At 38.1% G+C, this 288,358-nt stretch overlaps 3 protein-coding genes across 7 annotated transcripts; 1 reads left to right on the plus strand and 2 right to left on the minus strand.

Moving 5' to 3' along the window:
- Positions 1 to 59: 59 nt before the first annotated feature.
- LOC116728229 (protein phosphatase 1D-like) lies at positions 60 to 6,671 on the minus strand. Of its 2 annotated transcripts, XM_032576161.1 has the most exons (7): positions 6,018 to 6,671; positions 4,728 to 4,956; positions 4,432 to 4,556; positions 4,151 to 4,332; positions 3,810 to 4,037; positions 3,165 to 3,252; positions 1,678 to 1,789 (listed from the first exon to the last, which is right to left on the minus strand). In XM_032576161.1, the coding sequence occupies exons 1-6, from the start codon at positions 6,505 to 6,507 to the stop codon at positions 3,169 to 3,171; spliced, it is 1,338 nt and encodes a 445-aa protein (XP_032432052.1). In that variant the 5' UTR covers positions 6,508 to 6,671; the 3' UTR covers positions 1,678 to 1,789; positions 3,165 to 3,168. The 2 variants fall into 2 exon arrangements, with proteins under 2 accessions (XP_032432051.1, XP_032432052.1); XM_032576160.1 differs by lacking the exon at positions 3,165 to 3,252 and having other exon boundaries at positions 60 to 1,789.
- A 7,994-nt stretch (positions 6,672 to 14,665) lies between these two features.
- Positions 14,666 to 119,211, plus strand: LOC116728228 (roundabout homolog 1-like). 4 transcript variants are annotated; one of them, XM_032576155.1, is made up of 31 exons: positions 14,666 to 14,939; positions 21,605 to 21,733; positions 23,114 to 23,206; positions 52,387 to 52,713; positions 91,164 to 91,321; positions 94,329 to 94,449; positions 96,774 to 96,912; positions 97,005 to 97,132; positions 99,651 to 99,659; positions 99,882 to 100,006; positions 100,116 to 100,287; positions 103,237 to 103,442; positions 103,533 to 103,614; positions 103,707 to 103,875; positions 103,969 to 104,135; positions 105,468 to 105,589; positions 106,397 to 106,631; positions 107,809 to 107,930; positions 108,050 to 108,221; positions 108,429 to 108,626; positions 109,223 to 109,249; positions 110,025 to 110,064; positions 110,252 to 110,406; positions 110,574 to 110,933; positions 110,999 to 111,115; positions 111,200 to 111,335; positions 112,577 to 113,121; positions 114,058 to 114,198; positions 114,288 to 114,524; positions 115,361 to 115,512; positions 115,593 to 119,211. In XM_032576155.1, exons 2-31 carry the CDS (start codon positions 21,649 to 21,651, stop codon positions 115,605 to 115,607), a joined length of 4,755 nt encoding a protein of 1,584 aa, XP_032432046.1. In that variant the 5' UTR covers positions 14,666 to 14,939; positions 21,605 to 21,648; the 3' UTR covers positions 115,608 to 119,211. The 4 variants fall into 4 exon arrangements, with proteins under 4 accessions (XP_032432046.1, XP_032432047.1, XP_032432049.1 ...); XM_032576158.1 differs by having other exon boundaries at positions 14,667 to 14,939; positions 114,288 to 114,512; XM_032576156.1 differs by lacking the exon at positions 99,651 to 99,659.
- A 12,668-nt stretch (positions 119,212 to 131,879) lies between these two features.
- Positions 131,880 to 224,546, minus strand: LOC116728562 (roundabout homolog 2-like). Its single transcript, XM_032576780.1, is given in 29 exon segments — positions 131,880 to 133,668; positions 136,780 to 137,034; positions 137,157 to 137,318; positions 141,575 to 141,780; positions 143,273 to 143,505; positions 143,507 to 143,519; positions 144,393 to 144,555; positions 145,224 to 145,496; positions 146,140 to 146,267; positions 148,250 to 148,289; positions 148,404 to 148,430; positions 150,169 to 150,345; positions 151,401 to 151,572; positions 151,672 to 151,796; positions 158,075 to 158,306; positions 159,745 to 159,866; positions 159,955 to 160,121; positions 160,689 to 160,854; positions 161,522 to 161,603; positions 163,587 to 163,792; positions 166,379 to 166,550; positions 168,928 to 169,052; positions 169,532 to 169,543; positions 171,030 to 171,166; positions 173,585 to 173,723; positions 173,861 to 173,981; positions 174,211 to 174,368; positions 220,352 to 220,678; positions 223,996 to 224,546. Coding segments are annotated over 29 exon segments (4,197 nt in total). The 5' UTR covers positions 224,051 to 224,546; the 3' UTR covers positions 131,880 to 133,666.
- Between the last annotated feature and the right edge of the window lie 63,812 nt (positions 224,547 to 288,358).

Below are 288,358 nucleotides of genomic sequence, written 5' to 3' on the forward strand. Positions count from 1 at the left end.
CACATCCAGATTTCTTTCTAATAACAGACATGGTCGCGCCGTTTAAAAAAGTCGAGAACTTCATTACAACACAGACAATTTTATTTACGTCATCACTTTGAAAGTATGCAACTTGAAATTTTGCAACACTGAATATAAAGTGAGACAAAGGTATTGGTATTGTTAAAACACATCCATGAACATGCCCATCGACATTCATTATCCTCATCACACACAAATCACAAAGTACAGCATAAATCTGAGCATGCCAAACTCCTGAAAAATCCCCACGTGTTGCATATTATAGTACTGTACAAACTGATGTTGCATATTTACTCAATGTACAAAAAAAGAAAAGAAAAAGAGGAGAACTCTTAAACAGCTGAACCATAGTGACATGGATGGCTGAAACACACTAGACACACTCCATTACCTGATTTTAGATCTTAAATACCAACACAGACTCACACACAAAAGTACCTCACTCATCTGTGCTAAGGCAACAATGACATTTTATGCTAAATATAAGCAGACATATTATTTAGCTTAGTAACCGAGCTGTTGTAGTAACACAAGTTACACGAGCGATTAAGTGTCTCATCGGACAAGTTATGGATTCACAAAACATCAACTTCAAAGGAAACCGAGCTGCGGTAGTGTGATGTATGGGGGAAGTAGCTAATGTTAGCTTACATAAAACATTTCAGCCTGATGCGACCAACATCTATTTCTGCCTCTACAGCTTAAATAGATGTTTTGAACAAAAACTCATTTACTTCTAAACCCAGATGATAAATGACAACAAAATGAAGGCGCTTGGAATGCTACAAAGACAAATGCATGGGGAGACGATTCCAAAGCATGTTTAATGCTGACCATTCTTTAAAATGCAAACAAAAACACAACGGAATGAAAAACCGTGGCTATAAACAGTCATAATTACATATAAAACAAATATTAAAAAAATTACACCTCTGTTTGTGCTGAATAGTACAACCGAGGAGATCGTCTCATCAAGTTATCAATACATTAATATTCTTTAGACCCAAACAGGTGAGCTGAGGTATTAACCACTGCTAATGAAAAACATGGCCTGTTCCTCGATTAAAATTAATCTACCGTAGTTCAGTTCTTTTGATAAAAATCTAAAAATGGAAGTACTGTATGTGTGTGTCCCGATTCTGTTCAAACTGAAGCCACTTTAAATTAATGCTTTCTCCTTAAAATATACAGAAAAGGTGAAAAGGAAAAAAAAAGGGGGAGGGGGAAATCAGAACAGCAACACATTTACAAGACCTCTATCTTACATATGAACATACAAATAGAGACTTTGTATAAAAGTATACATCTAAGAACCGGTCTGCAGATTTTTTCGAGACGGGGTTCAGCACACGCACAGGGCCGACGCGTGCTGCGGCAGAATGCCACCATCCTCAGATGGACCCGATTCCGCGTTGTTCGGCTGTAGGGACTGTTCGCTGTCTGTTTTCCCGTGAAGTTTCTTCTGCGAGCAACCTTTGCTCGGAGACCCGCCAAGCCAGGTATTAGGACCTTTAAGTTCAGGGGCTCTGGAGGAGGACCGGCAGGGCTTTTTTGAAGGAGGAGCCGAATCGTCGCAGTCCACCTGGGTGCTGGACGGGTCTTGCTTCTCAAAAACATTCGTCGAACGGTCTGCGGGGCGCAGCGTGGAGTCTGCTTCGGGTAAGAGCTGCGTGGTGGCGCAGAAAGCCGCCTCGTACAGCCCGAAGGCCTGTTCCAGTGTTCGAGAACTTTCTGTAAAAGGGGACGGGGCTTCCAGCGGACCAATTGGCTGAGAAAACAAAAAAAACAAAAGCAAAGCAGACCCAATGAGGTTTCAGAAGAGAAAATGTCATGCGTTTATGAAAGGCTGTAACTTTATTGATTTCCCACATACCCCTTCAACCTTTTCACATTTTGTGACCATCAAACCTCAATGTTCTTTATTGAAACTTTGTGACAGACCAACAAAACGTAGTATGAAGTGGTAGGAAAAAAAGAGATTTCATTGTGATAATGTGCAAAAACGTTGAGCCTAATGGATTTCTCTGGAGAATTTGTAGACAAAACGAACACGACCAACATGCGGAACAACTAATGGTGAGCGGTGAACTACTAGCACCATCCACATGGTGAAGCATGGTGGTGGCAGCATAGGGATATGGGGATGTTTTCATTCAGCAGGGACTGGGAAGTTGATTGTGGTTGATGGGATAATGGGTGGAGCCAAATTCAGGACGGTCCTCAAAGAAAACCTTTTGAAAGCTTCAAAATACTTGAGGTTTGTCCTTCCAGCAAGACAAATACTAAAAATACAGCCAATTAAACTCACTGAACTACTTAAAAAATATCTATATTTTTTTCTGTAGTTTGGCAAACCCAATAGACACATGCACAAAAAGACTGCGATTGACTCAAACACCAAATACAAATTCATAGTAGATTATTCAGATTTTGCACTACTGTGTGTTAGACCATCACATGAAATCTAGGGATGCATTTTGACACCAGATAATTTTTCTTTTTAAATCAGTGTACTCCTAATAAAATCTCAATAAATATACACAGAGGTTTGCAAGTGTAACATGACAAAATGCTTCAAAAATACTTAAAGTGCTGCACATATGATTTAAATGGATTTGTCCCTTTTAATTTGATTTCAACCAAGAACTAAAATGAGACACACTAATGAGAGTGAACAAAACAGTACAACAAAAAAACTTGAAAGTTTTAAACTATTGGAATGAAAAATATTTAAGTATGGCTATGGATCTAGTTTTGAAATGTAATGATAATATGGACTTCAAAAACTGTGAAAAATGAAATTAATTACTATTGGGAGCAGGTGAAAAAAATTATTACATACAGGTAAATAAAAGCTTGAAGATCTGACAAAGTTCAATATCAGATCAACTTTGACAAGTCTGTGTATGAATTCCTGGTATATTCTGAACTAAAATCAAAAAGTCAGCTCTACATTTCTGTAAACATAAAATGTTTCATATCAATGTTCAAACTCAGATGCACAAGTCAGGACATTTTCCTGATTCTATTCGATTGCTTTCAAATTTGCTGCTAGACTAAACAAATCCATCTTATTTCTTAGCTAATAATTTATCTAATAATAGCAGCAATCATTTAACACATTTTCATTGCTGAGCAGTCACCTCACTACCAATCCAGGCATGTCCATCGCTCATGTTCTTCTTCATATATCTCATCTTCTTCATAAAACATGCCATCCTCATGCTCCGCCTGTTGGCCCCGAAAACAAAGAATGATTTGGTGAACCAATGACCCTTCTTCATTTGATTGGCTGCTGTTATCTTGAGCGATTTCTTATCAGTGTATTGTGTCGAGATTGATGATGTCAGAGATCTTAAATATGATTTCGGTTTAATCTGAGTGCTGGCATTAGTCAATACGGCCGGTTACTGATATGTGTGACTAAAATAAAGTTATTAAGACTGAAATGTATGGAACATGTTGAATGAGAGAAGGGTAACCGCTCAATGAGCGGTTTGTGGCATCTACATACAGTACAGACCACACAACTGTGTGTCCAAACTGTTGGTCTGTACTGTATATAGTTTAACTGGAGGAAGTCATAAGCTGACTGACAAATGGGTTGAAAACGTGTAAAAAGAAAACAGGAAATAGTCAAGGACAAACAAATGAACATGTACGGAAAAACAATTGCACAATCAGAGCAGCAGTGCTGCATCAAGAAACAAACTTTTCTTCATGTCTGATCTTGTTTGTGAAACCTAGACATTCTAAAAACACAATGCAACAAATCAGCGGCTCCTGACCTTTTGGATCTCGCACGTGTTATACGGCGTTCCCGGGTATGGAATTTGGTCGATGCCTGTTGCCATGTCAACGACGATCTCGTCTCGGTGCATGGGGATGGGCGGGCCCCCGCGCTCCTGCAGGGCCAGGACGATGACGGTCGTGTTGTCCGCCCGGAGCATGCGCTCTTTCCAGAACAGCAGAGCCGTGCATCCCAGCCTCCTGGCGCAAGACATTCCCTTTGGTCCCTTTGAGAAAGACAAATGAAGTTGTTGAAACTTTTAAGGTGTTATTGATGTGGCAAATACCAGGCACCTAAAATCACAATCTGCTTCGTTTAACAATATCAAGCAGTACGTACTGCCATTTTGTCGTGGCTGTAACACATATTCACGGCGTTCTTGGGCGGCATCATATTCCACAGCCCATCGCTGCCGAGAATGATGTAGCGATGCCGTTTGGGATCGAGGGTCATCACAGTGGTATCGGGTTCAGGAGAAACAACAAACTCTCCACTGTAGAAGTCGTAGCTCCACAGGTCACCTGTCAACAGACGATAAAATACGATCAGAGTTGTTAAATTGACTCCCACTGGAATTTTGCTGAAGGGAAACAGAAACAAACAAGCAAGGTGTTCTTTACCGAGGGATCGAGCGACTGCGAGGAACGGGATTTGGTCTATGACAGTACTCCTCCTCACAGGCCCGTTGTGCGTCAGCCTCGGCCTCTTCCACACAACACGGTTAACCCCAGATTTCTTCATTACACTACGATTAAGGAGATGCAACACAACCACAAACATCGACACAAGGTTCTTGTAGAGTTAGAAATCAATTTCTAATGCCTAGAACAATGAAGATACATAGAGTTACATAGAGTTATTAATGATTTTGTGACCTTAAACTGACACTTCCTCTGAACATCTGCACGCCACTCACCTGCCACCCAGTCGCTCAATCCTTTCTTTTTCTTTCGGAAGTTCAGGTTTGTGGTCTTGCGTTATTTCAAGCGCCTGGAGCGTGATGTCAGAGTTGTTTTCTTTCACTCCAACCACTACGGCCGAGTCTCCTACATGAGCAACGTACATGTGAACTCCCCGGATCACGATGACGCTGGCCGTGGTGCCCGACGTGCTGGGCAGGCCAGTTATAGTTTTCGGCCACTCTGCTGTGAGGGGGGTGGGAGGTAAATAAAGAAAACGTCGACTGATTATTGCTGTGAAAGATTACATAGAGTGGATGTTTTTAAACAGAGTGTTTTAGATAAGAAAGAAGATAAAATCCTGAAGTTAAGTAGTCAGGTTGAACTTCTGCTGAACTTATGTGGTATATGCTACCTTGTCAGCACACACACAGCTATTCACGCAACTTCAAAATTATTTTAGATTTTGATATATAGTTAGAGATGCTATCCTGCTGGAAGTCGAACCTCATAGTCTTACGTCTTTTGCCGCCTCAACAGGTTTGCAACTCTTAAAAAGAAACAAGATACCAAGAGATGGGGGAACGGGATGGTATGTTCATGATGATGTATCGCAGATAGCATTTTGAAAGTATATTAAATTATTCAGTTATTGTCTCCATAAGTTTTGTTTTTTTTGTCAACCTTTAATAACTACCAGATCAGGGCTCAGTCGGGAATCGAACCCAGGACGGCCGCGTCGAGAATCAGCCTGCGTGCGCGTGGCGCCCGCTCTACCTTTACATCACGCGACGCCCCAGGAAACCATGTTTTCATAAGCATGCAGGTGTGTCACATTTGTTTAATACCCCTACTTTAAAAAAGTGTACACGACGTTATTTTTTGCGTAGCTTCATCTTTACAACCCTATTTACTCAATGTTCGTGAACAGAACTTGAATGTCACCGAAAAACTGCTGTATTTATACTAACAGTAAGTTACACTAAAGTGGACTAAAGTAAAAGGTTACTTCTAAAGGTAGCACATGATTTTTATTTATGGATATCAGAGTAAACAGGAGTGAGATTAAAAAAATACGCAACACTTTTGGGGGGTTTCATTTGCTAAAATAAATAATTAAAATCAAGAATCTTCTATTTCTACCTCAGTATCACTGCTTTGTGTTGCTCCTGCTCATTAAATCCCATTTAAGAGCGAAGCAGAAGCAGAGTATGATGCTGCAGCATGTGACATCATTATGACGCTCAGAGGTGTGGTAAATATTGACAGAAATACAGGTGAAAATTAGATTCTTTTTTAAAACTTACGCAGCTCCTTCCACATTGCGTGGTGACAAGCGATGAAGCCTTTCCGTAGAGCGGCGCAAACCTCGCCGTGGTCCTTTGACCAGAAGCCCCGCTGCCTCTTCAGCAGATCCCACAGATGCTCACTGGCGAAATGCGCCGCTTCGCGGCCCCCGTGGCCGTCAAACACGGCGAAGAACGCCACGGACCTCCGCGTGTCAACAACAACATTCTCGCTCGACGCCGGGGTACCGACGCTGCAAACGTCCTCGTCGGATAAGCTCTCAACCCACGCAGCGGTGGCTGGACCTGGTCTGCTCAGGCCATGTGGCTCTGTTACAGTCTGCGGGGCAGCTGCGCTCCGCTGCCCTCCATGTCTCTGCGACTTGGGATATTCCTCGTCTGTTGACGCCGTCGGCTCGTACTCGATTCTGATCTCGATAACATCCTCCATGTATTTTCTCCCTCCTTGATCCGAAAATGCACTCATACGAAACAATAACGAGTCGTTCATGATTGTGAACGCCTGACGGTAGCAGTTTAAGCAACAAAAACACGCATGTAGTGACCAAGTAAAGCTTCCGAGGTAAAATTTGAACCGATTTTGCCGCGATTGTCTCGCCGAAGGCTTCCTTCCTTTTTGTTTATCCTTTCCGAGGCGTCACGCTGTACGTAGTGACGTCACGTCGTCGCTGTTTCTACCCAGTGTCGTATGTTTCTATCCATCATCAGCCATACGCTTTATTGTTTTTTTTTTTTAAGTAAGGTTGTCAACTTCTGGTGCTTTTTTCGGAACATCCTTTGGCACCACTGAACACAACCCGACCGTTTTTCTTTTTGCATACCAATAATTCGAGCTACCTTTATTTTAAATTTAGAGGAAATAAATTCTAATGAAGATAACTTGAAGGTTGAAATGCAAAACGTTGGCACATCCTAGAAAAAATATTTTGTGTCGAGAGTGACTAGACATTTAAGATCCAAGTTACTTGCTGGTTTTAATTTGCCTCTGAAATTAAACACCAGCAGTTGGATTGTTGTGACGCTACTGCGTGTAAAAAAATAAAGGTCTCATTCTTTTAACTGATTAAGTGCAGAAAAAAGTAATAATATAAAACATGCTATGAACAAACTAGTATTTGATCTGAACGTAATTATCAATCCGCTCTGACATTTCGTCAGAATTAACATGGTTACAGTCAAAATGTTAAAAACCATACTTCATAAGCATAGGTTTTAATGTTTAAATTGAAATAACTGAGGGAAACGAATTAAAAACAAAAAATAAACAGAGAAAGTCACCTAAATGTGATTGAAAACGGTATGTATAATGTATCAACCTGTCAATATCTAACTTGTTGACAGCAAGATCTGCATTTCAATATTAATATAAACAGCCATTAAAATAGTTTGCTATTAGTGTGGGTTTGCAGGTTATCCATTTTAAGTGTTATTTTCTTCATAAATGCATGTTTTCATGTTTTGGTAATTATAAAATTATTTTGCCTCCAAATCCGAGCTTTGGGTCATGACCGAAAGAACGAGATCGCGGATACAAGCGGCCAAAATGGGTTTTCTCCGTAGGGTGGCTGGGCTCTCCCTTAGAGATAGGGTGAGAAGCTCAGTCATCCGGGAGGGGCTCAGAGTAGAGCCGCTGCTCCCTCACATCGAGAGGAGCCAGTTGAGGTGGCTCGGGCATCTGGTCAGGATGCCTCCTGGACGCCTCCCTGGTGAGGTGTTCCGGGCACGTCCCACCGGGAGGAGGCCCCGGGGAAGACCCAGGACACGCAGGAGGGATTATGTCTCTCAGCTGGCCTGGGAACGCCTTGGGATTCCCCAGGAGGAGCTGGAGCAAGTGGCTGGGGAGAGGGACGTCTGGGCCTCCCTTCTGAAGCTGCTACCCCCGCTACCCGACCCCGGATAAAGCGGATGGAAAATTAATTTGACTAAACAGTCAACATTTAATATCCCAAATAAGTTCCATCCATCTTCTTACGCCCTTGTCCCCAATGCCTGTCTCCAGCTAATGTTCCGGGCGAGAGGCGGGGTACACCCTGGACAGGTCGCCAGTCTGTAGGGCTACACAGAAACAGACAGGACACACAACCATGCACATAGGGAGAATTTAGAGGGACCAATTAACCTGACAGTCATGTTTTTGGACTGTGGGAGGAAGCCGGAGTACCCGGAGAGAACCCATGCATGCACAGGGAGAACATGCAAACTCCATGTAGAAAGACTCCGGGCCGGGAATCGAATCCAGGACCTTCTTGCTGCAAGGCAGCAGCTCTACCAACTGCACCACTGTGCAGCCCTCCCAAATAAGTTGAGATAAGATAAATTTTTTTGATCCCAGAATTGGGGGAATTATTGATAGAATAGAATAGAATAGAATAGAATTCAACTTTATTGTCATTGCACTGTCACAAGTACAAGCAACGAGATGTAGTGATATATTCTTACACTGAAAGATACATTCTTTACTGATATCTTTGTAAATAATCATTTCATGTTGTTGTGATGAAGTATAGAAATTTTGGTTTACTTTTTACAACAAGCAGTGATTCTTTTAACATATTGCCTGTTTTCACATTTCTTTGTTTTCATTCAGTTTTGCTAAATATTAATACCGTCTTTCTAAGAACAGAATAGCACATCTAACAAAGTTTTCAGAGTGGAGAAACTAATTTCACCTAAATGGTTCCTCATTAAGCAATGCAACAGGGATACCAGGTGGAGGCAGTGTTAATCCAGTAGAAAAACAGATTTATATTCTTTCCTCTGAGTTTCACATGAACATGAACAACATAGCTAAACAGAAACTCATAATAGCACTGATATCGTGAATCAAATGGGTTTTCCATACTTTGTCACACAAAAAGTGATTTCTCAGTATTCTATCCCACTATTCTATACACGTTGAACTTTAACCTTTTTATCTCTGCTGATTTCCTGTTGATCTCAATGGAAAGTCTGAATCTTACCATTGTCTCATGATTTAGTCTGATTCCAAATGTCAGGAGAAGGACCGCTAGTTTACTACGACTGGTAGGTGGCTAATTGTTTTCTACTATGTTAATGTTGGAAGCTTATTATTGGTACTAAACTAAAAGTCTTCCATTTACATAAGTTTGAAATGTATTTGATAATCCCCTTTTCAAAAGCTGAAATATTCTATCAAATCTGAACTACATATTATATTGGACTGAACAGAGATTCTTTAAAACAGTATTATTTGTTACAGCATCAAAAGGAGCATGCTTTTTTGGCATTTGGGCTAATGTAGATAATTACAAACATGAAAGTCATAGCATATATTCCATATCAAACTCTTGACTGGAATATTTTACACTGATTATAATTGACATGATTTGTAAAGCGGCTGCACAGTGGGGTAGTTGGTAGAACTGTTGCCCTGCAGCAAGAAGGTCCTGGCCCGGGGACTTTCTGCACGGAGTTTGCATGTTCTCCCTGTGCATTCGTCTCTGGGTACTTCAACTTCCTCCCACAGTTCAAAAACATGACCCCACTAGGGACAAGGGTGTACAGAAATGGATGGTTGATTTGTAAAGGTGTAAGCATCTTTGACAGCTTTCGGAACCAACATATAAGGCAAGACTGGCATGTCGGTGTGTTGAAAAATGTGATACCCAAGTCTAAGTGAGGGGACATTAGGTAGATTTTGTAGAATATATGTTTGAATAGAGCATGCACATCAGGATCACTGTTGTGGAATTCTATGTTCAACTGTCTCAGCGTGGGTTACCTCAGTTGTGTTTTAATCCTTTTCAGGTTTAGTGATCAAAAGACAGTCTGGGAATTAAATTCAAAGTCTTTCATAACCTGACTGATCAATTTATTTTGTGCTAGACAAATCCCAAAATGCTTTCAGTTTCACTTTCTGTTTCAAAAACCCTGCATCTCAGCATGAGTGGATCTTCAACCCCACAGTCACAATGCTTATAGTGTTGCAACAGATGAACTTGATAAATATTATGGCACACATGACACTTAATTGTTCAGCATCCACAAATTCTGTGGAAGTCAGGCTTTGCTGGTGACCAAATTGCCTATCTGGTGTCTTATGCGCCTATATTTTGGTATGCCGTTAAAATGAAAGACATATGTAAATTCTTAGTTTTAGCAAACATATTGCAAAAATGTCATTTCTTCTTGTTATTGTTAATTCAGTGTCAATCATTGTCTCATCTTGTGTATTGAGTTTGTCGTTTGACCCCTATTGACAATAGAGATGCTAACTCCAGAGGATGCTGTGGAGGTACAGTGGATTTGATGCTGGTAAAACAAGCTTGTTTAAAGTAAATTGCTTATTAGGAAAGTCGTAATGGAGATCTCGCAATTTTCACTGGAACAGTTTTTTGTATTCCACTCTGATACACCACAGGTTCATGTAGAAGTTTCAAATGGGGGGCGGCGGGGTTTGGTTTGTCGTGACCACCGCTAACCTCAAAGAGAAAAAACCCTTTCTGTATTCATACATTTCTCATCGCAGCCTAAGAAAATCCTACAGCCATACATTATGCAGTATAAGCATTCCTCTTTTAACTCCTACTCAGCTTTGAGCTTAGCTGGAGGATTTCCTTTCTTCTTTGAGGAAAACTCTTTACATCTCTTTTTTGTTAACGTGTGTGTGTGTGTGTGTGTGCGCGTGCGTGGGGGTGTGTGCGCGTGGGGGTGTGTGTATAGGTGCATTAGTTGCGAGAATACATACACATTCAACCATAGAAAAGGAATTTCCCTCATTATGCTTTCTCTTATTGTTTCCATTTCTACTTTATCCCTTAATACCCAAAGCTCTGCCCTTGACTTTAACCTGTTTTACTATTCACTTCTTCCTTTCTCTCTTTATTCCTTTCTTTCCTTTATTCCTTCTTTCCTTCTATCCCTAATTTTTTTCTTTCTTTCTTTCTTCCTTCCTTCCTTTCTTTCTTTGTTTCCTTGTCTTCTTGATTTTGTTGTTTCCATTAATAATTCCACAGTAAGAGAGGTTCCTGTCTGCGTGCACACAGACCACTATTGCAGATGAGGAGGCAAAATGATTTCCATGTAAATGGTGTCAGAATGTCAATTTGAAGTGAAGCTGTTGGGGGAAATGAATTCCTGAAAAACCAGTGAGATTATCAAGGGGCAGTGACACCTGGATTGCATTCTCATGGATTCCCCCGTGCAGCTCTTCTCCATAATGGCACATCCATGAAAATAGCTTTGTTTGGAACCAGGACTGTGTCAGTGCCTAAAGTGTCAGAAAGAAAATAAAAAGGCTAAAGTATTAACATGTAAATGAATGCTATTTTAAGTGCAGGTCAGCGAATTCAACTCTATTTGAATCACTCCATTTGAACAATTACCCTGAAGGGATTGGTTTTCTTATCAGTGTATTGTATCGAGATTGATGATGTCAGAGATTTTAAATATGATTTCAGTTTAATCTGAGTGCTGGCATTTGTCAATACGGCAGGTTACTGATATGTGTGACTAAAATAAAGTTATTAAGACTAAAATGTATGGAACATGTTGAATGAGAGAAGGGTAAGTTGTGATATTGTTGAAATGTTAGGACTATATTTCCATAATACTATGACTTTATTCTCATAATATTCTGACTTTATTCTTGTAATTTTCACTTTATTCTTGTAATTTTATTTATTTATGTAATTATTTTTCTTAGTGTGTCCCTGAGACTCCTTCGCAGATATGAGCGTAATTATAAAGTTAGATGAAATTTATGCTTTTTTTCCTCAAACCATTACAGAAGAAATGTCAGAGCTCTGGTGTGAATTTTTGTATTTAACCACCTTCACGTAATACTTTGCATTGCAAGATTTTGCTACAATATTAGGTGTCGTGCGGTCTTTCAGCTTATGGCTCTACCACTTTTGAACAGCAATATAATGAATTTTTCCCATTTTTCTTAGCAAAACATCTTACATTTGGCCAGATCAGATTAAAAGCGTCTATGAACATCAGTGTTCAGATTTTAACATAGATTTGTAATTACATTTAGGTCTGGACATTTAGGCATTCTGAGATATGAACCTGGAGTGTATCAGAGTGGAATATTGTTTATTATATGAATAATTCAGAAGTTTATTTCTGTTTTTAGGTTTTAGATTAAATCAATACTAACCTTATTGACTAAAAAGTCAATAAATAACTGGATTTTTTTAAAAATTCAATATTTTGGGATCTTAGATGAAACAGAAAAAATATTCATCACTCCACAAGTTTGATTTTGCTGTAGAAATTCTCTCCCCAACCCCAAGTTAATAAATCACACATTAATTGCAACAGCGAGGCTGACTCATGTTCGTCACTCAAGACAAAGAGCATAATGAAAACCGTCTGCCGGCTATTAAGATTTAAACATCCTCCTCCGCTGTAATGATGATTGGCCGTCGCACACAGCATCAGTCTTTTGTCTTTCTCACCTCAAAGTTCAGCCTGCAAGTGATTTTGTCTTTCTAATCAGCGAAGCAGCATTCCTGCCAGAGGAGAGCACGTTTCCTCTCCAGATGATTATCTTTCCGATGTCCCACTCACAAGTTTGCTCCTGTCAGCATGATCGATGGCCTTGATATTGACTTGAGGTTAATTCAAAACCGAAGCGCTGACTTAGATGAAGACTCTCGATAAGAGCACTAAAGATAAGAGCGGAGCTGAAAAGAAACGTAATTTTTTTTATGTGTGTGTGTCATCCAATGTGATGCTTCTTTTCCAGTTCCTCATCAGTTGTTTGATTTTTTTTTGTCTGAATACTCAAATGACAAACCAATAAACCTCTCTTGAATCAACTCTGTCTTGCCTTAAGTTGTTTGATTTATTGTCAGCGAAGAATAAATGTTTCAGGCCATGCGTGACTAAAGAATGATTATTCTTCTGCTACTTGCTTGAGTTGAACACTGCAAGAGAAAGGTTTTGGCTAATTAACTTTGTCCCAGCCTGATTTGTGTAATCCACTGAGTCTGTCACACTGCGCTTGGCTGAATTGAAGGAATACCTGCCGAGCAACACTGCAGATCAATTCTCTGTTTGTTTCACGCATCATTACACAGAATATGATGCACAAATCAATCACAGTGGACACGGTTTTCAATTAAGAATAACCAAATCAATTATTGGGGAAGCTATTCATTTAATGTGAAAGTAAATAATAATAATAAAAAAAGGATGTACAAATAGTACCTGATTGCAAAAATTAAATGTACCTAAAGCCATTTTACAGTATTAGCGGAACAGGGATGCATTGCTGCAGCTGAATCCACTCCCTGTTGAATGCAATTCTGATTGGCAACCACAACAGAAAGATGTTTCAGTATAATGCAACAACATACTGACCTATTTTTTTTTCTTAGGATTCCTGCAGGTAGCTTGACTTTGGTGGTTTCTTTCCAAAATAATAATAATAAAAAAGTAACCAACCTGAGCTGTACAGTGAATTTCAAACTCCATCCAGTCAGTGGTGATAACACATAATAGAGATTTTATCTTCTATCGCAGCAGCACAAGCTGACGCTGACAGAAATAGTTGAAAACTGCAACCCTTAAGTACATACTGTATGTTTAACAGAGAATAAAAGTCTATTTTTAGGATTAAGTCGTTTTTGAAAATGTCCCCGCTGGCAAAAATATTGTACACCTGCTGTCGATACTCCAATTCCCTTTTGTCAATAGGACAGCACAAGGTTGATGTGCACAAAAAGAAGCGTTTTTGACCATTCCTTTGAAATGGTGATGTAAAAAAAAGGTTCAATTTTGTGTCTGTGAACCATTTGTTGATTTTGTCATTTGTTTTGCTTCACTGTCCTCATAAAAAACAGAATGAAGATCAATTTACAGTTTTCTGGCTGTGGCCAGAAAACATAGATCTTTATTTAAAATCTATGTTATAAAGTTCTTGAAATTGAGCCACCTACAGTATATTGAGACTAATTTGGAAATATTTGAACCAGAAAAATTTGACACAGATAATAACACGATGAGAATGGCACAACCAACTTTCCTTTTGTCAAATGCTCTGAAATTAATCTAAAGAGCCAAATGAGGCTTATAAACCTGGGTACAGTAATATATATGCCAAAAACACATTGTAGATATTATACTACTTTGATTAGTGATACAAGTTATAAGTTATAAATTATGTGTCATTTCAAAACAATTACTTTATTTAATTTTATTTTAAAGGCATTTGTATAATTCTGCCTTTGTGTTTGATAAGAACAAATATTTTTTGGCAGCTGATTTTTTTATTTCCGCTCTGCTGTCTGTTTTAAAGATTTTTACATATTTTTATTTCAAATAGGATTCCAATAAATGTACTCTGCGATGCACAATCATGATAGATAAAAGCAATTTGCCTGATATATTGCTGTATGCAAACTAAATACTGACAGTATTCCTTATATATTTTTTAAAACTTTTCAAAACAACACCGATTTTCATGTAATATTCAACGTGATTAATAGAGAAACACACATTTTCTTTTTATAAATGACCAGAGAATTCTATGAATATAATTTTTGATTGAATAGACAATGTTATTTTAGTAATCTGTGGTTGTAAATCTGTCTGTGTGCAGCCTTAGGACCCTGAGGATATTGGACCTCGCTTGCTGCAGAGGAAGGTTGGTGATTTGTATGCTCCCCATCTGATAGTGCCTCCTGGATCACAGATGGATTATTTAGGCTCATCCTCCGGCATATAGGCTCTTCTTTCTTTTGACCCCCCTCCCCAGCCACTCTCAACCCCCTCCACCTCCACTACTGCTCTTTTTACTACAAGTCTACAACCTGCACATTTTTTCCCCATTTCTCTTTCTGCTGTCATTGTTGGGTACTTGGATGCTTCAGAAAGACACAGAAAAGGCAGATGTTTCATTTTTACCCCTGACAAAATGGACCAGTAACGAAGGAGATGTAACCAGGAAGGGTAAGTTGCAAAGTTGCAATAATTCCTGTGTTTTTTTTTAAACATGTGAGTTAGTTTGACTGAGAATGTGTAGTTGTGATTTTTTTTAAAAATGTGGGAGAGGGATATAAAGCCTCTTGCTGCCTATTGAGTCTGACAGAGCAGGGGGGGGGAGACACTGTGCACGTGCTTTGGAGCTGAAAGTTGTTTCATGAGCAAATTGTTGAGCACGCATGTGGTAGCTGTGATTTTCGACACATTTTCTTTGATTATATAGAATTTTTACATCTTTGTAAATTACAGAGATGACCAATAATTTGTGCTTAGAGCCTTTGCTGTTAGAAAGGATTTTTTTCTCATTATGTTGAAGAGGTTAAAATATCAGAAAAATCTAAACTGTCATTTTCAAAATGTAGGCTATTTCAGAGCTTTTAAAAATGCTTCTGAGATTTCTGGAGTTTTCATTTCAACAACTATAAAACAAAAATGAAGCTTTGCAACCCAGGGATGAAGTAATTTGACTATCGACTACAAAAAAAGAGAAAGGTTTAGCTTGTAAAAATGTAACATAGTAAAAGTAATCAGTCAGAAAATGGAGGAAAACAATCCAGAAGCTTTTTTATGAAATTATGTTATCAAATCCACATATTAAATTAGAAGTAAAAATGTGTAGCATTCTTTCCAGCATTCTTATTTCACCTTCCTTTTGCAACACACACTTTTCCAATAGTGCAACCCACTCTGTATTGATACGTTAGGGTCATCCCGGGTCTGGGGGCCACAGTTCACCGACCTCTGAAGCCAATCCATGTGATCATCTGTCATTCTTCGAAGTCGCCCGTCTGCCCGGTCAGCTCCTCACTCCTCATCTCAATGAACTCCGACAGACCTGCTGACATTTCCTCTTACACTTTTAATATCCTTTGTCTTGCTCTGATAGCTCCCTCAGTGCATTACAGAGTCACTGATGAAAGCCTGTGTTTGTCTCCTCATCCATTTCCCCAAAAGACACGGCTATATGTCAGCGATAACTGCCAGGCGTTGATAAGAACTCCTCAGATCTCCTCAGCTTCTCTTGGTCTAATGTAAAAGTGTGTGATGTATGACTTTGCCTCGGTGACAGTAATATATGCAGGTGTGTTTTTGAGGACATCAAATATCCACGGCTGTCTGTCTTGATAGCATGGGTTTGTTCGCTCACATGCTTCCCGCTGCGTTTCTGATTTAGATTCCAGAATTCGTCAGTGAATCATGCTTCCTGGTTGTGCCCCCTGCTTCCACGTTGCACCCTGGTGCCGTTTGTTCTGCAAACCTTCTCATGAATAATTACAGATCTGTACAGGGATGTAAATACATACTCAGGTAAGACTGGCTTCACCCATTGCCATGAATAAAAATTGCCCTTACAATATGACATTTGCGGACCTGAATAGTAAAACGACGTCTTGCTCGTTCATTGGTATTCCTGAAAAACAAGTGAAATCAAAAGTTTGATTATTTGTTAATCAAGTGTCTCACAGTGGAAGGAAATATTGTGTACAAGTCCCTTTTATATAGGTTATAAAACTGTCGTACTGGTAATGGTGCTGGTAAGTACCACATGTGGAACCAGGTTGAACCAGGTTGTTTTGCAGTTTACAATTACGTCTCAAGTATTGAGTAAAGGCCCAAGTACAGGCATGTACTGTACATTCCAAGTCAAGTATAAAATCAAACTGTCCAAGCTCTTAGTTGATTCCCAAATCTAAAGCTTTAAATGTCAAGTCAAATTTCAAATGTTGCATCAAACTGAAAGCAAGTTGTGAAGGGCGTTTTGTTTACTGTTGCTATAAATCATCACTTTATGTGGTGGAATATTTTGAGTACATTAAGTAAAAAGTGTGTATGTAGAAAACAGTAAATTATTTCTGTGTAGTTCTTTTAGAAGAACTATGAGCACACGCCACAGCTTTCAATCCCATGGAGAATCTGTAGGCAGAGGTGAAAAAGTGTGTGAGTGAGCAACACAGCCTATAAACCTTACTCAGTTATAGTGCAGCTTACAGCTCATTAGTAATATCAATTCTACTGAATTTTATAAAGATAATAAAGATAATAAAGATCATCTTCTCAATTTGAAAGAAGCTTTTAAAAATCTAATTATTCTGACATTTAACAAATAATTTTGGTGATTTTAACTGCCCTAAAATGGAATAAGTTTAGTCTTATATATTCTCAGATGGTGAGAAAATAAAAGGTTTATATGTGAATGTCTAGTTTCGACTGTATGATTAAAGTGCGCCTCATGCAGCAGCCATATTGGATTAATTTCAGTGCATAAGTTTAGAATTGGTTTGATATTTCAAACATTTCTACTTGGAAATTCAACTTCAAGGGAATTTGTCTCAAATTTTCACCTTGAAACTATATTTTGACTTCTGATTTAAAAAATAAATGCATGATTAAAACAAAATTATTTAGCTGAACATACAGTGCCAATAATTTCTTCCCTTCTTCTTTTTTATTTATTTTTTTATTTTTTATTTTTTTGAAAAGATACAAACTTTCAATATGGTGTAGAGCAGGACCCAAGCGGAGAGAGGAAACATTAGGTTGACAATTTTAAATATTTAACTTTAAAAAATAATAACAACAAAGAAAAAAGCTAACAGAAATCAAAGTTGAAGGAAACATACACAAGTCCTATAAGGTCTGGAATACATTATAGTGAATTAATGAAATATATTTAAGCTGGAGAGTTGATTGCTGAACAAGGATCAGGTGGTTGATTAGAAACTGGACACAGGTGTGCAGGAAGGCAAGCAACTGAAGTTGAACTGTGTAAATTGGACAAATGGCTGACAGAGCACACAGGTAACATGGGAAACAAGGAAGCAAATGTAAACAAAGCAGAGACAGCATAAGCAATGACTTAGAGTCAACCCAAAAAAGAGACAAGAGAACACAGAAGCAACAGGGAAACAAGCAAATACAAAAAAACCCAAACTGGTTTTCAAGAAAGATGCACAGAGAACCATGTCTAAAGACTGACACTGAGACTACATTCACACAGCAGGTCTCGATGCTCATTTAAATGTTTTTGGCTGAAATAATTTTTTTTTTTTTTTTTTTGCATGGTTATTAATCCTATTGAATGATGTGACTGCAATCAGACTTCTGTGTGAGCCACGTGCGCAGAAGAAGAATGCTGACGTCACACACATGGATGGTTGACGTCACTGTTTACAGAAGGAATAATGGATGGAGTTGTGGTGCATTGACTGCAACTTCTATAGAGAAGTCTGTGTGGATTTGTAGACAGAGCCAGGAGTGGTATGACTGTGACGTGTTTCAGTGCAAAAGACTTCGGTGACAATTTAATTGCTATGATTTTCTTGACACTTGACACTTTCTTGACCATTTTTTGACACTTGGTCTGGCAGTAGTTGTTTTTTTTTTCTATATTGTTTGAGAGTTTTATGGTGACAATGCTCTGCAGCACCGCTGTGACTTGAGAAAGATGGCATGAGCACTTCCCATTTACTAAGTATTGCACTCAGTCTGATGCTGTTGTCCATCCTCTAGCCAATAGTTGGCGCAAATGAGACCCATTCCACTTCTAATTACTACAAATATATTTAAATGCTCTGTAAATGATGCAACAATGACCCAATGTTAACTTAACTTAATACCACGTCACACTATGCAAGCCCTCCATCTGCACCAATGAAGACTAACTCACCATGTCTTTCATGAAATCTTGAAGTGGCTTCAACAACAGATGCATTTTCCAACTAATTCAGGTAAGAATTATTTGACCACTTGGAGGAAATCATTGACCTGCTGGTACTGAATTTTCAGCAAAAGGTAGTCAGGCCAGGAGACCCACATTTTTGGATAAACCACCAAATGTGTCAAAATAATGAACACTTTGACACTAGAGCACCATGGAGTGCTCGAGTGTCAGTACTACATAGCTTGACGCTTTTAATGTGTTGTATTTCCTGGGCACTTTGGACGTATTGCAAATGTCTGCATGAGTTTGTGGGATTAAATTTAGGATGATGGAAAGATGGTGGTGTGTTAGGTTGGGGAGGAGAGGGGCAGGAAGGTTGGCGAAAGCCGATTCTGTTCACAGTCCAGTGCTCTCTACCGAATGTGATCAGTCTGCTCCTGTCTGCGCTGTCTTATTGACAATGTGTTAGATGGTAAGCAGTGATTATTCCCCCACAGATAGAAGAAGTACGAGGACATCAGCCTCTCCATTTCATTTTAGCCACAGCCTTTTCCTGTTTGCTCAGATGCTGGGCAGATGGATTTAAAGGATACTTCCCTGCCACTAAGGTCAACTGTATACCTTTTAATCATTAGTGCATATGAGATTTTCTCAGAAGCAAGGTGCAAGTAATTTCTATTATGCAAATGAGATTGCTGAAAAGCTCCAGCATTTTGCACAGTGTTTCATTTTCTGGCAATGACTTTAAAGCACATTATGCTTTCTGTATCTTTTCATATAATTGTGGTTTTCCTGCTCTTTTCCTTCTAGATTTGACTGTAGATTTCCTGGAGTGAAATAATTTCCATAAACATTTTTTTTTCCCCCGCCACCATTATTACCATCTCATGCATACCCCAGTGAGCATTTTCTTTTCTTCCACTCACACTATTTTTAAATTAAATTTCATTTTGATTATTTTCTCTTCCGCAGTCATTTTGTGCCATTCTATTTTCTGTCCTCTCTGTTGGATAGGTCTAAACAATGCAGTGGCATCACACAACCACCCACATTCAATATTCAGTGTTGTGCAAAATGCAATCTTCCTACCTCACTGTGCGTGTAATGTTTTTATATCGTATCTCAATGAAATGAAAGTTATTCATATTGCATATTATATTAGTACTGAATAATATCCGTCTCGTAGCTTTTGAGACAGCAGCATGTTTGCTACTGTAAATTTGCAGAACAATGTTCTCACCGCAGGGTAGATTAGGTAATTTCAAACAAATGTGCTAATCCCATGTGGACCTACGGGATTCAGCAAATGACACACAGGATCACATGGGAAAAGCACATAATGAACTCTGTTTTTAATAATGTTTTATCACTGTGGAATATCTAAGCCAAGGTTTGACTTTTCTTTATGTTGTAATTAAAGTGCTTGGCCAACGTCTTCTACTTTTTTTTAAACTACTTTTACCTTGCTGTTGCTTTTTCATCCATGTAGCTTTTTTTTTCCTTGGTTAGTTTATGGTACATTTTTTTAGAGCATACACAAGAACTCACAAATAAAATTTCAATGAAAACATCCGATTCAGCTATCGTTTACAAGAAGACGCACAATAATATACTTTTTTTCTTTTAACAACACACTCACCAGAGGTGTGTGTTGCTACCGCAAGTTTTCCTTTTTTGTGAACCCATGGTGTTGTAATTTTTATTAGCGCACTGAAAACTCTGTGGCCATGCTTTTATATTGCGCTAAATAAAGTACAATCTTGGATAAGAACTTATTTGTGGCTGCAAAAGACTTCACACTTATTTCCTTCAAACAGGAATTAAGCTTTCTTTTTCATTTATTACTGCATACATTTAAATGTGCTGTATGTTGCCATGTGCTCTGCATGTTGCAGCTTTTTCTTTCTCCTAAGCTGGCAATGCTGTCAGGTTATACAAATGTCATTGTATAGCAGAAACATATCAGCTGATGATATAAAATCTAGTAAGTTGACACACATTTTATTTGGAGCCATCACTTTGTTTCGTGCTTACCATGTTCACCATCTTGCTTTTGGGGATCATTGTGATGGCAGCCTCTTCCTCACAATCAATGGATATTCATTTAATTAGAAAGAGTTAGAAACCTGGAAAATGCTAAACATTTACTTACCCTAACTCATACAGAGAAAACAGAGTTTCGTCAGTGTGCTTGTGGTATATTTGCTTTTTGCTCGTGCGTTGCTCAAGTTGGCTCCTGGCAGATTTGCCTCTGAACAATTAAAGTGTTGCACAGAGTCGGCAGCCGCAGGGAGCCAAGATGTCCCGTGATTCTGGATATCCTTCAGACAGCTTGGACAAGCTGCAGAGCTGTTTGTGCCACAGATGGCTGATCACTAGAACTGACTTCCCTTTTTTTTTTTCCTGGCTGGCACCGTCATCGTGTCTCATCACTATAACCACTTGAGAGTGAGGGTGTGTTTCATGTGGTGTTTGTGTGCACGAGATGAGTTGTTTGGAGTAGTTTGAGCGGAGGGTGCAGCAGGTAAGTAAGGTAATTTTGGTGGAATACTTTAAGATAAAGCTTTTTAAGTAAATCACATTCTGATTTAAAATGTAGAAGTTCTATAAGCTGGTATTATGACAAAGAAACAGCCCATTGCCACTAATTGATCACGTTGAATCCGTCAAACCCAGCGAACGACTGCTGAGGGAGGCCCATCTGTCTGATTTGTCTCATCTACAGTGGAATTTCACACAAAAACAGGCCTGCACGTATTTGCCAGCGGGTTACATGAACACACCGTGTTCTGTTCCGTTTTTTCTCTTGTCTGTCTTCTCACCAGGAGATAAACCGTAAAGCTGTTTAACTTCATTGTCGTTATCGAGGATAACAACAAACCTTGAAATTATTGATGGTAATAACAGTTATGCCTAAATGGACTGGGGTGGAGTGACAGAAACACAAATTGCTGCTGTCTCTTTTCTACAGATTTATGAGGGCTTTCCTGAAGGCAAACTGGCTCTTTTGAGACTATGCTGGCTGCTCAGCTATTCTTTCTCATCAGCCTGCTCTTTGTCATCCAGCTGGAGCAGAGCCGAGGGAAGGACATCTCATTAGGTGAGAATCTCCCGAGTGAGTAAATGAATGAGAGAAAAGAAGAGTGAAAAGAATACTAATATTATTGGATTTGCAGCGCTTATCTGGATGACAGAACTTTGGCTGCTTTTAGTCATAGTTTGGCTTTCCTCTTGTGGTTAAGGAAGGCACAAAAAATGGCCACATTGAAACCTGTTGTGAAAAAAGGAGAAGAAAAAGGATACAGTGAACAGCAAATCTGAACCCGAAAACTTTTTGTGTTTTCATATTTCTTTACTTTGCTTTAAGATTAAGTGACAGAAAATGTTCTAGGAAATAACACCACTTTATAGCTTTGAATGTAATTATTTTCTTCTTTTGCATAATTGCATTTATAGTGATCTCAATTTTGATGGGCATATATGTAGTACATCATTGCATTAAAATAAGCATTGTGAAATTCTATAAACTGTCTTGTAATACAATTCTGACCTTAATTCAAAATAACTTATTGGTAGTATGCAACTGAATAAATACATAAATAAATATGCAGTACTATACTTCTACTGTTTAAGTCAAATATTGTAAATCAATGGCTCCCTCTAGTGGTACAGTATATAAAAACATCCATCAATTGGGAAAGAATCCATCATTACTGCAGGTGAACATTGAATTTAATATTTTAACTTCTTAGCAACTATCCATCCATCCAACCATTTTCTAACACCCTTGTCCCTAGTGGTGATCGGGAGTGGTGCCTTTCTCCAGCTAAAGTTCCGGGCGAGAGGCAAGGTTCACCCTGGACAGGTCGCCAGTCTGTCGCAGAGAAACACAGAGACAGACAGGACAAACAACCATGCACACACACACTCACACCTAGGGAGAATTTAGAGAGACCAATTAACCTGACAGTCATGTTTTTGGACTGTGGGAGGAAGCCGGAGTACCCGGAGAGAACCCACGCATGCACAAAGAGAACATGCAAACTCCGTGCAGAAAGATCCTGGGCCGGGAATCGAACCCAGGACTTTCTTGCTGCAAGGCAACAGTGCTACCGACTGATCCACTGTGCAGCCCTTTCTTAGCAACAAGAAGTGATTTATTCTCACTTTCACCTCCAAATAACAGTTTCTAAAATGTTTTGATCCAATCCAATAGAGTTCATGGAAACATATGTAATTAACTCAATACTTCACATATTAGTAACATTTTTTTCACATGTTTACTTGTTTTTATTCTAAGTTGTTTCTTTTACTAAATTTAAAAAAAAAAAATATGCAAGAAGGTGACTCAGTGAATTTATTATTATTATGTTTACATGTTTTGATTGTGTTACAATGCATGTGGCTAATCTGCAGCAATATTAACCATTCTCACTATTTTTTTCTCTTTCTCTAATAATCAATGTCACCGTACAAACAGAGGCTGAAAAACGTAGAGGAGGTAATGAGGTCATCACCTCATCTCCAGTATTGGCAACAGAAGTGGATCAAGACATCAGCTTCGGATACAAAGGTACGGGTCGACATGCCGTTGTTTCTTTACAATGCACAATCAAACCTACGTTTTAAAATTTTCTCAGCAGAAAAAACTATGATTTGTTTTCAGAATCCCTCATTAAAGGTCACTTTGATTTTCTTTTTCCACACATTGACATCAGAAAAATCACACATTGCATACATCTATAAGATTTTCACCTGCGTGAAACAAGTGCAGAACTTGATCAAACTTTGTGTAATGATGGAGGAGAGTTGACCTTAAAGTAGAGTCCTTGATAAGTGATAAGTCCATTGATAAGGTTAGGACACCTGCCTTATAGAATATCAATCAATCAATCAATCAATCAAATTTTATTTGTATAGCACATTTCAGCAGCAAGGCATTTCAAAGTGCTTTACATCATTACAAACACAGAAACACAATGCAAGATAGAATCAACAATCAAAACACAGCATTAAGTCAAGTTCCATCAATACATTTGTAATTGATTACATTTCAAATACAATTCTCAACAGGTGGGTTTTTAGTCGAGATTTAAAAGAAGTCAGTGTTTCAGCTGTTTTACAGTTTTCTGGAAGAATATGAGTTTTATGTTTGAGTGCTTTGTCCTGATGAATGATGTTGGACACAAAATGCTCATTAAAGCATATAAATACAATAACTCTAAAAATGGTAATGCAATTTTAATGTACTGAGCAAAAAAATTTTGGAGTGTTTTTTTTTTTTTTAACATTTTTGTTGCTCTGTCACGATGGCATTACTTCTTCGTGGCCATTTCTTTTTTTATTTTGTTGAACCTTTTTATGTAAATTTCATCATTTGTCTCTATAAGATGAGTCTGATATGCCTTGGAAAATTAGGCTGTCTCTGCAAAACTCTTTATTTGTCTTTTGAAGGATAGCAGTGAACACAGTAAGAACTCTTTGTTGCCTTTTGCTGACACAGACTCTAACACTACATAATGCCAATTCAGCTTCCCTAAACCACAAGTGGTGTGTCTGAAGCTGCACAATTCAATCGGTTTTCCTCTTGTTTTGACATTTAATGGTAAGGGCTTTGACATGGGACGTACTGAGGTGGAACAAATGTGTTCCTGTCAGTCTAGCCCTGGTGATTTTAATCTGTGCTGACCCCTGTATGGAGGAAACATGAAATGGATATGTCTCATGTTCTTTCCCGGACACTTCAGTTGCAGTTGTGGAGCCATATGTTTATAGGTACTATTGAATTCTAAGAGCTTCAACAAAAAGCTTTGTAGGCTTTAAAATGTTTCATATCCCACACACTTCACCAAATGTTGAGCTCAACGTGGTTCATAATTGAAAAGTAAAAGTAAGGAAGATAAAAGGTTTTTAAAATGTTTTACATATAAAAGTCTTAAAAGTGTGGTGTTCAGTACTCTAAGTCAATATTTTGTAGAGCCAAATTTCTTGCGATACAGCTAAAAGTGCTTAAATCTCTGCCTCAGTCTAAAGTCTTTCGCTTGAGTCTAACTGGCTTTCTTTTAGAATTGTCCTTAACTTTTTCCTCCTTCTCTTGATTTTACACCAGTTTCCATGTCCCTACTGAAGTGGGGATGGTTTGTTTAGGGTGGTGTTCAGTGTTGGCTTTCTTGCACGCATAGAGTTTTGGATAAAGGTCACAAAGTTCATAGAGGAGACAAGTTAACCGTCTCCTCTCTATGAGGTAAACTGTAAACAAGACCTTCTTATGGGCTCGTTTAATCAGCCACTCTTAGGATTTGTGTAATGTATGACTTAAGTTTGTCATAGTCAAAGTTTTCCTACCTGAACCGATGGGGACTTTTTCCAAAGTCACCATGAGCTTCATAAAATTTTTTTAAAGTAATGTTCTTCTTGCTCCACCTGTCAGTGTTGTTGGATGACCATCCCTTCGTAGCCCTTGCAGTTGTTCCGTGCCCTTTTTCTTTTTGGATGATGGACGACTTCATAGGTTGTTCTTGGCTTTCCCTTAACTTTCTCCCTGACCTCTCTGCTGTGTTTTCTTATCTTTGCTCACTAATGTTCCCTAGCAAACCTTTGAGGCCTTCACAGGACAACAGCGAGATTACATCTGGGTCCTCTTCATCAACAGTAATGACACTTGGTTGCACATTGTCAGAGTATAGAAAAATACAAAATGTTTGACATCAAATTTGTATTTAAAAAAAAAATCCCGCATTTTCCTTCAAGCTACATGCTAAACACTTTGTGCTCCATCGTGGGAACAGACGACAGACGGATTCTGCCTCTGAAATCCCTCCAACTCTCTATTCCTGATATGACCATTGAGGTTGGTGCCAGAGTGCCAGTTCATTAAGAAGCTGAACCAAAAAAAACAGAAGGCATAGACATTACATCACCATCTTAGAGTGTGTTTTCAAAAGGCGAGGCTTTCTTGCATTTTGATCCAAATGGTTGGTTAGCCCCTAAGCATATGCAAGGGGAGGAGCCGACAAACGAGCAAAGACAAACACGAGACGGGTCCGAGCCAAAGAGCTGTCAGACGCAGACGCTGATGATGTGGAGAGTGTGCATGGAAAACAGAATTTGATTCATAAAGTGAAAATCTGATTGTCTGATGTGTGGACACATTCCTACCATTAGGAAGGAATGTGTCCACACATCAGACCATCTTCATCCAGCATCCTGACGCCAGGTGCAAAGAGATGACTCTGGCCACTTTACAGAAGCGCCACCTGTATATTTCATGAGCAGAACCGTAAACGGTGACTAAAGCCAAGTTTGTTGGTGTGAGGAGACTCCAAATAATCTATTTTTTTTGCTCCATAAAGATTTTTTTTGTTGTTTTTTTGTAGAGTTGGCTTTGTTCTTCTTGGACAAATTTCTCCCCTGGCTCAAAACCAACTGGATAGCTCCTCTGGAATGAAATAAATAAATAAATAACCGTTAGCTCCCAGGGCTTGGCACACGCTCCTTAACAGTCCCTGCCATTTTATGTGCTCTGTTGCCATGAAGATGTGAATGCCTTTGTGTCCATACTTTTTTTCCCCAACCATCTGTTCTGGAAAAAAAAAAAAAGATTTTTCTTTGGGGTGTGGATTGAGAAAAAGGCATTTAAATTCACCAATTTGCCATACTTATGCATGGTTCACCTGGATAAGTTGAGTGAAAAAAAATAGCTTAAGTACGAACTCCACATGTGGAATCATGTCCTTTTATTTGTGTTTATCCTGTTGTGATGGAAAGCAGCTTATCCCTTAAAATGCTCTCAAATGAGAATAATTATGTTGTTTGGGGGATGGGGAGGCGGAGAAAAGAAAGCAGGACTTTGTTGTCTTTCGCAGAACAATAATTCAATGTCATTCACAGAACTGCCAGAGAGTCATGGTGAGGATAACATTTGACTGGGGAAAAAAGCACAAAAGAACACAATTCGCATTGGGAACATAGGCGTGAAAAAGGCATAGAGATGTGAAGAAAAGGATCAAAATGGGGGGGGGAACTGAGAAACATGACACAACATTTCACATATTTGTGTGCCATTGTGTTTGCTGAAAATGCAGTGAACAGAACTGAAGGGGAAAAATTGGGGGGAAAAAAAGCAAAAAAGGAAAGGAAAAGTCACTTTGGAATAGAAAAAAAAATGTTTTACAGAGGCAGACAGAGGCTCGGAGTGTGACTGTAATGTCCCATTTTTTTTCTGGCTGTTTCTACGACGATGCCTTGGCTTTGAGCAGAGCTGGAAGTGGTGCACAGCGCACAATGAAAAGATTCAAGACTGAACTTCAGTGAAGGTTTAGTAAGAACATGAAAAAATCCAAAGGCATCGCATCTTCCTCTGTGACATGTGCCTTGCAGAACGACGGTGAACATTCTCATTTCTTGTTTTGCCACGCAGCAAGCATAAATTACTTTATTGGGACTAGGCAATACGGTAACACAAAGCAATAAATAATTATGACATGGAACAGAAATGATGCATGGTTTTCTAAAGTCATTGTGATGCAAAACTCCACAGCTTAAGGTGGGAGGACATTATCTATTTAACATGCCACAAAGCTGGCTGTTATGGAAAACTGTGAGAAAGGAAAACATAAGTTGTCCCATTTTGCCATGATTCACGGAGGAAAGAAAGAAGTCCAGTCAGATCATACATAGATTAGTACAGAGTGGGCATCACTATGCTGAGCATAAACGTAATAGTGGTAGTATTATGCAACTGAGAATAATTTTATTGGTCTGAGTTAATGGGGAAAAATGGAAAGACTGCATAACACTCAAGTTTGGGGCAGGAGCTTGTAGGATTACAACCCCTTGTGTTTACTTAAGATTTTGATAAAATACACAGCAGGTTTGGCTTTATGGTGACAAAATGGTGACATTTTTTGTACTTATCCTGCTTAACATCTGTCCTCTTATTTCTGTGTACTTTGTCTTTTTCAGATTTTATAATGATACACCTGCCATTCTTAATTTAAGAACACAAAAAATAGTGGGGTACTCACTGGCAAACAAAATCTTAGAATTGCTTCAGAACACGTTACATCATGAAGTAGACACTCGCCTGATTCCATTATTCTGGAAATCTGCCTATTAAGACAAATCACAAAAGCAGTGGTTTATTTTAGCCACAAAAAAAAAAAAACTATACTGCAATCCCAGAAATCAACCAGTAGAGGGAGCTCTGACCTCCCCAGACAACAAAGAAATGTCTGAGCTCTCATGTGCCTGAAATGTAGAAGTTTAACTTCTTCGCCAGTTTACTGGAGTAAAAGTGATTTATATTTGACCGATTATTACTTCAATGTGACATTTGGACATGATCTGTAAACTTCCATTGCATTTCGTTATAATTTGCGGACGGGTCAAGAGGTGAAACTCTGCTGCCGGTGCTCTCTGTGCAGACCTTACTGGCTCATTAAAAACGCTTTTAATGTCACACCTGAGCTCGTCACTTTTGTAAGCTTATAAAGACGCAGCGCACGTAGCTTTTGATAGCGGGAGAACGTTATAAATCATTCATCAAGGTCACATTTCAACTGCAAGCTCACTTTAAAATATTTAATCATCTTTAGTTGGTAAATCTGCATTTCACACGAAGGCTCCTTTTGATAATGATGGACACTGAAAACAAATGATTTAATTGGCCTCTAATTCATATTCAACACAGCAGTTTAGGCTGCTGCTTCTCAGTAAAAGAGAGGGGTGGGGGGAATCAGTCGTCATTTGCCCCCTTTAATTACTTCGTATCTATAAAACCTCAGTTGGAGATATTTATTTAAACTTCCTACAGTAGCCTCGGTTTAATACGAGGCGAGCATTAAGCAAAGCCCGGCGGAGCCTTTCCCTGTCACTGTATCCGCATGTGGTTGAATGGTGCCTGACCCACAGGAATCTCCTCGGCACAACAGAAAAGCCTCTGAGTGGGAAGGGAAACCAGAGCAGCTCCGAGCGCAGAGACGCGCGGCGCCCTCATCCAACCAGCGCCAGCTCGGAGAATCACTAAACACCACAGAGGGAGTTTAAACCCGTCAAAGTGCCTGAGACCGATCCGACTCTCAACCGGTCCGTCCTGAAGTGGAGACATCATCACTCGGACATCCGATCACTTGATGAAGTTATCTGCGTGTGGAAGACAGGAGTTCCCCGGCGCACGGGAGCAGAGCAAACCGGCGTGGTGCTGAGAGGATCAGCAGCGAGGATGTCTGCGAAGCATCTGAACTTTGATTCACTCTTAGGGGAACACTTCCGAACTGTTTTGCTCTTGTGATTATCTTACTTTTTTTTAATTATTATTATTATTTTGCCGGAGATCGAGAACTCTCCCTCCGTGGGCTCTGCCGAAGAAGTTGATTTTGAATGACACAGACTTTCGGCACACTCGGACTGGATTAGGCACCCAGCTTTCCACAGCTGCTACCAGAGATGCCTGCTTGTTTCACAGGAATTTACTTTCTACTGGCTCTGCTGCGGATTTGTTCAGGTACGCGTTGCCTTGTTCTAAACCCTGCGCTCATCTTTTGGGAGTAGAGGTTTCCGGATGTCATACGGATGTGGGTTGGCAGTGTGGCAGCTGTGACCCTGACCCATGCTGATCGCTCCCTAGTTACTGAGACTGACCCATCTCTTCATGGCCATGCCCCGTACTTTCCGCCCTCATAAATACTTTGAGAAACAACTTTAGAAGAAAAAAAAAATGCTGTGCCTATTAATAGAAAGCAAATAGATGCAATTGAAAAGCTAGTAGCTTGAGCTTGATCCCCAGATATATAATTTTATTTCTCTTAAGCAAGGCTGTTTCTACCTTTGTGTATCTTTTACAGTATTTTGCAATTCTTCATTAGAATATCAGTTGTAAGTACTCACGATAAACTACCAGCCCCGTTTTTTTTTTTCTTTTTCACACACAGAGGCAGGAATGTCAGTAACACTGGTAACAGATGCAATCTGCAAGCAATAAATAACATTCTCAATTTTTTTTGGTGTGTATTTGACACGGAATGAGACTAACTTCAGATTCCGTATGTTGTTTTTGAGTGACGATCAAAAGTCTGATTCGTTCTTTAACTAGATTCATTCATTTCAAAATACATGACATCAGTATTGAACTTAGCATTTCAGTGGGAAATAGTTTCGATTCACCTTCACCTTAAATGATTTATTCATTTGTTGCAACTATACCAAGACCTCAACAAACCTTTCTAATGTGATCAAATAATTGTTTAAGAGAAAGCAGTGGGTGTTTCACAGCTTATATGAGGGATTAGTACAATTAATATGGTTGGCATGGCCACCAGTCAGCCTGGGGTGTATTTGCTGTATGGTTTGTAGGTCTTTACTTTAACTGTAAGCCTGCCAACATTTCCTGACCCAGCACATACTATGACCTCTCAGAAAGATACAACAGAACATCTCTGCTGTGATATGTTTGGCTTCTGGCTGATTTCCAACTCCCTGTTGTAGCAGCTTGAACAAACATGCCTGTGTGGAAATTTCAGTTTCATTTTTAGGAACTTATTATACTTTTGAGCTTTATTTGGCTTTTTCAAACATCTTACTGATACTGAAACTCAGTCTTCTTCTCTCATTAACAACTTCCACACCAATGACTGTTGCGTCATCATTCATGTGTATTGTGCATGGACAGATTGAAAAGTGACTTCGTCCGACATGGTTGGGGTCGTAAGGCTACATTTGTGTTTGTGACATTGCTTTCAAATACAGTGGACTCCAACTTACTAATGGTTCAGTATTTGCAGACTTTCTGTGGAACTTGACTCCAAATTGTTCACACAAAAAGCTACGTAGTCACAGATGTTTTCATAGAGCATGTCTGACACATTCTAAAGAAAACAGCTTTTGAAGCTGAAATACCAGAGCACATTGCTACTTGTATGCTATTGGTTGGGATTTGCTGAGCAACTAATTCAGTTGTGCCATTCATTTTCCTCAGTGCTGATTGGCTGTACCTCCAAGAGCAGCGATAAGAAAGACTTTATAAGTTAGATTCAGGAGTAGTGTTAAGGTTTCTACTGTGCCTGTTGGTGTTTGAACAATCAAAATGGGCATTTGTGAGTGTTTTTAGAGGGGATCTTAAGTATTTGTGGATTTAAATTATTTGCAGATGGTTGTAGTCCCTAAAACCCACAAATATTGGGAGTACACTCCAGCCTGTATTGTTTATCAACAAAAGGTACTATATACTAAATTGTCCTGCATCATTTAATAAGATTTCTCTGGCAGCTTCTAAAATAGAATGTTTTATTCAACATGTTCAATAAAAAAACAAAACAACACAAAAATTTTCTTTCAGTGCTCTTGACAATCAAAATGCTAAATCCAAATTTGCATTCTAATTGAGCTAACTGTACACAAACATATTGAACTGTACTGCTCCTTGACCTTTGCATTATCACCCTGTCCATACTGTAAAAGCTGTAAAGTGAGTGACTTCTTCACGAGATTTAGTTTACACTTTAAACTTAATAATTCATCTGTTATATTTGGTTGTATCGTACAAATCTAAAGGGTAGACATCCACTTGCGTTAAGATCATCTTTGACTTTTATCTTGTAGCATTTTACTGATGCAACTCAATAAATGGTTTGTGGTTCCTTGTTTTGTCATCAGACTGTAGAAAGAGACGTGAAATAGGAAGTAAGTTGTCATCCTTTGTGTAAAATCTGCATTATTTCTCTGTATTGCCAATAAAGCTATGGACAAAAGCTGAAAAGTGGCAAAATAGATTACGCTTTGTACAGCATATAGGTACATTTTTAAACTGGATCTTCCTTACTGCATTCATTCCAAACTAATAAATAGAGGATTGTTGTGCTAATTGTTCTAGCAAAGCTAATTTATAATCTAATTACATTAGCATTAAGTAGCCAAGGTCCTCTGGGGCTAATTTTGCCTTCTCGTTCACATGTTATCAGTGGAGAAGGAGGTACCAGAGGGCCTCAGAGACCGGCAGAGCACAGCCTAATTCCATCAGCGCCGTGTACGCGGCGGCCCCGTGGGGAAACAGTTTAACTGAGACATGTGGCTCGTCTGCTGGCGTCAGATGTGCACAGGTCGGGGTTCACATTGTACTCACTCATGTTGTTCTGGGGACGGGCTCTCACGACTGCAAAGGCTGTTGTGGCTCAAACTCAAGAATGCTGCATGGCATTGCTGCACAATGCTGGACCTCCAGTTACAGTGGCTCGATTGGGAGAAGCTGACCTGTTGTGTCGAACTCTTAAGCTTAACAAGGCACCCCTATGGTCCGGGTGACTGAGACAGCGGCGAGCTGGATACCACTCCTAATGAGGAGACTGCTGACAGGACATCTTTGTGCGCCACTTTCTTTTATGTTCGGATGAATTTGTCAAAATTCTTCTCGTTCTCCGACACGAAGCGTGCAGTTAATAAGCTTCAGGACATCGGCTTGTTTGGAAGGCATCTTAATGAGTGTGGATTTGTATGCTATGTTGGATAGTTTGTGTCATTCCTCTCTCTGGGCATCAAGTGTAGAATCCATTCAGAGGAGGGATGTTGGGTTTTGTTCAGATAGCAACTGCCTTCAGGCTTTAAGGATTTATAGTTTCTCCAGCAATCTCACAAGTTGATTGGACTTTGTTTCAGGTTTATAGACAGCCTTTGTGAAGATATGTGAAAAGGAATCAACTTTGATTACTTTGGCAGGCTCTGAGAACATTGGTGAAAGACAATCAACTTCTAAATTGAACACAGTCATTCATTGGGGGAAAAATTCCTGTTAATTATTTTTAACGAAACCACCGGTGGCATAAATATTTGGTACGCCTGTTTTAATGCCTGCTTTTCCAAAAGGACATCTTTCCCTTAATCATTTCACAGGGTTGGACATAAAAAGCATGTTTGACCATTTCTCTGTAGATCATCCAGATCCTCCGCCTCCTTTTACTCAAAGTAAAGGTCAGATTGTATAAGAAATAACCTTTTAGTATGACTTTAAAGATAGTTACCAACCATGCCAAAATATTAATTTGAATCTACATATCTACAGTCTGATTCTGAAGAGTTGTGTCCCCTCAGACAAAAATGATGCCTTCACTGTCATTCGAAGGATTAGTAGAATCACTCATTATAAGAAAGCAAACAGTAATGCTAACTGAGCTGTGTTTAATTCAATTGTTTGCTTAAGAAAATGTTGCCCACCACGAACGGCTCAAGCGGAATAACCAGAACTGTATCCCATCCTCTCAAGCCCCTGCAGATGTTGCTGGAATTGCTTGGTTCTGCCTGAGTGTGCATGAATGCATACGTAATGGTGTTAGCGTAAGCTCGTTTTTTAATGAGTGTTTTCGGATCGCCTGCCGAAAGCTGTGATTCATGATTGCTTCCCTTGTTTACTCGCCGGGTTCCTCTGGAGCTGTGAGTGTGGTTGCTAACCTGGGGAGAATTAAGTTACTGGGAGCTCTGACAAGTGCCTGTGGGCCCGGAGTTCACAGGTCATCACATCTTCCCAGAGACACCAGCACACACATGCGCACACGCACGCACACCCAGCACACACACACAGAGCCAAAGCGGCATTTACACGCCCCAGTCTTCATTTCGAGAGGGATCGATTGGCATCTGCTTGCTCGACAGAGGTAGCAGGTTCCTTGCCTGAAGGAGACCCCCTAAATCTGCTCTGCTCCCCCTCAAACCCTTTCCACACACTCTGGCTTAGTTCACATGTCTCAATTTCAGTTAAGCATTTCAAACTTTTCCACAGACTGTCACTTTACAATCACAAACTTTGTGATATGAAAATGAATGTTTGTGAACAAGTACAAACACAGAAAACAAAAGTACGCATTTCTAACCACGCGGGTGAACTTGTAGATGATTAGAGCTGCAGAATTGAGAGAATAGTTAAACATTTTTCTATTTTCAAATATAAAGATTATCCTAAATAATGGGTTAAATGATCTAAATGTGAAGATTTCGTCAGGTAGAGCAACACTTCTTGATTTCCTTTGATACAAATAAACAGGTGGATGGAATGAAAGATTCTGTGGTGACATCAGTTTTCAAGTCTTCACACAGATTCTCATTTGAATTTAGGTCTGGACTTTGACTGGGCCATTCTAACACATTGGCATTCCACATTTGTCATGTGTCCCCATAGCTTGTTGCAAACTCCAAACAGGTTCGTAAAACTGTCTCTCAACAATGGGTTTGTTGTTACGACTCACGCAGAAAGACCAGATTTGTGACGTTCCCGTTTAATAATTACAACAAATTCTCCCGCCTGAGCAGATTTCTAATTAATGCTATCTACACCTGACCAGTCACCTTAAGATGGACTTTAACCACTAATTTTGTGACCTCTAATGACTTTTGGTTACACTGCATTTCATTCCGCATTTTCTCCGAGTAAAGCACACTGGACACATCTGGAAGCCACACTTGTTTTCACATTTTTATTTGTGTATATGTTCCTTCCATCAATAAAATGCACAAGTTTGTGGTTTTGACACGCTGAGCGCTGCAGAGTTGTAAAATCTTTAGCTGCGCCTCTTTTGTTTCCACACCCACAACACCCAGGCACACACACAGGAAAAGCCCTAAATAGTGAAGCAATGGCTGCACTCGTGGACAGATGGACAGCAAAACGGCCTAAGCTTAGAAATCCTTGTGGGCTTGTGGTTTTCTCTTGCTTGTTTGTACTTCTTTCGCCTTTGTTTCCTGTTCTGAGGTCAGTGTCCAGCTACGTCTGTTTGCTAAGGCACTTGGGGTAATTGCTTGGTTAAATAAATCTGCTCTCCACAGTCTTGAGGTTTTATAAGCTACAGTAGCATTCTGCACTTGAATTATGTGTTTATTATGCAAATGCATCGTGTGCAATCCATTTAGCAGGCTCAAGCGTGGTTTCGCTCTTTCTTTTTTTTTTTTTTTCATCTTGAAACAAAACATAGCTGCGCCTTTACTTCTCGACCTGTGCTAAAGTGCTGCAGCCGTTGAAATGTGCTGCTTCTCATCAATAAAGGATTCAAAGTAATCAGGAGAAAGAGTATTTGGGAAGCCGTAAAGGTCACAGTAATGCGACCTCAGAGATGCTTCCTGTGAGTCATCTCTCCTCTCCAGCCAGGCGGCTAATAATCAATTGAATCAATATGCCTCCAGATAGATCTTCAGCAGTCTCTCGGTGTTCATGCTCAGGCGCATCGGGAAAATAGATGTGTTCTCATACATATCAATTAGGGCCGCTTTGACTGTTAAACCTAAGATTAGTTAGAATAACAACAAAGAATGCACGAGTGCAGCGAGAGAACACATCAGCGGCGCACATTATCCCTTCGCCGTTTCCTCGATCCTTCTCATCTTTCTCCTTCAGTTGTCTCCTTGTCATTACTGACAGGGTTCAAAGAGCTTTATGTGAAGACTGCCGCATAAAGAGCCGTTTCCCATCAGAGCATCTCTCACAGAAGAGCCCAAAACATGCATAATTTGCTTTAATTAGCACATCTATTATTAGGTAGTTTTTGAAATTTTATGCAATGGAATAGAATTAAGAAGATGAATCTGTGGGAAGGCAAGACTTGCAGGGTGGTAATGTTACATTTGGAATATTTTGACACTATTGCCTTTTACTAAAATAACAAATGCTCTTCATCCACTGTTGCTTGAATGACTATAACTGCCGGTTGACCAACTTAGCAATCACCTTACCAAGCAATCGTTGGGGAACAAGGTAAGTCAACTTTCTTGACAGGGTGTACATTTCCCGACATTCGTCTATCAACAGATGACTTACATAAAGTCATAAACGCATAAAATCGTGCTGCTTCAGTATCATCCAATGATTTTATGTATTTGAATTCAGCTTTTTTTTTCTTCTTTTAAATAAAATTCAGTCTGAGGCTTTAAATTTACACCTCTTGACTTGTAGCATTCGAGTAAGCCTTGGGCTAACGGCGCAGGCAGGTGGATCAAAGGCAAATGTGAGAGCCATGCCCTCAGGACTGGCCTTGTGATTACAGGGATGACCATATAATATTACCTTCATTAAGCAAAGTTTGACATTGGAATGTAGACTCTCAAGGCACTTTGAGCCCTTTGACAGTAAGCCTCATTAGCAAGTGGAAGAGCACGTATAAGATGATATGCCCCGTGCACAGCTCTGCTTACAGCAATGTCCTCCATAAAGTCTTCATAGATCTTGGCCAAAAAAAAAAATAAATCTGAAAATATATTAAAGCTTCTACAATAATTTGTACTTATTTTTGAAATAATTTTCTGTAGTGCTTCTGTTTGCCTCTTTAAGATCAGAATATCAGAACTCACTCTCTCCAAGCCCATCAGAGAGGCTTTTTTTTTTTTGAAGAAACAGTACGATGTACTGTTCTGAAAACCCATTCAGTTTTTTTTTTTGTAATTCGGCGGTGATCTTTTTATCTCATGAAAAGAAAGTGTGAAAGTTTGATTGCACAACAAATGTTAACATATTTTACTCATTACACAAAGACTGGCAACAAATTGTGTTTTCTAAAGATGTTAGGACACCACAGCCCCTAATAGCTAGTCTTACCCCTTAACTCACCTCTTTGTTGGAATTACTTCAGTGAGAACCTTCTTGTAGCTCTCTACCAAGCTCTGACAGCAGCCTGAGGAAACGTCACCTGACATTCTGCTAGACGTTGGAGGGTTTCACATCAGCCCACAGCATCTCAGTGAAATCAAGAGTCAGGCTTTCACTCCGCCCAGGATTTTCCATTTCTAAATCCTCAGGCAGGAATTGATGGATTGACAAGTTTGGGTTGCTGTAATTTTGCAGGACCCAGGTCTGCTTCATATTTATTCTTTTCCTCAATAGCGTCACATTTTCCTTAATGGTAGGTTTTTAAAAAAAATTTTTTAATGTTGGAGTCTATGATTGTGAACTGGTTTCAGCAACGCATCCTCACACCATGACACTTCCAACTCTATGCTTGGCAATAAAACTGATAGAAGATTCCTTTCTCATAACTACATGATTTATGCCAAACCTGTCCTCTGCTAAAATTCAGACTTCAGAATTTTAGAGAGCAAAGTTTTCTTTCTTGCACACGTCCGATGAAAATTAAACATGCTCAGTCTCTTTCTGATTCTCGAGGCATGTATTTGCAGACTTTTCTCAACTGTAACAAGAGCCTGCTGTAGGTACCTAGTTGTAATTTTTGAGTTTCTGGAGACTTCCAAAGGTTATGTTTGACCAGATGTGGTTACATTGGCAGGTGGAGACTGTTTTCCTTAAGGTGGAATAGCCAGTCACAAATTATTTTAAAAACAAGTTCATAAAAATCAGTAATTGTACTTCAGGGCATAAAAATAAACAATTTCCTGGAGGCCACTCATCAGAGGTATGTTTAATTTATTAAATAAAACAAAAAATATTTAAACAAATCTGATAGCACAAGTGAATATTAGTCCATTCATTTCTTTTATAGCCATGAGGAAGGTATTTACATTTGGAAGGTCTTTATTCTCTTTTATGGATCACACATGCAAAACCACTTTCAGTGGAAAAAATGAAAATTGATTTTAATAGCTATTCAAATAAGATATCTTTGCTGCTTTGCCCTCACCTTCACAAGGTTAACATGGATGCAGTAACATGAACATGCATACCACAGACAATGCCAGGATCGTTTATGTCACAAGTCAAAAGCAGCTTCTGATTTCTGCAGAGACACTTACAGAGGTGGATGACTGTGTCTCAAATCATCCAGATGTTTACTGATACGCAATAATTTATTTTGATGAATATGTTAGAGATACAAAGTCTTATTAAAAAAAAAATAGAAAAACCAATAGAATTCAAAATAATTTCATTCACTGTAGTTGGACCTGTGCGGTCATCATTTAACCTGATTATTCAATTCGGTTGCCCTCCCAACAGCTTAGTAGAGTGTCCATGGAAACGACATTGAACCCTCACCCAACACAATTCCTTACAAATTATTTATCCATTTACCTTTACTAAATCATCTTATTTTGCAGTCACAAATTTCATTGCATTTTTTCCCTCATGCTTTATCTGATAGGCCAGTACAAAGTTATAAGAACTGTTGTGTAAAATAGCACAGGGTTTTCAAAAGTCTATTATCCATTTGTATTCATAGCCACCCCGACCCCAAGTCAATACTTTAAACTTCACAATTTACTTACTGATTTTATTTACTTTACTACTTGGCTGGTGCAAATGGAAAATTGATGTCTGTAGGGAGGTTCAATTACTGGGAAAGTTCAAGTAATTTCAGAAGGTCCAGAAGTGGTAAGACCCTCTTCAGGGGTGTGTGGAGCCTTTATTCAGGAGTCTTCCATGCTAACATATGACATAAATTGCCTGTCCAAGTTCAAGTCCTAATTAAGGCAGTCAGATTTCCCTTTTCCCTCTGTAATTTCCCAAATATAGCCTGCCAAAGTATTATGAAGTGATATGCTCAACACGTACATGCCTTAAAGACTCTAGTGGCTACAGTCTGCTTGCACAGATTTATCAGAGATCGCATGCATCAGTGTTTCATGAATAAATTCTATGTTACATCTAAAAATATGGTTGAATTTAATATTATTTACCGCTGCACTCACACGATTGATTATATCTGTTGTAGTGAGCATAGCTTTTGACTATAGGGTAAACTTTATTTTTGCCTTTTTATCACATTTAAAGGTTTCAGATCTTTTGAATGAATGGACTTTTTTGAATGCTAAGCCAAGATAACCTGACTAAACACAAGTTACGTTTCCAAATGATTTGATTTATCAACAGAAAAAAGCTACCTAAAACAGAAAATAATGCTCTTCTTAAATTGTATTTGTATTTATTTATTTCTAACAGGTTTTAAAGAAACAAGTGAACAAGCAATAAGTAGGGAAAATATGTGCATACATAACCGAGAACGTGAAATAATCATAAAATAACAGTGATAAAACACATTTTTGAGATACATGTTTTCTAGCCACAACCAAGCCTGATTACATCTGGGCTGAAGAGACAACAGTGGAACTTTTTGGAAAGCGTCCCATACATCTGTGATAAAACGTACACTGCATTTTAAGATTGGCATTCAAACAAAGAGGTGGTAGTGTGATGGTCTGGGACTGCTTTTCAGTAAAAGTCCTGAAGACCACTTCTCAATGGCTCAAAAGCTGAAAAGCATTAAAAAAAATTGCAGGTTTAAATACTATTAGGATGCTGTGGCATACGCTGAAATGGATAATTTATGCTAAAAGAAACTTCCAATGTGGCTGAATTAAAAGAATTTTGCAGAGGACAGCAGAGAGCAGTTATTACAACCAGTTAAGTCTTAATTACTTACAATTTACAGCTACAGCAAGTTTTTCACATACAGCCAGATGAATTCGAATAGTTTTTCAGCCTTGAGAAATGAAATTGACACTGAAAAAAAGGGAATTTGGTCAAAAAAAAAAAGAGAAGATCAAATCTGAAAATAGGGCTTATACTTGTTCAATGCTCTGTATAGTATTAAATTCAATTATTTAGCTGTGTTATATAAAATGGCTGAGAATAATCCAATATATTGCAATAAAATATTATACCAATTCATTATAAATTGAGTTATACGTAAGATAAACATTAACTATAAAAACATGCTGAACAAAAATGTTGAGATCTTTCTGGTTTTGTATTTCATTTTCACATTTTCTCCACAGTCATTCTTAGTGTTCTCATTTTATTCCTCCTGATAGCCTAAGAGGCAAGCATGCATTTTCTTTTTTCTTATATGAATCACAGGGTGTACCCACCCAGCAGAATGAACTGCAGGCTCTTTGGATGGCTTATTATTGAAATTTGGCAACAGTTGAGACTTTTACATCTGATCCTCAACCATGAAAAATAGTATAGATGAATATATTTATGTAAAGCTTGTGCACTGACATTGGGGTGCATGTAGCGGCAGCTTACCGTCTCTTGTTTGTGAGGCTCACAGCATATTTGAAATATCAGAACAGGTCATTAGATTTATTTTTGTGGAACCAAATTCTAAGCTACTGATTATCTACAGGTCTGCTTGTTTACAGCGATGGGCTAATTTGCATGTCTCCTGGCAGACTGCTTCAGTCATTATTGAAATGAGCTGGTTGTGCTTGTGCTTCCAGAACCGAGCAGCTTCAGGTCATCACCCACAGCAGCGGACACTCCCACAGGTGTTATTTAGGATTTGCAAACAGATGCTAATTTGCAGAGCTTGATAAATCTGCCTCTGCCTATCAACAGGCGTCTCTTTTTTTATTCATCATTTTTATCTGTCAGTTTGGTGCTCAAGTTGAAGTCTCTCTCTCTCTCCTCTTAGTGGGTCTCATTTATTAAAATATACGACATCTGAGTGCAGAGATGATCCTAGGGCAATTTCCAAGTTAAATTTATGAAACAGTGCAAACTCCAGTCAACAATCCTCGTTTACATACTATGTGACATACCATGGTAAAAAAAAAAAAAGACACATTTCTCCATAGTTTTTTTTAGCCTTCCAGAGTGATCATTAATATTCATGTTATGAGCAGAGGTGACATCACGCCACATGTGAAAAAGCAGTTACGGTAAACCAGCTTTACTACCAAAACAAATTGATTATAAAGTTTGAAACTGCCTTTTAACATAGTAAATTATCATTAGCATGGTCAGTAGATCTAGCTTTACAAAAACAGCAATCTCCATATTTATTCCTGAGGGAATGTGGACCCTTACCATAACTTAATGACTTTCAAAAGGTTTGTAGTATTCACAAATCCAATATGTGATATGGGAGACAGGTTAAAAACGTAATTAAATTAAGCAAATTAAAATCAACAGCTTTCTTGTTCTGTTAGTCTTCCTGTTGTTGTCTAAAAAGTTTTACTCTGTTGGACTCTCGGATAATGCCGTTTCCTGTTTTAGTAGTACCATGCTTCTCACGCTAATCACAGGTAACATATCCTTCTTTTATCTTTTTACACTTCAACACTGCCACCGTGTATCTCCAAAAGTATAACTTTCTTTGCTTCTAAATGTAAATTTACACTGTTTAGTCAAATTCTAATGCTATTTTGATACCTTTTCAATAGATATTTAGCAACAGAAGTATAAAGAGATGCAATGGGTGAGCTATACTGTTGATTGACAACTAACATGTGAAAAAGAAACACATTTTATGAAATACTTCTATTTAAAGGTGAACTAAATATGATCATAGTAAAATGAAAGAACATCTATTAGGTTATGCATTCTTTCTACTTAGGTCTTTGCCGTTTGTGACTGGCTTTTTAATGACTAAATATATATAGCAGAAATCAATAAATGCAAAAGTAACTTTGCAATAATTCTTGAATAACAAACCGCATCTTGGCAAATTCAGTATCTGTTCTTCTTCTGTGAAGTTTCAGCGCCAAGCTCTGCCTGAGCGATAATCAATGTCGTGTACGACCACTTTTCTTTTCACTGAAGGTTTAATGGAGTGAAAATAAACCCCTCGGATTGTGTGCTGGCCTTTCCAGGGCACTTGTGCTCTCAGGTTCTTCTCATCACAAATAGAGGAGGTAAGCTTCAGACTATCATCCACCTCAGGTCATTTGCTCACCGCACTGAAGTGATATAACGCACAGCATACGGCAGATGGGGATTATTCTTCTCAAGAGTATTTCACTGTTAAAATAAAATGGGATTAGCCATAAAAGGCATGAGCATATTTTGTAATATGCTGAGCACGCTGCCTTTTAGTCCACTGTATTGAACTAAAAACGTTTTTAAGAGCCGCAATGAAATATTCTTAAATTCATACAAACTGGAGTGATAATAGCTGAAGGGTCCAATATGTTTGGTCCTCACTTTCTGTCACAGACAGCTTGATGGATTTGCTCTCTGGTTAAAGTGTCCCGATGACCTACTTGGCTCAGATGTTTATCATGCACCAGCAATGTTCCGGTTCGAGAGCACCCCGGGGACTTCTCGCTTGTTACCTTTCCAGTGAGCATTTAACAGATGGCCAACAATTTTTTTTTTTTCTCATGGCATTGTAAAAAGAAAAAAAAAGAAAAAATCTGTTAGAACAAATGTGGTATTTCATTCAAAGACTAAGTAAATTATTCAGCCAGCAGTTACACTATGAATTCTACTCGCTAACAGTAAGTAACTTCTGGCCATCAAATCTGGCATTCAATAATACGGTGTTACTTCTGAATGCAACAGAGCAATAATCAATAGTCAGCTTCTACGTCTGGTGAAATCAGTTGCCGAGCCTGTGGCTAAGCTTATAAGAATATTTCTTCAAGTTTACATTTCTCCTTAGCCTCATATCTTGCCCTAAACATCTGGGTGCTGCAGTTGGGAGGTGTTATCATGCACATGACCTTGGCTCGCCTCCCCAGAGGCTGCCTCATTTTGCTGCATTGTGCTGCTGGAAGGGCAGCGGGCAGAAAGGACTGTCTTACAGTATGGTCTAGTGTAACTAGAGTTATTCATAACTTGGGATTGGAAACACATGTTCAAACTCAGCTTAATGACGAAAATACAAGCGAAAGCGTGATTTCAGACACCTCGCTCTGGCCCTGAAACACTCGCATTCCTTCCCCCACATTCTTGACTGAATGACAGTGTTCTATGTTTCCACCTAATTGCAGTTTATTACAGCCTGAGAAAGAATGCGTGGTATTTATTGGTTCATTGTATTTCATGTTACAAATGAGTAAGTGTGTATATTTAGAGTATGTGTCTGCAGGAAATGAGAAAGAGAAATTGTTGACATTTAGTTAAATTGGCTTATTTGTTTTGAGATGTTTAAGAAGATGGATGTTACCTTCAAGTGTAATGAACAAAATCAGGCAGCGAGGTTCTGGTACTGGAAATAGCTTGGAACCTTTAAAAGTCATGTGTAAAAGTTTAAAAAGGGGGTTATGTCCTCAAAGGAGCATTTTATTTTATTTTTATTTTTTCTGGCTGTAGCTTCTGATTTGAAGATTCATGACATTGATAAAGGCTATGTTTTGCTAAAGCTGTGAGCCTAATACAACCCGATAAAATGCATTTTTGTACTTATTTGTTTATGATCTCTAAATGCCAAAATCCTGAGCGCTGTGTGGCTCAGTAGGTAGAGCTGGAGCACCAAATGCAAAGACTGTTCTGGATTTGATTCCAGGTCTGTGACTATTTGCTGCATCTCTTCCTCTTCTCTCTTCACCCTTGTTCCTGTCAAATTGCTGCTCAATCAGGACCACAAGTGCCAAAAGAAAACTCAAAGTGCTCAATTCCAAAAACAATGAAAAAGTAAATACTTTTTAAATTACTATTGCTGCAACAAGTTATTTTCTCAGTAAAAGAAAAATAGTAAAACTGACAGACAAGAGATTGACTGTTGTGAGTCCTTTGAGAAATACGACAATCTGTTAGCTATTAATGACACCGAAGATGGCATCTGGTTTTAAGCTTTCTCTCTGCTCTAAACTAAAAAGCAATTTACATTTATTCGGAATAACGTAATTTGTAGTTCCAATCCTAATTTCTGATCCAACCAGAACTGAGTAGTTCTACACAAAACCGATCGTGCTATGCTCAGTATCAAATTCGCGAAACATCTGTTTTATAATGTGAAGGTTGTTTTGATATTAGAACTGTAGTAGATGAAGACAAGCATGAAAATCAGAAGTAGACGAGTAGACAAACCTAAAATGGAATATTCTGCGCCTCTCTTCAACGTTTTGGGAAACAGTTCCTTAGGTTTCCCAAAATGTTGTGACTTGTCGTTTCCACAAACCAAGTGTTGTGTATAGTTTAGTGAGCTGTGTGTGTTTTCACACCCCTACGTATATGTGATCAAATTGGCTTATGTTTAAATCTAATGTGTGACATGTTACAGCTTTCTAATTTTTTCATTCAGTTTCTTAGAAAGAAGACACAACTTGCATCAGCTGTTTAGTACCTGAGATTGAATCACAGGAAAAGTGATTTAAGTGTAGAGGCACTCAAATAAATAACATTTCTGTAACATCACTGTACGGATACCGAATTATAATATTGCCTTTAGATTGCTTTTCTTACAACCTGTTTTGTTTCTCATCAATTCTGAGGAGAGGACGGAGTAACTTCAGTGGAATACTTGATCTAAATGTGCCCCTGTATTGCATGGAAATTGGTGTCATTGATACAAATGATAATATCCATTCAGATTGACTTTTTTTAAAAATTATATCGCACATCACGGGGGCCGTACAAGTTTCTTTTTACTTTAAAAGAAAATCTTTTATATTTCGTCAGGATTTTAGCTTAGTCATCATCATCATCATCATCATCATCATCATCATCATCATCATCATCATCATCATCATCATCATCACCAGGCTGCAAACTTTCCAACCGAAGATCCACTCTAAACAATTTTGCTTGCATAACTTACAGTTCTCTGGCAAAGACACCTTCAAAAAGTTTTTGTCAGACTACTAACAAACATGCTAATGCCAGACCATACCTGCCCATTTGCAAAGGGAGCGAGATAAGTGTAGATTAAAATATACATATATATTTTAGCCATTCGTCTGAACACACGATGTCACAAAGTGCCAGATATGAGGAAGTGTGGTGAAGCCCAGAGGTCAAGTAACTCAACCTTACGTAACTACTAACAAAATCTGAAAACTGCCCACTTTGGGTCTGAGGGATTTATTGTTGGTAGTCTTAATAATAACGATAAATGGAAATTCTGTCAGCATACAGACAGCATATTATTCAGACAGGATATTCTTATAAACACCCAATTAAAGTCTTTTTTTCTCCTCCCCTCCAGGGGGTCTTTTTGTGGGCTCTAGTGTCCCTTATATGAAAGTAGGCTGACAGGGAAGGGAGAAGGAGCGGGGGGAAGACATGTGGTAAATGTCGCCGGGTCCGGGAATCGAACCCGCAACGGCCACATCGAGGACTCAAGGCCTCCAAACGTGGGTTGCGCAATCCCCTACGCCACCACAGCGCGCCCATTAAAGTCTTTTTTATGTTTTTATTTTCTGAGTTGGAATTTTTCTAAAGCAGATGACCAAAATCATAAAACAGTAAGTGGTGTGAAAATGTTTTTGTTCCAGTGACTATCTCTCTCTTCCAACAACACTTTTTGATGTTGTTGGGCTCAATTGGTTTTACATGTCACTGGTGTCTCTGAAATGCTCTTTCAGCTCAAATCTCTCATGTGTCATTTTTCTTCTCTCGTTATCCTCCGTTATCCTTCCTTTATTGTTCCGGTGTGGTGCAACTTGACTTACAAAACCACAGCCGTAACCACCGAAGCTTCTGGAAATCTCTGCTTGCTATTAAAAGTTTGCACTTTGATCAATGATGTAACCCTTGGTGTCTCAAAGAAGAGCGACTAAATGACCTTTGCAGCTTGAAAAAAGTGGGTTGCTTTAACAAGACGTTCTATTTCTTCTTCTTCGCTAAGTCGCACAGAAAATCTCCATTCCTTTATTAGCTGATTCAGGCCTCTGCTCGGCAAAAAAAAAAAAAAAAAGGCGCTTACACTAAGGCATAAGATCTCTAGAACCATAGCAGGTTGAAATTTAACCACCGCTGCGCCTCTCGTCGTCTCAACAAAGCAGTCTGATTGTGTCAGTCAGCTTTTAGCAGCGCCAAAGGGTGACAGTATGTCTGGAGCATTCTAGCTTCATAAATGTCACCAACTGCTTTTCAATGACTGTCTTGTTTGGATAAACCACAAAGAGACAATTATGCACATTCTTTCAGGATTGCATCTATGAATCTGAGTAGATTTCTGAAACCCGGCTCTTCGTCGGTGCGTTCACATCAATACAATGTGAACGATCAATATGTGTGTCTTCCACAAAGGACGTTAATGAGATAGTGAAGGGAAATTCTGTTTCTAAATATGTCTATAGTTTGACACATTGGTTGTCTTCAGTGCGTTCTAAATATTGTTATGTTTTGAACTGCACCTGGGTGGGCTCATGTACGACCACCAGGACTGAGGAAAATTGCATTTGCTGTGTGAAATTATAGTGAGTAGGGTGATCATTTGTTTTTTCAAAAGCTGCCTTTTTCCTCTTCCTTTAATGTATGCCCTTATACTTTCTTCTCTGCGTTCCACTTTTACAGTTTGAATACCTAGACTCAAAGGAATGTGTGTCTGTAATTTATTTTTACTCCTGTCTCATGCAGTTTTATTGTATTTGTTGATCATATCAAAATAGATGTGAGCTTGTATGGCAGAGACGAATGTAAGGTTTACACACCTCCCAGAATACTTGTGTCTAAAAATAGAATGATTTTGAGAAATCAGCTGCTGATCACAGCTGGCTGTTGTCTAGCTTACCGTAGTTCTGACTGTTGACCAGACAACTGGAAACCAAAAAGTTCAATCTTTTTATGATCAGTGAATGCACCATAACCGTTACCAGATCATTCTGACAAAGGCACGTCTCTGTGTGGATACTGTTACTGAGTGAAGCAGATTCAAAGTTAATATTGTATTTTGTACAGCATGATGCATGTTATGTTCATAAATTGTGGGAGGAAGAGAGCAAGACTATAAATGGATAATAAGAAGGTTGATTGCGGTACAAAAAAGATGGCTGGTTTTACCCTTAAGATCTTGTAACCACTGTTGGTAGCAGAACATGGATTTGAAAATGTTTTTTTAGCCAAAAAGGAAGAATCTATCTAATATACATACAGAGACTACTTTTTGTTGCTCTCTTCACACAGTGGCATTCATCTTAGTAATTATTAATTGTGGACTACTCATAGGAGGAAGGCAGGAAAAAAAATATTTTTATGCTTTTCTTGTATCTGTTGATGTTATAGTTCTTAAAGCGGAACCAGAATTTATTAAAACAAGTGTAGGCAAGTCAAAGCTTTACAAAAATGTAATATTTCACATAAATCAGCCACTTAATCAGTGCATCACTATATAAAACCTTTCGTTACTGCAACTGCATATACACAATCACTTAGAATATAGTAATGATGAATCATGGTATTTGTGTTGGAGCTTCCAGTTTCATTATGAGAAACTGAAATTAAGCTCATTCTCCAATTTGCCACATAAAGATAGTTTTCTTCATACTTGGTTTTATGAAGACAAAAGATTTCGCTAAGCTCCTTTCTCACTGTCTTTTTCTAACCCACCCCATCGGTTCCACAAAACAACAGAACTGCATCAAACTGAAAAAAAAAGAGACTTGTTCTGTTGTTGCAAATGTGCAACAAATTGCCTTTGGTTTGGAAGCATGTACCTCATTGTGCACCTGTGTGCATGTTTTTGCATACTGATTTCATGCTGGCTGCTGGCCCTTTGCAGATAAAGCCTGGTCTTTTGGGGGCCCACTTGTGGCAGACTGATATTGCCTTTCAGTAATGCCAAGGAGCTTAGGGACTTGTGCGGACCCCCAGGCATCAGTCCAACACAATTAAGAACAAGAAAAGCAGCATGTGTGCTGTAAACAGGGACCAAAGGCCACAGTCTCTGTCTTGTTTGTATTGTTCTGATACCTCTTTACTTGTCTAGACAGTGTGGAGAATTGTTCTGATATTAAATATTTACACTTCTTCCCTGCAGCTCTGTGGGCAATATTGACTGTCCTTTCTTTACTTTGGTGTCCAGAAAGGAGTTTTAATTTTCTTTAGGTATTTTAAAGTTATCGTGTACACCTATGTGATAGGATTCCTCGTTTTCTCCTTTGTCACTGACAAACAGTGTGCAGAGTATTTTTTATTTTTTTTTGAGGGGCTTATCGAGTCTACCTGGCGAATATTTACTTTAAGAATTACTATGAGTACCTAGAATTTTGGAGGTCTCTGTATAGAAAACAGCAAGTTTGCAACTTTTCCCAAAATGATGTTATGTACGTTACATCTACTGTACCCATTTTAAAATAAATATCTTACTCGTGATTGTATTCAGTGTCAGAACAATGTAGTGGACCGCGATATTCGTGGGAGCTATAGATGGCATCCATGAATACTTGAGACCCCCTCCAAAAACACAAAATTGCTTCTTTTAATAGTTCAAACCAAACATATATCTCAGTGTGCCTTAAAATGTTCAGTTTTAAGCACTACAGCAGAAGCTAACGTCTAGTTTTATCTCTTCTTTTGAGGGGTACAGCCACTCAGTGCGAAGGAAAATGAATGGACCTTACCAAGCTCCGCCCCTGGAACATGTTTTGATTAGATGTAGGAAATAGGCAAGTCAAAGAAGATTATTAAAAACAGAACTAGGTGTTAGTAGGGAATTGAAATTTGAGAAGGTGATCGGTCAGCTGAATAGTATTGAGGGGAAAAAGAAGATTTTTCGTTTTTTAAAAAACACTGGGATTTTTAAGAGAATTTGAGGTGTAGGTGGTAGGAGGCAATAGAGGGCAGTAGTGCAACGTAAATGGATGCAAGCTGCCGTTAAAATCTAAAGAAGAAGAAGAAGAAGAAGCTCCGCCCCCACCCGCCCCACGTGACCGCAAGTCTCACAAGCAAAGCCTAGCGCGTTGTTTCTATGTAAACATGACTCCATTAGTGCATCATTTCTACCAGATTTTCACAATATATCATCCACTACAATGGACATAGGAACTAACAAGTTCATGTCATCATCTGGGAGGAGGTTACTGGTTTCTCAGTCACAAGCTGGTTGCAAACCTGAGGCCAGCAGGTGTCAGTCAGTTATGGTAGATCTGACATTTGGTTTGATGACGTCAATATGAGAAGCTACAGACTGATAGGAGGAACCAAAGAGCTCTGTAAAGGTAAAGGCAAATCTTCTGAAGTTGGGATATAATTAATTGGATTTCACATAATAATCGCGGTAGAAGCCATTTGTTTGTTAAAATTTTATGAAATATATTTGTTCTATTTGATGTTTGTTGTGAATGACGTAAACTCACAAACGAACGAGGTAATTAGTCCAACGTTTAGAAACTACAGCGGCTGTAATGCGCCACAGCAAAGGTAAACAAAGGTAAAATAACCCGAACAGGTGATCAACTCAAAACCACTCCTACCTTTTTACTCTCTCTCTCTCTTTGTAGTTTAAGCACACCTGTTACCGTGGTAACCGCCTGCGCCCCGCAAGCCGAGCAAAGACGTTAAAAACATAACATTCAGTCCGTCACGATATCAAGTTTCCAGGCTTGATATTTATTTCTCGATTATTAATCAGCGCTTCCCTGAACACAGCGATGGTTGCTTGACTAGCTGTACTTGATGCTAGCGTGGCTAACACGAGTAACAGTTTAGTCCAAAGCCTTTTCTGCTAAAATAAAATCTTTAGTGTATGTCAGATACAGACACATTGGCATATTGATCTGTTTAGCTAACGTAAGACTGTGTAGCAGACAGGCTTCAAGGTGTAGAAGTTGTATCAGTTCTGCCATTATGCTGTTACTTAGCTAACGGGAAGCTAAGTGTGTTTGTGAGACGGCCACGCACGTGACCACGTAGAATGGGCATCAGCCAATGAAAAGCGGCCCCTCTGGTAAGGTCCATTAGCTGCTTCACAAATGCCAGCAAAAAGCATATGGCTCTAAGTAGCTTTGCGCTTAGATATTTCAGCTACCTTAGCTGCATTATATTTTGAATGTTTTAGCGAAAATCTGCAAGTGTGTGAATTTTGAGCGAATAATTTGGAGTTACGTTCCTCATAAAAATCAGCGAACAGCTACATCCACATACACTGACCTACGAATAGCCTGAATAGTCCACTGTAAATATTTTTTGGATGCCTTTGCTTAGAAAGCGTTTGTTAAACTTTGATTTTCATAAGAATGCACATTTTGATTTAAGCCAATCACTTATTGCATTGTAAAGGAAAGAACGCCAGAAATTATTAGTTATTTCAGATTCACGCAGAATCTTTCCTCAGCGGTCACACTGAGGAAAGCCGCCTTCAACCACCTTAATATTTAGACGAGTTTACAAATAACGAACATTTGACTTGCCATACCAGAAATATTATATTTACATATAAATATTTTGGTTGCAAAACCTGAAAATTTCTAATAGTGAGCCTATGCATGTATCTTACGCTCTTCTTTTTTACTTGTTCTTTGACATAGAAGGCTGCAACATAAGATCCTGTTTTCTTTTATCAGCTTCTGGAAAGCAGTAAATACACGTGTGAAAACACACAAGTGATTAACTACACCACAAACCCTTCTCTCAGTTTGTAAGGTGTTATCAGTGTGGCTAAATGCCTGCGTGTGGGTATTACTGGGTGCAAAGGGAATGTAGGATTTCACCACTAGAGCATGGTAGGGATTATCTGTTTTCCAAGGCCACTGACACGTTACAGTCAGGCCCGGCTAAAAGCTGTGGAAGCTTCTGTTGTCAGCCCCATGGAAAGAACCAACATGTGTCCCAACAGTATTACATCAGATAAACAGCAAAAGCACTGCTGACATGGAATTACAATGCAGTAAGATGTGGAAACATGACATCTACAGTAATGTTTTCCTAAGTATCTTGTAGTATTTTGATTTGAATAACACATTTCTGTATTCAGAACTCGGTGTTTACTAAAAGTGCAATGATTAGACTTTTCCTGACCAATTCTTATTTCCTAAATGCTTTAATAAGGGTTCTTTGTTCAATCAGATTTTCTCAAAAATTAAAAAAGTGCAAAAATATAATGTATTCTTAGTGTTGCTGCATCTAATTAAAAGAAAAATTCTACATTTGTTTGGAATTTGACCGTACGAATGCCACTCAGGACTGGCCATTGGATGTATACTAACTTGCTAGTTTAATAAATACACCTATCCCATTGATTATTAACACAATTAGAAAATATATGACTCACATGACAGCAACTCAATGCATTTAGGCATTTCAACATGCTGAAGATGACTTTCTGAAGCTCAAACTGAGCATCAGAATGGGAAAAAATGGGAAATTTAAGGGATTTTGGCTGTTGATGCCTGACAGCCTGGTCTGACTGTTTGTTTTCATCTGCTGGGATCTTCTCACACAACTATCTTTTTTGTTAACTTTCTTTACACACAATTAAGAGTGGTTTATTACCACGTATTGTTGTTTGTCCGTAATACGTTGATTCTCAAAGCAGATGAGCAACCTGCACAAGAATAAAACACCAGGTCAGACACAAGTCATCTAAAAACAAATATAATGAGGCTGCACTTCACCAAAATCAGACAGTAACAGGTTGAATATGTCGTGTGGTCTAATAAGTCCTCATTTCAAATATGACATTCAGATAGGTGAGAATTTGATATAAACAACATGAAAGCATGGCTTCAAACTATTAGTAGTTTGGGCTGGTGTTGGTGGTGTTATGGTAGCGGGGATATTTGTTGTCACAGTTTGGGCCCCTTAGAACCAATGTAACCTTATTTAATCGCCCCATCCTGAGTATTGTTGGTGACCATACCCATCCCTTAATGAACCCAGTGCACCATCAACTATTTAGCTATTTCCAGCAGAAAAACAAGCCACATTACAAAGCACAAATCGCTTCTCTGTTCTCAAATATAATGTGGGTGTTGGTATACTCTAGCTCCCTCCTTAGTCACTTGATCTTAATCGAACAGAGGCCACTTGGGATGTTGTGGAATGAGAGATTTGCATTATGGACTTGCAGCCGACAAATCTGCTGGAACTAAGTGATTCTATCATCTGATAAACTCCATGTCACAAAAAATGAAAGCAATTTCAAAAGCAAGAGGTGGTCAAATATGGTATGAGCTAGTTGTACTTAACAAGTGACCAGTGAGTGTGTTCACAAATGAAAAATGAGTTTCTGTCATTCGTTTTTAGCACTCTGTTGCACTTTTAGCCTTGTTTGGATTACAGTGAATGAAGGAAATTCCCGGCTTTAGGTAATGTTACAGAAAAATGAGAGGAAGAGATGGGTTGTGGGTGTTTACAGGATAGGAAGTGGCACAGTGTGAGAGGTTAACTGTGCTGGGGTGGGCTGGAAAGAGATGAATGCAATGTTAGATGTGCAGAGGCATCAGAGTTGTGTACCTGGAAGTCATTAGGGGGGTTTGTTTGTCCTCAGCCTCAGTGGGAATCCGCCTTGCACAGCTTCGTGGAGGGAGCGGATTGATTGACATCTCAGCAGTGAATCAGGGATTAAAGGGGATTTTGTGGTTGTTAGTGTTTGTGTGGTTGGAAGTATTGATTCATATTTCTATGTCTTATTTACAGGCTGTGGTGGAGTTGGGTTCAAATGGTGTAAGGGGTATCAGTGAGTGATAGAAGTGCATGAAAAATTTAGAGTTTAAGTTTACATAGGCGTGCAAAAATGAAAAGTTGGCTTTTCTTGGGAAAAGCTGAAGCAAAGGAAAACATCATTCCGTCAGAACAGTCATGCGTGATGCTTTTATCTTATTTAAATTCAGCCTCGGAGCTTTTCCAAAGCGGTATAAAGTTATATCATTATTGTTTTTCAAGGACATCTGTCTCATATTTTGAGACATATTGCTTCCTGAGAGATTCCACACATCATTACGTTTGTTGCTGAATTTTCTTTTACTGTAATTTACATTATCTGATGAGATTGTAGCTGCTAAAACAAAAGATTTAGATTCTATTGCATGTTTATGTGGTAATTCTATTATCGAAGATGAATAATAGATCATTCACATTTCTTGTATTAATTGCCTTCTTCTCTTAGTCACCTTTACCAGGGGGATTGTTTGGTATATTTCTTCATGGCTCTTAGTTGTAACATGTTCTTTGTTCTACTTTAACCTACAGAATTAATACATAGCTAATTTCCCTATTTCCCTTTCTAGGGTCTCGTCTCCGACAGGAAGACTTCCCACCCCGGATTGTAGAGCACCCCTCTGACTTGATTGTGTCTAAAGGGGAACCAGCCACGCTCAACTGTAAGGCAGAGGGCCGTCCAACCCCGACAGTGGAATGGTATAAAGATGGCGAGCGCGTTGAGACGGACCGAGACAACCCGCGCTCCCACCGCATGCTGCTGCCCAGCGGATCCCTCTTCTTCCTGCGCATCGTTCACGGACGTCGGAGCAAGCCAGACGACGGCAGCTACGTCTGTGTGGCCCGAAATTATCTGGGCCAGGCGATCAGTCACAATGCATCCCTGGAAGTAGCTAGTAAGTGCCGCTGTTTTTTTTTTTTTTCTCTGATTGTGTTGACTTTAACCAGTTTTGTTTGAACACATTGACTGAAAATAGTCCTATAAAATAAATCTACACACACACAAAAATAAAACAAAAAACATTTAACATACAGCAGCATAGCGAGAACGTGCGAAAAATATCCTTTTCACATTCTTACAGTAAATAACATTTAAATCAATGTTGTTTATTGCGATTTATGATACACTGACACAAAGTAGTTCATAAACAAGAGTGACAATGTATACGACCAGTATATCAGGGCCACTATTATGACTATTATTAACGTAATAGTCAGGGGTTTGATCCCTAACCTCGAGGTTATTGCTGCATGTCCAGCTTTTTCTCTCAAAATTATGTAAAATGTTGATATCTGGTGGTGTGAATATGGGTGTTACGCTTTTATTTAAAAACCTTGAAAGATCTCTTTGTTTCTTAGGGAGCTAAAGAAATAGCTGAATATATATTTGTTTCTTACTGTCTTGTCTATGAAAGAGAAAGAAACCCTTGTTTTGATGAATTTATAGAGGGATATAAAGCCTAACAGTGTTGATAAATCTGTATGCATTGGTCAATTTTATTTTATTTATTTTATTTTAATAAAATTAAAATTCACTTGATGCTTGGCCAGAAATATCCAGACTCACACTGGATAGCTTTGACTAATGGCCACTGGTGCTTCAAAATCTAAAAAAAAAAAAAAGGAAAACAAATTATGTTTATTTGTGTTTATCCCCTTTACTCTGATAGCCCCCGAATAAAAAAATAAAAAATTAAAAAAAAAAACATACAACCAGGGGATCCGTATAGTCCTCTCATGCTGTAATTTATCAGTGGTAATGAATGACCTCCTCATTCTGTTTTTACATTGTGTTTTGGAAACTGGCTCTGCTATTGCCATCTCAATAGTGGCAAGAAACCTTCCATTGTTGAAAGAACGTTCCTGAAGTTTGCCACAGAGCATACATGTAAAAGAAGGTTCTCTGTTATTATGACAACAATATTAAACTTTTTGCCGAGATACGAAACGCTGTGAGGACTATTGTCTTCTGAAGGGATACGGACCTGGTCAAATTGCATGGGAAAACTAAAATGCAGGACAATCCTGGAAAAAAAACAGAAGCTTGAGTGAACAAAAGAATTTCCTTGTGCAAAGGCCTACTATCCAGCAGGGCAACATGATAGCTTTCCTTCACAGTTATGAACTAATTTGTTTACACATAGCACAGACTTTAAAACTCCCCGGCCTTGTTGAGTCATAGCTATGCATGTGTAAAAGTGTGATGTGCTTCCAGTTGAATAGGTTTATGTCAACCAGGAATCCATCAGGTTGCTTACAGCTCTAATAAATGTCTATATGTTAAATGCAGTGATGGAAGGATGCCTTTAGAAAGGGCAAAGAGCAAAAGGTCAGTATATGCAACCTTTGGAGAAATATCCTCATCAAGAAGGCCACATGGGGATGAAATCCCATTGGAGCAAAGGTTTTCCAAATCCGAAAACACTGGATAATAACACGCATAAAGAAGGCATTGATTGAGGGAGGTGTTAGTGACAAGGGTTAACAACCAGAGTCATGCCCGCGCACACAGCATACTTCTCCATCATTTACTGTCAAGCTTCCTCTTTGCTTAGCTGTGTCAGCTTACACAGCTTCAACCTCTTGGGTTTGCACCAAGGTTTTACAATAATGACAGCCCTCCAGTGTAAGTTTTACCTTTTACATCATAATGAAGGCGATGGTCAAACTGTATCACAGTAATGCTAGATCAGCACTCCGACCTCGGAAGCCAAGGTCTCTGGGAGGCGGGGGGGAGAGTTTATTACTTGTAGTTCACAAAATTTACTGCAAGGCTTTAGGGTCGAGGTGGAACACAGAGAAGACTTGTTGAAGCTGCTTGGATGAATTATATTTGCTTACTTCATCCTTCAGAGGTCACACAGATTCATGGCTCACCCTGGGGCCAGGTGGTTAAACAGACCTGCCTTTTGGAAAAAGCTGCTGAAACAAAGAGATCACATGACTGGAGAAAATGGAAAAGAAGGACTTACCTTACACATTGGTTGATTTTCTCTTTTGCATTTTATTTTTTAGATTAGTTTTCATGCAGTGTTGAAATCGCTTACCAAAGTTAGCAACTACTGCGGTGCAAATCTCAGTTATTTTGAAGTAAGAATGGAACTAGGGAGAAGCTCTTGTGTTGACAGTCATCTTACAAAGATGTCTAATTGTGCGAGATGACAGCAAAAACAATTAAGAAACATTTGTCATTTTTGTGGCTGCCTTCTCTGTGCAAAGTACAAGGAATAAACAGTGACAGTTCAGAGACTGATAATTTATTAGCCATCTGTGAATACCACAATTAGCTAACCCTTAGCCACTAACAGTTTTTTAAAGACTCTTGGCCGGTCAAAACTGAACTCTTGAGATTTATAAAACTGGTAATTGTGAAAGCTGTGAGAAGATTTTTTTGTTGCTCTTAGCCCCCTAAAACCACCTTAATATTTAGACGAGTTTACAAATTACAAACATTTGACTTGCCATTCCAGAACTGGAGTATTGTATGCTGATTACTTGGGATGTGAAGAGCTCTTGTGGTATGAGAGCTCATCGCAATTAAAAGCTGTGGTATTTCTTGCCAAAGTGAAGTATGTCTCACAGCGTTGCTATCAGCATGCGATTTCGTCTGACTTAGAAAGTGAAAGCTATCATTATGTGGCTCTGATATGGTTTAAGGGGTCAAAGTTTGACATCATGTTGCATCCATATTTAAGATTTTTATTTTGAAATAAGACGATAGTTCCTGTTTTGTCCCATCTTGATGTCTGCTCTCACATGCCTCATTGAGTTGGCTTACAACTACAAACGCCTTGGAGAAACCCCCACCAAGTTTAAATAGTTTATGAGGCAGCCTTTTGGTAGTAAAATAAAATGTGACAGGCAGGAAATGGTATGAATGAATTGACATCTATTAGTCATGCGCTCCACAAATCTGGCTTATCTGCAAAAAGTGGCACGAATATAGTCAGTTTTAAGCTAAAGACATAAAAAGTCTTCCACAAAGTTTGTCACAAGCCATGTAGGCAAATTAAACTAAGTGGGAAGAAAGGAACGCTCCCTGAACACACCATCCCCACAGTGAAGCATAGCATAGGCTGCATCGTGCTGGAGGGGATGCTTTTCTTCAGCAGAGAAATGGAAGCCGTTCAGAACTCCTGTGAAGATAAATGGAGCTAAATGCAGAGCAAGCCTAGAAGAAAAACAGGTAGAAGCTACAACACACATAAATGTAATACTTTTCTTTTTTTTTATGTTTCCAAAATGTTTTGAAAACAATTTTGTTTCGACTTTACACTTTTGCACTACTTTCTTACTTTATTTTTGGTCAATTAAACACAATGCCAGTAAAGTACATTGAAATTTGTGGATGCAACATAATAAAATGCACAAATATTTAAATAGAACGAGTACTTTTGCAGGGCACATCATGACAATCCTTACTGTGAAGTCAAATTGTTATACTAAGATTAACATTATCTCCTCAAGATTTTTTTAAAACAATTTCACATGATTTGATGTTTTTTCCTTAAAAAAAAAAAAAGAAAAAAAGCAGAGCAAGCAAAACCCTTTGACCTCAATTTACTGAGTGAATTTTCTGATTTCCAACCTGTTTCTAAAAATAAAAGTGACAGGTCATAATAAATTTACGTGACTCGTTGTCACAAATATCTTGTCACTTTAAATAACTTGATGGGTTCATTGAGTCAGCTACCCAGGCAGGCGGAGAAACAGCAGAACATCATCAAGAATCCCCCCGAGAATTAGTCATTTGATCACTCAGGAATGGCAGTAAATGTGAAAATTAGGGTGGAAAAATTGGTACTTAAGAAAAAAACTCAGCTCAATTCCACATTAATTATCTGAATGACTTTTACGACTCTTCCCACTGCTGTCCTGATTTAGCCGAAGTAAGGCGGAGATGATGAAACGTGAGGGGGGAGGGAGGGAGGCTGACAAAAGACGGCGTTGAAAGCTGACAGATGCAAAGTGATGTGAGGAGGAAAGGAGTGACAGAGACAGACGGCGATCGAATACAGAGAGGAAAGAAGTATCTGTCCTTCAAGGCACACTAGTAAGACTTGTTGGCAGAAAATTGAGGTGACGCTGTTGAGACACTGACAGATGTAGTATGTGCCGGTGCCTGAAGCGTGACCACAGGGTGGAAATACTGTGTAACTATACACAACATGCACGCGGGGGTGGCGTGCGTGCCCACTTCCACGCATGCACACCCATACACTGCAGTGGAGTCCATACTGAAAGCAAAAGAGGAATAAGAAAAAGGCAAAAGAGAGATATAACTTGGTTCCTATCCAATAAATGTCACAGAAGACACTCAGCATATTTTTTCTGCCAGCAGGGACCCTGGAGGACCCAGGGAAATGAACATATGTCCTATTGACCTCAGCCACTTGATTCAATCATGGAGCGCTTTATTGAGGTGAAGGCAAAGTCACCGCCTGTGTACTCTAAAGGTTATTGGATACTAGGACAGTTTTTAGGTTCAGTAAGAGGAAGGAGTAAATGTTAGTCTTAAACTAATTGGACATTGCCATTTGCTGGAGGAAAGTGAGGTTTATGGTTGGGACTGGAGGTTAAACCATAACACTGCACTGATGAAGTAATGAGCCACAAGACAGGACTCACAACCACATGGCCATGCTGCTTCTGAGAAAATGGAGGCGAAATGAGGGAAGAAAAAGTCGGCATCTTAAAGTAAATAACTGTGATTGTCAAATTACTGTTAGTCAAAAGGTGAAAGCAAGAAAATTGAAAGTCAAAATCCAAATTGGGCTTAATTTTTTCTTTCTTACAGCTGTGTATCATCACAATGATGCAATAGCACCATGGGATGGAAATGTGTTTAGAAATGACAACAAAAATGGTCTTGAAACACATCTCTGAGTGACTCCATTAAAACGCTTTGAATGTGAGAAAAGCATTCTCCCCCATTTTCTAAAAATAGGTTGTTTCAGTGCTGCAATCATAACATGTCGTCCTTTTCTGACAAACTGTAACTAATTGGGAGTGTTTTGGAACATGGCAGAAATCAGCCCCAGTTTTTTTTAATTTTTTTTTATGAGGTTACAAAGACGTTCCACTGACATAATCTGGAGCTCAATCAGTGGAAAGTAAACAAACCTTCGATTCAAAGCCACCTTGATTATACTGTACTTTGAATAACTCAGAAAATAAAGTGGGGGAAAATGATTAAAGGTGTTCCAGAAGGAAAAGTGAATGTTAAAGTTTGCATTACACATGCTAAATGTAGCTCTGGTTAAATCTACTTAATAATCAGTAAAAAAAAACAAAAAACAATTATATATCTGATGTAATGGGGAGGGCAAGGTTGACCTTAAATCTTAAACTATGCTAAGTAAAAGAAAATTAAAACAACATTCATGATGTCATCATTACCAAGTCACTGCAGTCAAGTCGGCGCTACGTCATGAACATAAAACGGTAGTTTTCTTTTCTATATGCTGATGTACAATCACAAAGTTTGCAGTTTCTCCAAGACATATTACATTTTGTCAGCTCTTGACCTCAGTAGTAAATGGATAGGGGTGATGATTCATTTTTCAGCAGGGCAACGACCCAAAGCACATGACCAAGATCCAAAAACAGTGGCTTCAGAACTTTTCTGTGGATGTCCTGGAGTGGCCTAGCCAGAGTTCAAACTTGTATCTGACTGATCATCCCTGCAGAAATCTAAAATTGGCTGCCCAGACATCTCCTACCCAACTTGATGGAGCTTGAGAAGAATTGCAAAGGAGAATGGGCAAAACTGCCCCAAGATAGGTGAGCTAAGTTTGGGGCATCATGTTCAAAAAGACTTGAAGGTGGATCAACAAAGTTAAGCAAAGGTCATTAATACTTATGTAAAAGGGATTTCTTGAGTTTATGTTTTTTTATAAATTTGCCAAAATCTCAAAAACATTTCTCCGCATTGTCATAATGAGGTGCTTATGTGCAGAATTTTGATGCAAGAGATTAATTTAATACAATTTGGAATAATGACACAATGTGGGAAAGAACAGAAAGAGAAGCGCTGTGAATGCTTTCCGGATGCACCGCAAGCTTCCTTCTCCAAGCCCAGTCTTATTATAATCACATGCTGAAAATGCGAGGCTATGAGAGACGCACAAAGGGGCATAGACTGTTGTGGCTTCTCGGAGGTCTGATACCTTTTCTGCCTGCCCCTTTCCATTAACTAATGGCTCCTCTCTTGAAATGCCTGTCACCGCTGCTGTCAGCATCCAGTCGGCAGTCGCTCAGGATAAACATGTTGAAGCAGCGCAAGTGGCAGTAGACCTGCATATATGTCATAAAAAGAGTTGTCATTTTCACTTCATATAGACAATGGGTGATACTGTTTGATAGACAAGCACTGACACACTGGAAATCCTCCCTGTCAGGAAGACATAAATGTCTAGTTGTAGTTATTTCCAATTGTCTGTAACAGTATGTGAGGCCGGCTGTTTCTCATCCCATTTTCCGCTTCCTTGTTCTCCCCGAGTTGGCCCATGGTTAGCGCCGTCTGTGAATAAGCATCACACTTTGGGGACAGCTGGTTTGTGTTTACAGTCTGGATACCAGGGTGAGTGCGCTGCAAGTATTGTCTAAACAATTTTAGTTGCTATATTCCCTTTGGCTCAGCATTTCCACAAGATAGATTTGTGGCGGAGCGTCGGGCGGAGGGGAAGAGCTTGCTTGGCTTGCGGCGGCACTGTGAGAAAAGGAGAGGAGAAGTAGTCAAGAGCTTCTGATATGGAGCATATGGCTCCGAAATGTGAGACAGTACAACCAGAAGACAGAATCTTGCTTTTTCATGCTTCTCCTCTCTCTAAAGCACACTTTACCAAAATTTTTACATATGCAGCCTGCATTTCTGATTGAAACGACAGCTGTTGTTTATTTGGAAGGGCTTTCCTTCAAATCTGCATGTTCATTTGCAGAACTATACCTCTGCCACTGAGCCACCGAGCAGAGTTGGAGGAAGGTTGACAATAAAATCTTCTAAATTAACTATTAGGTGTGGCAATAGGCAGTTGTACATATATAAATGTACATTTGGCTGTATTAATATGAATAGGACTAACACATTGCAGGTAGTACAGCAATTGAGAGGTCTTTGGATTTAAACTGTCTGTAGGGAAAAAAATTCATTAAAGTACAAGGCTAAGAAGCATACAAGCAAGTATTTCACCATTTTAATAAGTTATAAAACCCCTGAAATGTAGATGATGTTTTTTTTATTTCAACCCACTTTAAAACATTTTAGAGATGCTCCTTACCAGCCCGACCAGCTCGATTGACCGACAGTCCAATCCCAAGTATTGTCTACTACCTAGTTAGTTGTAACAGGCAGGGAGTTGGAATTTGCACATGATTTCTGCTTTGTATGAAAAAAGGTCTTTAGACACAAATAATGAAACTGGGCCTACTTAGGATAACACAAAGTTAGAGCATAGAAGGAGTTTTTGGTTGAGAACGTTTTTATTAAGACTGTCCTTCACAATCTCTGGTTGGAATAACACATCTATAAGTGTCCAAGGGAATTACAGGAGAAACTAGTATCCAACCCTGTCATTGAAAAGTTAGTGTAATATTGTTGAAATTTTATGTTGTAGTACTTCACTTTAAAGTTTCTTTGGAGGCAGTTAATTCCCTCTTTTTTTCAACTTGTCAGTTTACGTGGATAGCCACGTTTTGATAGGTGAGATGATCAATTCAAAAGATGCTCAAAACTTAAGATTTGATTTATAACTTAATCATAAGCTAAGCTTCCTCCCTTATCTGTTTGGTTTCTTTGCTTTTATTTTATTGAGGAGTATGAGTCTGGATAAAAACTTCACAGACTAATACGTGGAAATTTTTGAAAAAAAAATAAATCAATCACTTTCCTTTCAAATCACAAGTAGGCACTGCTTTGAGTTAGATAAATTCCAGATGAAATACTTTGTAAGGGTGTGATGGCATCCCAACGACGTATGAACGTGTTTCAGAGGGATGATTGTTTATGCAAGTCGCTGAACACCACCTGGCATAACCACTGCAATCTGCTGGAATTTTCCTGGTTTAGCTGACTAATTATGTGGCATACAGCCAATTAAACCAGAATGCAGCCTATTTGTAAGGCATGTGTTAGCTTAATATTAAGAGAAAAACACACAAAAAAAAACTATGAGTGAACTGAAACTGATAACCAGAGCTCCAGCATCAACACATTTGTAGCTTGTGATAGAAAGAGATTAAGAGAACAATAACAGCAGCAAGATTTAAATGAACAAAACTCTTTTTTTGCATACACTCTGTGTGATGTATGTCTCTGGAACTGGTGGTACAGTTTCAGTGATGTTACACACATGGTTTTTGGCATCTCACTCCAATTTTCTCGTGTCTCTCTCTTACTTCCCCTCCCCCCCCAGCCGTATCATGCCAGGTATCATTTTACTGTAATATATTCAGCTCTGATTGTTTCCCCTTTAAAAGGAACAGCCGAAAATGAATCCCCTCCTTGTTTCCCGCTCGGATTCGAACTTCGGTGCCGGTCGCCTTTCCCCACATCCTCAGATTAGTAAAGCTGCTAGATCTTTATCTGTTTCCCAATGAAACTCCACGCCCGTTGTGTCGGTTTACCATGACATCATGCGTGCGCCTTTCCTCTTCACTCCTCTGCTGATTTGTCTCAGCGCAACAGAAACTTCCCAGAGGGAAAGGTAATCAACAGTGATGTGCTCATAGCTGCAAAACTGTTTCTAACAACCGAAAATTAATTAATAGGGAAAACCCGTCGTCGAGTCACAACATGCAACAAACCATGCGCTGAGGAAAAACAAGATGCGTCTAACGTCCGCCATACCGCACGCTTGTGAGTTTGTCAGAGCCAAGGCTTATAGCAGTTAACGGCTTACAGCAGTTGACTAATCCTGCTGTCGCTGAGAAAAGAGGGATGGCTTAGCCTTTTGTGAGATATTAGAGCTATCCATCCTCTGCCCATCGCTACATAATGTCACAGGCTACAACTTCATCCATGCTTGTGGCTGATTCTTACTTCCTTGGGGGGTCAAAGGTTGCAACTTTGTCTGTCAGAGATTTTTATTTGTCTTAACTGATCTGAGCAGCTGCATCACATCATCCAAGAAAAAGCAAAAACAAAATAATAAATAAAAAAATCTCAGTCAAACGCTGACAGTGCCTTCAAGGCATGAAAATGAAAAATGAGTGCTCTTCCAGATGGTGCGCTGTGTAATTGTGGTTCGATGATTGTTTGTGATTAAAATGCCAACTTTTCTGACTATCATTAAACTAATCAGAATTCTTATGCAATCTACTGGATGCGGATGCTTCGTTTTGTTTCCCTCCCTTGCATACATAATGTATTTTAAATACGGGACAACTGCAGAGCTTTGAAATTCAATTGACTGGTTTTTCTTCTATTTTTTTTCAGATAGGCAGCGCACTTTGGACTATCAGTTTCTTTCATCCTGTTCCACTTCATCCTTAAATAGAACTGGGATATCAGATTTACTGAACAGTATACTTTTGTATCAGAGCGGACATGCAGTGTTTGCAGTATCATGTACAAGGCAATATTGTATTTCGAAATCACAGAGATTATTAGGTAGTTATGTTTAGCATGCAATAACATAGAAAATGACAAAAATGAATCTAAAAATCATGCTGGTGTTTTATTAAGGAGCTGAACAACATCAGCTGCACAGATGCAGAATGGAAATCTGAGATTGTTCTGCTATATTTTCTAACGGTCTGTGGATGTAATTTATAACATCCAGCAAACTAAAGGACTAAGAAGGGGTGGTTTCTCGTTGAAAAGCAGAATAATGAGACTAACAATACCAACACACTGCAAGCGTTACCTGAGTCTGCCTTGGTTGTCAGTTCTGCATCCCCTGTTTTTTGCCATCTTTGCCCTCCTCCTCTCCCTTCTGGAGCATCTCTCTCTCTCTCTCTTCCCTTGGGAATACATTTATATGTGCAGACAGGCTTATAAAGGAGCTGCTGTTGTTGAATCTCCTCACTGGCAGCTTTAATGACCAATAATGTGCTCAACATTACATAAACATGTTCCACACACTGTTGTAGATGCAAATTTCATGTACACATTTGAGGCAATGAATTCTGCCCTACATTGCAAAAAGTGTTTTTGTCACTTGAAAGTATTTCCTGCTAGAGCATATTCAGCTGTTGCTGTATTTTGCAAGCATAATGACATAAAAACGTTACAGTTTGACTAACAGCAAAGTGTAAAAATGTTGTGGTTTCATCACTACTATTTGATTATCTAATCACAAAAACTACACTAATAATCAGTTTGAAAGTAAATGGGTTAGCTTCACTTCAGTTGGAAATCAGATAAGACAGATTGTGCCAAAAATACAAAAACATTACGATCAAATCAGTTTGAATAAGAATGAAACAATCCAATAAGGCATATCTTTGAGTCTTGGAGGTCAAAGATTCAAAATGTTCATCACTTGACACTTTGTTACCCTCACCAAAAAGCATCACTGCTCATTAGTCCAAATATGGTAGAGTACAAAAGCATTTACTCTATGCATCCCTTTATGTTTTGAATAAATGTTTTTTTTTTTTGCTTGTATAGTATAAGGGTAGAGAACCTTTTTTTGAACCATCTGCTCTGTTTTTCACCATATGCAAAATACCCTCTACTGGTTCACGGTTCACATTATTTGCAGTAATATTCCACAAATATAAACAGCATGAAATGAGGCACCGGGAACTGAATAAGACGATAAACCTGGGGCGCAGAGGGAAATAAAGGAAAGATAATTAAAATGATCTTAAGAGTTATAAACCCTTTAGCAATGGGAATCCTTATTTGTTTGCACACTTATAAACCATTTCCTGTATACAAACACATTTGAGCCGGATAATATACCTGCTGTTAGTTTGGGGGCATAAATCTCTGTCTCCCCCACGTTCATATATTTAATATAAGTTATGCAGAACATGTCAGGATTTGGCTCATTTACATAACGGCAATCTACAGGCAATTTATAACAATCAGGCCTGAAAAATGTGGTATTATGCTGCTGAAATTAACTTTTTGGGTTTAATATGCTTCATTGTGCTTTTCAAGAAAAATGCTGTGATCCCATTCAGATTAAATATGATCTCAGATGAACATTCATGTATAACAAGTGATGTTTTCTTTTTATTTTACCTGCTTCTACAGGTTCCTATGAAAACCCGATTTAAAATATTTTTCATAATTATTCGTAAAAACATTATTCTGCTTCAATCTGTATTTGCAAATAAAGACGTAGTGCACCTAAATATAAATTACTGGTGAATTAAAGAAGACAAAGCAGCCCTATATCTCATTGAATATTAAGGAGCCCTATTTCCTTTCTGAGACGAAGCAGAAAGTATGAAGCACCAATATCTATGCAAAAGTGAAAGCAATGAAAAGCTGCTTTTTAAGCGTCATGCTTGATGGCAGCCCCATTTCCTCCAGCCGTATTATGTTTAGCTGATGATTGAGAGGTATGATTTACCTTAATGCTCTGCCTCAACTGTTGAGTCTGGCTTTGGTTTGCTTTTAGCCAAAACTCCAAACATAAAATAGGGTTAGGATTCGTAGTCACTGGATCGTCTCCCAAAGTGGTAGTGAATATAGTTTGGACCGCCGGTATTTTCATGCTTCTTGTTTTACATGTTGGAATACTGAAACATGAGGGGGGATTTAATCTTTGATCAGACCTCGTATTGACACATTTTGGATCTAAATAGGTCTCAGGGTGCGTCTTGAGTCAGATTTTCCTCTGATTGGCTTATTGACCGTATACAAACTTCTCATCTCTGTTTTCTTTTTAATTAAAAATTCTCAGTCGAATGAGAAGCACAGATTTTTCCAGTCTCTGTATCTATATTTTCTCCGTCTCGCCTTCAAGCAAAATTGGCTAATTATAGGCTCTCTTCAAACATTGACTGACAGTTGGATGAAGGAGGGAGCAAATCTGTTTTTTCATCGACAGTGCCTTGCAAAGGATTTTCAAAGCGTTTCAACATTTTTCACATTTTGACATGGAGTATTACAGCCTGTAACTTCATTGGGACCTTTCAGGACAGACCAAAACAAAATATTGCTTAATCGCAAATTTTAAGAAAAAGAACAAATTTGTTTACAAATAAAAATATGAAAATCGCGACAGGCTTTTGCATGCAGCCCCCTGTAATCAGTGTTTAGTAGAACAGCCTCTAACTGCAATTATAGTGCCAATTTTCTTTGCTCTTCAGATCAAAAAGCTGAAGATTTTTGTTCATTCTTCTTTGTCGCGTATTTAGCCCCATCTCTCTTCTTATTATCTCTGAGTAGCTCCCCTGTTCCCGCTAAAGAAAAGTGTCTAACGTATTTTTTCAGTGTGGGGATGTGGGCTTCTGCTGCACACAGTGTAGAAATGGGAAGTTTGGCTCTTTTCAGTGACCCGGCTCTTTTGGTACAGCTCCCAAACATGAGACTACTCTCTTGTATTAACTGCTCCCAAACGGCAGTTAATACATCATGTTAAGCCTCATATTATAACTTACTTCGGAAAATATTAATATTTCATCCTTTTGCTTTTATTTTTTTATTTATTTATTTGACTTTTTTTGTTGAAAAGGTTAGAATCCATGTACCCCATATTCCATTTTACATTTATGTTCGATTTACTGTTGGTCTTGCCAAAAATCCCAGTAAAACATAATAATTGTTCTGGTTGGAACATAACCAAATGTAAAAAAAAAATATTTAAGTTAATCCTTTTGCAAGTTGACATTTACAGTACAGTAGTGCTTCAACCTTTATACACTATGAAGACATTTGTATTACATACTCGTTTTATTAAACTTCTAAATGTTGTCCGTAGCTTTAAATCCATACCCGGAATCTCATGAACAGCAAAGGAGTTCTTTCCAACATTATTTACCCTTTTCTTTTCATTGCCAGCTTCCATTTTGGTACAGCCTGTGTGTTTTTTTGCATATAAGGCTTTACCCAATACTGTATGAGTACATCATATGCCATAAGAAATGTCTCGCTAAAGGTCTCCTATCAAAATGTCAAGAGGAAATAATGTGAACAGATCCAGACACACACACATGCCCCCTTTTTTGGCCCTGTCTGTACTTTGAGTGTCAAAAAGCTTCCCAGGATGAGTGGCTGTTTAATTGACAGCTCGCTCTCTAACTGCTGCCATTCACTGACAGATGAGGAAGTTTTTGCACTAATAGCCATTGGACATCTGCGTCTCTTGTCAGTTTTTTTTTTTTCTTGAGTATTTTTTTTTAAACTGTGTGCCGAAACAAGGAGTGTGATGTAGGAGTGCTGTCAGCGTGATGTCTTGTATTCTGGCTGTCACCCATTCTCGCTCACTCGCGCAAAGTTCCATGTTAAAAATAGAGATTGTCACGTTTTTGTTGCATTTTTTTTCCGTATTGATGTATCTAGAAAGCAAAAGAAAAAAAAATACATACAGTCTTTTCAGAAATTTGTTCTTGGGGCACCTTTGATTTAGAGTGAAATCATTTGAGTAACCTGCTATTATATTTCTAAAACATAAAATACCCAGAAAGCATTTTTGTAGATAATTTTAGTTCTCTTTGGTCTCAGATTTCTCTTCTTAGAGTAACTTCTCTCTGGGTTTGCTTGAGACAAATCAACCCACCTCCAGCCTCTGTATCTGCTGTTTTGCTGTTGCTCTGTTGGCATTGATTATCTCTGACCAGAGGTGTCCAAGTGTGTGTGCGTGTTGCTGACATGTACACAGATTCACACTATTTGTCTGTGGCTCTCCTGCTTGCTGGGAAGGCAGATACCTCAGGAGGTTCTGTAATTGAGCGGATTCTGTTGCCCAACTCAGACTCCCACAAGGAACGGAGGTAGGAAAAAAAGAGGGGGATGTAGTAGAAGAAATAGGGGAAAGGGCAAAGGAAGAGTGTCTGTTGGTAACTTGCGGCTATGTATGAAGTTCTGACTGCTTATTTTGCCCTGAGACTCCACAAGTCAGAGACCCTCCTAGCAGTACTGCCTGCAGATGTACAGCTGTATGCACTGTAAGTACTTTGTGTCAAAACGTCCTGAACGTAGCCTATATCTGTTTGTGTATGGGTATATCCATCCATCCATCCATCCATCCATTTTCTTACACCCTTATCTCTAGTGCGGTCGGGAAGGGTGTTGGTGCCTACCTCCAGTGAGACATTTCGGGCGAGAGGTGGGGTACACCCTGGACAGGTTGCCAGTCCATCGCAGGGCAACACAGAGACACACAGGACAAACAACCATGCACACACACACTCACACCTAGAGATAATTTAAAGAGATCAATTAACCTGACAGTCATGTTTTTGGACTGTGGGAGGAAGTCGGAGTACCCGGAGAGAACCCACGCATTCACAGGGAGAGAACCCACCCCGGGAATCAAACCCAAGACCACAACGAAAACATACAAAGCAGAATTCATGGAGAGCTGACAGCCATGAGAGAGATTGGAAAAGTAAGATCCAGCACATCTCTTAATATCTGCAAATTGGTTCTCAAATATGTTTCATAATCTCCATGTCAGATGTAGAGGTCAATAGCGGCATGTTTTCAGAACATATTTTTAAATCTGTGTTTTTTCCTCACTGCTCTGATTGTACCCTACCCAACTGTAGACAAGCAGTGGCTGTTTGTGGGCATTAACTGGGAATACACACACACACGCACACACACGGCAGCTTTAATAAATAATCAATGCCTTCTCACAGAGAATGTATAGTGAAGACAAGCAACAAAGACTGCCCGATAACTCTAAAAACTACAACCTAAATTGCTTCTGGGAGAGAGAAGTAGAAGAAGCTTCACACACTCATGAACGCACAGTGGGCATTGCGCTATACATTGTTCAGGGTATAAACAGTCTGCCATGTTTAATAGGCCTCCCTCTTCGCTCTTGCTTAGTTTCTGAACAAGCATCACGAGTTTAACAGCCTGTGCATGTCAGCCTGTGTGCTGTTAAACTTGGGTTACCTTCAGCACACCCACTGGGTCTAATCAAGGGCTTCAGTCCCAATAAAACTCATTGTTCTTTATCTTGTAAAGTACTAAAAGGTGTGTTTCCCTCACTCTGTTCTTCCGAACCCCCGAGCAGTTGCATATTTATATCAAGTGGCGTCGCAGACAACTGCAAGTCTTGCAACGAGCCAATTAATCTGGACACATGCTGTCCTGCAATCCACTGGAGATTATCAAAACGAATGTCAACCCTAGCTAGATCAAAAGCCTAAGTAGATGTGAAACTTGTTGGTTTGTATTTGTGTGCACTACTGAAGCGTCGAAGGAAAGAACTCAACCAAGGTAATCTTTTTCCCTCCTTCACCCAATAAAGATTGGGTCCTCAAGAATTATGAAGGACATCTCCCAACATTGTCCCACAATATTTACAATGTTTTCCAAAAGGCCATGCTATCCCCTGGATCTCCCTGGCTCACTTTTTTCCCTCTGTGAATCCAGACAGTACCGAGCCTGCTAATACTCAAGCTGCTGCAGGGATTACAGTGTGCTAATTAAAAGCTATCTATCCATATTTGCAGCAGATTACAGTATTATTCATACAGAGCTTAGGCAGTGTGGAAGTGGCAGTGTGAAATGCCTCAGCCAACCTCACACTACTCAGCACACATCACTGTGTATTATATAGCTGGAAGTCAATATCATATTACAGTTTAAAATAGTCATGTTAAAAGTGCAGCAACTCCTCTGTCGGTCTGCAATGGACCATTGAAAACTCCATTATCCATTAAGGGTATTGTTGGACAGAAATGGAGAAATTGCATTTCCATTCAGGAAGTAGATCAATCAGTGGATGTAATGTTAACAGAGGTGGATGATTTGATTGAAGATACCCTTGAAATAACAAAAGAAGAAATTTCCATTGGTCTGCACAGTGCTTTTCCCATTAAATCCGATTAATTCCATTACTTGAGTAAAATATTTGAGGAAATTACTAAAAAATAAAAAAAAAGAGTCATTTTGGAAGACAGACAAGATTTCAATAATATTTAGAGGGAAAATATTAATCCATATTTTTCACAAATAAAGGTGTCAAAAATCACAAATGTATTTAGAAATGCTGTAATCAGTGTGGAAAATATGAGTCTCTGACTCATCCATATTTAGCTGTTTTTATATTTGTCTCATTCCAAGATTATCCTAATACAAGACATTCAAAGATGGATGGAAAGTTCATGTTTTCACTCCTAATGGTTATTTGAGTAATAAAGCACCTTGATCCAATCAAATCCATTCATCCAACCGATATCTACCTTTGACACTCACAAGTATACAAGCTAAAATTAGCTTGTAAATTAGTGGGATTGTAGTGTCAAATGGAGCCTGCAGCCGACTGATTCATAGAGAAATCATAGCAAACGCTGTTTCGAAACAGTGAAAGCTTTGTAAAAGTGGTCCTGTTTTAGTTTTGTGTCCTTCTTTAGGCCAGCTGACCTACAGTGTGGCATAGCAGGTAGAGGAAGGTATTCAGCATTCCTTGGGAAAACGCAAGTAACTCTGGCTCTTATATAATAAACAGGCCTTGACTAGCAGAAATCAATTGACACAAGTAGGTAAATATCTCATACCCAAAATGAATTGCAGATGCACAAAAATGAAAAGGGATCAAAATGACCAAGATGAGTTAGGAGTATACCAAGCGTTCCGTTTGAGATAATTTATCCCATATATGCAAATTTATAGCTGAGTATTTCTTTTTTTTTTTGTCATTCTTTCACAAGAGAAACAAAATGGCTCCAGTGGAGGTGAAAGTGATCAATCTGAACAAGTGTTTGCATATCCTTCCATCCATCTGCATCTCAGTGCAGCCAGGATGACAGTATGCTGTTTATCAACCTGGCTGCTTTTTTTTTTTTTTTTTTTTAAATAATCTATTTAGCAGTATGCTCACTGTGCTCCCTCCCCACCCCCTGCCCATCGGAGCAGCTGTCTCCACGCACATGTTGAAGCAAGCCAACCTTAACATTTTCTTTGCACTGCTGCTGAAACCAATTAAATGTACGGCAAACGGAATGCCGTGATTATAAAGCCTGCTTGGTCCCCAGCCATCTTTGTTTGCCTCCCCTCTCCTTTCCCAGCTCCCCCACCCCCACACACAGGGGTGTGTATTCATGTGTGCATCTGTGTTTGGATGCCACCAAGGGCAATGTTGAGAGCCGATCAGGTGGGAATGTGACATACTTGCTGCTGTCACTCGTGTCTGTCTGGCTGCTAATCCATATGGGTGCAGCACTAATTAAATCCAGCAGCTCAACCATTCACACCACTGCCTGCTTGGCACCGAGCAAAGAAATCTGTTGGTGTTCTGTTTGGTAATATGACAATACCAGCTGGGAGAGTGATTTTTCTTGGGGTTTATGTTAGCTTCAGTGAGAGGTAAAGAGGATGCCAGTGGTGCCTACAAACCCTAAACATGTTTTTTTGTTTTTTTAAATAAATATTAATTCTGGGTTATTTGAGGCAGCCCTGATGGCTGCTAATAATATGGATGAGACACAACCTTTATCTGTTGGGGTTACCAGTACAAGGGGTCATGTGAAGCCTTCTCTCTCAACCAACCCTGTTGGAGACATTAAGACAGACTGGCAGCCTGCTTGTCCCTTTGTAGAAGCTGGTGCCTCACTCAGCAATTTTCAGGCGTTATCACATCTAAACAGTATAAATGTGGTGCCTTTCCCCCCCTCCCCTGACCCCAGTGCTCCCCCAAAAGCTTTTTCCAGCCCCACTCCATCTGCACAGTAGAAACCTATTACCATGTAACGAGGGAGGCGTTTTTTTTGTCCCCAGATTTATCCCCTGAGTGCACCCCTTCGAGATTATTTTTTTATTTTTTTCCTTTTCCAGATTTGTCTTGTAGGAAATGCAGTTTTTGGCACTTTGCGTATGCAGATGTCCGCGACTGAGCGAATTCACCTGCATGGGTTTAGAAATATTCTTGCCGATATGCATTGGGCTTGTAATTTCACGACAAACGTTTCTGCGTTCTTTGCCCATCATGTGTTGGTATGCTTGATCAGTCTTTGCTTCTTGGGAGGGCTAATGTGTCGGGGTTTATTGCTGTTGTGTTAACAGGATAAAGATTTATAGGAGAGCAGGTCAGCATGTGTTTTGCAGTCCATGCAACACATAGATAAATAAATGGAAATTGGTTCCATTTGTCACTGTCCAGACTTGGTTTCGGCGCCTTGTACCTGTAGAGCGGGGGGATCCAGCAGAGATGTGTCAGTTTGTCCCCCTGTCGGTCCCTTATCGGGTCGTCTATCACGCGTGTCCCCGTGAGCTCCCAGCGCGCACCGCTGCGACTACTACCAGCTCAGTTCCCAACCTGTGGGAGAGAGCGAGGCGAAGACTGATAGCAACGTTTGAGTCCCTGCTGTTTGCTTTCACACCTTTTGAGAAAACCAATCCCTGGCAGGAGTCGCTGCTGTAATGAAAAGCTACATGAGGCTTTGGTTTCACATTACGATAGACAGTGAAAATAGCTTTTTTTTTTGTTGCTTTTTTGACAAAAAATCACAAACTTTAATGCTAAAAGGAAAATTGACTTCTATAAAACAATGACATTTAAATAAACATATAAAAGTAAAGTGATTGTATAAACACTCTCCCGCCTTGAAATCAGTGTTTAGTAGATGCCTCTATGCCTGTAATCACAGCAAAGCAGTCTGTGTGGATAGGTCGAAGTCAGGTTTCCACATCTGGAGGAGACAATTTTTTCCCATTCTTCCTTGCAGAACTTTTTAAGCTCTGTTAGGTTGCATGGGGATGTGCTGTGAACAGTCCTTTTCAAGTCCTGCCATGGGGCTGAGGTCTGTGCTTTAACTCAGGCACTTTAGAACATCCACCTTACTGTCTTCAAACCATTTCTGAGTAGCTTTAGCTGGGGACTTTGGATCATTGTCTTGCTGGAAAATAGATGTTCTCTGAAGCTATAGTTCTCTCGCAGAATGCAACAACAAAAAATTCTCTTGCAACAAACTGTGCTTCAAGATTTGTCTATATTTTGCTGCATTCATCTGCCAAGCATCTTATCTGATATCCAAAAAGCTCAGTTTTGCTGTAATGTTAGCCAGGAATACAGGTGTCTTTATATTACAATTACTTGAGACAGATTCATGCACTCAAGTGATTTCCATTCTACTTATTGTGAGACTGTTAGCACCAATTGGTTGGACCTCTGATGACTTAGGTCAGTCACTTTAATGAGGGGAGAATATTTATGCAAGGACTTAGTTATGTTTTTTTTTCTTTTATTTGTCATTATTTTTTGAAAAAAAATCTTATTTTCAGCTTTTTTATTCTTTTTTTTGTCTTTTTTTTTGTACATGTTGATTCGTAAAAGCAATTAAACAGGTTAAACACCCAAGGCTTTTTATAGACATTGCAAAAGAATTGATCCACATTTGACCTAGCTTACCAAAAATAATTAAAACGGCATTGTGCTATTAGAGTGTGGATTTGTGTGCATGTAGCATTTATAATAAAGCATTTTTTTTATTTGTAAAAATGTGCTGCTTAAATTGCTTCAATTTGAATTAATCCATTATTCACACTAGACCCCAATCATGTATTAACACCTTGAATGTTTCTTTTCATCATCAGGTTTAATCACACCTGAATATTTTGAAGCAACGCTCAATGGCTTGCAAACGGGTAACTTTGATTACCACTTACTCCTTATTTGATTTTTAAATATAATTTAGATTGCAGCTTGTCTCAGAAATGTTCACTGCTTGTGATATTTAAGCATCTTGTCTGCAAGACAGCATTGTCCGCTAAGCAGATTCTTCCAGTGATTTCCTCAAGGATAAAAGTTATTATGCTAAAATTAGGTATATTAAAAAAAAAACCTTATTCGGTTAGTAAGTGCTGAGTCTAACAGAAGTGGCAGCAGTTAAGTTGGAACAGAGAGCACTTGGTAATTACCATGTTTAATAATAGCTTTCATGGACAAGGGAAAGTAAAACTTCAGCAATTTCTTAAACAATAAGATAAAAAAAATCCTATAGCCATTAGTGAAAGACTGTAAAATAGAAGAATTAGCTAAGCTATTGTCTCACAGGTGATAACAGTGTTTTTACAGTGCTTAGCTGGTAGATTTTTTTCTTAGTAGTATTTGGAGGCGGTTATTTTTTTTTAAATAAGGAAGAGGGAGATGTTAAGGCAGAGACAGACATGAAGCCGCAGTGCAGTTGTGTGGTTTCTCTGGTATTCTGCTGACATGGGATCCATTAGGCGGGTTTGAGGAAAGGGGGGCAAGGGTGGGAGGCAAAAGAGTTCGGATGTTGGAGGTGGGGGTAGAAAATAGACAGCAGTGCTGGTTAAAAAAAAGAGAGAGCGGGAGAGAGATGGAGAATTTCAGGTCTCAAAAAAAAAAAACCAGTGAGGAAACTGTAGTCTTGGTGAAAGACTTTAGAGCAGGTTTTGAAGCAGAGGAGCGAGGGAAGAAGATTGGGAGGAGCACAGCCCAGAGAGATGGTGCATGGCTTGCAGGAAACAAAGGAGATGAGAGCAAGCAAAGATTGAAGTTGGAAGACAGGAAAACACAAGGGGCTACGAGAAGTGATGAGGGCGTACGGCATATGCAAGGGGAAACAGAGATGAGAGGGTGGGGGGCTGATTCAGCTTACTTTGCAGTGATGAACGGCATGGAATCTTCTAGAAAACGGGAAGACTTCGGGGGTTTTCAACATGTTGTCCCTGTACGTTCTAGAGCATCCACTGGAATTCCTAAACAATGCACTGTCTACTTTTCAAAAAGTGATGCGCCAATTAAAGTATTTATAATTTAACTATTAGAATATCACATTTCAAAATTACAGCAGAATTGACATCATCTAAAGTACGTTATATTAGCGATTAGCAAGGTTTGCTTTACTAATTGTAAACATCGGGCTTTGTGGGTTTCCCCAAGAGCATGTGGTACCCTCTAAGATCTTCCAATCTGGCATGTTGCACGACAGGCAGAGATTAAAGCTAAAACATGTAAAGCAGAACAACTTTGCAGCCAAGCAACCTGGTAGCACTTAGGTGTGTTGTGTTTACTGACCAGAAAAAAAAAAAAAAAAAGCTTTTTAGGTTTCCCTCTGGCCAGTCACAATTCGGGGTCAGTTAGTGAGGTTGGCATTACTAACTGTAAACATTAGTCTCTTTGTTTATTCTCTAGAGAATGCAGATTTTTATCTCGACTCTGATTTCTAACATATGGAAATCCAGCATTCTCTATAGCGAAGGTTGAAAGCTCAAGAGGATAAATCTGAGGAATTTTGCTGTAATATGTTCAGCCTTTCTTCTCCGTTGTGTCTCTGTAATTTTTCCAGCCTGAATGAGCCATTCATGTCTCAACATTCTGTGGAAACAGTAAAACAGTTAAAATGCTACTTGACACCTTTTTTTGTTTCCTTTCACACCATCGTTAAACTTCTTGCTGATCCTACCTACAACATAAAAAGCATTTTTCTTTCAGTATCAACTTCCTTACAGAAGGTTGTTGTAGTTAGCATGACTAGGTGTACTTATGTCTCGAGAATTTAGCGTTCTTTTTAAAAAACAACTTAAGTAAAAGAATTGCTACGTCTTTGTACTTGCAAGTACAAAGACATAGCAAATGCATCTTTGTACTTGCTATCTCAAGTACAAAGACGTTCTTGAAATAGCAAACAAAGAGTCCTGCAAATGCAGCCAGGTGGCTTAGATCTGGTGCGTTCACTGGCCAAGAAAAAACAAAAAAACAACTTTTGAGTTTCAAGCAGCCAGTCAGAGCTTGTCAAGCTGAAAATCTCCTATTACAGTCACAAGCAGATGACTCTGTGTATTTCTACTCACAAACTAATTTGCTCCAATCAGATGAGTCACGTAATATTCAAAGCACGAGTAGGTGGAAGTATTTCAATTGAGCTCATTTGTGAAACACCTCAAGATAATGACAAGGCAAGGTGTCTACAAACACACACACACACACACCCACCCACCCCCACGTATAGACACACACTTAGTGACCATTCATGTAGTGCCAGAATTATACCTTTGCTTCCCAGTCATCATCTCCAGCCTACTCTGCAACAAACAGGAGACAAACAGTGACACAGACTGGAAACACCTGGAGGCTAGCATCATGCAGCCAGTCATATTTACAGGGAATCAAAACACTGACAGACGAATGTTTATAGCCAAGGCTGCAGGAGTATTTATGACAGGCGTTCACAGAAAGACCAGCAGGAGGGAGAGGGGAGGATGAAAGCCCCTGGAATTCGCTGCATTTTCCAAGGTGCTTCATATAATTATAGATGCTTCTCCTACTTTTCTGCGGACATTAATGCAAATGTCCACTTCCCCCCCACCCGATTGTGCCTCTGACCAAAACATCAAACAGAATGAGCTATCAGATGAGAAGCACTATCAGTTTTTTTTTCAAATCATAATTTTTTTTTCACTCTGCGTTAGCCTATCATTTTAAGCCTCGTGGTTTGTCTCCCCACCCCCCCATGGCACGGACTGCAATTGCCCGAAAGACAAATTACCCACCGTGTTGCTCTTTTAGCTTTGCTTTCTATACAATAATCAATTTAAAGACTAGAGACAGAGCCGACTGGAAAAACGTGAAATTATTCATCAGGCTCTCTCCATAGCATGGCCGTGGAGGTGCAAGAGAGTGTGGGGGGGATGGTATGGACTACCTTGTCCTTCGCGAGAGATAATTAGGGAGAAGACCAACAAGCAGCAATGAAAAGTGGGGAAAAGCAGCCCAGCAGCGAGAAAAATAAAAAAAGACTGTAGGATGGAGAGCAGTGGCTGAAGAGTCAGTGGGATCGCAGCGACTTTGAGCTCGGTTGTTATGTTTGGAAACCATGTGGAGAGGGTGTTTAGTTTGTCGTCCCGGCAACAGACAGATACACAGGAGAGGATGGAGGACAGACAGCTGGGGCTGGTGACAAGTAAAGAGGAGGGAGAAGAGGGAAGAAGAACTCTGAGATAACTTTGGTCGAGTCCTCAGGGGGAAACGTATAGTGCGGTTTGAGTAGAAATGAGCCACGCTCTGTCTTGTGACAAGTTTTTATTCTGAGACCTCCTGCTTCATACCAATTAAAGGGGCTGGGAGCTGCTTCACCTCACTCCTCAAGGTCTTCCCTCCTGCCCAACTCAATCTATTCTCAGCCTCTTCTGTCCTCTGCAGCCTTAGCAATGTTTCTCTAACAGTTTTGTGTATTTTACTGACTCGCTACGGCCAAGTCCATTTGCCTTTTTTCTTTTCTCCCCTTCTGACATTTCCATTTAATTAGACAGATTGACTTATTCACTTCCCTTTAATGTGTTTATCTTGCGTTAATTACTTGTATCATCTAGAAACTTGCATTTGCTGTGCTCTTATCAGCGCTCTTCCCTGTGGTGCTGCAGTGGACCAATTTCCCTAGAGGGATCATTAAAGTTTCATCTTTCACCCCTCATTTGTTTCTCTCCCCATTCACTCCTCTCTGGTGCGGCTCGGTCCAAACTAAACAAGCTCGCCGTTACACCGCATTTCTGTTCCCCATTCCATCCTTAAATCACGGGTGTTTAGCCACATCATGACTCGAATTGGGAGGGAATGCCAAAGACTACTGTTCATGGGCTAGTTCACAATGTGAAATGCTGCATAATTTTGCTGCTGTGAATACATTTACAATTTTATGCTAGGATTGTTTTTTCTTAAACCTCTCTTGGGTTGATACCCTTGCAAAGGTTTTCATACTCAAACTTTTACTGCAAATAAAATTGCAAGTTTTTGTCATGTTCGTCTGCCAGCTTTGCACTTCCAGAAATGTTGACTTTTCCTTGCAATCAGTCGCTGTCAGATTGGATGGAGAACACAGAACAACGAAACGTAACGTTTTATATTTGTCACAAGTTCTCATTTGAATTTAGGTCTACAGGTTTGTGATTTGATCTAAACCTTTTCATTGTACTTCTTGTTGTGTATTTGGGGCTCTCATCCAAACCCTTTAACGATAGTCTCCATTTTTTTTCCCGCCTTTACCTGATTTTCTTAAAAGCTGACTTTTCTGACATTCTATACGGATGCCAAGACGTTCACATTTGCTCCCACCTGACCAGAACATCTTCAGTCAGAAGTTTTCTGTTTCCATTTTGTTTAGAGATGGCTTTCTTCTTGCCACCTTCTAAAAAAAGCCACATTTATGGTGTCTAGGACCAATAGTTGTCCTGTCAGTAGATTGTCCTACTTGTGCTGTGATTCTGTAACTTTAGGTGGATGTTGGTCATGTCTTGGTAGATTTGAAGTTGCGTCTTACACTTCACGTTTTCGGATGATGGATTAAACACATTGGTTTATAATTGACTTTCACTTTAAATTCCTTCGGCCTTCATGATTTCTTCACAAAGACAGACTAGTAACAAACCTTCCAGCTCTGCTTATATTGAAACCACAGATGGACTCTATTTATAAATTAGTTGATTGAGTCTTAATAGGAGTACTCAGAACTGAAAACAAATCTGCCCCCTAACTATCAGGCTTGTTTTGTAATAGGATCTTAAGTAGCTTATATAGAGTCTCTCTTGAAGAAAATGTATCACAAGTCACAGCTGATGCCGTGAGTTTTGTAATGTGTTGTAGTGAACACCTTGTTATTCACATCAGACCTCCGACAAAAAGCTTCCAAATACAGCAGAACCACCGATCATTATGGTATTTTTTACCTGTCGTATTTCCCCTACTGCTCGACAATGCCTTTGCAGCATTTGCTGTGAGGATCTGCCTAAATGTCACGTCATTTCTGCTATCTGCACCTGCACTGTCAGCATGTTTTCTCGTCACAAAAAAAGTAATTTCCCCTTGCTTGAATAAAAAAATAAAAAATAATAAAAAAAACATTGTTATGCTGTGTATCTGGCAGTAAAATCTGTATCTATAAACCAACATATTATGGCGTAGAATACATTCAGTCCAACCGCTCATGACATTTTGGTATCTTTGCCCGATTTATGAATTTCTTTTCTTTCGTCCTATAGGCGGATGTTACATATTTGCACACGGTTGCTCCCTCTCTCTCTCTCTTTTTCTCCTGGGCCCTGAGTTGTCTCTCAGATTGATGATGGGGGGAAAGACTTTGGCACCTCAGGGTGCATTAAGATGCAGAACACAGCCGTAACTAGAAGTGCGTGCGTGCACGGCGTGTGTTTCTGTTCAGCCGCGATCCTGTGTGTTTTGGCACCAGGCTCACCTTTAAGCAAACACCGCCTGTTATGTCGACTGATGGCAGCACTTCGTTCACTCCGGCTCTTTGTTTCTTTGTGTCTGAATCTCCTTCTCCTACCCGTGCTTCTACACTATGTATGTCTTTGTCTGGCTCACTTTCCTCTTTGTTACCGAATTGCCCTCCCCATCAGCAACTCTTCCTGATCCTCTTCCCTCCTCCTTCCTCCTCTGCTCCTCTTTTGTGACCTGGGCGCATTCCTATCTCGGAGCATCTCTCCTGGGTTTTGCACTTTATTATTTTTCTACCCACATTTTCCCTCTTTTTTTTCTTTTTCTTATTTTTTGTGGTACAAAAAGAAACCAGGCAGAAATTAGTGTAGATGCTCATTCTCGCAAGGAGTAGCCCACTAAGAGCAAGATTTATGCTCTGTCTGCAGTGTGTAATTGCGCATACCCTGAAGTTTGCCCCTCTTTCCTTTTTGTGTACAGTTCATGAAAGGTGCTTATTTAAAACTCAGACTTAGCCTGAGGAAATCTTCCAAAACACCATTGCTGAGGTCAATCTGCTCAAACAAAGGTTTCTCTGGGCCAATACCAGAATACATTTGTCTCAAGGTCTGCTTTCCACTTCTTTTGTTTTGTCAGACAAAGCCTTTCTTGCAATCTCCGTCCTTCAGGGCTAATTCATTACACCTATTTAGAAGAGAGAGAGAAAATTTTTTTACAAATGTACTTTTTTTTGTCTGCGATAAATAGAATTAATTGACATACACAGGCATACATTGGCACCTCCCTCTGCTAACCATATTTATCTACTTGTTAATGCTCCCAATTACTCTGTCAAACACTGCCAACGTTTTGCCACGCTTATTGAAATGGTAATGAAAAGCATCTCAAACTGAAAGTCTTTCATTCGCCAGTTTCTAAGTGGATTTATTCATGACAATTTACTCTTCTCATGCAGGATTACACTAATGAGAGGGTTAAAGGGTGCCGTGTGTGGGTTTTTTTTTTCCTCTGCTTTCATGAGAGGGACTTTTGGCCCTCGTGTGAAAGGACCACATTTCCACTGCCTCCAGTTGTCTTCATTATCCAGAAGAAAAGGACCTGATTTGGTTTTGTACCAGTCCCATTCTCTGAGAAATCCTCTTCCTGCTATCTGAGCGATTCAGGTGCTCTCTGGTATTGACAATCAGCAGTTAAATCGAGGTATTTTGTCTGATTTACATCACAAACCGACTTAAATGCGTATTGTCTCAGTCTGAATACATGATACGTGTAATTGCTTTACAGCTGGTACAAGCCGCAAAAGTAATAAAGCAACGCTTATGTGCCATGGGAGCGGGATTGGAGGCAATCCTCTGGCAGAAGGTCAGGTCCCAAAGGGCCGGAGTTGTTAGTATAGATCTCACTATATAGGTCATAGTGCCTTGAGTTCAGCACTGCAGTGGTTTTGCTTGTGTTCTACTGCCATTTCAGCCCGCTTTCAACAACACCCTCCTGCTCTTCTTCCTGTGCCTGCAGCTCATTACTGTTATCCATTTAATCACTCCTACTTCCCATTATCATCTTTACAAAAGAGAATTATATCTTTAACGGAATTGCTGAAATGGCATTCAAAGTACGTCATTTAAGCCTCCCTGTCTACTTGGACAATTCCACATGGAAAAATGTGGTGGACGGATGAGTAAGAGCTCCTTTTGGTGAAGACAGTCATCTTCGTGTGTCGCCATGTTTCTACTAACAGCTGTGTTTTTTGCTTCTAAACGTGTTTTGCAGTGCTATAGTCGCCTCACACTGCCCCCTAAAGTCGAGGAGAAATGGGCTAAAGTGGAAATGAGCTCCATAAACCATAAATTCTGTGAAAAGTTTTGTTGGACTGATTTTCCTTTTTGGTTTATGCTTGAGACATGTCGTATTGAAACCAACAGAATCGGACATAACACACAGTTCATTGCTGTTGATGCATTATTCTTACCCCTTGAACATATTCACAAAGTCCAACGACAAAGTTATTTATGAATTTATTTATTATTATCCATTCACACAATAGCTATATTTATGATATTGAATTGTACACAGTAGATTTCTACTTACCAATTAGGGTGCTTCTATTTTTTGTTTTCAACTACCACATATACAGCTCTGGAAAAAATTTAACCCTCATGGTTATTCCACCAAATATTGATTTATGAACTCTTCCTGAGTAAAAACATTAGTATTGTTGTTTCTAAATGAAAATTAACTTGTTTTCTTTGCATCATTTGAGGTCTGAAAACACTGCATCTTTTTTGATATTTTGATCACCTCTTATGTTCTGCAAATAAAACTACATTTTTGCATGGAATTTCTCAGGCATGTGGTCAGTTGCTGACCTCAGGCATGTGGTCAGTGGTTCATAGGATAAAAGTTCAATGTTCATTTTACTCAGACATATATCTATAAAAAGTAAAGCCAGAAAAATTAATCATTTTAAGCTGTATATTCAAATACAAATAGACGTTATTTAGCCAAAAATACTCCAACACAATGTAGGATTACAACGAAGGAGGCATGTAACAAGCAGATTCATAATGGGAATATATTGCATTCTACATAAAAGCATCCTATATAGAACTGAACAGGTGGAAACAGCAAACACCGCCCACATGCATAAATTGTTTCTGTAGGTTCATGTGATTTATAGGCATCTTTAGAAAGCACTCTGTCTTTGTAAATAAAACGCTGTGCGGAAAATCAAAAAGAGGCTAACTTGATTGCTTTGGCTGCTTTTATTCCTAGAACTCGTTACACAGAGCTCTCTTTTCACAATCATTTCATGCCCCGAGGAAGGACAGACTTCCATGAATCTATTTGCACTTATTAAAAAGATTCGGCTGCCAGTTTTTTTTGTCTGATTTGCTCTCTGTTTATTTACTTTGCCTAATAAAAGCTCGGTTTGATTAAAACAAATCAAACCTTTGCTGATTTTATTTCTGTAATATACTTAAAAGTGATTTATTTAATGGATTTTTTTTTTTTATATTCAGTAATTGCCTGAAGAAATAATTCAAGTCTGTGTGGATGCGGAGGAACTTGTTGTCAACTCTAGTAGAGATGTGTACAAAGCCAACAAGATTTTTGTTGTTTTTTTTTATTGCAGAGCATCATTTCACATAAAAATGCTTTTTAAAAATCAACTTTTCAACAATCGAAAAAAAAGGCATAATTGTTCTTACAGCTCCTATTTGCTAATTTGATTGCACTTAGTCTTTCTCTACTCTGTAACATTTCTCAAGGCTGGCGAAGATAGGGAGTGGGATCTTTGACCACACCCCTTTCCACATTCTCTCTGTATCATGAAGGAATTTGTAGTTTACAACAGTACACAACATTTTTTTTTCTTCTTAAATCTTGTTTTTCCAAGCCTTCATACAATTCCCAGTGCTTTTGGAGAAACTGATTCCCAGATGCTCCGTCGTAACAACTGTTGGCATGAGGAGCTTTTCCACATATCATTTGTTTCATCCCAAACCTACCTGGAGTTTTTTGTGGCCGAGTGAAAAAATAAATCATAGTCCAAGTTCACGAAACACTCTGACCCTACATATGTGTAAAATATTAATTGAATAAAATACTACAGTTGCTCCTATTTTGTTGGACTTTATGGGGCAGCTGATTTGCGTGGAACTTAAGTTGAAAACTCATCTTTTTTAAAGAAATATTTTTCCCCATTCTATAAACATATCTAAATAAAATGTAAATTTTTCTGTGAGATTTTGATTCAAATTTATATTTATTTTGTTTTTAGATACTTTAGTTTACTTTTAGCCTCTCTACACCTGAGAAGTCACCAAATTCCTCTGTGCCTGTACATGTCATGAAGCCTTTTCTTTAATTAATTTATTTTAATAGTAATTTATTATCGGGAACATCATTTAACTAGAATAAGCTATATTGTTTTCTTTCAAATATCTTGGAAATTAGTTTTAACCTCAACCATTCATTGTTTTTGGAATGCACAATTTCACAACCAGGCAGAACACGCATACACTTGTGTAAGAAACCACAGATATGATAAAGGGCAATCTGACACAGGGAGGTTGCACCTGCAGCCTGGGAGCCCGAAACACATAGTTATCATTATGTGGCCACTCACAATAACACTATAAGTTCAAGTTTAAGCATGTGAACATTTTGACAGCTTTGTGAGTCAGCTTTGCGAAAGTATTCAAACCCCTTAAACATTTTTGCCAAGTGACAATCGTGAATTCCAATGCATTTCCTTGGGATTTTATGTGAATAAACAACACAAAGCAATGAATTGTGTGGTGGAATTCAAAGGATACATGGATTAAATTTTTTACACAAACAGAAATCTAACAATTTCAATTCCTTTTGGTCAATATTTTTTCACCTATTCATCCTGGCTAAATTGCCTGGTTGGATGGAGAGTGTCTAAATATGTAAACATATTTTCAGTATTGCAGTATATCAGCAATTAGATTTTGATCTGGACTTTGACTATGCCATTTTAAACATTGATGAGCTTTGATCTAGGACCTCCCTGGTTTCTGGTCATTTTGAATAAAATGAAGGGTTAATTACCAGGGCTTTGGGAAATGTGTTGACATGCCAAGGAGGCAGTTCTATTCACATTTGTCTTCATTCTCAGGGTTGTTGAGATGTTGAAAGATGATCTTTGGTCCTAGATTCAAGAATTTACCAGATAAATGGTAATCTTTCAGGATTGCCATTGATTTTTCTCCATTCATCTTCCCATGAAGATGAATGATCAGAGCCATTCTGATCATTCATCTTCATGATGAATGAAGATGATCATCTTCATCTACTCTGATCAGAGCCCCTACAAATGTCGCCACAGCTGAAGCGTCCACCAATTTCGTTTTCTTTTTCTTTTCTTTTTTTAAAAAAAAATTTTCCCCCTATGTGGCTTGCTGCAAACTGCTAACGGACCTCCTAATAGCTTTCTTACTGCAATGTCTTTCTTCACTCTTCTATAAAAGCAACATTTTTGAGTGTATGATTTATAGTTAATTAGGTTGTTATTATTAGCTATATGTCCGTTTAGTCCAAGCACAATAAGTTCTGGTCTGCTCAATATTTACCTTAGACGTCTCCTCATTACCCACATGTATTGACCTCTGAGTCGACGCAGTATCCTGGCAACCAAAATGATTTTTAGTATTTGACTAATAACAATTCAATATACAAGGTGGCGGTGCTTGAGCTAATTGTATCATTTGGTTAAAGTGGCAGCTCCAAGTACGGAGTAATTTCTGTTATTGCTTCTTGTTCCAGAGTACATCATAACTTATGTGCAGGAATGACTTCATTATAAATAACATATTCTATAAAAAAAAGTCCTGTTGTACAGTAATGAGGTTTTTTTTTCCAGTTATGTTGTAGCACTGTGAGCCAAATAAACCCTACAACTGAAGAAGTAAAGAAAACCCATTCATTTTTTTGGTTACTGACGATTTTCCTAATGCCACAAAATCTGTTTAGCCTCTGTTTAACCCGACTCCTCTGCCACCTCACTAATTCTCCTAATCTACTTCATGGCCGCCTGTCTTTTCGTATCTTTGCTCTCCTCCTCTTTCCCAGCAATCCTTACCTTCTGATAGAGGGATATGATGAACTCAAAGTATGAGGGAGATTGAACTTGAGGTTACACAATCCTTTCAGCTGTTTTTTGTATCTGCCTCTCACGAGTGATATGTTCTGCACGTACATCAACCGGATTAGGGTGTCACAGCTTCTAGAAACGGCTGAAGCAGTGCATCCATCCGTGCGCTCAAACCCCATTGCATTACGGTGCACATTAATCCCCTTGTCAAATCGCAGTTCATCTAAATATGCGTACGTCCACTCCATGCGCCCGTTAGGTTTTTCTTTAGAGCTCACAGAGGACTTTCTGTTTAGTTAAATGTTTGTGCAGTGGAATAAATAAAAGGTTAAGTCTGAACAAATTTACATACCCCTAGCATGCATGTTTTTAGTATATTTGCGACCTGTGCATTTTTCGTTTAATTGGATTTTCTTATTAGAAACCACTTTGATAAAACAAGCGGTCATTAAGTATTTCTTCTTAGATGCAAAATATCACAATGAAATACAAGCCCAGATCAATTTTGTTTTGGTTGGGTTACTTTCTATATTTGAAATAATAAAAACCCAAGATCATTGGCAAAAAAATAACAAATTGGTCTATTTTTTCATATTCTGACACCTTCATTACTTCATGTTTTTTTTTTGGCACAATTTGAAAAATATTTATGGGGGCAAATATAATCACAGTCATTTACACAAAAAGTAACCAATATTCACTTGTAAAGCCCCCTAATTAGGTTATAGTGGTCACAATTTTTACACAGTCAAGTAAGACTAAATCTAAGCAGCATGAATTGCAGTGAGGATAAGGTTTGACTACGCACATTTTCATTAGGGTACCTGAATGATAAAAACAAACAAGCAAAAAAAACAACCTGAACTTCATAAGTAATTATTTAGATAGAACCCAGCCACATTTCTAATATGGACCATGTAAATACTGATAGCATCTATTTATGTGGTTTGTAAGTTTAAGAACTTTTAATTTTTAGACATCAAAAATCACTTTCTTAGATGTCCAAATAAGAACTTTACAAAATCCCTATGAAATAAATCCCATTAAATTTCCGATATATATCTATTAAACACACCTTAAATTTCATCCCATCCCTCGATTACCCACTCACCTTTGACCTTTGCAACAGGTCTTAGTGGGGTTAAAATTACATGATTTTTTTCCCCCCTACAAACCGACTGGTCCATACTCAAAACAAAAAATTAAAACAAAAATAAGTAGGTGATTTATTTATTTCATATAATTTCCCATCCATAGTTTTTTTTATTCCACAGGTCAACTTCTTTTAGGTGTACAGGAGGAACAGCGCCACCTACAGTTGATGGTCACAGAACTAGGAATGTCTGAAAACTAAAAATAAAGAAAATTAACCCATTTTTGTGTCTGTTTGCTGGTGAATATGTTTTTAGAAGTTTCAACATTAAAAGGGAAAATTAAACCCAGTTTCATTTTCCACTCTTGTATTTTTGACTTCTTAAAAACCCATATGCTATTTTACTAGCCCAAAAAAGTACAAAAAACAACAACTAGTTGCTTCAATAACTAACTTTGTTTCTCATGACTGTTTTCCAATGAGAATATGGAATTACCAAAACTTTCCCAAATTGTCCACAACACATCTTACATTGGAATATCAAACTATGCAGCTGGAGCCTTAGCGGAGTGTGTTTTTTTTTAAATCTGAGAGGAGAAATGCTAAGAGTTAAAAGACCCAACAAATATTGTAACTAGAAGCTTTATCCCAGTAAGTGAGCCTCTGTGTTGATTTAATTGGCTCACCAAGCATAAGATAGATTTATGGCCCTGCATGCAGAAAAGTCTGTTTGCCCAGGGACTTCTTTGAGTAATGATTTATTTGAGGAAAATGAAATTCAAATAGGGTAGCTTGGGGAGGACGGGCAAGGGATTTTTGTTTCCTTTATAAGCAGAGTGCACTGTCTGCTGGATGCGGATTTTATAAATCTCATGTGGCATGGTTATGAGTTGGAGCCTCTGTGTGTGTTATGATTTTTGAGTTGGAAGACCTTTGTTTTCTCGCTACATTTGCTTGGATGCAGCTCATATTATATTGTTAGCTTTGGTAGTTTTCTTCCAGAGGGGGCACCGTGCCCTCTGGACCTTCTGGATGAGCGATTTTTTTTGTTGTTTGTCTCTTTGTTCCACATATCTGACCACCTATTCTATATGAGCTGCACATACTGTGTTCTTTTTTTTTTCTTCTCTGGAGCAGCTGTTTCTCCTGCAGCTTTGTGTCTCTGCAGACTTCAGTTCTACAGTTAGGAGCAGGAAAAGAAAGAGGAGGCGGTGGGGGAAAGATGCGCAGAGTTTGGGGGTAGGGAGAGGTCAGGAGATGGGATTGTGAGAAAATTCAAGGATTTCTTATTGACAGTGTTTTTATTTTCAGAGTTTGAAGGGGGTTTGAATTAAAACAGCTTCTTTTATAGGAAATCCTCAAAATGTAAGGATAATGATTTTATTTAATATTTTTTTGTGTATAATAATGTTTGAAAAAATATATATTTAAGCGTTGTATAAAGCACATTATTTTTGTTAAAAATACAATTTCTTGACTATATCAACAGCAGTGCCAGAGTTGTTAGCACCTTGATGATTCAGATAAGATAAATGTAATGAGAGCATGTTTATTTAATTTAATATTCACTGTTTTAGTTTGATCAAAGTGTGTAGGAACTTTAAATGAGTAAACCTTTAACTATGGCCTATTTCTACTTTAAAATTGAGAAGACAGGAGAACACACCATCTCAAATGAGACAGATGTGCATTGGTGTTTAGGAGATTCGTACGCTATGTCTCATTCTAACTAAAACTTTTCTGGCAAAACTAAACCGTCTCCCAAGGTGCATGGAGAGGGTCAAAGATTTGTTAAGTTAAAGACTTCATCAATGCTCAAAGTGCTAAGAAACAACATTATAAATAGACTAAAGTGTTTCAGATTGTTGCTGAATAGTTAGTCATCTACACCTGTCTACGTAAGCAGTCCACTCTATCGTGAAGGTCTCAATGGCAACCATTTATTCCTTCATTTTCATAATTAATAACAAATTCATAAGTTGGCACATATTTTGTTAATTAACTCTGGTGTGTTCAAAATTGGTCCAAATTTCAATTTAATGTAATTTAAGGCCCTTTACGAAAAATAAAATATATATGTATATATATATATATATAAAAGTTCAATCCAATCATGCACACATTCCAATTGATCCTGGTTATCTAACAAAGCAGCCAAGTTCAGTTTATTATTTAAATTGGATAAATCCAGTTTTCTGTCTACAGAAAGTCGGCAGATTTGCAGCATTCACTCCTCCTGGATGAACATTTTTTTCTCCTGCAATTTTTTCCGCCCGCACTTTCTACAAATATACAGAACTATAAGAGTAAGTGTGTTAAACACAGAGATTCCTTTGACAATTGGCTGTGTGTTTTTTAACTCGGATGAACTATTGACAAATGAAGGAGGCGCGCACCAAAAACTCACTGAAACAGCACGGTGATGCGTTTTCCAGTTGAACTTGTGGACATGATCACTCATCCAGATTCAGGTTCGTCTCTCAGTCAGGACTATAGAACTGTCAGAAACAACCCTCAGTGCTCTTGTAAAGCCATTAGCTATAAAAATGCTGTCACAACCTTCAGTCTGACAACTCATCGCTGAATTCAGTTGGGCAGCTTATGTTTGGATTTTAGGCTTTATGAAAACAAAATGTGACTTTAAGGTATTTGGAGTAAATTTGGCAGCTCATCATTTTGAAGTGTGTGGACATGTATTCTCCATGTTGATTGGGGTATTCCACTGACTTAGAATGTGTATTCACTTGTACTGTGCTTTGCAAAAGTATTCAGCCCCCTTGAAAAGGAAGGTTTCCAGTTGATGAATCAGTATTACATAGAACAGTCCTTCTTCGGATGTAGGGCTGCTCACTTTTGGTTGGCAACAAAGGAGCTGGGCTTGGTGACGGTTGTCCCTGGGCTGATACTAGAGTGACAGTGATGTGGGTTTGTGTGTATGGTAACCATACAAAACATTTTAATCTCATGGTTTTCTTTCAACAATAGATTTCTTCTTGGCAAAAGCCAAATTTGTGGATTGTCCAACTAATAGTAGCCTATCATTAGATTACTCCGCCTAAGCTGTGGAATAATCACCCTGACCCAGTTAGGGATTATTACATATATGCATACATATACATATACATTTAATATCACATTACATATAGACCACAGTTGCTGACCTAAAGGCAACGCAACATCAACTTTAAGCCTTCTTTGTGCTTTTATGCTATTTACAACATGGAAACATAATGAAGGTTGATGAAGCCTGACTCAGAAAATAATGGAAAAAGGGGAAAATTCACAGCTTAAGAAAGGATTACTGCTGCATCATCACATTTACATGTTTATTCCAGTCATTCCTGTGTTCTTTGGGAATGTCTTCTTTTGCTGCCTATGGTCTGGTATTGGTTGCTGAAGCAATTCAGTTGTGGGAACATTTCATTGATAGTTTATCAATTCTGGCTTAAAGACTTCAGAAAAGCATGAGTTTTTAATATAATGCACTGACCTTTATGACCAAAGAACCTGACTTCATCTATATTGAAACAACACTGGCCATCTTTCATGCAACGATGCACCTCTTACATCTAATTCATGCTTCTATGGGCTTTTATAGAAACAAGATTCCTACTGAAAACCTTCAGAAATGAATAAAAACACTGCGTCTTTTATCTTAACATAATTGTGCAGAACACATCACAAGTCTGTGGTTGCATAGTTTATTGCCACTGATTATGGTAATAATAAGTCTTGCTGATTGTAATAAAAAAGAACGGTGGTTTTGTTGCTTGACATTCTAATGTTTTAAAATAACATAAAAGAGGGTCAAATAAATCAAAGTGACCAGGGTGTTCTATTGTTCCAAAGAGAAAAACTTCCTTTATCAGCCATGCAGAGAAGCTCTCCTTTATTGTATTCTGCTGCTATGCTGTGGAGTGGACACCAAAGCGCGCGCAGCTGGGTTCTTGCTTGTGGTGAATTTGCCAGTAACTTTCAACACCCACATTACATTCAAGCAATACTAATGTTGACTTAAAGGCAGAGTAGGAGGATAATTGCACCAAAACCATGTGCAGCGGAATCTACAATACCGAATTTATAAGGTGAATGAGGCATCAGAGTTGGGTAAATTAAAGCTGTCAAAATGGGGGAAAAAAAGCTGAAAAAGTGTTGTTTTTTTTCTGCAGGGAGTGTACAGATATTCCCTTACCTGTCCCGTTGCAGTGATGGTGTCATAGGGAGTCTGTTAGTGCACCCCCACATGTACTGTCTGTGGGGTATGATGGTGTTCCTTTCCAGCCCCATTGGACTTTGCAGAAAGGATTACTGGGAGCTTGGCTGCAGTAGACCTTTTTTAAAGCCGGGGCTCAAGCTCTAGAGGACTAACAGCAAGTCAGACACTGTCAGATCCAGACTGGTGAGGCCAGGGGCGGACGCTTTGAAGTGGGCTGAGAGATTCTCATCTGTGGGGTTCGGGGGGGATGAGACGGAGGGAGGAAAGAAAGCGAGAGAGTTGCAAAAGCTTGCGCTAAACAAGCAGGTTTTTAAAATCGCAAAAATATGACGTGCAAAGGTATAAGATGCAGATTTATAAGATAAAACAAAATTACAGTGACTGAGTCTTCCCTTTAAAAAAAAAAACAACCTTATCTTAAAAATGCCAAAAAAAGAAACAGAATAACAAGATGAAAGTGGATTTAAATTTGTGAACATTGAGCTGTAAAGTCAAAGACAGTAAAGCGAAAATGTACAGAATAGCTTAGGGTTTGAACATTTGAGAATTTTCTCTCAAGCAGATGCATGTTTCCTTTTTATGAATATAAACAGTTCAACTAATACAGTTCACCCAGTCTCTCTTTATGTGCTTAGAAACCATTAGTATGACGTGCGACCACTAGCCCACACTCACAAGAACATTCTTCACTAACCATCCCAAGGTCTCACCGCCTTTAATCGTGCCTCTCTTTCCTCTCCTCTTACACTAAGTGCTGCACTATCATCAAAAATAGATCTTTAACAAACGGCCTTTCGGAGCTAATCCAAGCTTTCACATTCTACAGAAACATTTGGGCCTCACACAATAGCAAAAGCAGATGTGTAACTTGATTGCCTTCGGAATTATGCGATGGTATCAGTCAATCAATCAACGCGCACATACGTACGCTCTTGTACACAGACTTGCGATGGTCTCGGCTTCTTCCTGTCTGAGGTAACTTCAGCCTTGTTTCCGCGTCCCACGAGGAGGGTCTTTTATCATGTAACGCGGCGGTGTTGGCAGCGGCGAGGTGGGACGGGTCGAGGGGGGGGGGGTCGTCCGACAGCTGTTTCCCATCGGCTTTCAGTCAAACGTAGACAGTTAGTCGCAGCGGTGTCCTGTGTATCGGAGGGCCAACACGGGAGAGAGAAGCCCTAATTCGCTAATTCCAATTAGAAGGTCATTCTGAGTTGTTCTCCCATTGCTGCGTTGCTCGTCATGCATCTCTGACCTTATTGCCCCGTGATATATTGAAATTTGTAGCCAGAGGTGAGTGGGTTGCCACCATCTGGGAGTGATTATGCATTTTCCCCATTGTTTCCTGTCTTTTCACCCCTGCTCGACTCGACTAGCTGTTCTGCTTGCTCTGCTTTGGCTCCCCTCAGCTTGTTCTGGATATGAGCCCTCCCCTCTGCCTTGTAATTTAAAGCTGGGAAATGCTCAGCAGCAGTCACTCAATGCACAGTCGTCTACATCCGATCATGTCGCTCACCTCATCAGGTGAAGAAATCTTCTCAGTCGGAATGCAAAGAAAAAGGAGGTGTTCCCATCCCGACAAACTGTTCCACGTTACATTTTGAAGCTCCAACCCGAGCTTCCTTGAAATGTGCGGAGCTGGAAGCTGCACAGTGAAGGCCTTGATGTGCCTGTTGTTTATGGTGGAGATGAGAGCTGCCTGTAACCACTGAAAATAACACGCTTTTGGAATAGATGCAAGCTCGCCGCATCTCCGGTTCAGCTCTGGCTGCTTTCTCAGCACTCAGGCTACTCATTGAGGAAAGATGATAAATTGCTGTGGTGGCTTTTAGCCTCCTGCAGTGGGAAGCGTCCGCATCCCACTATTCTCATGAGCTATATTCAAGCGCATCCTTTCATTCTTCTGTAAGGCAAACAACTGTCTCACAAGTGTCCAGACTCATAAAAAGGAGCTTAGGATGCACCATATCAATTGATCAGAGGTTAAAATTGATCAATTATTCCCTAAACAGCTGATTGGTTATAGCAATGTCAGATACTGACAAAATTGAAATTCTTTTTGCATCATGCGTCTGACAAAACCCCGGCCAAAACAATGTCTGTAATAACCTCCTCTCTGTTTAAATTTGAATATATCTGTGTGTTTTTTTCAGTTTTGCGGGACGACTTCAGACAGAACCCCGTTGACGTCATGGTTGCCGTTGGAGAGCCTGCAGTGCTGGAGTGCCAACCCCCCCGTGGACACCCCGAGCCCACAATCTCCTGGAGGAGAGATGGCACCAACTTGGATGACAGAGGCGAACGCATCACAGTAATACACATTCCTCTGTCCATAAACATGGCCCAGTTCTCTCAATATGGTCAAAACTTTGCTACAAAGCAGCTATTCATTTCTTCTCATCAAAATAAAAATTTTTAACACAACTCCAAAAAGAGGAAAATTAACATAATTACATATTATGCAACTATGTTAGATTAGCCCTTTAAAGAAGTAAAAAAAAAAAAGTTTATTTGACATATAAGAAAAATTTAATATAGTAGCAAAATACAACAATTTAACTCAAGACCAGGACACAGAAAGCAAAATAAAATTCATTTCTGGATTTGTCTGACACTGTTCATGCGCACTCGCCTCCGATTTGTTTATACGGACAGCAGGAAGAGACTCAAAGCTCATGTTGGTGAAGAGTGACAGGTAGAGGCTCTCTGGGGGATGGTGATGGACAGAGCAGCTACCTCTGATTTAAGAAGAGGACCAGATCAGAGCTTGCGGGGAGGGGGAGGCTTCACAGAGGGAAATACAAAGGCTGCCTTTTGCTTTGTACTCTCCACGCGCCCGTCTCTGTCCTCCCTAATCATCTTTTTTTCTGTTTGGAAATTGGTCTTTTTCAGTGGTGCTCACTCAAAGACATTAGCGGCTGCACGGAAACCAAAGAAGTGCACGAGAAACTCGTGGCTGCTTCCAATGTTATTATGAGCTTTTAGTTAATAATGGGAATTTGAAGATAGTTATCTTGTTCAGTAATATTTAGAGTTTTGACACACATACGTTTTTAGCTAATGGTGTTTGAACAGATCTTTATATGATTTATGCAAACAATACATTTAAGCACATCAGCTTCCCAAAGTTTATTTATGATTAAAACGGCAATAAGAGTGAGATTTACTGTTCCATTTGTGACAAAGACATAATTTATGTGTTATTGATATAAATAGAAGATTGTGGAAAAATAAGAAGCCTTCAGTCAAGAAATCCCTTGACTTGCTTGAATTGTTAAGCTGCTATTACAGCAAACATGGTAGAACAGAGGCAATAAGAGTGAGCAACTTTAGTGAGATAAACATTGTTTTGAGCTACATTACTTTTTGGTTCTTGAGAAGTCCTCAGCTGCCAATTTGATTTAGAAAGTGTGATTTTCATTTTCCTAGAGATATTTGACACACAGTTCTTCATAAAAGCCAAAATAATACCTGCACCATAACCCGGAGAAGTTGAAAAGAAGGCTCAATGGTCGCAGAGCAGAACCGAAGATCTGCGAGACAAGGAGGAAGTTCAAAGCATCTTTTATTGACCATAATTGACCAGCGTCGCTCTGCCTGGAGTTTCACAGTCAGACAAACAAAAGTGACAAAATAAAAACAGGTGGATTAGCTGGATGATAATTTTACCCAAGACATGTTACAGTGGAACATTGTCCTTACTGCCCAGAAACTGGGCGATTGGCATGAATTCATAAATCTCTCAAACATCAACATTGTTCAGTCAGAGGCCTCTTCAGATTCATTGCGAGACTGACTGCTACCAGAGATCCGTCCTACCTAGAGCATCTCCATCACTACAACCCTGAAGAGGCTAAGATGATGTGACTTACAATAGAATTTATTTTGCCTTTGGTATATGGAAAATAATTCTGAACTGAATTGAAATTATGAAAAAGAAAATTAAAAAATTAATCACAAATCCAGCATCATCGATGTTCATGTCATGGATCCTGGAATATGTTGACAATTAGTGCTTCATCTCGTAACTTTAATTATTTACCAAGTATTTACTACCAGCATTTATACTATGTTCTCACATGTTTTGTGCATTTTGGATATATTTTAGGATAATCAAACAGGAGGAAGAATGGCTGCTGAATCAAAAAAAAAAAGTCATTAACCTTGAACTTTTTTGGTTTACTAGAAATTGACATTAAAAAAAGACTAGTCACTAGTGCTGCGATGTCAGGCCAGCCTGAAGGAGACTGACTAATAACTGAGAGGCCGCTGGTTTCATCCTTCCAGCAGCAATTTAATGGTGCATTCTCTCTGCTATGTGGTGGGTTTAAAGCGCCCACCAAGACAGGTGCTGTGTAGCATATAGCGCCTGCTTTTTGGACGCGGCCCCGCAGGCGGCCTTGGCCCCCCCATGACTCCTTGCTAACAAATGCCAAAGCTGCTTCGCGCCTTGTACTAGCAGGCAAACATGAATAGTTTGATTCCAAATCGGAGTGTAGGTGGGGAAAAGAAGAAGCCTTAAAAGCATAATAGTCTGGCTGAAGGTTTATAATTGAAGCCGATTCCTTGGAGAAGGTTTCAGAGGACTGGATGTAAAAAGTAGATCTGGTCTTTTGTATCGAGGTCTTAAGATCAGTGTGTTCTCCCATCTACAGTATCTACTCAATGCTGCTGCCATATCACCTCTAACACTGGCTAGCTGCTGACTATCAGTGCAGCAGCTCTTTTTTTCAAAACAACATAAAGACATCTGTGGGAGTGTATTGAAAATAGCTGAAAACAGCGTGGCAGAGAGCACATATCTTTAGCCTCTTGTGGGTAAGGAAAGGGATGGTGTGTGTGTGCATAGATATGCACAAAGAAAGGGTAAAAAGTTTGGAAAGGCAAAGCAGGCTGACAGAACATCTAAGGAACATCTCTACAAAGAGGCCCCCCTTCTTTGTTCCCAGGGTTCTTGTGCGGTGCTGGGCATGAATTATGTAATTTTATAATAGGTGACCTTCTGTGGAGCTTGAAAGACAGTGCAGATTTTCTTTACGCTGTCATGCCATCAAGTGCATAAAAAAAGTTGTTTATTCCTTTTTCTTTCCAAAAGGAAGTTAGCCAAAGATGGGTGTGCATGCAGGTGCCGTCTTACATGAAAGCAAACATGGCGTCACAATGAGAATCGAAGCTGCTGCGGATCTTAGCCACAAATTTAATTTGCAGACCGATTATTACATGCACGACAAACATGCCGCATCCGCCGACGCCGCTCACGCTCCCGTGACATGCAAATACAACTGTGCAAACAGTCGTTCTCTGCTTCTCCCTTCCAGATCCGGAGCGGCAAGCTTATGATCACCAACACCAGGAAGAGCGACGCGGGGAAGTACATCTGCGTCGCCACTAACATGGTGGGGGAGAGGGAGAGTGAGATCGCCGTACTCACTGTGCTAGGTAGTATTTACTCCTTTGTTATTCCACTATAGCTGTTTTTTTTTTGTTTTTTTTAACTGCTTCACTTAGTCTAACTCCCCTCACAGCTCACTTGCTTTGGTTTGCCAGACCACTTTATATAAAACTGTTGTCACTAGGGTATAGTAATAACCGGTTAATTATGCTGATTACGCCGCCATCTCAGTCTGGCAGCGTTGGAGAGGTTTTCCCACAAAACAAGTGCCGAACGTCTGCTCCCGCTGCATCCAACGTTACGACCCTTTCAGCGTAAGAGCTCCCCACGGAGCCGTGCTTCTGACACTCTCTGCATGCTCTAATGCCTAAACACACCCTCCATTCTCAGTCTCTCAACCCCATTTTTCACTAACACTTTCCATCTCAGAAGAGCTCTTATCAGCGCCAAATGGTTAGATGACCTTGGTGTGAGTTTGTAGATGTAGCAGTGTAGTGGCTGTAGTGCTGCCGAGTCCCTCATGGGTGGAAAGGTAATCCCGCAAAACAGATGTAGGGAAGCATACACCTGCTGTACGCACAAATGTAGCAGCTGAAAAGGTAAATACATAGGCTGGTATTTGCATGAAGGGCTTTTGCTTTTTCTGTTGTTCGGATAAGGCAGTTTGGTTACTTTTCTTCTTTTTTTTTGTGCCAAATAAGGACGAGGTTGCTTGCAAAACTGCATGTAGGATTTATAGACTCCTCAAGGAATGAATAAATAATGATTATATTTTCTTTTTTTAATTAAAAAATCAGCTCAAACATACAAACAAAAATTCTGTGAGTTATTCGTAGACAAATGTCAGCAATCCTTGTTCCTGGTTTTTCTGGCACTGCTTGCAAAGCTTTAGGTGCATTTATAGCTCATAATCTTTCCTCTCTATGGATCTTTCTCTGCATTGATCCAAACCAACGGGTTGCAGCATGTCTTTAAATAATGAAGGACCAGCGCTGCTTGATCGAGGTAGAACATTTTTTATTTTTCATTTTTGGTGAGATTTTCACCTCTGAGTAGCACCCGGGCTTGAATATTCTCACCACGTTTCCCTGTGAGCATAATTTTCTCTTTTCAGTTCATCCATCCATCCATTTTCTGTACACCCTTGTCCCTTAGAGGGGTCAGGAGGGGTTCTTTTCAGTTCATCTTCTCAAAAACAAGCTTTTTTTTCCTGCAACAAATCTGTAGCTTCAATCAACAGGTGTTCCTTTCCAGGTTGGGATCTGATCTGCTCCTTTCAGTTGCTGCTTCTGGAGTTTCATAAGCTAATATGAATAAACCAGACACCTGCCCTCTAAGCTGCTGCATTTGTGTGCACAGTTATACTTACATTTATGATTGTTCACTCCTTCATAAATATCAGAATGATACCTTCATACATAAATTCATATCACTGTCCCTTGTAGAGCTGATACATCTCCACTACGAGACTAGAGAGGAGCAGAACTAAAGGTTTTTATAACATAACTGTAGTTTAAGAAAAATAAGTTGCTGCTCCTGATTTTAAAGCTTTTGGGGGAAAGTAAAAGTTATTCAATTCAATGGAAAATTTCTTATTAAAAATGTCATTTAAAAAGCCAGTAACTATCATTAATTTTGCACTATGTGTATGAGAGAGTGATTAAAAAAAAGTACCACCAAAGAGCTGGAGTGACAAGATTCATAGTTTAAATAGTGTTTTACAACTTGTATTATTAGCCATAAATGGGATTGGCATGGATACCACAGTTAGCACATTTAGCACATTTCACCCTGTTAGCACAGTTTCCCTCCCTCTGCTGTCTAAGAAAACAGCAGAAAACGGTTTTCTGCTGTTTCCACTGTCCGCTGTCGCCCACATAATGTGCATAACTGCATGCGTTCTCTTTTTCTGATACTTTTCTTTAAACATGTGAAAAGGCTGTGAGTGATCCTAATAAATCAGCCATTTCTAAAATAATCACATTAGCCCATTTAGCACCAAATCCCCAATCTATCATATTTGCCACATCTAGATATCTAGAGTTACTTCCATGTGAGTCACTGATTTGCTACTTGTTGTAACATGTAGACATGAAATGATTCATTTAACAAAAAAACCAAAAACAATAAAACGACAATGTACAGTATATTTCCCTTTTTCATGTCTTTCATTCTAAATGTGCATAATTTGTTGCTTCCTTTCATGTTTTTCGTTTATGTTGGTCAAAATATAATTTGCTGAAAATGGTGGACACACTCTTTTCCTCTTTTCTCTGATCAGCCTCTTCTCCACAGGCACCACAAATACCGTGGCGAGATTGATGATCGCGTTGATATATCTGTGTCTTCTTCCTGTTGTTCTGCCCTTCAGAGCGGCCAACCTTCGTGAAGCGCCCCAGCAACGTGGTGCTGCTGGCGGACGAGAGCGTGGAGTTCCACTGCGTTGTTCAAGGAGACCCCGTCCCCACCGTCCGCTGGAGGAAAGATGACTCTGACCTACCTAAGGGCAGGTGATGTACAGAAACACTCCACTTTTAAATTACAACGCACACATGGTGTTTTTCAGCTTCTTGTCTTATCTCTTGAGTCTTTGTGCCCACAGATTTGAAATCCTGGAGGACCACACTCTGATTGTTCGCCAAGTTGCCTCTCCAGATGAGGGCTCCTACACGTGTATGGCAGAGAATATGGTCGGGAAATCTGAAGCATCTGCCACCCTCACTGTACACGGTCAGTACAAATGTCAGATAAGATATCCAACACCTTCTCTCGAGAAGCTTAGCGACAAAGGTTGTTTTTTTTTTTTTTGTTCAAAAGTGGAGCGACTCTCGGATAGCTCACTCCCTCTTGTTCTTAGCACGGCACCGACATTTTATTTGCTTCTTTTTAGTTTCCTACAAAATCTGCAACATTCAATGCGTCTCATTAACAGGCGATGCAAATTGCAGCACTTTGTTTACGGGGAGTCTGAGGAAACGTTAACCTGGCCAGAAGAAAACAGATTCATTTGGTCCGAGCTGTTCTGCCTCCATGGCACCTTCAGATATGTAAAATGAGAAGTAAGACAGCTCGTAGACCCGTTCAATTAAACACATTGCTTTGTCGCTGTGGGTGAAATATACCAAGGCCGGTAGGACTTAATTAAAGATAAGGTAGCAGTGGTTGCTTGCTGGGAAGTGGCATGGTTCCAATTACATTTTCTTCCCTTTTCTCTGCAAACCTTAGAAAAAAAAAAAAAAAAACAGGCTTCAAGGGGTACCGGAGCTGATTTTCTTTGTGGTGAAGGAAAGAGGTGCAGCCAAGTGACAGATCAGTAGAGTCTTAATAATTCAAGTGAGCAGCACGGTATCTAAATATAGGGATGTCTCATAATGAAATGGAAAATAAAACTTTAGGTTAAGTTAGAGCCACAGCAGAAGTTCCTTTCATAAATTTGCAATAGAACTACTAAGCAATAAGAGATAATCCTGGGAGTCAGAGTTTTAAATTAGGAAGGTTCCTTTAGGGAAGTTAAAACGTTTTTGTGTCTCCTTCCTGAAACAGTGATTAATTTTGATCTCTCAGAGCTTTAAGTCATCATTAGTTTTAATCTAAATTAGCCTCTATGTTTACTAATCCCATGGCTTCAATCATTTTTCTCATATTTTATACTTTGTTTAAATAGAAGAGCTCAGCAGCCATCAACCTTCATGTGGTCTTCTGCTGCTGTAGCCCTTTAAGGTTAATAGTGTTGTGTTCCTTTAAACAGTGTTTTCTGCTCATTTTGGTTTGTATTTAGTGTTTGTTTGAGTTGCCTCTGCATCATCTCCACGTTCTCCACTGACCTTTGACGACAACATATTTTTGTCCAAACATCGTACCTTTGTGACTTGTTGTATTTTCAATTTTTTCGAAAAACTGTAAACCCGAGTGACAGTTGCGTGTGAAAGTTGCAGTGGATCAGCAGTTTACTCTGAGCACGCTGTCTGGCAATAGCAACCATGCCACGTTCAAAGTAACTTAAATCCCCTTTCTTCCCATTTGGATGCTCACTTTGAACTTCAGCGAGTCGTATTCACCATTCTGGACGCCTAAAGGCACTTGCTTGCTACCATGTGACTGGCAGATTTGCTGTGTTAATAAGTAATTGAACAGGTTAGCTGGTGAGTGCAATGTTTTTCCTTTTTATGAAGGATGTACTACCGCTCTTGTCTTATCTTCAAAGGAAAATAATTAATGAGATCACCATTTTTTTTTGTTTTCGTTCAAGCAACAGTGATAAAAGAAACATCCTGCAATGTATATGTAAGCTTCAGTACGTGTATAAGGCAGTAATGTGTTTAAAAACTCAGTGCAACTTTCTAAGGCAGGATGCCATCTTCAACTCCACTCAAATCCACAGAACAAAACCTGACGGCCTTAGATTAAAGTGCATTCAGACTGGCCTTTCACATGTTTACACAGTCATACACGTTCAACTTCAAAGCAGATTGAATGAATTGAGAATAAAACAATTAATTAGCCTTTATTTAAACAAGCAAGATTAACAACAATTTCCTATTTTCAACTGTGGCTTGGCAAATAGCAGGGCCTAGCCTGGAGGGAGAGAAGAAAAGAAAATCATACACTGTGCTTTGCGACATGATTTGTACCCCTTGAACGTTTTCACATTTTCTCACAGTACAACCACAATCGTTAATGTGCTCTCTTTTATTTTTACGTTTTGCCTTTTTTTTTTTTTTTACAAATCAAAAACTGAAAATTTTGGGACTGATACCATTTGATAAATTTCTCTACTACATTATCCCTACTGGGATGTCTATAATATGAAGCTTTCCATCAAATCTCACTGACCAGAGCTAAAATTTTATTAAAACTATACATTTTCCTTCCACTTCACACTACCTTAGGTTTGTCTATCATACAAAACCTCAAATACATTAGATACAAAGACATTGAACATTCTCACATTTTGTCACGTTACGACCACAGAGCCTACAGTACATACTCTTACAAGAGACTGTACATGATGGGAGATTCATAGGAAATAGTTTAAACCATGATATAGTCAAGGAAAAGTGAGAGATGCTACGGATGAGAATCAAAGGCAGGTGTGAAAAGAATGCGAAGATGCTTAAAATAACTCAAGGAAAACAATAAGCTTGGAGTAAGGGGATTATTTTGTTGTCATCCAGTCAGAAGATGTTGCTGTATGGTTAAGTTCTGCATCACTCATTCCACTGTTCTTTGTTTCTTCCTTCTCTTCCAGTCAACACGGGTAAGTTGTCTTCCATCCCTCATCCACCATCAGACAGCAACAGGAAATCATGAACCTGTCTCACTGTTATTCCATCCACCACTACAGTATGTAATGCATAATATGTGTGGGTAAAAAAAAAAAAGAGAGAGCATTTTATATGCACTTACGGATGTTCTAAAAACACTGAATGATCAAAATGTGTTAGGCTGCCAATTAATTAGAGCTTCCCCTCTTCTGCAGTGCCCCCCGCCTTCGCCGTTCGCCCCAGGAACCAGGTGGTGTCAGTAGGCAGGATGGTCACCTTCCAGTGCGAAGCCACGGGCAACCCACAGCCAGCCATTTTCTGGCAGAGGGAGGGCAGCGAGGTGAGACTGACCCAACCCCCCTCTTGTTCTGCCATCCCACTAAATCACTGCTCGGTGTAAATAAAGATAACGAGGGGGCTTCTAACTGCAATTTGCCTCTCTTCTCCAGAGTCTTCTGTTCTCCTACCAGCCGCCACAGCCCTTCAGCCGTCTGTCTGTCTCCCAAATGGGCAGCTTAACCATTACGGATGTTCAGCGCTCTGACGCGGGCTTCTACATCTGCCAGGCTCTCAACATAGCTGGCAGTGTCATTACTAAAGCTCTGCTAGAAGTTACAGATGGTGAGTAACGGAGAAAGAGGCCAAATGAGACGACTTTTGCTTCGGTCTGCTGATTCTTGATTCGCAGCTCCTTTTTTTCCCTAATGACTTCGGCAAAACATTGATTGACACAGTTTTGGAAAAGAAAGTGTGTGTTTTAAACTTTAGGTTTTACTTATCAGAGCTTCATCAAAATTATAAAGTTCTAGCACTATTTAAATTGAACCTCAAAGCACTATGGAGAATATAGATTTCTGGATTACTTGTCAACTACAAAGCATGCAGACCCCTCAGGTCTTCAGAGACCTGGTTACTCCGTGTTTCCTGGACTAGAACTTATCAATGTACTTTTTTTTCTTCTTTTTTTTTTATGCTCCTGAGCTCTGGAGCGAACGCCCTGCTGACTTGAACTGTGCAGAAACCTTTGAATTCTTTAAATCAAGACTCATAACATTTTAGGTTAGAGTAAGTTTTGTTTAAAGAACTTGACCAATAAACTGTTTGCTTGTTTGATGTGATAGGATCAGTTAAAAATTGAAAACTGAACTTCAATCTGAATTCGGATACAAATTTGCCTATCACATACAGTATGTATTCTAACATCAGTGTTCATGCAATGTTTACAAGTATATGGTTCTGCTTTAAGCAAATTTTTGAATGTCTTATTTATTTATTTATTTATTTATTTATTTATTTATTTATTTATTTAGTTAGTTAGTTAGTTAGTTAGTTAGTTAGTTAGTTAGTTAGTTAGTTAGTTAGTTAGTTAGTTAGTTATTTTGTCTTTCTTTCAATGGCCAGTAAAGCAGTTTGGAAAGCCTTCCTCCTGGAGCGATGCATAGATAAACATGCCTTGCCTTACCTCAAGTATACAAAAATCTTATTATTTAAAAAGCAAACATGATTCCAAGACTTCTGGAATAATGTCCTTTGGTCAAATAAAGCTGAATCAGATGTCCTATGCGCAGCTTGTTTTGGTGAAAACTAAACATAGCAGCAAATCTACAAGAATGGTTGGGGGAAAAAATAAAATAAAAAATCAGACGCTGTATGCAGTTAAAATGGATCCGTATGCAAGAGCAAACAACGTTTAACAAACAACGGGTTTGTAGAATCTTTTGTGTATTATTCTACACTTCAAGTTTGAATTAAACTCAAGAGGCTCAAGACCAAATTATTTACATGAAGTCCTGATAGCTGAAACCCTAGAAGTAAGGGTCAGAATACTTTCTTCCAAACTATTGTAAGATCCCTTTGAACATTACTGACTTTGTTTTTCTTTGTTCTACAGTAGCATAGACGTTTGTGAATGAAGTCTGATGATTTTGACATATGATGCCATTTATAGGTAGTCTGTAAAGAGCTTGGAGGGGACTCTAATCCAAATCCAACATGATGAAATATCTGTGTTAATTGCTTTCGAAAAACCAATTTATCTGTGCTTGGAGGCTCACACCCCTAATTACACACCTGCGTGAGCACACCAATACATGTAACTTGGTGAAATGTACATGCATTATATTTATGGGAGATAATTGCTTCAGGTTTCAACAGACAGTAAATGGATCTACTTGTGGAGTTATTAAGTGCAGGGTTCGCAGTCACAGCCGTTTTTACTCGCGGCAGGTGTGCAGCGTTTTTACAGAGGGATGATGGCCGACTTCTTTTTTTTTTTTGTCATAGATCTGCTCCCTGACTTGTACTTCTCTCGCCTAAATTCCCTCCATCCGAACACATTCCTTTCATCTCCAACTGGAGAGGTGCATTTGTATGGTAATAACGGGCTCACATTACCTGGGGCGCTTTTCAAAGCATCTTTCCATCACTTTTTTTTGGTGGTGGGGGCGGGAGGAGGAACAGGAGTGTTTTTTTATTTTTTTATTTATTTAGCTGTCTTAAACCTTCACCCCCACCCACATTTTTTTCTTTTTAAATGTGTGTGAGAGAGGGAGCTCTGTTATCTAAGTGGAACTGTTATTAGTTGGGCTTTGCTGTCATGATTGGATCCGGCTCCAGCAGTACCTTCTACCCAATGAATGATTAGTTGCCCTCCGCTGGAGGGGAAAAGTTGATTTCTTTCTCCTCGAAACCCTGCACATCCACCTAAGCCTATTGTTCTCCTGCTTTACCAATTTTCCTCCCAATATCTTTCACATCTTATCTCTTTCTGCCTCCTCTCCACTTCATTTTATTTTTCCTCGTCTCATCTTTCTTACTTTTATAGCTTTCTCTGTTTATAACTTTGACCTTTTTTTGAGCATCAGCTCAATTTCTAATGACCTGCACTTTAGTTTTTTACCTCTTTAGGTCTTTTGTTTTGAAAGTGAACAGAGGGAGTCGGGAATGTAGGAGAAAAAGAGCAGAAGATAAAATTTTAATGTGGCACAGTTGATGTTTAATATCTTAACCATGACCTTCTATTCTTCTTTTTCAAATATTTAAACAAATCAAACTCTTGTTATAGACTAGCAGTTAGCAGTCTCTGTGTTTTCCCTTTTCTCTTTCCCTATTTGATCAAAGTGTGAATGTTGAACAACGGCAGTGAGAATATTCTTTCGGTGAACAGACTCGTTCCCTTGAACTATAGCATTGACATTTAAATATTCAGCATCATTTTCCATACGTTTGTTATTCTGTAGAAGAGGTTTGGTGAAGCTCTTCTAGTCTCTCTAACCCAACAAATTCAAATACACAATTTTTGATTCAGTGTTTGGTTACAAATGAAGGTATTGCTAACTCAAAGCCAAAGACCTAGCACATGAGTTGAAATAAACAACTCAGCAGTCTGTTTGTTTGTTTTTGTGAGGCAAAAATAACAGTCTGCTTAAGTCCTTATCCATTTATTTTTCTAAAGAGAATAAGATACATTGTTCTAGTCAGATGCTTTTTTGCTGTGTTTAATGTACAATGTGAGAGGTATTCTCATTGAGTCATTTTTTTCACCTTTCCCATTTTTTCGTTTTCTCACAGCTGGATCAGAGCACCCCCCTCCCGTCATCCGGCAGGGTCCCGTCAATCAGACGGTTCCCGTTGACAGCACGGCAGTACTGGGTTGCCAAACTGTTGGCGCTCCGCCTCCCACTGTCCACTGGAAGAAGGACGGCACAGTGGTCTCTCCAGTGGATTCTCGGATGTCCCTAACAGAAACAGGGTCACTGAAGATCCACTATGCAAAGGTAACTCCTAAAGCACAACAGCAATTGTAAAGACCAGGCTTTTAGCCAAGTCAACCGGTTAACCTGTGCACCTGAATCTTTTCTCGTCAGCTGGGTGATGCAGGATTCTACACGTGTGTTGCTTCTAGTCCAAGTGGAGAGGCTTCCTGGACCGCATATCTGCAAGTGGAAGGTGTTTTATTCGTACACAGGGATTTTATTCTTCCTCCTGAGGATTACTGTAAAGTTCCTATTTTAGTAAATTTGTTGCGCTTTCTGTGGCAGAGTTTGGCATTGTTGTCCAGTCCGGTCATCCAAAAGATTCCAACCTGATTCCTGGTGCTCCGTCTAAACCTGAAGTTTCTAATGTCAGCCGGACGTCTGTCACACTGTCATGGAAATCCAGCCCTATTCCTGGCGTAACACCTACATCCTACTTAATTGAAGCATTCAGGTTAGATATATATGTGCTCGTTTTAAATTCACATCATATTTTGTTGTCTTAAGTTGTATGTATCTGATTTGATTTCTCCTTGTTTTTCTGCAGTTATACGTTAGGAAACAGATGGGTGACCTTAGCAGAGCATGTGAAGACTGAGTCCTATGTTCTGACTAATCTGAAACCTGGAGCTGTTTATGTCTTCATGGTCAGAGCCAGTAATATTTATGGCCTTAGTGATCCCAGTCTAATCTCTGACTCAGTCAGAACTCAAGGTAAGTGTAAGGTCTCAATTTTCACTTCACTTCTAGGAAGCACCTTAAACTTCACAGAAACGTTTCATTTCAGATACTCACTTGATATTAGTGGGCATTCAAATTCTTTAAACTTTTTATTTTTATAACAGCAAAGTTTGATGTGTTTGATTTTTTGACATCAACACAGAGTAGCGCAAAGTTGTGAAGGGGCAGTAAAATCATACATCATTTTCAAAGCTTTTTACAAATAAAAATATAAAAATTTTGTTCTGATTTCAAACCCCTTTGTTCTGTTAACCCTAAAGAAAATCTAGTGCAACCAACTGCAAATTTAACTTGTAAAATTTGCAGTGGTTTAAAGCCCTCTGATATACTGGCGACCGGTTGTACTCTGCCTCTCAAGACATATTTAGGTGTTAGAATGTTCTAGTCAAAGTCCAGACCTAAGTCCAATTAGGACTCTGTGGCAATGCTTAAACCACATGAACAAATCACTAAACATAACCACAAATTTAAAATCACAACATTAATTAAGCTCAATTACAAATTAAAAGAACACAACTACAATATAGGAAAACACAACAGTAACTAAGTAAAATTAAAATTAAGAAAACACAATGGTATTAACAAATCGAAAAAGGTAAGTCTCAGTGGGAAAGCTAACACGACACCACTTTTCATTTTCGTTCCGGAAATTATTTTGTTGTTTGCTCTGTCTTTGTTTAGATAGACAGGCAGACATTCACAGTGACATGACCAATCTCCCAAACTGTGAAAAAGAACAAAGCTGAGCTTCTTAGTATGTCCCAACTCAAAATATCATTGGGCAGCAGTTACTACTTCTTCTTCTTTTCTATTATGGCAGATCGCAAACAAATTCAAGGTGCATAGTGCCACCTACCGTACACAAGTGTGTAGCAGCATTAACTCACATCTATTAAATTCTATTAATGAATTTTGTATCAAAAAGATAATTCCGTAGTGCTTTTAGATGTTGGTGTGATTTTGAATATGTTGTGTTTTTAAATTTGTACTTGTGTTTAATGATTTTGTGGACAAGGTTTGCACTTCAGGGCCACCGTAGGAAAAGTGCCGTGTACAGACGCTTTCCATCGAGCCTGACTGATCTTGAACTGCCCTTCAAAGACAGCAGCAATATAACCCAGAACACATCATACTTTTCAGATTTTTATTTGCGAAAAGTTCTGAAAACCCATCTAAAATTTTCCTTCCAATTTACTGCCATGCCATTTTTTTTAATATTGGTCATACCCATAAAATCCCACACTTCTACTGCATAACGTGAGAAAATGTTAAGTGTTTAACGTTTTTCCCTTGTTCTACACGCAGACAGCTCCTCCACCATGCAGGGGGTGGACCACCGTCACATCCAGAGAGAACTGGGAGATGTTGTGATCCACCTACACACACCAACAGTCCTGTCATCTTCAGCTGTCCGGGTGCACTGGATGGTGAGTTCATCATGTTGGCTGTTCTGCAGATAACTGCCCTCACAGCTCCCAGAGTTAAGATAAATGAGATAAGAAGTCAAACATGGTGACACACAAACACACATCTGTTGTTTTGGGTTAATAGCCAGCCTTGGAAAATAAGAGTTAGTGAAAGATTAGCGACTACACTTTCAACAGATATGAGACTAAGTAGTGGTTAGTGTCAGCAGCATTGTCCATTGTGTTGGAAGAAGTTATAAATATACTCTATTAGACATTCTGTGCTGCTAAGATGGTAGAGAGTTGGTTTAGTGCAGCAACAAATGAATTGATCTTTGTTACACATTGAGTTTAGCTTCATACAGATACAACTATGCCAGCAGCATTTTTCTGTGTGGGTGTCCGCTCAGAAATTCTTTCAGGCACCCTTTGCCAAAAATCATGTGGTTTAAATGGAAAGTGCTTAGTTGTCTTTTTGCTTGTTTTTCTCAAACCATGCTGAGTGGAAACTATTAATGACCTCAGATTGTGGTTTGCACAGAGAATTTACATTTCATATGTGGAAGTTAATAGGAGAAGTAGGGTTAGTAAGCTTTAATACATTCTTCCTACAGGATGTTTAACGCAAACCAAGACTTGTACTGGTTTACATTTAAAGGGCCGTGTGATCACATTATTATTATACGATGTACTTATTAATTTATATATTTATAAAGATGTGTGAATTTCATTGTTTGAGCTATCACTCTTGAGTTTGTTCATACTATTCGTGTGCCTTAAAATTGCCTCTCGGGGATAAATAACGTTATTTGAATTGAATGGTTCCAGGTGGAACAGCAGTCCCCTTACATCCAGGGCTACAAGGTGCTTTACAGGGTATCCGCGGAGCATGGGCAGCCGGAATCGCAGTGGGCTGTTCTGGAGGTGCGTGCCCTGCCGGAGGACGGGGTGGTGATCAGTCAGCTAAAGAAGGGATGCATCTATGAGTTCAAAGTGCGACCTTTCTTTGATGAGTTCCAAGGAGCTGACAGTGAGGTGAAGGTTGTCAGGACATTGGAAGAAGGTAATTTTTTTTAGAACAGTTTCTTTAAATATACTTGAGAAAGTCCAGCTGGAGCTACAGAGCCTTGTAAAGTACTCATAGGTCCTGAATTTTCTCACACATTGCAGCTACAAAGCTTCAACGTTCTTCAGATTTTATGAGATAGACAAACACAGGGTTACATAAAATGGCGAAGTAGAAGTAAAACAAAAATCTCAAAAGTGAGTTAAAAGAAAGTACTTTATAGAAGTACATTTTGCTACAATTAAAGCCACTTCCATTGATTGTAAGTGTGTTGCTAACATACTTGGATGTCTAAAGACTGATATTTTTTGCCCATTCGTCTTGCAATACTCAGTGGAAGTGGATGGAGAGCGTCTGTAGACAGATGTTTTCCAACCTTGTTTAAATGCAAACTATTCCATAGTACCTCTGCCTGTATGTCTCCAGCCTACTGTCCCTCCTACATGAGAAACTGCAGACAGGATTTCGTCTGATATTATTTCAACAATGACTGTCTTCTTGCCACTTTTCCATAAAGACCTGATATTGGGAGAAAGGAAAAGTGTCAAAGTCAACAGATGTTCTTACCTAAGCTCCTCCAGACCTACCATTGGCCTTGTGACTGTTTCTTTGATAAATCCTTTAAGTGGAGGTGTTTTGGTAGGTTTACAGTAGTGCTACACTCGTTCCATTTTTCAGAAGACAGATTTAACTTTAGCCTGTGCTGCTAAGATGGCACCACAAGCTATCATCTTAGCCTGTGCTACCAGGCTAAACTGGTAGCACAGGCTAAGCCTTCTTTATCCTTATCTACTGCTAGATCTCCCGTTTGTTAATTACTCTCAGTTTTGCCATTTGTTCACAATTAAATCACATATTGGTGGGTTATATTTACTTACTAGGTTATGGTTATGATTATGGTTACCTTGAAGTTTATTTATCAGAAGTTGTGTACACATTCAGATTATTTGTACGATGATTGTAACAAATACTCTTACAGTTTCTAGTTGTAATGTGACAAATTGTGATTAAGTCCAATGTGTATGAAAACTATTGCGAGGCTCAGTAAACATTTGTGTTATTAAAAGATTCTGTTTCAATAGGGAAATGACGTATTGCTTTATTCAGTGCAAAACCATATCAGTTAAGTCTTCCTTCATGTGCCTGTTGCCAAGTGTGTGTATTCCTGTTTTAGCCCCGAGAAGAGCTCCCCAAGGTGTTACAGTCACAAAGAGCGATGCCAATGGGACTGCTGTCCTTGTTTCCTGGAAGCCACCTCCAGAGGCGGGAGAGGACGGAATCATTCAGGAATACAAGGTCTAAAAATACCACAGCTCAAATCTGTTCTGTTTTTATTATTATTATTTTGTCTCACTGTGTTTGTTGAATGTGTCCCTCTGGCAAACATTGTCATCTTCTCGCTGTGTTTTCCACAGATCTGGTGCCTGGGTAACGAGAGCCGCTACCATGTGAATCAGTCGGTGGATGGGTCAACCTTCTCTGTGCTCATTCCTAGTCTGGCTCCAGGAATTCGCTACAGTGTAGAAGTTGCAGCAAGCAACGGTGCTGGGCCCGGAGTCAAGAGTGATGTAGCGTTCTTTCAATTAGGTAATTGTTTCCTCTGAACAGAACAGCAGACTGCTAGGTGGCATTTAGTCTGAAGTTTCTGTTCCTTTCATTCATTTTTTAAAAATATAAAATCCACTTAGTTGTCAATAACTTTTGGATAGCTTTCACATTTTTATTTTTACTTTGATGTACACAGCTTTTTATATACTCATGTTCAAGCCTGTCCTCCTGCTTTTTATCGGTCAGATTCTGCCGGCCAGATGATGGACATCAGTGACAAAGGAGGCACCTTGTCCCAGATCTCAGAGGTGGTGAAGCAGCCGGCTTTTATCGCAGGCATTGGCGCCACCTGCTGGCTCATCCTCATGATTTTCAGCGTGTGGCTGTACCGTCATCGCAAGAAGAGGAGTGGCCTCAGCAGCACATACACTGGCATCCGGAAGGGTGTGTTCCTGTGTTCTTTCACTGTTTTAGCTCACGAAATAATTTGCAGAGACTCAGGATATTAAATTATATTACCATTTGGATAATATTATAATTAGGGTGGCCATCAAACACTGACATTTTGCCACCACACAACACACAAGTCATCATTGCAATTATATTAAGGGAAACCTTCCTGGTAATAAGCAAATGAGGTCAAAGGGGAAAATGGTCTCTGGTTTAATCATCCTTTGACATATTTGCATTCTAGGCTGTGTAGACATTCAGTGGCCTTTAATCACATATTTGTAGAGCGCCATTTTGTCAGTGCACCACAGTGTTTAGAGGTAAAGAGCTGTCAAGCTGCCAAGCTTAAATCTGCCACAGTGTTTCTGCTGTCTGTCAGGCTGCCCCCTTCATTAACCTTCACCTGGAAACTCAAATTGAAAAGACAAGCAGCTTTGGCAGAAGAGGCTTATGGCTTATATTTAAGAGCACACATCAAATGATGTGTTCAGAGCACTCAGCAGTCTATATCTTTAATAATAGAGTAGGTATTTTTTTTAAATTATTTTATGGTTTTACTAATTTTTTCCTTGCTTCTTTTTTCTTTACAGTCCCATCTTTTACATTTACACCTACAGGTATGTACTTTATAGCCTGATGAATAATATTTTTTAGATCCTATTCATTCTAAAGATGCACTGACTTGGGATTTTGGGACGAACGTCCAATACCTATTTTGGGTGGCGACCCGTTGATGCCAGTTTTAGCCTAATCTGATTTCTGTTTAGGATTAGGAAATAAATATGTTTTTTTTTGTATTTTCTGGGTAAACTGATAACATCTACAAGCATTATTGTCACCTGGTAGTGCCATATGTGGTGCTTTTACTGACCGGAAAGTGATACGAATTTTAATTTCTGATCCCCAAATAACCAGTCTGAGCCAGACGAGCTTAAAAGGAAAAAAAAAAATAAAAAACAGCTCCTGCAACCAACAGGATCTTTTCGAAATTCTGAGTTAAAGCTTTAAAGTTCAAACTGATGAAAATTGATTTCTGATTTATGTTTGTTTTTTCTAAATAAAATGAGTAGAGGTAATCAGAATTATAAGGAGCTCGTTTTACACAAGGAATAACATAAATGTGCACAGAGATTATCTAGTCATAACCTGGTCTATCAGCACAATAATATTGGTTATTCTGACTAAATTACTGTGCCGAAATCCGTAAATACAATGAAAATAAACACAAATTTATTAAAGAAACAAAATCGTGTATTGAAGTGTGCAGACTTGACTTCACATTTTTTTCCACTGTCTTACCTGCCTTTCATGGCTGTCTTCACTGTTGGTACTTTCTCTTTTATTTTATCAAAGTTGAATGTCTTCTTTTTTTCTTTGCTTTTGTCTTCTCAGTGGCATATCAAAGAGGAGACGCTGTGTGCGGAGCTGGCAGGTGACTGATATTTTTGTCCCATTGCGTTACATGAAGTCTAAAAGAGGAAATGCCAGTTACCCTGCAGAAACACTAGGGGGAGATGTCTTCCTACGCTTAAAGTCATCTGAGCTGCTAGCTCCGTTCTTCTGTATAAACAATATCAGTGGGTTTTAGATTGACAGCACTGTGATCTTCCTTGTTGCAGGCCTGTCCCTCTCAGCATGGGCGAGCCTCTAAACCAGCTGTGGCTGCCAGACAACTGGCCAAACGCATGTGCCAATCATAAGGACTGCAGCATCAACTGCTGCAATAATGGCAACGGCACCAGTGACAGCAACATGACAACATACAGCCGACCAGGTTAGAGCAAAAAAGAAAAAGAAAAAACACCTCATAGCTCACATAGACGCTTCTGAAATACAGCCTCTATTACTAATAAAATACCAACACCTTGCAGCAATGCTTGAAGATTTATAGCTTCTTGTGTTATTGCTTTGTTCATGTGCTGCTTTGTTTCTCCTCCTCAGCTGACTGCATTGCCAACTATGGAAACCACCCAGAAAACAAGCAAGGGGGACAGCTTGGTTCTGAGACCCCCATATACAGCGATGTGAATCTCTCCAACAAGCTCACTGAAATTAAGACGTTCAACAACTCCAACTTTTGCTACACGAGCCCAGGAGGAGACTCGTCGGGCACGTACGAGCCCATACCGTACGCCACCACGCAGCTCATTCAGGCCAACATTAAAAACAAGGCCGCCGCCGGTGGCTGTGCAGCCGAGCCCCCGGATATACCCTGCTGGAAGCAGCCGCCCAACCTGCCGCCGATACCCAAGGAGATGGCAGCGCTGATGCAGCACAGCACAGCCGAGCAGAGCTGCAACGGTATGTAGCAAATCAAATGTTCTTTTCTTTGTAAGTTTCAAAATTTACACAAAAGATGTTTCCAGATCTACAGGGAAGCGAGGGCATGATCCACCCCAAAACCATGCCGTACAACCAGACCCGCGACCACAGCACAGGAGGCTCCCACCAGAGCTCAGACAGAGGCAGCAACAGCACCTCAGGTGAGGGCATCACCTGTCCTAATGCGCCGTGTTAATATCGATGAGAGCCACCCTGCGTTTATTTCCAGTGCGTTCCTTTCTCAGGGAGTCAAAATCAAAAGAAAGGAATGCGGGCCCAGAAGATTCCCAAACACATTGCAGTGAGCTGGGGGGACACCGTGTCTGATCCTCATCCGAACGCCTGGGACTGCGACGAGTACAGTCTGCCCATGGAGACGAGGTACGAAACAAGACAAAAGACGCAGCACTTGACTCGTTGATCAGCACTGCAGTAGCTTCATAGTAACTTATAGTGTCATGTTCAACAATAAATGTTGTTGGAACATGTGCTGTTGAGGTTTGTTTGTCGGATTCAAAGTATCTTTTGAAAATGACAGCATCTATTTAAAACCACATTTCTGTATTACTTTTGAGTGTGTGTGTGTGTGTGTATTGGTATTTTGTTTTTTCTAATCTTAAATGCTCTGTTTTTATAAGTCTTATAAGTTTTGTCTATTACATAAATCTGTAATAGAGAGATTTAGCTTTCTTTTCTTTAATAAATCTGTAATAGACAGATTTATGTAATAGACAAACGTAGTTCATAATTGTAGTAATAACAATTAAAGATCAAACCAAATAAAATCTGAAAGGTGTTGTGTGGAAAGTTGCTCAGAGATGGTGGAAAGGTGGAAGAAAAACTTTTTATGTTAAATACAAATCTGAAACTCATTTATTTTCAGCCTGCCTGGGTTAGTCCTTCATGTAACGACCTTTTGCTGCAGTAACAGCTGTAAATGTTTTGTCTGTCCTTACAAGCTTTGCACATTTAGAAAGTTTAACTCATTCTTCACTAAACATGTCCAGCTCATTTGGATTGAAGTCTGGACTTTAATTACGCCATTCTGACACATTAGTGGGCTTTGATCTACAGCATTCTGTTGTATCTCCAGCTGTCTCCAAAAGGTTTTTGTTTCATTATTTCCCAGAATACTATCTTCTCTTCAACTGGCTATTCCTACTGCATGATGCTGCAACCGCCGGGTTTTACTATAGCGATAGTGCATGCAACACTCAAAGCATTTTATATGAAATCTTTCTTCTTCTTTCACCTCACATGTTATGGGTCATTTTGATGTTCCAAACGTTTTAGGTTTAGGCAATGATATGATAAAATGGGTTGAAATTTTAGGAGGCATCCTTGTTTAGTTGGAGGTTACCGCCAATGACTGCAACCTGCTTGCTATGTTGCCGTGGCAACCGTCAAGTCTACTTTAGCTACCTGGTATGAGAAATACTTGGTAGACTCTACCTTTGAAGCTATTTCTATAAATGTGTAATACATCAGGTTATGTTCAAAAAAGCCGAGCTTATTTTCAAATTCAATAATCACTGTGTATTTTTCAGAAACCGTTTCCAACTGTCACTACACCTCATTGGTTTAAGACTCTACCTTCTCTTTTCCTTTCTCATTTTTACCAGCTTTGATCCAGAGGAGAGACTGGACACCTGCCCCACTCCCCCGGTCAGAGGAGTAGCCTCATCTACTACTGAAGCGTCCTGCAGTGGTATACCCGCCGCTCCACTGCAAGGAGACCTTAGCAACGGCCTGCAGGATGGAGCCAAACACCTCGCCCACACCTACTGCTCAATACTGGACACAGACGGACCGGAGGAGAACGAGGAGGAGGTCGACGAGGAGACGGAGGCCGCGCTGGCAGAAGATCTCTACAGCCAATCCCAGCACCACCTGAAGCACAAGCAGCACCATGTCTCTCCGCACAAGTTGCTCCTGCAAGGTCTGGAGCAGACGCCGGCCTCCAGCACCGGGGATCTGGACAGATCGGTCACAGGGTCTATGGTCAACAGCTGGGGCTCAGCGTCTGAGGATAACATCTCGTCAGGCAGGTCCAGTGTCGTCAGCACCTCAGAGGGCTCCTTCTTCACAGACGGCGATTTCAACCAGGCTGTCGCCTCTTCCAGAGATATTGTAGGCCTGCGCATGTGCAGGTACCCAGAGGTGCCAGGTGAGACAGATGTTTGGTTTGTCCTTAATCCACCTCCTGTTATTTTTTCCCTTCACTTGTTAGTTTATAACATGACTTTATGTCTGTCCAAGTCTAGGACAGTAGGCAACGTAAATGTCAAAGTAGAATCGCAGACGTCTGGCAACAAAAGCAGGCAAATACCAAAACCAGTCATTTTTTCTAATCTTCAGTTTTGAGCAATAGATCTTCAACTCTACTTCAACAATGAAAAGAAAATATCTATCTAAGACCAGTTCCTGGCTGCATAAGTCTTATAGGGCCAGTTATGTTATATAATCATCAGAAACCTACCTGGAGTTTTGCTTTGATTCTTTCTGCATGTTTGAGAAATCCTTTAGTCTCCCGTGGCAACCATTCACCTGTACAAAACTTGTGGGGGAGGGGGACCGAGTGCCACATTCGAGGACAGAGCACCTCCTCAGAGCTGCTGTTTCCAAGCTTTGACATTCGGCAACACCCACACTCGGCTCCTTCAGACTAGCCAGCAGCAATTAGCAAACACCTGGTGGAACTGCATGTCTGCTGAGCTCATTATACGAGCTACTTCTTAATTAAACGCTGGTAAAAGCATTGTTAAAACATTAATAGAGGAGCAATGTTGTGATGACTTCCTGAAGGCAGAGTGTTGGGAAGAGCAGGACGTTCTTAAAGAAACAGAGGGCCAATTCAAAGGCCTTAAGATGCAAATTTTGTCTATAATAACAATAATAGATTTTATTTCTAATGCCTGTAAATCAAATTGAGATCTCAAAGGGCACATTCACACGCTGATGATGGCGTCAGTGGATTGGAGCCACAGCTGACCTGGGGCAAAGTGACTGGAAAACACACAACCCTGGCCCTTTAAGAAAATGTCCAAAATCACAGTGTGGAGTTTTATCTTTTGTGTGTAACCAGAGTTTGTCATGACTTCAGGTCGCCGGCACCAGCGAGCAAGCAGTCCCATGTCAACGGACAGCAACATGAGTCCTGCAATAACACACAAAAGGCCCAGACGCCATAAACCAAACCAGTCTGGACAACAGGACTACCAATCCAAAGATATCTTCAGCGACGGTAAAGTCACAAGAAACTGTGACATTTCCTGCTGCGTACAATTTCGGTAGCACTAACAGGATCGCTTGTTTTGTTCTGCTTTTTCCCAGACTCTTTCATGCCTCTAAATTTCACAAACCAGATGTCCCACGACGACCACAAAGCGAGGGGAGCAACTCTGCCTCGGATGGGCTCCGGGCAGGGCCGGGCCAGACGAGGCAGCGCCGGGACTCACAGGGTCAGAGACGGAGCAACTGAGCAGAGAGAGAGTCAAGAAATGGACAAGGTTCCACCGGGGGCTAAAGGAAACAACAACAACAACCGACAGCATTCAGGTACCGGAAGAGGTTACACCGTTACTCAAATGTTTTTAGTACTGTACCCTCTAAACGTATTCACACCACATACAGGGTTTCCCCCAGTGTGTTATAACCCTGGTGGGCCACCAGGCTTTACTTGTGCTCCCACCAGTCTAAGCATTGCTTATTTTTTTAAGACTTTTTTAATTTTTGCATTTTTTAAGTCTTCATAGTTAGTTTTCAGGTGTTAATATTCCAGTCTTTCAGTAACATGTGATTATCAAGTGATATTTTCAAGTTTCTTGTCAACTTTAAACATTTTTTAACTCAAAAACTCGACGGACTGCTGGATGAATGTCTGCCCTCGCAGCCAACCACCAGGCTTAGCAAAAATTTTCTGGGGAAACCTTAACATATATTCTGTCAATGTTGTTCACATTTTTCAGTGTATTGTACAATAATTATTCAGAATGTGGTAGAAAAACAAAAAAGATTACAAAACTGTGAGATAAAGAGAGGGAAAAAAAAGTGTTTATATTTCCCCAGATTTGTACCAGTAAATATGTAAAAGGTTTGCCATGAAAATTGCAGTTTGCCCCCTTTACTTTGATACCCCAAGATACAATCGATTACAGCCAACTGTCTTAAGAGGTCCCCTAATAAGTAAACAGAGTTTATCTTTGTGTGATTTTTGTTTAAGTGCAAATCCAACTGTACTATGAAGGGGTCAAGAGGTCAGTGAAGTCCATATATCTGGCCTTTATGGAAGAGTGGAAAGAAAAAAGCCTTACGAAGCATTTTAAAGTTGATGAAATGGTGGATGGAGTCATATGCAGACATTCAATTGTTTTCATTGCTTGTTTGTCTTTATGTCTCTTCTTCAGAATTTGGGGACGTGCTTTTGTACAGTCGTCCGTCTTTCCCGTCAGGTCAGCCTCAGAGGGAGTCGGGCTGTAATCCATCAAACTTTCAGTCATGTGGAGGCTCAAGGACCAAACAGGGAGAGCAGGTCATCCTCACAGAACAGGTGGAAGAGGTAAATATGAACAAGGCTGTTTTCCATGGGTTGAACATCCACTCAAACTGAGATACACGTGTCTATTTTTATCTTCATAGTTCCTAAAGAGGTAAGAAGCATCAGGAGCTCAAGAGGAATATACTACAGCTGGACTATGGCTTTTAAAATGTGGACATAAACTCTGAAAATACTGCACAACATCCTTTCCTACTTTGAATTTCACATTTGGTGTTAAAAAATTGCTCTCATATTAAATGGTGGACTTGTTATTTGTTTTTTGTTTTTTTTTTCTTAATGACCAGCATTCAGGTCCTTGAACTGCTGGCTCCTTTGAAAATATAACGAATGCACAGTGGATGGCGGAGATGACGCACACCGGAGTGTTGTTGCTCGACGCGGTTTGTGTGATATTTGTTTGTCCGTTGTCTTGTTCTTTCTCTGTAACTAAACTACGGTCATTACCAGCCATCTTGTAAATTGTTTACTGCCACAGAAGTGCTTCAGATTTTTATATAACAGTGTTAATGTTTTTGTCTTATTTTTTAAGTGATGTACATTTTTGTCTCTGTATTATTTTTGTCCTACTTTGGTTATGAAAGCACAATCACTTAATTTTATTTGAATTCAGTGTTGAATGAACTTTAACCAGGAGGAAATCAGCTGTCGGAGTCCTGTTAATCATTTTTATCACTTTACGTCAGACTGAGAAAAAGATTTAACAATTGTGATGTGCATTGAGTTGTGTGCTTTTCGGCTGCTTTCATTCAAATTTGAGCTATCTTTGTTGTGTGTACTGGGAGAATTGCATGCAGATTCGAAGCGAAGGACGTTTTTTTTCTAATCAAGTTTGTGCTTTGCCCTTTATTTGGCATTATAAAAAAAAAAAAAAAAAGAATAGTCATGGACTGGTTCCATTTCTTGATTTCAGTGCTGAGTTCATTAAATTCTGTATCCCCTTAGCTTTTGGCAACAAATACAGGAGTAGGGCTGGACAATAAATCACCAATTATAATGCAGAAATGCCTTACAAGCATATTCATGCTCACATCTGCTCATAATTAAACTGTGAATGTTGGCAAAACATTGCATTTGCTCAATATCGTTAATTTTAAAAAAATATGTTGTTCTGACTTAGTCGTAAATGCACCCACACCGCCTTCAAGAAGTATTCGCAGCCTTCGAACGTTTTCACATTTTTCAACCTTTTTTGCTGTGAAGACTTGAATGTAGCTCATTCAGATTCTGTGGGAAGGTTCCCTGTCTCCGATGTAGTAAAGCATCCCCACAGCATGACGCTCCATCTACCATGTTTTATAGTGGGGACAGGCTGCGAGCTTAGCTGGACAGTTGTGTTTTGAAACGCTCAAAGCTTGGAATATTTCAATGCCTAATTCAGATTTTTCAAAGTTTGTAGCTGTAGCTTGACATAAAATGGGAATGACAATGTGGCAGCAGTTAAATTACAAACAGTCTAGTAACATCACTTAATAGTTTCTGAGCTTATTTAGTTTAAGCTTTCACATTGAAACATGTAGCCAAATAGCTGCCACTCGCCGAGCTGTGTGGAAAAGCTTACTGCTCACCAGAAACTCCAAATTAGATGGCGTGATAAATGAGCGAGTGAAGGGTTTGCTATTGAAGCCTATGGTGGCTCATCAAGCATTGTTTCAAATTAGGATCATGGGCTTCTTGGCAGCTGGTCAGTATCTGACTTGATGAAACACGATCAGCTCTTTCCTAATGAAAACATCTCCCACCCTGCTTAGCACATGCTGCCTCTCGATTCAAGTATCGAGAACTACTTTAACAAGCAAGCAACAATCCAGTAATTCACTAAGACCCACAAATCACTACCAGCTCTTTTCTTTGTTTGGTTAATAAATTCCTTTATAATTTTGTTTTTTTAACTGTTAAATCTTGGTCTTTCAGTTTAACTTTGTTCAGTGTGTGCACTATTTTGTCTTTACGATAATTTAAACCCTTTTCTCCTTTTTTCCCCACAAACTCAAGGTATTTAGCAGCTCCACCATATGTCAGCAGAGGAGGAGGATAATGAGGCACCGGTTTCACTTTTAAAATGTCCTCTTGAAGTGTCTTTTAGATAACTATCACCTTTGCCTTAGCCTGTCGATTATTAGCACCAAAACCTGTAATGGTTTGGTGGTCACATCTCAGATGTTAGATTTTTGAACTGTCCCTTTAAAATTCTTAATAACACTCAACTGAGGTATGACGCTTTTACCCACTATTTTCCACTTTATTCAAATCAGCATCTTGGAAAAATTATTAAAATTGTGGTCAACTTGTTTTTTTAAAAAGAAAAGGAAAACAGCTGAAGTGAATAAAAAATGTCCAGCCCTACTCTGTATGTAATTTATTAAACACCTACAGTATGTAACGTTGAATAAACTTTAAATAAATTATGATGTTTATGTATGTACTAGTAGCTTGCACCTTTATCATAAGCTACCGTTGAGGTCAGAAGTTTACATACACTCATTATTGCTATAAATGGACCATTAATATATAAGTTTTCAATCAATCAATTCATTTAATCAGTCTTTAATCAGTTTTGACTAATTCTATTCCAGAGTGGTTTGATAATGCAGCTAACAACTAGAGTATTGTTTATTAGAAAAATGCATAAGTTTGCATATATTGTGTATTTCCTCCAATTCACAGATGGTCAAATATATACATACATATGGGATAAAATATATGCTTACACCCACACTAATGTTCAGTCACATTTTACTTAGCAACTTGCACCTTGAGCAGAGAGTTTTTGTGTTCATCAACACAGACCTGGCTGTTCAGCATACTCCATGTTAAGTCTAATTCTGGAAGGTTAATATAAACCTACACTATCTATTCCAAAACCAGATTAGTTGAGTGTTTGGTATTGTTATATTGTTGGACCACCCAGTTGTGTCCAAACTCAAATTAACCTATTTAGTTGTTGATTTGACAGGAAGTTGGAAACTTTTACATGTCTTAAGTGCCACATCAGTACCATTCCGATAATGCCAAACCTTTATTTAACTCTGGCTAAAGTGTTTTAAATTTGAAGCATCTATTTTGAAGCTTTCACTTCTTTACCGTTGACAGCCTCTCATTCCGTGTTGATGTTGAATTGGCTAAATGGTGGACACATTGTGTTTTCTGTCCCCACAGGGCAATAATCTCAAGTAACTCAACACTAGTAGGCTAACGGGATATTTAAAGCAGATTGTGTAATTTACCCAACGTCAACCCCGTTGAAAACCTGGAAAACTACACATGAAGGTCTGATCTGTACCAGGAAACCAACAAATTCAAATAAACCTGAGAATTTCTGTCAAGAAAGGTTGTAAATGTCAAGGATGAATAATGCCAGGAGCCTCACGATGGACAAAAAAAAAAAAAAAAAAAGGATTCTTTACAATTTGCAAACAGACATTTGGAGATGAGGCTGGTTTAGCCAATGTAATGAGTCTGTAATTTTGCCCCCATGCAGATTACAATCCAAAATTGATATTATGTTTATGCATATGATAAGTGTATAGCGGCTGTGAAACGGAAACCTCAATTTACCAGCAGCAATGTAAAGTTCCTTCAAGCACAAGTTTTACAGTTAAGGTTTCACAAAGTGCGATCACAATTACTTCTGCTGTAAGTAATTGTATTCAGCTAATGAACATCTCCCTGAAAAATAAAGGAAGACATCTGAAAGATGCACTTAGGGTAAAAGTGATTAAAACTTAAAAGACAGAGAACGTAAATAGAAAAAAAAGTTGCCATGTTTTTTTTTTCTTTCCTTCAGGGTAATAAAACAATTTGCCTTGTTCACTCCGTTGCATGCCATGGAGTTTTTGATGGATCACCTTGTTTCGAGGGAACATCTGATTGGTTCAGTAAACTTGACCGATGTTGTTACCGTGACGAAACCAGGTGAACTGACAACCAGAGGATCATCTCTTTCCAGTCGGTGGTTTTCAATTTGCTTCCCATCCAGAAGTTCACACAGAACGCGTGAGCCAAGTTGAACAGAAGAAATATAGTTTGTTTATCGAGTCCCTTCTTCCGCTCAAGACAATTGGCTGTGCATCATCCACATGTAATAACAGTAAATTCCTCTAATAGAGTGTGCTTTGATTTATTGACGAGACTCACCCCTAAGCAGCCCCACTTTGCCGTTGCTGCTGTGACATTTCAGGCTGTTTTTCCCAGAGGACTCCCGACTCCGGAGTCATCACAATCCAAGCTCGCTCTGTTGTGGCCTCGTCAAACAGCGGATCGAAACGCTGCACAGCACCTGGTGTTTCCCAAGCAATAGATTAAGTTAACATTTGTTTCCCCTCTTTAAATCCAATATCCTGTCACAACATAATATAGTGGCTGCCGCTTTAAACATTTCCTAATAACCCCAGCACAGCTTGTACTTTGCTTATCTTTATTTGACTTTAACGATTAAAAGGGAAAAAAAATAAATAAATGTGGGTCTTAGTAGGGAATTTAAGGGAGAGGGAAAACACCTTTCTGCTGAATTGACCTCATGAGGATGGGAAAACTGCACAAAGCCCGGGTTGCTGTGTTGCACCTCAGGCGCTTTAATTTGCAACCTACATAAAAAGGCCTACCGCATGCAATTTTCCATCTGTGCTGGACAGCCATACGATTATCCTCCAGAATACATGCTGCTGTAAGCCGTTTCCGACATCACTTGAGATCCTGCAGCTGTCCTTTCAGTTGGTTAATGTGTTGTTGCAGGAGCGGCATGAAAATACCTCAGTGATATGGAAGTCGGAACGTGTAACCGTTTATTTGCAGGTTTAAGACCGATTTCTGAAGCTCCACTGAAGACTAACAGCACACCTCATCAGGCCAAACCAACCGGTTCCAGATTTCACCCTGTTACAGGAGATGTATCATGATTCTTCCACATTTTTCCATGTATTTTCTTAAAGCCATCCCACTCTCTTATTTAGTTCTCAGCCAACTTGGTTTAATTAAACCACTGTCAAACTCTAAATCTGTCAGGTTTAAGCAAACAAAGAAAGGTTTCCTTGTCTTTTGATTGTTCAAGATTTGGCAGTAGCCTTCGCCAGAGTATTTATTTGAACATTCAGTCAGATAAAAATGGCATGTACAGAGCTTAAGATGAATATTGTCACCTTCCTAAAATATTGACCTAAGTTATTTTTTGACAAAAGTTGTTTTTTTTTGTTTTTTTTTTGCCTAAACATCTTTAGGGAAGAAAGAGGTAGTGATGTTTTTTAGTTTTTCTTTCTTTTCTTTTAATTTTTTTTTACTAAAGTCACTTTTGGCAAAATGACTTAGGCCATTATTTTAGGAATGTCACAATAAATGTTATTAAATCTGAGAAATAAATACCCTAACATAGAAAATAACTCAAGCACCCTGAAAGAGAGACACATGCATTTTTTGGACAGTGCCAGAGGGAAGACAAGAGCAACAGTATAGCAGGCAGTTGCAGAAGTCTCTCATAATAATTTATGTGCAAATAATCCAATCTGGATTGTAGCATTCCAACTATTGTACAACACTGTATCAAATATATATTTTGGTTCTTGGTGCATCAGTTGTCGTTTTGATCAAAATGATGGTCTGTGAAGAATGATGAAGCTCTATCTGCAGTCATATTCAGTGAATTAGAATATAGCTTAAAAATGCATTATTTAAGTAACTCGATTCACTAAGTGACACATTTTTAGATTATTTAACATTTTAAAGCCTTTATTTTGGTTATTTATAATGAAAAATGACATTTAAGGTTAGAAAAAAAAACTTTTTTTTAAACATAAATGTGTACTTAATGAAAAGTATGCTTAAAACCTGCTTACATGTTATACAAATGCATTTATAGCCTCATCAGAAGGCATATTCTAATTGAGTGAATGTGATCGTAGTCTCTTCTGTAACAAAACCATTTCTTTTGACCCAACCTTTTGGTCAAAACCGCCAAAGTTCTCTTCCGACAACCCAATATTTGGATTAAAGAAACAACAAAGCAGCGTTTGTGTGGAACACCAAGGTATCCACACATATTTAAAGTTTCCTTCTTCCAGAAACAGTCAACACTGGGAGAATATTCTATTCTCTGCTAAGCATCGTAGAACCTCATGACATCTGCATCTGCCGTTTGGGTTCATTTATTGGACTCTTTGTGGCGGCCGTGTCGTCCTACTGCCCGCCTCAAGGACTGCCAGCAGCCAGACTGCAGGTTCACCTTCTATATCATACTGACTGCTGTTTTTTTTTTTTAGTGCTGCCATAACTGGGAGCAATGGCAGACAAGGAGAAATAACAATTTTGCTCATGTTGGGGAGAGACACCCCAGCCATGCTAATCTCATCATTGCGCAGGGAAATGGCAGCAAATGGTTTAACTTCAGATCGTGATTCAGATGACCTTCACTGTCCTGTGTGACATCACTGATGTTTTAGCTCGGCGAATCTTACCCTGTTTTTGACATGGCACACTGGTGGGGTCTTTCAGCAAGCTCAAAGATTAGACCAGGCTGAGGTCCAAGAGCATCTTCCTCTTTACAGAATCCTCTCTGGGTTTTGTTTTGGCTTTTTTGTAGCACTTATGAATGCTTCAAAATATCAAACAAATTTTTATATCGTACAACTACTACCTGAATAAATGGAAAATGCAGTTCTCTATTTATTTTATTCATGGAGGAGGGAAAAAATCTATGGTTGTGCCACTTTTGTTTACAATAACTGGCAATGAGTTTTTATATCACTGTGGAAGAAATCTGATCCAGTCTTCTTGCTTTAATTAATCCGTATTGAAGGGTTTTCATGCGAAACACACTCTTTGAAGTCCTGCTACATCTCAATTTGATTGAAGTTCAGACTTTGACTGGGCCACTCCAAAACCTTCTCTTTTTGAACCATTCAGAGTTGGACTTGTCCTCAATTGCTCTTAAGTTTAAGTTGTCAAGCTAATGGCCAGAAGTTCTCTGTGGAGATTTTTACTGAACACTAATGACAAATCATCCAAATCCTGAAGCAAGGAGCAAAACCCTGACCATCACATTTACTGCACCATGTTTGACTTTACGAATGAGATTCTTGTTTCACACCAAATTTAATGTCTTAGAAAACAAAGAAAAAAAGGTTTTGTCTTGTCAGTTCACAAAATATTTTCTCAACAGTATTGCCAAGTGTATTAACGAAATGCGCGTGTATGGCACCTGCATCATTTTGCATCCAAGCAGTCCTTTGTGACTGTGATCTGCCGCACCGTAATGTCTCAACGATGATGACAATTCAACACATTGTGAAGCTCAAATGAAGAGCATTCAAAATGCTTTAATACAGTATAAAAATAAAAATTAAAAAAAAGTACTGCTTTAAAAGGTAAGCATGAAAATCGATGCTGTTTTTACTGGAAAATCTTTTGAAATAACAGATGTTTTTGGCAGTTCGCAGTAGGTGTTAGGCCACCCTTTCAAAAGAGCCGGAGAGAAAATTGTGTGTGTTCTGTTTGTGAAAAAAAGCAGACCTCCTTTACAGCTGTACACCTGTCAATAGCCGTGGTGTATGGACTTTTTTTTTTTCTTCTGTAGTTTGTCCACTTGTCACTTCAAGCTTGAATGGCTTCCAGGGACAATCTTATCTGCTTCACTACACTCATGACAAATCAATAAAAAAACAACAAGAAAAATCAAGAATCTATTTTTAACCAAAGCTCATCTCCTTTATTTCTTAAACGGATTATCATTTGGAGGGTACTGAAACAAACTAGGTCTTTTTTTCACATTTTGTCATGCTAAAATTCCAAATTTTCTTGTATTATATTGGGAGTTTATGTGAAAAAAAAAAAACACAAATTAAAACAATTTTTGATATGACATCACAAAATAACATCTAGTGACCAGTTCCCTAACTACATGACCTTTAGATGTCACTAAATTAGTAAACAGAATGCAATGGCATGCGATTAAATCTCAGTAAGGAATCCAGCTGCTTTGTGAGACTTCAGCTGTTTAATAGAGAACATTAGTGCACAAGCGCAATTGGACATGGAGAACGAGCTGGGTGAATCTATCACCAAGACATGAACTAGTTGTGCACTTTGCACATCTGGCCCTCAAGGGCGCGTAATGAGAGGTGCAGAAGAAGATTCATACAAAGGGACACGTGTCGTTTTCTTCCGCTTTATGATTACGAGCTTCTTCGTGTCAGACTGTCACATTCGAACTGCAGTAACATATATTGAAGTTCGTGGTCGTCACATGGCAAAAGTGAGCAAACGTTTGACATTTGTGAAAAGTTTTGTGGTTTGTGAAAGTTAATGTATGATTTTGACATATCACTTATGCAACAAGATTGGGGAAATATTTCAATAGCCCAGCTGAAAGCAAACTGAACTCTGAATAACATATATCTTTTTGCGGCTTAGGCTATTTTCTCCTCAGAGAAAACTATTTCTCCCACAACATGAATGACTGCTTTTCCTCTGCAGTTGCCATTTCAACTTTTTTTTCCCCCTTTCCTCCCTCTTTTCAAGGACAACTGCCTACAGTGGGTTATTTAAGTGTTTGCCTTGGTTTCTAGGATGCCGTGTGTGCATCTGTGCGCCTTTGCACTCGTGTGTGCGTGGGCCGCCAAGTTTTATTTCCAATTTTGTCGTGTTTATCCAGCAAATTCGCTGCAATCTGTTGACAAAGAGGCAGCCATGACAGCGAGGGCAAATGTGGCGAAATTGCACAGAGGGCTGACGGAAAAATGGAAATTGATGGCTGTCAGCTCTGAGCAACTCTTTATCGGGGCGTCCATCTACAGGGTTCAGAACGGCTGGGAATAAAAGCGTCTGCTCTGACCAAATTTCTCTTCTTGTCAAAACAACAAATATTGCAATTATAATTTTTTTTTTTTGCAATAATTCACAGTGAAACCGCAAATCAGTCGTCCTATTTTTTTTTATTCCCACTATTTCTCTTTTTGTTCCTTTTTAAAACTCATTTATTCTACAGTTGCTGCAGTAATCACCGCGGGTTTTGGCAATGGCCCCTTAAACAGGTACGTGCAGCCATTCACGCAACCGTATTTCCAGCTTAATGAGGTTTGCCGCGGAAGTGGGGAAGGCAGCGTTGCAGCAAAGAGGTCTTCAGGCATTGAAAACATTGATTAGTTTCTCAGAGTGAAACAATAAACAGGTGCTGTCAGAGATAGGGAGTGCTTCTCAGCTCTCAGAGGCACCCTCAGCGATAAGAAGGGCGCCAGGGTTGAGAACTACACGGCGATGTCGAGAGGGAAGTTATGAGTTGAGGGGGATTCATACAAAATGGGGGCAATTTTATGATTTCGAATTTTATTACAGCCGTGTTCGAGGGAGATTACTCTCTCTTTCAACTGGCAGTTGGTGAAGAATTAAGAGGCGTTGGAGATGATGAAGTTTTCAGCAGCAGTGATGAATTTAAATTTGTTTGTGGAGCTATATCCGCTGTCTGTTACTATAAATGTTGACTGTATACCAGTTGGGAACCCACACGTTTACTGTGCCAAGAGAAGGTTTACTCTTGCAGATGAGAGGCAAACTCGCTGCGGCACTCAAGGCACACAGAGAAAGATACCTTGGCTTCAACAGGCATCTGGAGCAAGAAGCCTTGATGAGTCTTATAGTTAAAAAAGAACGTCAAATTGAGCTTGAGCTAAAGTTGATTTAAAATCCCCCCACAGGAATATTTAGCAAAGTAACCCAGCGAGACCGAATAAAAGTGGTTTGCGCTAGTTTACATTAGCGGGCCATAAAATTAAAATGATATCCTGGAAATAAATACAGCAGATAAAAGCAGGCAGTAAAATAAAATACACTCACATTTACTGAGTGGTTTGTCTGCCTCCTGACTGATGCGCTTTGCATAATAATAGCAATCTATTTTGCATCATAATTTCTGTTTATGCACAAATGGTTCAAGAGGAGCTTCTTTTAAAAAAAAAAAAACTCAGACAGTAAGATGGGACAGACTGTTTCCACAACAGACTCTGTTTAAATCTGTTATTAAAATGTCTCCTGGCTAATTTATTCATTATCATTATTCTGTTCAATTTTCTAAATACCCATCCCTGGCAGCGTAGGTCAATAGTATGGTGGGACTGGTTGCCCTGCAATATCCGTGGCAGATTCAGTCTGCCAAAAGGGAAAAATAAGATATGTTTTTTCTATTGCAGGGCTGGCCTTACTAAACTAATGGGACGGTGTGTGGGTGTGTGTGCTTAGCTCAGCAATTTGGATAGGCCACAGCAATTATACGTAAAGAGACAAAGATGGCAAGATGGAGGGTTCAGGAGGGAAACCAAGGAATGGAAAACGTTGCTTTTCAAAGCAAAACAACAAAAATAACTAAATCAATATTATAATGGCAGAAAATTATTAAAATAATAATAAGATACATAATAAGAAAAATAGTAGTGTATGTAATGTTTTAATAGTTCTGCAGAGGTTTATATGATATCACATTAGAGCCAGCCAAATTTTCGTGCACACATTACTGACCTTGTTTTAATGATTGTTTGCAAACACTATATCAATTTTGGCTCCTGCTGTAGAATGCAGAATGCAAAGAAAGAAACATGATCCTCCAGTATGGACAGCTTAAACAATAGGTCAGTGGTGCTATGTGGTCAGTGGTGGCTCTGCTTTGGATTTCATACATCTTTGGGCCGACTGTCACTTACATCATTGGACAGACTTTAACCATGGTTAAGATAAATCGAGGAGTTTTTTTTCTGCCACAAAATTCTTGATTAGCTTAACAATTTTGACAGGAGACCAGCAAGGGATAATAATGTGTGACTTTACAAAGTTTAGCACAAGGTATTAACAAATAAAATCTCCAGTGACGTAAAAGAAAACACAAAAATATTGACATTGAATGATTTTTATGGTACCACCATAACAGCAGGGGGTTAAATTAGTACCAAAACAATCAGTGTAACCATCACACACTTGAGAGAAAACACATCCATACTAGTGGATCCTGTAATCCACTGTAGAAAATGCAGCTTCAGATCCTGGAATACCTGGGCGCATTTTTACTTGACACAATAAGCTGGTGTTTGCAAAGCAGCCAATCCTGGAGCTGCATTTATTTTCCTTAGTGCTGATTGGCTGTACCCCAGACAGCAGAGACTGCAGTTGTTAGTTTCCATAGTAGTGCCAAACCAATGCAGATGGTCTGAAGGTGAAGGGAAACCATCTTGAAATTTTTCCAGTGGTTTACAGCTGAATAAAGATCTGTCTTAACAGCTGGATATTAATGCAAGGTGTGAATGGATATTTGGGTGTCATCTGCAAATGTGTACATCCCTTATGATGAAAGCCCTGACACAGAACACTCCATTAAAAGAAAAATAACTATAAAGAATATAAATATAAATATATAAATAAATATAAATATAATATAAAGAAAATACAAACACAAGCTACATAAGATCTTGGGTGCTCTATCCAGTGAGTGATTCAACAAGATTCAACAGAATTAATTCTTCCTGACTGATCTTTATTTGCCAATAAATCCCCATATCAGGACGCTCCAAGAAATCGCATTGGCCTTCATGTCTGTTTCACAATAAGGACGAGCAGCTAAATAAAACTAGATGCACCATGAGAGCGAACACCATGAAAATAAATTGGTCGCCGAGGGAGCTAAAGGCCAGAAACCCTGTGGCCTTTAGCTTAGCCTCGGGGTATCTTTGCCACAAAGTGGCCCTCGCCGCTTCAGGTGCGGAGCATGTAGATCACAACACGGCTTGAATGTTGCAATTAGCCAAATGTCATGAGTCACAAATCAGCCTTTTGAGGCAAGGTTACACATAATCATAGTGAAAAGGTTGTGCACCACATGTTGGGAAAATTTCATGAAACACTGAAGCGGGCCTCTAAAAAAAGAGAGCGAACAGTTCCCTTTCTTATGTTAATATAGTAATTTCACCTACTGTGTAATCAGTGGAAAAATCTGACTGCCAGGAACAGTTTTCTGAATACACCCCCTAATGAATACAGTCAGGCACATTCTGTGAAACATTGTGGCTTTGTTTGGGATTCTTAATGTTATTTGTGTTTCAAAACATACACTCGAGCTTTTCAGGAGCCGTAATTACATTGCCAACATTTTCCTTCCGTGTTTACTCTGACATTTTGCTGCATGCGTTAATGGCATTGCATGTTTGAAAGTAATGCAAGTGCATATGCTACGACAGTCCTGGGATGTAACAAATGTGCACCAGAAAATCATAATAATTTCCTGGACATCACCTGATTCTTATAGGGAAATTTCCTTTGAATACATAAGATTATTGAAAGTTGAACCTAGCAGACCACCATTCTCAAAGGTGAAGCTGTCTTTTTACATCCTTCAAGCAGAGGTCAAAGGTCAGGGTAAGCTACAGAACACCAGTCTCACCCTTGACCTATATCTTTCCCTCAAGTGTCTCAGTCTGAGGAGGCAGCATGAATTTTACATTACGACTGAGAGTCGAAGCTTTAAAAAAAAGGAGAAAAAAAATCCACATTACTTTTCTCATTGCTGGTTTTCCAGACAGTGAGTCTTTTTATAGTCTGCCAGATTTTGATCCTACACTGTCTCAGCAGATTAACATGGTGATGTTTTGTTTATACCACCTATATTTCATTCGTGCCTCCACAATTTAAATTCATGTGAGCTATGCATTTAGGTGCAAAGACTTCTTAGAAAACTGTCCCCACTACCTGGATGTCAGTTTCATAGGAGTTTCTCACCAGTAATTTGCTGTTTGTGTCACCTAACACCTAAAGAGAGACGCAACTTCACTGATTTCCTGCTCACAAGACAACTTGTTGTTGTTGCTTGCCTTATTACAGGGGTAGGTTAGGACACTTTTGCTGAAATGCCATCTCGTCCACTGCTTCAAACCTTTAGATGCGAGTGTCTGGCCACAATTTGCTAATAATGGGCAAACTCTGTCATTTGTTGTCTGGGCTCACAGTTTCGAGAACAAAGCTGAACCTTGATCTGACCAATGGAAGCAATCCCAGATACACACAGAAGGCACTTTGGCTCTTCCTCTTCACTTCTTTTCCTAATGAAATGCTCATCTCTGCAAAACAGTAAACTCGAAGCCATAAGCTCCCAGTATTTCATTGCTTTTTAATTGCCCTGAGGGGTTATTATTATTATTTTATCTGCTTTGGAAGTCTATAAATGGATTCATCTAACATTTAGAAGGTTTTTATTAAAGCTACACAATTATTACACCTTGATTTTTTTTTTCAGTTTATGAGAAATATTTGAAATGCTGTTATTTTTCCGAGAATGATTCCTCCAAACGTTTGAGATGTCCATGTCTCCAACATGATGATTCTCCGTTGTCCTTCTGCATGTTCAGCCTGTTAATGTCTGATGTTTAGGTTGATGTCTCATAAAACCCTTAATAATTTGACATTTTTCATGGTTTACAATTTTGTTGTCTCTGTATTATCCAGAATTACAAAACTCACAGTTGAAGCATATTAATGCGGCCCTTCTGTTTGCATTTAGACAATTGGATTTTACAAGTGCCCAGTGGGAGCCCACCATGCAGTACTGAGTACGTTTTCCAATATAAGACATAGCGAAAATTGCAGGTAATAACTATTTATTGCCACTCCTGACAATTTGCAACTCAGTAAACTGGAGTCATGCATGGCACTGTTGAAACTTTATTTTGGAATATTTTCCTTTCCTGGTTGGATGCATAAGATAAAGAGTAATACACAAAATATTGTCATATTTTGCTCCAAGCTATGGGAGAAGTCAAACCCAAAGTCATCATTGGTCTCATATTCTAATGGGAGTTTTTTTTTCTGTATGCTCCCTTGTATAGCTTGATCAGTGCTGATGCAATTAAAAAGTAATGATTTTAACATAAATTTTATGTTAAGTTCTAAAAGAAAGAGCTTTTATATACTTCATTGATATTTCCATGGATCTCTATGGAAAAAAACCCCACAATTACAAGTATTTTCACTGGTTCTCGGTGTTGCTGAAAGAACTAAAACATTTACAGTTCAAATTATCCTCCAAGGGAGGAAAAAACAATATGTCAGCTATAATTCTGTTTCTGTAGACTTATTTTTCATTGAACCACAACCACAGCCATCCACAAAGTAAGCACATAATTCATAGACCGGGATATTAAGGAACGGCTTCATAAGGCACAAGTGAAGCGATATCTGTACAAACAGAGTCCTGTAATTGGGCTCTATGGGCTGGCCTATTTGTTCCTGTTGCTCCATTAAACTCCCATGTTATACAAGCTGGGTAAATTAGAAGAAGCAAGTACGGGATTTGTTGATCTGGCTCCGACGAGGCTGAGAAACCCAACTTTCGTCGCAGTAATAGGCGATAGAAGAGACCATATGATATTCTGTTGTCTTCATGGCACTTTTGGGAACCCAAGAAGCTGGATAAAAAGCCTAAGCGGTCAAAGGCACTTTGAGTCCATACAAAATGCACAACATCAGCAGAGTGGCCTAATCCCTGTGTATCCATAACGAGAGGCAATGCTTCTGCACAATTCACAAAGCAGCAATTGCATCACCTGGGGCTATGCAGTCTGATGCAGAGAGCAAAAACGAATGTATCTTTGTGGAACGTGAAGCAATTCTGTCGGCCAGCAATGATGATGACAGAACAAAGTCAAACTGAAGTTGAGTGAATTTCCTTCATCTATCACAGACGAAGTTTCACACATTAACCTACAACACCCTCCACATTTACTAGTAACCATACTAGATGGGCAAAAGATCTTAAAATGAATTGATGTTTTATTGCAGTTGCATAATGTCACACAAAGAATATTTATGTAGTGCGGGAAGGGGGGGGCAGAACAATTAGAAATATAAAAATAAATCATATGGCTATTATTAAAACATTTATTTATTTATTTTTTGCCAATTGGACAATACTTGCTCTTCGAGTGGAACATTTAATGTTTTGAGCAAATATAGATTATGATCACATAAAGACCATTCCTCCTTGTACAATGTTTCTAGATCTGGGATCTCCAACCTTAATCCTAAGGAGCTGCTGTCCTGAACGGTTTGTTACAAACTTGATGGCAATGTGAAGAGATCATTCAAACATTTGTTTCAGCTGTAGGAGCAGAGACGCATCTAAGAGCTGCAGATCAATAACTCTCTTTTTGTGTTACTTAAAACAACGTGAGAACCCAATTTCAGTTTACTGGTTGAGTTCACCAGATTTGTATCTATTAGATCTTGATGAAATGTTCTCTATCGAGGTTCCATGGAAGAAAAACAGCTCCATGTTATCATAGTGCCGCCACCTTACTTCAGAAATGAAATAAGGCTCTTTTTTATATAGTCATCTTTTTTTTCCCTCAGAAGACTAATCTATAAAAGATTGTACCACCAGTGATTAAAATCCCAGTACAATTAGCAAATGCCACATATTTACATTTGAAAGATATGTTTTCTTCTCATGCCTCTCAGTGAGTAATGTCTATCGGTTGTCATGGACACTTGGTGATGCAAAAATCAGTCATCTCAGGGTTTTTTTGTTTTGTTTTTCCTCTCAGATCTACCTGCACACTGTGCATGATGACAAGATGAACATGGACTCAATTATTTTCTATTTTGTAGATCACGAAAAGTTTAGTCATTTTCAAGTATCTCTTTCTTTTCTCATAAACACAAAATTGCCTTATTTAAAATGTATCTTCTTGTGTTTCTCACAAGAACGAGTAACACAAATCATTTATATTAAGACTCTTAGTTAAGACACACTGATTGACTTAAAAAGTAAAAAAAAATAAAAGCACAGTGTTCTTTAGGTATTCATTTTGATGTATTCAATACAAATTGTAGAGCTTATTATTCGATAAAAAAAACAATCACTTTTGTATAAACCAGTAAATAAATGTAAACGGTATATTCTTCAAAATGTTCCCTGTAATTTTGAGCTTCTGAACTGAAAATGAATTCATTTTATAGCTTTTTAGTCATCAAGCGCGGAGGGTGCTGTGTTCTTGGATTCAAATATCACACAATCCCTTAAGCATGTGGAAAGACCTATTGTGGGAATGAATCAAAATCAAATCAAACTAAATAAGCCTATCAAATCTATTTTATCATATGGTCAAAGATACTGCAACCTACTTGAAAAATACCAAAGCTGAGATCAAACATTTTCTAGATATCATGAAAATGGTTTTATTATATTCCTTTCACTTTTGAGTGTCATATATTCATTAATAACTCCATCCAGCTCTTGTGAAATAACATTGCTGTTAAATTTGGAACCAAAATGATTCTGCCTTTCTCTGCAGACTTCTCTGAATAAATGCAAAGGTTGATTCGGACTCATGCATTGTGAGGGAGAGATTCAGTTCATTTTCACATACACGTTTTATTTTGCATCAAGGATTGAAAAAAAACAAAACAAAACCCCTTCGGTATGTGGCTGTGCATTCCTGAAGGCAAACCAATCTGTCATGGAAAGATCCTTCACATGGTGAGCAATTACAAGAAAAAAAACCATCCCAGAACATAATCATCCCAACAGGAGTGGCAACCAAACATACTGGATACATTTGGCAGAAATATCTTAACAAGCTGCATTTGGACATCTTGAATATTAACATCTGGCTGTCAGTAAAATCTGGAAATGAAGATGTTTTCACTGTAAACCGAAAAGTTCGATAAAAGGAGTTAAGATGGTGTGAAAAAGTACTTGTCCCTTACAGATTTCTTCTGTTTCAATATAAGACAACAGCACAAAATACAAAAATGTCATTTGATTAAGAGAAAACAAGCTACCCAGAGTAAAGTGAATATTCTAAAACATTCCAGGGTGACAAAAATGCCTCAAGAAAACAACTCTGTAAGGGGGCGAATACTGTTTCACAGCAGTGTAAAAACTCTTGCATGGCTGCTGACGTAGACTGTCCATGAGCATGTGTGCCGACTAATCCGAAGAAATCTGTAATGTAAGGGGGTCGATACTTTCTCAAAGCAGAATATGTCATATATGTTAGAAGTCACATAGAGCTGTCCTATATTTTACACAGTTTCTGGCTGCAGGTGAAATAGGTCAATTTACCTGTCTAAGGCGTCATCTTTGACTTTCACCAAGTCACTTTTATCGTCTCATTTCCCATAACTGTCACATTGCATTCTTGATATTGCACATCATGTCAAGAGATGTTACTGGAAACGATACGATGATATATTATTTAGTAAAATTTTCTTCTTCAGAACGGCAGAGATGCAGCCAATGTTTTATGTCTTTCCTTTGGATATCAAAGTTAATGTGTTCTCTTTGCCACCCACTGAGAACAGTTCTTGGTGTAATCTCTAATGAGTTTCACAGCAAGAGATATGAAGCATTGTTAGTTCGTTTTTTTTTTGTTTGTTTTTTTTGTCTTTTGTTTCTTTTTTGGCATATTAGTTTCAAGTGTGTACCTGTTATTTCCCCAAACAATTACAGCACAGCCAAATATACAGTACAACCTCTGACTCCCCACTCTTTTAATATAGATCTCACTCTTTTCCATTATGATTCTCCTCCTCAGCTTAGCTGAAAATGAGTTTGTGCTTATTTTCACCAAAAAAAATGCTTTGTGCAAAATACAACAATACAGTAGCTTTGTCAAAAAAAAGCCAACAGTTTGAGCATGAATAAAAAAAAAGAAAGAAAGATTCACAGTAATAAATCACAAAAAGAGATGGTTGGATTCGGCTTGCATAGCAAAGCAAAAGAAAGAGAAAAGCAAAATAACATTAAAAGTATATATTTACAAATTATGCAAGTCCCTTCATCATTAAACAAGTCATTTTTGTTGTGTGGTTCCTTTTTCTTCACATCTCCACTGTGTGATCACCATGTGACAGAAAACAGAAGCGGACATATAACATATTATTTACTCTTTCAAAGAGAGAAAGGGAGGGCAGGGGGTAAAAATAACTGTGAAAGTGGTGTCTGTGTCTGTACATGACATTTACAGCTCTATGTTTTCTTCAACGCTTTTTGCTCTTCTTCTTTTTCTTCTTCTTCCATTTAGTGTCCTCTCTGGCTTCTAAATACCATCCTCGCCTGGAGAAAATCTCATAGCGCTTACAAAACAAGAGGTCTTGGGATAGACCACATCTGCAGGAGATGGATGTCTCACAATGACTCTGAAAAGAAACCCAGACGAAGAAAACAGAATTACAAAATGGGCTTAAAATCCTTTGCTTTTACATCTGGGGCATCATTGGGTTTGTCTTTCCAGCTTTTCTTACTGCAGACACGTAGGCTTCCCATTTAATTTTATTCTTAAAAACTATTAGAATTCATGGTTGTTGAATTGATGACAAGTCAACCTGGTAGAAGAAAATATATTTTAAAATTGTTTATGTTTTTTTCCAATTTCAATAAAGAGGAGAAAAGTCAAATGCGTAGAAGTTATCTGGAGTTCTTTTATGACTTGTAGAATCCTAGTTGCTCGGAGTTAACAAAGAAAAACAAAACCTCAGAGGTAAGTAACAATCCAAATGTTGATTTCTAACCCTTTAAATGTATTTTTTAACTTTTATATTTAACATCATCATGATCATATTTATTCTGTATCTTTATCCTTAAAGGTTTAAGTACTTACCTAAATGGACATGCTTTTTTGCACAGATTTTGTTCCTTGAAAACAAATAAATGTGGCCATTTATTAGAGCTGTAATATAACATCAAGTTTTTGAGATGACATGATGCATAAAAACGGATCCCCATGTGCTCTGCACTCCCGCTTTCTTGAACCATGTTTAGTACTCATTCCAACCACTAGGGGGTATCAATGCACTTCTGGTAGTGTCTTTAGTGTAAAAGGGATCTCAACCAACATTTGTGGTATTTATCCACTCCCTCCACTGTGGTCACAACAAAATATTATGTTCCTCTAAACCCTCATCATGGCCATCCACTGTTTGATGGAAAACATTATGAAATGAATTTACTTTTGTTTCCTAATTAGTGTGGCACACAGGCAAGTTGGATCGAACCAACTCAAAGGGGAGGGAAGACCAGACTAAAATTTTGCAGTTATTTTTTTATATCCATCTTCAGTTTGCTAGATAAAAGATATTTAGACTTTATACATTCACCCGATCCTAGGGAGTGATCAGATTTTCTCTTATCAAAAATGGAGGAGCAGTTGCTCTACTTCTCAGGTGCTGATGCAATAGGATGTCAAACTTAAAGCACTTGCCTTCACATTTGTGCCTCAGTAATAGCTTACACCTACTTCACCATTTGACCGTCACATGCTGACAACAGCTGGATAGCTGCACTTCACTCTGACGTATTGTGGCCTTTTTATTATTGTGAGATATTGCGGCGATAGATCTTCTTACAGTGTTTATAAAAGTCAAGGTACCGTGTTTGCTCGGAATCCAGAATTTATGAGCTGAGAGGTCAGGCTGTCCTTAATTTGATTATGCACCACTATACACTTTCTCTAAAGGAAAAGCTGTAAACCTTTTTACAAGCCTGTTAACATGTGTGCATCTAAACATAGCAATTTTAGAAAGCTGTAGTGAAGGTCAATGCTACATAATCTGACCCAATCAGGGTTTAACACTACTGGGTCTTGGACAAGATTCGGTTATGTAACTAAATGTATGGGCACATCTGAGAATGAAGCAGATGATGAAGTTTTTGTAGATTATTTTGAAAGAGCTGCTCCACCACCATGTTAAAGGAAAGCCGAATGAAACAGGATGTGCTGTTAGGCAAGGCGTTTGGCATATGTGTCGTCCAGCTATGAAAAGTCTTTGCCATAATAGATCAGTCTGTCATATTGGCTGAAATCGACATTATTGGAGGGTATATTTCTCTCCTTCTTTCTTTAGCTCCATTAGTCTTCCCATCAGATCTGTGTGAGAAGTTCACTGGTCTTAAAAACAATGAGTTGGTGGTGGTATGGCATTAACTTGTTGAGTTGGCACAGCACCACTGTTTAGTCCAATTTAATCAAACCCTAGTTCCTTTGTCTAGACAGTCCGATTCATTTGAGGAAATATGAATGTGCAATCAAACTGATGCAGACCAAAAAAAGTTAACTCTGGTATGCCTAAAACGCTAGGTCTCAGTTTGGCTGAAATGAACTCTGGTGTGGTTTGAATGCATATGATTGCTCCAAAAGAAGGAAATGGACTATAATGCAGGGAATTCTGGGTAAATACAACCTAAAAGAAGGTGAGATTTTACCGCTAGCAGGAGAAATGGCTACACCCGCTAAAATCTGACAACACTCCATTTTTTATTATTTTGCAAAAGAAGGAAGTTGTGCTCATGTCTTCCATGAAGTTTTTTTGATGTAATTTCCTTTTGTAGTTATTGCTGCAGCGCCACCACAGGCGAGGTGGTGAACAGAGTTTTCAAAGTTTTTCGATTGTTGACACGGTGCAGTGTGAAAGTGAAACCTTGGTAGCTGAAAATGTAACAAATGTTGAAATTTTGGTCCCCAATCAAACTCAGTCTACCAGACTACCGGGTGTGCAAACACCCTTAGAAACACTGAGGTAGAGATGAGCATCTTTTTCTAGATCAATGTGACAATCAAAAGGGGAATATCAACAAAGATGTGTAAAGAACCAACTGATATCTGTTACATATGGTTTTACCACCAATGCAGTTTAAGTTCAAGACAAATGTGAGAAAATGAGCTCATGCTATTCCAGAGCTAATCAGACTTTAACAATTTAAACTTAGTCTTTTCATCCATTCTACATCTTCCATTTGGCAACCTAAAAACAAAGCTAACACAAGTTTTTAACATGGCACTCAACACATTTTATTAGGCTGTTGGTCTGCATTACTCCACCACCAGTCCATGATGAAAGCTAGTGTTTGATCTGGCCCAGAATAGTGTTGGTGCTTAGGTAAAACTGGCTTCATTTTCTCAGAACCACAGCCAATGTTTTTGATAGGGGAAACTGAAAGAAATGATGCCAAGTGGCCACTGGCAACAGCTCTGAGCTGGAAGCAGGTTTTTGGTATGTAGGTTGATTTTGCATTTCCCCACAACTAGAAATGCATTTTCAGAACAAATGGAAAACATTTCTTTCAAAGATACTGGAATATCCTCCATGTTCCCAGATATTTCTTTATATATTCTGTGATCAAAGTTTTCCAAGCATATGCATTTAGGAAGAGCTTCCTTGCAAGTCAAAAATCATCATCCTCTTTTGGAAACACCCCTCTATGTTGCATTCACACTGATCCATCTCCATGAGAGTTTTAGTATCAACACTTACAGTGTTCTCTTTTCTCTGTGCCGTTGGTGGAAGGATGCCCGTTGTGGGAGAGCTCTGTGCTAGGTCTCTTGTGGGAACCCCTACCCAGAGTGGCCCTGCCGGACGATGTCGTGCCACTCCAGGAAGCCATATGCTGTCTCTCTAGCGTTGACACGGTTACCATGCACTCCTCCGAGGGGTGCGGTGCTGCAGCTGCCCATGGGCTTTGCATGTGGGAGCCCATGCTGTGCATGGACTTTGTGGCCGGCGCGTGGGCTGTCGAGTGGATGGTAAGAGATGACAACGTGGAAATGAGACGTCATGACATGCGCCTGATCATAAAAGAGGAATCATGTTTGAGAAACAGTTGTCTGGGAGCGCTGACGTCCAAAACTCACAGTCTGTGTTGGTGTCTCTTCGTCTGGGAAGAGTTCCAACCTTGTCTGTCTGAGGTTTGTGGCCAGTAAGCGGTGCCCCCTTGTGTCCGAGGCTATGTGTGCCATGTGCACTATGGTCTGAGGAGCCAAAGCTATCAGTGTGGCTGTGAAGGGTGGATTTCCCTGTGATAAGAGGAAATTAGTCAGTTATGATAGATGATGATTTGTCTACAGCTAATAAAATATGTCAGTTGTACAATGAGTAAAAGGCTAACAGTGTTTTGTAAAAGGATTCATACCTCAGATTTTATATTTTATCTTACGAACACAAACTTTAATGTATATTTTTGTGGCATTTTGATAGAAGTAGTAAATACCTGTGAAGCAAAAGGATAATAATGTATTCAGCCTCTTTTACGCCAATACCCCTAAATCAAATCCAGTGTAACTGACTGCTTATAGAAAGTTAGTAACCCTCAGTGTAATTGAATTGAATCTTTGTAGAAATTCAGCTGTTCTGTGAAGAACTCAGAGGGATAAACTAATAGAGAGGTTCAAAGTATATTTAAGCTTTAAAACAATTCTCTACATGTTGGATCAATTATCTGCAAATACAGAAAGCATAGCACAGCTGCAAACCTACCAATGCATGCTGGTCCACATGAATCAGGGAAGCGGCTAGGAGGCAAACAATCAAACCTTTTGGCTTGCATTCAAAATGCTGAATTTAGCAGAAAACTAACATTGCACATTACCCTAAAAACACTACTGCCATGGTGAACCATGGTAATGGCAGCATCATGCTGTTACAATGGAAAAAGCATCTCCCAGCATGACGAAGTCCTAAACCTACATCAAAAGCCAGGCTCAAAATAATTTGTATTAAAGAATATTCAAGTGTTAGAATAACCGAGGTAAAGCATATAGAACTAAATCAAATGAGCGTTTAGTAGCAACATTTGAAAATTTATTTATATAGACGAGCTTCTTCCAGCTAGAAACTAGTTTGTAGTGAAGAATTTGTTAAAAAAAATGGTGTGTATGTCAAAGTCCTGGAAGAGAAATAAACCACTTGCAGCTGTGTTTACAGTAAAATGTGGTTCAAAAAGAGGGGCAGATACAAATACACACCACACTTTTCAGAGTTTTATTTGGAAAACAGTTTAGAAACTCTGTATCATTTCCTTTCCCCTTCACAATCAGATGCTAATTTGTGTGGGTTATTCACATAAAATTTCAATATCCTGATGTTTTATCATCAGGGTATTGATAAAATGTCAAAAAGATTAAATTAGGCGAATATTTTTGCCATGTACAGCAGACATGTCTTAAAACGAGGCATAAAGATGTGTCCCACATGTCATAGGAAAACAGACAACACAGTAGGTATGCTGTTCAGAGAATCTGACAGCCCTAAGAACAAGCCATCCTTTGTAGGATAACAAAAAGCGATGTGGCTCCGCCCTGTGGCTTCAAGGAACCAGACCAAAAAGTCATATTTTTACTTATAATGTGTGTCTGTAAGATCTGAGATGATAGCACGTTTGCATTGCAAATGTGTGTAAATATTTATAGTCACACTGTTTCTGCCCCGCGATGGGTTATCAAAAGTAATGAACACACACATATTCTCAGTGTGCCCGTCAGTCGTAACTTATCAAACACTGGGGTCTAAAAGCGACGCAGTTCTGTCCCTGTGGGAGAAGCCATCAAGTTCCTGAGTTCTAAAGAATAGCTTTCAGGCGGAAACCTATTTATAAATGCATAAAATTGTAAAATATTTTATGGCTTCTACATTTATCCGAGAATGATGACATGTAACTTTTAATAGATGGTTTAAAACTGTCCTAAAATATATCATCTAAAACAGAGGTTGCAATGATTCAAAGTCTATGAATAGATTTTGTATTTTGCTGTTACAGACTGCCTCTGTTTCCACCACAGTGGCTCAAATCGTACTGGAGTCTTATAATTGATGGCAGAACTCCCAATCTACCAATAAATTGCTGTTCAATCAAACTGACAGAGGAGAAGAACATTAATCAGAAAAGCAGCCGAGAGACCCATGGTAACTCTGACTGAGCTGCACAGATCCTCATTTCTGTTAGCACAATTACTTGTGAATTCCACATGTCTAGCCTTTTTGGAACAATGTAAAAAATAATGAAAGAAAAACATAAAAATGTCAGTTTGAAACTTTCTACATAGAGGGTTGGATCAAAACATAGAAGAAGGTGTTCTGGTTAGAGGACATCAAAACTGAAAGTTTTAGCGTAAATGCAAACTGCTATGAATGACAGAGCATGGTGGAGAGCAACCTTTCATTGTTTCAACTAAGTGTGTAGCAGAATATTAAATAATGTTTTGTTTTATCATGCCAGGACTTTATTCACTGACATTTTCTCCTCTCATCTTTTAAAAATTGGCCTGCTACAAATAGCAATCCACTTGCTTCTACTCTGAACATGGATCTATTGTGTTTGGAGAAACTGTCCAATATAAACGCAATTTCTTGACAAAGTGCTTTGAGTGGCTGTAGTGACTCTTCAGCAACAAGGTGAAAACAGGAGGTTGTGAACAGTCTTTTGCCCTTTCTTTCAGAAACATACAGCACATTTGTTCCATTCTAAATCACTTGTATATTGCCAGTCAAATGGGCACAATTTATATATTAAGTGGTAAGACACTGCTGTGTTTTGAAGTACCTTTTATTTTTTTGTATTTTTCATCCACTGAGAACCATGTTACTTACTATTGTTTAAAATGGTTTCAATCAATAGTTCTTCAAACCTTCAAAGTAAGATTTTGGATTTTTTCTGCCTTTTCTTCATATTCTGCACAGTTCTTAAACTTGACCCTGGCTTCATATCAGCATCAAAAACATACTTTGCTCTCTTTTCTCTAAAAGAGGGCAAGAGAGTAAGAAAAAGAAAAGGCCAGTGAGATGCATCATTTCATTTTCAATCCATATTTGTGCAATGACATTTTTTTAATTTCTCATAAATAAAGGATCAATGACAACAACTTACTCATTTACTCATTTGGACAAAAATGGAATTTAAATTTTTTATGTCCACTGAAAAAAAACCTAGACATAAAAAAAACTATAATTTCCTTGGAATTGATCTTTTATAATTTTTTTTATCTTACATTTAGATATTTTTTTCAATGGGTGATCTTTATAATTGAACTTGAGACATGTATACTGTTCTGGGTAAAATTGACCTGCTGATTAAAATCAAGACAAATGAGTCATGCAGACAGTATTTATGTTTTCCCCACTTCTGCTGAGTGTCCACTTAGTGTGGGTGGAGTTTGCCCAAAAGTTGTATGAACACCTGTTTTCTGACAGTTTCCTAGTGAAGTAAAGAGAATAGTGAGTCTGTGGGCTTGTGTGCGTGCATGTGTGTTGTGTGTGGTGTGTGCGTGTGTGTATGTGGTGAAATATGGTTCATAGCTGCAAGGAAACATATAGAATTGGACATTTTTTAATCTTTTTTACCCTTCAACTTGACTGCCAGTTCAAATTGACCCAAACAGTATCTATGTAATACAGTATGTAGACGCAGGGGAGGGTTGCAAATGTGAAAAGTGAATACATTTTCAATTTATATGTAGAGTGCACCTAATACGGCAAATAGAAAAAGTTTCATGCAAAAAAAATACTTCCAACTATCTTTAAAAATTCAATTTGACCTGCAACATAACAGGAGGGTAAAGTTAATAGCATATAATCTTTTGTATATATTATAATATAAACTTTACCTTCATTACTTCTACTTAAGACACAAATAGGTTAATAAATAAAGACATGAATTAAAATATGAGTAAATAAAATAAAAATAGAAATAGAATAACTCCTCTAAGTTGTAGAAAATTAAGTTCCTAAATAACTTATTTTAAGTTCCTTCCTATGCTCATTTTTTAATATTTATAAACACCTCTGCCAAAAATCCTAAGGTGTAAACATCCTCAGAAAAGGTACATAGTGCCATTTTAGCATTTATAAACCCCCAGATGGTTGCTGAAGGAGATTCGAGAATTTCTCAAACATGTATGAAAGAATCAAAAGCAGCACTTCAGGTATGTTTTTGATGCTCACATGAAGTTCAAAAAAGTTGATTTTACATAATAGTCCTCCTTTAAAGAACAATAAAATTATATTTTGCTTCACTATGTACATTCAATATGTAAGAAATGACAAATATGTTACTGGTTGTTGATTTTGAATGTTAACATTTGAAAAACATAACTAAAGTTAACTCATTCAAGATATAGAAAGTGTAATAGGACTATTTCATTTTCAATAAATCAAATTCTAACTGCACTAACAGATTAAATGCTCTTGGAACACCTTGATCCAGCCAACCTCCCCATGCTCATTTCCTCAGTCATAATGAACTTTCATATTCATTTTCTTTAATAATAAGAACACATACCTGTGCCTTCAAAGCTATCCACGGTGTGGCCAGGAGTGTATTCAAATCCACACAAGTTCTTTGACACCACAGCATATCTTTCATCCTCCTCCTCCTCTTCTTCCTCATCGTCTTCAGAGAGGAGTGTTGCTCCCAGATCAGAGCCCAGTGTACTCGACATGAAGTCCATCGGTGTGTTGGACACATTAGCGCTGCTCTTCATATGCCTAATTAAATGTGGGCAAACACTGTATTAATAAGCACGGTCAATCCATTAAATCCAATGGAGGTCAGATAAAGAGCGAGAAATATACAGCAAAACAAGCATTAGAATGCCGAATCAGTGGATATTCAGAAGCGTAAAGATGCAATGTGCAAAGACTATGAATGTCTGCAGTGATTTTCACTGATTACTTTCTCAGGAGTAGTGTGTGTTGTGCTAACACAATGGAGTTGTAATTGGACTGGATAAAGGATATCTGGATGGGCAGGGCTGTCAGCAACATGCCTGTTATCTCCCGCACAGCTGTCCTCCATGATGGCTCCAATCCCACGGTAGAGGAGATGCATGCATAATTACCAACTCTATTTACTGATGTCAGACCAGCATGTAAGACTTAAACCCAGTCATTACCCCCCCAACACGTGTCAGCCCCGACTTATCAAGTTCCCCTCGGTGCTTCGTCGAAAGTGTAATCAATGGTAAGAATGTTTTTTATCGTTCGCCAGAGACATTGACTGCAGGTTTGGGATGACACGAGCAAATACCAGCATCCTAAGACGTTCAAATGCTGGGCATTGTTATGCAAAACCAAAACGATGAGATGAATCGATGGAATAAAATTACAGGTTTCTCTGCAACTGTGCAAAGCGAGGAAATGGTAACACCTTTTGTACAGAAAACGACTGGCTAAAACATAGTGTGGAAAGGAATGTAAAAATCTTTGATTAAGAATCAAATTCCAATCAATAAAGAGGATGGTACAAAAACCTTTAACTGGTTTTTGAAGTCATAAACAGACTGTGAGGTTGCTATTGTACAATATGAGCAGAACTGTGTCAGGTAAGAACATAGCATATGTATTCTTGGCTTTGAAGAACTCTTTAGGTGGATAGATGAATTTTAAAATGTGTCTTAGACCAAACAGAGACTATAAAATGGATGTAATAGCACACTTAATATATGAAGCTATATATTCCTATATATATTCCTATATATATTCCTATATATATATATATATATATATATATATATATATATATATATATATATATATATGTATAAGAATATAGGAAGAAAAATATTAAGGAATGAGGAGTGAATTCTCTGGAGCTCCACAGGTTGGACAGGTAGATTTAGAATATAAAACAAACCACCGCTTTATATATTTCTAGAGAAAGTCCTATTAAATAATTGGGACAACAAGCACTCTAATGCAGTGTAAGAGACAACAGAACAAAAATATTTAGCCAATCAAGTACGATTTTTATGATCAGTGGCATGGAAGAGTCAAGTAAAACAAGAAAATAACACCATGTATCAGAAGGAAATAGAAAATTGCTACAGAACTTCAACAGGGTAGTATTAATGGAGTGGTGTTTTTGAAAACCGACTGAGAAGGGTAACATATCTTTTAGTCTACATAATAATTTAAAGAACTGGTGCTATCATTTCTGGTAACTGATAGCATGCCTGGCTTCCTGGTAAGGGATGCTTACCATGCCTGCTTGGCTACTTCATACTGGTAAGCTCTGGTGAGTTCATCTAAGTGGGCCTGCAAAATGGACTGCATTTCTTCATGGTGGGCAGAACTGAGAGAGGAAGATGAGGGCTGGCTGAAGGGAGCTGGCGAGGAGGATCTTCCTCTTAAAGGTGGAGTGGGACCTCTCTCTTCCTCTGCCTCGCTGTCCAAATCCTGGTGGCGGTAGGTCTGGATAGACATGGGAGGGGACCCAGCTGTTGCTGCTGGGGTCATGAGGAAAAGATGTGGCGTGGAGAGACAACAAATTTTGGTCGTTATGGCATTTTATGGGAAGACACAGGGAGATGCAAAGATTTTCGTATTAAGTTTTTCACATCGTGTCAGGTTACAGCCACCAGCGTTTATGTATTTGATTGGGACTTTATGTGGTAAACCACAACAAAGTAGCGCATAATCATGAAGAAGTATTTTTCAAAATTATTGAGCTGTCAGTCACCTTTTTGATCACCGCAGGCCAACTTCACTATGACTGGCATTTTCAGAATGATGTGCTCTATTATTTAGTTAGTAGTTCTTTTTGGTCTCATTTAAAGAGAGAACCTTCTTCCACATGTTTGCTCTATTCTACACATGTTTTGTGGCAAAACTTGTTAAGGCCTCCTGTATCACTTCACAGTCATGTTTGTTATTCTACTGATTATTGATTTCCGTTCTTCATCTTGTTAAGAGGACAGCTAACTCTCAGTCGGTTTACAGTCTTGTCCTGCTGTATCATACAGTGTGAGATTTTAATTGAAGGATATCAGGGTAAGGATGACTGAGTACAAATGCACACCACATTTTTCAATTTTCTTTTTCTGCAAAAACTTTGGAAAACCACATGTCCTTCCACTTTATAATTATGCACCACTTTGTGTTGGTCTATTGCGTAAGAATCCATTAAAAGATATGCTTGGAACATGGCAAAAGAAGAGTAAGCAAATGTAAGTTTTCCAAATGTGTGCAGACAACCACACATTTAAAAAGTTTTGGTAAATTTTGCCCCTGATGTTCCATTTGTTTTTTTTTTTTTTCTTTTACAATTATTTTTGTGCCTTTGGCTTGAAGAGGCAGGACTAATGAAATCTAAGTCTTACCTTCCTTTATGGTTTTCCTGTGGGTACCGATCAAGGTCAACCTCTGTGCCTGGCAGAGGGTGCATGGGTGGAGGAGGCAGGGGCACGTTTGCCCAGCAAGTCCCATTTGATTTTGAGGTTTTTGTTCCTCCCTTGATCTTCTTTTTCTTTGCAACCTTGGCACCTAAGCGTAGGAGACACACACACAAAAAAAAAACTCTGAGAAGCCACTTTGTATGCTACTCTTCAGTATCAATCTATATCAAATTTACACACATTCAAGTTTGCTTTGAAAGTTATCTTCCATCAGCGTCGACAGCTGGAATCTTTAAAAACCCCTGTCTTCCTGCTCAAAGTTCATCTCTTCCTTTTCTTTGTGCTGACAGCACATTAAAACATTTCCCAAATGTTGACATTTCTTAAACAGGCATTAAAAATCCCGCGGCAACACGCTTTAAGATGCTTCCATACGGCTCCCCTTTTTTGGTTCGCTTTATCTCTTCTGAGCCTGACATTTAGCTGAACATTGTGCAGAAGTACAAAAGTGCAGACGGATATGCCTCCGTGGCTTTACAAAACGTATATATGCTAAATAAATAACTGAGAAACGCTGAGGGATTTTCTGCCATCGCTAATCAAATTAAGCCAAAGGAATGCGTCATTGTTGCGTGACATTTCTGGGCTAGATAAGCTCTCCGGGTAGAACTGTGATGGAGACAGAAGAGTAATTAAGAGCACAGTCCTGAGGGTGCGTTTTAGCGAATATGTAAATAAATTCCTTCCTTTCTCATTTGTTCTTTCCTGGGGTTTAGCTTTTGGTGATTTTTGAACACATTTTCACGTGGCTCATACCAGCACCAGGTCGCCTGTCAGTTAGCGAGTAGCCCATGTTTGCCATTTCCTGCTGGGCCTGCAGAGACGCCTTCCAACGGGGATCTGGCCTGTCCACAGCCAGCTCATGGAAGCTGTTGGACTGAAGAATCTGAGTGGTGGCGTAAGGGGTTGGCTGGACGCCTCGCGCCGGGCTGCTGTAGCCTCCCTTCCCCATGAAGTCAATACTGCTGTAGATGGCCCCATCAGACAGCATGGTGCCTGTTTTCTCCACGGCTGCAGACGGTAAAACATCTGAGGGGAAGTGGGTTGGAGACAGAGCGGGGGGCAGCAGAATGGGCAAAAGAAAGACAACACGGAGAGATAAGTTGACATGAAGTTAACGATCTTTAAGGTCATTAACGCGCCCCGCTGTTCTGGCACGCTGCATTAGTTCAAAAAAAAAAAAAAAGGCGATTCCAAAACAGAGTTGATATAAATGAAAGTGATTATCAACAAGCGTAATTAGCATGCAACGCTCGGTGGGAGCCTGGTGGAGTGTTCACAAGAGGGGATATTCAAACCGCGCTAACCTTCAGCTCCACTGTTTTTCACAGAAAAGAAGCTGGCAGCTCACTAGTTTAAATCATAGCACTCAAATTAAAACCACGAACCTGGAGTATCAATCTCATGCAAGCTCGGAAAATGCACAACATCAGGAAAAGGGCTGCCAAAAAATATATATAAACAGCAAAAAAATTAAGCCAAATATCAAGCTTGTCAAATCAAATCAGGAGAATGCAACCCCTCAGAGGCTCTGTTAATTCGGATGCATGTGTTTGCAAATGCGATGTGCTGTCATGATGCTTCCCAAAGGATGAACGTCAAAACTGTCCACCAAGGCATTGCTAATACCGCATCTGCCATCCCCTCTCTCTACGCTGCTTGTGTTTCTTACCTCCTCGGCCAAAGTTGTTGCCACCCTTTGGACTCCCTAAGCCTCCGTTTGCTGGGAGGCTTGTAGAAGGCCACGAGTCAGCCAACCAGGGAAGGCCCGGATCGCCCGCTTTCAAAAGCCCCGGGCGACTGTAATGAGGACGTTTGGAGTTGGACAAAAAAAAAAAAAAAAAACACAGGAATGAGAGGGTGGGAGAAGCTGTTACATTGTTACTCAGCTTCCCATATGCAACGGTGATGCTCATTTTCTTCCTGCTGCATCAACAACAAATTGATGTGAAAACTCATTCAGCATATTCTCGACCGTGCAGCCGCCCCACCACAGAGGCAACAATAAACAACAGAGAGACACAAAATGGCAAGTCTATAAATCAGCCCCTCCCCCATCCGCCCCCCATTACGGATTCAACCCCCCCCCCCCTCCTCTTCACCTCGCTCTCCCCCTCGAGAAACACGGCAGGTCTAAACACACACTAAATCCACTTTAGAGCCTTAGCACAACAGAAATTTACATTTTAAATTGAGAATCATAGACAGCCTCTGGCAGATCAGCCACACCGGAGTGCCGTCTCTATGGCAACAGAGACAGCGAATAGCCTATTTGGTGGTTTAGGAAAAACTAGTAAGTCATTTTGTGCTTATTAAAAATCAGATCAGGTAAGAATGCATACATTTAAGATAAAGGTGGGAAAGTTGTAAGTTGGACTGAGAGGTGTGGGGGAAAAAACCCCAAAACAAAACAAACAAACAAAAAAAACCAATTACCTGCCCTTTCAAATGAGTTACAGTGAAAATGGCAAGACACTGCTGATGCCTGCACTTTCAACAAACATTCTGTGCTCATATGCTTTATGTGCTACTATATAGTGAATTTTTCATTAGGTTCTACTCTCCAGGAAACAGAGCCGGCTTTTACTTGGAACATTTCTGCTGCAATGTGATTAGAGCAAGAAATGTTTAAAGAAACCAGGTCATGACCAGACTTTCAGATTTTCAGCTCAATTTAGAAATTCAAAAATCAAATCTTTTTATGTGAACGCGCGATGCAGAAGCACGCAGTGCAGAAGCTGTTGCTGAAGGAATTTCAGTGTGGTGTCTCAAGTTGACTTCTGATTTATAGGTTTATATTGGCAGTAAACTAAAGGTTTTCCACAAGTTTTATTTTTATTTATTTTTATCAGTAAGGACTGCATTTGATTATCTCGCTACACTTAGGCTGGCCACACCGTATGTCAAATTTATCTTTTAAAACCGAAAAAAAGGAAATTCTTCATATTTCCAAAAAATGTTTCTTAAAAAGCATGTCATTTCCATTTCATAAAACCACTTTCATTGTATGTTGTCCCTTCATATGAGCTGGAGTTATAGTTTTAATTCTGAACTCTTTGTCTTTACTATTGAATAGAAGTGAAGCTCTTTTTTATAATGGCTTCTCTTTTACACACACAAAGAGACCTAAGCTAAAAATATGAATATTTAATGACTGTAAGTGTGTGGCAGGAAAGCTATAAAAATTATTGTAGTTCTTAGCGAGAGATCAGAATCAGCTAAAATTGTTAGTGGGAAAAAATATTGGTTTTACAAGAAAAGCTTTACAGAAAATATCCCAGTGGACAAAAATTTTCACTGGAGATTTTTAGAATGAAAAGCACCACTTAGAAGAGTCTCCAGGTCCGACTTGCTGCTCTTTTACATCTATGTTCTGCACTATACGTACCATGACTGTCTGCTGTGCTGAGTTTTTTTAAACATCACATTCATCTCCTCTCCTTTACCCCTGCGACCTCTCACTCTGCCAGCAACCTCGACACAAGCAGAGAGAGGCAGCGACTGAAACAGCTGCCCACCTGCATTAATTGCTAGCACTCACTTCAAAGGAGTGATTAATGATTTCATCAAGCGAACACCAGTGCGAATCATACACCGATACAGTATGAATAAGCAGGGGAGAAGGGAGTATGCAAATTCCATTCATCACAAGAGAACTCTTCATTTCAGGTTTTACAATGGGGCTCGAGCCAACGAGAACACTCGCGCTACATGGCGCTGAAATGTCAGCAGGAAAACTCCTTCAGCGTGAGCTCCTCGGTTTGAAAAATTTAAACTCTCACCTTCCATTTCTGATTAGGCCTCGGTCTCTTTGGAAAGTAACTTGAAGGAAAAAAAAAAAAGTGAGAACAGAGAGAAAGAATTAATCTGCAGTCTTGTCCATTGTGGAGCAGCTCAAGAGTTTCTTTTTTATTAACACACAATATGGAGACGTACCAGCTCGAGTAAAGGTGAAAGACTGAACTGTAATTCAAAAAGACAAGAAAGTGGGGTGAAATAGTATAGAAGATGATTCATGAATTTCAAGTATACATATAAATCAGAAACCACTGGGCTATAGCTAAAGCAAATAAAATTCAAATGATTATCTTCATTTTGTCATGTTTATTTGTGTCTTATGACAATCAGACTGTAACAACAATTAAGGTGAATCTTCATACTAGCATTGAGTTGCAATAATTATCTTTACATGGCACAAAATTCAGCTTCCTAAAAGACAGCAAAACCAGAAATTTCAAGTAAGATATGATCATGTGTCTGTATGTTTTATGTGAAATCTTATGTTATTGTAGGAAAATCTTCCATAAATTTATAAACAGCTATATTGTGAGTGAAAAAGGGCAAAGAACTGTGAATATACAGTATATACAGGTATATAGCAATGTAACCAGCGGGAGTGTCTTAATCTGGTCCCACATATCCGATCAAGGTCCTTATGAAGATATTCTACAATGTAACATATCTTGTAGCTACCTTTTATGTGGCCAATTTTAAGCTTAAAAAGAATTTTACACTTTATAACATTTGTGACAGAGAGACTGTAGTTGCTGCAGATTCATTTCTGTCTGTGTCATGTGACCTGTAATCTGTGGCAAACATGCCTAGCTAAAAACCTGCTCAAAACGTTTTAACACATTCCAAAAAAAGTGCTTGATGAAAAGAGTTCCTGTTGCTTTATCCACGCATAATTAACTGGAACTGCATTAAAATATGCTATAAGATTAACTGTTAACGGGAAGTAAACATGCCAATGTTAGCTTAGCACATAAAGAAACCTCATCGGCAGGAGCAATGTGTAAATATATTGAAAACTACAGTAGCTGTTTGTGTTGGGACAGATGTATTAATAGCAATAGAAGAAAAATAATGCTATTAGCTTTCTTAAGCTAACAGTGTGTTGGAGCAGAATGTCCTACAAAAACTCCTGGTGTAATAAAATCTGTCATTCTCTGGAAAAAAAAGAGAAGAAATAGCAGTATAATGTACATCAGTGATAAGTGAGCTGAGATGTAAACAACCTAAACATGTAGTGTGATGATGTCTATTGAGAAATTTCAGTGCTATTTAAAGCTAGTGTTTCTAAACTTAGACTACACAAGACATTGATTTAATGAAATGTGGTACTGGGACTGTGTGAGCTAATGCTTATTCTTAAATGACTGATTTGTATCGGGACATTCCTGGTAAACATGATGTCTTAGAATGCAGATGAACACATTTAATTGGATAGATGGGATGATATAAATCCCTACTGAATTTTGGTAATTAATCAGTCTCTAAATAATGAGTACAAGCTGTAGCCCCATAATCATAAATGCATAAGGCTTGGGGGTTGATCTGTGGAATAGTAAGAGATTTTTTTTTAATACCTAAACTTAGACGTACCTAATGTTAATAGACAAACACCACCAGCCGTGGTCTGATAATGGAAATAGATGTTAAATTACTTATCTCGCATGAATGTATCAGAGTGTTGAGGTGCTGATGGAACTCAGCAGAGCTGATGCACATGGCTGCACAGTGAATTAAAGTAAATAGGGCCTATTTCCATCTGTGTAGAATATATTTTCTTTTGTTCTGCATTTTAGCCACCTCAAATGGAGCCACATCTGTGACGACATCAGCTTCCGCTGCAGGCAAGAGACCTACTGAGCTTTGAGATTTTGTGTTGATTTAGAAGCATGAGGGCAGTTTTTTTTACCTGCATAGTTGCTTAGTCCTTTCCTCTTTTTTCTCCTCCAGTAGAGCCAAGCACTGAAGCCCATGAGGACAATCCAGCAGGCCCCTCCCAAACCAGCGATGAAAGCTGGCTGCTTCACCACATCTGAGATGCTGTTGTTGCCCTCCGATCCTGTCATCACATCCTTCAGTTCTCCACCTGAAGGCACAGCAGAAGTTTCACATGCACACAGACGGAAAAGACACAAGGGGTACATCTGAATGCCAAATGATGCCTCAGTGAAAACAAAAAATGAATATCACACAGTTTAGCTGTCATGAGGAAGAATAACACAAACCCTCTGCATACTATGAAAGTACAGTAAAAAAGAGACAATATATTTATATATATATTCTTTGTATATATATTTGGAGGGGAATGAAAATTCTGAATATTCAGTACAAAGACAATCATGACAACTTCTCGAACAGGTGGACAGCAAGGGAGGTCAACCGAAAACAAGGGAAAAAAAATCTGTGAGAAAAAAACAAAATAAGAAAAAATAAAACAGCATCAGTGCATCCAATATAGACTTAATCAATTCAGCGGTGCACTTATCAACTTGAGCTGCAAGACATGAGATTGACAGAGCAGCTCCGACAGAGTTTGATTTTTCTGTTGCAGCTACTGTGCTGTGAAATTAGATTCACAGTCTCCAGCAGCAGAACCTCCCCTTTCAAACACACACACTCACGCACGCACCCCCGCACGCCCGCACACACACACGCAAAAACGAACGTACACTCTCCATCATTAAGCTTCAGTCCACCGACCTGCTTCCCCTTCTCTGTGTGTTAAGGGTGTTATTATATATCAGTCAAAAGTCATAGATGAAGAGCATCTGGCCTGGTCTACGATATTGATTCAGGGCTTATATAGTCTGGGCGTCCTTTGGCTATTTCAGAAGATGTGATAGGCTGATAAGCTCCTACAAAAACACAGCCTTCAATGTGTTAGCACCAGCTGCCCACATATTGAGGAGGATTATTGATATGGCTAACAGTACTTGGCACGGTGTTACCAGACACTACACTTAATGAATCACTATTGATTTCTCCACAGATGCCTGTGTTGTAAAGCGCAATCTTCTTTCTTCTGGGGCGATAAATTGCTAAATCATTTTTCCAGACTCCTGATCTGCTATAGAGACCCAGGTACCCCCCATTATAAGGTCATTTCATTTGACCCCAGGATTGGGAGTGGGACTGGATTACCCAAAATGATGAGCTGGGGTTTGCTTCTGACCCCCACCCCAGCGCTGGTGCCTGCCGCCACCTCCACGCGGTACTGCACTCCAGCCTGAAGACCCCCGACGACAACTGAACGGATGGTCGCGTCCACAGACTTGTTGACGTGAAGGCGTGTATCGTTGGCCAAACACCAGATCTGACACAGACAGACGCAGCAGACAGAATTCAGTGTAATGTTTTGTTACACATGACTGAGAAAAGTGAGTCTGGGTGGGGAGGGGTGAGCAGCGCCTACCTTGTACTCCTGGATGATGCCGTTCTGTTGGTCGGAGGGAGGGGGGTCCCATGACACGCTGATGGATGTGCTGTTATGGCTCCCCACCGTCAACACCGCCACTTGCTGTGGAGGGGCACTAGGAGCTAAAGGTTCAGAGTGGGGATCAGTGTGAGCTACAACATCTAGCAAACATATTCACAACCCTTTTATCTAACTACAATATATTTCATTGGAATTTTATAAATATCTGCAACACCTCCAGAGTTACAACTGGAGTCCTGGATGCTTCTCTGTTTAATGCATCTTATTTAGGAGTAAATAGAGCACATATGGGTCAATGGGCCTTTTAGGTTTTAACTTGTAAAAACCAAAAAGAGTCATTTTCATCTTCTGCTGTGAAAATTCAGTGAAATTATTTCATGACAAGAAAGTAACTCATATTAAAAACCTGCACTTGTTATTAAATCTACATTTAAAAACATTAGTTGGTTCTTTATTATTTTTAGTCAAAGGAGTAAAGAGGTCCAAATAGCCACTTCCACATAAAAAACAGTTTTAAGAAAAATGCGAGGAAATAACTTATTGATATTAAAAAGGAAACAAGGTCTTGAATATTTCTTATCATGTTAAAGTAGAAATTATCTCACTCTCTGCCCCAATTCATATTCATACAGTAAGTCCCACAACAAGGTACTTCCAAAGATAGCCTGGCAGATGGGCTCTAAAACAATTCATCTCACAGAGTAGAAGATTCCAATATCTTAATGGCATCCTGAGTTATACAGGCCAAGTGTTTGAGGTCCAAAATGTGCTTTTCTTAATTGCAAAAATGACAGCCATTCCAAGTAGATCAGCAAGTTTAGATATGAACACACACACCCATGCCAAGAAAAAGATGAGATGGTTCATCGCCACAAATATGGAGCCCTATGGGGAAAAAATTTAACTCTCTTGTTAATAAGTCAGGTTTCATTCTTTAAAAAAATATATATTTTAAAGCACCAAATTAGCCAGGTAACCTATTTGAAGAGATCAAAGATTTAGAGGGAAAATAGGTGGGAGAGAGGCAAGCATGGGGTTTGCACAACTAAACAAATCATCTCCTCTTGCTGAAAAAAGGGCAGTTCCAGGCACATGGAGTAGTTTCTCATAATTTCCATTAAAGTAGCGTTATGTTCTGACTGAGAGGATAAGAGAACTACTCTGACCCCGATTAAGAGGCAGTAAAATAATAACTCTCTCTGCACTGTAGCCAGATAGCGTGCAAGGCTGGCACTTTTAAAGCTGCGTGGAGAGGCCAGAGCAGGTGATGCATTATCTTGGCCAGACTGCAGATGTGAGTCCATATCCACAGATGGACTTGCATCTGAAAATGAGCAGGTAGGAAGCACAAACAAGTATGTTTCAGAGGAAACATTAAGTCCTGTAGGGCTTGTATTAGGCATGAGAGCTCAGCATCTGGCTTTGCTCATAATACAATACCAACTTGATTCAGTTAGTTTGTAGTTAAAGAGAGGTTTCTGACAGACATAACATCCCTGCAGAGTATTTGGCAGCATGGCAATAAATTTTCCCTCATCATACGATATCATCTAATACTTTTACCGAAATATTTCAAAATACATTGTTGCATTTATACATTTAGTTGTTTTTAATGGAGAGACTTACTAGGACAACTAAGCAAATGGACACACATATACTCAGTCTTGTACAATATAACTGTCTACACTCATCACATAAACAAGGTATACCTTTAATGTGTTGTTGTTTATGATATAGCCTTTAAAAAAGTATGTGGTCCCCTTACACTTTTATTTCTGTATTTACATTTTTAAAGTTTTTTTCACATTTTTATGAAGGATGAGTCCAATGTCATTATCCATGCCCATGCCTGATTACTGCTTGCTCTGTAGAAGCAAGAAATCACTTCAACAGATCTTATTTGGCAATAGAATGCAGGCTCAAGTATCTTAAAAAGCCAGACGCCATGTGCGTTCAATACGAAACAACGTCGCTGACATCTAGTCTGAAAAGCCATTTCTGAGGCTTTGAGACTACAGCAAATCACATTGTGTCAGATTATTTGTAAGTGAAATAAAAATGCGACAGTGGTAATCCTGTGGAGAAGATGCTAGCCAACCAATAATTACTCCAAAACATAGCATCCGCAGAAAATTGAAAGGTTAGAAACTGCGGCTCATAAAGAACATAAAGATCTGTCGCACATTTGCAAAAAAGTGCAAAGAACAAAACATCCTGATGATTGCCAAGACTTTGAGAAAAAAATCAGTGGAACAACTTTAGAGGTAGTTTGATGATCTTCGATTGATTTGCTCCTTCAAACCTGGACATTTTGAAATATGGAGATGATAGTTGTTGCTGCCAAGGGTTTGATCAAGTTTTTATATTAAGGAAACAATTACTTTCTAAAACACCCAGGTTAGTCAGTCATTTTCAGGTCATAAGATTTCCTTAAGCATTTAACTATGGCAGAAAAGAAAAAAACAAAGCAAGAAAATTCACCCTTACCACTCCCAAAATAATCTATATTTATTCAATTGATACTTTTCTGCAGCATTGTAGTTAAATAACTGAATACAAAACTGTTTGATAGGTATGCTGCTATGTTTTTGGCATTGGTACATGTAATGTTCAAAATATTACAAATCTACTTTGTCATTATTCTTTAAGCAAAAAATTATTATTCCTACAAAAAAAAGTAATCAAACTATTTGCTCAGACATGCAATCTGTTCCACTCTGTAGTTCAAAGAAAATGAGATCATGCCATATAAGGAATTTAACATAGGACTACTTGTATTTCTAATTATCAATGAAAATGCACCATTAGGCAAATCCTTTCCCTTCTTGCTTTCAGATTTCATTTCAGATAACCTGCCTCAAGAAGATGGAGATTTTCCAGTCACGTAAAAACGCTCTGCATTAGAAGACAGGAAGCATTAAGTATAGTACTGAAACCCTTAGAGGTATGAGGAGACTCCTTCAAGATGAATAATGGCTACAATACCAGTAATGACTCAAGATAACATTACTAGAAATGATCACAACAGCGCAAAATGTCAAAGAGCATCTTTCTTGTCTGCATGTATCAGACTAATAACCAGCGTAGCTGTTGGCTTATTTGAAAGAATTCATGCGTTTAAGAGAACATTTTTTATTTACTCAGCTGTGCAGTTAAACTAAAGCCTCTAAAGCTGCTTAATGTTCTGATGTACAGGGCATGGGGCCGTTAGCATAATTGGTTTTGGGAAAAATTGCAAACTAATTGTTAGTTTGCAGGTACAAGCAATGAGTACCATACAAGGGGGCTGGTAAGTGTATTTCTATAAGGTTTATTCCATAACAGATGCCCATGTCTTTCCTCTTGCAAAATAAAAAAACAACAACCAAATTTTAAACATTTATCTGTCATTCTCTTCTTCAGAATTACAGGTGACTCTTTCCCTAGTACATTATTATTTCTTTTAATTTGTCAATGACAGTGTTGGAAAGCCTGAGGCTCCTATAGATGACAGTGATGGAAATAAAAGCCTGACCAACAATTCACTTAAGTGCTTTAAAGATCAATGAACCTAGCAAACATTTTCCCTTTTATCATTTCATTAGGTATCACAGCCCAGGAGTAGGGTTTTTTTTTTATTTATTACCTTGAGACATAATCAGGTTTTGCAGAAGGAGAGCCAAGCTGCCAATGTGTCTTTGAAGTAGAACAAGTGCCTTTTACTGATATTTCTGCAAAATTCTACTATTCACATCTTGGGCTCTGGATAATGGGTGGATCAATCCTTTGCTTCCAATACCACAACACCTCATTCCCAGTATCTCAAGTAAATACAGCATGTGTCCCAGTGGGAAAAAACCCTCCAGTGATCCTGTGTGGCCATTTTAATTGGGCCCCAGTGAGGTGAGGCTTTCTTTCTGCATCAGTTGTTGGTATAGTTTTAGCTCGCCTTTCTTCTGGGAGGCCTTGTGATCTTTTCACGGTCAAACACAAGCACATTGGACAAATATCTTTAAACGTCAATGATCTCGTCCCCAGCTTTGTCAAAGTGCAAACTGCTTCTGCTGCAGTCCAAGTGACATACCTGATCGCAGAGAACTGAAGTTTCCTTTGAGTCACTCAGAGGTAAAACGGGTAATGTGAATGAGTCATGATAATTCATTCTTATCCTTGGGGAGAATCGTTTGTAAGCGAGGCGCTGGCCGTGTTCTAAGCATGCTGTAGGTCCAATTATATTAGATAATTCAAGAGCATGTCAGCAGATCCAGTGACTGCTCAAAGGATACTCAGAAAAAGGACTGGACTTTGGATTAATTTTTACTATGAACACCTAAATATCTGCTTTACTGTATGTATTGTTCTTTTATATGAATGTTCATTATTCTATGTTTCCCAACCTATATGAACCATAAGGAATAAACTGTTTGTTTACAAATATTTTAGATATTCAAAGTAATGCAAAAGTAAACATAACCCATTTTTTTACTTCTATGTCTCTGCTGAAATAAAGTGTTTCCACAAGATGATGGTGCTACAACCATGTTTCACAGTGGAGTGTTAAGGGTTATGTGCATTTTTATTTTTGCCCAACACATAAGGTTTACAAACAGATCAAAAATGTAAATTTTGATCTTATCCGACAAGAGAACTTTAACCAATAAGATAACATTCTAACAATTGTGTCTGTAACTTGTTTAATATGTAGTTTGGTATACTCTTCTACTCAGCAAATTCATAAGGGTGTATCAATAAAACAAAATTGATAACTATATTATGATGTAACTATATATGTTAACTGAGAACAAGAACTCTGTTGTAACTATAATGTTTGTTAATGTCTATAATTTAACTTAATTTATATAGAACCTTTTTTGTTATACTGACCACGTAAAGTGGCTTACACAAGAGCCACATTCACCCAATCGCACTCACACACCTGCAAAAGTTTATATACATACACAGGTCGTTTGACAACTTGTAGTTATGTGCTTTGCACAGGGAGCCACTCCCTCTGTCAGCAGAGTTATGGAGGCCTGTGCTTTGTCCTCAAATTCTTTTTCCTTGTTTTAAATTAACTCCTCAATGTCAACCAAGCTGCCTTTTCCTGCCTCGTTACTAAAGTTTCTACCTCCACACACACTCTCTTCCACACAATTACTGTGTCCTGTGGCAAGCTATAATGGCACCTTCCGGCTTTCTTTCACCAGTGGCTTTCTCTTCCAATCTCCATCAGAGTCATATTTGTGGAATGTCATACAAATGGTTGTTCTGTCAAATGATTCTTCCACCAGAGCTTTCAATCTATTTAGCTCCCCTAGTGTTAGCAATGAGCCTCTTATCTACTTTTCGGATAAATTCTCTCCCTAATCTGTGCGTCTGTTTTAGTATCAGTGACGTGCTCAACTCTTGAGATTTTGTCTCCTAAGCTAACCCTGCTGCTAACATCTCCAAGAACCTTATTGCTCACCTGTCAAGTGTGTTCCTTAGTCTTCAAGAGCCTGAATGATACATAAAACCCTGTAACAAAACTGAGATTAAATTTTACACGGGTACACTCTATTTACTAGATAGGTCATTATGAAGATAATTAATTGTCCTGAATCTTAATTCAGAATATCAGACAGAAGGGGATGAATACATTTGCAGGATGAACTATTTAGAAATTTCATTTGTAAAAAAAAATTAAAAAAATGCCATGTATGATTTCAAAATGTGAACCACTTCAAAGTGTATAACAATTTTTCCAAAGACTTGTCAATAGTACCATTCACACGCACACCCCCGCACACGCCCACACACAGAATAAAATTCACATATTTTTTAGACTTTTCTGCCACCATGTTATATTCAGTTTGCGCAGCAAACACCTTAGACAAGAGAGACAAGTAGCTGATCAATTGACTTACACAACAGAAGAGCTACGAGGAAATAGACAAGTGTTATCACCCTTAAGGCTGATTGGTAAACGTGTTAGCAATGGGGGTTCATATAATGCATGTCTGGACAGGAATATGGCAGCAGGGGTCCAGAGCTAAACAGAGCTTTCCCAGTTAACTGAGCTTCAGTCACAAGAGATATTTTCTGCCCTCCCCCTCTGCCCACCATTCCACAGAGGCCTTGAGTTGTCACAGAGCCCCACTGTGCTGTCTCGGAGACCTGTTTTCACACACAGGGGATATAACACTGCACCAGTAGGTGTGGGTGGGTGGGTGTACTTGAAATGCCATTATCCATTACTATCAAACCATGAAGCCTTTATCAGTGGCAACTGAACACAAAAGTAGATCGAAACACAACGTGAGACCAATTGCTTGTGGATTAACAGCTCTATGAAAAATTATTTTCATTATCATTAAGCTGAAAAGACAACAATTTTGCCAGAAATGTGAATAAATCTTACCTTCTTCCATGGTGCGTGCCGTCATGGACTCGCTGTCCGCCCCCTGGAACTCATTGAAATACGGTCGCACCTTGATCTCATAGACGATGCCTTTGTTCAGACCAGCGAGTGTTACGTCCCTCTCCGAGGCAATCCTCATGTCCTGGATCTGCCAGGGCCCGGGGGAGGGCAGCCCAGAAGTTTGTCGGTACAGAACCCGATAACCTTGAATAAACTGGGATGGGTTTTCCACCTTTAGGCAGGGATAGAAGGGAATCGGCAGTCATCCGAATGCTTATTTACTTAGAAAGAGAGACAAAAACTCATAAATTATGTGTATGCATTTGCTTTTTAAAAAAAAAAAAAATCTAATGTTCTTACTTAATTCATCACATTACAAATACAGTTTAATATGTATGTCATTGGGATTGCATGAGACAAACCAAAACAAAACACCATATAATTGTGAAGTGATAGACATCTCAAAACATTGAGATGCATTCTTTTATTTTTGCTCCGGAACTTCAGATTCTTTGAGCCACTCTTACATAAATTAAGGTTGGTGGAGGACTTGCCAGTTCTTTAACAAACCTGTGAAGGCTTCCCAGGTCTTTATATAAAATTACACATAGGAGGATTTTTATACTAATTAGAAACTTATTAAAGTCATTGGGTATCAGAACAAAGGCTGTACATGCATGGCACGCCTTTAACAAATGTATTTGTATGAAAACTTCCCTCCTCTTCAGACGTTATGCACTATATTGCATTGATCTACGACATTAAATGTCAATTAAATTATTTAAATTTGTGGCTATAATTGACAAACTGTGGACAACCGCATAATCTTCTTCCTCAGAAAAACATGAACTTTTTCTAGCATATCCCCAGAATGACCCTGTGGGTAAGAAATGGTTGAGTTGAGATTGGACCTGTGATCTAATAAGTATGAAATGAGAAAAACCAGCAGGAAACTGGGCCAGTGACACTATTTTCATCCTGTGTAACAGAATGCCAAATTAAAGTTATTAGATATACAATATTAGAAATTGGAAAAACAGTAAATTTATGCATGCAGTCCTTCTCTCCGGAGTTTTATTGCATTCAGCAAAAGTGAGTTTTTTTGTTTTGTTTTTTTTCTAAATGAGGCCAAATCTATCCTGGCTCATATCCGGCTTCGACAATCAAACCTGTGGTGGTAATTAATATGCTAGTTCTTATCAAAAATGGACAAAGATCAAACGCTTGTGTTGTCATTCTGTTTCAAAAATCTAGTTTATCACACATGGATGCCATTTTTGGAAAGCATTAGGTAACAGTCTGGTTCCAACCTATCTGAAGTGTACTACTTTGGAAGGTGCCATAGAGGCCCTGCCAGCAGAGTAAAATATTATTTCCTGGATAAAGTGTTGCCTGCAGACTGCACTCAAAGGTGGGGCATGCAATTCCTAATGGTGATGTATTTAGCCTGAACACAAACATTAGTCTTTATTTTAGCTTCACCTCAATCTAATTTAAACAGCAGGTGTTCACACTGAATGTGTACCAGTAATGTCATTCTTGCATGTGCCAACTTGCTCGAAACACATAGGCACACAAAAGCAGAAAGCTTAAGCCGGTTTTCGATACATTATCAAAGAGGGATAAAATGCACAACTTTAAGCTTTTTCCCTAATTTTACATATTCTCACCGTCCACGTGACCTGCACGGAAGTGGAGCTAAGGACCACAGGATTATGCATGTTGACCACAACATCTCCCAGCTCCTTCTGCACACGACGATGGTCTACTCCTTGCACTGTGGGACTAATGTCTGAGGGAGAGAAAAAAAGAGATGTAGCCACATAGGTCAAAGATAATTAACACAAATGATTTATTGCAGTTCGGTCTTATCTCCTCACCTTGTGTCCGGACAGGCTCAGACATTGGGCTTGGATCCCCGAGTCCTTGAGCATTTACAGCTCGTATGATGAACAGGTACACAGTGTTTGGTCGTAGGTCCTTGACAGTAAACTCGGTGGTCTTCACATGGTCGGCCACTGTTTGCCAGCTATTACTCACAGACTGACTGTAATAAAGAATGAATCAAATTTAACACCCAATAGACTACTGCCTATGTGCCTTGTGTTTCTGTTGCTGAGGAAGATAGGTTGCCTCAGGCTCCAGCATTTCTTTGCATCTAATAATGTGGCATGCATAATTTGATCTCCCGGTAAGTCAGAAGAGCATAGATTTTTCGGACGTATGCACCACTGCTATGGAATTCCATGCAAGTGCTCCTCAAATGTTGCTACAAAGTTCCAAAAATAACATGACTTACAGACACTCCATCTGCACTGATACGGATTCACTAATCTCACCATGTCAAATCCAAATATAGACATAATGGGAATGTCCAACACTATCATAATGTTCAGGAAGGAGATGGCTCCTGTGTCCCAGAGATAGGTTTTGGTCAACAATCTGTATATCTACCCCAAACACATGAGAATTTCCTCACTTTTACATTGCAGACTTGTTTTGATAGAAACCGCCCTGGCTTGCTTGAATTCCCCACAGAGACCCCTTACATCTGCTGTTGCCATGAAAGTTTGGGTCACTAAGTGTTGCTCGTGGGCATAGGTCACAGACATACCCGAAAGCCTCAATGACATAGGAGGACACTGGGGAACCCGCCTCTGGTCCCGGTTCCCATGACAATGAGATACTGCTCTTGGTAACGTCAGTGACCTCTGGCTTGGAGGGCGGGCCCGGGAGGGCAGTTGTGTTGTGCGACATGAAATCCATGAGGTCAGTGGAGTCTGAGGAAGGAAGAGAGGCTGAATTAATAACTCTTAAACTCAAAGGGAAGGCTATGCTTTATACGCCTCAAACTTTTTCACAATTTGTTGGATTACAACAATGAACTTCACTACATTCGATTGGGATTTTGTCATAGACCAACAGAAAGTTGTGCTGAATTGTAAAGTAGAAGGAAAATGATTTATGGTTTTATTTTTTTTGTTTTAGAAATAGCTGAAAAGTGTGGCGTGAAACTGTACTGTGCACATCTAAAGAATTTGAACTCCATTCACTATGATGGAAGTTGAAATATTTCACAAAGAAAAAGATAGCAAAACTTTAGTCTGTTGATGAGCAAAGCTGGTATGAAACACGCCCCTCCAAACACTTACAACTTTATTTGAATATTGCAGCAAATTGCTCTGCAAAGTACTTACAAAAGTATTTGAATACATACACTTTTCAGATTTCCTTTTTCAAAAAAAAAAAAATCTAAAAACCATGTATTTTCTTTTCACGTTTCAATTATGCATTACATGGTGTTAAGCCTGCCACATAAAATGCCTTTAAAAACAAAGGTTTATGGGTGTAAAGTGTCAAAACGTGACAAAAGTTCAAGAAGTATAAATACGCTTCCAAGGTACTGCAGCAGTGTGTTAATCTGTCAGATGAGATATTCCCACAGACCTTTGACATCCAAGTAGGCACTCCAAGATGTTTCTCCACTGGAGCTGGTAGCAACACAGGTGTAGAGTCCGGAGTCAGACAGCTATGAAAGCCACATTATGATATTATTAATGATATTATTATTATTCAGCTCATATTTAATGTCCTACATGACAGTCTAATTCTAGCGTTGCAACACAGCATTAAAAAAGCAAACGGTTGGAAGACAGCACCACCGATTAAATTCACCCCATAAATATTTTCCACAGATCCATGTCACACATGATACTGGCTTCAAGTTTGTTCTCTGTCCCTGTGTTCAGCTGAGTGCAACAGCCTTTGTAACTGTGATCCCTGATGGCTTTTACAAGCTCCTGCGTCAGTCTGGGTTTTTGAAGGAGGCTTGCTGCTAGCACTACAGTAAAAACGCATTAACCTTCCCTGGCCTGCATTTGGCACGGGGAAATCTGTAGAGTGGATAAGTGGAAACTTTACCATTGGCCAATGAAAAAAAAAGAGAGAGATGCCATTAAAAGCTCACATTAATTTTCTTAATTGATTTTCTCCAATAATGGTCACATGCCATTCCCATAACCATCAACATTCCCATATCCACTGCTGACACAGGAAATGAGAAATACGATGAAATTTTTTTTTCTTTAATACCGGCAACATTTAGGGAGACTTGCGTCACTCCTCTACCTCCTTCTCCCAAAAGAAGGAAGAAGTGACATAAGAATGGTGCTTTAATATGACACTGTGTGCAGCAGATTCTTCATTATACCACCACCTTCAGGCTCAACTCACCAGTTCCTGTACCCTAGTCCTTGAGTCAAACTGCTGCCTCAGAGATTTAAACCAAAAAGCAGCGTTTAACGACTTATAAAAATCAATACTTGCTATTCATCTTTTAAAAGCAAGCTGACTGCACTTGTCCTCTTGAATTACGCTCGGCTGAGATCACCTGACAAACAAACAAATCTCCCTTTATTCTTCAAAGTTCAGCATTGGATTCGATGCACAAATATAGCAATAATAATAATCCTGATTTTTTTGTTCCTCTGGTGGCTTTTGATTGTGAATTAAGATAATACTCAAGCTTGTGATAATGTAAAGCATTTCATATTTTGATGGGACACATCAGCATTTTCGCTTTGACAGTTTCATGGAGCTTTTAGATGTTGTCGTCAACAGCAGCGTTTTTCTCCCACCATGTGCTCCATCCAATCACAAGCACTTTTGAAAGTCCCTATTTTCCAGATGGTTTCGACGGAGGACTTCTGAGATTGTTCCGTCTAACAACCCATCTGCTGCATCAGGTTAGAGGACCTGACAGAACCACTTCTGGGTGAAACTTGTTTTCCTGCAATTATGTTTAACACTTCAGGTTTGACAAACTGAAAGGGATGCTTGTGAAAGCATCATGCTCCCCAGCCAAATGCTTTCTATAAAACGGTTTAACCCAGAGTCAGTGAGACTAAATGATAAGTTATCTCTTATAATTTCTGCTTTATACTAGGGATTTGTCAAAATTAGGGGTGAAATCAAATATCAAGACACACGATCTTGTAATTTTAAAAAAACACAACATTTTAGGTAAAGTTTGACAATGCACTTGTTAGTTGCTGTTAGGATATGAGCAGCATCTGGTGATATAAACAAGCTAGAAGGTCACTGTAGTTTTAAATCTGAAAAACTGAAATATGTAGAATGATCAAACCTGAACTGGACAATTCTACCCTGAACATATATTCCCTAAAATAAAGTTTCAGATTTCAATGTTCCAGAATATTGGTTGCAGTGACTACTTTCTTGATATGTGAAAATGAATCGGCATACAATGATCTACATATTGACTAGACTAACTAGATTTTAATATTACTTTGAGCTGTTTGAATAGCAAATTGATGCATAGTTGAAAAGGTGTGATTTTATCCTGTAGAGGTTCTTTACAAAGCTGCAAAAGTATGACATTGCAAAGAGGCAAAAGCACAAGCACTGTTTTAAGGGCTGTGAACAAAACAATAAGTAGTGTCAAAGAAAACATAAGCTACAATTATTTTGGGGAAAATCCACTCTAACCCACCCTTGTGTTCTGGATCTGAAGGCTGCCGTGCTCAAGTAAGGAAAACCGTGGGTCTTGTCCAAGCAGATTTGCCCCATTCTTCCTCCAGGTGACTGTCGGCTCTGGATCTCCTGAGGCCTGGCACTGGAGGATGGACACGCCTCCTAGAGCTTGCGTTTGGTTGGACGGGCCCTGCCGGATGATGGGTGGTGGGCGGCCCTTGGAGGCTGATGGCAAAAGGCGATTTCAAACAGTGTTATTCAAATTCTTTCTTACCACTGTTATTTGGTTTTCACAGAGCAAAACAACAGCTTGCTTTTCTAACTACTTGTTACGGTTCTGGAAAAGGTAGCTGACCTTCTCACAAGGTGTTAATTTGCAGCTGCAATAATTACATCAGCGGCTGCACATCCTACATGTTAGCGTCTAGTCTGATGGATTTGTTGTGAGGGGAAGTGACTGTTTTGCACAGCCTTTCTGCATCAGGGTGGTGTACTCATGGCACTGCATCACACACCTTTGAGCTTTAATTACTAGGTGAGGATTAACGATGCTTCACCCGTGGTGCTAATTACCATGGCTTCTTTATAACACCTCTCACACATTCATGCCTGTCCTCCCTCATCCTACTGCGTGACTCATGGCTGCACTTCCTTCCCCCTGAAAAAAGCCCCCCTCCATTCGCTAGCAAACACAGATAAAACTAAACTCTGAATTAGCATGCCAAGCCAAACAATGAGGCACTTCTTTTAAAGCTTTTTTTTTTAGGGCTTGTTATATCATGCAGGATACAGCCTTTGGACTTTGAAACAGTAATTTCTGGAGTGCCGAATCTCTCTCTTAGCCTCGTAACTACTCCTTGCTTCCAATTTCCTCACCACTGTTATCAAGTGAGTCTCCATTCACAGAAGAGTGTACAGCATGCTCCCGAAGTCTTTTCCTTTATCACAAGTCCCACAGCACAATGAGCCAGACAGCATTTCAAGCAGAATATCAGGTACAAGTAAGTACAGCATAATGTTCTAGAAGGGAAGTCATGTACGACTCTTACAGAAGATTAATAGTTTGGTTTTATGTAAAGAGTTGCTTAAAAATGACACTATGCTGAGAATGTGCTGATATGTTAAAGGTTTCAGTCATTTCTGGATAAGAGTGAGACCGCAGGTTTCAACTGGAAGAAGGTGGACAGGTCTACTGTAATGTGGACACTGTTGCAGACTTCCAGAATAAACATCTGGAAAAAAAAAAACTGACCTCTTGAATTTCCAGTCCATCTACTATTCGATATACAATAAATGTTATGAGATATGGATCGGGAACAAAAGAATTGATGATGGACGGACAGCTGGATGGATGGAGAGAGATTTTGAAAATTTTGTATCCCTTTTTCACTGGGAGCAAGCACATACTTTCCTTTTTCAATCATAAGATTGGCCTTTGCTGGAAAAAAAGGAACATTTCCATGAAAATATCCTGTCTGTAAGGCAACTCATCATCATCCCAAGTGATTGAAGAGCAAACTACGATATTAAAGTCTTGCTCTTTTTCAAGGGGCACTTCTGTATCGAAATGAGTCATTTTGTCCAGCTTTAACCACCAAAGTAATAAAATGTTTCTGTCAGAAGTAACTCTCACACCCTAGAATCTTTGTTTCTGCTTTTTTTTCACTTAATACCACACATGTAAAGCATTAACACCCATATTTTTGTCCACATACACATCTCTTTGCTTTTGCATGACGTGATGATTGAGTGGCTTTATGAACGTAAGCTATTTTTGGTACAAAGATGCTGAACATATGAGTAACTGCATATTTTAATCTAGCCAAATACCATTATTTGAAGTTTAAAGTGATTTTGTCAGATACAAATTCAATTCAGTAATAAATATTGCATATTTGCACCTTTGAAAACTTTTTATCCACATGTAAACCCTGTTGTATGATGCTCCACATGATAATCTTAAATAATTCCACAAATGGAATTCTGCAAGCTTCCAAAATCCCCCAGGCCTCAAGCCAACACTCTCTCCGTCTCTGTTTACACCCATCTGTCAAAGACGTTTCTCCCATCGCTCACATTTTACACCTAACATTTTGATATTGATCCATCTCCTCTGAGTGACAGAACAGAAGTCATTCTGACTCCAAAAAAACCCCAACAAAAACAAAACACTTCAACAGATGTTAATTTAATAATGTGTGGGCGAAAAAAAGAAGAAAAAAAAAGCCAAGAAACAAATGAAATGAGGAGAGGAAACAACTTCCAGCTGCCAGCAGCTGAGCACTTAATGCTGACATTAAAGCTTTGATAAAAATATAAAAAATAAAAAAATGTAAAGTGTCTCTTCACAAAGCAGACATTTTTTTCCTGTTTTAAACTGTTTCTGCCTTTTAATTTTTCCATCATAGAGGGTTGGAGGTGAAAAGATGATTGAGGGTGACTGGCTTTTAGAACTTAAGAGATCTTTGTCAGGAAACTACAAGTGTGGGCAGATGCTGCTGTTCACTGTCTGCCAAGCTGCAAGCTTATGTGTTTGTGTTTCTCATGAAATGAAAGCACCAAAGGGATCACAGGTGAAGCTAGACCAACATCAAACACACACTCCATTTATAATGCAAGTAGCTAGTGTGGTGCTAGAGTTTCATCAATATTGCTGAAGTAAAGAAACCTCGACCTAATCAGTGGCTCGGGATTAAATTGGGCACTACTCCAGCAGTAGATCGCATAACTAAAAATTTGTGCTCTAAAAGTAGACATTTTCTTTTCCTGTAAATGAGGACGGTGTGCATGTGCTACTGCGTCCCGCCTTACCGTCTGCTACCTCCAGCTGGGCCTTGGCCATGATGCTGCCTGCCACTGTGAGGGCTTGGCAGATGTAGTAGCCTGCATCTGAGCGTTGTACAGATGATATGGTCAGCTCTCCATTCACAGACACAGACACTCGGTCGTCCCCCTGTGCTGGTTGATTGGGAAACAGCAGATCCTACAGAAATAAACGTTTGGAATAAATGTAAATTGAGATTAGATGTTTTCTTTCTTTTTTTTTTTTTTTACTGATGTGTGATTTTTCACTAAAGCAATAATATATTATAAAAAAAACATGTATTGACAGATACATACTATTTTATTATGAAAGATTCAGCTGCACTGGAAAACGTCAAAGAAAACCAAGTCATATTACTGAACTATTAAGTAGCATGATTCAGTTTCTATATACTGTAGTTGATAGTGTAAAAATGTCACAACCAGTTAAACCATTTGGTTTCTTATTCTGATGTACATTGGTGTCAAAGTTTCAGATGTTCTTCTTTAAGACATTTTTTTTAAATCCATTTGGATGACAATGGAAAGAAAGTAATAAGTGCTACAATTAGAACATGTCTGCAGTACCTGATATTCTAAAATGTTATGTGCAATCTTGTTGAATAAAGGGGGTCAATGTTTCTTTTGCTTGGTTAGAATTACAGTTTCTCACCAAAGTACTGCTCCTGCTGTGATAACCTGCACTTATGACCATGAAATTGAGGCATCAGGGCTCTGTGCCTCTGCACCCCAGGCGGACCAACTGATGGACAGGAAAGGACATTAGCCTGCTTTCATTATGTCTAATGACGCTAATGCAGCACATGACATTGTCTCTCGCAAAGTGAATTGGCTCGTCAGACAGGCGTGGATTGATAATAAATGACCACTTCATTATATATATGTGGAACAGAACCACATTCTGTTCTGACCTGGGTTGATCCTTTTAGTCGAAGCCGCTTCCTTTTTAATCCAAACATTTTAGCTAAAGCGCTAGGTCTTTATGGACGTCAGTTTGTGCACCAACGGTTGAAGCAAAGAGAAATGTTCCACATATTCTGAAAGTTGAAATCAGTGAGAGTGAGAGGTTTAATGCTTATGTTTTGGTAAGTCTGATTAAAGTCACGTCATGTACTTACATAGGTAACATTTGTTAATCTCTTCATTTATATGATCTATTCCTTTATTTATAGTGTATTTAACTGAATTTTAAGATATTTTGTTTCAGCTGTATAGGAAGACAGGATATCATGGTAAAAAATGCTCCAGCATCACTTTTCTACACCTTTGACCCTCAAGCATTCACAATTTGATCAACAGATAAAATGGGCTGGCACAGATTTTTCCACCCCATGAATGCTGCAGGTTTCATATGTGATGTATAGCTCACATGTGGACATCATGGCATCAACACAACTCAAATTCTGTAACAATGATGTTAAAACAACATTATTCAGTTTCATACTATTGACTGAAAACACCTGGCTGACAGAACCTTGCAAGCAGAAGTTGAAATGGAATTCAAATTTTCCAAATATAAATTACTAAGCAAAACATTTTCTGACCATTTGGTGGTATTAAGGTTTCATTGAAATGTCATTGTTAGATGATCAGCTGATATCTGAAATTGCAAAGAAAAGAAATTATGGTGACGTCACAGCAAAAGTAATGCACCTTATCCTGACACAGCAGCATATTTTGGGATTAGGGATTTAATTTCGCACCCTTGGTCCCAATACACCCACTATCAAAAATCAAGCTGCGGCAATAGAGATACTTCAATACATGACCAGACCTGATTACAAAATCCCCCAAAGTCTGATCACACATTAAAGTCTAAGTAGTGTATTTTACATTGATTTAAATAAATCTAATGTGTGTTTACATTATACAGCTTGTGTAATTTTAAATCACATGTTGATATAAAATGATTCCCAATCAGTGTTTTGAATTTTCTTATTCTGTATAGATGACCACTCTAATACTTCTACATAAGAGACGAGCCAACTTGGTCAAAATGCCAAAGAGTTAAAACTGCTAATTTTAGGAATTTATTAAAGCTACAAAAGATCACAAATTGTGTTTTATGGAATCTTCATTTAATATTTGTGATGCCATTCCTTTTTTGACAAATGAAAGAGTTCTTGATATTGAGATATACTGTAACTAATCTAAGTTAGTCCAGATGCCACAAAAACAGTGGCCCTATGCCACAATTTCAAAATCGGGGCCATTTTCTGCATTGTATTCTTACACCACATATTAAGCCTAAAGATGTGATGAGTCAAATACTATCATAGAATGAGTCAAATATTATCAAAGAAGGTCCAAAGTTAATATTTTCTACTCAAATATTTAGAATTTTTTGTAAAATGCAGAAGAAAACGTTGTTACCCTGTTGACCCTGAACAAACCTAAGTTAAGTCTTCAGCCCTTGGAAGACAAGTCAAAGTCTGTAGAAGACAAGTCTAAGTCAAGCTTTTAAACTTGACAAGTCTAAGTAAAGTATGAAAGCTTTATTTTTGCAACTCAAGTGCCAACCTCTTCAAATTGCTCACCTTGCTGCCTTCTCTTTGCCAGAAAACTGTTGGCTGAGGTTTGCCTCTGGTCACACAGGGAAAGGTAGCGGTCCGTCCCTGAGCCACAATCTGGTCCCGAGGTCGCACCACAAACTGAGGTGCTTCTGAGTTTGAAAATTAACAAAAAAAAAAAAAACATAAAAAGGCAATGTATTCTAGTAGACTTCTCATTACTGTTAGACTATATCATTAGTATGTGTATCTCTACTAGATGAAGAGCTGAAAGCTAAAGGATTTCATGCACTGGGTGTTTTCTTTTCATTGAACTAGTTCTTATTTCTACTAGTCAAACAAGCCACTAAAATGTCATAAATTTTCAAACTTCATCTCTATTGTAGTGTTTGAACTACAGCACGTCAATCACACCTGAACCCACATATTGGAAGAATTCAGAATATACATAATAAGTTTTCCAGTGGAAGTCAGACGTTGATACAGAGCAGATATGCATGTCTAAAAAATACTTGATGACTGTGCTTGTGGAATGCAACAAGAGCTCATGCATACTGAACATGTCTGTGATTGAAAAACAAAAAAAAGAAATAAAATAAGCACATGCACAATGGGATCACCTCTTACTTACCAACGGGGCGAGCTGGTGACACAACAATGGTGTGGGTGACATTGACACGCAACACAGAGAGAAGGAAAGCAGAGGAGCAGAACAGAGGGACAGGAAAAGAAAGAAATGAAAATCAGAAATGAATGAAATGGAGCTGGGTTTCCATCCATGAAGCTCAGGGACAAGAAGGGTAACTCTGTCACCAAAGCAGGGGATGGCATGGAGTCTAACCCTCATAGCAATACAAAAACCCACAATCCAAAATTTATTTTAAAAAAATACATGAATGCAGTTGAAAGATCTGTTTGATAACCAAACAGATATGCAGCATGTGATACAGACCTAGAACAAAGGAGATTTAAAGACCAATAAATAAAATCAAACCAACTGAATAGAGATTTTCAATATTTATATTTAGTATGAGCTGATACAAGACTGCCATGGTAGAAAAAAGCAATGGTTTGAGTGAATCGCTGAATTCACCCCATAAATATGCTTTCTGCTGTTAAAATAATATTTTAAATAATTTAATTAGTATTAATAATAGTGAAATTAAAGATATATGAGTTTTTATCACATCATGTATTTATTTATGTTTAAACACATACTTATGTAAACACTTTCTAAATTTAATAGTTGTGTTCAAGTCAATAAGGCACCAAATATTTTACTTTTTGACATTATGCTTTTCATATAACAACACAATAACAAATGGATCATTTAACCCATATCATAAAGTTAATTAGTTAATTTATTATTATGTACCATTTTCTCAGATAGTCACCCTTAAGAAATAGTTTGTTGAATAATTCAAGTTGTTTTGAAATTGTTAACTCTTAGACCCTTCATGTATGTTGGTACAGGGACCCAAACAATGTGTAATTACAGTCACTACATACTACGACTGTCTCAAGCAGATACATGGGGTCACTGACATTAATGGCTTTTTAAAAATGATTGACATTGGGAATACCTTACAAAACTAAGCTCCAAAATTGCATTGGAATATTATGTTAATAGCCAAACTATCAATAAGTCATATCAAAACATGAGAGTAAACATGCTATTGTTAGCCTGGCAACTTACAGTATCTAGAAAAAACAAAAAAAGAATTGTCATCTGTGACTTTCTTGAAAGCCTTAGCTGTATGTGTGGAGTCAGAAACAAATTATGAATCAAAAAAGAAATAGAATGTTTTGCAAGTTTTGAGAGACATATTGTCACCTTTCTAAAAAAAAATGGCCTAAGTCATTTTTTGCTAAAAGTAATTTTGGTAAAATAAAAAAATAAACAATTACGACCTCTTTTTTGCCAAAAGATGAATTAGGCAAAAAAAACAACAAAAAAAAAAACACTTCAGGCAAAAAATTACTTAGGCTATTATTACAGAAAGATGACAATATTACAAATGTCTTCCAGAAGCTCTTGTTGCGACAAGATACTTGTCATTTTTCAAGACAAAAATATCAGGAAATGGTTGTGCCCTTTGCCACACATGAGAGCACCAGCAGTTACCCACCTCTGATGGTCAAGTAGGCCGAGGCCTCGGCTTTACCCACACGGTTCTCTGCTACGCACGTAAATGTCCCCTGATCGCTAACAGATGCCTTTTTTATCCTCAGCAGGGAGTCCTCTCTGTCATATCTGATGTCATACCTGGAGAAGAGGTGTTAGACGTTAAACATTACAAGTGTAATACAAATAAAGATTCTAAAGCATGTAAATACAAATTCAAAAGTTATTTCTGTGATGCAAATCAGCAAAACAAACATTGCGGTGTGTAAACTTGTGTGTGTGATGTTTTGCATGGAAGCTCTAAAAAGGAAGTGTCATTTTTTTGATAGAATAACAACAGACTTTCTCAGGCAATTGCTAGGGATGGGATGAAAAGAAGAGCAATTAAACTCAGAGATGAAGGCGCAGAAAAATGAAAGGAGCTTTCAGTTAGAACGCTGATTGTTCGACTATTTCAATATTCATAAAGACGCACAGCCCACACTGTAGTGTGGGTTGCTGGCGTGTTCATGAGAGTGTGTGTCTCTGCGACAGAGAGAGAGAGAAGAAGAGTAAGAGAGAGAGGGAGGCACAGACAACAGTCTGACAGTAAGGGAGTGGCACAGTCTGACAAACTGAATGTGATGATTGGGCCAAGCAGTAAAACATAACTAATTCATAGAGATGTTCCATGTTTTTGAGTGTATCCATCAGCGAAGCAAACGTGAGACGGCAGCAGCGCAGTTAAGACTGAGAGAACCATCTCAGCCATCTGAGTTTAGATAAGCGTCTCGAAGGGCCAAGAGACGAAATGAGTAGGGGAGCAAGGAGTTAGGTCTCCCTCTCTTGGGTCCCCTTTGGCATGAAAGATCTTGTGAAATTGTCTAGCCAGCCATGCTGATTCAAAGATGGAAGACAAGTCAGGCAGAGAAATGGTACAGAGAGTGAGAAAAAGTCACATTCGAGAAAGATGTTCCAAAAGGGTGTGGGCAGAATATCGATGTGGGGGATGAGTTGGTGGGGGTAGTTATGGAAGTCCGTCCAGAGTCTGGTGAGGACTCCATTCACAGCGCATTCTCTGACCCAGATACATATGTCCCAGGAGGCTGGTAGGTTTTGGAAAAGAATGAAAGAAGTGAAAGGAGGAAAGTGAGGGAAACTGGTTCTAGAAATAGGGCATAGTTTACAGTCAGAGGGTATAACCTAGGTTGGTAGGCAGGCTGCCAGACAGAGAGCTGAGTAATAGTCATCTTAAACATACCAGCCATGACATTATTACTAATAATTGCTCAAATAAAAAACATTCACCACTCTGTTGTAGTGGCGCCCTCCTACAAAGTATTCTCTTCTTTGTAGGAGAATATAAGCAACATGTTAAAGGTAAACAGGAAAATTAAAACAGGTAAGATAGTGAAAAACAGAATAAGACAGTCTATTGGTGCAAAATTCTTCAAAGGAGTCAGAAAAAAGGAAAATTTGTTAAACGGCAGCTAGGAAACAATCACTTTGCTGTGTGAAGATGAAGTATGGCGTCCACTTTATATTAAATACAGTACTTGTATATTACTAAATTTTAATAATGGTCTGACAGAATAGCCAGAGATAACAAAGCATCACAGTTTATTCTATGTGCTGCTCCGTTGACCACTACTGCCTTGCTTTTATATCCAAAAGTTTTTACAACATCCCTGAACAATTGGAGGATATAACCTGGTATTTTGTTTCAGTTTTGCAGCTTGTTGTACATTGTTAGTTACTGTGATGGGTTCCACCATCATGAACCCTTTTATTGAACAAATATGTTAGCAAAATCTGGATAAACTAACAGCGTAACAGAGCACCCTGCCAGCAACTGGCATATGTTTTCAAAAGGTTTAATTGCCTTTAAAAACATGTCTCAATTTGGTCAACAAAGTAATAGAAATAGACGTTGATGGTTCATAGACACGGCACATATTTCCATTTCAGTTAAGATATTCAATTATACATCGCTGTTTCTTTAATGAATTTTCTATTGATTTCCTGAGCAAGGCAGGTAACATGTGACTGCAGCGTGGTCCATACATCAAATAATAAGAACTGTTTCTAATAAGAAAGAGAAAACCACTCAATATTAGGAGGGTGGTCATAATATTATGGCTGCTCAGTGTATTTAATGTTACCCACTGTTAGGGATTAACCCCACAAAGTCCAACAATGACTTTAAATTATTACTATCCAATCCATCTGTAAGAGTGTTTAGTGATAAATTCTGCAGTAAATTCTGATATCAGTTGTGTGTGTTCTTACACTGGATTGCATCATGCTGTACTGTAGAGGCCTCATGTGGTTCGAATTACACGAGCATCCACACATCACCTCCAAGACACACCCATTTCTCAAACCTTTGTGTGTTATTTGAGCAGAAAATATGCTGCTAATTGAAATGTTTGACATGCATTTTTGAATACTGAATTTTAAGTATCCTTTTTTAATTGCCCTACTAGTTAGAAGTGCTTAAATGTTCTTATTTTCACAGCTGCAGCACACACTGACAGATGTGCTTATTATGGACTGCACACATTCACTCCCAGTCCTCACCTGCCACGAGGAACATCCACATCCTCTTTTTTCCAGCGCAGAGCAGGCGGTGGGTCACCATGGACCTGACATCTGAACTCCACACTCTCATCAACTAGAACCACCTGGTTCACAGGGCGCTGCATAAATGCTGGTCTTTCTAAATGAGGATCGCATACAGCGTAGGTATTAATTAGGCAAAGGGGTTAAATATTGTTGGTGCATCGAGAGCCAGTTAATATTTCTGCACTTTGCTGGTTTTTAAATTCTGCACCGAGTGTAGAAGAGATTTCCTACCATATACTGAAAGTTGTGCTTTTTCACTTTCCCTTTCTCCAACCATGTTAGAGGCCACACACACATATATCCCTGAATCGCTCTTCTTAGTATTTGAAATGGTCAGCTTTCCACCTCGGACCTGAAGAAGAAAAAATTAGCTATCCACTTTAAAGCAAAATATGTCAAACTGCAACAAATTATTAACGTAAATGTAAGGTTAACATGCAATTTTTCATGAAACAACAAACAAGATGATTGACATGTTTCTACAATGTTTTTTTTTTTTTTTTTTAGGTTAGCATCATAACTTCACATTTTATTCTTCTTTGTTGTTACTACCATGTCCTTTTTTTGGAAAATGAACCTACCATGACCCTGTCATCTTTGAGATCCAGTTGAGTTTTGTCTCTTCGCCAGAATACGGTCGGTTCAGGATGCCCGCGCGGAGGCTGACACTCAAAATTCGCAGTTTCCCCAACCGCCACCACCACGTCCTGCGGGTTCTGACGGAAGTCATCTCGCAACACTAGAATCAAAAGCAAATGTAACACAGAATTATATTATAAATATGATGATGTATGATTTCTTTAAATATTTTACTTCCTCCAGCTGGTTTGGAAATCAAAAAGTCACTCTTACAATAAGTGGTCTGTATTTCACAGTTTTCTAAAATAGAGGTTGAAGACTGCAAAGTGCAAGTGCATATAGCAGAAAGATAAGAGAAAGATATAATTCACATCAAGAGAAATATCAAAAATAAAACTTTTAAGTCCACCTACAGGCTAAGTAGCAAGTTCCTACAATTTTGATTAAACATTTCAAAATTAAAAGAAAAAAACAAATACATTGACATTTGACTTAGCTTTATTGGTCAAAGTTTATAAGTTTTTAGTTTGTAATGTATATGTAAAAAAAATCAGTAAAGAATTCACCATTAAAAAATAAAATAAAAGCTTCATATTTTATACAACCACACAAGGTGGCCTCTCCATTTTTTTGGAGAAAAATCCCCACAGTTTCTTACTCTTTAACTATAAATTAGTTTCCTTTAGTTTGAGTTTATTGAATGTAGTGTAATAAAAGAAGAAACAAAGTTATATACAAAGAAATAAATTTGTAACAACCTTCAACGTTACAAACAATGCAGATGTAAAAGACAAAAGACATATTTTCTACATAATTTATGTGGCTGCCTCAGAAGCTTAGCAAAAAAGAAAAAAATAAATGTTCTGGTTAAGAATAATGCCTGATTTTCATGTAATAAGTATGAGTAAAAAAATCCTTGCATGTAATCTCTGCTTTGGTAAATATAAGCAGCTTGTGGTCAGTGAAAATATTTATGAGCCAGTGATGTCATGTTTTAAAACCTTAAATACTAGCATCAACTCATGGGTATAAGAAGGTTCACTGTGGGCCGCAAACTGAAGGCTGTCCATAATAAAAGTACTGCAAAAAACTTTCAGTGATGAGATTGAAAGAAGTCAGTTGTTCCAATGAAATCGCTAGTTTGGTTGAGTCTGTTTTTCTGATGAAACCTTGGAAAGACAAAGCAGAGCCTGTCCTTTTGCAGCAGACACGGCATCAGGCCTTGGACTCCTGAAAATGCATTTGCAATACTCCGCATACAAATTTGAAAAGAAAGTCCTAACTGATTGCTGACTAAGGGTATCAACTGGATCAAACAGTCCTTCATAAAGACTTGTGAAATTGCAGAAAGGCCTGATTTAGGAGCAAGGGTGCACACATTTCAAAACATCTCAGTGATAGCAACAAATTTCAGATATGTGTTCCAGCACAATTATAGTACCTGTTTTGAAATATATATATATATATACAGTATATATGGAAACTCCTTCATTACTCTCTGCAAGGAATCCACACCAACTGGAAGGAAGACAACGACTATTTTATATAAAAATAAAACTCTCAAAGCCAAGTGTGGGTAAAATATAACACTATTCCATGTTTATCTCACATCTACACACTTTTTAGTTCATTAGAATTCCATTTTGAACAGTTTTATCATTCCCAAGTCAACATTTTCATTTATCTAAGAATATCTGCATCTTATTTTCATTATTCCAACAGTATGTGTCAAATAATTACCGCGCAAGCCAAGAGAACGCATCCTGACCAGATGTATGAGGTAGTTAAGGTGACGTTAAAAGGAAAAATCTTCAAAGTCCATAACGCTGTCAGAACTGTTAAACAAATATCTGTTTAAAAGCTGCCGCCGCTTTAAGTAGCTGCAGGAAAGACTGCACTGTACGCCGTCATTGGGATTAGGTTTAAAAATAGAGATTGTACGTTGGATCCTGCAATGATTTGTAACTTCTTTGCATTAATAGCTTGTGACATGTTGTTTTTGCAAAAAGCCTTGCTGTAGGCCCGTTTTAAATAATAAAGAGCAGTGTGTGACATCAATCATAGCCACAAAAATAAAATACCAATGCGTCTTACCTTTTCTCATCAAAGAGCAATGGGCTTCTGCATAAAAACATTAGCCGTAGACTGTCATTTCTGCTTTAACGTATGAGGAATTAATGAAAACTGGGAGAGATTAATTATATCTCACTGTAAGTGATAGTTTGTAAAACTCCAAGCAGCATAAACTTGCATGGTGCTCAGTCTGCCTTTTATCCTCATTAATGCCATAAGCTGTTCTGTAGATATACTGTAGCATGAATTCCAAGTCCCTGAGGACACCTCGAGTGAAAAGGAAATAGGGAAGCAGCCAGTGGCCCTTTGGCCCAGCTGTCGATCACATCCCGCAGTAAATGAGCCTCAGTTGCAACACTACTTTGGCACAGACATATGCCTGGTTGGCTGTCATGTTGTAGTGTACGCTTAGTGACCCATTCCATGCAGGCAACGTTGCATCCGTCCAGGCACACAACAGCATTGCTTGTCCCCGTGTTGACAATGCTTTTCTAAATCGTGTCCCGGGAGGCTTTAAAACTCAGACGTAAACAGGGGAAACTTGAAAACTAGATAATTGGGTACATGAAGTGTAAAGACATTGACAGAGAAGTAAGTGAAAACTTAAAAAACAAAAAATGTCATTTGAACATTTCTGATGAGCATAGAGGGAGAACAGAAAGAAACTTATTTCTGGATTTATTTGAAGTATATGTCACAGAGCGACACGGTGTGGTGTAGATTTGTGGTTTTGAAGGAATATAAAGAATGTTTTTTCCACATTTTTGACAAACACAAATCTGAAAACTGTGGTGTGCATTTGTATTCAGTAGCTATGAGTAAATTCTAAGACTACAACTAAGGTTTTTTTTGGATATCTAGAGAATTGTTGTCCATTTTCTTTGAATGCATTTTAACAGATACAGTACAGACCAAAAGTTTGGACACACCTTCTCATTGAATTCAATGAGAAAGGTGTGTCCAAACTTTTGGACTGTACTGTATTTCTACATGTTCTCCATTGGATGTGGATCTTTCTTTCACCAATGTTTTTCTTCTTTCAGTTCTTCCATAAAGATCAGAGTTGTGGAGGACAGGAGGAATGGTTTCCCTCAACAGAGTCTCCCGTCTGTGCTCTGGAACTCCACAGCTCCTCTACAGTGAACATGGCATCTTGGCTGTTGCTCTGATTACAGCTGTCCTGTCATTAGGTGGATGGTCACTTGGGGTAGATTTTCAGGTACATTGTAAATCCTTTCCAAACTGTGCAATTTTCCTTCCATATTTCAGTTATCTACTTTGTGTTGTCTACCACATGGCATCTTATTAAAATACATAATGGTGGCTGTTATGTGACAAAATGTAAATGGGTTCAGTGTGTATATGGCTGCTGAAATGCTGGCTTGATGTTGCAAATGCATATTTAAATTAAAATATTCCAGAAATTCTCAGTCTGTTTGGCAAATTATATTCATGGCAATGCTTAGATATTACCAACTTTCACAACAATGTGGAATCACTAAAACATTTGGGGGTTTATTTTGTTTCTAATAATAATTTGGTTGCTTTATGATGGAGTGTGCCGAATCATGTCCGTGTAAATTGGAAGTGAATTACTTGTTACATGCAATTTCTTCTTAATAGGCTGCTGTCAATTTAAAAGGCTGTGAAAGCGTGGTCAAATACATCAGCGCTGCTGGTAGTCTGGCAGTGATTTATTCAGTCCTGACAGTATGTATGAATGGCCACCGTCCTACCGCCTTCCATGCTGTAGTGGGTGTTCCCTTTTCCCTGCCTGATCTCGCTAAGAGGCCTGTGCGGCGTTCTGTGGGTGGCACATATGATGGCATGCGAGACATGGGGTGGAGGTGCTGGTGTTCTAATCTGTTTTTCTCAAATGAGGAACCCCCGCAGAGGCAGCAGTAATGTGTAGTCTGTTGTCTGGTGGTAATTATTTCAGATGCTGTGCCTGCCACCGCTGCCTAATGCTGTTTGATTGAGTACTGCTCAATTATTCAAACAAGGCATTCAGGGGTCTCACCCATTTGCCAGTTACATTTATCAAATCAGAAGGAGAATAATTTGTAAATGGGCTTCATTTCATGGAACAATAGGTGGTAAAAATATGTGACAAGGTGGCAGTCTGTGAAAACAAATAACTATACAGAGACTCATTACATGATCAGAAGAGGGTATATATATGGTAAAAAAATTGGATACATTTTGTGCAACGTATCTCATCAAGCATCCTTGAAAGAAGAAAAGAAACAAAGAGGCATTGTTTCTGTTATACAACTACATTTTACATGACTGTCAATTTAAATGATTACAAACTGAAGATTAGGAGAAAGCAGAATGCAGACGTATGCTAGCATCTATCACTACTGGAGATCTGAATTCTACATAAATAATATGCTGATAATCATGAAAGTACTGCTGAATATCATGCAACTGTGAGCAACCTCTAAGTGTAACCTCACATTTTTTACAATTAAAAATCTGAAAAATGAGGGGCACATTAAGTCCTCTCAATTACTTTGCACAACCATGATATATCTTACTGCATATTGAAGGTTGTACTGTTTAAAGTTGAATCTCTGCCCCAAAGAACTTGGTTTTCAATCAATTAATAAACATGTTGACAGACACATTTTGGACTAGTACTTATATCTATATGTTGCCTGAAGGACACATTTACACGTCTGTCTCTGGTTCTTTTATTGTGATTCAATAACATTAATAATTTAACATTTGTAACAAAGTCCGAAACATTGAGTGGTCAAATCTGTGGCCTGGAATATTCTGCTAAGAATTAGTTGTGCTCCTTCTCGTACCATCCCCTCTTTGTAAAGACATTTGGCTAGACATTTTGTACAAAGAGCTGCAGGACGAATATTAACATTTTTTTACCATAATTTTAGTCATGGTGTCTCTTGATTTCCTTTTCTTACATCATTTGTAGGTCAAAATTACAATTTGTCCCAAATTCATACAAAAGTGACAGTCTCCTGCTGTGTTAACATGCAGTTTATTAGCATGTGGACATGCAATTATATTTCCATTTTCTTGAAAAAGGACATTTCCTAATTTCACCACAGGTTCTGTATGCTCACCCACTCTCAAAAGACCACTGATTATCATCTAATAGCTAGATTTCCGCCGTTTCAATAAAAACAACGATGCTCCTGTAGATTCCATCATGTTTGAAATAATCCTTTTATACTATTTCATAACGTACAACATGTAAGATGAAGAGTTTTAATAACAAATTCACTATAGTCATTCAGAAAATAGCCATTATATTTCCTAGGGGAACCATTCAGACACGCCATCAACAGTGTTAAGATGAACAATTCTGATTATGAAGTCAAATTTCCATTTGCATAACATCAGGAGGTTTAATACCCACTGCATGCACCTGCTTCATAAGCAGTGAATGTTCTAGTCTGAATGGCATCCTGGAAAAGCCCCTCCTACTGCTACCCCCCTTACAGACAAAGACAGGCAGACAAATATAGATAGATAGAAAACACAAAAGTTAAAAACCTGAGTTGCTTATAGCTTAAGTTTTCAATATTTGTGATTGTAGTAATATGCTTGAGATAAATGCTAGATTTCGCTGCACCTGAGGTCTCTCTCATAATTTCTGAGCTTTGCTGTGTGTGTGGGTAATAGAGAGAAGGGAGGCTTCAGTAAAACCTTAAAGTGGTGCAGCATACAGTCACCATCTTAGTTTCAGTTCAACAAAAGAGCTAAAGAGTTGCATGGAGAGTGCTAAAAAATATTAAAGAAAACTATTTTAACTTACATCATGAAAATGATATTTTGCATCATGCAGCTGTGAGCAGCTTGTAAGTGTAGCTTTCCATACTGCAGAGCAACCCAGTGGAGTGCTCTCTTTGCTCTCGTTTGAAAGGAGACATTTGGTGTCCACTGGATATATGGAGAAAAAAAAAATTCCACAAACTACAGTGAATCTAAGCGTGATCACATATGCTTAGACTACAATGTTTCAACCTGGAATATTGTTTTCTGTGTAATTGGCTATTAACAGGTAACAAATCTTTCCAGTCCATATTGCCTACATATTTTACAAGTAGCATTTTCTTTTAAGTTACTATTTGACCGCAATTACAAATAATGTAGCTTATAGTTAGTATAGCAAATATGTCTAATTGAATCTGTTTATCAATTAATCAAAAACAGGAAGACATTTGTTTAGTTCATTACACAAAGCGAGAAATAAACAAGGTGTGACGGACAGATGGCGTTGGGTGACAAAATAACAAAATTAACTCAGTCGGCAGTCTGTTTACTTTCTACAACACATAGTCAAGTGTGCCTCATTTATAGGTGTGTGTTGGTGGGCAAGTAAGCTAACAATCCACTGAGGGAATTTTTATAATTTCATGCTGTACAAACTCACACAAAGAGAATGGTTGTGGCAGAAGCGAAAACACCACTGAGGCAAAAGGGAAATTGTTAATGAGTAGAGAGGGAAGATGAAGATGCAAACACCTTGTGAGTTTTCTGTGTGTAACAGATGGCTGTATTTCCATTTGGGAAACACAGATGCAGTGACGAAGTGCGGTGCCGCATGTAGATAAAGCTTGCATCATCTAGGAAACAAACAGAATTTTAAACTGCATTCAGGCTGCATATCAAACAGGAACTCTGCTCAAAAATACAGTGCCAAGCGAAGGCAATCCGCCTCTAAAGCTTTATACATTTTTGTCTTGCAAACTACTGTCATATTTCAATGTATTTTTCTTATTTGATGTACTGACACAAAATAGCACAGATACAGAAAATGGAAGGAAAATTATGTTTGATTTCCGGGACTACATTAAACCATAAAACATTTAACTGAGGCACTATTGATCAACATTACAATGACAGCAATAATTATGATTAACTCTCAATATGTGAAGTTAAACATATATATGGTACAAAGGCTTGACATATATAGTATTCTACCTGTTACTGCATCCATGCAATGGTTTGTATTTGCAATATTGCACACTATAGTATTGTAAAAAAGAGTCATCATGATACTAGTTTTCTTACACACAATAATTCTTTGTTGTTAACTCTAATTTACTAAACTTGCAGGACATTGTGAATTATCAAATAGTACTATTTATATATAAAATCCACAATAATCTGTGATATATTTTATTAAATTGAGATAAGGGGAAGGATTAAATACGTATTCACTTCTTCTTACTCCTTTTCAAACAGAAAAGCAGCGATAATCTAATTATTTTGTTCTTGGTTATGTATGCACATGTTTTCTTTTGTCCTACTGGTTATTTGTTTTCTTTGTTTTTTAAAAACTTCTGAAATAAATAAATACACCAAATACAATTATATCATCATGATAGTTTGCACAGCTCTAATGGATTTCCTTTTATACATAAAAATCTGAAAAGGTGCCGTGCATTGGCATTCAGCATCGGCATTCACACTGACAGGATGATTAACAAGGGCAATATTCAGTGAAGACCTTGCAACCTATTGCAACTATGGAGGATCTGAAGATCCACAATTTAGGTGGGAGAATCAGGACAACAAATTGTGAAAAGCTGGAAATCTGGCCTTTCTAAAAAAAAAAAAAGGCCCTTATTGAAAGAAAAAACATTCATATTTCTTTCCATGGGACATGTGTGTATGAAGGTGATCTATTTAGATGAAATCAAAATTGACCAATATGCAAACATGCAGAAAAAGACACTGAAAACCTCTTCTGGAGGTAGCAGCATCATGATGTGTTGATGCTTTCAATCCATCTAGACTGAATCAAAACTTTTTTTTGAAGGAGTTTCTGCTCAGATCTTTTTGAAATGTGTGCAAATTTGAAAGTGACATCCACTCTAAGCAACTTGCAGCTATTTTTGCAGCAAACCTCAATGCCAAAAGCAGATTTTGTTTAAAAAAACAAACAAAAAAAGAACAAAAGAATCTCTGATTGTCACAAAATGTGAAAAAGGTTCAAGTGGTATGAATCCTTCACAACGGACTTGAGCCTGTTGTCATGAATTATGAACAAGTTAGTCGTGTGTGCAGTCAGTGGTCCTGTGTTGAAAAAAGCTTTGAAGCCAACAGATTTCTCGTGACAGGGGTCTGCTAAATTGTGCTTTGGAGTTTGCTGAAGAATCTCTTTCAGGAACGTAGCCTGTAGGGTGTGTGTCACTTTCTCAACAAGTCAAGGATGTTCCATATCTGTCACATACAGAAAATACATACGGACACACACATGCATACAAACACACACAGAAACAAATAGAAAACAGCTGTATACATGTATCACAAGCTTTGCTGTGGACTGCAAACACATCATCACCGTTCAGGACACAGGAACAAAAACCAAAACGGAAATGTTGGAACACAGTCATGGGGGAGAACATTTTCAGGGTGAAAGGGGCTATTTGCACCAGGGATTCTTTCTTTTTCCCCTTCCTTGCATAAATAAACAACTTAACATGTCTGTGGCCTAAAAAAGTCATCAGCAATCAGTCAGGACTAAGATCAGCAGGGAGATGAGGAGCATTTACACAATGTCCCCTGAGGCTAGAAGCCCAGTCCAGACTTACATTAGCTATTATATTTTTGTCTTCTCAACAGCAGCACAGAACACAACTGAATCAACTTTTTATGAATAATGTTACCCTGAATGGAGACATGGAAACCTTAAGGTTGTTGGCATTCATTTATGGCTCTCTCACACTCTTGATTTGTAAACCATGGCATAATGTGAAACAGTATTACAGAGCAGATATCATCAAATTTTAGAGCCAGAGAACCTTGAAATCTTAAAATGAATTTCTGTCAGTTTTTTCTAGTATTCAGGGTGATAAATTACGTGGACAGTGATGAATTGGACCGCTGGCTGAATTTCTGCTTTCACCGAAGACTATCATTGCAGGAGACCTTTGTGAAAGTAAACAGGTAATGTGGAGCGATTTCTCTTAACATACCAAAACAATCTCTTTTCAAAAACGATTTTTGCCTCATGATTATGAAACAGTAGGTATCTTGGCATTAAGGCAAAAAGCAATGATTTTTGTTTGTGACCAAGAGAGGGGTTTTTTTTGCACAAAATATTTTATCATAGCTTTATTACTTTTATTTGTCTTGCATCAGAACAACATTTAGCACCTTTTTTTCTCAGTTTACAAGCTAAATGGGTGAAATCAAGAATGCCTCTTACTGTAGCTGCGGTGTGGTTGTCAGTAGCTTAACAGCAAATCCAACCACTGCTTGCATAGGTTTATCTCAAAGTGACTTTTTAAGGCCAAACAACATGCAATGAGAAACTAAAGAAAGACTGATGCCAGTGTTGTGCAACCAGGCCTTCAAAAGTAAAAAATCAAATTCATAACGTAGTTTTTTCATGTACTTCCACTCACTATCTTACAAACACACAAATTGTTGGACTAATAAACATCTGTTTGACAGAGTGGTCTGGGGAAACGTATTGATTCACGTTTATGACGAGGTGGGAAATTTGATTTAGAAATTGTGGTACAAATAACACAATCTACATGAATTAGGACAGAATTTGATGTTTTTAAATTACTGTTTTTGTTACAGGTCAGTCATTACTAGCATGGTGAATAACAGACTGGGCTAAAATTGAAGGCGGCAACTTTGCTATTACTGGAGGGAAATGGAAATAAGCAAACCCCGGTGAAGCATAAGTCCAAACATGATTAAGAACAATTTTAAAATTCATTATATGCTGTATATTCTTTAAAATACCAAGTAACTAAACTCTCCGATCTGCTATCTAATGTTGCAGGCTGAGGGGTAAAAATTTCACTTTTCTTATCCAGCATGTTTCCTAATGATTCAGATTGTATGTGAACCAGTTTTAGTCTCAGTTCGTTGCCATTTTGACAACTGACACAAATGTAAAGAGCAGCGGAAGACCCGGCAGTCAAGGGTAGCCAAAATCAGCAGTCTCCCAAAGTATAAGCGGACAGCTTGCAAACCTAGCTCTGCTTTGCTTTGCTTTTTGGCATCATTAGTGTCAAATCCAATTAGAGTTAATGTGAAGGTTGGAAATAGAAGCATGTCCAAATGTGAGCTTGCCTGTGGCAACACGAAATTTTTGCAGAGTTTTAGATGCAGTTTTACTTTCTGCTGCAATTTGAGCTTACATGAGCAGGAGTTCATGTTTCCCCCTATTTACTAGCAATGTCGAACAAAGGACTAAAAACATGCGGTTTACTCAGTTTTATTCATAAAATCTCCTTTCATGGCAAGTGTGCACATGAATTCACACTTTTCTGTATATTCATACCGCATTAGTTATGCATGCTTTGGCCTTTGAGTTAGAAGCCAGTCAGCCAATATGAAGAGTTAAACACTCCACCATTGTCATGTTTAATTAACCTCCATTCTCCTGTCGTGTAATGTAAATTGAAGTTGTGGATGGCATGGACTGGATCTGCCCTCCTTTGGCTTCTCCACATCGCTGCAGTGCCTTTCACTTGCCTCGCCTCTAGTTACTGTAACAGCATTCCCTCAGACCACATCTGCACATCAATAATTAATAACCACTGTCTGCATCCATCTCTTCCCAAGAACACACTGCTGCATCTATCACACTCACCTTTGCTAATTTATTTTTTTCTCTTGACTCTCAGCCTCAGTGTCATCGTTATATACGCTGGGAAATCCAGATGTTTTTATTTGCGTACCATTAACTTACCATTTGCTCAAAGATTTAAGGTAGGTTAATTTCTCTTCCCGTTATTTTCTTCTGTTCTATTATCCTAGCTTTATTTATTTTCTTCCAGTTTTCATGGCTATTAAAGAAATCTTTAAAATGATGTGCCTGGGAGGCACCAATGCCCTGTGTTCATAAACCTAGATGCTGCTCCTGCAGTTATTGGAGGAACATGAGGAGTAAACGAGAGGGGGGGGAGATGAAAGCAAAATATAGAAGAGGTCGATAACATTATTCTTCTCTCAGTCCGTGGATATCGTAGACCCTTACAGCAATATTGTCGAGATGTACAACATGAGCTGGAAAATGAGTCAGGGATCAGAATCCAGCATTTTATTCGCCTTGCTTCACTAAAGCAGCGGTCACCAAGGGAAAGAGCTTTCTTGCAGGCTCTCTTCTTTTCTGACTGAAAGCAGGGGCTGTCGCTGTGTTTTTATAGTCATGAAAAACATTAAAATAATATTTAATAGAGTTCCCTCACAGTTCTGTAAATGATTCATAGTCAAAGCTGGTATTTTTACGCACCTCTCTTTGAAATACATTGTCAAGACACTGTCTGGATTTTTTGACACATTCTATATCTTCTTCTGCTTTGATTCTGTCTTCATGGATGCAAGAGACAGTGAAAACCGCCAGGGATAATCTGTACACCTGCACAATCTAACAGGATCAAACACAACCCATCATGGCCACTGGAGATGGTTGCCGAGCTGTGTTTACCGCAGCATCCTGGCTTTATCCCTCTGTGCATGGACGCATACAGATGGGCCTCAATATGTACATGTTTGGACAGCGTATAGATATGTGCAAATGTATTTGAATAAATACCTGGAGCTACGAAGCAACTGTTGGCATTCGGCACAAAAAGAAACTAATTAATATGGTAATGTTGTGTTAGCACATTAACTGATAATACATGGGAGGTATTTTGCTTTGATTTTGATGATTGGCTGCAGAACTTTGAACAGGCAAATGAAGTACAGAGATCAAATATGGAATCATATAGTAGGTTCATATGACCGGACAACAGGGGGATGCGTGGCACACATGCTAGTCCCCCATAAAACCCAACTAAGTACTCACATTTCAGGGTAACTAGATGTTCCACCTTACTTTCACAGTGTAAAGACACATATTAACGGTAAGTAGGGGTCTCAAATTGAGAAAAGCCTTTTAATTTCACAAAAACTACAAATAGTACGGATGTCCTAATCTGATCCCAGGTATTGGCTGAAGCTTGATGAAAATGTTGTTTAAAAAAATTGGTAATGGGAGCTTCTAATGCCTGTTGTTGGTCTGTTGTCTGTGTCTTGTGACCTGGTATGAGTTCAGAAGACCCCAGTAATTAAGAAAGGGCAGCACAGAAAGCAGCTACACTACCTGTCATTAAAGTTTTTAATGTTCAGGGCAAAAGTCTTGGTGATCATTAGTGGTAGTGATATTTTACCACACTAAATTCTTCTTTATCTTTGTGAGTTCATAGTTAACTAGAAGGGTAATGAAATATGCTACTAAATCATCATCTATCTCCATCAAAATAAAGTTAGCCTGCCACTGCCACACAAGCTGTTTCATGTTATGGACATTGCCTGTGCTTTAAAATTCAGTTCCTCAAACAGATAAAACAACATGCTTCAGATACTGATGAGATTTTTTTTTTACACCTAACACTCTTTCTTTTGTCTTCTGTTTATTAGTTTTTCATTTGCTTAGCACTCACTGCACCAAAGGCACGACAGAGAGCTAGTAAAGAAGTGTCCCAAAGTCTGAATAAACCTCTCATAGACCTCTACAAATCCTTAAAAACTATTGATTTAAACCACTTTAAAAGATTAAAAGAAAGTCTGGCGTCTTAGTAGGAAAGTATAAAGAAATTAAAGGTGGTTTGTAATTTGCTTCACAATAAGCTCCTGCTATATACCGCCCCCAGCCTCCAACGTCAATGATCCATTGAGCAGTTTAGGAGATTATTCACCCCAAATCTATGTTAATCACATCTATGCCTACCCTCTTGTATACTTAAGGCCAACCAGGATGTATCCTCTATGTACATAGAGATCCATTGGAAGGGAGCAGCTAATACTTACAGACCTGCTGTCTCAGAAACATTTCCAAGATCTGTTTCCTTTCCTTCCATCACATTCATAGATTAGAATCTAACAAGAGAAAGAACATTTTCTATTCTCCAGGCATGACATAGTACCTCTACATAAAAACAAAACAAATATCCAACTATCTAGAAAAAATGTAGGTTTCAAGTTAGCTTCTCTCAATAGTCCTCTGTCAGTCTTCCTTTTCTTCCCTCCGCATTTATAATTTACATTCTGTTGAAACAAAGGAGATGGCTGCTTCCAAGTATTCTGCCAGCTCTGTTTATCCACTAACACTATATAAGTCCCATTCGCCACACACTTCCAAATCAGTCCCAAGTGCCTATTCACCAACGTTCTCCCCATCAACAATGTACACAGTGCTTTTCAAAATCAGTCTAACGGAAAGGTCTTAATTTGAACACACGCAGATATTCAAACATTGCTGTTCATTATTTGAGCAGGGTGTGTGGTTGCGCTGCTTGACAAAATAACTGTAAATACTGACATGGCTAATCTCAGCACAGCTGTTAGTATTAGGTCCTTTAATCCTGGTCCAGATCGGTGATGTGCTCACATTGGCTTGGGGACAGATGAGCAACAGCCACCAGGCTGCCAACTGGGCTAAAGGCAGCAGACGGACGCTCACTTTCAGACATGATAAGCTGTGAATCTGTGAGTCGTGGAGCGCAGCTTCCAACCGCGCAGTGTTAGTCAAACATCAGCAGCATTTTGACTAAATATTACTGGCTCTATTGCAACTTCACATAAAAACACTAAAATTCCTTTATATTCCAGAAATAAAGGGGGAGAAAAAGGGTAGATGACACAAATACTAACACTGAGTATTAGTGCATTGTTTTATTAACAAGATTCAAATAAAATAATGGTTGGTACTGACTAATAAATCAAGGTGGGCAATATTAGATGGCAAAGCATTAAAACATATTGACAATCTGCCAAAGAAGAGAGGTTGTGGAATTGCAGAACTTAGTGTTTTACAATAACATCTCGGCCTTTTTATGCTTTTGCCCTTTCCGTGATAGGTATATGATTTTATGATTTATGCTGAGGTTGAACTAGTAATCGTGATGAATTTCAATACAATACTTAACCTTCAAATTTTTCATTTAGTTGCAGAAAATCAGGTAGAATAGAGTAATTCTGTGTGCCTCATAGCAGTTGGGAGAATTGCACAAATTGGTAATAATCTGTTTAGAGGCATTCTTTTAACTGAACCCTAAATGTTTTCTTGAAAACCAGTGAATAAGGAAACATTTCAAATGTGATTTTACATCTGATTTTCCCATTGCGTATTGTCACCAAGTCAGAGTAATTCTGTTATAAGTAAAAAAAAACAGTATATGTAAGTGCAATTTTAAACACAATAAAATGTGTTTAAAATTGCACATTTTATGTATATTTGCGCTTATACATTCTTAAGTGACAACAAATAAAAACAAGCTTTCCTGCTGACCTTTATTAACAACTAAGAAAATAATTTCAAGGCTGACAGATAAAGCGAAGCACCCCGTCAGTAAACACATGCTAGATATAAGGGGAATTGGTACTGTTAGCTCAGATGTTCAAAATATAAAGATGGATCACATCCATTTGATTTTTCTCTTCCCAATGTTTTATCTGATTTCATCAAATCATGTTTGTTGATGGTTTCGTAATCTGTCAGTCAGACCTCTAATGGACAAGCGATCATTCATCCCGGAGCGCTCCCTCTGATGATTTATGGTGCACCGCAGAGTGATGGGACTCTTCCTTCAGGCTGTGTAATAAGCCCTTAAATCACAGTGAAAATGACTGCTGTGAGAGGCTGATGCTGCACTATGAAGTGCTGCACTTCTCTGCCGCTGACATGCTGGAGCCAGTCTGCACCGACTTCTTCGTCTGATCTGCATACAACGCTGTGTGCCAAGCCCGATCGTCTGCGGTCAGATGAAAAAAGGGAGAGGAATAGACGAGACGGCATCTGTGTCACGTATCAGAAAGCAGAAAGGTCGTGAGTGTAAGAAATGAAATGAATGACTGACAGATGGAAGCATGGACATAGATGCCAAGTCATATTCTCTTGCTACGAGGCGTAAGGAAACTGACAATCCTGTCTCCTCTGGAAAGGAGAAAAAAAATCAAACAACAACCCCCACAGCATGTAAACAGACTACTCTGTTGACAGACTGGCCATTTTTTATCCACATAAAACTGGAATCCAGAACAAATTTTCATGAACTACTGTACCAAAATGAAGGCACCAAATTGATTGGAGAAACTTTAACAATTAAACCATTCTTGTTGTTAGTTTATGGAAAAAATACATTCAAATTCAAACAGCAAAAAATAACTGTACAAATGCCCAAACCAAAGAGAGATTTACTTCTCCCCCTCAACTTTAGCTTCCAGGTGCTTTGAAAAGACTAGAACGTGAAAAAATGTTCTCTTGTAATTATGATGCCCTGCTGTGAATTTTCTCCTCTAATTACGATGTCCTTCTGTGATCGTTTCCAATGTTTTCTTTCAAGCCGGAGCATGCGGACCAGGTGTGTAGTAGATGTCAAAAAAAAAAGGAACAAATGAAAAGGAGGTCAATCAATACAAGATGGCTTTCCTCTAGTTAATAAAGTTGTATTCAGTCTGTGCTCCCAACAGCTCCAAAGGCCGCACTTATGATTGTTAAGTTGCTCCAATTACTTGGTGGCAGAGACTTCTGTGAAAAGCCTCATTAACCCCTGGCTTTGGTAAAAAAACAGAAAACAGTTGGGTGTTTTCTCTCAGGGAATGTAATTGATGGGACACCACAAAACAACACACCCACTGGAGCATCCAGTCCCTCAGCAAATTATTGCTTCGCTTACAGCCCAGAGTATACCTGGCTTTGCTTATCATTTTCTGTACCTCAATGTAACGTATAATATGCTGCAACCAGGTTCTCTGTATAGTAAATGTTACTTGTTTCAATGCTTATAATTAGGTATCACAAATCACACTGTGTGATGGGAAAGCAAATGCCATTTTTTTTATTTGACATTGTGTAGCTAGTTCTGATAAAGAAATACATGTTTAACTTAAAGTGTGTAAAGGAGACTAATATCTCAGAGGTTTTTTGTGCATTCTATCAACAGTCCAAACTTTTGTGGGTCAGATGACTTATAGTCTGAGTTGTTTTGTTGGTCCATTTTATGTTTTGCCAATGAAATACTGTCAAGATGTGTGTAATAAGACCTGGGTTGAGCCTGAAGCCGACTATTCCAAAGGTTTTCTAGAGAGGAAATTCCAAAGACAACATAAAAGTTCCTGTCATATTAAAGTTCTGTAATAAATGCACAACCACGAACCTCCCATTATAGATCGCTTTGTCCTTTCACATTTTACAAGATTATCCACCGAGCTTATCGCTCTCATGCATTTAAGAAAGCAAAGAAAGCGACATAGCTTACAACCAATACCATTCACCTGAGCAATGGAAATCTCCCACATCTGAGCACTGTGTTGCATTCCTCATGCACAGTTCGCACACATTGAATGCTTTAAATACAAGTTGATGCACAACATTTTCAAAATTATCATATTCACCTCATTCTGTTGATATATTTCTCAGATCAGACACTTAAGGCTCCCACATACTTGGGTATACAGTAGGCACACTGTCTGCGGACATAGTAGTGGAGCTTACTGATTGAATGCATTCTTTGTGACAAATTCCTTCATTTCCCACAAATCAGGCAAATAATAGTAAGTTTGTTGAACTAGCTGAAGGCCTAGTCTTGCTTCTTCTCAACCAGGTCAGCCACCATACACCTGGTAGAGTGATACACTACTACTCTTAACCTCATCAGCTTTGTGTGACTTCCAGAACAGTTTGATATGAACACCGTTTCCTGCCAAGCTGTTGACATAGACAGAGTATGTGTACAATCTTTCATGCATATACAACTTGCCAATAAATGTGGAAGGTTTTCTATTTCCTGTAAAAGATTTAAGCCTAAGGTGCCTTTTGGAAAATAAAATAGATTTTACTAATATCCATCCACTGGGTATTATTTTTGGAAAAGTTGGGGTGCAAGCTAATAGGTTCTGAGACGATCTTCAATATCTGAAGTCACATCTCAGGCTGTGCTGGCTTAATGGGATGAATCCTCAAGGAATCTTCTTTTTCATGTTTCTCTCGTGCAGCACTTCTGGCTCAACAAATGCTAAAAATATGACAGTCAGAAAGGTGAGCGAAATTCACATCCCTTTAGAAAAAAACTTAAAGCCTATAATTTATCCTGTAAGTGCAAGTATCATCTGTCAGAGCATTCAAGAGCTGGAGGAATCTCATTCACCTCTTCAGCTATTTGGTATTAATAATTCCCCCCCACCAGCCCTCCAACCACCAAACCTCCTATCCTGGGAGGTAGCAGCAAAGCATAGTCACCTCTGATAACGAGGCTATTGCAGTAGGACTTCCACTCCTTTTTTGGGGGGGAGAAGACTGGGGAGGGTTACCTTTTTTTAAAAGAAGTAATACTTATTCCCACTACAATATTTTCAATTAGCTGATTTGTCACACTGTCGAAGCTGTCCGAGTTATTTCCAAGCAAACAGCGTGTCTTTGTGTCCTTATCATTTAATTGATCAGTGGAATGATGTGTAGTAATGAATCGTTTCTGAGCAAATTTATAAATGACGGAGCGTGGCATGTAGTAACAACTTCATTAGCCGGGGTTCGAGGTTTTATCAGAATTAAATGTTCATTACGGTGCTACCTTGGTTCCACAATCGTATCTGTGAGCAATCGGAATTAGAGCAATAATTCATGTAAATGAACATATTTTATTGCAAGCAGTCGCAGCCAGACAAATTCTACCAGAGATAGTGTGTACTCTTACTCCTTTGTTTAGGCAGTGAGCATGAATTAGTAATAGGCCCGGTGATCCCCTTGCAGCTAAATAGGTTAGGAAAGAATCTATGCTGATGCATAAAGGAATATGGTGGCTGTAAAAGACAGAGAGAAATGGAAATAAAAACAGAATCCGATACAGTGGGATGCAGAGAGGGGCTTTGGTGGGGAGAGGTGGCTGTATTTTTCCAAACTTGGTGGGTGTGCTGTTGAGCACTACATGGCTGACTTGAGCTGCGGCGCAACTGGCTGTGGCTCGCTTTGAAGAAAAAAAAAAAAAAAAAAGCACCCACAGAGAGTTTCCAAACTGTCACATGCCACTGAACCACAGTAAACAACAAGCGCGCGCGTGTACCCGCACACACGCTCTCACACACCAGGTCTAGCCATTTTCATTAACAGAACCACTGGCACACTCAGCCCAGCTGGTTTCCGAATCGACACGGGAGCTGCACATCTGGTGTCAGTGCTCCGTTAGCAGGGAGGCCATCTGGTTGAGCGGAGGGAGGGAGGAGACAGGAACAAGTCCAAAGAGATTCTCATTGATAGGACTCTCATTGATATCAACGTATACAAATAAAAATGGATTTGTTTGTCAGATGCACTGCAGCATAGACTCCGAGTGCATTAGTCCTCTTTCGAGTAAGAGGATTAGATGTCAAAGTCAGATTTTTTTTTTCCTCTGAGCATTTGCAGCTAATGGCAATGAACGGACAGTATATTTAATAGCTCTGACTCCGACTCAGCAAAACACACATCATCGCAACATGAATATTTCTCCATTTGTATCCCTTGGCTTCCTATTATATTACAGGATACAGCAACATTAATAATAAGAGTCTCTGTGTGACACTACGGTACATTTTAACTCGTCTGATTTACTTTAACAGTGCCTAACAGTCTGCTTCTGTCAAATAACTGTCTGTTGCTAGTACGCTATATCTGCTCATTTCTTTCCACCAAACTGCAACTACAGTATACTTCAGCAGATAGTTGCATCTAAATAGATTGAATAATTAACTTAAATAATTAAGTTACAACCTCAAGTCCACTGGGACATGTCCATACCAGCTTTGCACATTTTAAGCTGGAATTTATTTCCATTCCTCTTTGCAAAATAGTCTGAACTCAGTCAGATTGGGTCAAGAATGTCAAATAGTTTCAGGTCATTCAGTGTTTCTTTATTTTTTTTATTTTCAGGATTGTTCATTTTCAACTCCATCCATCTTCTTATAACCCCTGATGAGGTTGGATGCCCCTTTGGAGGAAAGAACTTGCTGCCCATATTATTTAAATGTTAAAAAATTATTTTCCTTCCTCTTCAAATTTCTGGACCCATTTTACTTAGTGTATCCCAAAAGATATCCAAAAACAGAAATAATGACTTTCCATGGTTGCAATGTGATCACGATTTAGAAAAGCTCAAGGGGTGTGAATACTTTGTACACTAATTTTTGTTGCTATAGCAAGGAACAAAATACACAGGACTCATGAGAATGTCCATAAGGTCCAGAAGCTGCACAAATCCATTGCTACCCCTTATTACAAGAATACCTCTTCCATGAAATTGCTTGTAAATTATTATTGACCACAGTGTGACCCTGAGTGTATTTAAGCCATGTGGCATTTAGTTGTTTATTTACCTACATTTGTATCACAGTGAGGCAAAAGGTCATGGAATGACCACTGAAGCCCTTGGACCCACCGGCAGTAATACACTTAAACCTTTTGTGAAATCACAAAACATATCTGTTAAACCCTCAGACACACACACACATATAAAGTGCCTCCTGTTGCCAGTGGCCAACTGCATCATGCTCTTATTAAACCTTGATCGGAATTCAAGCTAGAGCATTATCCACTTACAGTTATTAATGTTGCCGCTCTCTAGGGAGGAAAGAGCAGACAGCACAGACGTGTATGTGTGTGGGAGGAGAGAGAGGGTGGATGCACAGCCCACATACAGATGTTGTACTGACTAGATGTAAGACTGTTACCATTACATGCATGGATAAGATTTTGCATTGTTGTGGAGTGACTTGAAAATTGCATCTTCCATTAGTTGAGGGGTGGGAGAGATGGAAATGCTCTAATAAAAAAGAAGTGGTAATCCAATGAAAGTCACACTATTAAACTATCAATCCAATCAGAGGCAGGATGGGAAGGGACTACAAAAACCCTGTGCTTGACGCTTTATGAGACATTACAAAAATTGTTCCTAAAATCCCAGCCTGAGGGGAGAAAAAGAAATTGAGTTTCTCATTTTACTTCCCCATGTACTCGACATCAGTTAATTAGAAAGCCAAAGCGATTCTCTCACTTGGCAGAGTTAATTAAGAATGAACACAATTATGACTGCTATGAAGTGTTGACTAACTAAACACAATTGGAAGATGAGACAAAAAAGGGGTTACACATTTTGTATATGTATAGATAAAAACTTGTGGAGTCGCGTATTAGGACAGGCACTTTCCGAGAGAGGGTCTCAAGTATTTTCTGATTTTAGTTATTGGTTCCTAATGTCCACAAATCTCAGGGTTTCACAGAATTCTTATTTTAGTATTTTCAGCTCTATTGTTCCCTTTGTACCTTCATTCAATGTCTCTCAGCTTAATGCTCTCCTTTAGCTGTGTTTTATCCTCTCACTTACTCACCCGTGTTATCTTCCAGTAATCAAACCTACTTGGCATAAATTGCTTGTCGTAGTGATGTGGTCTTCACCAACACAGGAACACGACAGAAAAAAAAAAATAGTAAGCTAGACATACAGAGGAGCTCAGGAACCAGCAGATTCTGAGATGAAGTAGTTTAGAATCCAACAGAAAATTAAGAAATTCCAAGATGATTCCCAATTTTGGATCAAAGCATAAGTTTAAAATATCTATTGTAATTTTCTGAAATTTGAATGCAGTGCATCAGAGTACATGTTGTTAAATGATCTACTTCTCAGCAAAAACTGATGGAAGTAGTTACTTCAAATGCTTAAAAAAAAAAAAGCAAAAACAATTTGATCAATCAAGGAGATTAAAGAAAAATTAGCAGATTCTGATCTCTGGCTGTTCTTCTTCATGTTCTGTGTTGATTTATTGCTCCCAATCACCATGGTGAAAGAAATTAGCTTTACTGTTTTGCTTGTTTACAACTGAAAAACTGGAAGGCAAAGTTCAAAAAACAATTTTTTTTTTTCTCCACCCACATAGATACATTTACTTCATGATGGGCTCAATTATATGATTTTCTTTTTTTTTTTTAACAGTCAAAATATCTGATTCGCACACGGACTTGTTAAAAACAAAAATCATAAAAACATTCCCATCAGTGCCAGCAACTTGGGGTTTTGCCCTTTTAGCAGTCATCATCCTTCCTAATCCCTAGTAGGTCTTCCAAGCCTTGCGGCACCTTTACAGGCTACACACATTGGCCCCAAACTGCATGAATCTTCCTCTCAGGGACAGCAATATACCCGAAAGGTCTGACTGCCCTGACAACAGATACAAGGGTAGTGGTGTCTGTTGAACAGGAGCCAAACCAGCTAGATGGAGAGGGGTGGGAGATGGATGGTAAGGAGGGTGAGGGGGGATTTGGGGAAGCATGCAGGAAGAAGGAAGGAAGGAAGCGACAACTGTGGCTGGATCTGGCTTTGATGAGGAGGCATGAGAGTGAGGAAGCTTAGCCTTCAAGGGAGACAGGTGTGTGAGAAGGTGATAAGAACATGGTAGCGGGCACTGAACACACGCACACCCAAACACGCACTCTGACATATGCAAGCAAACAAACAAACGAGAGAACAAAAAAAAAAAACAAGTCCGCTCATATTCAGCACAAAATACATGTAAGAATGACAGTCTTTGGAATTGGTCTCCAGCTCTCTCTGCTCCCTCATGTGACAAGAAAGCAGGAATTTCTGTAGAAGTAAAATTCAACAGTAGGATAACAATGATCAAAAAAAAAAAAAAAAAAGCAAAACAGAAATTCATTTGATTGAAAGAGCTGATTAGGTGGTAAACACAAATCCATTCTTAAGGAGAGGATGTGTGTTTCACTACATCTCTGCTCGCAGGCACATGCCACACACACGCACCCGCACCCCCCCCCCCCCCCCCCCCCCCCACACACACAAATTTGTGAGAGTTAAAGCCTCCCTTGGGCGTGCTTTGTAGCAGTACGTGGTCCAGAACAGAGAAAAGTAATTTATGGATAAGATATTTGTTTGGCTGGCTTATTGCAGAATGCATTAAGATTAATTAAGTGCTTCTAAATGTGGCACCGTGGAGTTCAGATTCCACAGATGCATTCTCATCATTAGCTCACAGAATTTTTTATTTTTTTAATTTATTTATTTTTTGCAGCCTGTTTAACAGCTTCTAATAGCCAGGGTGAAGCCAGACCAGACTGTTCTAATGGCTGGAAAACACCGAGTGTGACTAGTGGACTGGCGCATAGTGATTTACTGATTGAGAAAGGCTATAGGGGTGTCACTGTATAATCCATTGCGTGTGAATGTAAATCTATAATGCGGGCACACTTCAGCACAGTCTGCACCTGTCTGTCCTTGTTAATCAGAAGCAGAGAGAGGGAGAAGATGGAAAGAAAGCAATTAGGGACTCTGTCATTAAATATTTGGTTTGTTTGGCAGGAAAGTGGCATTAAGGAGTGAAGAAGACACAGCTAAGCACGCTCAGATTACTTTATATCCACCATTATTTGAGATAAACTTTGAGCAAGCAATTAGTGCCAATCAGGGATTAATTGAGCACACACAGAAGAAGTACAACGGTTCCAGAATTGTTTTACGAAAGTATTTGCTGAAATTCCAATTAAAACATCATTTAACTGATTGCTTGTCAGTTCATCATAACTGTTGGTGTATTTGTCACACAGGGTGAGGATGAATGTGCATAATTGCATGCGAGCTCAGAAAAGTCAATCCGCTGATTGAGACTGTCAATGCAAATGGAATGCTGTGACTGTTTCACGGAGAAATAAAAAAATAAAGGTGGACCAGATATCTGCCAACTGCTGCTTTGGAATTCAAGGAATATTCATTCATTCATTTTTCAGAGATGCTTTTGTTCAGAGACAGGGTGGTGGGGGACACAACTGCAGCTGACTTTCGAGTGGGGTACATCTTCATCATTCCAGTTTTGCTTTTTATTGATTTTAGCCTGCAATTCTTGATAGTTCATTTTCAGGTAGTGGGTTGATAAAATCAAAACAAACACGCATGTCTAGCTCTAGCATGAGAAATGGCTCATGGTATTTTACACAGACAAAAGAGAAATCCTACAACCACTAAAATATGACAGCACTATAGTTTTGTTTACATTTTGTGAAGAAGGAAGTTGTACTCATGTCTTTTTCAGAGGTTTCAGTGGGCCTTGGTGCATCATCATCACAGGGGGTGAACAGCCTTTTCAAAGTGTTTGGTTCAGTTGACACAATGCAGGTGGAAGTGAACCGCACCAACTGAAAACGTAACAAATGTTGCAACCCTAATCCTCAATCAAACCGAGTCTATCGGTCTATCAGGTGTGAAAACATCCTAATGTTTTCCTTAAACCTTTCCACATGTCACATTACAACCTGCAATGGGAATGCTTTTCTGCAAGGTCGTGAGGGTCTTAGTCAAAGCTGATGGGAAACTGGATAGACATAAGTACAGGGTAATCCTGGGATAAAATGCATGAGGTTAAAGTTCATCTACTCAAAGAACAACTTCTAACATGTAGCCAGAACAACATTAGAATGATTTAGATCAATCTAACTAAATCCAACCAAAGATCTGTGGCAAAACTTTTACACACACTCTCAATTTAAACAGACTGAATTTGTCACATCTTACAAACAAAAATGGGCAAACATGTCAGTATATAGAAATAGAGCTGTATAGAGCCAAAGTTACTTCTACAAAGATTGACTAAAGATGGCCTCACTTTCACATGCACTCCACACTTTTGAGATTTCTAATTATAAAATCACATATACTTTCCATTCCACTTCAAAATGAAGTGCTAGTTTGTGTTTATTTATCACAAAGTACAGTTCCACTTAAATACAATTTGTAGCTAAATTTGAAGTTGTAACTTGGTCATCTGTGAAAAAAATTCAAGAGGTGTCAACATTTATGTAAGAGGCATACAACCGACAATTTAAACAAAGTTTTTCTGGATATTAAGTTTGCATTTGAATGAAAAAATATATAGATACATAACATTATGCAAAAAAGTACCAGCTATCATTTGAAGTAAAATTGTAATGTAAAATGATTATCTTCTAATTGTCACGTTAGTGTTTCTTTTACAAGTTCCACACATACTCATTTACCTCTGACCTGTAAACCTCATGTTAGAATGAACAAATGATCCATGTCTGATGAAAAGATCCTCCTTACATTTTAATGATATATAGTATTAACAAAACTAAAATGAAGCTGCTTCATTTTTGGTACCCTTTAAGAGGGCAGATTAAATGGTACTACCTAATTTGGTTTAATCAACTGAAACAGCCCCGTCCTTAAGTGACACAAGATTAGTCAAGCAAAAATAATGATGTCAGATATTTATAACCCTCCTCTGTCCCACTGAGTCAGAAAAAGATTGTAGGTGAATCCATTTTAGGAAGAGAGCTAAATATTTACAGGGTTTCCTATTTTCTGGTGACAATGTACCGCAAGGGGCCCAACTGAGATGAAATAAAAATCTAATATTGTAAATATTTTAGAAAAACTGAATTAATTCAATAAATTATGCATGAGAGACAAGGAAAAAAGTTCATATTTGATGTTGAGAAACATTTTCCACGGACGATTGCACTAGAACCAGACTAGTGCCATCACTGGTTGATAGGAGATGGTGATACCAAGAGGCAAGCTCAATGAATGTTACAGGAAAAATAATATAATATCTTGTGAAATCAGCACCTTAAACCCCTTAAAGGAAATTCTATGAATTTTCTGCACCAACAAATCTCTTTGTTCATTCAAATATAGATTTATATTTTTTTTGTGATTTCTCATAATTTGTGGTTAGGCAACCAGATAATAGTTCTCCATGAACATATTAAGCCACATAGAAAGTGAAACTCAAAATTTACTCTATTTTTTCAAATACAAAATATTTATATATTTTGCATATTTACAAATGCAAAATTTATATCATGTTGTATATTTACAAATGCAAAATTTATATCATGTTGTATATTTACAAATGCAAAATTTATATCATGTTGTATTAGCCAATGTAGTGCTGATGGACGTTCAGATTAATTTTGGACTCAGCAGGTGGCATACCTCAAAATCTAAATTAATTTTGTTAAAACCACCAAAAAGGACCACCTCTCTGTTCCCTTCATGGAATATTTCGGGAGTGGCTGAAAAAATTAGATTTTTTTTTTTTTTCACAAAAAAAAGCACTTAAACGTCTGGTTCTGATATTATTTAATCAAGCTTGAGCACTCTGTCAAAAACTCTAATCAGTGTGATAAATGCATCTGTTGTCTTTTATCCACTACATCAAGGGGAAAATTAGAAGTGTTAAAATGGTAATTCGATGCAAGGTTTAATTGTGGTGAGAAGTAGAATCAAATTCATAAACAAACATTATTATAAACAATGCTATTCACAAGATATTTAATTTATTCTTGTGTCATATTTATTATCCCATTTATCCATGACATTATAACATATTTTGTATTGATTCTCATTAATCTGTGATATCTTATATAAAATGAAGCCAATAGGATTAAGTATTAAAGGGATAATTCAGGAATTCTGAAGTAAGGCTACGGTGAAAACATTACCATCCTATCAAAAGTAAATACAACACTTGACATCTTGAGTTATTGTAAATACAATGAACCCCCGGTGTTTGCGGAAGTTAAGGACCACAACAGAAGAATCTGAATAAAGCACAGAACAAAACAAAGATTTATTCATCTCTATCTGTGTTTTAAGAAATTTATTTAGGTTTGATCAGTCTGAGTATTTCAGACGCTGAATTACATCTAATCAACTGATTGATTAATTTAGATCAGATAGTAATTTTATGAACCAACATGACTAATGAAAACTATTAGCCATATTGGTCTTTGCACTGCATGGAGGGAACATACAAATAAAACGTACAAAACATAGTAAAAATATTATAACATTATATTATAACTGAAAATCCTAAAATATCTTCTGAGCGTAAGAAGTACTTAGATTGAACTGATTTTATAAGATCTGTCAAAATGAGGCAATTAAAAGTGAAGCGTTTGTTTGTGATATTTTAAGCAGCATATTATGCAGTCAAGAAAAATTATATTACATTTTGATGTAGCGAGTCTACACCACACCACACTGTAGTATCTTTTTATATGCAGTTTAATCTATATAAAATAAAATTAGGAAATATTTTTTTTCAACCTCATGAGTGCACACACTCATATTAATCAGTAAGTACTGTATCATACTGCCAAGAACCTATTAGACATTTCATTTTTGCAGTGGTGCTGAGTCCTTATTCACCAATCGTTGCACAGTAATCTGCTTAAGTGCAACCAAAACCTTGAACCTTATCTTCAGTTCAGACTAGAAATTCAAAAGAGGATTCTCTATTGTGCAGACCTTCAGAAGTCGTTTCCAAGTATACTTGCATGAAGTTAGGAGAGTAAGCTGGATTCCACTTTCTGCTTGCAATAGCTCCTCGCAATAGAAAAGTTTGATTTAACAGGAACTAAAAAGAAGGGAGCTACATTTTTGTTAATCATAATTTTGTAAAATCAAGATAAAAACTACTAAATGAAGAATGATTAAGAGGACAACAGATCAGAAACTGCCAAACTAATTTGGAGAGTACTCAAATTAACAATAAAAATCCACATCCTTACTCTTGTTCTACCTTCCTCCAGTCTGAATCCATCTCAGAAAATGATGGATTCAGTGTTTGTCTCTTTTCAGTAAGCTTTTCTGCACATCCTGACAGAAAGCTGTCAGCTGTGAGGCTGGAGTATTTTTTTTTTCCAACAGCCTCCATGGAGAAAATCCTGGTGGGATTCAGAGCTGGCTTTTCTGATGTGTAAGATTGCTGGAGACAGGCCTAGCAGGTTTAAGAAGATTAATTAGGGTGTAGCGAAGACTGTGAAAAAATCTCTCTTCCATAGATGGTATATCCACTGACACAGCTTTGCATACCGGCAAGCAACTAAAATGGGCACCAGAGCCAGACACACACACACACACACACCCCAGCCTGCACACACAAGTATAATATGCACGGAAGAGACTCGGCAGGAGGGCCAAAAGTCTGCCATGCCCCAGACTCATCCAATAATGATACCCCCAACCCCCACTTCTACTCCCTGAGTGTGTTTATCCTGCCTGCTCCTTTCTTACTTTGTTTTCGTTTCGAACACATTTCCCCTTGTTAGTGCACTTGCAAAAATTCTGTTCTATTAGGGACAATTTTCACTTCCCGTCTCTTCATCGGAACAGCGAGTTCAAATAAACACTGTTGTCCGTGAAGCAAACAAAAAAACATCCAGCATGAGCAGGAAGCTGTGAAAAGGGGTGTGATTTAAAATTCAAAACAGATAATGAAAACAAAGCTGTTTCACTCCATGCAACACTGGTCGTTAAACATGTGATATACTCTAGAGACTGTCAGCTATCTTGATGAATTCAACATAGTGTTTATATGCACACACAAATTTACAGGTTCAGATGGACATATTTGCATATATACACCATTTTAAACTGTGCCTAACTTTAACTTTTTAGGGATAAATGTTGAAGCAGATTGAAACATTTACTGAAAGTAATACCTAAAGGGGAGAGGGGACGTAATTTCCAGGAACATAGTGCCATATTATACCACTATCAAGTCAGTATCCTACCTTCAGGTGTTATTAAATGCTGTATGTATCAAAAATAACTTAAAAGACACTTGGCTTCAAAGCCGTATCTGACTAGTTAAATGTGGGCCTCTGTCTCTTTAAGAACCTTCTTCTCTTTGTGAAAGAATGAGAATGAGTATGTTTTTGATGAAGAAATGACATTATAACATGATACGAAGCTCAAAAAAAAAGATTTTGTATATCCGATCCCGTCCCCATCCTTCCTTTTAAAAATGGTTAAGGAATTGGACAGGAAAAAAATTAAAAGGAGGAATTCGTAGTATGATGCAGGGCAGTTAGGGTGGAGATACTAAAGTCACACAACACAATATATTAATTGGGGGACAGAAAAATATCAACACTTGCAACAAGTTTGAGATATACTAGTGTGTTATGTTTGTCTGCTGCTAGTATGACACAACATCAAATGTTTGGGTTTAACTCAGTAAGAATCCAACTGGTGGTGGAAATGCTGTCCTGAACTGCATTTCAGGACAGCATTTCCAGTATTTCATTTAAAGTAGTACCATATAATTCAGTGAAAACGAGGCATTAGATGCTATATAATTGATGCTAGATCCTCCATAATTGATGCTAAGTGTTAACCAAATCAAATCTTGAATAAATCAAAGTTGTTTTAGTAAAGCTTTTGGCTTTCTTTTCAAAATATGGAGAACACTGGTTCTACTTAAGGTAGAAATAGCTTTAAATGATTATTATGGTCATGGCACTTTACTAGGTTGTGCACTATTTTTTGAGATCCACTGTAATTAAGCTAAAAAAAAACTAGTCCTAAACTTTCTTTGACAGCATATTATCTACCATCTTGTCAAACTGTGATGATTGATATAGAAGAAAAGACAAGGGCAAAAATAGAAGCACCACCCCACCAACATACATATTCACACACACACACACAAACACCATTCCCTGAATCCTCATCACCATCATCATTTTCATCATTACATGAAATATGACCGAGAGCAGAATCCCACAATGCTGCGCAAATGTCGACGAGCGTTAGCATCAGCGAGACACAAGAGATATGCATGCATCATCTGGCCAGGAGAACATCACTTGTGGGGAGACTGCCAGGGGGCTCTGAGGAGAAGAAGGAAAGGGAGGTGGCAAGAAGAGAAAAGAGGAGAAAATAACAGAGGGAGAGAAGAGACTCAGCAGACGGGAACTGAGAGGGGAGTAAGAACAGAATGAAGTACGGTATTAAAAAAAGGGAAGTGGGATAAAAGGACTGGGATGTTTTGGCATGGTGCAGGCAGAAAAAATAATACAAAGAGGCAATCAGAGAAAATGGAAGCATAATATCCCTGCATTGCATAATCTCCAAAGATTTAAGCATAATGCATAATCTCTGCAGGTTTTAACAATACTCCATGTGGCCTAATTCTCAGCCAATTACAAACTATGCAGCTTTGGATTTTTCTGCTTTTATAGGAATGGATTTAACTGGAGAGGGCCTCAAATATGGGAGTGAATTTAGAATTTCTGGTGGAGACATTTAAAAGGGGGGGTCTTTTCAAGGCTGTTGACAGCTGGGGTCCCCACACAGCCTTTTGGTATACTCTGTGCTTTTTGGTATACTCTAATGCCCTTCACTGACCAGATTAAAGCTCATACGACAAACACACAAAAGCTGGAAACATCTGTTCTGGAACATCCCAACCGTCCTACCAACACTGAGCTAGGCTGGTCACTCTTCAGTTGCCATCCCCATGTGGACAGCATCTGCAGTAACGGACTAGTGCACATTAATCGCTGGAGCATGAGGCCATGCTAACCCACTAACCAGGGGATTTTTACACATCATCACCTTTCCTCTATAAAAAAGTAAAGCTTTGCTTTGTCTACTTATATTGCTCTGAGTGTTGATAGTGTCTAGTGTCTAGTGATCATGTAATGGTAAAATTAGAATATTGAAGTATTATTAGCATTCAGGTTATCAGGAAATGTGTCATTCTAAGACAGCTGATTCTGTAGGAGATCAGTCACTATGATCTCCTACAGTCACTATGTCAGACTAGTCAAGTATCATGCAGCAAAACAGGACTGTGTGTCCAGAAATACTGCTGTGCTTTGTAACAGTATTAATACACCTCAACTTTTTTTATATATATTTTTGTGATAGACAAAACAATGTACTATTATAAAGTTCTGAAAAATATATAAAGACTTCCAAATGCTTTACAAAATAACCCAAAAAGTGCTTTGTGCATTTATTTTAAGCCCTCTTTAATATAATTCCCCTAAAAATGTATTGATGTGTGTGTAATTTAGCCTTTGTATAAATTAAGTTGTTCCGTGAAGGCCTCAAAGGGTCTTAAAGAGTGAACAAACCGCATCGTGAAGACCAAAAGACACAGCAATCAGGTTAGGCATAAAGTTGTAGAGAAGGTTCAAATAGAGTTAAGTTAGAAAACAACTTCACAGACTTTAAACATCTAAAGGAACACAATTCAATTCATTGCATTATTATCAAAACAGTATGGCACAACGTTAAAGCTGTGCCATACTGTTATTTTAGGTGAACATGGTTGTCCAGTTAAAATGACAGAGTATAAGCCAGAGAAACCAACCTAAGGAAGAGGAGCTGCATAGATCCACATCTGTGGTGGGACAATATTTTGACAGTAAACTACACAAACCTGACCTCTCTGGACAAGTGACAAGATTGCTAAATTGCCACCAGAAGTCCCCTCTGCAGGTCTGCTAAAAGCAATGTAGCAGACAGACCAATCATTTGGAAAGAGATGCACTAAACAGACCAAAATTAGACTTTTTAGCTTAAAAGCAAACATTGTGTGATTGTATGCAGGGGTAGAAGGAATGAACTAGTACCCCGGACTCACCATCCACACTATAAAACATGACAATGGCACCATCATGTTGCAGTGAAGCTTCTCTTCAGCAGAACTGTGGAAAATGGTCAGAGTTGAAGGCAAAATAGATTAAGCTAAATACAGGGTAATACAGAAAAAAAAAAAAAAAAAAACCCAGAAAGCTTAGGATTGGTTTGGAGGTTCACCTTTCAGCAGGACCACAACCCTAAAACTACAGAAATAGTTAAAATGGAATGGTTTCAATCAAACCACATAATTTGTTGGAATGTTCTACTGCAGATCTAATCTACTCAGCATCAATAATTCACAGTTGTTCACAGATGTCCTCCATCCATTCTGCAAATGGGAACAGACAAACATTGTACCCCCAAGATACACAGATCTAATAGAGACATACAGTAGCAGCTCTAATCAAAGTGAGAAGGCTTGAATTCACTTTTCAGGTTTTTATTTAAATTAAATAGCTTAAGGGGTATTAATATATTGGCAAGGCACTCTTTCTTTTCATCATGGTAGCCATTCGTGGGATAAATTAGGCAGCAAGTAAAAATGTCCTCCAAATTCTTGTGTTAAGAAACAGAAATGCTTGCCAAGTGCCAAATTGTGAAACCAAGACCACTGGGTCAGAACACCTCACAAACCACAGCATTTGTGTGGTGTTCCCTATCAGCAAATGCTCAGTAGGTGAACTCACAACTTTCAATAGGACTTATAGTAAACATCTAGATGCCAAATATCACAGCACACTTTCCGGGGTCTAATGGAGTCCACACCTTGATAGGTCAAGGATGTTTTGGTAGTAATACTGTATCAGACTGGTGGTCATGGAGCGCAATGGCAACCTGTTCAGGGTGCACCATGCTTCTGTCAAGATGACCACTGGAGATAGGGGCAAGCCCCCCTCATGATCCTGCAAGGATAAGTGTGTTTCGATAATGGATGGATGGATGGATGGATGGATGGATGGATGGATGGATGGATGGATGGATGGTCATGAAGCTCTGTATGTTCACTGTTAAAAAGGAAGTATGCAGGGAGAAATTGTGTGCTCACTAGGTTTTTGAATAAAAAGCTTCACTTCAACTAAAAGTACAATTACACACTTTGTCATCCTTTTAAAGTGATTTATCATAAATTGTCCGTGAAATTAAGCTCCTTTGGTCACTGTAGCTCATGACAAGGGTTCACAATCACTTTTATGTACGAGGATTTTCTTGCTGACAAGGGGATTTAGCACTCTTTACTGTATGCTATGAATGACAAAGTAAAAATCCAGAATCCAGGAAGTGCCACTGTAATCTAACACCTGAGAAATAAATTACAATTGTAAATGCTATAAAACGGTCATCAATACAAATAAAACAAATATGTCAACAAGGTATAATGGCCATTGACATAAAAAATGAATATTTATTGGACGAAACTACACAGAGTGTAAAATTATGAGAATATAGAGTATAAGTGGTATGTTGAAAAATATGATGCCACAGAAGGCATAAAAAAAAAAAAACTCAATAGACTTACGCAGAAAATAAAATGTACAGAAAATGACGAACATAGATGCTCTTGTTGGTAAGAAATGCAACAAATGTCTAACACAGGCCACTTACACACTCTGAAGTTGGCCATCATGCAGCAACAGCAGGCATTTCTTACTTTACATGAGTCAAAATGGGAAGAGTGCTGCCTTTACATCTGTGAACAACAAACTGGCACACATCAGGATGTAGTAGGCAGTGACCGGACAGATAGCCCTACTTTGTCCTGTGGTAAACATTTATTTATTAAATAACCCATCCCAGGTAAAAGGCATTAGGAAACAGATGCTTAAGTGCATAGGTATGGAGGTGCAGGGATTTCATAAATAAATCAGACTTCCGGATATTCTCAGTCCTTTTTATCCACTCAGGTGTGTGCCGAGGAAGCCTGATGACACTTTCATGCTGCCCGTAACCGTCACTCTGCACTTTTTATGAATCAAAGAATAGCAAAGAGTGGTCGAGGATTCCTGGGAGGACTTGTGTGATGGAGATGAATGAATGGACAAACGGAAGTCTTAGCAGTCACTTAGCTGTTATTGCAGCGATTTGGCCTAGATTGGGTGGATTGGTGGGTAGAATGCATGAATAATGAACTATCTACAAAGTCCCTGTGGCTAGTTGAAGATGTCTCTCACTCTCATCACGGACCCCAGAAAAGTGAAAGAATTGGAAATACTGAAATTACTTTACTATGTATGGGCAGATATTATCTTGAGTTTTTTCAAACTTTCTTTTCATATATCTGAAGATTCCCTCAAACTAAAATTATGTTTTATGCAAAGGAATAATTTAAAAGTGACAGACAACTGGGTTTTGGTGAGATACACATCATCCGACTTTAATCATCTAACATCCCTTCTCTAACACACCTGAATCAAATTAATGATTTGTTGCTAAGCTTCTGCAGAGCTGAACAGCGAGGTATTTCTGCTATTTGATTTAGGTGTGTTGTAAAGGATTGCATTTAAAAGTTCCAGGATATTTGTCCAGGTCTGGACTGTGGCACCGCTAATCTAGTTGTTGAGATGAGGGGAAGTTGCAGGATTTAAGGATTGTCACCCTTCTTCAACATTCCATTCATCTTTTGAATTGCACCAATACAGACAACAGTATTATACTACAAACACCATGTTTTGCAATTGATACAATTCTCTTTGGTTTGAAAGCTTTACCTTGGCTCATGCAAATATTATTCTAGTCATTGTAGCCAAAAAGTTCAACCTTGTAATGTCTGACCATAGAACATTTTCTTACAAAGCATTTGGCTTTTCCAAATTTCTGTCAAGCTAAAATGTCCCTTTTTTGGAGTACAGCTTTATTCTGTGAGTGGCACCCTGTCAGTTCATTGCAATGGCCAACGGACAGAGTAGAAACTTGCATTGGATTTGATTTTACAACAATACAATAAACCAGAAACACATGGGAAATTACTGAATGAACAGTTCAGGCTTTTGGAATGGTGTTACCACAACTCAAATCTCAACTCTATTGGACATTACTGTACTGTGATCGTTATCTCAGAAAATCAACCATTTTCGATGAAATTCGGCAACAAAACTAGTCATGTAAAAAATTCACCAAAACTGTGAGCCTAATCTCATTGAACATTTTGTTTAAACAGTAAACTTCCTGTTCATTTTTTCATAACTATATGTTATATTAATGATTCATATTTATAGTGAAGACAGTAGGCGACATCTAAACACAGCTCACACGAATGACAGGATTAATAAGTTACAACTACATCTGAGGAAGTGTGAATGCCTTATTTGAGATTTGCTAATGGAGATGCTTAAGCCAGTGCCAAGTCAACTAATAAAAGATGTAAAGCCATATTTCAAATCTAGATGTTGGAACATGACTGCATTAAATTATAGCCAATATTGTACTATGTATGGCATCCAATATACTTACTTTGAAAAACAGAGGTATGTAATGAATAATTCTGCAATCTGTCATATTGAAAATGTATTTTGTGGCCTACTCTTTGCCAAACACAATCTATCAATTTGCACAAAACACAGAGCTGCTTTCTCTATATAAAAGAAAGATAGTTCAAATAAACAAAACACAGATGCAGGTTATACACAATAATAACATATTTACAAAGGACATCTCTAATACAGATTTGCTCTGGCAAGCCACTTAAGTGATAAACTTCAATTTAACTTTGACAGTCAAATATTTTTTTCTTTGAGGTGTGAAATCTGAGGATGGCAGCTGCAGTTTCCTGAGTGTTTTGCTGAAGATTCTCCATCTGGCATACAGTCTTCAGGACAGAGAAATCGTTCACTTTAACAGGTGTCCTCAGTCGTATGCCATGACTGGTGTATATGAACAGCCTGAACCAGTATGACCGTTAACATATAGTCTGCTACATTTAAAAACATTGACTGCTGCTTTAATTTACATCAACTGAATTTTACACTTCACTACGAAAAGGCTCTTCATTTCCCATGTGTTTTCCAAACCATGGTCATATTTACAAATAAATATACATGTTTTTCAATTATCTATAGTGAATAGAGTGGAGGTCTAAGCTCACATTTTCAATGGCAATTTTTGGAATATAAAAAGATTAGACCAACATAAATTTTAAACATTTTCCCACCTTTAAAGTGGCCTAAACCTGTTCAGCTGCAGAAATGGAAATCTTTTGTGGAGATTTTCTTTAAACTAAATTTTAAAACATGGTTACTTAAGTGTGTAAATGCTCTCATATCTATGTATTCAGAATCAACTACCACATTCAAAAGCATTAAATCGTAGTCGGTATACATAATTCCAGTTGCATCTGATTAAGGATCAGCTATTTTAGAAAACTTTTTCTGACATGTTTTCATCTTACAGCAAAAGCCATGGGACTCTTATTGTCAAAATATATAAGTCAATGTTCCAAGACTTTAGCTGTAGCTAGAAGCATAGTGAAAAGGATGATCAAGTGCTTATAAGTACTGGCTGCGTATCACATGTCACAACATGCCCTGTATTTCTCATATGCCCAGGCTATATGATAGGGTGACATGGAAGCTTTTTTATTTTACAAATTAAAACATTCAAGCTCAGCTAAACTTGCTTGGGCCTTTTCTTCAGCTGAAAATTAACAACACACTTGGTCAAAGTGGAAGGACTTCTGAAAGGTTTAAAATATCAACCAATGCTGGCACAAACTCTTCAGCCTTCTAGTAAACTCAAGATGGAGAATTTCATCTTTCAGCACAACAACGATCCAAAACATGTATTAAAATTAATAAAAGGAAGGTAACAGTTTTGGAATGCCCCAGTTAGAGCAGAGGCCTGAATCTGGTTGAAAATCTGTGGTATGATTTGAAGAGGCCTGTCCACGAAAGACCACCAACTGAAAGATCTGGAGTGGTTTTGTAAATGAGAGTCAACAAATCTTATCATGTCAAGACTGGCCATGATGATAAAGCCCTACAGAAATGGACTGGGAGCTCTAATAAAATCAAAAAGACAGTTTAAAAATGTATTAGTTTAGGTTTGTGAACACACATATTTAATTTTTTCACTACGAAGTCTGTTGTTTTTTTTAATTGTTCAGTTTAAATTCACATTAAAGGTTAAAAAAGTTCTTAAATGATTTTGCTTTTTTTCACAATAAATGTGCCATTTTAACAGATGTGTGTATTGATAACAATATATAGATATGAAAAGTTATAGTCATATCTGAATTATTCATGAACATGACAAAGACACATGGAAGACAATTTGTGGAGCTTATGTAGACGTATTTGCACAGTTATTTATTTATTTAGTTATTTATTAACTAAAAATTGTGTTATTTTATTTTAGAAAGCTAAAAAATTTATTTGGATATTATTGTTAGCAGAGCATGTCCAACATCAGCCACTTTCCCTTCAAGTAATTGGTTATTGAAATCCAATACTGGCCACACTAGCCAGCCACCGATCTGGGGAATCCTTTCATCGAATCATTTTTCCTCTGGGGAAAATTGGGAGTCTTTGGGGAATTTCTAGCTACCCCATTTGTGATGGATAATGGATAGAGGTAATCCACATAAAGACTTCCTGTTCTTTGGGCTTGTCAATATTTGAACGCAAACATTTTCTTAAAAGCTAATGAACAGCACATTGCTGCCAGTCTCAGCATCATAAAATCTTTTTTCAACCATGGGTTCTTTGCTCTGAATTTTAGTGTTTATGCATTTACAGCTGTGCTTTTAATGGAAATGGAATAAAATACTATTCCATTTTCTAATGTGGAATTCAATACCTAATGTGGAGGACATAGATAAGTTGAATTTAAAAATTGTAGTATACAACCCTGAAATGTAAAAAACTGTAAAAACACAACAATTAACCCTTAAGCTAATCTAATCAAGCCATTATAAGAGAAATGCTTAACCACATTTTTTCGACACAATTGAATACCTTAGTAAATTAGGTATTTTTTTTTTTTACAGTACAATAAAATAAAATCAAAATAGCTTAAGTTATGTGTAACATACATTTTGATGTTATTTGAACTATATATTCTGTAACCATAAGCCAGTTTACAGCACTGATATTTTCAAAATTTTAAAAGTTGGAATTCTACTTTAGATCCATAAAAATGTAATTATAGTTTAATGTAATTTCCATGAGATGCAAGACAAAGTTCTAGAATGACTGGAATTGTTTTAGTACACTAAACATAAAGTTACCATGTGCTGCCAAAACTATTTTGCTTCAAAAAAATTAATTAATTAATAATATGTCATCTGACATATTAGTTTTGTGTAAATACTGATATTGTGATACAGTGTATTTTCTGTTCAAGTTTTTTATACAGTAAGAATTTTGTACTAACAGCCTCATTCTATGGGGATATGCTATCCCAAGCTATATCTATAATCATGTTGCTATAGACTCAGGGTGTTGGAGGACAATGTGATTACTTTTCCTCACTCTGATATTTTCTTCTTGTGTAGTTGAAGATCTGTTACATAAATTGCAAAAAAGTACTGAAATTACCTATTTTCTGACTTTTTTGGTTTTCTTTTGCTGTGCTGCTTGGTGACTAATATAAATCTACTTTGGATGAACAAGGTATGGATGCTAAAGCAGCCATATACCCCTCCCATTAAAGTAACCTCAGTTGCAAGCTGTTTCAAGTAAGCACTATGAGATCACTTAATACATTTTTTCTTACCAATTTGTGTGCTTGTGCCCTGATCCGGTGAAACTGTGGTATTTTTACTCTTTTTTATCATACCATTAGAATCTCATATTGATCCATGTCTACATTGTAATAAAACACCTGTCACATAAAAATGTAATGGGAGTGTTTGTAGATATGTGTGTAAAACCACCCTGAGATCCTGCAATCATGCAGCTGCCTCTTAAAAATAATCAAAACCAATTTTAACAGCTAAAACAACCTTCAACAGAGTAAATCATGTTAGTGTGCTCCTTCACGCCAGGCATATGCTTCTTCCAACCAACTGTAAGAAAGTGCACCAGAGCTCTTAAAGGTGTTTGCATGGTCCAATTAACACCAGATGCTAGCCCTTAGCTAACTTACCGAAGCTAAAAATGCACAGACCTCCAAGGAGAGAGCACGGTCCAGTTAGCACCAGATGCTAGCCCCTTATCTCACTGTCTTCAGCAGAAAAAAGGGGAACAAAATGCACTAGTTAGTCATGCTTCCACACACTGGCCACCTTTGAGTGGACTCTGACAAAATGAAGAAAACAGCAGGCTTCTTTAACTTTCCAGTCTAAGCCATGCATCAAACATTTAGTGCTATATGAATTTGCAAATTATAAAAAAAACAAGAGCTAAAATCAGGAAATAGATCTATTAGGAAAAGACTAAGGGCCTATGATGAATCTAAACTGAGCGAGATTGGTCAAAAAATATGTTACAATATCATCACCATGCATCGTGTTGCAGGTTACAAGCTCTTCTTTAAACAATACTTGCTCAACTTTGTGTAAATCTTAAAAAGTGCTAAAAGCCACTTGACTAGTAAGAAGTTCAGTTTTATGTAGATGAAAGCTGTAGGCTGTTCAAGCTTTTCCTTAGCTGTCTAATCGTATGAGTTCGGGAGTTGGCCTTCCTAACTGCACTCTCAACAGCAGAAACTGAGAACAGGGCTGGCAGAGCTGAGCACCCAAAGCTATATGATTTAATAATAAACAGCAAACTCATGGGTACATTAGTGCACACTTCAAGCTAATTCTTCTGGGCTTCTATTTGAAGTTCTTGCTTTTCATCATCCTTTTTTATTCAGAGTTTTTACATAGCTGCTAAAAGTAGTTAAATAAATTAAAATGAATTAATGCACGGTATTTTTTTTTAATCTCATCTGAAATGACACTCGGTCTCTTTCCAACTAGATGCAGATATGAGTGCTAGTGCTTACTGAATTCATTTATATATCATGTTTTGTTGATTCAATAATAAATGACGTTATGTAGCTCTTCACCTTCATAGATATGTGCATCATAACTAATGAATAATAAACCAAAATCTACACTGTACCTCAAAGAGAAAGATCAGATAAGGTCAGGATAAATAGTACAGGTTTAATGAAGCTTGTCAGAGGATGTTAAATGGAAGAGGGTTTCAAAACTAAAATCAAACCTTTTCAATTACAACAATCACCTCTGAATATGTCAGTCTTGACTTGACTGGTCAACACAGTTAAAAACAAAAGCACTGTAAATGCTCCCTTCTATGTACAGTTGTCCTAAATCTTAAAATATGTTTTATAGAATTTCTGTTCAGTGCAGAGTTTTTCAGTCTCTCAGGTTTTAATCAAGGAAAAATCAAATTCATTCAAAATCAAAGGAAAATTGTCCTCATAATGTAGCTTTGGGAATCTCCAAAGCAGATGCCTTTTTTTTTTTGTATTTTTACCAGCTAATGGTGAGCTAGTTGCAGCATTCTCAGGGCTTAAAAATCATTTGTATCTTGTCTGCCCCATTTCTTTTATTTTGTTTTGTTTACCAAGTACCTAAAATGCTGCATTACAAACTATTTAAAAGTATCAGAGGATTCTTCAATGCTTTTGTAATGCAGTGTGACCAACTAGACCGGCAAAAAATCTGTATTCGTAAATTTGACAATTCTGTCGACACAACAGACCATCTCAAATACATTTCCTATTTGAAATGTCACACATAGATACATGGTTTCAAGCTCAACGCTTCAAATCCAGCACACATAGTAATAAGTAACAATCACAATATAATATAATAGACCCGATTTAAAAACCAAAGCCCTACCAAAGAAATTGCACTTATATGCCTGGATAGTTAAAGAAAAGCAGATGACTAATAATCAGTTAGTTGTGGTTTATGTCAATGCTAAAGTATAAATATGGATTAACAATCTAATCCTTGAGATGTGCTTTGGGAAATGAAATAATTTCATGCCTGAAGAAGGCAGAAAAACTTTCACCTCTCGAATCAAACCAACTGGCTATAATGTATGCTGTATACTCTATAGCGCCAGTGACCCAGAGAAATGCCCATCCATGCAGAAGACTCAATTACAAGCTAATAGACATAACACAAGCAGAGGTTAAATTGTAGGTGAACTGGTGAGATTAAAAAAATAGCAATGTTTAGAGAATAAATCTTTTAAATATTCATACACACAAAGTGTGACTGCTTTTGATAGATTAACTGGCACAAATATAAATAATGAGGATAAAGAGGCTCACAATGTAAAAGGAAAGATTTGCTTGTCTTAACATCCAACAGTTAAAGTCCCTCATTCCAGCACAACTGCTCGTCCAACCCTCTGCTTTTTCTTTCACCTCCATTACATAATGTTCTTTCAAACATTTCCTAAAAATATTCAGGCTTGCTCAGTTTAAATAGAAAGGCAGTCTGAAATCTCTTAGTGCTCTTTTTTTTACTTCCCCATCAACCTTAGGTGTGGTTCACATTGGAAAATCAAGATACAACTGCACTGGCATTGATGTCTCCTTAAAATAACGTAGTTCAACTCTGTGGAACTACAGAACCTTCCTTTTTAAAAGCTGAGCTAATGTCACTTGGCAACAACAACAACAACAAAAAGTTCTCATTTTACTCGCTGCATAGATCACTACATTATTATTATTACTGTGTAACACCAACAACCCAACAGCATAACCTTCAAAACAAAATATATTTTGAACTCTGATGAAATATAAAATAAGCATCCATTACACACCACAACACAATAGAGACATTGATTATTAGCTATGTGGCTGAGTGACTACAGACCTAATGCTTTTGGCACAGTCAAGCAGAATGGGTCCCATCTTCTTGAGCACTGTGTTAATAAACACCCTTACATTAGCCTCTCCTCTGCCTACAGCTCCCTTCAACACATCACTGTTTATTTCTTACTGTCTCTTCTTAATACTTAAAGGGAGCTGTTCTAATTCCATCAACAGCCACTCGCCGTGATGATTAGTGCCAGTCCACTGGTGGCCTCGAGGTTCCACAGTTCTTTCTAAATGTTGCTCAGAATGCAGAGCTCCGCTGCAGTTTCTGACTTGCTTGGTTGCGAGGATGTAAAAAGCTGCAACAGTGGACGGCCTACGCACTCACAAACCAGTGACGTCTGGTTGTCAAAATCTGGAGTCGGACAATCAAGTGACACGCCACAACACAATACACCAAACAAGAGTGTGGTTTATCACGGTAAACTATGAGACCTTCAAATTGTGAACAGCCACGGCCTCATTTCTCTGTGAAATGGTCGATACTATCATTTGCGTTGAATATGCAGCCAACGTGGATGCTCAGGAAATCGAATTTCAGGAGAGGTGAAAATACTTCAGATTCTGAGCTTTTTTGATGGTCCACTACCCGATATTGTAAATATTTGCCTGTTGGTGTCAAGATCAAATTTTCTTCCCCGTGGTCGGCTCATTTTGTTGCACTTATTTCCATAATAAAAGAAAGAGGTCATAGAAGGGTCTTTGCATTCATTTTCATCTGGTGCAAGCTATGTAATACACTTCCCCTGCAAATCCATCACTCTACAACTGCAGCACACTAAAAGATTTAATAGAGATTAAATAACCATGGAGAGAGAATAAAAAAATATGTTGATGTTGCCCCTTGGTGATTAAGCATGACTAGCAATCTAAAAAAAAAGGCAGAAGCATCGAGATTGCATCAAATATGTAGGAGACAACGAAACAAATCGTGCTGAATGTAAATATATTCCGTATAATTTTTTTTCAGATTTGTCAGGTCACATCCACTTTTATTTAGATGTTATGGAATAAACAAGATAGATTAGGCCTAAAGTTTAAAGCAGGGTTGCCTAATACAACGATATTGTAAAATCTGAACGTCTCACAGAGTCAACTAAGCTAAAGAAGCCATGGTAAAGCTGTAGCAGCTGCAGAGATCCACAGCTCAGGTGGGAGAGTCTGTTGACATGACAACTATATACCAACTGATATGAAATGTGGGAAAGTGTGGCAAGAAGAAAGCCATTGTTAAAAGAAAGCCACAAGATGCCATGTAGGGGAAACAGATAGGACCAACACTTTTTGGAGCACATCATCAAATGGTGGTAGCAGCTTAATGCTATGACTGGGACAGGAAATCTGGTGAGAATTGAAAGAAAGATGGGTAAGACTAAGCACAGGGCAATCCTTTAAGAAAACATGTAAGAGGCATGTTTTCTTACATACCTCTTACATGTAAGAGACATGAGCCTGATTCTATAAAGTGACACCTAAACATGCAGCTGGAGCTATACTGAAATGGTTTATTAAAGCAAATTCCTTGTCGTACTGAGCTATGATGCACAACAGAATGAACTCAGTAGACATAGGTTAGCTCCAAAAGACTTGCAGCTGTAATTTGGTTCCATTTGTAGCCCAAGGTTTCTGTACAACCTATTGACCCAAAGAGGCGGAATACAATTACTTCAAATTCACAATTTTACTTGTGACAAAATGTGCAAATGACATATCATGTTGTTTCACTTTCACTATTTTGTGTTGGTCTATCATGTAAAATCCAATTAAAATACATAGATTTTTGTGGCTGAAAAGTGACAAAAATATTTAAATGTTCAAATACTTTTTCAAGAGACTACAGCTTTCCAATCTGTTTTCACACCATAAAACCAAGACATACAATATAATCAAATGTATTTATTATTATTTTTTTTTCTAATGATGTGGAGTCTTTGTAATTGGCTCTACTAGCAATCGAGTATGAATGAAAATCTCTGTAAGGAGCAGTTAATTAATGGGAAAACAAATGTTCTGAGGTATGTTATTTGTTTTGCCAAGCTGGCAGCTGTAGATTTATCTGGCATGTTCTGAATAATTTACATATTTTAAGCTCCACTGCCATCTTAAACAGCTGAAGTGTTTTGCATCAGATGGAGTGAATAATGCCTTGTCAAATTTTTCAGTCAGACTGAGGCTCACAAAATGCATGACAAGCCACCAAAATTGAGCCTGTACAGCAGAAACGCGCCCAGGGGAGCAGCACCCCTCTGGTTTTGCTACATTTTCTGAACCACTGGTTGAGACGCATTGCCACAGCCCATTAGAAAATTTGCAGATGTGTGCGAACTCTTAAAGAAACAGATCTCTCATCCCCACAGCACTTCCTTCTGCCCGCATGCTCCCATCCCACTTTGGCCGCAGGAAGAGGGGCAAGAACCTGCCGCCCCTGGAGATGTCAGAAGATTCTGTATCTCTGCAAATATGATATTCTGCACCACACAAAGAAAACAAAAGGCTGACATGGTTCTGCAGTATTTGAACAAAAAGAAGCTGCAAGGAAAAAAACTACCTATTTGTATTGTGTATATATATATAACAAAACAATTGCACATTTAAAATTGTACTCTTTACAGCAATAACCATTTTTATTATTATTATTATTATTATTATTATTATTATTATTATTATTATTATTATGATATCTTAGAAATGATAGATGACATAACAGTTTTATCACTCATGAATCATGTTGGTAATGTCGGGAGCATTTTTGCAATTCTCACAATTAAGACTTTGGTCCACACACTTTAGTACAAAGTGCAGTCCACAGGCCATTTATAGACCTCAGAATGACATAGTGTGGACACAACCACATTAATTGGAATAAATTTGTACTACCAGCAAAGGGCATTGATACATATTGGACAATATAAAAAGAACAAAAAATAAACTAGAATAAACTGGTAGGTTTTTCATGAACCAAGGCCATTAAAAAAAAGAAATAAACATATGTTTTAAATGGAAAATAAATACATTTTTGTTTTCACTTCAATTTAATCCAATAAGGTTTACTCTAAAGCAGCGTTAAGGAAACTTGTTGGAATACAAGTATTTTGAAGGAGTGACCTGTATCATATTCTTAATGTTGAGTGTAGACAAAAAATTAAATAAATAAAAATCTATGTAAATAAAATGGAAAACTACAGATTGAAAACATCTTGGACATTGTATATTTCTTTTAACAATACAATCAATTCTTCCAAAACCCATTTATGCTTTAGATGTAAAATGATTTACAAAAATCACTTTTCAACAAAAATTTGATTCCTTTTTAATTTCTTTAAATATTATGGGTTTAGTTTATGTTTAATATGTAATAATAATAAGACCCTTAAAGTTATGTTTGCATTTTCCTTCATAGAAAAAATAACATATTTATGTACTTTCAACCTGATAATTTTGGCCTGTATGGAAAAAATAAGCTTTAGGGTAAGCAGGGCATAAACATGCATTTAGCAATGCTTACTATACAAGTTCTAGTAGCTCACAGGAAAATGGTGAAAACAGCTTCCAGTTTTAACTCTTGAATCACTTAGATTTTGTTTTAAGTGTGATTGTGCTAAGCTGCAGAGCTGTGTAACACCAACTGCTCTCTTTCTCACACACACATACTGTGATATCAAATCTAATGCCAATCTGAAAAATAAATGACAAAGTAGAGAATAAAGGCTCTTGTTGTTATTTATAGAACTTAAAGAGAAACTAAAATCAGTTTCTGCAGGTCAAAGCTTCAGTGACTAGAAATCTGCTGTAAAATCTGCAACTGCTGCATCACTAGTACAGATAAGATCACATCCAGCTACTGTGGTGACTCCAAGCAGCTAAAGAATGCAGAGCGTCGAAGATTTGACTTTCCATGAGCAATCATTGATACCTCAGAATCTCCTCACTCTCCAGAATGGTTCTATGCACATATATCTGGCCAGATGAAAGCCAATGAATGGCTTCAGGGGTTCTGCATGCGGTAGTACATCATCCTAGACTCACATCATTCCAGCTTTTCAACGTACCAGATAGAGATGCCTGAAGGGAAACAATAAAGCTCCATTTTACATCTACTTTTAGTTGATGTAGGTTTCAAACACCTTATATCTCCTTTTAGATGTATTGCTGTTAAAGATGTCAACCCTCCCGTCAAACAATTAATCTGAAAAAAAAAGGAATTACATATGCTAATTTGAGTGACAAAATACAAATGAGCTTTTCTGTCTTCACAGAGATCCAGCAAATCCCCACAAAATCACTCTGACACAGTCATTGTGTTAGCAAATTCAGCCTCTATTCAGTCAGGGGAATCAGTGAAGCTGCCATAACATTTTCCCTTTTGAAACTGTAACGACAGTTTTGGGTCTGTGGCTTCTTTACGAGAGTGGGAAAATTATTCACAACCCTCAAATGCGATAGGACGGCTCAAGATGCACAGTAAATGTGATATGGAGTGCAGTTTAAATTGATTAAAGTGAGAGAGAGAGGAGGGTGCGGGGGGGTGTGTGGCTCTCCTGGTAACTTCACGAGAACATAATCTGTGGAAGAATCAAACCCCACAATGTACTGTAGACAAATTTATTGGCAATCCTGGTAAGGTTTAGCAAAACGCCTTACAATAATGAATATTTTACTGTAATAGGATGATCTCACACTGAATTTCTTTTAGGGAAAAAAATATGTTAAATTGAAAACAAATCTGTCTGCATTCAGGGAAGGGGAAACCCACTACAAGTGAAAATATTATTTATCAAGGCTGAAGATAAAATAGCTTCCTAGCCAAATCAGAACCAGCTTTACTTTTCCCATTTGAATTTACAGAATTTGATTTGATATAAAGACAAAGACAGAAATAAGACCAAGTCTTACTCCAAGTGAAGAGGTGTACACAGAGAATTTGGAGGATGTGTCTTAATTACAGTTGGGTTATTGTTTTTATCTCTTATTTTGTTTCTTATTCTTTCCTGTTCATTATTTTACAAACGCCACAGTAAGATCATGAATATGTCAGTGTCAATTATGTCAATATTCACAAAGAAAACTAAATCACATTTTAAACTGTAGTGAAATCATCAGACTACTTCTTAGTCATATTTGTTCTGTGATAAAGATGTGAATAGAAAGACGAGACAACGTTTCTGTAAATTTAAAACCAAACCAATACGCTTTTGGCCTGCAATTCCCAAGCTGTGAGAACAGAGAGAAGGAAACAGACATTCTTTGTTTTTATTGTGTATATGCATGTATATCAGTGTGCGTGTTCGAGCATGTGTGAATGTGTGCATCTTGTTCATGGCAAGAAATCAGCTCAGTTTAGCACATAATGGAAATGTGAATCGCCCTGAGCGCCATTCTCCCACACAGGGAGCGATCTGGCTGGGAGCTGGCTGCATCCTTCCAACTCTAAACAGTGAAAGGGAGTTAGCTGGGTTAAAATCCTGCCCCCATCTTTGTTCCTCCCCGGAGCGGTTCACAGCTTTGCCCATACATTACTCAAACAGGTCATCCAAACAGGTCTCGCTAGCAGCCTGAAAAACAGATTTACACACATTCTCGCGCATTGAGCATACACACACGCGCTGGTAGATTCAGCCGAGAAGGTGAAGTTGCGTGGATTATGATAGATGACACCTTCTATGGATCCTGTAGCACAACCGCCCCAAAGTGTTATGCTTAATTTAACAGGAACTCTACCTTTTCCCAATCCAACATTTATACAATTTCACATTTTCATACACCCCATAAAAGGTTACCTCATTCTACCATTCCTCTACAATACAACTCTGACACCTAAAAGAACCTTTTCGACCAGAGGAAGACGACGAAATATCAAACTTACATGCCACCTCCAGAGAAGCATTCCGACTCACGGCCTCTCCCAAATAGTTTCGGGCGATACACACGTAGTTGCCGTCATCTGGTTTGCTGCGTCGTCCGTGAACGATGCGCAGGAAGAAGAGTGACCCACTGGGCAGCAGCATTCGATGGGAACGGGGATTCTCACGGTCCGTCTCAACACGCTCCCCGTCTTTATACCATTCCACCGTGGGAGTGGGACGGCCTTCTGCTTTGCAGTTGAGGGTGGCTGGCTCACCTTTCGATACGATGAGGTCAGAAGGGTGTTCAACGATTCGAGGAGGGGAATCTTCCTGGCGAAGACGGGACCCTAGAAAGGAGACGAGAGAGTAAAATGTCCTGTTGAAGCAGTAGCAGAGGTCCAATCCAATCTTGTAGCAACAACTAAATTAAGAGCGCAATAAGGCAAGCTCTTTTATTAAAAACCCCTCAAATGTACTTACATTTTGCTACATTACCACCACAAACAACTTTTTTTACTGGGTGTCGGAATGTGAGCCAACACATATCCTGCATAAATGTTAAATGGAAAGAAAATGAGTGGTGCAAGAAGATCTTAGGTTTTCCATCCTTTGTGGTCCAAGATGCATCCTGCTCGAAGCTGGAGATATTCACCAGATGTGAATCCACATATAAGTGATAATTGTGATATAAAACTGTTATATTTATAAAATCTAGTTTCATGACTGTTCTGCAAATATACAGCAAATTCAGTTTGTAATAAGAATAAAAATAAAATAGGTTTTCTTTGTTGTTGTTTTTTGCAGTCCTTAAGTAACTTGATGAATGTCAAGCTCTTCTCAGTTGACAATGGCTGTGTCACCACGTGGAAGCTTCCATATTTACTTTCACAGATAAGAGCTGAAAAGTCATTACAACTCATTAGCTTTTCCATTAACACGTTTCGTCAGAAACTGACATCATCAAGCATGTTGTCTCAGCAGGTTCATTGCAGCAAATGCTAGACTACATTTATCACTTCCTAATGTAACACCAGAGGATAAACAAAGTTTACACTTTTCTTTGATCTCTGACCTTTACATTGATGGCTTGTCATGTATTCCAATGCTTGTTTTTGACTGTTTATGGTTAAAAATCCCCATAAAAATGTCTGATCACAGCTAAAAACAAGAATTCACAACAATACCCTTCAATAAGTCTAGAACATTTTTATTTTCCTCACCAGCAAGAAATTATGGAGGTGTATATACTGTTTCTCCCCTTCACAGTATATGAAGACATTATAAAATTTGCTCTGTGTGTAGGTGTGTGTGTGCAAGCAAACAAGAGGGTGATCTTTAAGCTGCTAACAATTGACTTTTATAAGGCCATGTAATAAATAAGATATAAATACATGTTGACAAAAGGTATTCCATTAGTCAGGAACACAGGGTGAACTAAGGTGACGTTTTTTTTTTTTGTTTGTTTTTTTTTAAATGCTTTTAAAATACTGTCTACAATACATCTTCCTCATTTGTGCAGATCCATAAATCATGCAGAAACAAACAGAGTTTCCTGCAATACTGACTTTGTCTAATATGTTGTCTCCACTGACACTTTTCAGACTGAAGCTGTCAGACGGTGGAATTTAAATGAGTTTATTAAAGTTGTTGGTGGCACACTGGCTCAGTGGTTGGTAACTGTCAGCCAACAGCAGGCAGAGCTTGTGGGGTCCTGTCAGTCTTTTAGTCCTGTGATGGACTGGCACTGTGTTAGGGGAATTTGACTGTTTTCTGCACGATTCATGCTCCATGCAACCCCCTGACCCTGAATGTAAATGAGGCAGGACAGAGCAGATAGATGGAGGTTTTTTTTTTCTCTTAATTATATCTGGATGAATAACATCTCTGTCCTGCATGAACGAATATGATAAAAAAAGGATTTTTTTTTTTTACTCCTCTAAAACTTTTCCAAATTAAAAAAGCTGCCATGTAAAATGTTTTTGTGGTAAAAGCGTGGCAGGAGACTTCTATAGATGAATGTCAGTATACTTTTTCATGCAATTTTGTGTTTATGGGGAACTGTCCGTGGTACTGAAGCAGAAAATCAAGGGCTCAGGGCAGAAAATGTGCCTCTTTAGGGTTTATAAGCAGGGAAACACTGATAAAAGCCAATTTAAAGTGACAGAACATTTCAGATAGATTTAACTTGGGCTTCTAATGCAATATTTTGTTGTTGTTTTTGCTGTTGTTGTTTGATGAGTATAACTTAAAAAAAGTCTATTTGCAAAGGCAATCTAAGAACAAATTTAAAACCAGCCAGATCTGAAAATGATAAAGTCAATATAACATCCTGTTTGTGTTTTAAAAATACAATTGTTTTCTCAGTGATCTTGTCATCACTCTCTCCAACACCTCAAGGGTTATTTGCCTGAACATTGTGTCATACATAAATTACTTGTGCTTCCTTCTGACAATTTTGACCAAAGATGAGGAAGAAGTTTGTCCTGAACAAAAGGAATTCTGCACCTCTTCAGATGCAAATCTTTGAAAAAAAAGCCTTGCAATCTACTCAGTGTTTGTTCTGATTTGTTAACATTCGACTTGGAATAAGGCGGGTGGATATAGACGAGGACCATGCTTTGAAAAACAAGAGGCCCAATCATGAGGTACAAAGCTCAACAGCAGTCAAACAACAACTGAAGTCTCAAAAAGGACCAAGCAGGTCAATCAATGTACCATGAAGCGACCAAGTCATTATGACCAGATTCTATGTAGCACCATATGAAATGTTCTAACAGTACTTCAGCAATACACACTACGCTAGCTCATCTGCTGGATTGGAACTGCACAGGCCAGCCTTTGCTCCCCACTTTCATCAATAAAACTTGATGGTGGGTTACCACTCTTCGTTCCCTGAAACACTTTAGATACGGAACAGGGCAGACCGGACCCAATTTCAATTTACCCCACCTGTCAGTGGTTATAATGTTATGCCCAAACTATCAAGTGTCCAGGCAGTACCTCATTTTACATCTACATCTTGTGCTGTGAACTGGATCACAATTACTCAAATTCCATGGTTGAATTCACGCTGAAGAAACATTTTTATGAAGCCACAACATAACAAGCACTTTCAGTTTCCAAAGAGTAAACTATGCATCAATTCCATCGTTTTCATACCAGCTCCGAGTTCCTTTGAGTTCAATCTGACAATTAGACCATTATTTAGGCGACCAGGATAGTATAACAAAGGTTGGACATAATTATAATTCAAACAGGATTGTAGACAAAATAATAATGAAAAAAATCTATCAAATAGAACACTTTTCTCCGTAACATGTATAAAAAAAACACGTTTAATAAACTACTTCTAAATGTCATATATGATTTAATTCCTGTGACAAATGAGTTCCCTGGAAGAGACCTCATGAATAAATGAGAGACTTTTGTCTAACGAAGCCATTAAAGAGTTGGCCTACAGCAACATCCGACGGCAGAACTGAAATCAGCCAACTATAACGCGCTGTGCGCTGGCATCATGGCCAATAATTCATAAAAAAATAAAAATAAAATTCTCTCTTAAGGCACTCAGTTTGTTCTTTCTGAGCTTCAAACTGTGTCTCAGGTCGCATCCTGAACTCATATCAGCTCACAATGTTAGGGGAAAAGATGTGATTAAACTTACCGTCGCTTGGGGTGTACAGAAGTCCACAGAGGAATAGATACTGTAGAGGACCCATTCTGGCATATTGGCCTCGTAAGCTATCAATGCAAGAATTCCTTCCAAAGCAATTCAATCAGTCAGTCCCGTTCTCGTCTGTGCCAATAACTGTTTCGGCGCGGTGAACTAAAACAACCTCAAAAAAAGAAAAGAAAAAGAAACAATTCTCAGCCACACTAAAGGGGGGAGATAAGTCTCATTCATATGTCCGTTCCTCCTCTCCCTCTCCAGTAAGAGCGCACCAGTGAGCTGAGCTCTCCCGACTCTCCGACACGCTGGCAGTTTCTGCAGTCACCAATTCAAACATCACCACCGACGCCCAAACCGAAACCTCTCCACTTCCCGACGGCTCCGCCGCCTCAACAGCATCCCCTCCCTGACGCCTCTGCTTCACCCGCGGCTCCACGCGAGGCGACCGGTCGCGTCCATCCCCCGCGTGGGACAAGTTGAGGGATGAAAGGTTGAAGATGGGATTCAGTCAGAGGTGAGTAGCTGTGCGCGCGCGGTGCGGGCGCAGCTTAGCCCCTCCTATCAACTCCGTCGCCCAGGGGGGAAAAAAATAATAATAATATGCCCCACGATGATAATACGCACTATAAATTTCAACAATAAATCTCAGCGGCTGTAAAGATAATGCATAACAGCATGCTCGTGATGGGGTATTGTTTTTAATTTATGTTTCCATCAATGAGTGCATCTTCCTCCCTTCATCTTAAATGCAAAAATATTGTACATACACTCCCCGGCTATAGGAGTTTACGCTTTCACTAAAACCAGCAGATCCAATAAATTATTGTAAAAAAAAAAAAGTATGTTCTGTCAGTGTGACACCATGCCTTGATACAAATATTCTCAAATTTACTCTTATAAAGCTGATGCATTATTCAGTTCCAGGAGCACTTGTATCTATGTTTTTGTTGCACCTTACACAAGTATTTATGTACGTTGGATTTTTCCACACTTTGTCACACCTGAAAGTGAATATTCAAACAAATTATAACCTAAGTGAAACATGGGTTGTTTCCACACCTTGCAGTCTAGTAGACTAGGTTTTGTTGGGGACCAAAATTGAAACATTTGTTACATTTTCAGCTGGGGCAGTTTGCTTTCACATTTACCCCCCTCCCCTGTGCTGCACCAAGACACACTGACGGAAACAACACAAAAACTTCTGCAGAAGACATTTTGGCGCAACTTCCTTCTTCACAGAATGTAACCAAAAATGGATTGGCGTCAGTTTTTACTGAGTGACGGATTTCTCTTTTGTCTCTTATCAAATGACCATGAGCCAATTCTTCCACGAGCGGGAAAAACTCACGTTTGTTTTGGTTGTATTTTACCAGAATGCCCTGCGTTATAATCCGCTGCTTTTGGAGCAGTCACCAGTGTGCGTGTCATTCACATGTAGCTATATTTGATCCGCCCAGAGTTCACTTCAAGCAAACCGAGACCTAGGTTTTTAGGATTTTGGTCCTCATCAGAGTTAGACTGTGCATTCACATCTCCATAAACAAACTTTTGAGACAAACGAACCAGAGTTTAAATAAATGGAACAAACAGGGCTGCAGTGAGGTTTGATGGTGGGTGTTATGCTGTGGAGATGCTCTTTTTCTCAACAAAGTGCCAAGGGGCTGGGAATAAATGCACACCACACTATAACTTCATTTGTAAAAAAATAAATAAACTTTATCTTGCCCCTAGCAATTAGAAAATCACAATAAAATACATTGAAGCTTGTGGTTGTAATGTGGCAATATGTGTAAAGAGCCACTCTTGGATGCGTTTTACAAGATACTGTATTTAGCTTAATGTGCGTATGCTTTCTGGGTACAATAATTTAAACAAACGTCACTCATCTTCATAGCTGACATTCATTTTTCATGTTTATGATTGAAAAAGTCATTACAAAAGGCCACAGCTGTAAAGAAATGGCACTTCATTCCCCACCCACTGCCTTGGGTGCTTCTCCTGACTCATTGTCAATTCGCTCAATATTGTCAGTGGCATTATAAATGCAGTTTCCCCACAGTGAGATGAGAAGGAGATAGGCTGCATCAGGCACCATCGATCCAAATGGTTCAATCAAACCATTTTTTCTTTTTGATACTGCATTGACAGCAGTGGATCGAATAATAACCGTAGACAATGAGTGAAATGATCATGTGTAAAATGGGGTGTGAAGTGAGCACAGTCAGGTAAAGTGGATGAATCTCATTCCTCTGACATTATGGATCCAATATGTCACAATGGGTCAAATTTCTTACATCAAAATCTCTGTTTATATGTCTGTTTTATTTTGTCAAAACTACTTAGTTAAGTTGTAAATAAAATAAAGAACATGAACCTAACTGTTTACCTTTCTGTTTAGTACTCTACTGGGAGAGGCTAGGCACAGTTAAACTCTGTGATCCTGAATGGGATGAAGATTGTACACTAAATGAGTGAAGATGTAACAAAGTAAAATCCTGACTCTTATTTACAAAGCACCATCAGATGAAAATGTGGGCATAATTCAAAGCTACTGAGTAACACTGGTTTTCATTTAAACTCTGTTTACTCTCTGTTTTACCAGCTTCAAAGTCACCCCTTTCTCAGCCATTTAAAGAAAAATTGCTTAAATTAAGTTCAGCATGTAAGGCTTGTTTGCATCATAATGTCTTTTGATAATGGATGTCTAGACTATAGTAGGAAGAGAAATTTATACACTCAGTAAGTTCATCTTGAAAGTTCAATAAGGCAAAGTAGGCGGAGAAAGACCCATCCTCTAATCACACACAGAGACAGACGGGTTTCCAGGCACCATGGGATTCTGCTTCCTGTGTCCCACCGACCAAAATGAAAAAGGCTTAGTTGCTGTCATCAATCTCGCCCTGGTCACACACAGGAGACAGTGTCAAGGTCAAAATTTTTGTCTGCACCATTACCTACGCGTAGCCATGTTTGCTCAAGCCAGGAGAGCTGGCGGTAACAGATGGTGTGTGTGACAGCGTGTTCAACACCAAGGATGGCCGGCTTCAATGAGAGCCGAGCAGACATGTGTCCTGAGCACTGAGTCCAGACGTGGGTACAAGTGCCAAACCCCTGTCTGAAAGCGAGAGCTGCTTATCCCACAGGCACTTCCTTCATATTTAAGCCAGGCTCCATAGAGCAAACAAGAAAGGGCATCATGTTTAGTATTTAGCTTACCTTGTGTTTTTGTTTCATTGTCATTTTAGCCTGAATGGGGATAGATGTCACCAATCTGAAGACCATAAACATGCAGCATGCAGTAACTTACTATTGTGCTGAGTCTTTTGCTAGATTACAATGAGATCCAGTTAATCCAACTATACTTACTATTTTTCAGGTAAAAGGTTTTCTGGCTCAGAAAACCAAACTATTGTTTTTTAGTTACCGACATTGAAACAATCCATGAGAAAACATCTGATGACAGTTGAAAGGAACCACTTATTCCAAATGGGAAGAGACTTCCAGCAAAACCAGACTCAGTAGGAACAGCTACCTGCCACAACTGTGAGCAGAATAAGTCATACTGTAGCAAAGCATCCCCAGACCACAAAACCTCCGACTCTATGCCTCAATGTTGGCACGAACTTATTTTTCTGGAATGCTGTATTTGGTTTAAACCAAACCTGTTCTTTTGTTTGGTGTCCAAATGATGAAACTTTAGGCCCCTCTTTCGGGGGGGAAAAAATAACATGATTTCAGAAAACTGTTTTTTGGGAATATTTTTTTCTTCCTTCTTGCATAAGAAGTCCACGTCCATGAGGGCTGGCTGACTTCAACCTGTATTTAGATGTCTCCAAGCAACTTGCCAGACTCAAAACTTGCTAAAATCTTCTATTTGAGGCTTTAAATAGCTCTTTCGGTCTCACCATGGTGTTAACACTCCCTTAATAGCCAGGAGCACACAGAACTAAATGCCTAGAGATTAAAATATTTCAGGAAAACAAACAGTTGTCTGACCAGTAAGGCCCTTTTGCATTGTCTTTGATGATAACCTGATTGTGAATCTAGTAGTTCCTCTAATTGAGGGCTTTTTTTGTTTTTTCTTCCCAACTTAAAAAAAAAAACTATTTAGATCAAATTATTCAATTACAAGAGTACAAGTGACAACAATTGGTTTCCACAAGTAAAGCCATTTTTTATGTTTGCTGCGCCTTTCAGTTTTAAAGTGTTTGAAACAACCTTTTTGTGGTATAGCTAATAGACACAAGGCATAAATCCCAAAGGAAAACTCCTGTCAACTAAACTCTTATTTAACAAACTGTAACTTCGAGGACCAAAATTGTTCTTCAAATATCTGCCATACCTCTCGGGAAAGTTTTAAATGACTACAAGCCTTAATTACACATCACTGTTTCACCGCCCAAGAAAGACCTTTTTTTTTCTCCCTCAGGTCATGGTTTGTGCTGTCAGTGCATTAATATAATTTTATTCTCTTGCACTGTTCAAATACTTTCCTTCGGAACTTCACGCTCCACAAATCACTATTGAACTCCTGACACACCTTGCAATAGTGAAGAGGAAAGAGTTCAATCTTTCCAAGTCCGCTGAAATGCTTTTGAAAGCCGAAAAAGGCCCCCATTCAGACTCTGAAAGGAGTACTTTTGGGAGAGCTAGTGAGACATCTCTCTCGCAATACTTGGACAAGGAGGAGACAGAAAAGGTTTGTGCTTAATCAGGCACAAAAGGCATTAACACCATTTGGTTTTCCTCTGGATGAGCAAATAGAAACAAACAAACAAAAAAACAGGAAAACAAGGGAGAGAAAGCTGAGTGCAAAACGAGGTACAATCCTGGGAAGCGGTGTGCACATAACATTTTCAAAATGGCAGATAATAGACTTCTTCCATGCGTGTAAACATTGCATTTCCATAGAAATGGCCTCTTTTCGTGTTTCAGACGGGCAGTCATGGATGAGAGAGTTGTGTGGCACTCACCTCTTAATCTAGTTAGATGCTACGAAAATTGCACCAGCTCTCCGGTTTTAAAAAGGACATAAAAATTGTGTCAGTGCAGGAAATTTAAATTCTGCACCAAACAGTAGGATACTGTCAATAAATGAGATATAATTTATTTGAGAATCTTTGCTTTGTTGTCACTTTGCCAGTTTCTCTCAATGCTGTAGGGCATGTAAAATGGACAAATGACTTTTTAAAGTCACACCAGACAGTTACCGTATGTGGAAATTTGTGTTTAAATTATGTCATGTTTGCATTTCTTTAATGTTGGAAATTATAACGTCAAAGGGATTCTAGACTTTGAAATTAAAAATGGAACATTTGAATTTGCACATTTTGTTAAGATGTGTAAAAATGTAACAAATATATATATATATATATATATATATATATATATATATATATTTTATTAGAAACCAATTTCACTATATTATATCAGGCTATAAAACGTTTAATTTTCCACCACTCAGAATTTCCAAAGCTTTGCAGCAAAGAATGGTATCTGGTCACCGACCATTGGATGATTTCAACATGCCAACCAGTTGTTCTAGAGGCTTGCAAGTAAATATCCAAACATCTGGACTTTGCTAAGCCTAAATGCTTTAGTCAGATCAGACTAAGAGTCTGCTTTTCAGAAACATATTCTCCAGAAACACCAGAAAATTAATATGTGGAACAGCACATTTTTCTTTCTGGTAAGGATGGCCAAGGCCAAATGAAGATGTGTTCAAGTTTAATTTCCAAAAGTGGGTGACATATGCCCAATTTAACACAGAAATTGTAGAACACAAGTTACAGTAATAAGCTGCTGTCACACCATTTCCTGTTTTGACATGTAAGGCTGGCTTATTACAAAAAATGTGCAACATGGGTATAAATGTACAAAAAAAAAAGAGTAAAGAAATAAAGCAGATTTTCAGGTCCATGAAGTCCTGTTATGAAGTAAATGTTTAATTTTTTTTGCATTGGGGACAAAAAAACGTCTCAGAATCTATAATAATTTCAGTGTTCTTTGAAATTCAGACAGTTGACGATTGAGTAGTGTTGAACCTTGCTCTTTTCAATGAGAACTTCCTAAGATCTGCCAGAGTCCTCGTTTATTCGTTGGAAACCTTCCACCTTCGGCTGAGAGACATGTCTCACTCAGCTGCCTACTTTCAGGAAAAATGCATGAAGAACTTTGTTTTTGATGAATTAATTTTTAACTGGGTGCGTCGGGCACTTCCTTGAAGTAAAAAGTGGCATCATTCTTTAATTGAGATATTTCACTGAAATAAAAAACTGACAGGCGATTTGAGTAGAAGTTGTTTTTCTGCTCTGGCTTATGAGGCTCAAGGTTGTGACCATGAGAAAAAATACATTTGTAAATAGGTTTTAGGCCTTGCTCATATGAACAAAGTAGGGGATTCAGTGATCATGAGAACCTTGGTATTGTTGTAGTAGAAACTGAATCAATGAAATTCCCAAGGGCATCATAAAATTGGACTAAAAATGCCATAATTGTTTTAAAGTACTTATTCTATTGGTTCATCTTCCTTGTTTAATCAAAGAATTTCTTTAAGTAAAAAGTTATAACACTATAATGTTTAAATTAATATTGTTTTTGCAAAGCCACCTTCTTTCATGTGCACTTTACAGGAAACGGTTGATGACATTTTCATCTCAGTTGCATCAATATAAAAGTGTTTTATAAAAGGGTTTTCTAATGCTTGACACCAATTTTTTAAATGCCGTAGAACTTCAAAAGCAGCTTGAGAGTGCTTAGACGTACCAACACAACACATTTTACACTATTATATATTGTGTCTCAGAACAACAGAGGCAGTATGTGCGCATTCCCATAAATGTTGCAGAGGGGTTAGATTGTACTCTTATTTCAAGTGATGACACAAACTGAGAACTCAGGTAGAGTTTACATCTGCTGTGTGCAATCCAATATTCCTGCTTCTTAACCTTGGGGGAAAAAAAAATTGTTCCACTCAACCAAGGACACTATGCTGTGTGGTGTTGCTGTATGTGATGCACAAGCCTTTGCAAAACAAGCAAGCAAAGGCAGTTCAGTTCACACTGTGCTAACATTCACAAACACTTGTACCACCTCAACACAAAACTTTGTCATTTTTGATCTTGAATAGGGTGACGGGGTTTCAAGGACAGCGGATGAGTCATCATATTGATGCAGCTGTGCCATTTTCTTTTTCTTTTTTTTTTCCACAGGCAGGAATAACGGTACAAGCCCAGAGAAAAAGGCTCAACAGTTCAAATCATCTGCTGGGATTTGGAAATTAAATTGACCAAAGCTGGCACAAGGTTTGTGTGGAACATCCCATCTGCATATCAGAATTAATTATAAAGGGTGCGCTGACTCTGTAGTCATCAACGTGATTTAAAGGACAGTTGGAAAGGTTTCAAAGCTTAGGATTTGTTCCATGGGTGGTACATAGTTTGGAATGGCCACATCTTTCTGTCACTACTGTCGAATGTCAAACTTTATGGGATGGGTTTCTACTGTGTCCTTAACACCAGTTAATTGGCAGTCAGCCTTCCCAGTATATCAGATGTGATTAATGTGTTGGGTAAAGTGCATTAAAATTTACATTGAACTAATGAAAATTAATTTTAACACCAAAGAATCTCAAATATTTTATGTAGAGTCATCCCAAGGTAGTATGAGGCTCTATGTAGAATTGCCTCTGGTGGTATACTTTAGAAAAATATATTTTCTTAGTTTTTGTTCTATATGTACAATTTAAAAAACATTTTCACCCTTACTTAAGATAACATTTATGCTGATGATGACTAAAATGAAACCTATAACAGCAGTTGCAAACTGTAATTTTTTTCCCCCTTACAGCAACCAGCTTTGTCATGTCTCCTGTGAAAATAGCTTGGCGAAAAATTAGCTAAACCTGTTTTTAATTTTCTAAAGGGAAACAAAATTATAAAACTACCTTCTTTCAATCTTGCAATCATGTTTTCCCGAGTGAAAATCTACTTATAAAATGCAGCATAAAAACTGTATATTTGAGATAACATGAATTGACCTTTACATTTTTGGATTATTTACCTGTTTATGTAAAAAGTCTGAACTTGTCATCTGACCCTGAGAGGCGAGGATAACTCTTCTAAATGTCCTTCGGTACCAACTGCCAACCATGATGCTTTAATGATTACTCCCCGTCACTACAGTGAAAAGCAGGGAGAAAAATTTGCAGCCTACAATCAAAGCAATTTCCAAGTTCTGGCTTGCTGAGCAAATTTCTGTGTTTTAAGGAACCTTTTTATGTGTTGGCAAAAGATTCTTGTCAGATTTTTGATGACAGCAGGTCCTCTTATCATCAAAAATAGTAGACACTAAGATGCGTGGGCCGTTTATTAGTGCTTAGAAAAATGTAGATTTCTTGTTTGACTTGTTTTTAAAATGTATAGTGGCCACTTTTGTGCATAAGTGCCATACCTGAAATCACCTGGTAATAACTTGCTGTCAAATTTGTCAAATCACAGTTTAAATCAGGACAAACAAAAAGCATCATTCAATTATCCCAAACAATCACTGTTTCGGGAGCATTTTTGAGGCACAAATGAGACTTGCCGCAGTTTTCATGCCTGTGACTGTTTACCTGTTAATATTTAAAGTCGAATTTTCTTATCAGTTGATTCCCTGCCTGTGTGCTTTGAATGATTTGCCACATTAAGCTGTGTGTTATCACGGTGCACTTTTAGCCTTCCCCTTGTCAGTTTACACTGTGGGGTGTTGATGAATGACAACCTGGCATGACCTTTACCCTAATGCTAGCCAGTTCTTGTATTATCTCATTTTTAAAGGACACACAGAAGACTGCAAACGTGTAGGGTCGTGGAGTTCCAGTTATGTTGAGTCTTCTGTGCTAAATGTTTCGGTTGCTGGAGAAGTAACTGGTCATGTTTCCTTTACCACAGTATTCCTCAAAGGCAATTAGTTTCATGACACATGCATAAACAAGACCAAAAAGACATTTCTCCATCACAAATAAAGACTAACTCAACTTCGCTTTTGGTCATTATAGCTTTAAGAGGAAATATTATAAAAAAAAATTTTTTACAGAAATGAAAGCAAATGACCTATGCTTTGTTTTTGTACATTGTTTCAAATAACACCGAGTTATTTTTATTTTTTAATAAAAAAAATCACGCATCGTTTTTGGTATTTAATGTTTAACACTTTGATGGAGTAGCTTGTCAACAACTAAACAAATTTCAATATTAACAAATTCTATCCTATTCTATACATCAAGATTCTTTTGCACATTACAGTAAAACATTACAAGTCTTACACTTTCCTAGTAAAAATATTCGTATTCTGTAAAACGCTTAATTTTACCCCAGCTACACGTTTCATTTTAGTTTTGTTACCAAAAGTAAACAAACAAATTAATAAAGTAGCTCATCAATAATTAATTACTTAATCTTAATTATTTTTTTCTACAAATAAAAATCTAAAAAGCCTGTGGTGTGGTGCATTTTTATTAAGCTGCTGTGTGGCAATGCTTTGTACAACTACTATTCACTATAATTCCAGCACAGAGTGATACTACATACAGTCTATTACATAAAATCAGAATAAAACATTGATGTTTGTGGGTTTTATCTGAAGGAGAAAAAAATTGCACAACAGAAGTTCAGAGGGTATAATTTCTTTTTTTTGAAAGAACCAAGCTGACATATAAGTTGAACTCAAAACCCCTGAGGAAAATGTTTTCATCACCCACTGCACTGTGTGCTTACAGCAGTGGAGCTGTTTGTGTATCATCCAGAGGATTACTGGAGGTAATCAAAGAAATTGCAGCACAGCTGCACACATTTTGAATTTTTGCACACACTATAAGCCTTTCCTCTTCTCTTCTGTAGCAAAACCATTTCAAGCTTCCTTCAGGTGTAAAATAAAAAAAGAATTTTAAAGTGGCCCATCATCAAATATCAAAGACCTCTGTCTTCGCATGTGACGGTAAGACAGTTTAGCTGCAAATCTATAAGTTGCTAACATTTTTCAGTGTGTGAAAAGCCGCACTATGATTTTTCCAACCTCTGCAAACCCCGTCTTCCCATTGCTATTTTGCTTATTGCTTATCCAGCGACACAAACGGTAGTTTTCTGTACTATAATACTGCCCTTTATTTATGTGCTATATTAAATAAACCTTATAGAAGTAATGAAAAGGGCTCATTTTGAAAGCAGTACTCATGAGAATGAAAGTTATGTTTTTCCCAGGAATAACACTATAGTGCTCTGAGACCTAATCATTTTGTAGAGTTTTTGCTTTTTTATATATAATTATTTTCTTTTCTCTTCAGACAAATCTGTTTCCATAAAAATACATATAATTCTAACCTAAAGAATGCCTACCACTAAAACTGTCAGCCTGTCACATAAATTTAATTTTTTGTCAATTCGCAATGGGTCATTGAATGCCTTTGATCTGGCTGTCAAATAAACATCCAGGAACAAGGCATGGATATGGAAAAGGGAAAATTCATAGAGACATATTATTTGCATATATTTAATCGCACATCTATCTGGAAATGCATCCTTTTCATTTTTTTTCTTATAGACACAAAAGGCATATCCCTGTTAGGAAGCAAATATTATAGATTCATAACAACCCTCGAATGTTTTCGCATTTTCCTCCTAATGACCTGATAATTTGACTAAGGTGTGTTGAAGTAGAGACACATCGAAAAGTTGCAGAGCACTGACTCTAAAGGACTGTCCCTGCAATAGAAGGCAAAAGAGGCAGCATGTAATTGTAAAGTAGGGAAGCAAAATTGTCCATCATTTATAAATTTGTTGACAAGTTAAAGCCTGAGTGTGGCATGCATATGGATTCAGTCCCTTTACACTCCACTAAATAAAACGCGGCACAAACAATTTCTAAATAGCAATGGGAAGCTATGGGAGATTCACAGTTGAGGTAGTTGAACTGGTAGTAGTTTACACTTCACAAATCTGTTCCTTATGGAAAAGTTGTAAAACGAAAGACAAAAGAAGTCATCTTTGCAGTTTTCTTCAAGCAGTGTTAGGTATATTACAAGGGTAGGGTATTTGTGGCAGACAGTGTGTTTAGGAACATCGCCCTACACACACTGTCCTAATGGTGAAACATGGCATCGTCATGTAAAAGATTTTCTTCTGATTTGATGAAATTTCAAATAACGTCAAATTCAAGGATAATCTTGGAAGAAAACCTTTAAAAAAGTTGTATTTGACTTCAATTTCACATTTTGGTCCACCTCTAATACAATTTAAAAAAAAGAGCAAACGCCATAAGTTCTTGTTTGTAATGACATAAAATATGAAAAACATGCGAGGTTATGTTTTTACTCCAGTAGTGAGACATTCTGTAACAGAAAAAATAAAAGAAAAAGAAAATCAGAGTTTAGCCTAGACTAAACACTATACTTCTAGAACATGTGCATTGCTCAACCGTTCAGCCACATCTGCTTCTTGCCAGCACAGCCTCCATCTTCTGAAACGTAACACAATTCACTAACTGAAGGATTGAGCTTAAGTTCTCAACTTGAAGTTGTTAACGCATAGGGTGGCATCAAAGGTAAATAACTGGGTGACAAGCCGCGAGGAAGGAGCCAGACTGCTGAATTTCCACTGAAGCCATATCCATAAGAAAAAGCTAAGCCGTTGGAGGCACAAAGAAGCTTACAGACAGAGAGCATCAATTTGGCAACAGATTTTTTTTTCCCTTTTTTTTTTTTTCGTATTCCAAATGTGAAAATTTTGTGAGGATTAGCGATTTCTTAACATATGCAGCCTGCCAGACAGAATGAAAGGAATCCCAGCTCTGCTAAACTGCATCCTCTGCCGACTGCAGCTTAGCATGAGCTTCTAATATGCAGTAAAGGGAAGCATAATTGGAGGACCGACATAGACACTTTCATTCCTGGCTAATGTAATGAAATTGTACCATCCGTGGTGAGCCACATCTTTACGAGATTTAATTTTCTCAAGGTGATATATTTGAATAGCAGCACACCGTGGGTGCGTGCAGATGAGCAGTCTGCTTGTTGCAGGAACGGAAAATCCCACAGGGATATGAAAAGATGTTGAGCTGAGGGTGTAAAGTAATGTTGACATCAAGTGGGGTGATAAGCATTCTCTCTGTTTAAGTGGGTTTAATCAATAGCTTAGTATGTCTATGCCAGGAGGTGGTTTAAATGAACAAAGCCATCAACAAGCAATTTCAGGCTCAATCCTGTTTATTTTTGTGCCCATTTCCGTTTGCATGAGGTTAAATCAAAAACAAAGACAGTATGAATTGTCGCCCCAGGATTTCTGCAATGAAATTTACAGACTGTTGCAGTTAAAATCAAATATTTACACATGTTGGATAAAAATGGAACTTTTCTCTCATTGTCAGAGATTAAATCAGCCAAATCCTGTCCCGTTTAATTAGAATTAAGTGATTTTGGTTTGATAAATACCTAAATGTATTTAGTTTTAGTAATTTTTTAAATTTTCATCACTTTCATGAGCAAAGATAGGCCCAAAAAGCAACATAAAAATGCCAGATAACAATTTGCAGTTGTACTCAGGAACAAAGACCTTAATATCTGGAGACAAGTCCAGTTGTCTTGTTGAAAGGAAAATTAAAGTGCTTGACCATAATGTTACATTTGGGGGGGAAAAGTCAGAAGCTTGCTTCAGATCCCCATCCCAGGTGTAAAATGTGGAGGAGGCATCGTGTTGTCTAGGTGTTTCTACAGGAAGGAATGGTGTACTTCAAACAATACAAGCACATCTCAAAAAATTTGAATTTTTTTTTTGAGATGTGTTAGTGTATTTTTGGTCACTAAATATTTTTGGTCACACCGAGTAAAATGTATTAAAATAATAAAATTCTTTATCTTTTGGAATTTTGATGATTATGACTTACAGATAATGAAAATCCAAAATTAAGTGTCCCAGAAAAGATTAATTAAAATAGGATATTTTAAACAGAAATCTCAGCTGATATTGTAAACGCCTTCGCATTCCCCAGACAAGCTGGGGAGCAGGAAGTCTGGGTTTAGGCTAATGCTAACTTTTACACAATATTCAACTGTTTTGACAAGTGGGGAATGTACATTATGTGACAATACATTATGTGAAGCAACATCTCAAAAGAAAAGCCAGGATGTGAAATCCTAGGTTAAGAAAATGTATGGGAAATTCTGAGTTTGAAGAAAGGAATAAAAAACAATATGTCTAATGAAATCTTTCTCTCATTGTTCCTTCTGAATAAGAAGGAATAATTTTGGCAATCCTGACTGAAGTTTATTCAGATCGAATGCAAACTATTATATGGAAAATAGCTTCAAATGTGGATTCTAATAGATATAGAACAATGCAGAGTGGAACACCCCTTAAAGGTTTTACATCAATGGCTAATGTGCCAAAATTAGCAATTACATCCACGCCTATTAAACGTGGATCCATCCGCTAGTACAAGCTAATTCCCTTTGGTGGTTGTGGCTCATTTACTCACATAATGATGGCAGCCAGAGATTTATGTCCAGTAACTAGCAGAGTAGGAAATCAGCAGTTTTTAAAAATATTGGATAAAAGTCAAGAGAAAAAAAAAAAAACATTGGTTTATGCTGTAAGGAATAAAATGCTGGTCAAAAGCTTAGATATGCTCACAATGAGCCTTAATTTGACTAGGTTTTGGCCATAAGTTATGCATTTCAGCTGTTCTTAATTTTTAGGTTCATTTACCATGAACCTTGTTTTTCAAGTATTGTCCAATTACCAACTGCAAATTTCCTGTGTCTAAGCAGATAAGCAGTACATCAAAAGAGCTACTGTTTTATAATCAATATTACTTGACATTAATTTGGTGTTAAGAGATGAGCGTTTTTTTCTGGTTAACTGCCATGAAGTATAAATCAGATTTTTACTTTTGTGTTGAATGTCTGTTTTATAATATTTTCACCACCAATGACAAAAAAAGAAAAAAACAATCAGTTTTCTGCAAAATTCCCCAACTGCCAAATTCTTGTTAAGTCACATAACATAAGCAGTATTTCAAAAGAGCAGAAGAAATCTTATGTTTGTTGAACAATAACAATATTTGTTGTTAATCTGTTGCTAAGCGATGAGCACATTTTCTGGTAACCAAGTGCCACGGAGTAAACATGTGATTTTTATTTTTGCTAAATTTACCAACTGTAAATTGATTGTGTCTAAGCAGATAAGCAGTATTAAAAAAGAGCTTATGTTTTTTAAACAAAATAAATGTTGTCAAGGGATGAGGGTTATTTTCTGGTAACGAAGTGCCACGAAGTATAAATCAGATTTTTACTTTGTGTTGAATGTCTGTTTTATAATATGTTCACCACCAATGACAAAAAAATAAAAAACATTTTCAGTTTTTGCAAAATTCCCCAACTGTATAATTCTTAAGTAGTATAATTAATATTTCAAAAGAGCAAAAAAGATTTATTTTTTTAATATAATGAGTGTTTATTTCTCGCAACGAACTGCCACGAAGTATAAATCAGGTTTTTACTTTGTGTTGAATGTCTGTTTCATAATATATCTATCCACCACCAATGACATACACAAAAAAAACTTTTCACTTTTCTGCAAAATTCCCCAACTGCACAATTCTTAAGAAGTGTAAGTAATACTTCAAAAGAGCAGAAGAAATCTCATGCTTTTTGAACAATAACAATATTTGTTGTTAATCTGTTGCTAAGCGATGAGCACATTTTCTGGTAACCAAGTGCCATGAAGTAAACATCTGCTTCTTGTAAAATTTATCAACTGTAAATGTCCTGTGTCTAAGAAGATAAGCAGTATTTCAAACCAAAAGAGCTTATGGTTTATAAACAATAATTAATTTGGTGTAAAGAGATGAGCTTTTTTTTTTCTGGTAATGAACTGCCACGAAGTGTAAGTCAAATTTTAACTTTTGTGTTGAATGTCTGTTTTATAATATGTTCACCACCAATGACAAATATATATATATATATTTATATATATATATATATATATATATATTTTCACTTTTCAGCAAATTTCAGCAACTTTTCAACACAAATATTACTAATGCAGTTACTGCCCACATTAGCAGTAGCCTTTTCCCTAAAATAATCTTTTTAGCTATTTTGTTTAATTATTAGCCATATTTAGCACACTGAATGGAGTAAGTCAATGTAAGACAACATGCTAGTTATACCCCACATGCCACTGGCAGCATTTTGGCCAATTTTAGCTAATACACCAATTTTAACATACTGTGTGTGTGGAATGTTTGTTTTCCACCACATATGATGTTTAGCATGCAAGCCAAAAATTTCGATCTCGTCTGTGCAGAACGCCTTTCAGTTTGTGCCATATTGCAAATTGTACTTCTTATGATGATTTTCTGTCATAATTGGCTTTCTTCTTCCAATTTTTCCATTAGAGTCACATTTGTAGAGCCCACCACAAATAGCTGTACTGTCAGCAGACTCTCTTGCCCAAGCCGGATCTTTGCAATTCCTCTAAATTTACCATAAACACCTTGGCTACATCTCAAACAAATGCTCTGGCCTAGTTTGTGCCATTAGGTGGATGATCATGTCTCGGAAGGTTTGCATTGTACTTTAAGCACTGATTAAATTACTTTTGAAGGTAATTGTTTCACTGGATTGAAATCCAGTGAAACTTAGAAATTTAGAGGTCACAAATGAAATGTATGAAATAAAATCCCAGTAAAATTCACATATGTTGAAAATTTGTATGACCAAAATGTAAAACAGCTTAAGGGTTGTGAGTACTTTTGCGAGGCACAACAACAGATTTGTTTAATTTTCGAATCGCAAAAATCATCAACATCAAACTGAATCCTTAAATCTTCTGTAGTAATCTGTTCATGCTCGGTGGGTTGTATTAATAGCATGTGCTAAACTTTCCTATGATTTACTTGTTGCAAGAAGCACCACTCTGACTCTCCCATCACGCATGCCATGCTGATGCAGTAACAACAAGCAGAACTCATGTGACCTGCTATCCCTCCACAGAAAGGGCTATCTTTGTTGAAGAGCAAAATATGGAGCACAATACACCGTTGACAGCGGGACACACCGTGACACTCTGGCTCCCCACAGCAACAACCCTGCTGCTTAGTCTAATCAGTTCAAATTAACCTTAATTCAGTCTGCGCTCCGGGCTTTTGATTTCTCTGTATCTCGCTGACACACCTTGTACAAACCTCACCCCGTTCCCGGCTGAGTGACACTCGCCGAGTCCTAACATAAACTGACAGAGTTGGAGAAAAGTTTTTGAGAAGGGAAAACTGATAAAACATGGACAGGGTTGAGATGATGTTAGCCTAAAAATGCTGAAAGGTTGACTGCGTGTTCCTAAAACATATTCATCTTGTATACTAAGTGCATTGTTACATTACATTACTCTCAAGACCCACCAAGCTGGTCACCATGTTGACCCAGAACAACAACTCCAGGGCATACATTCATCTAATTATCCCTACCAAAGAACTGCCATGATAATCTGAGAAAGCTGGTCATTTTATGCAGCAGTGAGGTCACAGCAACTCTGCATGCTTTGACATTTATAATGGAATATTCATCTTAGCACAGCACACAGCACTGTGTTTAACATTAAAACTTTGCCAGCAGGCTGCCTCGTGTTTATTAACACGCATGGTGACTGTATCACAAGACGCTGTGTACGAGTTTAAAAAGGCCCGTCAGCCGGACTACTTAATGCTTCACAGACTAAATATCATTGTGTGCCATTTATAAATAGCATCTGACATATCTAAAGCAATTATGTTTTGTTTGTTAGGCACATTTATTGTAGGCATTAACAATTATTTTAGTAATGAATTATTCCATTGATTATTCTGATGAGTAACCAAATAAAAAAAAAAGGCACTTTCTACAGATTTTTCGTTTAACCACTCAAGTTTCTTTACACAACATTAGAAATACACAAATAAATAGGAAAAAAAAGCATGTCTTTTGGACAGCTGAGTTTAATTTCACTAGCCATTCCCCTGCCTGCTTAATGTCTGACCTGAAGTTTAAGCTAAAAGATCTCAAAAAGGAGCACATCATGTTTCAATAGAAACAACGTCACTGACATCTATTAGTTTGGAAATGGTTACAAAGCCAATTATAAGGCTTTTGGTTTGTAGTGAATCACAGAGAGAACAACTATCTTCAAACAAAGAAAATATGAAACCTTGGTTCAAGTTTTCAGGAACAGATAAAGCTACAAAAATATACTTCAACGACGACTCATTTCTGAGGCCACATAATACCATCTACAGCACAGCAGGCCTCACCTACTTCAGTTAAGATCAGTGTTCTAGAGTCAACAGTCACAAAGAGACTGGGGGGAAAAAAATGACATCCAGGGGAGAATTCTAACATGAAAAGGTCAGAACATATAGAGCACCAAGGTCTATCTCAAATTTCTACTTGATCCATTCTATGAGATCTAGGACAATACTCTTAGGACTGACGAACTTTCCGTAAGACTGACTACTACAAAATTCAAGACATAGAACATGATATGGATAATCCGACATGGTGCTGGTAGTGGGATGGTCGGAGACACAAATTGCTATATTTCATGGAACCATGAACTCTCCTGAAGACCATCTTGAAGGAAAATGTCTGGCCATCAATTTGTGACCGCTCAAAAACACTTGTGATTTGCAGCAGTACAATAATCTGAAGCAAACTATCAAGTTATTGGCTGAAAATAACAATAATAATAAAAGGTTCTTGGAGAAGCCTATTAAACCTTTGGACTTAAATCCAAATAAGATGCTGTGGTCTCACTTTATATGCGCTAGCTATGCACAAAATACCCCAATATATATGAATTATTACAATTTTACAAAAGATGAGTGAGCCAAAATTCCTCCACAGTTAATAGATAAAGAAGGCCACTGTTGGTTGAGGTTGATCTTGATATGTGTGTTTTCTTAACAAAAATAATCATTTGAAAAGTGGATTCCTGGAGATTTAAATTAGATCTAAAATATGTGAACATGGCAAAAAAAATCTTACATTAATAAGGGAGCAAATACTTTTTACAGCCGAACATAAACATTGCAGACTTTTTAATGCTTATTTCAATAAATAAGCTTGGGGTGCTGATAGCTCTACTAATGATAGTTGTGAAAACACTAATGATCAGGTTGTTTAGAGTTTCTATTGGTTTGTTTGTATCTCCTGGTGTTGAGGCATGTCTATCATATGATGTTTATGGGTAGAATTCAGTTTTGGAAGTCATACAGTGTATCTCCCCTCCTTTTCACTGTTTGCCAACATCTAGGCTGCTCTGGATGAATTTTGAAAATCTGTCAGTTTGTTTTTATTGTCTTTGTGTGTGTGTGTGTTTTTTTAAAATAAATCTAAGCAAGTGCAGCTGACTACAGTTACACTGCCATCAAGTGGTGAAAAGCTATAGCTTCTTTTGTTGAGGAGTCTGTTCATATGTCACATTTATGTTTCAGTAGATCCAAATTCAGTGTCACCAGGATTCTATGAATATGCTTTCTCTGAGTAGAAAAAAGGATGGAAAAGGGCTTTTAATATTTAAGCAATACATGTTCAGAAGAGATTGAAGAGGGTGCAAAAAATTAGTTCTATCCTATCAGTAGAATCAAAATGATGGAATTGCATATTGACAAATGTAACATCTCAATAAAACTGAGTTCTGTAATTGCATTTTAGAAGTCATAAATATAGTGAAAATAAGGCACAAAGTCACAATAAAGATGAAGCTGCACCATCATGCTGGTTTATTCTGGATGGATTAATTCTAATATTGTATATTGATGACCTCTGCTGCCATCTCCTGGTTTCAATACCCCATTACAGGACATGACACATTGAACAGATACGATACAATACTGACTTTTCTATATCAAGTGACAACCAGGAAATTATAATTATTTACAAGAATGTCTCTATTTGAAAACCAGTAAATGGAAACAGGAAAGATTTGGTTAAAGCAGTTTTAATTTTACGGCAATGGCTAAGGTAAAATCTTATATCTGACACTTTCTCACCTCTTAATTTTAAGAGTATGGCTATATAAAAATAAACTTCTTTTTTCACATCTTGCTCTGAAAAGCAAATAACCCTTAAGCAAATTTAATATTTTAGTTTGTTCCAAATTCTCTCAGGTTTTTAGTCAAGTGCTATGCAAAAGGTCACAGCAGTGTACGTGGCACACATGTTGGATTTGGCTCTTTATTGGCTATGTTTTTTTTTTTCCATTTCCTTTTTTTTTTTTGGTCCTTTTCCTTTCTTATTGTATTTGTTTACTAATTTATTTGGTCTTTCTACTTACTCTCTGACCTTGCAAAGCAAGCTCAGTGAGACTGCAATTGGCAAAGATTTTTTAAGATTACATTTTTGGAGACAGAGTTTTTTTGTCTTCGGTGCAAGAATGATACACATTGCTATGTTGCTATATTATTCCTTTTTGGTGCAATCATGCTTGTGTGCCTTACAGCACATTGCAAAAGTATCCATGTTCCTGTTTCTCTGCTTATTTTTTCCTACAACAAAATTCTATATATTTCATTGGATCAACTCAAAGCTGAAAGCACAGAGCTGAAATGCAAAGAAAGGGCTTCATAGGTCTTCACAATCTGAGACGCTATTGTGCATTTTTGTTCACTCTTTGATTCAGATCTTTGTAAAAACCATTGTTTCTGTAATTACAGCTGCGACATTTTTACTTTGTACATCTAGGGCAGGGGTGTCAAACTCAATTTCACCAAGGGCCACTTCAGCATATTGGCCACCCTCAATGGGCCACATTGACGGTATAAATCAGGAATGCCCAAGTGCAGTCCTCCAGACGGCAACTTTTAGATGTGTCCCTGTTAAAACATACCCCAGACAAAAAGTTGACTTCCCTCATTAGCAGCAACTCAGTTCTGTAGAGGGCTATGAATGAGTCAATGATCCAGGTGTGTTAGAGAAAGAACGCATCTAAAGTTGCAGAGTGATAGGTCTGGAAAACTAGACCTAGCATAAATGTATGAAAATACAATGTTAAAAATAAATTAAACAACACCTCATATTGTTAAATAACTGATTTTATGTATTCAAGTTTTAAATATTACATTTGAGTTTGCATGGATGTAAAATTACTGCTCAGTTTAAAAATTACAGTATTTTTAAACTGAGCAGTTTAAAAATATGCTCAGTATTTTTAAACTGCTCAGCTAAACTTCGCTGTTTAGCTTGTTAGCTTGTCGATGTTTCAGTTTTATTCGCTGGGAAAATTAATCTTTGTCTGCTTTGAAGATAAGCAGACAAATAATAAAAAACAAGTTTTGATATTAACTCTCAACTTCATTCACAAAACGTTTTCGTTATTTATTACACAACGAACATGCATTTCACATAAGAACCAAACAATGAGGTGATGTTGCCTGTCCTTGAACACAACGCTGATCCCTCTTCACCCTGTCACCAACTCACACACATCCTCATTGTGTTGTGTTCTGTAAATAAACAAAACACAAGCAAAATCAATAAACTATATGCATATTCCAGTATACTGAGTTTTGGTTTTACATTCATTCTATTTAAATTTAGTTTGTTTGTGCTTACCAATGTTTTCTGGCCGGATGTCTGGCACCGTTTTCCCCTGGTCAGTTCGTCGATGTCTGGTTTTAGTTCTATTCTGTGGCAATCCGCAAAACGGCGTGTAGGTTTTCGTCAGTAATGCGCGATCTGGTCTTGGTCTTGTTTAAATTCATTATTGAAAACATCTGTTCGCACAGATAGGTGCTTCCAAACGTGGACAAAACACGAGCTGCATGGAGTCGAAGCTGTGACATCAAATCAGGGGGCAGTAGACGGTAAAAGTCCTCGATTGAAACATCACGGGACTTCGCTCTTTAGCTTGTTAGCTTGTCGATGTTTCAGTTTTATTCGCTGGGAAAATTAATAATCAGCTTGAGGTGACTCTGCTGCACTCTAGTGGCGAGAAGCCGTAATGTTGGTTGGTAAGAATCGGAAGGCATTATGGGATATGTAGTTTGTAGCCAATTCGTGCTCAAAACCTATTTTAAGTCAATCAATGGGGCTGTAAAACGGTGGTAGGGGGGAGAGGGCCACATAAAATCACGTAGCGGGCCACATGTGGCCCGCGGGCCTTGAGTTTGACACATGTGATCTAGGGAATCAAACATGTACCCATTTCTGATTAAAAATCGCTTAAACTCAGTCAGAGTAGAGGGAGATTATATTTGGACATCAGTTATTGCCACAAATTCTCAATTGTATCTCGGTTTGAACTTTACATGGCCATTTTATCTCACAAATATACTTTGGATCTAAATCATTTTTCAGGTTTTGGCTACAGATTTAGAGCTATTGATCTGTTGGTAGGCGATACTTCCACCCAGTTTCAAGTCTTTTTCAGTCAATTACAGGTTTTCTTCCATTAGTGTTAAATATTTATGTGTAATGATCTTCCTATCAGCTTTGACCAGTTTGCCTGCCATTGATAATGTAAAGTATCCTCACAATAGGATCCAAACACCACCAATGTATTTACACACATATTTTTCCTTCACACATAGCATATCAGGTGAAAAGGTTAAATTGTCATCTAACCTGACAAGTGTACGTCTTATTCTTGTTTGTTGTGCCTCCCACATGGCTTTTTCGGGAGCTTCCCATGAACGTCTTTCAAATAATGACTTTTTCTTCTTCTTCCAAAAGCCAAGACACAGTTTGCTATTTGCTCGCTATATGTTCCCTAACAAATCTCTAAGGCTTTAAATATCACTATTGGATTATTTTTTACTAATATGATCACCTTTGATGACAATTTACTCTCCTTAATTTTCTTAAGGGGTATCAGAGTAAAAAGGGCTGAATATAAAACTACACCACATTTTTCTATTTGTTAATTCTGATTAGCAATGTTGGGTTGGTCTAAAATATGTGGAAGTTTGTGATTCCAAATGCCAAAATGCATAAAATGTTTAAGAGTATGAATACTTTTCAAAGGCAATGCACTTGCAGATGAACAAAACATACACACAAAACAATGGTCAACAGCACTCATGTTCTCTTTATGCAAAAGAACCTGTGCATTTAGATAGTGTGCAAGAGACTGAAATGTCATTCTTCCTAGACTCAGTCATAGCACTGACCTTTTACCTCGGATATTTCATGCCGCATCACTACTGCGCGTGCGGTAAAGGTTGTTGACAGGCAGGAAGGAATCCAGCGAAACAAGCAGGTTTCCCTGGAGGGCAGCATTGCATATTACCAGGATCTTAGCTGCTGTTTTTATTATTTTTTTTGAACATTGCTTGACATCTAATTGCCTTAAATCTCAAGGGGACACATGAGGTAATTGGCTGAAATGTAAGGATGAGGAGATGTGTGGAAGAAAGGAATTGGAACTGACAACTGAAATACCACTCCTTTAAAAAAAAAAAAAAAATAACGTGAGCCCAATAATAAATAGAGGTAGACGTCATAAAGATTTCATGAAAACACTACAGGTGGTCCGGTTTTCACTTGGCTTGGCCTTGGATGATTTGGGTTTCTTTCCCTGTCTGCTTCGTAAAAAAAAAAAAAAAAAATGCTGTTTGGCAGTCCGCTTGTATCGCTACCAAATATTGCCAGTTGGCACTAAACCTAATAAAATACCCACTATTGTTGCATATTTTAGTGTTGGTAACTGATACACTGCAGCTGAAGAGAATATTGCCCTTGAGTTGCTAATTTGACAGCACATCTATGTGTTTCATCCAGGATCTAATACAAAGCTATTCCCTTTGTCTGGTATTTATTTCACACTCAAATAACAATAATACACTTTAAAGTAAGCAAACAATCATCTACAAGAATCGCCTATTAAAACTGAAGATATGCACAGCTGGTCCCTCAACTCAACCCACTCAGTAAGAGTCATTAACTATATTGGATCACAACAAGCCCATTAAGAAATATGCCAGCACAATAACAGCAGTGTGAGAGTATTTGTTAAATGAAAGTTTTTGAAGCTTTTTTGTGTGTGTGTGTGTGTGTGTGTGAAAACAAGACAGTATTCATGGCCTTGTTTTGTATGGTTTTTGTTTTTAAAGCTGGTTTCTGTATAGAATTCAAAGCAAGATGAAGGTCTTCTGCTTCACAGAAGAATTAGAAGACTGGAGTATATCTAAGAAAACAGCACATACTTTGTTCTTTGATAGGTGTTGCAGAAAAAAAAATCCGTTTGAAGCAAAGAAAAATGAGTTGATAGATCCATGACTTGCTTAGTAAAACTTTATTCCTATGTGTTGGTGCATGTTGTACCTAATTTTACCAATGTGAGTATTAGATGACTTTCTACTCGCAAAGCCAGTTGAACTGTCACAGTCATATGAGTAAACATTTCTCGTTTTAAGTCAGTTAGGTTCTCCAAAACTATTTCTATTTGCTAAATGATGGATCAGTGAAGAAATCCTTTAGAGAATTTTGTAATACAGTAGAAGTTTAGATTAGCATCACATTTTTGGGAAATCCCAGATGATTAGCTAAACACTTTGTAGGTTTCTGATTAATTAAAAAAAAAAAAAAAAAGTTAATTTAAGGCACATCTATGGATGTCTTAGAAACTCTTGTAACCTTTAGTTATCTCACTGTGAAACAAAATATCTGTTATTACTTCAGTTTATATAGTATTTAAATTGTGATTTAACTGGATCAACCTATCTACTTTCTGAATTCCTCTAACATGTCAGAGTAGGTCTTCTCTACATAGTGGAGTAATGCTGTCCACCGCTAATGAGCTCAAGTTTAGATTGCTTGGATTCATGACAGGATTTTTAATTAGCATTTTGTTTTCTTTTTGATGAGTTTACTTGAATTCAGTATGGTCGTTTTCAGAAAGACAACCATGTTTTGTCATGTCTCTGGATAAAATAACCATCAAAAACACGTGGAACGGTGATCTAGAGGACCAATGTGGACTGCAAGGGAAGATTTTACTTTTAAGATACCAAATATACAACTGCCAAAAAACCAAACAGTCATATTGATGGTGGATCCACAATAACCAGCTAGCTAATGTGACTGCATGAAGCATCTTTAATTACAACACGAAGAGCAGGTGAACCGAGGTGACAGCATCGGAATGCAGTCTTTATAAGTGGCAAACATGCACGGAAAATTTTTGCAAAATTGTCTTGCACAGATCTTTGAGTGCTCAATAAAATGCAAAACATTAAGCAGGAATACAAACAGATTCAAAGCAAATGATCATTATCCTTGTCAAAGCTCGTTTTAGTCTCTGCACCTATGTTGCCACCCATCCTGGCTCACAGATCGTTAGAGTTTTGTCCTGGCTCAAATGTACAAGGCTGAATTGGCTGCAGCAGGAACACCCCTTCTGTCAGAGCTGCAGTCCTCAGGTCAAACGTCTCTTTGAGTGGATGAAGAGCTTGAAAATGGGTCTGCTAGACACTTACACTTACAAAGAAAAAAATGCTGGACCTGTTTTGTTCATAGCCTGGACGTATATGGACCTGTTGTATATGGACAAATGTGCAACAAATTCTAAATCCATTATAATCACAGTTGTTACTTTAAATAACTCGCAAAAAAAATGACAAAGGTTTCGTTGGTCGTAAAGAAGCATTTGTGTATAAGCCACAAAGATATGTATGAGAAGTATTGTTTGAACACCTTAAAAAATCCTGTTTGGTCTTGGCCTTTCTTGGTCTAATTATTGGCTTCAGTTTTTGGAAACAACTAGTTTGTATCTATTCTAAATGAATATATCACAAAAGATATCTACTGTGTGTATTATATTAATTGTTTGTAACCGTTCAAAAAAACATCTGACTTCCAAAATTCAGCTAAATGATTAGCTTGTCCTCATCTAGCAAGAAAAGTGTTTCCATTATTCAGGCCAGAAATCTTAGAATATAAGCAAAAAGATACAAAAATGCATCTGTGGTAATGGAACATGCATACTGGCCCTCTACCTTGGACAGCTTTGTAAACAGTGCATTTTTTCTCCTCCTGCCCCAAGCAATTTGACAAACTGTGACGTTTTCATGTCTTTGTGTTTTCTTGTATCACAACTGCCAATAAATCCCAAACTCTGTTAACCAGCCTGCTGTAAATACCCAGCGTTGGAAGGAAAGAGATGCGTTTGTGCCTCCTCAGCATTTACCAAAGGACAGGACTATCCTTAGGTCTTATATTTTAATGTCAGACTGTGAGTTAGTGCTGTATTGGACTTGGCCAAATCTGGCCCCTTCTGCAAAAACATACATCAGTTTTCCTCTTCTATCGAAAGGTGTTTCTCAGGCATTTAAAGCCTGCAACCCTCACCTAGCCCAGCTGAACAGACCGAAACATTGTTGGTTCTGAAGAAAAAGAATTACTTATGGATTCCTGGAAGCTAAGACGGGATTGGGAGATATCCAAGGTGAACAGATTTATTTCATATAGATTCTCCTGGTGACTACCAGAACCCATGTAGCCCATTGCATTCATTTTATTGAGTCTCTCTAAATTATTAACCCTTCAGTAAAAACACCAGGATGTTGTTATTTTCATCAAAAATGTCCGTTGCAACAAGACATTTTATTCCAAGCTTCCTTACTAGTCAGTGGTCATTATAGCTACTGTACTTGGTTTACATCAAGGAACCCGAACTTCTACAGAATAAAACATAATATCGGCTCCCCTGGTAGAATCAGAAAAATGTTTCTTAGAGAGTTTCTATTCCACTAGCACTCGAAGGCATATATACTTCTCCCCATCTATCTGCTGCTTCCTCAAAGAAAAAAAAGAGGAGGGTGCAGGGCTCCTGATTCTTCTGAAATAATTACCAGCGCTGTTGTTTTGCTGACACTGAGCTGCGTACACCGAGCTTACAACAACCACCAATGGTGTGTAATCCTTAAAGTGTTTTGACAACCCACATCCACCTTCCAGTCACAAGAGAACTTTTCTGGGTTTCAGGTCTGTATGTAATGCCTCATGTCTGAAGTTTGCAGTGAAAAGAGGAAAAATCTGTCTTGGTCCTCCAGGTGAACACCGAACGCCGATATATGGTTCCAAAGGCAGGCAGCCAACCTTTGGAACTGCTGAGGTAGTTCATGATCCAGAACACTGCCAACTTGTTTATCATCAGTCATCTCCTTCTTCAACGCATGAGAGTATTGTAGGTGAACTCACAGAAAACAAGTTTACCCTCTAGTAGAGTGGTGAGTTGGGTTTACTAGTAGGTACTAATATGTTAGCCACATTGACTTTGATAAAAAACAGAAGGAGTAAAGCTCAGATTTATGAACGTAGAAAGTGTTACTGTATTACTTAAGGATTATATATTTCACATCACAACCGTTGCTGTGCAATAGTGGCGTATTAATTTGAGGAAGGTTGTCAAATACCTTTTAGCATTTCTAAACGCTATGTGGATATTTTGAGTCTTTTAATAAACTAGGTCATGAAATGATCAAGCATACTGGAAGGCATTTTTGCTGTGATAGAAATTTCCAAATTAGTCCCCTTGTTAAGCTACTCTTCTAGCTTGACGAAAAAAATAAAATAAAATTTCCTTACCCGACTTACAAGGCTACATTTTTGATACTTGCTAGTGAAGGGTTTAAAACTCCCTGATGTAAATTGGTGTTTGAAACATTCCTCATTTTGCTGTATATTAGCATCATAGCACTACACAGTTGCTAAAGCTTTGTATTTGTCACTGCCATGGTGGGATTTTCTTGTTCCAAAAAAAAAACAAAACATCTCAAAGGTACTCTATTGGATTAAAATCTTGTGCTTGTAGAAGCCACTGGAGTGCAGTAAACTCACTGTTAACTTGGTGACCCCCAAAGGAACTACAAACCAAGGGAAAAAGGCGGCTCTAAAACAGATGTAAACTAAATGAATCCAAATGCACAAAAACCAGAACACAAGAATAAACTACGAAACTAAATACACAAAAGGAATAAACTAATATGGCAACACTATTCTGACAATAGTAGAGAGAAAATAACTCAACCTGCCAAGAATTGTTACAAAGAAGCCTGGTGTGTGCCAAAAAAATTCTCTACCCTATTATTAAACCACTTTGTAAATAAAACCCCAAACAAACAAAAAAAAACAGGCACTTTGACAACACATTTTCCAGGGAACAATATAAGAAACATCAAAAATGTTCTATGCATTTTGATACTGGAGACCAATTGTTTTAGCTTGAAACAGGCAATATGGATATCGACCAGGATAAGACATTGCCAAAGGACCTTTAATTATGGTGGCTATTCATCAACAATGTTAAGGCAATGCCATCAGCACCATCTACCACTGCCTAAATAATGACCACAGACGCATGGTAAAAGTCAATAAACAATTCATGTTATCTTTTGAAATGCAATGAAAACAATGCAACATCGGAGCGTTCCAATGCTATTACACTAAAATAATGACTATCTGCGCTGCAGTGCTAACACTACCTTTGATTGTTGCAGCCTTTCTAAGTTTGTTTCCCATGTTCTCTAGCCACAACAAGGAGTATCTAGTTCCAATTTAATACAAAAGAATGGACTATTGTAAGGCAGGATTTACAGGACATGAAAACAATCTGCTCATTAACGGGTTTTCTCATTTTTGCACAGAACATAAATGTCCTTTATTGCTCCAACACCAACTGAGAAAAAGATAATAGTGCTGCTGTTGCTCATGTGCTATTATAGACAAGACAGAGTAGTGTAGCCTTTAGGAAGGTCAACTAAATATGTCGTCTTTTAACACACAACTAGATGCTGGAATTGTTGAAAACTTTGACAAAGTGTTGTTTAGAGAAAACCAACACTGCACTCCAAGCCTTAGGATGACACGCACAGCTTGAAATGTTCAGGAGAGTCTAAAGAGTGCACCATTTATGTTCAAATACCTTCCTGGTACACAGTTGATTTAGCAGAGGATGCAGTAGCGCCCTGCTGGGGTCTCATTGCAAGCCCCATAAGCCACAGCAAAGCCAGACTTGCCGAGATACTTTCACGTTCCCTGGATCTAGCGTCAAGGTTTTTTTGGGGGGGGGTTTTTTCCGCTTTTTGCAAAATTGTCTTGCACAGATCTTTGAGTGCTAAAAAGCAGCTTTAAGGACATCTGATAGAAAGGAAATGTATTTTCTTTGTTGTTGTAAATAATGTTATTTACCAATAGAGGGAAAATATAATACATTACTTTACATTTCTGGGAAGTTTTAGTACTGAAGTTGAGATAAATCACAGCAATTTTATAATTTTCCATTTTGCCTTAAAGGCAAGTATTATGTATTTTCTGGGCATATTTTACCATTTTACACCACAATCAAGTAACTATGTTACATTTAGTTATAAAAATAATGTATCCATCAAACAAAACTTAAAAGAAATTTAATTATGTCATTATTTGATCCTGGTTCTATTATTATTGTGTTTCTTAGTTTTTTTTTATTTGGTTAGATCAGCATTGTTTCTATTTTGCTTTAATAAAATAAGCCTAACCCTGGGCACCAGTAGGGTGGTTTGCCTCGGGTGCCAAACAGGCTAGAACTGCTTCCGCTTGTCCAGTCTTTTCATCAGTACCATGCCGTCTTTTTTCCTTGGATTTATGTTTTTTGTTCTGAACTGGCTCCCTTGGTTTCCTGTGATTTTTGCAGACTTGTTAATTTCTTTCATAAAATCTTCAATACTACTTGACGTCTCAGCCTGCTGCATTTGGGTCCACCAACAAACACCCATCATGCTAAGAATATGGAATTCAAAGTAAGGAAATGACTAGTTGTTCTATGACTCCACAACTGTAAGTTTCTGACTCCACAGTGATATAGCTGTCAAAACGTTATTGTTAGAACCTTTTCTATCAAACCACTCAAACTCTTTCAATCAGTCTAGAGTTTTCTCAACTTGTTATTGCCCCCCCAAAAGTCAATTCAAGCGTGTGTTATTGTGTTATCCATGTGTTATTTGGAAGACAAGATACAATACTCTGACAGTATCTGTACTGTAGTTGTCTCCAACTATTTTAAACATTAAGAGAAAAATATTGATTGTACTGACTGTATAAAAGAAATGTTTTGCTCACAAATAATACCTGCATTTACTTAAGTAGTCTGGCTGTCTATTCTCTACCAAAGCTATCAGTCAAAGCAGTGGTTTCTGTAACATCTAAAATAATCAAGGGACCAAAAGTATTGCCGTTAGAGAAACAGGTTTATGTTTGTGGGAGAGCAGAAATCTTTTCTCCCTACCTCTGTTTACCTTGATGAATAAATACTCCTTGTGGCAAAAGGACTCACTATGTCCTTTTACTCTGTTGTGTGAACTTCCATGAAAGGTCAGGCGGACAGGCTGTTGTTTAGGACAAGTGTTATTGGCTAGCAACGTTTCTCTGCCACATTCTCTGAAGGTTCACCAGCAGATACCGTGAAAGATCCAACATACACACATGCTCAAAAATAAAAAAGCATGTCCCTGTCTACACTTTACATTTTTGCAGGATGCTTCATATTGAGCTTCAAGTACCAGCTGCCAGTGCTTGAAATGTTTCTCCAGCGATTCATCTCTTTCTGCTCCCTGACAACTGACAAACAGCCAACAGACTGACTTGACTTAATTTTTTTTTCCTTTGACTTAATTTTAAAGTGCTGGCAAGCAAAGTATTATGCAAACTTGGGAAACAGTTTTTTTTTTCTTCACAGTATAAGAAAAAAAAAACTGTAAAAATGCCTTCCCAATCACAATGTGAGGAAATATATTGTTTGACATTCAAATGTAGAGGTCAGTGCAGTTAGTATTGACATACAGGTTCTCATATGTGATTGGAAGTCTAGCTTTGAATTTTCTCTGTTGCTATTCAAACAATCTCATTGTACTGCTCCATGCATTAGTCATGTGTTAATCAGTGTGGTGTCCAGCTTTCTCTCAGTCCAAACATCACTGCAAAGAAACGGCACAATTTGCAATCAAATGAAGACTCTGGTCAGGTGCTGTGCATGGACAAGTGTCTTGAAAAACTCCTTAACCGAACAAAGCCTGAGTGTAGTTGCCACTGCTATAAGGACTTTACATGTTAAACGATATTCACATGTGTAACTTATTTAAAATTGTTTATGAGCCTTTCACAGGCTATTAAACATGTTCTTAATAGGAGGAAATAAGAAGAATTTTGCAGAACATTATCTTCATTCATGCCTTAAAGTATTTGTGTTGCTTTTGATGCATCCTAATTGTGTGGATGGGTGTGTGTGTGTGCGTGTGTGCGTGTGTGTGTGTAGGGATAAAACAAAAAGTACCATACTGATTTAGAACAGCTACTGTTGCCATGACATCATTGCCACTGCCTGTTCTTTGTTAGTTTTGCTTTTTTTTTGCCCAACTATTTAGCATTCCAAGGTTATGGATTCATCAGCACATACAGAGCATCTGAACAGCGTAGCATGAGTTTAAGGAATGCTAATATCAGGTCATGGGTACTAAAATGGAGTAGCACTGGCATAAGTGCATACAAGAAAAAGAAATTCCTCAAAAGTGAAACTGCAACTGTAAACCACAATCATCAAATTACTAGAAACAAAAGTTTGAAATATTTCACCCTTTGTGTAATCAATTTATATACATGTTTTGTTTGTAAAGTTAGTGACAAAAGCATTAAACCTTTTCATGATATTCATGTTTTCTGAGATGTATTGACCAATGATGTCACAAGCACCAACTCAACCCTCAGTTTCCCACTGTTTGGAAAAACAACCCCATTAACACAGAGCATGAAACTCATGAAAAATCAGACAAAACACTAGAAAAGTTATAATAGCTAAAGGTTACTGTGAGGCTGAATACACATGAGAAATCAAGCCTTCTTTTAATACTACATAGAAAAATGCAAGTACAAAGCTCTTCAGACCAGAGATGACAATGAGTAGCAAAACTGGGAGCCTTCAGATCATTGTCACTTGTACTGCCTGCTTTTTACTGCAGCCACGTTGTCATGAGTTTACTTTCATAAATGTGTTGAGTTATAGTTTTAACTTTATGAGCAAGCTCCAGACTATAACTGTAGCACTCGTTATGTAACATCTGTACATGATGTGAAGAGTTCGTAGTCGCCTTCTGTCTACCCCCACCTCAGCAGCATGAAGCAGCCTCCTGATTACAGTGAGTGGACTTGGTTGGAGGTATATATATAGCAATTGGTAAAGTACGATATAAAATATCCACTCAGCTCATCCTTAATTTGGGTGGTTTTTATAGTTTTTAATTATAAATCCTGGTAGCTATAGCTATATTTCATCATAAACTTCACTTTATAATGAAGTGCATTAACAGTAAAATCTAGGATTTAAATAGGCCTGCAGACCAACTTTTGAAGCTTTTCTGCTGCATTGAGCTTTGTTGTTAAATCCATCTAAACTAGCAAGGCACATCCACGGCTCCAGAGGGTTGCAAGATACCATTAGAGATCATTTTCTTGAAAACAAGCATTTTCTGGCACCTCAGACTATAACATGTTTACATGTTAATTAATATGGAGTTGGAGTAAAAGAATTCATAAAAGAATCTTTATTCTTTTATGAATAACAACAAAAAAAGAACATGGAAACAACTTGTGATGGACACAACAAGAGGGACAAAGAGAAGGAGCTAGCAAAGGGCTGACTGAAACTACTTAAAGCTGGAGTGGTGAATCCAAGATCAAGTGTTTCTTTAGTTGTGATGGATGCAACTGGAGTTAATGTGAGGAAATGTGAGAAAATATATGATAAACAGGGAATAAAAGACACAAAAACTGGAAATTGCATAAATCAGAAACGTAACACAAACCAACACAAAAATGACTCAAGCCGCCAACCAAAAGGTGACGAAGAAACTCAGGAGGAACAGGATGTAAATGGCCTCTGGCCTCAAGGAAAGACCGGCTTCAAAATATAACAGGAAGTAAACTCTGCAGGGATAAACAGTAAGTAAGCACTGAATGGATTTAAAATACTAAAGAAGACAAGGACTAGGAAACTTAAACTAATGAAAGATGGAATGCTATGAGCACTAAATCGACAAATACATTTAAAACACAAAACAGACGCCTCAAGGATCATGGAAATACATTCCCTGAGGAATTATGTTGTCCAATGACCTTTCTGCTTAGAGAGTCTCTTATTCATTGTTTGATTGCAAAAATTATGATTCATAAGTCACAAACCTACCGTAATTCACACAAAACATAATGGGTCACAGGACAAAGGCGAATAGGATCAATGACTTTAATATGAAAAAAATTGCTGCTATTTTGAATGTGGCAAATATTTTGGCTAATCTGCATGTGGTAGATGGAACTAATTATTTTTATTCTGTTTATTTTTAATGGAGAAACTTGTTTTCACATACAAACTGTCAAGGTCCAAAGTGCCTGTTAGAATGAGTAAAATTTATCTTCAGAGGTTCTACTATATATGCCGAAAACAATCCATCTCAAAATCTGTAGTTCTCTGTTATAATTTGTACTAATAATCACACCTAGAGGGTATAAACAAATAACTTACTGCACTTGTCATTAAATTTGTGAACTTTCTTAGGTATTGGTTTAGCACACTGCCTGTAATTGCCTGTTTTCCTGAAACTGTGGGAAAAAATATAGACGTATATTTTGGTGTCAACAAAATACTCAGAATGATTACAAGACATATGGTAGTTATTTTATGACATGCTGACAACTGTAGTGGAAACAAAAGTGAAGATTTGTAAAAAAAAAAATAATAAATAAATGTTACTCAAGGACAATTACATAGTCAGCCTGAAGGACAAAAGAAAATAACTACCACGTTTGTAACGTTGGCGTTGAAAGCAATCAATTTCTCGTGCATCCAATGCAAAAACTGATTACTCATAATAACAGAGGCTTTTACACTGACATGCCACTTCTTCTTCTTGTTTAAGGCATCTTTCGCATTCTTGATGAACACTGTGCAAACAGAGCATCAAAAAATTAAAGAGCGGCATTAACACTGACTAACACAGCATGGCGAAAAATTGGAGAAAGAATTGCCTCCCAGCACTTTCACAGCCCTGGGAGATTTAAATAATAAAAAGCAGTGGGCCTCTGAACAAACAGGATAATTATGGCCTACAGTCTTCCTGTCGCTCGTCTGGCACGACCAAGCGGAAAGAAACGTGTTATTACCACTCAAAGGTTTTGCAAGGAGAATTAGGAGAAATAAATGTTTCATGTAGAAGGATGGCTTCATGGTGAATGCCTCGGACCAAAATCAACAGTCTCGGTTTATTGCTTTCATTCATTTTATAGGAAAAGGAGAGCGCACTCAGTATGGAACATGCCAGCTTAAAGGTTTTCCCATGTTTATTGCATTTTGTCATAGAATAATCCATATACTTCAGCTGGTTTATTTTGCAGTATTTTACTGTTCGCTGCTGTCTTTTATACCTCAACTCAGTCAATCAAATTAAACATTAGCACATCAGAAAGACTCCTTTACAGGCGCAAGATAAATCAAATACTTTTTACTGATCTGGCGAACTCAATAGGCTCTTAAAAATATCAGTCGTTTCTTTTTTCTTTTTTTTTTTCAGATTGTCAAATTTAACAGGTACTCAAGTTTCCACGTCTGGCCCCCCAACATGTGTGCAGCCGCCAGGAGTACAGCTCAGTGGAACAGATGGTCTTATATTGGAAAGAGCTTGTCTCCATTAGGTGCCATGCCTCTCTCTAACGCAGTCATTCAAAGCGGCAATGACTTTTCCAAACATAATGATGACAACGGGACACTAAATGAATCTATGTGGAAAGCTGCGATAAAACATTTCCTTATTCTCTCTTTACAATGCAAGTTGAAGAGCTCATCATTTAAAAAGAGGGGAAGGAATACTCGTGGCTGTCCATGTTTATAGTATGTCACCATGAAGGTGCATAATTTAGCAAAATAAACCTCACTTTACAACCTTTCTTTATATATTTGGTTGCAAAGCGAGGCAAAGTCTTCTTGTCAAACTAATCCACTGACTAGTGTCGAACAGAAGAAATGACAAAGAGCAGCGATACAGAATGGAGGAAGTACAACACAATGATTTAACAACAATAACATAACATCAGAGCCATTGTGAATCGTCCAGTAAGTCAATGAATAAGTGAATTGTTATTTTCAGTACCTTACTTACATACAATGCTGCAGCTGTAACCACATCTCCACCTCCAATATACTATATTCATGAAATCATATTACCCTCAAATTGTCAGAATTAAATCATTTGCAATAATTTAAAAAAAAATTGTATTCGGTGTGCCGTTAGTTCAAAAGCAGCATGTTTCACAACATAAAATGGCTTCTTCTGTGTAGGTCTGTAAAAACCGCCGTCATTTCTTAAACACCGTGTTTCAGGAAGCAAACGCAAAGACAAGGGGCTTTACATCTGACACATCTGGGGAATTGTTCTCGTGCCTTTTCTGGCATTTTGAAAATGACAATGAGTCATGTAAATTCACCATTTGAATTTGTTTGCTTCAGGCAGCGATTCATTATGTGAACTGACGAGGTGTAAGGCTTCTGTAAATTACTTTACAAATTTATATCTCAGTGCAGTGCATGAGAATTACCAGCTAGATAAGAGAGGGGCCAGTTCAGAGGGGTATTCTTGACTGTATACCACCGTCTTGCTGGCAGCTTTGATTCATTTAGATCCTAGTCTATGTGTCGGTTCTAATATTCATTACACAAAACATGAAGGGTAAAAAATATTTTGTTGAGTGCCACCTTGGACAGTAAACATGCGATCCATATGATTACAAAAAAAAAAAAAAACAAAGAAAACACTATAGGAGTTCAACAATATTGCTTTTTTGTACCAGGTTACATGTCAGAGTGCTTTGTTAGTTTTTGGCCTTATAGAGTCACTCGTTCTCTCAAGTCACTTTAGTGTAAATATAGAGGAGACAGTTGCAGCTCCAAAATTATAAAATAATCTGCACATTAGACTCTTTTTTTTTTGGTTTGTAAATCTCTTTTTAAAATGTACTCAAATTGAGTTTGTTTAGTTTTGTTTTATAATGTTATATCTCTTCTTATTGCATGGAGGGAATGTGGCTCAGTGGTGGAGTACTCATTTCGTAATCCGAATCGTGAGGGTTTGCATCTAGCTTCCTCTTCCCACATGTTGATGTGCCCCAGGCCAAAGCACTTAACCCCTGGCGGCTTACCAGTCTTCGTATGCGTGTATAATTGTGTGCTTGTTTGTGAGTGCTATTAGTTGAATGTGGCTCTAGTGTTAAGCATGCTGAGCGGATGACTAGAAAAGCACTATGGAAACTCTGTTTTCTTAGGTCCCATCCACACTAATACAGTTGTTCAGTAAAATTTTGATTTTCTGCCTCAATCTGCAGCAAAGTGGAGATTTTTTAATAATTTTGTTTGCGGTCTGTCTTGCTCAACTGGATGTCTGGAAATTGTTAAAAATAACAATATTTAGGCCCATTTTGTGCCTGCTTATTATTGCTTTCTTAGATGCAACTGCTGAACTGTTGTCATGTTTTTCCCACATAGTTATCCTGTGTATGACTAAACAGAAATGGTAAAAATCAAAGAAAAAAAATCTGTTGCAAATGTTTTGTAACAGCTGGAAAAAAATCTTTTGAATCTTTGGCTTTGCGGTGCTTCTACTAGGCTAGGAACTTGGTTTTGAAATATGATGTTTACTGTCAGCCAGTCGCCTCCTGTTGGGACTGGCTGACAGTCATGACAGAAAAATATATTTTAGAAAAAAATGTAGAGTACCCAGGTCCCTAGATTCTTGATATGTAGCAGTAAGCGGTGGTTTCAATTCACTGATCACCATTCTCAGTTTCTTCTAAACCCCTTTGTTTATTCAGTCCAGCAAACTTTTTTAGGCTTGAATATATTTTTCTGTTTCCATTGTTTTGCTGCCTCTTCTTTAGTTGTTATCCAAGCTACATACAGTATTTCAGTCAGTTAGCAGCCGTACTTTCTGCCTATGCTTCTGCATTTTGGTCTGTCATTATTCACATTTTGTAATTGTTGTTAACTTCTGATAGTAAAAAAAAAAAACATTTGCTAGTTTTCCACACTATATTTGGAAAGTTTATTACTGCTTAGTCAGCAATGTCTTTTGCCTCAGTCGCAAACCAGATCTTTTTTTAGCACAATGGAGAAACTACATATCTTCACGATTGAAACTGTATAGGAAGTTATTGTGGCTCTACTGCCAAGAAGGACTTAGCAGGCGAAGTACCTACAATGTGAGGAAATGTGTTCATGTTCATTAATGGCAGGAGAAGTGAAACTCTTGTATTATTAATCAGATCCTTTGTTTTAGACCAGGTTTTAAAAGTGCGTTACGGAAGATGTTTCTGGTAGATTTGTATGAAAAAAAGATATAAAACTTCAGATAGCTCAGCAGTGAGATATTAACATACATGGAAAAAACCTTACAAAAATCTTATATTGCAGCAGAAAGACGTTCAGTATTCAGTTATGGCACATGAACTGACCAGTACATTATTGCGAGAGAACGCAAAACCTATTGCAAGAGAATGCAAAAGTATTGCGTGTGAACGGAATGCAAAAGTATTGCAAACTTATTACGGGGGAATGCAAAAGAAAAATATATCCCCCATGTCCCCTAGAGGATTCCTTATCCTGGCATGCATGATAATTGAAAAAAAAAAAAGAAAAGAAAACTAACTAGTGCATTACTGCCATCAACGGGTATGTTGAACAAATTATTATGGAACAAATTATGACATCAATAAGGGTTTCCCACCTACGTATACGCTCCAAAAACCTGGCCTACTAATAATTCTGGGAACCTTTGGCAAGGTTCTGAAGTTTTTTTTTACAAAGCACTGGCTAAGCTAATGTTCCTAATTCCTGTAAACCAAAATACCCTGCACGTCGTTCTGTGAGATAGATGGTCATATTTGATCATCTCAATTTTTGTAATGAAGTTTTATGATCATGTACTATGGGCTTTTAGTCCCTTACATTTAGTGACGAGGCTACGCACAGACAAATTACATCTAGACGCCGTCTTTTAATTTTAATGAGACAAGCCGCATGGTCTAATTTAAATGTCATATTCCTGCATGCTAAATTTACACCTTCTTTTCATATTTAGTTTGGGTAGTGCAGAAAGGCCTTTCAATCAAAAAAGCCACCTTCCACTAGACTTGCCGCTTTAATTATGAATATGCTTTCAGGGCAAGGCCATCCAGATGTCTTTCGGCAAGTGGAAAGCCTCCTTTTCTCTCGTCTTGTGTTTGAATGCAGGATGTGAGATTCCTAAATGAAACTCGGGGGGCTTTTTCCTCAATCCAATTACCATGTTAAGCAATTAGAGAGGCCCATGGTAATTTTTAGTTGAGGATATTTGAACTTAGGTTTTGAAGCATATTACACAGCAGAATACTTGTAACAAGAGCTTTGCCAAACATAAAGGAATCAAATTTTTACTGGGCAGCAAAAGCAATAAAGGAGACAATATTTATGCAAACATGTACTGTGCCATGGGTGTCCACTTACAGACGAGGAGAGGAGATATTGCAGACGGTAAAACAAGGTCTTATCAAAACCCTATACCGTCTCGCTATTCATCATGCCCATTTTCTATGTTCACTGTGCATAAGCTGATTAGTTTTATTCTATAACATAATGCTGTGAGCACAAAGTGGCTATTCCACCTGCACAATGCAAATATGATACCATCAAATTGCGTATGCTATCTGTAATATCATGCAGCGGGTGTTAAAAAGAGCGGAAAACTAATCAACTTTTGCACAATATACGGTAAGGCTCAAAGATTAGATGAGCCTTGTATACACTTACAATAAGAAAGAGTCGTATTGGGAATCCAGAGGAATTAAAATATAAAAATACAATATAATGAATGTGGCAGCTGGTGATACATGCAGTAAGTACATGCCAAGTTCTCCTGCAGTTTAAAAGCAAATCTAACGGTTATTTGTAATATTCCTTTTCTCTCTACTGGGAGGCGGTTTTCCTTTTTTCTATTCAATAAACAGAACCTGATTTCATGAAAACACAGATGGTCACATGTGAATGTGGGCTCTTTAGTTCAACGATGCAGATAACACCTAATAAATGACCCAGCTGTTCCTACATCCTTAACCAGCCCCAGAAACCTTGTTAAAATGCTGGTACAACATTTTTGGTGGGTGGTGATCCAAAAGTCTTTCACCACCAAAGAAATCTAGAAAACATTGTCAAAAATTATATAAATTAGAAAATTAGGAAAAATGTCCAACAAGGTATAACTGCTTACTTATAGTGCAAAATGGGAACAATTATTCCTACTGTTGCTAAAATTTTGTTGCATATTTTTATTATATTTATTTGAAATTCGTAACTTTTTTTCCAATTTTTTTGATACAAAAATAAAAGTAAAATATATAGCAAAAAGTCATACCATTTATTACATAGAACATTATGCTTTCTGTCTGTTTCATATCTTTATATAGTAACACATTTATAGCATTCTAAAGTTAGCTGGTTTAGCAATAAGCATAACTTAAATCCTGCGCACATGAAGACGAGCATGGTATATTTTGTAAAGGATTAAGAAATAACGTGCGTTCACACGACAGGTGTCAGTGCCACCTAAAATGATGCAGTAGGTATGCCGGGCCAATATAGGGCACTGTGACACTGACAGAGAAAAACACAAGAAACAAAGACGCCATGTTAGTTATTTGTGAGAGTGAGGAGCATGCAGGACAGAGATAGAGATGGCAATTAGAAGTAATAATAATTTTTTAAAAAAGACACAGCTCACATGGCCACAAGGAAACACGAAAACGACATTTTGAAAAGTATCCACTTTTTAAATATGATGCAAAAGTGATGCTGAATGATCCCAGGATGCCGAATCCATGTGGGTACACCTGAAATGTCTCAATGTGTTTGGGGTTTTATAGTCAGGCAATCTGCTTTGAAAGTCTTGCAGTCACCTGCATAACAGATGCATCTGTTAGCTTACCAGCTGTAGTTGGAAACTTAAAAAGAATGATGGTTGCTGCTTGTCTAGTTTTACAATTACTGCACTGTTTTTTGTTTTTTTTTAGTTTTTTTTTATGACAAATACTTCTCGGGAGCCAGATTTTTATTTCTTGTATACATGGGAAAAGTAATCAGCCTTCTGCAAACAAGCTGACCAACAGCAACAGTTGGGGTTAAAAGAATTGAATCTATGCCCCACACAGCTGCAGAAATCTTGAGTCGGGATAAATCATAGAAATTACAAAAGCATACATGAATGACTTATTCTAAATTGATTGCAGATTCTTAGAAAAAAACAAAGCTTTGGTTTCCCAGAAATTTTGAAAACTACAAAAAAAATGCCAGAAAGGCTAATTAGCAATTCTTTATGAAAATCTCCTCTCATCTCTTTCTTGTGAACCACTCTTTACAAACACATCATCTGCTGTATTTTGTCAGAGATTAAAAGCTCTCTGCATTCTTTTCAAATGCAACAAAGAGCACCTGAGCCCTGCTGGCTATAAATCCCAGCACATGAGCTCACTCTTGTGCTCTTTTATTGCCTCCTGCCACTGTTTGATGTGGCTGATTAGCACATCCCTTTCCTAAATTATGTTTGCTTTAGTTTTTATGTAACCTTTGCCTGAGCTTCCTCCTTTGCTACATTCCCTACGCCAGTCTGTGACAAATCTGGGGATTTTAATACAACACAGCCGTAAAGTGAAAGAAAACAACACCTTAGCTTTACTTACAACATTTACAGAACAATAACTGGGAGGTAAATTTGATTGCTTGGGTCCTTAAAAATAAAGATTAATTTACTGTATGTGTGCTGTCAAGTGCCTGCTTTATTATAGTCACGCTCTCCGGGAGAAGATTAGATACTTAATATCTAGAGCTCAGGCTGCTCTGCACATGGATGAAATGTCCTTCCAAGAGTTCTTTACAGACTAATCCTTAACAGAAATATTATAATTAAATATTTGGCTCACATAGTCTGCTTTCCTTAGGCGTTTTTCACTTTCTGCAGGTAGAATCTGCTCATTAAAGTAAATTAAGAAAAGCAAAAAAAAAAAACAAATGTAAGCTTTAAGTAGCTCTATGTTAAAATACAAGGAAAATTTAAAACAGTGACATGAACCTTACTGAACACTATGCGTATAAAATTAATGGCCGCTTTTTAAATGATTCTAATGAAAAAAAGACCCCATATGTCGAATCAGTGAATGTACCGGCATATTGCCTCGCCCTAAAAAGAGAAGGCGCATGTCCACGTGAACAAATTTCATAAGATAAAAATATTTAAATTAGGCCTGAGTGCTGAAATGACGGATGTAAGTTGAGTACTTTGGATGGAAACGTAGACCCTCTTTTCTCCGTCCACCCCCGGACCATGTTGCCTTCACACTACATTTCCTGCCACTGTCCCTTAAAACAGGCTGTACTGCTCAGAGAAAGAGGCTTTTAATTGCATTTTCATGTAGGTGTTTTCTGAGGGTGTCGTTCCCCAGGCAGAGGGAAGAGTGCTCTGAGACGAGCTTTACATGCTCAGCGGTGCAGTCAAGCCCCACCAGGGGAAGTGCGTCAGAGTCGAGAGGTGCTGGAAGTGCAGACAACCCTGTAGGGACACTTGAAAAAGCCATAACAGCCAGAGTATAAATAAATGCATGGGGAGAGCATTTTTACTCATGGATGAAAAGCCTTTAACCTTTTGGTTTAGATGAGGGAAGGAATCACTCTTCGACATTTAACCTGCATATTTCTCCTTTCTTTTTACTGGATAATTTGTTTTAGCCTTTGGAGAAACAAAAGCTTCCAACACAGGCAGCTAGTTTTCTGCTGCCTGTGTTGGCTGTCCTCAATCTAACAGCACATCAGTAATTTGAATTTGGATTATCCACAGGCAGACACGAACTCCAAGCAGCAGATTCTTTTGTTCCAGACTGTTTTTTTTTTCTTCCTTTTCTTCAGCATTAGCGAGTGCTCTTCGCTGTCCCTTCTTGTGAAGCCAAAAATGATTGTTTTAGACCCAATCTGTGATGCCACACTGATGTATAATTCATTGGGAAAAGGACAAAAAAGGAAACAGTGACATAACCAGAACAGTTGTTTAAGGGTAGGCTCACTCATTTGTTCAAAAGGAAAGTACTGAACAGAAGTTATCGGCTGGACATTAGTAGTGCAACGAGATCTTGGGAAATGAAATGTGGCAATTTTAGAACACCGTAATATTTCCTGTGAAGATGTCAGCATGTGATTTTATATACAAAAGTTAAGTGTGAGCTGTAATTGTAAGTCCCAAATCTTATGGTCAGTACTTTTAAACTTTACACCCTGGTGTGTTTTTGTTTTAGACTTTCGTTTTTAAGTAAGTAAGGCAATAGAAATTATGTTATCTGTGGCATAATTCTGTCTCTAAAAAAAATGAGCAATGGGAACTGCTATGAAGCCCCGCCCTACAAACCTAAACCTAAAAAAAAAAACCTAAAACAAAACTGACTGCTCAAACTGCCTCTGGTCCTAATGCAGCCATGGTGGTCTGTTTTCCACCAGGTCTGAGAGATGCACATTTTACATCAGCAATAGATACATTTAGCCACCATCTTCCAGCGATAGTTGGTGGCTGGTTATGCTTAGCTTTGCTCATTTCAATACTAAATACCCAGATGTATATATAATGGTCTTGTTATTCCCAACTGTTCAATCCCCAATTAAGTTATCATTTGTTTGAAGATAAAACAAAAAATATGTTTATATTTATGAATAATAATTGTCAGTAGGGGGTTATGAAACCTAAAAAAACGGAATGAAAAGCTAATCTACTACCAGATCTACCAGATACAGTACTACTACTGCTATTACAAAATTCATGCTCAGTATTGACAATAATAGCAATCTTCGTAAAACCAAAGAAGGTACAGCAGATCACCGCAGTTCTAAAGTCATTGCACTGACTCTGTATCTAGGAAGAATATTTGATATTTAAATATTTTTTTATATATTTAAAAATATTTGTTATTTTTTTTAATAAATCACCGAATGGCTTAGAACCACAATACATTAAAGATCTGCTGTCGTATCAACCTTCCAGAATACTTAGGTCTTCTGGTTCTAGCCTGCTCTGCATCCCCAGAACCAAAGAAGGAAATGCAGCATTCAGCTTCTATGCACCACAAATCTGTGATGCATAAAATGTGGTACACAAATAAATATGATTGATTGTTTAATATGTACGCAGCAGGAAATGTGGAAAGGGACAAAAAGCAAGTGAGAGACCCCTAAATATGTTTTGAGCAACAAATAAACTTGCCTCTGTAACTTCTTGTTTTTTATGTCACATCTCCAAACCCTATTCCTTCATTGGGTTTGTAAACATCAAAAGTGACCGAAATGAGACTGGTAAACATATTCCATATTAGCTTCTTTTTTTATATAACAATCATAATAATGCTAAAAAAATTCACATTCAGAAATACAAGAGATATTTTTTTGAAAGGCAGTTGAAATCTGTGCTGCTAGCAATTTCTTAAATTATTTTCTACCAAATTTAAAGTGGTGTGCTTAGTTTATGAAAACATAGCCATTGCTCTCAGCATGAATTTAAATGAGACCAAACATACAGTGATTTATGAGACCTTGGGAATTGCTTTTGCAAAATATACATGTCCCTGAACATTTTGTGGGTTTTTAGAATTTTGTTTTCGCATAACCTTGGCAGTGTTTATTCAAATGGAATAACATTAGCTGAAGTTTGTGTATTTTGGGGTGACTTAATTCTCAGTGATGTTTTTGTTAACTCTTTTACAGCATATGCCTTTTGAACTCAATAAAGGACTCTTTGTCCCCTCTGGATTTTTTGAGGTCAACAACTCCTATTTAAAATGCACTTTTTGGGAACACCGCCTTTCTAATTTGATTTGTGCCGCTGTTTTTTTTTTTTTTGTGTATCCAGTAGTTGAAGTTATTTTTTCCTTTTTTAGTTTCATATAGGGGACAGGAAAAACAGGTTTGTCTGCCATTTTTAAAAAGCACTGAATTCATCAATATTTGCTACATGTAATTTAATAAAAATTTTATCCCAATCCTTGAAAGAGTATTTTGTTTGTTTTAGGAACCCAGGTGGCGAACATAGTGAATAGAGCAAATTATCTATGTTTAGAATCTGAAATTTCACTTATCAGTGTGGTGAGTTAGATTTTATTGCTTAGTTGCAGTTTCTACTGTTGCCAAAAGATGATACATTTCTTACTTATGGTTTAATTTCATGTATATACTTGGAAAACATGTGATCTGACAAAAGCCAACCCCAGAGGTGCTCATGTGGCCTTTTAGGAAAAATAACTGCCTAGCCTTGATGTAAGGTTTTAATAGGGATTTAACAGCTACAGTAAACACTGGGTAGTTTAAAAGGTAATCATTAATAAAGCCATTCCTATTTTTTTTCCTACTGTTTATTTTGATAGAACTGCTTACCTTCTACCACACTGAGTGCCAATATTAGCGATGATAATTTAGCTACTCGAGCCCAGCATTGAGAGCTTTTAATCGATATGACAGAGATATTCAGCTCTGATGTTTTGACAACTGCGTCAGTCATTTTTGTTAGCATTTGAATAACAAATTTAGCCATCAAAATATACACCACAGCGACAGGCTGAGGTCGATCGACAGAACCGTGATACAATAAATGGCTGTGGAATCCATGTACAGCTACTGAATATCAGTAAAGCATGTGAGCTTATCTAAGATTCCCTGGATAAATAAAGGCTAGAACATTGGTTTCACATCCATTGAAACAGAAGAACAGCTTCGGGCTGTACATCAATGTGACATCACAGATCATAGACGTGGATCTCTGCGGGCTCATTTATGAAGCGTGTACTTCTCAAAGATACACCCTAAAAACTGTGCAAAGCGGCTTCCAATCTTAGGCAGAGATTAAGAGTACATGAATGCACCCATACACGTCCTTAGAGAGAAAATGTCTTCAATACAGAAGAAGGAAAAAAAAAAAAAAGAGGCAAGCATTGCAATATTTGCACAATTTAAACGTGTGCTTGCTGAAGTATATCAGGATCCATTCTGTGTAACTAGACTGAATAGCATTTAATTGGTGTTCAGTTACTAGGTTTTTAATGAGTCTGATGAGATGGTTCTTTTGAACTGCAGCAGACAATTGGAAACTGAAAACGTGATGCAGTTCTGCAAATCATCAAGCGTATAATACATTGTGTAACAATGTAGGCATTATATGTGCGATATGCCAAGAACTACATAAAAGACTTCTATTACTGACCCGGCAATCTGTTTCATTCTGTTCTTGTTTTCTGCTTTTATTCGACGGTTTTGTACCTTTCACAGACAGGGAATGGGAGCGTAACATTGTGCTGCAAGCTCTCTGCGGCAAGAATTTCAAAGAGCACGGAAAATTTTAACTAATTCTAAGCCATGTGCAGATACTGTATTAGTATTATATCATGTACTCCTTCAAACAAATGAACAGAGTTCAAAATGGGATTTTTATGGCTGAGCATTAATGATGTAAATGTACTGCAAAATCAAGCATTATTGAACATTTTTTCTATATGGACAGACACTAACATATTAGAGGTCTTAGAAGTGGAAGCATTCTGTATGGGAATGATGTTATTCTCTTGATGATTGATGTTATTTTTCTTAATGCTGATAGTTGATTTTTTTAAAAAGATATACAATAATACGCATTAAAAGTCCTTCCATCATGTCCTTCCATTCTTCCCCTTTTGTTTTTCTGTCTTCCATTCATAGCTAATTCACTTCTTTATTTGCTGTGTGTTTGCTTATTTTAATCCTTGTCCTCTTTTGCTGCCTGTCTGTTGAGTTTTCCGATTCTGTGAATAATAATGACAGTAAATGAATGTATTTTACATTTTAAAATGGGCATAAAGGACTCAGAATATTGGAAATTTGAGTCTAGAACAGAATTTTTAATGCAGAAACCCTATGTGACTGCTTTATGGGTATCTAGATAAAGGTGCAGCTAAATGAGTTGTTCTAACAGTTTATCATGCAGAAACCGAGACGCCCTTTCAGAAAACCATGGGTTTGCAAATGCTCTACATGCTAAATGTCATTAATATCTGACCACACCCAAGTCTCATGCTGCGTATGACAGACAGAGGTTTGATCTGGGACAATGCAAAGTGATTTGCAGATATTTTTTATTTATTTCTTTTTTCCATTGAGAGCACACTGAAATATTTTTACATCAAAGTGAAGTTGTGGTTATGCACAAAAAAAACAACGCAGAGGATGAATTATGCTTGTGTGCTTTTGGTATAGAGGATTAAGACATGGAATGGTGTTTTATAAAAAGAGGACTAAATTAGAATAGAAGTAGAGAAGGAGTATGGTGAGTAAGATAGAGCATGTAGGGGTGTGTGGGTATGTGTGAAAGTGTTTTGTCACAAAAGCATAAGTATAGGCAGTTACATAGCAGATAGCATTAAGTCTAAATTCCCCCACTTTTGTCCTCTCCATCTGTTTTCTATATCTGCTGCATTCTTTTAGGATGTTCACATTTTAGATAAGCTGTTTTTTATAACATTTATCTTAGGCTATTAGGATAATTCAATGTATGGTGTGTGTTTGTAATAGCATAACTTAATGTTATGTCTGTGTTCTACACTACATGCATTTGTTAGAGGAGGATATACAGTGTAAATGTTAACTGCCATGAATTAATTTCTCAATTTCTTTTATGTCACCTTAATAAAACAAACCAAATATTGAATATTTTATTGAATTAGTGTGCTAAAAAGTTTTTACTTTTACTTGTGCATCTCTGCCATAGGGGTGGGCATTTATTGTGCTGTTTTGATTTTGATTTATCATCGTCATGATAAATTCTAATTGTTGATTGCGAAAAAAAAACACCAAACTGACAGTATTATCAGAAATTTTATTTTTGCTTTTTTTCCCCCATTTATATTTCCACGTGTATCAATAAATTTGAAAATATGATTAAATGCAGTTAGTGTGTGCATTTCAGTGATATAAGTCATCCTTTTTAAAGTACGTGGTTTTCTGACCTAGGAAAGTTCTTCAAGAACAATATTTGGAGTTGTGTCGCTTTATTTTTGTGCCATGCAGTCACAGTTATATAGTCGTCTAAAAAAAAAGAAAATCAGTAAATTATTTTTTTTTTAGCGTCTTTAGCGTTATTACTATCAGTACCACAAAAATACAAGACAAACTGACTAAATATGTGAAAAATATTTCAAAAACATTTGTCAGAAAAACAAAAAAATAATGTAACTAATCATAGCAGTAGCAATGTTTTGGAGTGAGTTATAAAGCCTAGCATTATCTCACCTGCTCAGCCAATCGCATCATACGCCTCCGTTCCAGTCTACCCGTCTTTTCCTTAGCTCCTCCAATCATCAGGCATCACTCCCTAAATAAAGTCCGGCGTCCTCTCTACACCTGCTCGTCGGCTGCGCTTCAACACACAGTCACCCCTTCTCCACTTTCAGCTCCCGACTTTTTCAGGATCCCTTCAGTTCTTCGCCATCCTCTCCACCATCAGTGTCTGGGCCCTGGGGGGAAAAGGTCTCTAATCCTCATCCACAGCGGCTCATCCTCTCTGACGCCACGTCTTCTGCCAGGGTCAGAGAATATTACATGTCAAATAAACTTTCCAATAGCTTCTGAGTCTTCCCAGGTTAAATTATGATTTGGGAATGCCTTTATTTGTCCACAGGACAACTTTTAGTTGGGTACTCCCCAATTCTCAAAATGAAAGGAATGATAAACTAAAGTCTTCTCTTCAGTTTGCCATAATCCATATATATTAGATGAAACAAAGATTAAGCTTAATAGCAATAAAATAAAATAATAAATTGCAGGAATAATATTTCACAGCATAGAAGCAGGAGAACATAGTAACAAGATTTGGTGAAGTTTTAGTTATATATATTTTTAAAAAAAAAGTTGACGAAGTGTGAGCATTTTATTTGCTCACACTATTTGTATTACCATTCAATGTTAATAATGATAGGAAAATAATGTAAAAATTAAAGTGCAATTGTTCCAACTACACCAAAGCCTGAATGTACTTCAGTTTATGGAATAAAAGATGGAACATTTATTCAACTCAAGATATTCTACAAAAAATGAGATGAACTAATGGATGAGTATTATTTAAGAAAAAGAAATATAGAAATTAGAATTAATAATTATATTAAAAATATATTTAAGTAGGGATGAGAATCTGTGTTTTGATTGTCATCCCTTTTTTTGTGTATTCATGTTTCAGTTTTGCCTGTTATTGAATTTGTAGCAATAATTCTAAAATGTCTATAAAGTATATAAAATAAACAAAATAAAACTTACTTTTATGATCAGTTACTTGTTTTATCTTTAATATGTTATTGTGTAAATTACGTCAATTCTTTTCAGTTTACTGTAGATTTTTTTCTTATTAGAGACCACTTTTAATATTAAAAAATGCGTTTATGCGAGACACAGTATTGATTTCAAAGATTAAACGCATTAAATAAAAGCCAAAAATGTATCCACAAAAATTTAGACCACTGCTTTTAAAGGCGTACTTAAAGCTTCCTACTGCGAGGCGCTCACAGTGGATGCACTTGTTCATTTTAAAATGAAATGAACAATTATTCTTACTGGGGGTTTTTTATCAGTTAAGAAAATGTTCTGCAGTTTAAAAATGATTTCCTAGGGGCTACAGATAAAAAATAAAAATAAAAAACTATTCCAACCTCAACAGCGTGATCCTTTTGGAAAGATGAGCTGCATGGTTATTTAGCTTCTCTCTAATGCTGTGCTTCTTTTCTTCAGATACAGATTTGCTTTACCAATGATATCTGTATTGACAGCCCTAATATTATTCTTGGCCAATTTATTTCATTGTTTTGATCTTGCAGTTGCTGAATTACCCATGTACGTTTCAGAAAATGTCGAAGTAGTGCGGCGTAATGAATAACAATGCTGTTCTCAGTGTGCAGTCTGAGCTGTTCGCTGCTCTTGTCGACTAGCTCGCATGCCTGCTTCAGTCTTTGATGCTTGCATTAGAAAAAAAAAGAAGAAAAAAAAAAACAGAATTTTGTTCTGTTTGTGTGCCATGAAAGGTATTTCTTCTGTTTTCACAGGATGATCCAGACTCCTCATTTTCCTTTCAGTGTTGGTGAGAACGACCGTGTCGAGCAAATGGTAATAAGTTTGGGTCTTAATACTTTATATTGTGAACAAGTTGCAGAGCCAGAGTAACAGCACACTTATGCTGTGTTGCCTCAGTTGTAGCAATTTAAACCAAAGGGATTTTTATATTTGTACAAATAGCAAATGCTGAGGAAGACAGCACAAATATCCTTCGCAAAGCCCTTAGCCAGGGGGCAAATTTTGTGTTAAACAGTTTTAAAACGCTTATGGCACAGTGCATGTGATAATACCTCATATTATATCCCCGATTACTGTTTCTCACCAGATCTTCTTACATTTTTTCCCCCCCCTTTCTGCCTGCCTCGCCTGCGGGCTCTATCATTCCTTCAGATTCTATCTGATCATGCTCTAACAACAGCCAGGAGCAAAAGCAAGTAAGTCAGTTTTTGTTATGATTTCCTAAATTAAAGCTGGACATGAATATTTCCAAACAAAGGATGCTCACAGCCTGCTATGCATAGCTTTTATGCGTTTTATACATGAAAATATTAGCTAAGTGCTCACGCCTCAACCATCAAATCTAACAGGTTAAATTGAGTTTTTTTTTTTTGTTTTGTTTCTTTAGACCTTGAATTTGTTGTTTATGGTTAGGGAATATAGCAAGGACGAGCAGCTTTTAGCTTCTTTCCTCCTCTCAGACCATCCAGAAACTGAAGGAAAACAGCACAGGGGTTGTTTTTCAGCTAAGGTTCATAAACAGAGTCAGGATTTTATCAAAGAAGGAGATTCTGGTGTTTTAACTCCCTTATGGCCAAAATCATATACAGGAGAGGAAGTCTGAGAATGCCTTTGCTTTGTCTACAACAACTTTTTAGTATCTGGCAGTCACCCCCCTCCCCAGTAATATTGTGTATTTTTGTCTGTCCTATTACAGTTGGATGGGCAAGACAAAAAAAAAAACAACATATTTTAAATCTTGTCTGGTATATTAGGGTAAAAGTGAACACAATAACCTAACCTAAACAGTTCACTTCTGAGCTGCGCTAGCTCTTCCAACAGTAAATGGCTCAATTTTGTGTGAGTTATGTAAATCATGGGCAATTATATGTTCTTGTGCTTTTCTCATCTTGTTTGAAAATGATCCATTTGGCCTCACAATTAGCTGATGCAACAAATTGGCTGATAAGGCAGACTGATACAGCCTACCTCTGCATAGCTTTTCACTATGTACACACTTTTTCATAAGCCCATGATGATATGAGATAGTTCAGCTACAGGTAATGGGACCACTAATTCTGTGCAGTACTATCAGCACAGAACCTCTCTTCAAGGAAAATGCTTACTAGCCCTATAAGCCTCTGGAATGGTCTTCAAATGCCATGACCTGAACCTGAATGAAAAAAAAAAAAATCTATAAGCATGCATAAGAGCAGGGCTAGTGCCAGGAAACTGACAAATTCAAATGAATTCAGGTGATCCTGGTAAGAAGAAACTAAAATTCTGACAAGGTTGTTATTGGAGTCAAAAACATGCGGTCAAGGTGTAAGCTGCTGAAAGACATTTCACCTAATTAATGAGGTTACATTTATTCACTTGAGCCTGATTATTTAGCCTCGACAGGGATTAGAATTATTTGCAAAATTTTTCATTCACACTTGTGCACCTACTACTGTGTTCACCACAACCTGGGGAAATTAATGATTAAAACAATAAGTCCAAAGTTAATGGTAGCCGATGGCAGATGGGTTTATGTAAACCTTTTGACATCTGACAGAAGCCGTATACATACAAACTCACTAGATTTTAATGAAACTAGTGAGTTCATTAAAACTCTCGTGAGTTTTAACACTAGTTCAATTTTTTAAAGTTGCAGAACATTATTTTTATAAAATTTCTTTGGTGAATGTTTTAGTTTTGTCATTGTTAATAAAATGGAAAACTGTCTTAAAAGTCAGCTTTGCCATCATGTTGCAAAAAATCTGAATTATCTGTGGCTGCCTTCTAATCTAATTCCTTAGATGACGAGTGTTAATTGATTAATTGCACCATACTGCACACCTGAGCTAAACCATTTGCCCTTGTTGTGCTGCTATGCTTTTTATTTTTTTTTTGTCACTTAATTTGCCACCTGTCTGCTGGAGAAATACTGCCACTTAACTCATAAAGTTTGTTATCTCTCCCGAGCAGAGTCTTGTACTTGTAAATGTGACATTTCGATTCTGTGATATTAATAGAATGCAAAATGACAAATGGTAAAGCGTCCTCAATAGGCACAGCCAAGCGTATGTAACAGAAATATTCATGTTTTGACAACATCTATAAATGTTGCTTCGCGACATGAACTTTGCTGATCAGACGGCAGAAATCCCCAAAAAAGCAAATGCAGTTACAGCTACGGGAAGTCTCTGTAGCACTGTATCAGCTTGTAGTACATCAGTTGCTCAAGAATATTGAACACATACAAAAAAAAAAATCTGTCATTGTCTCTGATCTCCACTGTCACTAACTATTACAATTATCCTATGGCTTCAGTAAATAAACCTTTAGCTAATGCGAAAATAGGCATAAGTCAGTATCAGCTTTCTACAACATTAATAGCAATGATTTAAAATATCACGCATACCATTTTGACACAGACATTAAAAACAAACACGAGTATCTTGAGCTGATTACTTGCATTTAAACACACAGGTTACAGATTTTCCTACTACGACTCAAACAATATGATATTGGCTATTACAGCTATATGAACGCCTTCTTTACTATTTGGGGTTACTTTTACCTTGACACTTAGTTTTAAGCAAAAATAGACAAAACATCAAATAACTTTGTTGAAGTTTCCTAGTGCTTATTGTCTGAAATATTACACTTTATTGTTCTACTGTGTAGAGAAAAACAGCATTTCCTTGCAAAAGTTATGAGAATACTTATTAGTTTTCTACACAATGACATACTGACCAGCAATAAGCACTGACAGGTTAGAGAGGGGCCACACTATGCACTATTCTACAACCAGAGAAAGCTCTGCTCATTCTTTCTCGAGTGTCTTTAACAGAATTTTGACAAAGCAGCTAAACCTGCTAGCATTCTTAATCAGGGGGGTCATTTCTTCATCCCATTCCCACATTCTGTGGAAGATAAAAGGACTGGTGTGATTATTTCTTCCCATTCAAGGTGCAAACACTGATGTTATTGAAATCGGGTAAATACTTCAATACTGGTAACAACCCTCTGCCAGCTCGAAAATGGATGAGAGAAAAATAAGGAACGGAAATTACATATAAGCTGCCTAAGATAACACAGGTAGAGAGAAAGAAAAGCAGAGGTTTACTGGGTTAAGTTACTTACAAGTAGAGGCTAAATGCCTGGAAGAACACAACAATAACATCAGAAAGCCTGGTTGGTGAACTGGCAGTACATAGAGCCTAATAGGGGAAATGAAAGCAGGTAAGTATGAAAGCAGGAGAGATCAGGGTTGCGGATGACTAGTCTTTTTTCTGCTTTGGGAGGTTTTTGACCGGGTGAAATGACCTGAACGTAAGTGGCAGCCATGATAAGCGCTGGCTGAGTTCTCTAAATGCTAAGGAAAGGTCTTACAGGGCTTCCTTTCTGTTTTTTCTTCTAGTAAGACTCAGCAGATAACCTTTAGCACACTGAAAGGACAAAGACAATAGAGTAATAATTGAATAATTCCAAAGAGATAAATTGTATAATTGCAGTGTTATTTGTGAATAACTTGCAAGAACAATCAAGTAGCTAGACAGACCGTTAAAGCAGACAGAGAGTTGTTTCATAAGGTGTGAAGAAATAGCTTCTTCTCCTTTTTCTTATTAAAGTGGAGCTGAAAGCACATTTTTGCAAAGACACCTTGCTGCTAATCAGTATTTTCTCTAGACAGTGTGCAGAGTTACCCATTATGTCGATCATCTTGTACAAAATTCCCCCTTCTAGGGCTCCAAAGCAGTTTCTCAGCTCAGGGCACAAAGCCAGCCATCCTTCCTAGTCTGTCTAGCTTCTTTGAGTCACTGGCTCTGATCTTGCTGCTCTAAACGACGCGCGTATAGCAAACTGCACTCTCTCAGCACAGACTTCACTGCGATATTCTGCTACAAACATTGAAGGAGCTAGGCTCCCTCCAGAAGAAGAGGATGTTCTGTTTTTGTAGAGAGTCTGTTACATCCCAAGTACAACCTGTTTCATCACACGAACAATCACATGTAGTCCCTCGCCATCTATACCTCTTTTCACAGGACGGAAACAGTGGCGGGGTTAGGTCCTCTGTCTTGTTCGCACTAAAGATGAGATCACTCTTCCATCATTGTGCCACAAAGCACTCAACCTTTCACAGATCCCTGTCCACCACCGGCACACCTCTCTGATGCAGAACCTTTTGAGTATTTCTGCAAAAGACGAGTGTCGTAGTGATGCGGCAAGTCGAGGGCTTAAAGAGCAGGTACAGTAATGAGAGGTATAGCAACGATGATCCAACTAACATTGCCTGAATTGTTGCAATTCAACTGCAACATTTTATCCTCAGGCTCGAATTAGCATAAAACTAACAATAGTTCCTGCATGTAAGATTTGATAAACTACTCTGTAGATTTGGACAGGTTTCAGCGTAAATTAAAGCAATTCTACAACCAAGAAATGATATGCAGCAGAATTTGTTTTGGCTTATTTATTTTTACTAATGCCTCAGAGGTTTTACCCGTTTATTTTCTTCAGTCTGATTTTTTAAAACATCACCATCTTTATAAAAGCAAGCATTCTGCTCTGCACTTTGACACAGAAAGCAATTGAAGCAACGTCTTCCAGTTAAGGAAGTCACAGTTTTCTTTCACGAATCAACAATTCCAAACCACAAAATGAATACTTTGACCTCCCTCCTGTGGATTCATATTTGCAACATGGGGACTATTTTGAAATTTATTGTGATTATGAAGTAATGACTATTAAGTTTGTTCTGAGAGTTTTTTGATGCTGTGAGTGTTTTAAGCGCATCTTTTATCTATTTTCAGATCAAAAAGACTGACATCTGTATTACCTACAGTATCATTAAAATGGATCTGCTCCCTTTTTTGCTTCTTAGTCACACTTCTGTGTCGAATTTGAGTAATTTTGTTACAACAGTCACTCCTGGGACGGTTCAACACTATTTAGTGTTTACCTCATTTGTGGATAATGGATTTGTGGATAATAAAAAAAAAATTAACATAAATTTGATAATTTTTCTAGACTGATAAGACATCAAAACCTTTGTCAACAGATTAGCGCTATACTCTGTTGATGTTATGTCAAGCACAAAGGGCTGATTTCTTCACATGTTGAAGTAATTGTTTAGATGCAGATGCTTCTTTTGCTACAAATATTCAATTGTACACTAAAGGAATGCTATGTTATTGCATTTTAGGCAATTAGATGGTTTTTTTTTATTTAAAAATGGAAATGAATAATTTGTACATTCGCATCCTTTGTTAATGTATTTCTAATGTTGGATTAAAAAGGCTGAAGTGGTTACATGGAACACTTTAAAATGTGATATTTTTTTTTTAATCTGATTGATTAATCATCAAAATAATTGATACGATAATTGATTAAAATAACCATTAGGTACAACCCCTTCTTTCATGTTGTCTTGTATTTCTCTACATCAGGGCACGATGTGTTGCTTTTTAAGATCTTTTAATCAATTTCATTTTGTCAGGCACATTCTAGCCAGGTTATTTGTTGATTCTACCGGTCAGGCAGTAAACCAAGTGAACATGGATAATGAAACTGAATATAAAAATGTGATTAATTCCAAATAAATTCATGATCTAACAAGTATCTCAAATTGGTTGCTTTTCAGGCACTGAATGTACCCGACGTTAGATTCTTACCCGACTTCAAGCTTTAATTTGATTACAATTTTTCAGATTGGAATAATATCAATATTCAGATATATGGCTGTGTGCGCCTTTTCCTCTTATTATAACAGTTCTGTTTTAATAAAACAGAACAGCAAATGGATTCATTAAACGGATGGGAAAATAAGATGTCTTTTTACTCTAACTACTTTGATCTTTTAGTACCACTCAGCATCAATGATACAGATTGAAAATAGACTGGAACCCCAGTCTCTATTGGGGACTGGGGTTCCAGTCTCTATTTTTTTATGCATCATTTCAAGATGCATGGAAATGCATGTTTCATGCATCTTGAAACACAAGATGCATGTTTTTTTTGTTTCTACTTTTGAATTCTATGGTTTATGACGGTATGCAGCTGACAGCAAGTACTGCTCCAGCATGCAAATTTCTATGTCTGCCTTAGCCAACACCAGCATGGCATTCACTGTCTCCCAACAACTGTGTTCCAAGCACATTTCATATTATTATTTTGATGTCTCATGTTCTCTTTCTCCACAGTATACATTTTCATTAGCTTAACACTGACACTATTCACTTAGCTACAACCTTGCTGGTACTTAACAAATGAGCCATCGTAAGCTTTTCTTTGCTGTTGTTTAGTCCTCAGTCCACTCCTTGTAAACCTCCTCCTATTTATTACATGGATTTTGCTACACAATGTTATTATAAAAAAAGTTATATCTTGGAAAGTCATGGTGTCACACTCTTCTGCAAATTAACTAAAAATAAACTGCAAATATTTCCTGAGCCTCGAAATGGTCTCACAGTCTGGGTCAGTAGGCTACACAATCATGGGGAAGACTGCTGACTGGACAGGTGTTCACCAGACAATCGTCAGCACCCTTCGCAAGGATAGGGAGCCACAAATAGCTACAAATCCTTACTGCAGCGGCTGGTTGTTCACAGAGATGCTGTATCCAAGCATATTCATTGAAAGTTGAGTGGAAAGAAAAAATGTGGAAGGAAAAGCTGGAGTTGCAGGCTTTAGAGGAAGACATTGAATTACAGGTTTTCATAATCTGTAAGCTATAATTATAAAAAAAAGTAGCAGCTAATTAAATATTTGAAATATTTCCTGCTGTGTGTAATTAATCTATAATTAATCTTTTCTGAACTGTGGGACCAACAAAATAAGTAACTTTTTTTATGATATTCCAGTTTTTTTAGATAATAGTTGATTTTATTTGTAATGGCCTTTATTTTAAATTGAGATCTCAAAGGACAAAGGACACAGCTACGTTCAAGTAGCTGTGGATACTGAATTGTAGCCACAAAGCACGGTTGCCATTTTGTACCAGCACCAGCAAGTACAACACCAGCAGGCAGAGCAGGAATCGAACCGGCGCCCCACCAATTGCAGAGTAAACTCCTGCCACAGACAGCAAAAATGTTTATGGACACTTTCTTCACATCAAATATTTTCAAAAGATTTGACATGATAATTAAAAATTGCTTTCTTTTTTAAACCTCTCACACGTTATGACCAAGAAGTGGTTTCCCCCCCCACTGCATTTTCTCTCAATGCCAAAAATTATTTACTTTAAATGTCTCTGTTTTACCTATTTTTTTTAATGTGATCTATTTATTTAAATTTTGGTATCTCTTCAGGAGGAGCACAACTGAAAAATATTAGGAATTTATGTAAACATTCAGTGCTCTGTTCAGTATTGTTCACTTTACTTATTGTTGAAAGAAATAACAATGGATTACATTTGTAACTTTTGTCTTAATTTTTTTTTTTTGCAAAGATTTCAATTTTCTTTCCTAGCTAGATGAATATTTCAAGGAGGAAAGGGCTTTAATAGAGTGCATTTTTGAGTTGGTGGATGTTGTTTCTCTGTGTGATTGGTTTGCTGGGCTCCATGCTTGGAGTACTTGTGCTGCAGAATGGCAGGGAGAGAATGGCCTCCGTCCAGCTGAGATAATGGAATTGGTGTGTTCTCCCTGAGCTGTGCTCCTGGCTGGAGTTAATTCTGTTAATAGCATGGGCTTCTACAGTCAAACCCTTTCGCTGGCTTGGGCAGTACTCAGCCAACACAAGAGGTGGCTTCTGTAAGGTGGCTGATGAATGTATAATGGATTAACTGGAAAGTGGTGAATACAACTTTGATTGTTCTCCAAGCTGCTAATGTCTAATCATGAAGGACTTGGCTTTCCATTTTTAAATCGAAAAGCTTTTCATGCAGGACCAAAAGCATTAGAAATTTCCTGAAATGAGTGCCGCTCTTCCAACTCAATACTTCTACTGTAACAGTCAGAAACGTCCAAGCTGTGTCGTGTGACATGCAGTGTCTCTCTGGGATTTACATGCCACCCCTGCAAACAATTAACCATGCTCATTTGCAAATCTTGTAACATAAAGAAGATAAGATAAGCTGCAAATTAAAGACAATTTCTTCTGCAGATACAAGAAAATGTAATTAAACCTTTTCTAGGTGTAGTCAATATTTATTTGCCCTAAGTGGTGATGTCACTGGGCATGTAGAAATGACCTAAGTCTACAGAAGAAAAGAAATAAACAACAAGTATCAGGATGGTAAGGGTTGTGTATCGAACGTGAAACATTCGGGATTTATAGACCCACCATTTCAATGATTACCAGAGAATCAACGTGAAAATCGGGGAAGAAAAAAACCCTCTCTAGTTTCCTGGTAATAGTGGAGGTCAGAGATGAATTGCATAACCTGCTGAGTAAACAACAGACCTCAAATGCCTTCATCCTGCTGTGGTGTAATTTATATAATGACCAAGTCAGAACGGAGGGGTTAAAGTTGGCTGACTACTGTTGTGCCTCTGAGGAAAGTAGAAAGCAGTTTCAGAGCTGAAGGCATTCAGGTCTGTGAAAGTCAGATGACATCCATTTAATACACATACGCTAAATTTGTAGATATTTCTCATTGCTAAAATACATCTTGATGTGGTCATTACCAAATCTGCATCAATGCAGGGCCAGGAACGAGCTGTCAACCCACGTAAAAATTTTTTCCCCTTTTCATTTTCATGCAAATATAAAGCTGCATGGTAAGCTACACCCAACTGTCATAGAAAAATAAATAAAAAAAGATGTTGCTATGGTAATTTGTTGTCAAAACACTGAGGAAGACAGTTATGTCAAATAAAGTTTTAGTTTTACTAGTTTTTCAGCCTTAATGAATCATAAGCCACTTTTCCATAGTGAGTGTAATCTGCAATACAATGCTTAAGAACAATTAATTTGTATGTTTTGCACAACAGCACAAAATTCAGTTTTAACTGCATGAAGAGGACTCAGGGAAGACCAATACTTGTGAAGTTAACAAAAAAGAAGAAGTATACACAGTAATGCAAAAACAATTTAAACGTAAATTGTTTTCTACAAAACATATGTTTTATACTTTCATACTTTCAACCTCTAACAATGGTGGATTTATATATGTTGGCGGGCCTTAAAGTCTAAGTTAAGGTGAGAATTCTCTGGGAAATACGCATAGATACTAAAGCTTTCGTAATACTAGCTGTAGAAATTACAGCTAGTATTACGAAAGTAGAAATATAGGATTCTAAAAACTATTAAAATTTTCAAATAGACTATTCCTTCACATTTCAATACATTTTCCGTTTCTCATAAAAATAAGTAACAATTTCCTTTTGACAGGAAAGTTACAAAAAATATTTACAGTAATGTTTTTTTTTTCCTAATATTAAAGACAAATTTCCCAAAATCAATTTAAGCTTAAAAAAAAAATTAGATTGCAAATTGACAACACAATATGTGCAGTTTTAATTATTTTTCTTATAGTTTCTGGTGTAAAAGTACATTAAATGTTTGTTGCTGATGCCAGAAATACATATAAATAATAAATTACACCTGGATAGGCCTGAGTCCAGCTCTTATTAGAGCTGCCAAGCCTGTTCTCAGTGGAGAAAGAGAATATGAACAATTCTCACTTGTTTGTACTTTGGTCAGAATATGAAGTCGGCATAATGTGTACACACTTGAGAGGAAATCTCGCATAATCTTCACCTCAAGTTAATTACTGCAGACAAACATTATAGATCACCAGAGACTCTTATCACCGACTGCTTCAACACTGGGAAGATTTGGCCCACATCTGATATGATATAAAACTCTAAATAATCTTTGCAACAAAACAATGTTTGCCTTATTGTCAAATTCATTCCTTCTTCTACAAGCAGATCTGAAGGAGATGGATGTACATTCTCTCTAATTACAGCAATTATTACGCAGTGATGGTGTAACAAGCATCTCAAACAATTACCCCTTCTCTCCTTTCCTGTCTATCTCTCCCTCCCACGCAGTCAGTCGAAATATTTCATCGCACAAATATATGTCTGCCATTAGGCCGGCTCATGAGGGAGAAAATACAAGCATATCATTCATTACAGTGCATGCCAGCGTGGAAACTAAACACAACCAGAACCAGGGAGCCAAGTTAGTTCCTGCTGAGCACAAGATGTTGGAATGGTGACACTCTCTATTAGGTAAAATTTACAGAGCTGCTGACTAAAGTTGTATTTATCACAAAAAAAAGAGGCGGGAAAATACAGCCTGGAGTGCAGGGAGGCAACCACCTCGAAAATACTGTAGGATTCCACTGAGTGTTTTGCCGCTGCAGACGGTGTTCAATAAATAAGGAAATCTACATAGTGGTTTTCACGAGGCATGTTTACTAAAATACTTTACTATTTACAGCAGTAGCAGTGGCCTAGGGTTACGGGCCGTGTGTCTCTGCTCATACAGCTGGCAGCTTCAATGTACCAAGAGCGCAGCCTTGTCTTCTTGGCCTCAGAGTCGATCTGCAGCAGTTTGTTTCATGCCCTGCTCAGGGGCATTTCAGTCTAGTAGGGTGACAGCTGCGAGGTCAGTCCTCCACCAGATTTTTTTGACCATATTTCCTGCTAGCAAAGCAGTTTCTTTTTTTTCATGATTCTTGCCTTCTTTCAGCAGCAAATCTTAAACTCAACCACATCTGCATCACACATGGCCAAACAGACAGCTTTTCCCTATGACTCACATTTTGCATGAATGTTTTTACATAGACTATTCTCAATATGCAGCATAGCGCATATTACACTTCAGTATGAAAGGAAATGTTTTAAAAAACAATGTTCAAAAAGTGATTCCTCTTGAGAAATACTTGGATTGTCATCAAAGTGCTTTCCTCTGGTTAGTCCCCATCTCCCATCTGGTTTTTTTGTGTGCACTGCCAGCAACTGTGGAGGGCCTGTGGGGGGGAGAGTGAAAAGTAAGTACAATGGACAAAGGCACGTGTGGCACCTTACATTCATTTCTTCTCTACCCCACAGCTGTTATTGTATGAAAGTGCTGTCGACAGCTTTTGCTCTGTGCGGAGAATTCTCAAACAGTGGGAAACATACCTGCCTTTTTTTCCCCCCAAATGGAATCAATGATGCCTGAACATTTAAAGGAGGGACAAAAACAAATGAAAGGCTTCCTTAGATCTTTTCAAATCTCACTTTTGTCAGTTAACAATAGAATACGGTAGGACTTTTAAAACACTTTCATAACCTACAGTGATATCTCCTGAGACGCATTGTTTTTCTGGGGTTTTTTTATCTTTCTTCAGGGATGAAGAAACAGAGCAAAGGTACAACAAAATGAGAATATTCGTAATATTTTATATAACATGGGACTACAACTATATTTAAGTGAAATCAAATGGCAATACCATGTATTACATTTTGCATGAATCTGCCAATTTCCAGCAATTTTAGAAACAGATGTCAAAGGACTCAGTTCCAATGTCTTGCAAAAGTCTTCCCAACACTTCACCCTTTAAAGTCTTTTCACGTTTTGTTACATGAAAACCACAAACATCACTGGAATTTATTGAGATTTCTATTTGATAGACCCAAACAAGTGAATAATACTAAGATGGGAAGGTTGTAACTGGTTTTCCAAAGTTTTTACAAATAGCAATCAAAACTTTTAGTCTGTATTTCTGCCAAATATGCACACCTGCAAAGAAACATTTCTATCAGTTCTTCACAAAATAGCTGAAAGTTGGTCAGACTGAATAGACAGCGTTGATGAACAGCAATTTTAAGACTCGCCTAAGTTTTTGTACCTCTTAAAACATTTCACAGATTGTCACAATATAAAACACAAACTTCAACATATATTAATGTGACCCAATTATTCTTATTTGGATTTATGTCATTACAGCCTACAACTGACTGACTAGCATTCCAGTACCGCTGAAGAAGAGCATCCTCACAGCATATAGGTGCCACCACTATGCTTCACATAATGAATGGTGTGTACACCGAGGAAGACAGTGTGCTGTGATGAGATGTGCTGTGTTTGTTTTCTGCCAAACATTTCTGTATGTATGTAGGTCAGAAAGATGAATGTAGTTTTAATCTGACCAGCACACCTTCGGCCAAATGTTTGCTTCCCTGCATGCCTTATGGCAAACTGCTAACAGCTTTCCTCCAACAATGGTTTTCCATCCATCCATCCATTTTCTTTACACCCTTGTCCCTAGTGGGTTCGGGAGGGAGTGGTTTTCCACTTGGAACTATTATATAATGGCCAGATTTGTGGCTTGTATATCCAAAAATTGTCCAGTTGAAACATTTTCCAACCATGAAAAATGTGCATCATATTCATTCCACCTAATATTTTGTGCTGATTCCTCATAAAATCTAAATAAAAACATTGAACTTTGACACTGAACATTTTATTTCAAGGCATTGGAACCACCCAACCCCAGCTATTTCCTACACAGCAATCTTGTATGGGCTGAGGATAATGTGGTAATTTTGTTCTCTCAAGTATTTGATACTTGAAATCTCAAGTATCAAATACTTAAGGTATCAGAGTAGCTGTGAGAGCTAATGCTTAGATTAAGTACATCACCAATGGCTATAATACTCCTTTAAACCAAACGATAATTCTTTTAACATGCTCTATTTAACATTATGAATTTTATGAAATGACATTTAATTCTTTAAATCATTTATTTTTAGTTAGTACTTTACCTAAAATATTTTGTCCCTTTTCCTCAGACCCTATGTATTTTTAACTATCAACATAAAAATATGAGTTTGCTTTTAACTATTTTAGTAGCTTTTACTCATTTTATTCTGCACAAATAAAATATACTTTAACACAAAAGCATTTTATCTTTTAACTGTACTCATTGTTTTCACAGAACAACAATATTTTATCTCTTGCACAAAAAAGTAACTACAAGGTGTAATGCTCCTTTAATGCTGCGTCTCTATATATTAAGCTTCACACATTACTTTCTCAGCCATTACTTTCTCAGTGAGTGTCATAACAATATGGTTTCTCTGTTTTGTTTTTCTGCAATAACCCATAAAAAAATGTCAATTTTACAAATAAATAAACCAATATAACGTCTTTTGTGTGAGAACCGTTCCAAAAAATGAAAAATAACAATAATTTCAAAGTGAATTCAGTACTCCTCCAGCTGTTTCTCAGCCAGCTCAACACACAAAATCCACTAGCATTAGCATAATCTAGCCTCCAGAAATATATCCCGTTTTCTACACAATACTAATCACAAACTGCATAACGCGATTCACTAGTTGACTCTTGATTCAAAATCCTCTTCAACTGTTAAGGGATAACAATATAGATGCATTAAAACACATTTTTACTTACCTGTAATATAGAAAAGATGAGACACACACGTTGAGCTTCCATTAGCATCTAAACAGGAAGGCTTTTTATTCTTCTTCTTCTTCTGTAAGCCCAACTTTCTCTAGACCATCAATGTGACAAACGCCCCCTAGCGGCTGTATACGGACATGCAGTGAATGACTGAAATAACACCAAATAATTTATTTCAGTGAGAAATTAAGGATGGACAAAGAAAAAATAATGTTGGGGTGGCTATTTTTATACTTAGTGCTGTCATTTACTTTTAACTTGTTTTTCACCTTTCCACATATTTCTTTCTAATCCAAATATCTATAAAGTAAAACATAGCAAAGGGAAAAAAAAACCAAATGTAAACACAAGTTGAAAAATGTGTAGTGATTATCTCTAGCTAATATTGTTGTAGTCTTCTTCAACAATAAGAAGTTAGAAATTCCTTTAATATATTCATTATATTGAAATTATAATTAAGTGGTGTTGGAAGACCACATAAACAGGGGGCGACACACAGACGAAAGCTGAATGAAATACTGTGGCAAGAAAGGTCAGGGTGTTTGTTGAGGTTGAATAACTATCAATTTTTGCTACTTGTTATGTTCTGTGTATTTTCTAAATTTGTGATGGAGACCTTTTAACTGTTTTTTGGCAGCCATCTATCTGGGCAACGAACATTAGAGCCACTGGCTCAAAGAAACAAACTCAAAGAACAAACTCATAAAGAAGGCAGGTTTCGGGGCCTAATGGACAACCTCAAAACAACACACTGCAACTTTTAAATAATGTACAAAGTAATGTTATAGTTTCCCTTTGGGTATTAAGGAAGTAATATGAAACTCAAATTAAATCAACTTTGCTGTAGCCCTGAGACTGAAAAAAAAGCCTAATGGTGTGGTGCTCTTGAGATAATGGAAAATGCTACAACTTCAACTTGCCAAGGTTGGATTTTAAAAACACATGCTACTTTCCAATGACATGGGCCACTTTATTTTGCCTGAAGGTTTCTGTTTGGCTTTCAAACTGTCATGTGAGAGCATACTGGCAAACATATAATCTACAAGAAACGTATTTCAGTGGAATATGTTTTAAACAGAATTCCTGAGGAAAAATAAACAATAAAAAAACATACTGAGTCAATGATAAACATATGATTGAGTTGCCTCAAGGGAATCTTTACATTTTCAAGACAGACAAGTTGTACTCTAAATGTTGCTACTACTTGACAGCTGGAATGGTATGTTTTTTTTTTTTAAATTCCTTTGATAGAACCTCTCTGCAGGTTGTGTTTTGTTTCTCTCTTCTCTGAAGTTGTTTTTCAGAAATGCTGTCTAGAGGCCTTGAGGCCTTCACCTGCAGCCTAATCACACCATTAGTTTTACCCCATGAGTAAATGTGCTTGTTGATGGGCTGTCAAATGTGAAAGTCATTGCTTGGCCTGTAAAAAGTCATCCAATCATATAATTCTCTTGCTTCACTGCCCACTGGGAAATGGCTAGTAAAATATTTAAATATGAAGCTGTTCTGGTTATTTAGGTTGCTTGATTACATGATTTCGTATTACAGTGGTTTGCATGTAAAGCAACTATTTGCTTGTTCCATAGATTTTACCAAGATTTAGCCAAGTTATGCATGTATACCATGTATACCATGAGCCCTTACTCTCCATACACACTAAATAGATGCATGTGCATTGGGTATGGGCTGATTGGTAGTCTCAGTTTAAAATTTTTTTCAAAATCACATATTTTCTCCAGATACAGTTATTATGATTTAAGGCCCCCACACACTCAGGCGTACTTCACTCCACAGATGTCTGCGGACTATACATGGACTCAAAGCAGACGTCCACAGGGCATGTCCACACATGGGTAAATTTTTACAAACTGCGATGTACATTACACCGAGCTGATAAGGTTGAAGAAGAGTGTTGACTGGCTAATTGTTCCCATAACCAAGCTAAATAACACGCTAATATCTGTTAAACTTACAATGTTATTCTAGAAGCAGGAAAAAAGCACAAAGCAACATTTCTACAGACTATAAGCACGTTAAAATTTTTGTGTTATGCAGACATAGATATCGACATAGATTTCAAGAAGTGTCAAGTTTTACATCTGAAATAGATCTTTTACAGGTTTTTAGGATGATTGGAAGAAATGGACACTGATGAACTGATAAACCACATTTCCCACTTCATCAACTCCATTGCTGAGGATGATGAACGGAGCTAAAAATATAATTTAATTTGATCCGGTGTTTAATATTCTTTTCATTTGCTGGCACTTGTCTATTAGTCTATAAGTGACTAGTTGGAGTTGTTTGCCCAAGATATGGTCAGGGTAGCATTGAGTGCGATGCTATACAGAGATGCCTTATTACTAATCATAAAACATAACTATTTGAATCTTTATTGCTTATAAAGTCATACTGATGTTTCTTCCAGCAGTTTTAGTAATCTTTTTCAAAAAGTAGTGTTTTTTTTCTGGTTAAAAATTGAAGCCAAACCTCATTATGGTTTAATGATTTTAGGCAGTGAGACTTTTGTTCACAAAGTGAAAACAACAAATATAACAGTTTTTTTATGGGAGCTTTCAAATTAGTTTCCA

The sequence above is a fragment of the Xiphophorus hellerii genome, chromosome 11 (genome assembly GCF_003331165.1).
Source record: "Xiphophorus hellerii strain 12219 chromosome 11, Xiphophorus_hellerii-4.1, whole genome shotgun sequence".
Lineage (NCBI taxonomy): Eukaryota > Metazoa > Chordata > Actinopteri > Cyprinodontiformes > Poeciliidae > Xiphophorus > Xiphophorus hellerii.

Excerpts from the sequence above, each read along its gene's own strand:
- LOC116728229 (XM_032576160.1), bottom strand. The coding sequence starts at position 6,507 with ATGAACGACTCGTTATTGTTTCGTATGAGTGCATTTTCGGATCAAGGA. Across the intron at positions 4,333-4,431 it reads CGCAGTCGCTCGATCCCTCG|GTGACCTGTGGAGCTACGAC; the intron begins GTAAAGAACACC and ends GTCTGTTGACAG. Across the intron at positions 4,038-4,150 it reads ACAGCCACGACAAAATGGCA|GGACCAAAGGGAATGTCTTG; the intron begins GTACGTACTGCT and ends TCTTTCTCAAAG.
- LOC116728228 (XM_032576155.1), top strand. The coding sequence starts at position 21,649 with ATGCTGGCTGCTCAGCTATTCTTTCTCATCAGCCTGCTCTTTGTCATC. Across the intron at positions 100,288-103,236 it reads TCTGCTAGAAGTTACAGATG|CTGGATCAGAGCACCCCCCT; the intron begins GTGAGTAACGGA and ends GTTTTCTCACAG. Across the intron at positions 108,222-108,428 it reads TGTAGCGTTCTTTCAATTAG|ATTCTGCCGGCCAGATGATG; the intron begins GTAATTGTTTCC and ends TTTATCGGTCAG.